Source organism: Ursus arctos, unplaced genomic scaffold (genome assembly GCF_023065955.2).
Source record: "Ursus arctos isolate Adak ecotype North America unplaced genomic scaffold, UrsArc2.0 scaffold_5, whole genome shotgun sequence".
NCBI lineage: Eukaryota > Metazoa > Chordata > Mammalia > Carnivora > Ursidae > Ursus > Ursus arctos.
The window spans coordinates 27,110,801-27,399,158 of NW_026623067.1; the positions used below are offsets into that span (position 1 = coordinate 27,110,801).

General features: G+C 38.8%; 1 protein-coding gene across 1 annotated transcript; it reads left to right on the top strand.

Annotated features, from left to right (window-relative positions):
• Positions 1-26,858: 26,858 nt before the first annotated feature.
• CCDC192 (coiled-coil domain containing 192) lies at positions 26,859-187,226 on the top strand (the record flags this gene model as incomplete). The annotated part of the gene is made up of 5 exons (XM_048220745.2): positions 26,859-26,978; positions 50,808-50,939; positions 51,804-51,860; positions 126,962-127,094; positions 186,408-187,226. Coding segments are annotated over 5 exons (729 nt in total), but the record flags the coding sequence as incomplete, so codon positions are not given.
• Positions 187,227-288,358: the final 101,132 nt, after the last annotated feature.

The window sequence follows — 288,358 nt, forward strand, 5'->3', positions numbered from 1 at the left end:
CCCTGGGGCTGCAAGTAGCTGGTTCTGCTGTGTTCTACTGGGTTTTTGCATTTCTAAAGGAATACACTGAGCTGGAGGAGGTTAGAATTCGAGACCTCCAGGCCAAAAGACATCCACAATTAAGGCTGTCTGCTCACCATGCAATGCCTTTCAGATCTTGCCACTTTCGGAGTGGTCACTCAGCAGAGCCCATTCTGCTCCGTCCCATGAGGTCCATACCAGTTGCAGGTGGATTGCATCTGCCTCTTTTAAACAGTGGCAGTTTGCTTTAGCCGAAGACATTGAAATTGAAGGATGAAATCTGTTTAATTCTGTGACAATGTCTCCACCACCCACGCATAGTGAAACACGCTCCTCCTTCCTATCTGGAGATGGTGGTTTCCTGTTTGTCTTTAATACACTGTTCTCTGATTACTACTTTAATTTTTGGACTCTCCTGGTAAACTACATGCTTCGAGGGAGAACTGGCCTTTCTCTGCTCATCTCTGTGTCCATGGGACAGAGTCCCTGATAGCAAAGCAGCGCTCGGTCATTATTGTTTGAAATAGAACAAAGGGACTGAGCCCCAGGCATAGTCCTAGGTGATTGACAGAGGCTGTCCCTCTGTCCTTACAGCATCAGATGGCGGTGGGTTCAGAATCATCACTCTCATATTGATACTTTCGTTCTAATTATTACCATGTTAGTAATTAAGAAATTGAGATTCGGGGAGGTCAAGAAAGATTTCAGCTATCGAGTGACCAAGGAATATGTGTGCACCATACAGTAGGAACATTCTGGAATCATGAGGTGTTAGCTTTTTTTTTAGATACACATCTCGGGTGCCAGGTTGTCCCTGTTTATCTGTACCCTATTCTTCTGGGCCTGTTGGAGGATTAGAATGTTATTTAAACTCTTGCCTTTGCTGCATTTTAATATCTTCTGACAGAGAACAGCTAGTGCATATAAATCACCTCATTTGAAGCTGTTGAGGAAATAAAAATTCTATTGTAAGGAGGCTTGACCTGAACCGGATACCTGGCTCAGGATTTCTCCCTCTGAACTCTTCCTGCCAACTGTGACACACGGAGATGAATGATGTAAAACACATGATCTCACTGGTTATGTGACATCTTCCAAAAGTGAGGATGTGGGTATGAATTCATTAACGCTAGAATATGTATGAAGTAGTTTGCTCATTGTGCAAAACTAAGCTTATTATAAAACCTCATAAACCATTTAGCTTTCAAGCTATAATTTAGCGATGACTTCATTAAAGAATCATTATCTTAGGTGCCAAAAATATGAAAGCACTTTTTTTGAATTTTTAATTTGTGAGGTCAAATTCATAGCACACTACAGAGAAAGACAGCTCTCCAAAACGACCTTAAGGTAGCTGAATGCATTTGCATTTGATAAACTGGGGAAGGCAAGCAATGCCTTAAATTGTGTCAAATTGTATAAATTCTGTTCTTTGAAGGCTTGGTATGATATAGTATTATGTTCACAGGGAACAGGTATTTGGTGGCATTCTTATAGTTCTAAATTTTAATATTCTAAAATGGCCTTCAGAAAATTCTCCCCATTGAGGAGCAAACTTTCAAATCATTTGTTAATATATTACTTGTGTTTTAAATGACCATTTCAAGTGATTTAAAGGAAATATTACTATTTATTCTTAGAATGAGATCAGTATAGAACTGTATTTCTATGTATATTTAAACATAAAGATTTGTGGCTGTTCTAGGAAATTGGATTTTATATATGTATATAATATATATATATAAAATATAATATATATATAAAATATAATATATATAAAATATATATAATATATATATAATATATATATAATATATAATATATATATAATATATATATATTATATATATATATTTCACTTTAATTGGTGTGAAATGATGTCTCAGAACTTTTTATTTTGGATTTCCTTCTTTCCTCTGTTCTTTCTCTCTCCTTTCTTCTCCCTTTCCCTTCCCTTCCCTTCCCTTCCCTTCCCTTCCCTTCCCTTCCCTTCCCTTCCCTCTCCTCTCCTCTCCTCTCCTCTCCTCTCCTCTCCTCTCCTCTCCTCTCCTCTCCTCTCCTCCCTTCCCTTCCCTTCCCTTCCCTTCCCTTCCCTTCCCTTCCCTTCCCTTCCCTTCCCTTCCCTTCCTTCTCTCTTTTACTGTCAAGCAAACTTGACAAATTTGAACTGTACAAGTTGATGAGTTTTGACATACGTATACAAACCAGTCAAGAGAAGGAAACTGTTTATCACCCCCAGGAGTTTCTCATGCTCCTCTGTAATCTCTCTCAGCCACTTGTCCCCACCTGCCTATAGACCATTCTCAGGGAAGCACTGATCAGCTTTGCGTCACTGTGTATTATTTTGCATTTCCTTGAGCTTTATATAAATGGAGTCATACAGTATGTACCCCTTTTGCTGGCTTGTTTCACTTAGCAAAACTATTTTGAGCTTCATCTATGTTGTAGTGTGTATCAATAATTCATTTGTATTGACTAGTATCCTACTGTATTGAATGTATGTTTATCCCTTCACCTGTTGGCTGACATTCAGGTTATTTCCAGTGTTTGACGCTTACAAATAAAGCTGCTATGAACATTCCTATATAAGTGTTTGTGTGGACATACACTTTCTTTTCCTTTGGGTGAATACCTAAGAGTGAAACGATTGAATCATACGGTAGATATACTTTTAATTTTCTTAAAACCCATCAAGCTGTTTTTGAAAGTGGTGGTATCATTTTACATTTCCACCAGCATGTCAAGAGTTTCAGTTTATCTACATTCTCTCCAACCCTGTGAGGGTCAGCCTTCTAAGTTTTAGCCATTCTGATAGATATGGTAGTATCTCAGTGTGGCTTGAATTTGCATTTCCTTAATAGCTAATGGTGTGGAGCACCTTTTCTTGTGCTTATTTGCCATCCTTACGTCTTATTTGGTAAAGTATATATTGAAATCTTTAGTCCATTTTTAAATTGCTTGTTTCTTATTATTGGATTAGAGTTCTTCATGTATTCTAGACACAAGTAATTTTTCAAATATGTGTTTTGCAATTACTTTTGCAGTCTCTGGTTAATCTTCTCATTCTCTTAACAGTGTCTTTAGAAGGGCAGAAGGTATTAATTTTTATGAAGTCTAATTTATCACTTTGTACTTTCATGGATCAGGCTTTGGCATCTGATTTAAGAAATCTTAGCCCAAGGTCACAAATATTTTCTCTTGTTTTTTTTCCAGAAGTCTCATATTTTTAGGTTTTACATTTAGATCGATGGATTGATTTTGAGTTCATTGTGCTTGATGATGACTCAAAGCGGAGTCTCTCTCTAGGAATTTCCTTCAGCTGAAAGAGCTCTGATGCCCCATAGTCATCCTTCTTCATGGGATCGTCTTGCGTCCAGTGACTGGTTGATGCAGGGCCATAGGACCCGGTCTCTTTGCTTAGACAGAGGACAATTCGGAAAGGTCAGACCCGATCCACAGTCCTCATAGAATTGCTGAGGCTTCTGTTGCATTCCTGCTTCTCTTTCCCTTTAGAGGCATCACTCCCAAGAGTCACCTCCAGTGAGCTGCTCCCCAAGAACCCTAACTTAATAGAATCACAAAATCAAAACAGGTCTAACCTAATGCAAAAGGTTTTGCAAATGGAAATTCATAGGAAACGCAAAACAGCCACTGTGCTGTCACAGGACAAGACAAAAGATGGATAGATACTGTCATTGTAATTTTGATAGGCTTTCAGAGAAAAATTTCTTCATAGAAGAGATTTAATGAATATATGTTCGCAGACTTTAAGGAAGCAAAATATTTAATAAAGTATGATAATGTCCATTTATTCGATTTAAAAAATTGATTTTTTTTCCCACAAAAGAACAAAAATAGTATAGAAATTGAGTCTTTACTTCTGGGGATCTCTGCTAGTTATCTAGATAGTATCTAACATTACTCTGTCTGGAAGAGTAATGCTACCTTCCCAGTTGCCGGGATGTGAGATAACTCATCCATTACAGTTTCTACCCATAGTTCAACCTCTCATATAGCTTCTTTCATCTTGAGATCTTACAATAATTGAGGGGCTGATTCATATCATACTCTCCCGCCCCCATCCCCACTCTGTCCCTGTAGAATCATCTCAAGTTCACCTAACCTAAATTGTACAGCCTAAATGTTATACATAAGCAACTTCAACAGAGATTTCAGATCAAGTAGTGCCTTGAGTGGTAGTAGTGACGGTAGACCTGTAACTGGTGAGAAAGACATTTCTTCCTTCAAGAAAGACCAAAACTTCAATTCATTTCAACTTAAACTGATTATCATTATTTTTTTGCATGCTATCAGTTGCAGGCAGCAGATGGCTTATATTTTATTTATCTGAAGAATTTATTTCTTCTTCACAACATCCATCCAAGCTGTAACGGAGAGGGACTCTATCACAGTTACTAAGAGACCCTCTGGATGGAAGCTTCACCTAGGGATGCGCTTCTGCAGTCCTCGAAGGTAGCAAATGAAGGAGGCATCAGTTGGAAGTTACATGCACCACTTCTTCATTAGTCAAAGAAGTCACATGGCTTAAAGCAGCTTCAAAAGCTGAGGAAGTGAAATCATATCATGAGCCTAGGAAAATTTTCAAAAATATGTTGGTGGAAAAAAATTACAGCAATATAAAACTAGCTTTAAAAAAAAAAGAATCAAACCCAAGGAAAAGAAAAAGAATGCTAGATTGATACAAAAGAAAACACTAGCTCTAGAATTCTCATTTTAATCATAAGTTCTATTTAACTTGAGAACAGAGGCCATAAGAAAGATCTTAGTAGTTCAAAATGATGTTGGCCAAAGAACTAAGAAGTGTTCTTTAAAAAATGATCCTTCACAAGCAGTTGGCCCAAATGAACTATTTCCGTTTTAATCTCTATGATAAAGTATATGTATAAGAAACAAAAGGTCCTGTTTTCACATGCAAATGTGTTCCTCTATTTTTTTTTTAAATGTCAACAGGCAAAGAAATTTAAAAAACATGTGGCACTGAAACAGATTGTTTACAGATAGGATGTTTTTCAGAATTTCCCCAAGAGGCATCAGTGGCTGAAGCATTTGAGTGTCTGCAAATTTGCTTCATCAAATGCCCATGACATTTTTTTTCTCCATTTGGCATCTTTAAATGCCAAAAAGTTTCAAACAACAGGCACTATTTGGGGAAAGCATGCCAATTGGTGCTGTGTAGTGCTGACACATTTTATTTTCTGTGAGGGTGGAAATGTTGAGAAGTCTGTATGTATAGAAGGAAGGAAATCGTGAAATACAAAAATGGGACAGAAGTTAAATGTATACATATTTAAATAGATGAAAGTTAAGTACATATATTTCATTTACTTCCAGGGCTACTCTGAATTGGTATTCTGAGTAAACCCAACTTTCACGTAAAATTTGCTCAACTTCTCAAACCTGAATGTTTAGATCAGAGGAAGACATGGCAAGAGGGACGTGTGTTTTCGGACCATCTAATCAATCATTCTGAGTCTGAGAGCACACTTCAATTGCTGTGGTCTGAAGAAAGAAACTTTCCAAAACTTCAAAATTTCCCTGACTGAGAATATCCTCCCAAAGGGCTAGGACAGTTATTCAATCTAGTCTTTCCCAAAGGAGTATGTCTCCTTGAGACTGGAAGAGTGACCCCTGAGGAAGAAGCGCAAGGATGCAGGCTCTCAGGGATTAAGTTTGGCCTCTGGCTGCCCTCAGTCTCATCAGGCAGATAGAATAACATCGGCTTAATTTGTTTTGATAGCTTTGTTAAACTGAAATTTTCTGCTGGGAATAATAGCCCCAGGTTTTCATGTCAATAGCTGAGCCGTTTGTGTTAGATCAAGTATCAGAGTCAATTAGTTATTTCAAAATGTGTCTAATAATTTGAATCAATGTGATGTGTTATCTGTACTTAATGAGGTTCAGAGAAATCGAATGTTTCTCCAAGTTTGATTAGAGTTTGCTTCTTCAAAAAGTTGACTCTCTCCTTGGACAAATTTATGCATTAATACACAAGGATGAAAAGCTAATTTAGTCTCTGAAAATTCTATATCTTGTAAGAAAACTTACCACTATTTCAACACACTTATGAAGCATTTATAAATATTCAAAATAAGCAATAGAAAATATTTGTACCATCTATCACAGCATAATATTCTTAGTATGTTATGGTCTCATATAAATCAATGAGGAAAAAATTAGCCCTTAAAAAGAAAATGGACAAAGGACACAAATCACAATTTACAGAAGTCTTGAGACATACAGATATCTAATAAGATGTCCAAATTTGAAAATATCATATATTATGTCCAAATAATAGAAGGCCAAGACACTAAAAATTTCTAAACTTAGATACCATATTTACTTGTAAGTATGACAGATATAAAAAGAATTTAGAAGGAGAGGGTCCAAGATGGCAATATAGGAACACCCTGAACTCACCTCCTCCCACAGACATACCCAATCTACAGCTACATATGGATCAATTCCCTCTGAAAAGATCTGAAAACTAGATGAACTACTTTCTAAAGCAAAGTATCAAAGGACCAAAAGACAGGGGTAGGAGAGGCAGAAACACAGTCTCATAAACTTTTCACCCCTGGCCACAAACACAATAGGGAAGAACCTCACCAGACAGGCATGTCTCCTAAAGGAGCAAGGTATTGATGCACCCTGCATTGGGCACCCCAGTCCCTGGGATCTGCACTAGAAAGATGAGCTGCCAGTATATCTAGCTTGGAAAACCAACAGTGCAGATGTCCAAGAATCCCAAAGTGCCAGGGGAAACTGAAATTTCCCCTTTTGGAGGGCTCACATGTGGTCTCACTCATCCCAAGACCCAGTGAAAACATAGCTTGAAAAGTACCTAGACTATATGTGAAGGAGATTCATTTGGTCATGTTGAGGCATTGGCAGGTGGGTGGGGGGTGGGGAGGGGATGGCTGAGACACTACTCAGACATAGAGGCATTGGGGAACGCCACTGTTGCACTTTCCACAGAGCCTGCTAGGGCAAGAGGATGAACTCAGATACTGCACTCTTGTACGCCTTGGTGGCACAGCCAAGGGTGAGCAGTTGAGGCATTTGCTGAGGCAGGAGAGCACAGTTGGTTGCAGGCTCCCTGGATCTCTGGCTGGGGCAGGTGAGTGCAAACAGTTGTGCCATTCTCCTACTCCCATCCTAAAGCCAGCATGCTCTCACAGACAAGGTACTCCTTTGCTTCATTGCTAAAGCCCATAGTATACACAATCAAGACATCCCCACTGCTTTCCTGAAGTCCTGCCTACTACACTCTTCAGCGGCCTTGCTAAAGCCAGAGCGTGCATGCAGTTCCCACAGGGGACATCCCTTGATCACCTGGTGGTCTTGAGGATGGATGCTCCAAAGCTCCACAGGACTGTAACAACCAGAAAGACAGTTCTTGTCAGACACCATTCTCAGGGCACCATATAGACAGCAGGTTAAAAGACACCCTCAGTCTTTCTTGAAAAATGCCTATTTTCTTAGTCTGGAGCTTCAGCCTGACAAATAGGCTTCAGGTTTACCACACATTGAGGGCTAAGGAAGTATCCAGGGAATGTAAGCAGGGAGACACCATCCTTGTGTACCCCTTGGCCTCAATAAGACTTCTCAGAAAGGGACTTACACACTTGTCTGGAGCCCTGATTTTTCAACTCTTGTCCAGAGGACATGTTTAGATCTCCTGGTCTGGAAGTCAGCAGAGCTTACAACTTCAGTCCCACAGGACTGTATATATTGGCATAACTTTAAAAGCTGATGCTGGAGTCTGACTTCCAATCAATCTGAAACCAGGTGCTAAATGAGATTCCTCCCCTTGGATTACTGATAAGTTTTCATACACACCTAACAATGGGGGCATATCAAGAATAAGTCAGGCAGTTAAAATAATCACAAAAGTTCAAGAGACAACCAAGAGCTGGACAAGGTTGAAGGAGAAGAATTATCACCTTCACAAGGTCACTACTTCAAGACTGAGAGATGTAGCTGTTCTGCCTAATACATAGAACAAACTCAAAGAGTCAAGCAAAATGAAGGAATAGGGAAATGGGAAATATGTTCTAAACAAAAGAACAAGACCTTAATGATATGGAGATAGGTAACCCTCCTGATAAAGAATTCAAAGTAATGGTCATAAAGATGCTCACTGAACTCAGGAAAAGAATGGCTGAATGCAGTGAGAACTTCAACAAAGAAAGAGAAAACCTAAAGTACCAAACAGAAGTCACAGAGCGGAGGAAGACAATAACTGAAGGGAACAACATGCTAGAGGATTCAACAGCAGACTGGATGAAGTAGAAGATTGAATTAGTGAGCTGGAAGACAGTGTAGTGGAACTCACCCAAACAAAGCAGCAAAAAGACAAATGAATTTTTAAAAAATGAAAATAACTTAAGGGACCTTTACAACAACATAAAGCAGAATAGCATTCCCATTATAGAGGTCCCATAAGGAGAAGACAGAAAGGGTAGAAAACTTATTTGAAGAAATAAATGATAGATGAAAACTTTCCTAACCTAGGGAAGGAAACAGACATCCAGGTCCAGGAATTCCAGAAAGTTTCAAATGAAATGAGCCCAAAGAGAGCCACACTGAAACACATTAAAATAAAAATGTCAACAGTTAAAGATGAAGACAGAATCTTATAAGCGGCAAGAGAAAAACAAATTGTTATGTACAAGGAAACTCTCATAAGGCTATCAACAGTTTTCTCACTAGAAACTTCGCCAGGCAGAAGAGAATAGCATATTCAAAGTGATGAAAAAAAACTAAAAAACAAAAAATGTCCCACCAAAAATATTCTACCCAGCAAGGTTATCATTCATATCTGAAGAAGACATAAAGAATTTTCCAACAGGCAAAAGCTAAAGGAGTTCATCACTACCAAACTGGCCTTACAAGAAGTATTAAAGGGACTATTTTAAGCTAAAAAGAAGTGTCACTAGTTAAATACAAAAGTGAAAATCTCACTAGAAAAGGTAAATATAGTGTCAACCATTTATAAAGTTGCTAAGGAGGTTAAAACAAAAGTAGTAAAATTAACTAAAATTACAATTAGTTAAGTGATACATAAAATAAAAAGATGTAAAAAGTGACATCAAAAGCATCAAATGTGGAGGGAACAAAAAATGTAGTTTTGGGATGTGCTTAAATTTAAATTGCTATTAATTTAAAATAGACTGTTAGATATGTAGGGTGATATATGTGAAATTCACAGTAAATACAAAACAAAAACTTATAGTAAATACAGAAAGGAAAATGAGAAAGGAATATAAAATAATACTAAAAATGTGATCAAATTAGAAGGGAAGAGAGAGAGCAAGAAGAAAGGAACAGAGAGGAACTACAAAAACAGCCAGAAAACAACTAACAAAATGGCAATAAGTATATATCTATCAGTAATTACTTTAAATAAAATGGACTAAATTTCTAATCAAAAGACATAGAGGGGCTGAATGGGTAAAAAAACAAGACAGGTACGTATACTGCCTGCAAGAGATTCACATTAGACTCCCAGACGCTGAAAATGAAGGAATGAAAAAAGGTATGCTGTGGGAATAAAACAAAAAGAAAGCTGGTATAGCTATAATCATAGCAGACAAAATAGACTTTAAAGAAAAGATTGTAATAAAAGACAAAGACAGGCACTACATAATGATAAATGGGTCAATTCAGTAAGAACATTAATATTTATGAATATATAGACACCCAACATAAGAGCACCAAAATATATACAGCAAATATTAACAGACCTAAATGGAGAAATTTCCAGCAATACAATAGTGGTAGGGGATTTTAACATCTCACTTACATCAATGGATGGATCATCCAGGCAGAAAATTAACAAGAAACATCAGCCTTAAATGACACATTAGACCAAATGGACTTGAGATTTATTTATCTATATCTATATCTATATCTATATCTATATCTATATCTATATATCTATATCTATATCTATCTATCTATCTATCTATCCAAAAGCAGCAGGATACACATTCTTCTCAAGTATACAAGGAACATTTTCCAGATGGATCACATGTTAGGCCACAAAACAAGTCTCAATGAATTCAAAAAGACTGAAATCATATCGAGCATTTTTTTTCAGATCACAAAGCTATGAAACTAGAAATCAAATACAAGAAAACTGGAAAAACTAAAATAACATGGGGATTAAACATGTTACTAAACAACTACTGGGTCATAGAAGAAATCAAAGGAGAAATTTTAAAAATACCTAGAGACAAATGAAAATAGAAATATGACATACCAAAATCTACGGGATGAAGGAAAAGTAGTTCAAAGAGGGAAGTTAATAGCAATACAATACAGGCTTACCTCAAGAAACAAAAGAAATCTCAAATAAATAATTTAACTTTATACCTAAAGTAACTAGAAGAAAAAGGAATGAAGCCCAAAGTTAGTAGAAGGAAGAAAATAATAAAGATCAGAATGGAAATAAACGAAATGGAAACTAAAAAGATAATAGAAAAGACTAATGAAACTAAGAACTGGTTCTTTGAAAAGATAAATGAAAATGACAGTCTTTACCCAGATTCACCAAGAAAAAAAGAGAGATGGCTCAACTAAATAAAATATGAGATAAAAGAGAAGTTACAACTGATACCATAGAAATACAAAGGATATAAAGGGACTACAATGAACAATTATATGCCCATAGTGGATAAGTTCTTAGACATTTATAATCTTCCAAGATTGAATCATGAAGAAATAGAAAGCCTGAAGAGATCTATTAGTAGTAAGGAGATTGAATCTGTAATCAAAAATCTCCTAACAAATAAAAGTCCAGGACCAGATGGTTTAGTGAATTCTTCCAATCGTTCAAAGAAGATTTCATACCTATCCTTCTCAAACTCTTGCAAAAAATTGAAGAGGAGGGAAAGCTTCCAAACTCACTTTACTAGGCCAGCATTACCCTGATACCAAAACCAGAGACTAAATGCACACACATACATACACACACAGACACACACACATTACAGGTCAACATCCCTAATGAACAAATATGCAAAAATCCTCAGCAATATTTTAGCAAACCAAACTTAGCAATACATTAAAAGTATCGTACATCATGATTAAGTGAGATTTATTCCAGGGATGCAAGGATGGTTCCAATCCACAAATCAATCAATTTGATAGACCACTTTAACAAAATGAAAGATAAAAATCATATGATCATCTCAATAGATGCAGAAAAAACATTTGACAAAATTCGATATCCATTTATGATAAAAAGCGCTCTACAAAGTGGATATGGAGAATGTACCTCAACATACTAAAGGTCATTTATGACAATCCCATAGCAAATATCATACTCAATGATGAAAAGCAAAAGCTTGTCCTCTAAGACCAGGAACAAGACAAGGATAGCCACTAATCCCACTGTTATTCACAGAATGTTCAAAGTCCTAGCTGTAGCAACTAGGCAAGAAAAAGAAACAAAAGGCATATAAATTGGAAAGGACTAAGTAAAACTCTCAGTATTTGCAGATGACATGATACTATACACAGAAAACCCAAAGAATCAATAAAAAAACTGTTAGAGCTAATAAATGAATTCAGTAAATTTGAAAAATACAAAACTAATATGCAGAAATATGCTGCATTTCCATATACTAGTAATGAACTATCAGAAAGAAATCAAGAAAAAAATCTGATTTACAATCACATCAAAAAGAGTAAAATAGCTAGGAATAAATTTAATCAAGGAAGTGAAAGATCTGTACACTAAAAACTGTAAGACACTGATGAAAGAAATTGAATAAGACACAAATAAATGGACAGATATTCCATGCTCATGGATTGGAAGAATTCATATTGTTAAAATGTTCATATTACACAAAACAATCTATAGATTCAATGAAATAAAAATTCCAATGACATTTTTCATAGAACTAGAACAAAAAATTCTAAAATTGGTATGGAACCACAAAAGACCCCAAACTGCCAAACGATCTTAAGAAAGAAGAACAAGGGGGCGCCTGGGTGGCACAGCGGTTAAGCGTCTGCCTTCGGCTCAGGGCGTGATCCCGGCGTTATGGGATCGAGCCCCACATCAGGCTCCTCCGCTATGAGCCTGCTTCTTCCTCTCCCACTCCCCCTGCTTGTGTTTCCTCTCTCACTGGCTGTCTCTATCTCTGTTGAATAAATAAATAAAATCTTTAAAAAAAAAAAAAAAGAAAGAAGAACAAAACTAGAGGTATCATGCTCCCTGATTTCAAACTATACCACAAAGCTATAGTAACCAAAACAGTATGGTAATGGAGTAAAAATAGACACATAGATGAATGGAACAGAATTAAGAGCCCTGAAATAATCCATATATATATATGTGTGTGTGTGTATATATATATATATATATATACACATATATATACATATATATACACACACATATATATATATACATATATATATATATGGTTAATTTATTTATGACCAAGAACATACAATGGGGAAAAGACAGCCTCTTCACTATGTGGTATTGGGAAAAGTGGACAGCTACATGCAAAAAAATGAAACTGGAATACCATCCTACACAATATACAAAAATCAACTCAAAGTAGATTAAAGATTTGAATGTAAGACCTGAAACCTTAAAACTTCTAGGAGAAACCAAGTGGGTAAGCTCCTTGATATCAGTTTTAGTGATTTGGGGGGATCTGATTCCAAAGGCAAAGGAAATAAAAGGAAAAATAAATAAATGGGACATCAAACCAAAAATCTTCTGCATGGAAAGGAAACGATCAACAAAATAAAAAGGCAACCTACTGAACAGGAAAAAATATTTGTGAATTATATATTCGATAAGGGGTTAATATCCAAAATACATAAAGAACTCATAAAACTCAGTAACTAAGTATCTGATTAAAAATTGGGCAGAGGATATGAACAGACATTTCTCCAAAGAAGAATACAGATGTCATAGGCACATAAAAAGATGCTCAACATCATTAATCATCAGGGAAATGCAAATCAAAACCACAATGTGATATCATCTAATACCTGTTATAATGGCTCTTATAAAAAAGACAAGAAATAACATGTGTTGGCAAGGATGTGGAGAAAAAGGAACCCTCATGCTCTGTGGATGGGAATGTAAATTGGTATAGCCACTATGGAAAACAGTATGGAGGGTCTTCAAAAAATTACAAATAGTGGTGCCACACAACCCAGAAATTCCACTGCTGGGTATCTATCCAAAGAAAATGAAAACACTAAATCAAAAAGATATATGCCATCCACACATTCAATGCAGCATTATTTATAATAGTCAACATATGGAAACAACCTAAGCATCCATCAACGGATGAATGGATAAAGAAAATGTGAAACATATATGCAATGGAATATTACTCAGCCATAAAAAATGAAATCTTGCCATTTGGCAACATGAATGGTCCTTGGGGGCTATTATTCTAAGTGAAATAAGTCAGACAGAGAAAGACAAATACCATTTGATTTTATTTATACATGAGATCTAAAAAACAAAAGAAACAAAACAAAACAGGACCCAAACTTGTAGATAGAACAGATTGTGGGTTGCCATAGGGGAAGCGGGCTGGGAGTGGGCAAAATGGGTATAGAAGATTAATAAGTATAAGCTTCCAGTTACAAAAAAAAAGTTATGGGGATGTGATGTACAGCATGGGAACACAGTCAATAACATTGTATTAACTTTTTAAGGTGACAGTAACCAGATTTATTGTGGTGGCCATTTGGCAATGCATATAAAAGTCAAATCACTTTACTGTACACCTGAAACTAATATAATATTGTATGTCAATTATACCTCAAAAAAAAAGTATTGAAAATGTCATTACTGGCAAAGTTGTAAGAAAACTACGATTCTCATATACTGTTGGTGGGAGTGTTAATTTGGGGGATGTAATCAGAAATACGTATCAAGTATGTACTCTATAACATCCAGTAACCACTTTTCTCATTTATATTAAGAAAATAAAAAACAAGTCCACAAGGATGTATAAATATGCTTATTACAGGGTTCTCCAATTATAGGGAAAATATATGCACACAGTAAAATTTATTCTGACCTTTAAATATATGGTAATTTTTAAATCAGAAATTATGGAATATGGGGATACTTCACTGGCTCAGTCACAGGGTCATGAGTTCGAGCTGCACGTTGGGTGTAGAGCTTACTTTAAAGAATTATGGAATAGAACATCTATCATCATTCAAATATAGTTTGTATCTGTGACCCATTGCTAATTGCAAATGATTCCAGTTTAGCCATATATAACCATGTATACTGTGAATCAATATTTTACACATTATGCATCTCACAGGTACACACATACAAGTCTAGAAAGTAAGTACACACACACACACACACACACACACACACACACACACAAAATAGAAAGTAATGCACCAAATATGGTCTTAGTCTGCTTGGGCTGCCATAACGAAATACCACAGATTGGGTGGCTTCAACAATAGACATTTATTTCTCACAATTCTGGTGGCTGAGCAGTCAGAGATCAAGGTGCCAGCATGGTGAGGTATTGGCTTGTAGCTGGTTGCCTGGTTGCTGTATTCTCATATTATTGGGGCCAGGAGAGGGAAGGGAACTGGGAGACAGAAAGGGAGGAAGGTAAAGAGGAAGAAGGAGAGAGAGAAAAGCTACCAGAGGAACAGAGTACTCTGCTTTATTCTTTTAAGGACACTAATCCCATCATGAGGACCCCACCCTGATGACTGTGTCTAAACCTTATGGCTTCTCAGAGACCACTCCTCCTAATACGGTAACATTGGAAGTCAGGACTGCCACTTATGAATTCCAGTGGGCAGGGGACACTTTCAGACCACAACATGCAGCCATCTCTGGATGGTAGAAATCTGGATGATTTTCACTTTATTTTTATACCCTTCATCATATCTGAAGTTTGGGGACATAATATATAGAAAATCCATGGCACAGAGATGATGTTGATACATGTCTTTTTCCCTTTCTCCTTTCCTATCCTTATAAAATTGAAGTCTACTTTATCTCTCCTCCTTTTCTCAACCTATATATATCACATTATGAGCTCCTGCAGGGTAGGGAATTTGATTAATTCATCTTTATCCCCCGGGGTTTAGCTCTGGGTCCTACATAAAAGGAGTGCAATAAATGTGTGAATGATTCTCATGTGTTTGTTTTTGAATAACTGGACATATTGTGTTTTTCACTTAGGGAAGAAAATGTTCCTGAATTATACATTTAATGCAAAGGAAAATTAAATTGTAAGATATTTTTAAATTAAATGTGGTTCAGAACATTCTTTGGAAAGGAGCAAGCCCTGTTTTGCTTCCCTCAAATGCCTAAGGAAAATGCTATAAATTCTAGAACAGCCTGCTTTCCCTAGGGGCTCTTTCTACTTGGAATCTTCCTTAAAATAGAAATATCTATGTCCATGGTGACTATATTCTGAATCCTATTAATTTTTCTCCTTCTGAGTAAAGCAGTATTTGGGCTTCTGGCCTTCAGATGTGTTCTGACATTCTTTTTTGATGATCATGTCCCTGAAAATCTAGAAAAAAGTCTCCCATAATAACTTTCTTTATGGCTGCTTAACATGTAATGTTGAGATCCAAATGGTCCAATTTCAAAATTGAGTTGTGGTTTAAAAGAGTCTATGGGGCGCCTGGGTGGCTCAGTCGGTTAAGCAGCTGCCTTTGGCTCAGGTCATGATCCCAGGATCTTGGGATCGAGCCCCGCATCAGGATCCCTGCTTCTCCCTCTCCCTCTCCCCCTCTCCCCACTCATGCTTTCTTTCTCTCTCCCAAATAAATAAAAAAATATACTAAAAAAAAAAAAAAGAAACAGTCTAGTACCCATAAGGTACCTTTCAAATTCCTCAAGTTCCTAACCCTTAGTATACAAGGAAAAATAATCATCATCATTTACCATCTGGATCAAATAAACCCAACTGATTTTTTTACTTTCATAGTCCTTTTTTGAATAATTTACAGAAGAATAAAGGCATAATTTTAAAAAACCCTCCAATTAAAAATTTGATAAAATGTGATAAAAATTTGAACATAGCAAATATCTTTGTTATCTAGTAAAAATTGTGGCACATAAACATCATAAAAGATGGGAAAATATGGTTATGTGTCCTCTTAACAAAAAAGGAAAGTCCAAGTTCTTGTCACGAGATATTATGTGATAGACTCTGTCTTTTATGAGAATACCCTATTTCCTATTTAGTCCTTAGAGATGGTTTTCATTCATTGATTCGTGAGTTTGAGGATACTCATCTAAGTGTCTAAGAAGTCATGAGCTGAAGATGTAAAGTCTATTTTACTTGCATGATTAATTCCATTATCAACATTAGTGTCTAGAGCTACACTGTCCAATAGAAATACACTGCAAGCCATATATATCATTTAAAACTTTCTAATAGCTACATTAAACACTTAAATAGGCGAGAGTATATTTTAGGAATATATTTCATTTAACCTAATGTATCCAAAATATTGTCATTTTAACATGTACTCAATTTAAAAGTGTATTGAAATATCTTACATTCTCTCATATTGTGCTAAGTCTTCAAAATCTTGTGTGTGTTTTATACTTACAATACATCTCAGTTCAAACTGGCCACATCTCAAGTCCTCAAAATCTGCATATGGTTAACGGCTAGTGCAGTGCACAGTCCCCATCAAAAGTGCTGCTCTTCACATTTACTTCTGATTTGTCAAAACACTGTGAAATACATTCCTCTGTCAATTTTCTTTTCTCTGGGCATTATGAATGGAAGATGAAAAGTGCACTATTCTCAACCATGTTTAGTGAAAGCCAAAAATATAAAAATAGTGTCTCCTCTCTTATACCTTGAAAGAGGATTCAATACTTTTGGCAACACAATAGGAAATTGAAAGATGATTATTAATTTTACTATTGTATTGTACTTCCAGTCAATGCCACAATTCTTTGCCTTTTAGTCCTTTTTTAAAAGTCGTATTTGGAAATAATTGACAAATAATGATAAAAAGTAATTCCTATAGTGATTCAGTGGCAATATGTTCGAAATATAGGAAAAACAAGATCACTAAGATCCCACAATATATCTTAGCTTCATAAAATGCTCCAATGGGTGTGTTGATAATGGTAAGATACAATGAGTTTTATTATGCTTTAAAAAAATTAATATATATTCTCTTTGTTCTTTGTAAGAACCTCCAAAAAAGGATAAAAGACATGAAATATAGATTTTTAAGAGCAGAACAGCTAGAAAAAAGAAAGTCAATGCTACATTTGGGTCCAATGGACTCTGATGGTATACTGAAGGTGAAATTGCATTAATTACACTATATGGGGGAAATTTCAGCTATATTATATATATGTGACTCCTGGTCTCTGGGTTGAGAGTTCACGCCCCATGTTGGGTGTAGAGGTTACACTTGTTCTTCCTCTTGCTCTTCTTCTATCTCCCCCTTTTCATTTCAAAAGCCCAAAACAACAAGGCTAGCAAGAAAGTTAAGGAAGGGAAGAAATGGAGCTGATAGAGTAATAACTTTCTTGAGCAGGCAGAAGAGAGTACAGGCTGCGCCCTCTTCTATGTTTTGAATTCTTGCTCTTATATTATGCATAATGATTTACTTTTTCCAACAAAGAGTAACCAGGCCAGATATAGTCACATGATGCCAAGACCACTAGAGTTTGTAAGAGTTGCTGGCTTTTATAATCAACCCTCAGGCTGTTTCCTAGGCTGTGAGTTCCCAGAAGCTACACAAGAGAAACCTAAAAACCTAGAAGTTAAAAAGATGATGATTTTTGAAAAAACCTTCTTCTATGGCTCAGGGGCCAGGCTAAGTATTTTTTCAGTATTCCCACATTTAACGGTTACCTCAGCCCCCATGGGCTTATTGTTTTCTCCATTTTTGGAGGTGAGGAAATGGAGGCTTAATAAACAAAATTCATTCCAGTTAGTATTAAAGGGAAAATGAGTTACTAAAGGATATTAGGTTTTTCGATGGGTTCTCTAAGAGAACCAGAGAACCAGGCTTAAAGATCACAGCCAGTTAACAACCCCAGATTCGGGGGAGGTACCTGCTACTGCTGCCACTGGGCATAGGCCCCACATCACTTGTCACTTTCCCTGAATATGAGGTATTACTTCTAAGTCTTCTGTCACTGCAGCCTCTGAAAACAGGGTGATGACTCTGTCTACCTGGCCACCTTCCATTCTATTTGGCACCTTTTTCATACCACTCTCATCCACCTTGAAGTCTCAGGGTGGTACGTCTGATTGATGGAAACTGAGTCACAGGCCTATACCTTGGATGCAAAGGATGCTTGAGAGGGCATTCCTGGCTTTTCCACTTTGGAGAGATGGGATTCATGAGATAGGAAATTTTCCAAACAGAGAAACACACTAGCCCATCAAAACAGCATGACAAATGGCTATCTCAGGGTACAAGATGAGTTAGGTATAATGGTCTCCTTTCATAGATGAGAAAGCAAAGCCTACTGAGTAGCTAATGTTGGGCATGCTGTGCCCTCTTCTTTGATATGCTGACCATGCTTCTTAGTCATATTTTCACTGAGTCCTTAAAAGAAGTGGAAATTCACAGCAAAAGAGAGCTCTCCCATCTGTCCTCTGCTTACCTTATCGTGTTGGAATGTACGATGGAAATTGTTACTGAACTTTGATCTGATCTGAAAGGATTCATAACACATTTCTCCTTTAGATCCTGGTAAAGAGAGGAGTCTGTGCAAATGCCAGGCTGGGGTGAGGTGGGGGGAAGGCTTCTCGTGGAAAAGGTTTCTCATGGAACATCAAGTTCAACTGAGGATTTTCTAGCTAGGTTCTGGAACAATACCATTAGAGTACAGAAGTTCTTACCATTACAGTTAAATTTCTTGGATTTCTTTTTTTAAATTTACTTATTTAGAACCTAAAATTCACTGGGGGAGAAAAAATTGCCTATACACTGAACAATCATAAAACATCTGTTTTTGATCATACACAGTATAGCAATAATTTACTCACAAAACTGTTTGACAAGCCACAGTCAATTTGGGCAATAAAAGGCCATCATCTCCCCCATAAGCCAAGCTGAAAATCCTTCCTCCTACAGGCAAGTGCATTTCCTAAAAGACTGGGATACAGTAGGAACGTGAAAACATTGTTGGTTAATATGCCAAAGAACTCAACATCTAAACCTAAGTGTGATGTATGGAAAAAAATAATCCTGCCACAAAAAGACTCAACTATTCAAAATACTGTCTTTACTAATGGGAAAAGTATTTGTATTATTATACGTCCCACTGAACAAAAGTTTTATTTAAAAACAAATAGTATTTTTTGGACTTTTATTTTTTATTAAAGAAATCAAAATCCAAAATTGCTTCTTTTTGTTCTCACAACAATCTTGTAAAGTAGGTAAAGAGTAGTTGAATTAATTTTAACATCAACTAATTCTGTCACTCCATAATTTATCTGCTTTATAACTTGTTTTATACTAAGTTATTTTTAAAAATTGTGGTAAAATCCCTATCACATAAAATGGACCATTTTAATGATCTTTAAAACGTGCAGTTGAGTAGTATAAAGCATGGTTACATCTTTGTGCAACCAACCTCCAGAACTTTCTCATTTTGTGAAGCTGAAACTCTATATCCATCGAGTCCCTATTTTTTCTCTCATTCCTTTTCTAAAGAAACCAAAATCTGTTTTTAATAGAAAATTCCCTTGTTGTGTCCCTTTTTATTAGGAAGAAAATATATAGTCATTATTAAAATGTTCACTTCCTGGGGCACCTGGGTGGCTCAGTTGGTTAAGTGTTTGCCTTCGACTCAGGTCATGATCCCAGGGTCCTGGGATCTAGCACCATATCGGGCTCCCTGCTCAGTGGGGAGTCTGCTTCTCCCTCTTCTTCCTGCTCATGCTCTCTCTCACTATCTTTGTCTCTATCAAATAAAAAAATAAAATAAATAAAATAAAATAAAAATTAAAAAAAAAATGTTCATTTCCTGGTTAATAGGATGGGTTAGCACTGGTTGCTGTGAGGTTTCCGTTACAAGAACGAGGCTCCCCTGGGAAGACACGCTACTTGCTCTCCCCTCCAGAAAGAGAAACTATGCTGTTTCTTTTGAGTTTGGGTCATTTCCCTAGGAAGAAAAGGTTGTTTTTTTTTTTATTATTCATTTGCATGACCTACAGTAGAGGCAGCAAGAATGTAGTGATACTCTCATTCATTAAAATTTGGTCTTTTACTTTAGAATAAAAATTAAAGGTAGATGGAATAGAAATGAATTCCTAAACAAGGAATCCATAATTTGGGCCACATGGATGTCATTGAAAAAGATGCTTAAACAGTCTAAAATTATATGCAAAATTGTGGTCCTGTGTGTGCATGGGCGTGTGAGGAAGCGTGTGCGTGTGTAAGCACACATGCAAAACACGTATGTGCATTTTCTTCTAATAAGAGAATTCACAGATATTATTAGGTTCTTAAAGAGGTTTGTGATGTTCAAAGTTCTATGAAATTGTTCCATAAGATGAAAATGATGGAGGGCTATTTTGGGTCACAAAACAAATTCTATAACAATACGAACCCAAATTCAGGTGTCCTCTTACCTGAATACCTGAAAACCAGCCCCTGTTTTACTGCTAATTTTACCTTAAACAATGGAAGATACACATTGTTTACTAGGTCTTTTTTCTCCTCCGATACTATATGTACATTGTCTCTAAGAAGCTATAAAGCAATATTGTTTGAGAAAGATCTGGAATATTTGAAAACAGGTTAGGCTGCCTCTCACCTCCTTTTAACATCTACCAGAATCCTTATCAAAGAGAAAAGAACAAGCCCCCAAAGCCAAGAACTATATATTATGAATGAGCATAAAAAAGTTAAATTAACCACCAAACTTCTGACATTTCTTTCGATTTTTACATTAAAACTAAAATCCTAGGATTTTTGTATTGGAGAGAAATTCTAAGCTAGGAATTCTGGTGAGGGTATTAACCCTGTCAGCCTTCTTACTGCTCATTTCCCCCACTGCTTAGCATCATATCTGGCAAAGAGTGAGTCTTTAATAAATATTTTTTTAACTTAATGAGTTGAAATGCTTTGAACTGAATTAAAATGAGAGTTAGCTTGTTAAGAGTTTCGGGTAAGCCATTATTTAAAGTTATTTATGAGGATATCAAATGTCACATGGTCATTTCTCGTTAATTCCATGGCAACAATCTTTTTATAAGTTAATATCTGAGTCAACAATTCCTTTTGAATCCCTCTTCTTTTATTCTTTTTTCTATCACCGATGCTATAGAAATGAAAAAGTAGTTTAATCTTTCACAGGATGAAAGATTGACTTTTAGAAATGTGTTTTTTTTTTTCTAGAAAAGTAGTATCCTGGACCTTGCTGCAGCAACTTGATATTGAATACAGGTCCATGTTGGATTTGGTCTAGGGGAATTCAGAGACCATAGTTCTGGAAAGACTGCCTGATAAAACATTCAATTCATAATTTAACAGAGATGACTTAGAGGGTCTCTATACTTTTAGATTTCATAAACCCACAAGAATTTCCACCTCCACAATAATTGGGATTAGATCTCATAGCACTGCCAACTTCTCTTTTTTTTTTTTGAAGAAAATTCACTAAAAGAATAATTTCCATATATTATCACTATCATTTGTTAAAGAAACATCCTCTTAACACCAAAATATATAGAATGATCATAATCTCAGAATAAAGGACAGTTCTCTAAATGGAATAAATTTGGTTTTATGAAAAATTCATAATGTTTTTTTAAAATATTACTTCCATCTTTTTCTTGCTACGGGTGGAGACGTTATCACAAACCAATACAGATCTATGGGTTAGCATTTGGGAACCGCTCATATAATTAAACCCCTTTGGGCTGAGGTTTGTTTTTTTTTTTTTTTTAAAGATTTTATTTGTTTATGTGACAGAGAGACAGCCAGTGAGAGAGGGAACACAGCAGGGGAGAGGGAGAGGAAGAAGCAGGCTCCCAGCGGAGGAGCCTGATGTGGGACTCGATCCCAGAACGCCAGGATCATGCCCTGAGCCAAAGGCAGACGCTTAACGACTGCGCTACCCAGGCACCCCATGGGCTGAGGTTTTATTTCCCTTTCTAGATCCATTCTCCACCCTCCCTGCTCTGTTCCTTCCCAGGTTAGCTGGTCTCTCTGGACTTGTCATTCAGGGTCTCTTGCCCTCTGGCTTTTTATGGGCTCAGCCCAAGGGAGATACAGAAGAACACAGGGTGAGAGAAGAGGAGGTCAGGCTATTTATTCCACTGGTCTGTCCACCATTATGTCCGAGCACAGGTGCGCAGTGGTTCTATTTCCCTATCCGGGGTGTCAGCTCATAGACATGGCCCTCTCCTCAAGCTCTCTTTCTAGATTCTATAATAATACTCTGCCATTATCTCTTCCCTCTACCTCTTCGGTTCAAGGTGAGGCAAAGATTACCTTCACTTCTTGGGACTGCCCTGTCATCCATTGATGCCCTTGACTGTGCCCACGTGTTTGTATATAGTCCCTTCATTAAACTCCCCTCAATCACTCCATTGGAGTGACTATTTCGGAATGAGATGTGCCCAATACATGCCTCATTTAAAGATGAAAAACTGAAGCCCCAAGAAGTGAAACCCAGAAGTCATACAGCCCAAGGAACACGGTCAGGTCCAGAATGTGGCCTTCCAGATTACAAGCAGTGCTGTGCTTGGTCAATGCTCATCTGTCATCCTCCCAACGTTGATCTCCTTCACAGGCATATTGATAGGCACTTTCTAGAACCTTCTTTCCCCTGGACTTTGACAAGACTTGTAGTGTGTTCAGTTTTCAATAAAAAATATCATATTAGCAGACTGTTTAGGCAATTCCAATACAGAGGAATACTATTTCCATTAGAATGGATTGAAATCAGGAAAAATTGAGTTTTCAAATGGTTGCCTGAGCAGAAACTGGCAAGTTAGCCTAAGATACTGTTGCAAAAGTTAAGCACAAAAGGACATGAAAGTGATACAATTTCCCCTGTAAAATGAATTCTGATTGCCAAACAGGGCAGGTAGGGATAACATAAACGGTCTAGAGTAAGGAGCTGAGGTGGGAGGCTAGGGAAAAACTTTCATTAGCATGAGAGATATGAGCAGGTTATAGAAAGGTAAAGAAGTTTAGAGCCTTCGGTGCCGGTCAGTCAGGGGGAAAGCTTAGAAGAGACATGGAGCATGAAGCTTGACCGTTGCAAAATGTGATGAAAGCATGTTTTATCTGGCCTGAAGTGATCGCACCACTGAGCTGGGGCTGCTGCTGGAATCCTGCACCTTCGAAGTTTCAGACTGATGGAAACACTTAATTATCTTAAACTGACCCACGTCAAGACGCTCTTCTGTGAAGGTGTTCTTTGCTATAAGCACACCTTTATTTAGCAATCGGACTTTTCGACAAATGCACATGCACATATTTAACACATTAACTTTGTTCTAATTGCATAGTTGAATTTCCCACTGCTATCGTTTGATCATTTGTTGTAACAAAGTGCCTCTATGGGGACATTCTTTTACTAGGGTTTAAAAATAAGCTAGAAACTTTTAATATCAACCGATTCTCCTTAAAGGAGTTGGGGCCATGGAATTACTAATAACAACATGAACTGAGCATTTCTAAGTGGTTACCTGCTTGAGCTTACTTAGTCTTCAGGACAATCCTGCCATCATCACCCAATTCATGGCCACCTCCTGGCCTTCTGCTACTCAAGCTTGTACCTGGCTTTTGGTGAGAATTTCCCCAGGGTTGTGATCCGTACCAGCGTCCCTGGGCTGGATACATGGAAAGGATTGCTCAAAGAAGCCTCTCAGCAGAGGGGAGTGTTCCCCTGGTGCAACCACCTTCTTTGACCGCTGAGCCTTCAATCCATCAACAGCTACTTATTGGGCTCCTACTAAATGCTGAGGGCTGTGCAGTCTGGCTTCTGCAAGCAGGGCCCTTTCTACCTATGTTGCATGTGGATTCAGAGGCAGGGGGAGGATCTGGGCCAGAGACCTTGAACCAGTCCTGAAGAGGGGAAGGAGTTTGTATGGCTGAGAAAGAAACGCAAGGTCATCAGAAGACTAAGAAATACTGACCTGAAAGTAAGGAAAGGGATGATGAAAAAGATGCTGAGATGGGTTAGTGACACCGAGAAAATTTAAGTTAGAAAAAAAGAAGAGATTTTCCTCCAGATCCTCAAAGAAGGAACCTCGACAACTAAACAATTATTGACTCGTGATTTTGTGTAAGAGTTGTCTATTAGCAGATTGTCAACTTTAACACACATAGATAAGACTCTAATGTCTTTATTGTAACCAAAGAGTTTAATTTGAATTTTTAATTTGTAGCATTCTTTTGGTTTAATCATCTTGGTTATCTTAGTTACATGTACATAGATGACTGGCTTGATATTTAGGTAGACATTTTTAAGACAAAAAGTAGAAGTTAAAAACCGGAATTCCCATTGAACTGCTGGAATTTACTACTTGAAAATCCACAGACAGGTTCAACACCCAAACATCTGTATATATCATATAGTTTCAACATGTGATAGCATTTAACAGGGTTTCGACTACTCATCAATTACTTTAACTACCAAGACAGTTTTATGTTCATAATAAACATAAGTGGCTTTATGTCGGGGTGTGGCCATTAATGGTAGAAGTCCCATTTTCTGCTTCTCTGCCTTTCCATCCCACAAAGCTAGGACAATGACGAACTATGCCTAACTTCTTTAGGGTCCTTGAAATAACACATCTACCTCTAAAACGTTGATCCCCATGTATGTCCTTATTTCTGAAATTATTCTTGGTTTAATTTTTATTCCTTTGTTTGGTAAAGGGGGTTGCTTCCTATTAAAGAGTGTTTGCCTTTGTAGAGCCATTTTTACATCTGTGTAGATCCATGGCTTTTTCCCTTAGGGGAGTGGGGAACAGGAAGGCCAGTCAGAGAGTGGAGAGTGATAGCTTACAGCTGGAGCATGGGTGCCGAAGACAGACTGCCTTCTTCAGTTTGCTCAGGACTCTCCCTTTCCGCAACACATGGCAATTTCTTAAATTCACCTGTATAAAAAGTCCTAGTATCTACCAGCACTCTTCAGTCAAGTCTGTTTCATTTGGCTTTGACTTATAATGCTTCTCTCTTACTGGAAATGATTGTCCTTCTTGGCTAGGGAAATTTGGGAAGTTTGGAGAGAAAGGTCTGGAGAAACAGATTAGTTGATCTTGCTTGATCTCCTCACAAAAAAATTAAGAAACTTCCTCTTGAGATCAAACATTAGACAAGAAGTTTCTCCCTGAAAATAGCAACTAGATCCAGAATTCCCAATCTTTTTGGAATAGTTTGGCCTCTTGAAATTTCCCCTTTCTGCATAAAATGTTTTCCAGCATGAATTATCTATAGGTGTAAATACACAAGACTTTTGTGTCGAGGCTCATTTTTTGAGATTTGTTTTTTCTGGACTGACTTCTGAAATGTAGTGGGTGCTGAGGATCCCTGATTCATTCCAAATATCATTTGTTGTAGCACAAGACACGTTCATCCGCCAAAGTCTACTTGGTGCAGGGGGGTCGGGGGTGGGGATTATGCAGCCTTGTGTGATCTAGGAGCCAGGCTACATTTTGGAACGTAGCATCATTTCTTTGCCCTGCATCTTATGGAGTTTCATTTATATCAGAGGCCCATGGCTGGGTCCTAGGGTTTAGAGTACTACATGAACAACTATAGGTCCTGAATAAATGCTTTATCCTTATGGCTGGTTCCATTTACCACCAGATGGCTCTATTGTACCATTAGGAACTGCATACATGTATAAAATTGGTGCGCTCCCAAATCAAAGGAAGAAAACAAAGCCGCAGCCCCCAGAGAGAAAAAGAAAAAAGAAAAAAAGAAAAAGAAACAAAAAAGGAAAAGAAAAGGAAAGGAAAGGAAAAAGGAAAATGAAAGAATGAACACAGTTCTTTCCTTTTATGGGGTTATTGGAAGCAGTTGTAAGAGTCTGAACATTCACCAGAGAACAGGACACACCCAAAAAGGTTGGAGGAAGGTCACAATCCTAGCACGTATGAGGTCTCCCTTTTCAAGTTTTCACATTGCTGTGTAATTATTAATTGTCAGGATAGCCAGAGTCGCCAGGAAGTGCTCTTGTCTCAGCAGGGCCTGTAAGTGATACTTCTGTACCGATGTTGTGTACTCTTCTTTTGTAGATGAGAAAGATCGACTGCAGCACAACTGGGAGGCAAAGTCTCCCCATCTGCTGATTTCAGTCATCTTAGCCATATTCTGGGCAAGAATGATCTGATCCTAACCCCTGTGGTATCTTTGCTTTAATGACACCTGGTGATAAGAAAGTGACGATCAGAGGAAACGAGCTTCTCTGAGTTCGCAGGGTTCTGTTCCTCAGGATAGGTGAATGCTAAAAATAGAGACATTCTAGGTGACATCTCTCACTAGGAATGTGAAACCCTGGACTTGGCCTCTTGAAGGAAAGTTCTGTTTGTATCCAGAATAAAAAGCTGCGGATAAACCAAATTCCAGTGTGGGTAATTTTAGTCTAACTTTCTAAAGTAGTTCATTGTCATAATTTAGTATGCATTTTTTACCTTCCAGTGCAGACATTAAACTGCTAAATAAGACTATTGTTTTCATAACATTTCACTGTTTTATCACTGTGTTGAAGAAAAGGAGATGATTTGTATGAGTTTATTAACCCTATCTTGAATCCATAAAGTTGCTTAAGCTACACTCAGGAAGTTATCCATATCAAAAAGTAATACTTCATTATTGTTTCAAAGAAACAGTCCCTGGAAACTGGACAGATGGCATTCACTTTGGCTCAACTGGAGGCCTTGGAGATTTGCCTGAAGGAAGCAGAAGAAAAGGCTAAATCCTTATCTGAACAGGTAATACCTGTCATTGAGACTGGAAAGATAATGTTCTTCAAGGGTTCAGTAGAACAAATATAAATCTACATAACATGCTTTACAAAAACCAGGAGCGGATCTGTAAATATAGAGAGCAAACGGACAGGTCCCAGAGGGGAGGGGGGTCAGGGGATGGGCACGATGGGTGAACGGGGAGTGGGAGGTAGAGGCTTCCAGTTATGGAGCCAAGAGGTCATGGGAATAAAAGGCACAGCGTAGGGAATAAAGTCACTGATACTGTAACAGTGTTGTATGGGGGCAGATGGCAGCTACACTTGCAGTGAGTATAGCCTAGTAGAGAGATCCTGAATCACTATCTTGTACACCTGAAACTAATATAACATTTTCTGTGAACTATACTCGAAGTAAACAAATCAATCAATAAATCTGTGTTTTGACCTCTGCATCTACTGATACACACACACACACACACACACACACACACAGGACTTCATTCATTTTAGATATAACAATAATTACTTTAATCTTTACGGACCTTTCCAGCCTTTAAAACTCCTTTTACATTTCTATTTTGATTTTCGTTCACCCTAGCCCATGAGTTAGGAAAGCCATTTTTAAGCCAGTGGCTCTCCTCCATGAAGCATATTTGCATTACAAACAGATTAGCCCAAAGGTAAGATAAAACCTACAGGAACCCCAAAGGAGCAATTTTCTCAAATTATTTGAGGAAATAAAGTTTTTTCAAATATTGGCTTCCCTCTGTCTGTGGAGCCCAACCTCTAGTGGGCAGGGCTTGCCGCTCTAGACGTGGCCTTTGTCCACAGCAGATCTCTGCTTTCAGAGACATTGACTGTGGGTATCAGCAAAGCTCAGACCAGGGACTGGACCGTTTTCCCAGTATTACACTTTGCAAATAGCATAGTGCATACAGCAAATCCCAATGTTACTGCTGCCCTTCCCCTTGGGCAGGGGGTTTGGCCCCAGAGGGCACAGCTGCCTGGAGTCTGGGTCACTTCTGCCATCATCAGTGGAGGAAAAGGACAGAAATGGTATAAACCTTTATTGATTTATCATGAATTGCTACATTTTTATTACATATTTTTAGAAACTTATGAAAAACAACTTTAAGTTTTCTTTTTGTAACAAGGTCTAGCAAAATTTGATTGGATAAGAATTTTATAAGAATTTTTGTGGAAACTAGGGGAGAATGTGCCTGTGTTACAAGAAAAAGAAGTATAATTAACATGTAATGTGATGACACACGCAAATGGCCTCCATTTCTTTTTCCAATTTACCAAAAAAGTGCATCTCTTACTTTGGGATGCGTTTATTGTTTACTGACCAAGTGTGATTGATGAAAAACTTAGTCAATGAATGAAAGGGTGTTGCCCTAGGCCCAGACCCATCTGGAAAAGTTTCTTTGTCAGGCACATGCCATAACCCTGGTTTATAAACAGGTCTTTCTTCTAAAAGAAACAAAAACAAGTCTCAAACTGAAGCAAAATTATGAATTATAAAGATTACACTGATGAACCAGAGCCTCCAAATCTGGGAGAAAGTTTGAATGGCTAACAGAAAGAGGGCACTCCTGCCATATTAGTTGTGTTGAGAAGATATATGTTTATTTTGCAACTAAATGCCTTTTAATGATTTCTCATTTAAACCAGTAAAATTCGATTTACCCACAAAAATACTCCTCCCTTTTGTTCTTCATAAAGTATATATTTTTAAAGACTTCAGTTGTTTATTTGAGAGAGACAGCGAGCAGGAGTGGGGGTGAGGGGACAGAGGGAGAGGGAGAAGCAGGCTACCAGCTGAGAACCTGATGTGGGCTCGATACCAGGACCCTGAAATCATGACCTGAGCCGAAGGCAGATGCTTAACCGACAGAGCCACCCAGGCACCTGCGAAATATTTTTATCCAATACAACTTCCCTCTAATACTGAAGATTCTTAGCTCGATGATCCTTTCTGTAGTATGAAACAATTAGCCCAATTTTTTTTTTTAGTATTTAGCAGATTAAATATATAAAATGGAAACTGGATTTTACTCAACTTCTATGTACCTACAATGAGTAAGATGCTAGTTAGGTGTTTGGGGAAGAAAGACATAGAAGCAGGGCTTCTGTACCCAAGTAGCTCACAAGCAAGGGAATCACTGAAAGAGCTAGTGAGTGAAAACGGGCGTTTCTGTGGCTCCAGAGAAACTGCACGATAGCACTAAATCGTAGGGCCTGTGTGTGCTATTCTCCTGAAGTATTGCCTTTGGGGTTGCCAAATTTGCCTAACCAAGTTAATTGAATTGGAAATTGGAAATTGGTTTGAAAAATAGGAAAGTATGATATGTTTAAAAAAAAAAAAGCACATTACAGGTATATTGAACAATACACTTTTAATTAAGTCGAGTACTTTTTTAGATTTGGCTGTCTCTACTGTTATAGTTCAAAGGTTAATCAAATAGAAACACTGTTCTCAGAGGAGTTAATCCCGAAATTTTTGCTTTCTCCAGTATTATAGCTTAGTCTTATTCTTGAAAAGATAGGAAGTGTCCCCTCCCCTCCTCACCCCTCTATTTTTAAATTCAGTAGACATTTTAAAAATGTGATGGCAGAAGAATAGGGAAAGACAAGGGGGGCAACTGACCTTTCTTAAGGCTAAGATATAAGAATATTTCAGAATGGAACACCTGTGTCAAACAATCAAACATTTGTCCACTGGGTGCCACTGTCTTCCTTACCAGGCTATGCCACTGATTGCAAAAAGAGAACTTGTCACTAATATTCAAGACAATGGTGTGTGTGTGTGTGTGTGTGTGTGTGTATGTATGTAGGACTATTTCCGCCTGTATCCATGTATACATGTTAAAATTTCTTTTAAATATCATTAATTTAGGACTTGTCACAAGGATGGTGGGAATGCTAGCTGGCTTTCACTGGTAATCCAAATCATTTTGTGAGTACTGGCCAAGTAAGCTAGCCTGGCAGGCTAGAAACAGGTAGGGGAAGCAGAAGGGATGGTGAGAACAAAGATTTGTGCTGGAACCAAGAAGTGGAACATGGTATTGTCAACAGTTGATTTTGCCTTTGAGAAAAGAGTAAATTTCACTGTTCGTCAAATCGTTACCTCCTGGCTTTGCCTTAGACTAGAACACAGAATTAACTCAGAATGGAAAGTATAGGTACCTAAGATTTCATCTACACTAAGCATCTCTTGGTCCTGTGGCTCAGTTTTCTTACACTGAAACTTTCTAAGGTCAGCAAGGTCCAGCAAAGTCTCTGTTGGTTTAATGTGAAGAAGAAACCTACAAATAGTGAAGAAGTAAAAAGACAGTGTCCACTTCCTCTCTGCCATCACACAGTAAACAGAATTCTTGGTTGGTTTCCCTCTAGCTAACAATTTTTCTTTATTTCTCTGCAGTCATGTCTCAATTGTCAAAATAAAAGCAATATGAGATCAGGATAATTTACAATTAAGATTTATAATCTGAGCTATTTATAGCTGTAAGAATTTTGCAGCAACTCAGTTGGCCAGAGTGAGAAAGGGCCATGAGAATCAAACTCTTCTCCTAGGTAACACAGTAAATAACTCATCATTAACAAGTTTTGCTAAAGAAAATACTTGATTACATTTCCAGCAGGTTGAGATCAGTAGGAGGAAATGCCTGGAAATTAGGTAGTAGATAAAGGACCTGGGGGGGGGGGCAGGTAGAAACAAAGGAAAGTGTTAGAGGAGTAGAGAGAAAGAAGAGTAAAAAGGTTTCTGGAAAAAAATTATAAACAACAGTTTTTGCATGTGTGTTGGCTTCTAGCACCACTGCGGATGAGAGGGATGAAGAAAGGGGCTTCGGTGGGCTGCAGTTTGTGACCATACCAAACAAATAGATACCACAGCTTTTGTGCTGGGATCCCAATGCTGTTCCTGCTAAGACAGTGTCAGGGAAACCCACAGTTTCACAATGGAGCACAGGTCCAGTTCCCCCAGTGCAGAGGGACTCAGCAGGGCAGTTCCTGAGACACTTCCTCTGGGCAAGATTTTGGCCCACGTCTCTCTTTGTTCATCAGCAGCTTCTGGTTCCCAGCTCCTAGCAGCAGACCCAGGGGAGCTCAAGCTCCACTACTTGCTAGCTTAATGACCATGGGCAATTCACATAACCTCTCTGAGTCTCAGGCAGCTGGCTTCTCTAAAAGTGGGGAAGGGGCGCCTGGGTGGCTCAGTCGGTTAAGTGTCTGACTCTTGATTTCAGCTCAGGTCATAATCTCAGGGTTGTATGATGGAGCCCTGTGACTTTGGGCTCCATGCTCACTGGGGAGTCTGCTTGAGATTCTCTCTCTCCTTCTCCCTCTGCCCCTTCCCCCCTCAAATAAATAAATAAATCTGAAACATACTAAAAGTGGTAAACATGCTGGTTTCATAGGCAGTTGTGAAGTTTAAATGAGAAGTGTATCTGGCTTTTAGTTGTTTCTCAACAAAGGTTCATTCATCTCCACTTTTAGTAGTCCTAATAAAACTGTATGGTTCTCTGTCATGTATCACGGGCTAATGTGTGTGTGTGTGTATAAGGAGTTTCTCATTTTTTCTGGTGTCTCTCCAAGTGTTTGAGACATTCAAGTTGTAACACAGCACTTCTTCCACATTCACAATTTTAGAGTGTTTCAAGCAGGAGAGCTCCCCTCTCACCTCATGTCCCTTGGCCTAGCCTGGCTACTTGTGGGTCCAGTATTCTCTTTCACTCTTTCCAAGCTATTCATGTGGTAAAGGGATCCGGATACTTTCACCTTGTTCATCCTTTCTACTTCATCTCTTGGGTCTTCTGTTTCTGCCCATTCTCTGGTTTTGTTCAGAGTGGGAACTGAATGGGAGTGCTGGGATGTGGTCATTTCAGGGTTTTACGGGAAAACTGGGGAGTCGGGAAAATCTGTGATCATTTCTTCACCAAGGAGGTGAATCCAGTCACAACTCTGTAGTCAGAATTAGCTTCAGGTGTCTTATGGATATCGTACCTACCAAAATATTAGTTACATATGAAGTGTGCCATACACACAAGCTGGGAAAGAGATGTGATTTGATGTAAGAGCTAGGAGGTGGGAAGCTTGGTGGGAAACTCGACTTTTTTTCCCCAATCATTGTTTTTCCCAGGTAGTAATGAGACATAGACACGACACAACAAGGAGCCCCTTTACGGTCTTTTGCAGCACAAAATTAATTTTGCCCTTGCTGTTTCCATAAAGGGAGAATTATTGGTGATACTCAGGATGCAGAGAAATTTCAATGGAGAAGAATATGGTGGTATGTCCCAATTTTTGGAAAAGCATGTGTGAGTCTTTTTCTTACTTCTTAGTAATAGCTCATGTGCCAGCTATGCATAATTTTTCCTTTACCTGATGAGAAGACATTTCTGAAGGCCCAAAATAAAACTAGTAACAGGGCCTTCTCGTATCCTGACTCTGTAGCAAACTTGACCAGTTATGTTATATAAAGAAGACTCCTTTTCCTTATTTACAACACCCCCCCCCCCATTTCCCTGCCTAACATTCACCTCCATCTTTAATAATAACAGAAGCAATAATGGAGACAAAATGTGAAAGGGGGATGATAGATGTGGGATAGGGTGTCTAAGCAATCCCATAGAAATGCATGCCTTGTGCTAGACCCCTACGATGCATTGTATATGGTAGTCACTGAGAGGAGGAACTAACATTTATTAAGCACCTACTGTGTTCTGGGTAATGGGCTTAGATTTATAGACGCTTCATTTAACTAACCCAAGAATGCTAGGAGGGCCACTATTATGATGACCCCCATGAGGAACATGAGACTCAAAGACATTAAGTCATTGGCCCAAGGTCATACAGTTAATAATGGTCAAGCTGATATTAGAACCTAAATATTTTTAAAGTCACAGTCCCTGTTCTTAAGAACATGTGGTCATAAGCCAAAGCCACTTAAAACAAGTTTCCCACTCAAGCAGCACTGAACAAAAACTTATCTCCAAGCTGGAACCTGGAGTTGGTTGATTGCTGGGTGCTACCCTCAGATTTTCTGTTTCATTAGATCTGGGGTGGGGGGTCAATAATTTGCATTTTTCACAAGTTCCCACTCTAAATTGAAGTTAAGTTCTAGCCCTAATCCAAATCTGTGAGTGAAGGGTCCTCTTCACAATTGTCTTGTGCCCCAGTGGCACAGAAACTGATTGAACCAGTTAGGATTAGTCTTGGGTGCATAAAACAAACAATCCCCAAAAAGAGTGGCCTAAAGAAGATGTTTATTTTTCACTCATATAATGTACATCTGGACACGGACAGCCCAGGATAGGTGTGACAGCTGCTTCACAACCCTCAAAAGCCTGGGCTATGTCTCTCCATGCCTTTGCAAACATGGCTTTCACTCTTAACATCCAAGATGCACCTGCTGCAGCCATTCTTTTTTTTTTTTTTTTTAAGATTTTATTTGTACATTTGAGAGAGAAAGAGAGAGATTGAGAGAAGGGGCAGAGGGAGAAGCGGACTCCCTGCAGAGCAGGGAGCTCAATGCAGGACTCAATCCCAGAACCCTGGGATCATGACCTGAGCCCCAGGCAGACGTTCAGCCGACTAAGCCACCCAGGAGCCCCGCTGAAGCCATTCTATTCACATGACAGGCAACATGAAGAAGGGAAAAGCATATGCAAAATAGGGAAGGACAACAGCCAGCTGTGCAGCCGCTTTTAAGAATTTTTAAGAACTTTTCTCAAAAACTCAGTTTAAAAATTCTTATATACCCCTGACCACTGCTATTTGCATGGAGGCAAAAACTCAGTTTAAAAATTCTTATATATCCCTGACCACTGCTATTTGCATGGAGGCTAAGAGATAAGAATATTTAGCTGGGCGCATTGCCCCCCTGAGAGTATGGGAATTCTTTTACTAACAAGGGGAGAATAGATATCAGGTTGGCAAATAGTGATCTCTGCCTTGCTCAACCAACCTCTTGGCCCTAATTTTGCACAAGGTGCTTTGTCCTGGTAACTGCAATTTTCTCCTACATGGGATATCCAGTTTTCCCAGTACCGTCTGTTGAAGAGGTGATTCTTTCTCCACTGAATGGTCTTGACAACCTCATCAAAAATCCATTGTTTCTAGATGTATGATTCTGTAGACTCTCAATTCTGTTCCATTGCTCTATAACTCCATGACTTTCAACACATACTTCTGGTTGAAAACCCCAAATAAATTTTTGAGTGGGAATTTAGATTTGGTCTTTGGGTCCTTTACCAATCCTTTCTTATTGTGAGAAGCAATTCTCACAATAAGATTGCATTCTCTTACTTAATGCAATAGCTGGAAATTGAATGAATCTTCTAACTAATCTTTTTACCTTAAGCATTTAGTAGAGCAAGCAAGCAAACAAGGACAAAGACAAAAGACTATGTTTGACTCTAATAATCCAACATTATTTACCATTTTATACCGAAGTCTCTAAAATATACTCCCATTATTTGCTTCTTAGTATTCAATCTATATTTCCCTTAAGTTTGAGAAGAGAAAAAAATAAAGATGTTCAGCAAATTTTTAGATGCTAAGTATTTGTATGAATGGCTAAAAGTGATTTGATACATACTGAGATTGCCCCCCAAAAATGTTCTGGTTCTTTTTTCTTTGTTTAAATGCAACAGTAGATCCCTTGATGTCGTTTATTTGAAATAAGTAATGTGCCCTTGGTAGGAGTATTCATTTCTGCAAACACTCAGAAATTATGCTTGATATGCCAATCTGAAATCATGAGTTTTTGTGAATGAGTTTTTGTTTTCCAATCTATTTGGAAGTCTACTTTAATGCCATAAAATCACAAGCAGTCTGTTTGACCTGGAATGGGTTTCCTTATCACCATGAGACCTAGTTACTGGGAACTTTATTTAACACTTTGGTTCTGGTTGTGTTTACGGCAGAATTCCCTCTTTAAACACATACACACACACACACTCTCTCTCTCTCCCTCTTACCTAAACAGGTGTCAATTTTTACCCCCTACTAGATTGTTGGGCATTAACTGAGAGCTTAAGGGAACGTAAGGGAAAAAAGACAAGCTAGTGAAGAGATGTGTTGTTTTGAATAGCGTCAGGCACAATGACAAATGGGCTTCTGTTGCTATTGTTGTTACAGGCGGGATGCACGGACTGCTGGCCTGTTACATAACTAAAGACTTCCTTTTGCTTGTAAATGTCAAGATCAAGCAGAGGTCAGTTTTAAATAGCTGACTGGGCGCTAATAAATGTGACTTTCTTGTCTAAGAAAAAGCCAAAATGCCTTGTCCCTTATGAGTCATGGCTCTGCTGATAAAAGCAGGTGTCTTTTTGCGTGGACATTTTCTTTAGAAGCTTTCTCAGAGATGGCAAACTAACTTTCACTTTCCTTAATCTCCGCAAGAAAATTAGTAAATTGGGTATATGCACTTTATCAAGTATCCATTTATTCATTCAGTAAACATTTATTAAGCCTGTACTGTGAGCTAGGCATTTTGCTAGGTATTCCCCCGTATGTTAGCTCATGTGTTTCTTCTGAGGGCCCTGGGAAATCTTACCCCATTTTGCAAATGACGAAATCTCTTTTGTGGGATTGCAGCTCTCTTATCTGCTCTTTCTATACATTCTTCCTTGGTGACCAGTCCTAAGGGCACAAAATCTGCCAAGAACCACCTCTTCATCATTAGTCCTGATCTTCCTCATGACCCCAGACCTGAATATACAACTGCCCATGGAATAGTGCCACCCAAGTTCTCATTCAACTCAAGATCAACAGCAGAAACTTCCATCATGGTCCTTGTTTAATGGCTCCTCAACACTACAGCCAGAGGGAAGATTCCACAACACGTATTTCTCCTTGGCTTAACTCCTAAATTAGTTACCTTTCACCATCAGGGTCAAATCTATACTCCTTAACTGATCCTACAGTCATTGGTGGTCAGAGTCCCTATTTGTTTCTCCAGTTTTGTCTGACACGACTCCCTGCGTATCACTATTCTACCACTTTTGATTCCTTGCATATACCATATTCTCTCTTACCTTTTTTCTCATTTAAGAAAAAACAAAAGGCTTTGCTCCTCAGAGTTAAGTTGTATTTAATATATCCTTTTCACTCTGCTTCTGCCTAGAATTGCTCCCACTACTTCCTCTTATCCTCTTTCCCATTATCCACAAAATCCCAACCAGCTCCTGTTTTCAGATCTTCAATCAGATGCTGCTTCCTCAAAAATGCTTTTCTTCTTCCTTCAGTTTGGGGTTAGATGTCCTTCCTAGGCACTCTCATAATCCGTCTCCCATTTCCCCACCAATTGTAATTATCCTACTATACCATATGCCTCATGGAAGAAATTCAGACAGTGACTTCCCTGAGTTTCAAATCAAGTTCGAATCCACCCACGTATCTCTCTGATGTCAAAGCTCATGCCCTTTACGATACAGCAATTTGAGTCGACCTATGGACAATGGAGAGCCATTAAATGAGCATATTCATATTTGCACTTAGAGAGAAAACTCCGAGGGGGCTAAGGAGGACATATCTGTGAGGTGACCAGAGCCAGGCACATCAGCGTGTAGGCTCTTCAAAAATCCAGTTTGAAATGGTAAGTGTCTATTAGTTCTGAAGAGAAGATAGAGACAAGAGATATTTAATTTAATATTTAGTTGGATTTTGTGATTAATTAATGGAAAAGTAGTATTCAAGACAGATCCCAAGTTTTAGGGGACTGGGTGATCAGTGGTTACACCAACTATCTTATATTTGAATCAATAAATATTAAAGAGCCTTTCCTTTGAAAGGCTCTATGTAGGCTCATTTACCCCATGTATGTTCTGGATTCTTCTCAAAGCCTTGTAATTTGGATTTCCTCACTTAGGTCTTCTGAATGTTGTAGTCCCTTGATATTATATCAGACCTTTAATCCACATCTTAGAAATAGGTTTCTCCTCCCCATTTTTCAAGGAGGGGCTTCTTGGAGAAAATTTTGTATGACCATGTGTTTTGTGTATGAAGATCTCATTTATTAATTTCAGGAACAGTTTAATGTTTAAACTTGGAGCTGTATAAATGCAAGTCTCTTGCCATTATTGAATGGATGTATAGTGGCAGGGTAGTCTTTGATACTCTTTAAGAGATATTCCAAGTCAAATCTATTTGCATAATACTACTAACATGTTATTGGCCTTTTCCACTATCATTCTTGAACAAGTAGATGTTTCCCAGATGTTACACGGAAGACTGAACATAGATCAGGTATGAGAATCCAGCTGTCCTGTATTAAGCTAGACGTTGAAGAGGTACGAGGAGAAAGGGAGACCCCTGAGAAGAAACTCAAGATTGGAAGAATGCATTTCCCCCAAGTCAAAGAGCAGAGTCAACTCTGAGTGCGACCAGCAGGGGGAGTCTGTGTCCTGTTGCGTGAAAGTGCTCTGAGAATGTGCTGGAACTTGGACGGACCGGGTGTATCCTAGGAATGAGTCCTAGGCCACTAACAGTTGTTGGCTTTAATTTCTCTGAACCTGATATTATTGCTTCTTGATTTTTACATCCAAGCATTTGACCTTTATATCCAAGTCAATGATTAACTGCGTCACTTTTTCCCATGTCTCATTTCTCTCTGATATTCTTATCTGTTCATAAGACCCAGAGCGCTTTTCTGGAGATAAAGAAATCTTAGGAATCTCTATGCCTGGAACTTTATATTTCAATTATCGATTGATCTTTTGGTAAATATTTCTCTCTGTTTTCCCTTAGAGCTTAAATGTTCCTTTATTACTCAGAGTTTCCTTCCCCGAACAACTTGCGGGTATTATGGGTTGAATTGTGTCCCCTCCAAATTCAGATGTTGAAGTTCTAATTCCCAGGACATCAGAACATGACTTTTTTTTTTTTTTTTTTTTTGGAAACGGGGTTGTTGCAGATGTAATTTGTTAAGATGAGGACATAGTAGAGTCAGATGGGCTCCAACCCAACACGGTTGGTGTCCTTATAAAAAGCAGAAATCTAGACCCAGACATGCAGGGAGAAGGTCACATGAAGACAAAGGCAGGGACCAGGGTGATGCATCTACAAGAGAAGCAATGTCAAAGATTGCCAGCAAATCACCAGAAGCCAGAGGAGAAATATAGAAGAGATTCTTCACGTGCCTTAGAAGGAATCAACCCTACCAACTTTTTGATCATGGACTTCGGGCTTCCAGAAACGTGAGACAATACATTTAGGATGTTTAAGCCACACAGTTTATGGTACTCTTTTACAGCAACCCTAGCAAACTAATGCAGGGGTAACTATGCTTCCAAATTATAGGCCTTTGGAGGTCTATTTTAAGATGTGCATGAACCTAGAAATGGCTAGAAATAACTTTTTAAAGGCAGAAATATTAATAAATGTAAAAGTGTGTTTTGTCTAGGACGGAGGTAGGATGAGGAATGTGTTGTTTGTTTTCAGCTGTAAAACTGAAATGAGACAAACCCAGTTCTGTGAACTAAATGTATCCTCACACAGAGGGGTGCCTGCCCATTCCACAGGCAGAATAGGTAATTTTTTAAAGTGCTTACCTCTGTTATTTATTGCCAACATATTTCGTAGTTTTTAGTACTAGTCCAAATCAGCTTTCAGAGCATTTTGCACAAGGAAAGCCTTCGTTTTTACATGAAATCACTCCTCTTTCTGTAGTATAAGCTTTACAAGACTCAGTTTGTTGTTGAGTGACACTGGAAACCTATCCTGTAATGATATTTGCTATGTGTATGTGTGTAGGAGAAAAGACAATGAGAGGAGATGAACGTGAAAATTCACAATTAATGGGGTGGTTTTCATAATTGCACTCTGTACTGGATTGGATGGATGATGAGAGAAAGAGAAGTTTTACATATATTTGTGGCTTACACATACAGGGTAGGTTCATTACATTTATTATGAGAGGGAAGTCTGGGGAACATATAAAATAGGAGGAGTTCATTTTGAATCCATTGATTTTGAGATGCTTCATATACATTCAGGTGACAATATTAAGTAGGTTGTTAGATATACATATATATTAGCCTGAAACTTAGTGTTTATATGTAAAAGAGAAACAAATGGGAGTAACCAACATGTTTAAATTATGGCACTGAATGAGATGAGCTGGAGAATGAGCAGAGATAAGGCAGAGAGTTGGGCCCAAGACCAAACTCTTAGGTTTCAATATTTAGAGAATTAAAAGAAAAAAAAAATGTAGCCAAGGAAACTGAGAATCAGGAAGAAGTCCAGAGAACCATGAGAGTGTTTTAAGAGGCATTGAGGACTCAGATTTATAACATTTTACTGGGAGGATGAATGAGTTGACTAGAAACTTGTCCCTTATGTTTGGTAAAATAAGGATCATAAACAACCTTGATAAGATCAGCGTCAGGAGGTTAGTGGAGGGCAGAAGGCAACTGAAGAGAGATTAGGAGAGAAATATAATTCCAGGCAGTCCTCTTCCCAGCCCCTGGGAAATTTTTTCCTGTAGTTAGAGCGAGAGAAAGAGAGGGCACGCCAAGGATGGTGAAGTGAGAGAATTCTGAGGATCTAAGACTCAGGACATACAGGTGTCTCTGCTTCCTAGTTAAAAAACCAGTTAATTCTCTCTTTAAGCCAGTTTGCATTGGATTTCTGTAACATAACCAAAGTGGTTCTGACAAAAAGAGGAATTGGTGACATACCTGAAACTCAAACTCAGCGCGCGCGTGCGCGCGCGCGCGCGCGCGCGCGCACACACACACACACACACACACACACACACACCAACCAAAGGAATACCCTCTAGCCTTTTTCTTGATAGTCGCCATTGAAGAAAAGGACAAAGAAGGTTCCCAGAGGTTAGAAGCAGACTCAAACACATCAGAAACGTTCACTCACTGCACAGTCAGGACTGGCCCTGTTATCGCTAGCCGGTACAACGTAGTGTTTGCAATGGTCAGTGACAACTGTACGTTGTTTCCCCTTTTCCATTTTTTTAAAAGGGGAATTATATTGTGACTGTCCTGTTTCTAGGGAGGGTATATTTTTTACTTAATCCTTAGGCGCTATATCACGATGAGTCTCATCTGCATGTGACTCAGGGTAGAATACAAATAATTTGGAGATCCAAATGTGGAGCTAGATGCAGTAACTTGATAGGACTTTGGGTTATCTCCTTTTGGGGGAGGGGTGAGTGCATCTTTGGATTCATGTAGATTAGATGCATCATATTCTGCTGGAGCATTGTGGGAAATGCATAGACTTATGACCACGGTATAGTTGTGCTTAACACCCAGAGGATAGACTTGAAGTGGCCTCTGTTTTTGTGTCTACATTTTCTACGTGTTTTCCCAGTTCCAATCTTACAATTATTCTATGGTTGTCAGTTATAGTCAAGGAAACGATCATTGAGCACATGACCTAGGTTCTAGTCAATTTTTTTTTTTTTTTCTAATCAGGTATGATATACCGTTTCCCTGACCATAAAGACTAATCCCAGGGAGGTCATATGAACTAAGATGGGCCAAATAGAGTCCTTTTTCAGTATGTTACTGGAGGACATATTGCCTTACTATTGAGGTCATGAACCTGGAAGGCTATAGGTAACATTTTTTCCCACTGTGTGAAGAAAGCCTGTCTGCACTGGGGAATAATAAGGCCAACACATAGGAGCATTAGGAATATTTTAAGAAAGTGACAACAGTGTAGGTAGGCAATAATTTCAGGAAAAATCATTATTTTAGGCTGTCAATAGACAACTTTTGTTCATGGGAATTACTACTAACATGTTTATATGCTAAATAGAATCAACCAGAAGGGGTAGGATAGATAATGCAGAAATGGATGGGGTGTGTGTATGCAGAAATGACAGGGATGAAAGCTTTGTGATCAAGGAGATGGGCTCAAAGCCTACCGAAAGGGCTGGGCTTTGATAGAAGAAAATCTTCTCCATTTGTGTAATGAAGGATGATTTCCCGTCTAAGTAACAGAAATCCAATTAAAGTAACATAGTAAGGCCAGCATGGAAGAATACGTTTTAAGGTGGAGCAGTTCCAATGCTGACTAATTCAGTGGCTCAAGAATGTCACCAAGAACACAGGTGTTACCCATCCTTTGCTCCCCCATCCCCTGTGTCATATTTGTAGGAGATCTGCAGCAATTTTAAGAATTGCATACAGTCAAAAGTTACTGAGAAAAAGAGATGTACTTCTTCCTGTGTGTCTTTAAAAAAAATTTGGTAAAATCCTATTCCTGGGTCTCCAGGGGCCTCTCCTGGGTGTAGGCCCAGGCCTAAAATAATCTTTTATACCTGGGAATGAGACCAACACAGCTGGCTTAGTTTCATTGTGATTCATTCCCTGGGACTGGACAAGGCCAAGCTCCCCTAAACACATGGCTGCCAGCTAATCCAAATTGGGTGCCTGGTAGCAAAGGATAAATAGGTAAACAACTGTTGGGAAATGAATTAGCAGTGTCTGCTGCAATAAGGTTCATATACTGGCTAGTGGGAAGGTGAGGGAGTCGCCATCTGGCAGCTTCTATTTTTTCAGTAAATTATTGATGAGGTGGTCATTTGGGGTGAGGGGTGGGAGTGGAATTCTGAAGAGAAAGTAAGAAATGACATTTGAGGAAAGGGTAGAGAATAATATTATCTCAGAAAAGAGGAAAGGCACTTTACTAAGAAAAAAATAGAATGGCAATATGATTTCAGGGCAGTGGTACTCAATACTGAGATTGGTGTTCATTAATTTAAAATAAAAGCAGTCAATCTAATTTTGTTATTTTTTTGTAATAGCATTCCATGAAATGATGCAGAAGGCTAATAATTTTCATGACCACTGAGAGCTACCTAGAAAGTCATTGTATTTTTATAGAGGTGAAATTCATATAGCATACAATTAACCATTTTGAAGGATGCAATTCAGGGGCATTGAATGGATCGACAATGTTGTGCAACTACCACCTCTCTCAAGTTCAACACTTTTTTGGGCACCTGTGTGGCTCAGTTAACCAACATCTGTCTTTGGCTTAGGTTTGGGATCAAGTCCCACAATGAGTCCCATATTGGGCTCCCTGCTCAGCAGGGAGTCTCCTTCTTCCTACCTGTCCCCCCACCCTGGCTTATGATCTCTCTCACACTCTCTCTCTCTCAAATAAATAAATAAATAAATAAATAAATAAATAAATAAAATCTTAAAAAAAAAAAAAAAGTTCGACACTTTTTCCTCACCAAGGAACACTTCACACCTACTAAGTAATTGCTCCCCACAACCTCCTCATCCTATCCCCTGACAACCACAAATGTGCTTTCTGTCTCCATGGGTTTACCTATTCTAGATATTTTGTATGAAAAGAATCATACAATATAGGACCTTTTGTGTCTGGCTTCTTTCACTTAGCCTGATGTTTTTGCAGTTCATCCAAGTTATAGCACGTATCAGTACTTCATTCCTTTTATGGCCAAATAATATTCATCAGATGTATACAACACAATTCCTTTATTCATTCATCTGTTGAGGGACATTTGGTTTCCATCTTTAAGCTATTATGAATAATGTTGCTGTAACCCTTTATATACAAGTTTCTGGGTAGATATAGGCTTTCATTTCTCTTGGGTGCATACCGAAGAGTGGAATGATTAGGTCATATGGTAATTCTAACTTTTTGATGAACTACCAAACTGTTTCCCACAACAGCTGCACTATTTTTTGCTTCCCCAACAGCAATGTACCGGTTCCTATTTCTCTGCATCCTCACCAATACTTTTTATTTTTCATTTTTAAAATTACAGCCATCATGGTGGCTGTGAAGTGGAATCTCATTGTAGTTTTGACTTGCATTGAACAATGCAATGCTATTGAACATGTTTTCTTTTTTTTTTTTTTGAATTAGGAAACATTTCCAATTTTATTCGTACACTTATTAACCAAAGTTACAAAAGTAGATTTATAAAGTCACATGTCAATAACAAAATAGGAAGGAAATCAAATGTATGACATCTTGAAAAGTTCCAAGGAAATACACCCTGGGCTAAAAATCTGCAGTTAAACTGTAGTTGCACAACAAGCTATATTCATGACTGCATTTTCTCAATAAGTTTTTCCTTATATTTGTTAGACCGATTCACTCTCTTGTACATCAATTGAGATTTCCTGCTTTTCCTTCACTCAGTTTCGCTAATTTGTGTATTTCTAAGAATGTTCCTATTTCATCTAGATAATCTAATTTGTTGGCATCCAACTGCTCATAGTATTCTCTCTTAGTCTTTTTAATTTCTAGAAGGTTGATAAAAATGTCCCTACTTTTACTTCTCTCTTCCGTTATTTTTGTCTTTTCTCTCTTTTTCAAAAAGTCATTATAGTGCCTGGGTGGCTCAGTCAGTTAAGCATCTGCCTTTGGCTCAGGTCATGATCCCAGCGTCCTGGGATCGAGTCCCACAATGGGCTCCCTGGTCAGCGGGGAGCCTGCTTCTCCCTCTCCTTCTGCCTGTTGCTCCCCTTGCTTGTGCTCTTTGTCAAATAAATAAGCAAAATAAATTTAAAAATCTTAAAGAAAGAGTCAATATAGCTAAAGATTTGTCAACTTTAGGATGATTTCCAAGAACCAACTTTTGGTTTCAATTCTATTGTTTTTCAATTCTCTATTTTGTTTATCTCCGCCTAGTCTTTATCATTTGATCCCTCTACTGGCTTTGGGTTTAGTCTGTTCTTTTTCTTCAAGGTGTGGAGTTAAGTTGTTGGTTTGACATTTCTTCTAAATGTAGGTATTTTCAGCTATAAATTTTCTTCTGGTACTGCCTTTGCTGCATCCCTTAAATTTTGACATATTGTGTTTTTCTTTTCATTTGTGTCTAAGTGCTTTGTAATTTCCCTTGTGATTTCTTCTTTGACTCACTTATTCTTTGGGTATTTACCCCAAAGATAGAAATATAGTGATTCAAAGGGGCACCTGCACCCCAATGTTTATAGCAGCAATGTCCACAATAGCCAAACTGTGGAAAGAGCCCAGATGTCCATTGACAGATGAATGGATAAAGAAGATGTGGTATATATATACAATGGAATATTACACAGCTATCAAAAAAATTAAATCTTGCCATTTGCAATGACTTGGATCAAACTAGAGGGTATTATGCTAAGCGAAATAAGTCAATCAGAGAAAGACAATCATCACATGATCTCACTGATATATGGAATTTAAGAAACAAGGCAGAGGATCATAGGGGAAGAGAAGAAAAATGAAATAAGAGGAAACCAGAGAAGAAGAGAAACCATAAGAGACAAACTTAATCTCAGGAAACAAACCGAGGGTTGCTGGAGGGGAGGGGGGTGGGGGGATGGGGAGGCTGGGTGATGGTCACTGGGGAGGGTATGCATTGTGGTGAGTGCTGTGTGTTGTGTAAGACTGATGAATCATAGATCTGTACCTCTGAAACAAATAATACATTATATGTTAATAATAATAATAAAAGAATGTGTTGTTTATTTCCATTCATTTTCAAAGTTTCCAGTTTTCCTCTTGTTATTGATTTCTAGCTTCAATCCATTCTGGTTGGAGAAAGTACTTTGTATCATTTCAATCCTTTTAACATTAGGTCTAACATATGGTCTATTCTGGAGAATATTCCAAGTGCACTTGGGAAGAATGTGTATTCTGCTGATTTTGGCTGATTTGTCCTATATATGTCTGTTAGGTCTAGTTAGCTTGAAGTGTTGTTCAAGTACATTTTCTTACTGATCTTTTGTCTAGATGTTCTATCTGTTATTAAGAGTGGGGTATTGAAATCCCTAACTATTCTATTACTTTAATTGCCACTATTTCTCCCTTAAATTTTGTCAATGGTTTTTTCATATATTGGGGGGGTCTATTGTTTGGTGTACATATGTTTATAATTTTGATGAATTGACACTTCTATCAGTATATAATTCCCTTCCTTGTAACTGGTACTAATTTTGACTTAGCATCTATTTTGTCTATCACCCCAGCTCTCTTCTGGCTATTTCCATGGAATATTTTTTTCATCTTTTCACTTTCCACCTATTTGGTTCTTCAAGTCTATTTTTCCAAGTTAGTCTCTTGTAAGCAGCATATAGTTGGATCATGTTTTTTATCCATCCCATGAGTCTCCATCTTTTAATTGGTGAATCTAAACCATTTACTTTTATTTATTTTTTTAAAGATGTTATTTATTTGAGAGAGAGAGAGCAGGGTGAAGAATAGAGGGAGAGGGACAAGCAGGCTCCATGGTGAGCATAGAGCCCAACTTGGGGATCATGACCTGAGCCAAAAGACAGAGTAGGACACTCAACCAACTGAGACACCCAGGTGCCCCTAAACCATTTACTTTTAAAGTACTACTGATAATGAAGTACGTACTCCTGCCACTTTGCTATTTGTTTTCTATAAATCTTACATCTTTTTGTTCCTGAATTCCTCCAATGCTGCCTTCTTTTGTGATTAATTTTTCCTAATATACCATTTTGATTCAGTTTGGGTTTTTTGTATCTTTTTTAGTTATTTGCCCCTATAATGTGTATATCAGTATGACTTGTAGTGTCCCATAGGTCCTTTAGGTCCATTCGTTTCTCTTCATTTTTTTTTCTTTTTGCTCCTCAGACCAGGAAATTTCAGTTGCTCTACCTTCAAGTTTGCTGATTCTTTCATGTGCCTGCTTCTATCTCCTCTTAAACTGTTCTAGTGAATTTTTCATTTTAACTATTTTGCCTTTCAACTTCAGAATTTCTACTTGGTTTCTTTTTATAATTTCTATTTCTTTATTTCTATCTTCTATCTGCTCATAAGTCATTCTTCTGATTTCCTTTACTTCCCCCCTCCATGGTTTCTTTCAGCTCTTTGAGCATATTTAACATAGTACATTTAAAGTATTTGTCCAGTAAGTCCAAAAGTCCAATGTCTGAGTTTCTTCAGCTGCAGTTTTAATCAAGGACTTTTTGTGTGTTCTGTGGGGTTTTTTGTTTTGTATTGTTTTTTGGTAAATGCACCATACTTTACTTTGTAAGCTTTGTAATTTTTCGTTGAGAACTAGACATTTTGAATACTGCAGTGTGGTACTTCTGGAAGTCAGATTCTCCCCTGACCTTTCCCCAAGAATTGCTGTTGTTGCTTGTTGAGGACTGCAGGTGTATTTTTGTTTAGTTACTTTCCAAATTAATATTTCAAAGATTGTATTTCTTCTCATGTGTGGTCATCAAAGTCTCCTGTTCCATTATCTCTGCAGTTAGCAAGGTGACCTGACAGAGATTTCCTTGAACCCAGCACTTTCCTGGATGTTGCAGGTGTTCTACTAGATTCCAGAGTTCTGAAATGGTTGGTCTGACAGGTCTTGCCAGCTTAATAGTTATTTAAGTGGAAGGACCTATTCCTGGAGCTTCCTGCTCTGCCATCTTCTGTGAAGCCCAAGTCGTTTTGTTTTAACCACTATCTTGAATACAGTCCTAAAATATATCAGTACTCTTTATTGACTCTGTCAATAAATTGTACAATGGATCAAATTTACCTTTCTTTCACTTTTAACTGTATTATAATACTTTTATAATGCTCTTTTATGGAACATTGGGATAAATATTAGAAGTTGATTTTTTTTAGTGGATTTACATAGCCTCAAAGGTATAATATAGAATTTGCCTCTTTGTTTTACATAATTCTTAAGACAAATATTATTCATACTTTTTAAGTTATCTCTTCCCTCCAAACTTGTTAAAACCACAGGCAGAAGGGAAAGGTATATGTCAAAAAGAGTCGGAAGTAGAACATTAGCATTCCAACACCATGTGAACCTGTTTCAGCAAAAGTGGCTAATTACTCATTTAAAGAAGGATACATGAAAATTGGTCATTTAAAGAAGAGGTGTATTTCTATTCTCTTTATGTAAGCAGATACTGACAGTAATTGGACTAAACTTGTCTCTATGCTCCCCAAATCAATTATTCTGTAAAACCAAGTGGTTCTTATGAAAAAAGAAAAGAAAGCAACAAAAAAGAAGCAATACCCAAGGTCCCCAGAGTTTCAAAATTCAATTATGATATCTTGCAGGGCTACCTTGGATTTCCTCTTACTTACTTTGATGACTTTTTTTCTATGTCATAATTTGAATTTGAATTTAGGCAGCATTCCTATAGCCTTCCTGAATTGAAAATTAGACTTTAAAAAGTCCTAAAACCTCCATCAAAACAATGGAGTGAATTCAAAATGGCAACTAACATCTTGTGATTCAGCAATAGAACACAATCTTTCAGGCAGTGGTTAAATTTTAAAAAAAGAACTCTATTTCATTTTCCTCCCATCTCTTTTCTATCTTTTTGGAGTATCAGTCTTATTTGATGGGCTATTTTCGAAGACAACGCAGAGAAAATTATCTTATGCCGATAAACAGTTTCATCATTATAAAATGGAATGCAACAAGAAATTATTAGTTCTTGCCCTCAGTGTATCCATATGTAGAAGAAAAAATAAGATCCCTTTATCCTGCTGTTGTGAGGTGATGATACATACATATGAAAATTAAGTTTAAAAAGTTAGTAAATGGAATGGTCTTAGCAAAGATTGTTCCTGGCCAATTTGACTGTGTCTTATAAGTTTTGACAGAATTCTCCATTCATCCTTCTGGGGAATTACAATCTAGTTTGAACACATATGACTGGAGAAATACCCTATAAAAATAGTGCAAAGTAGATGTAAAATCCTATTATGGGTACCAAGGTCCCAGTGTCAGTGAATTGTAGGGTTGAGACTAAAACATAGATCTCTTAACTCCAAGTCAAGGTTTCTTAAAGTAAAGATAAGCCTGTAGTAAATATATCTGAGTCAAAGGCATATTCAGACAGAGGCCCTTTAGAAAAGGAAAGGAAAAAAAGATGGTGTTGATGTCTATAAAAAGACAAGCAAGATGTTAGGACAGAGTTCTCAGGTCTTAAAATAAAAGAAAATAAATCTCTTTCAGGTAAATAGGTAAACATGCTGAAGAAGAATGCTGAGGGTCACGTGGTTAGTGGGGGCGATCATAGGCTTCATCTGTGCAAGCAGCCTTAGAGTTGGGGTTTGGATATAATACAGAACCCAGAGTTGGAGGCAGACCAATATAGATCCAAATACAACCTCTTCTTATTAGCTGTGGGCAAGCTAATTCACTCCTAAAAGCATCTAGTTTCTCATTCTTTAAAATGGTGATAATTCACAAAGAAATAAAAATGAAACTCCTTATAGAGTTTTGAGCAATGGACTAAGGTAACTTATGTCAAGATAGCAGAAAATTCAATTTCTAAACAATAAGGAAACTTATTAGCTCACTCTGTGTGAGTCCAAGGTAGGACATGCTTCAAGATTATTTGATAAAACATTTCAATATTGTCGTCTACTCTTCCATTCAAAGTGTTGCTTCATCATATACTGGTTTCCTAGATGTTTATAGGATGACTATAGTAGCATTCAAATCTGGTAGGTGAGAGAGATTGCGTCTCCAAATCATCAAAATTCCTCCTGTGCAGTGTGATGAGTCCAAATTAGATCACTTCTCCTCATACAATAACTGTGACCAAAGAAAAGTCAGACTCTAATTGGTTTAGGCCTTGATTCCTAAATCAATCAGCAGCAAGGAGGATAGGATTTTCATGATTCTCAGGCCCCACTTTAGGAGCTGGGGACAAACCTGGGTTTAGGGAATCCAACCCAATGTCCACTGCTGAAACCTTGGGTTCCAACACTTACTTGCTATGTCCTTGGGCAAGTTATGCAACTTTACTGAACTTACTGAATTCCCTTATCTGCAAAATGGGTATTAAGTGAAATTGAGATAAATAAAAGTGAAAACAAAAGGTTCTGCAGAGCCCTTGATATATAGTTAGTACCCAGTAAATTACGAATGTCATTATTACTATTCACCTATATACTTTTATATTATGCAATAGTTCTACAGTTGTCTGCCTTTTAGGGTAAAGTGTGAATTTTTTGAGCGTGTAAGCAATATCACTCTCATGTGTTACCTATAAAGTTTTACATATAATAAGTGCTCAACATGTTTAACAAATGAGTGAATAAATGAATATCTGTTGAATGAATGAATAAAAGCCTGAAAACAATAGAAGGTAGATTTAAAAGAAAGACAATCAAATGGTGACTGGATCAATGACAGGTCAGGTAGGATATGGGAACAAAATAGGCCAGCCTGAGAAAAATTTTGAGAGAAAATATTGCCAAATCTAGAGAGGCCTTTTCCCCCAAAACTAGAGTGTTTGTAGGAAGTAAGTGAACTGAATACAATACGAGTTTAGGGTAACCAGCTCAAAAATGCTGTGATGTCTTCTGATACTTTGTTTTATAACTTGATAAATAACAAATGTTTGAATAAAATCCTGATCAATACTTATCGTAATCTAGAGGAGGTAGAAGAAAGTATAACATTAATAGGTACTAAGTACAGGACATGCTTCAAGCATTATTCTAAGTATCTCTCTTGCATAAACTCATATAATCGTCAAAACAAACCTGTGAGGTAAGTACTATTCTTTTCATCCCCATTCCCATTTACAGATTGGAAAATCAAGCCCAGAGAGACTGAGAAACTTGCCTAAATCCCACAGATAGTGAGATGTTTACCCCAAGGGTGTGACTCAAGAGTCTATGTTTAGCAGTTAGACTATACCGTGGGTATAGTCTACAGAAGTCTAATAAAGGGGTGCCTAGAAAAACCAGGCTACACCTCCAAACCATCATGTACTGAAGAGTTAAATGTGTCACTGTCCGTGAGGAATGCCACAGGTCTCCCATGTCACTGAGAGCCGAAAGGCGTAGCCAACAGCTCATGACCTATGTGTCTCCTCTGGCCCTCCACATTGCACTTTTGGAATGTCCAGTGCATAACGCAATGGCTGTGGAGAGTGCGAACCAAACAAATAATTGTTAAGTGAATGATTGTGAGGATGAGTGGATTTGGATCGATGCCAGCATATATATATATGATGTGCCCACCTTGTTTCCGTGGAGACCAATCTCTTCATGCTTCTGCTTCCCCATTTGGTAAATTGTCTTTAAAAACTTGCTGTACTTTTCACGGTGAGACAGTATGCTTCACAATAACACTTGGAATAATATGAAAGAGATACTTAAAGATAATGCATGCCTCCAAGGACACACTGGGAACTGGAATGAATACAAGGTGTGTGTCCGTTTCCAGAGACTCTTTCAGAATTGTTGCTGAGCTATAGAGAAAATGCACAATAAGCTGTCTGAATGAAAGGAAATGCTAGTCCAGGGGCTCTCCAAGGGAATGAAGGAATGAGGCACCATCAAACTACCCTTTTCTCAGGAGGAATCTACAAACAGTAAAACAAAGACTGTCATCTGTAGACATTTTCTGGTTATGGTTTAGCATAGATCTGCCTTCGATCAGACTTTAACTTCAAATTCCTGCATTTTCCTTCAGCTGCTTATATGGTAAACATACAAAGGAGTCAGAATTCCTACACTTTCTAAAGAACTGTAGTCCCCCAAGAGTTAAGTTCCAAGAACAATATATAAACCACAATTCAGATTTCAGCTGTACAAATAAAGTACAGTCTTAAAACATAAGAAAGATGAGTGTTGAGCTTGTTGTACTAGACATCGCTCTGGCTGCTCTTAACTATGTAAGTCACATTTCTTGTCCAGAAAGATCTTTATAAATAAAAATAAAGTCAACATTATTTCCTTATCTCTCTATACTAATCTTTGTCAGCTATGAGGAATATTCCAGAAGGCATTTTCATGTTCAATAGATATCGGTGGTAGGCAAAATATTTATAAATTAGACTTTTAAAAGAAGCTCTAAAAAAAAAAAATCACTGTGCTTGCATGCCCTTATAAGAAATGTCTTTAGCTTGCAGTCTCTGAAGGAACAAAATCAAAACTGCTTGAGCAAGTTTCCTGGCTGGAGGAAAAACTAGAGACTCTGGACTATAAGGAAGACAGTGGGGAACCATACAAAAAGATGATTCTTGCAAAAGACCAGGTATGTTGTAGAAGAAAAAATAATCTTTCTCTTAAAAAGCTACCTAAACTTACATGAACTGACAATTCTGCAGTCCTTTCTGGCTGGGTTGGAAGTTCATATTTAAGTTCAAGATGGCAAATAATATTTGTATTTGCTAAATATAATTGTATTCCCTGATAAATATTCACATACAAAAATTAATTTTGTTAGTGATATTTGAAAAGTTTGTTTGATATGGATCCTTTTGAACCATATTAGCTGAATATTCTACTTGTTTTGTAAGTGGTGTTAACTACACAAATGTTTCCTTGCTTTTAAGGGTGAATTTAATCAAGGAATAGTTTCTATGTAGTAAAATAAGGGGATCGGAAAATTTGTTATGTGCTTTAATCAATTATAAGAATTTAATAATCTCGGAATCTCTGGGCATTTATATAAATTTTTTTCTTGTTCAACTCAAATGGGTTTGTATCTGCCTTTGGGGGGTGTGTGTGTGTGTAATGTGTATTTTTTTTTTTCATTCACACAAAAACATATCCATGTGTTCCAAAGGCAGGTACAAACCCATTTGATACTAAATATAGGTATATATAATATAAAGTAGGTCAGCATTACCTTCAGTACATCAAGCAAACATTATTTTCCCACTCATTTCCTAAAATCTTAACATATTTGTGTTCTTTGTTGTTGGGCTCTTCAATAGATTGGATGAAAGGGAGGGATAGGAGCAAGAATTTCTCAATGACAATTTCCAAAGCATCTAGCTGAGATAGTGCTGCGATTCACAGGATTTGAGAACTAGTATCTATTTATATCTGGAATCCTTTGAATATGTAAAAGGAAGAGTTATACTCTTTGTTTCTAAACTTTTCTCCTTTTCAGTGCATTGAGAAATTACAAGCTGAAGTGAAAGCTTCCCAAGAGCAACTTACAGCCCATGTAAGTGTTTCTCTCCTTTTTTTAATACCTTAATTTATATCATGGTTATCCTGGGAATGAACAGTCATTTTTCAGAAGTTGTAACTATTGTCTCTCTGCTGCACACCAAATCACAAGGCTAAGAATCAGTATTTTTACTGCCTCTACAAAGTTGCTTTCCCTAAGTAGAATTCTGATTTATGCTGATGGTAAAAATTATAAAACTGATGTGTTATCTATAACCACATGGTCTAATCAGGGACCATCAGGATAAGAGAACAAGAAACTAAGGGTAGAAAGACAAGGAAACCAGGCTAGTGTAATGAGTGAATGGAAGTGCAAATGACTGGCACAGCAAATATAGGCCTGGAACAGTGCTGCTTAAACTTCAGTGTTTCAAGAATTACTCGGAAAACTTTAAAAAACAAATTGCCTGGAGATTCTGAGTTCTGCATGCCCAGGGTATGACCTGAGAATTTTACTTCTAGATGATGCTGGAGTCAGGTGATGCTGATGCTGCCAATTTTGGACCACATTTCAAGTAGCACTGTATTATGTATATTCATTCTGCCCTAGTCTTGTGATTCTTAGGCAAGTGACCATGAAAGATACAGAACTGTTCATTTTCCCTGCAAGTACTCCCCTGAGAGAGACCCTGTGAAATTCTAGGGCATATTTCATTGGCATTTTAGCCTCTCTTCACTCAGAGAACAACTAATGAGCATCTCCTGCCACAAGATCCTTGTGTGTTCACACACATGAACCAGTTGTCACCCTGCCTCTGTCCCTTCCCAAGGATCTGAACAACCCTGATACCTTACAAGTTTCCTCGAAGACTTGCTCACCTTCCTTTCAATGATTTCCTCTATCCATACATTGGGTGTTGGGGGATGACTTCTTGATTAAGAACCTTAGCCAGTCATGTTAAATGGCCAATGTAGATAACAACAAAGATCATCTGAGACCTGAGGGGTCTGCAGTCCAGAAGTCCTACAGAAATCACTGCAAAAATAACAAATTCGGTCACCATCCCTTTGATATTTGAAATAAGCTAATCTGGATAAATCATGGTAATTGACTTTTGTGGGGGTGAGGGGAAGATAGAGAAAAGCTAATCTGTTGTGGCAGTTAGCAGAGCTTCTAGCTCTGACTTCAGAATTTCTTTTGGCCTTGTATGCCCAATTGACCAAGAGCAAAAATGATTAAGGCCTGCATCTGCGACATGGTGACATATTCAGACAGCAGTATATCTCATTAGCTCAGTTTTCTGTTGCAGATGCCTCCCTCCAGTTCCACCCCAGTATGCCCCTGAGGGTACCTAATAATAACTATTGTCAGAGGATGTCTCCTCATGCCAGATTGATACCTACAGCCATTTGCCCAGGGTGCGTTTAGCTCAGAATTTTTTAAGGAGAGAAGATTGTTCACTAAGGTTCTGATATTAGCTTCCAGCATCTCTTCATGCAAAGCGGATAGAACAAACAAACAAACAAAAACATAGTCACAGATGTCTTCAGGAAATTCTGGTGGTGTCTTCTTCCATTGCCTAGCTGCTGTGGATTCTATTCCTGCACCATGCTGTTCCTGGCCCAGGCTGAACTGGGACTGCTTTCTTGTATTAGGGTATTGATATCCACAACAGAGATTTCTACTATGTAACTGCTCAAAGCTCAGGTTTTAATATAGCAGTGTGATCATGAAAGCTTTGCTTCAACTCATCAAGAAGATTTAAATGAAAATATTAATAATAGTGTTTATTGAGAGTAAATTCTGTGTCTACTATGTGGTAGGAGCTTCTTATATTTTCTATTTTAAATCTCAATACAACCCAACAAGGTGGGCATTATTTTTAGGTAGGAAAACAATTTCAGAGATTAGTTCACTTGTCACACATGTCAATTCTACCCATGCTTTTGCTACTGCAATTTGCTGCTTCTCCAAATTGTATTCTCTACATGCCATTTCAGGTATCAAACGGCGTTTACAGAGGTTCTTTCTGCAAACTTCCTTCGCTCTCTATTCACTCTGAGTGATTCATCAGTACATGATGCTGCAACTCTCACTTCCATGCAAATAAACAACCCCTTCCGCCCCCATCAAATTCTTTCGATCTTCATCATCCCCTAATTACAGTTCCTTAGGGCTGTAATGATAATTTCTTAAAACGTGGTTCCTTGAAAATAACCTTCCAAATGATGTTAGTAGGTATTCTGGGGGAAAAAAATGGGAGGGGCATTGGAAATGAAGTTAAGTTAGATGGGTTTAGTTACAGCAGGATTTATCAGTGTATAATCAATCTCCAGGAAAGGATCATAGTATGTTGTTTTCCAAGGGTGTTTGACCATGAGTGCACAAATGTTTGGAAGCTGCTAGCATATTGCATCAAATTAAAGCATTATGTTTGCTAAATATGACTTGAATATCTTGCTGACACCCTAGCCTCAGCATTCACAAGGTCAAATTTATCATCTTCTAATCCTGTCTTTTAAATACGTCCCTCTTTTGGGATCCCCAACATAGTGAATAATATCACACTGCTGTTATTTATTCTACAACCAAACTACCAAGCAGTATTAAAATCCTACCTCTCTCTGCCTCTATCCCATATTCAGTTAGTTGTCAGCCTGTGAGTATGTTTCTAAAAGTTATCTCACTTTGTTGTCTTCTATCCCATCATACTGCCATATTCCTAACTCCTTCTGCCATATCCCTAACTCTTATTGTTACTGGCCCCAAAATATTAATATTCAAGTTCAGAAGCTCCCGCTGTCCCCCCACAACCCAAATCACAATGTAGTCCTCTTGCTGTCACACCATCAAGTTCTGTTTGCAGAGGAGAGAAAGAGTAAAACTCATGTGTGAAGATGCGAGGTGGGGGCAGAAAACCAAACAGAGTCAAACACTCAAAGGGAGGATAAAACCTACTGCAATGGGACCCTCACTGGAAGGCTCCTGGGAGTTCTGGGGATGCTTAATATTAAGAAATAACAGAGTATTAATAGGACTTGTTGGGCAGTATATACTTGAATCCCCCTAAATGTTTGGGTGTCATGTGTAAAGTTTGGAATTCCTGTTTGGGCCATGCCTCCTAAATGTCACACTACTGTAGGATGTGACCGTGTAGTAGTCTTCTGGCTTCCCTGCCCCTGCCCTGAAAGAGGTTTCCAAAGGACCATTCCTAACCCCTTAGCTCTCTCTTCTTTCCCTATCCCGTCCCTGCCTCCCACTGAATAAGCTAATAAAATGGCACTGCTGTCTTTCTTCATACATTCCATGCCAGTTGATGCCCTGTGAGTTTGTCTCTGTGTTCTCTTGATCTGGACTATCCTTCCCTCTGCTCTTTATCCAAGTAATTCTTACTCTTCTTGCAAGACTTATATCAGGGACCAACCTCTTCCTTAGCCCCCAGATTACTTTCTATGGACTCCCATAACCTCCTGTACGTACATCTATTTTAGCTCAAAATACTACTTTTTATTGACACTATCTGTTCATATATCTGTCCCTTACTAGACTCAAAGGTCATTGAGGGCAACATCAAGAACGTGTTTCTTTATCTATTACTCCAAGTACAGGGCTAGGCACATTACAGTCACTCAATATATTTGCTAAACTGAAATGAATTTTACTCCGATCATGTCATTTCCTCTGTTCCAATGCCTAGAGTAAGACAGTGGTTGCCCACTTCTCCAGAATAAAGTCCAACCTCCTGACCATGGCATTCATCACACTGAAAATGAGGCTCTGACCCCTTTTCCTGACTCCTCTGTATCATACATCTGTGACTCCTAAGAATACCATGCATTCCTGCCCTAGAGATTATGCTTATGGTTTCTTTCAACCTGGAATAGCAGTCCCCACCAACAATTCTGATGATGAATGCCAGATTTTTCCCATTCTTCATCAAAATTGTTCCTTCCAGGAAGTTTCTCCTGACCATCCAACCAGAAGTAATCTCTTTCTTCGGTACTTTCATAGCACATCTCTACACCTGTCTTTTGTCACTTGTCACGGTATGACCCACAAAAGAGTTATGTGATGTGAACTAGCTCTTCCCCAAGACTGTGAGCTCATGGCGAACAGGGAGCAAGTCTGTTTATCTTTATGCCTCTCACAGGGTCTAGCTCAATACCTTGTTGAGATTTCATTGAAATGAATTATTAAAATGGCTAAATTAAAAATAAAGTTACTCTGGTATTTATAGGAGCCTACTTTAAATTTTATTTCTTAAAAATGACAGTTACATAAGGTGTTACCATAATCGGAATATAATACTTTCAAGGTGTAAGATGGAAAGGACAAAAGGTAATGATGTCTTAGAACAGAAATAAAAGGAAAAAGTAGCAGCAAAAGAAAATACAGTTCTGGAAAACCCCTACTTCAAAAGAAGAAAGAAGAACATCCAAAGGAAATTATGATCTTAACGTGAAAATGAACAACCTTGTGGCTTCCTTTTATTCAGAGTTCACTTGTCTGAAACCCAATAGTTGAATTATATTTTTGTATAATTAAATTGATAGCTATAAAATGGAGAGAAGACAGAAGCCTAAAAATTTCAGACTGAGTCGTCACTACTATTATTTGGAAGCTTAAAATCTCATCTCATTAACTTTATGTAGTCACAGCTTATACTTTTCAAAGATTACAAAGGGTCATAAGTGCACACATGGATACCCATTCGAGCCACCCACAGGGCTATCCTGCCCGAGGCATTTTTATCAATCTTTCCCACATGATTACTTATCTACTTAGAGATCTACACAGGATTAAACAAATATTTGAAGCAAATGTTTATAATTGCTCGAAGGTAATTGTTCGTGTCAGGGCAATTTGAGTCAGGACTAGGTACCTTAAGGAAAAATATCCTTTTAAAATTAATGCCTTCCAAAGTGTTGAATTCGTTGCTTCACTATTTTTAGAATTTGGGGGTATAGGTATTTAGTCCTGTCTATCCACTCTGTTGTTGATGAACTGATTATTTGCAGTAACCCAGAGATTTTCCTCCCTGCCTCACTTCTATCTCAAGGGCCAGCCCATCTCTTGATTTAGCTACCTCCGAGACCTCACCATGGCCAAAAATTCTGTAATATTTGATGAGATTATTTCATCAAATAATGGTTAAGTGGGAGGCAGATACTCAAGTATTATGTTAGTCTCTACACTGTCTTGTATGCTTGAAATATTTCTAATAAAGTAAAAAAGTTAAGAATATCTAGAAGGAACAATTCTGATGAATTGTATAGCATGTTTCAAGCTGTAGGATAGATGAGTATTTCTTTCAAATCAGAAGTTTCTGACCTCGATAGAGTCCCTGAGGACATACTTAAACCTGGAAGCAATAGTCTTGAAGCTTGGAATCAGGAAAACAGGGGATGGGAAGGCCCACCTTGGGTACCCAAGACAGAATTTTCCCGGAAGAGTTGATTTCACTTCTTCCTTTCCTCTTCTAAAGAAGCTATCAGCTGCCTTCTAAGAATCTACAGGAACCCTCAGTTTAGATCAAGTGCAAACTCCTCTCCCCTAGAACTCCAGGCCCTCTGTTAATTGGTCTTTTCCTACTACGATAGAAGACATGGAGTGTTTTTGTTGTTATTGTTTTTTGCTATAAAAGCATCCATTAACATCTTTGGCAATAGTACCCGATGTCCTTTTCAGTTACGTCTCTTCCAGCATGCACAGTCTTGGAGGGTCTGTAACTCAAAGTACCCTATCACATAGTAGCTGAGGAGTGGGCACATCCTCTAAGCCAATTAGATTCTGAATATTAATTCAGGTGAAGCAAGAGAGGAAGAACACTTGGAAGTGATACCTCCTACCATTGATGTCCAGGCAGCATGATGAAGGGGTTTGTGCTGCTGGGACCAGAACTGCTCTAGTTCCTGTCTGTTTCTGAATCCGCTTCCTGTGCATTTTAGCAACCATTGAACAATTCTCATTACCTTGAAGTAAATTCCCTTTTTCTTTAAACTAGTCAGAATCAGACTGGGTTTTTAGAGGTGAGGAGTTGCAATTCTTTCACTGTCCAAGTAGTTCTCGAAGAGTGGCCCCTGGACTAGAAGCATCAGAGTCATTGGGACTTGTTTGAAATGCAAATCTTGAGGCCTCATCTCATACCTCCCAAATCTAAAACACTGGGAGTGAAATCCAGCAATATGTGTTTTTAAAACCTTCCAGGTGATTTTGATGATGGCTAATGTCTGAGAAGTGCTGCAATGTCCAATAAAACCCCTACCACTTTCAGCCTGGACCCTCTGTTTTCACCAGAATCATAGCCCCTGACCAGCACCTTGCTGTTGGGGGCCAGCTTCTCTGTCCTTGTGCTCCTGCCTCTGGGAAACATATCCAGGCCTGATTCTTAGTACAGCAAGCTGGGATCATGGCACACTGGACAAGTTTGTTCAACTGATGAGCCAAACAGGAACAATCTCCGTGCTCTTCCCATCCAAATCCCATACTTTTACATACTCAAAAAGTATCACTTCATTCCCGAAGCTTGTCATGACTAAATCTAAGATAAAGTGACAGTAATGAATAACACCTTAGAGTCATATAATGATTTATAGTTTCCTAAATGCTCCCACCCACATTATGTCATTTATTTTTCACAACGATCCTGTGAGGCAGGTATTACTACTCCTCTATCAGATGAAAAAAGTGAGAGTCTGAGACAGTAAGAAGCCTGCTCACAGCAAACAGTTAGTAGGTAGCAAAGCAAAGACTTGAATGTAGGTATATTTACTCCAGGATCCCTGTTGTATAAGTTTGATTTCACTTTTAAAATTTCATGTTTAATTCAGAATTTTTGCTGAATATATATGCCAACACACATAAACCAGTGTGTTAATAAATTCATTTTTATGATCTTTTAGCTGTATTGTATTGTACAGACCTCATGGTTGTTAATTACCCTGAAAGACTTTGGTGGTAGGATCTCATGGAGCCCTACCTGAACCCAACGAGGAATGGGGAAATTCTTGCCCTATGGGCCTTTCTTTCAGAGCCAGACATGTTAATCACAATGGAAAATTCCACAATGATTATTAATGAACACAACATAGTTGCATGTGGGATAAATCTCAGAAATATTTTTATCACATTAGTTGATTATATTACAGTCAACCCTCTCTGAATCCCACCCTCTTTGGTTAGTTTGTCTGGACTGCATGACTATGACTATGTGGTCCCTCATTTGAATCCTGTATGTGGTTATTCCATGGTTCATCCAAATGCTTGAGCTGGAGAGGTTAAAAATCAGAGAAGCATAACAGAGACTTTCAAATCCTATCGACAAGTGTTACTACCAAACTTCTCTGTGGGCTTGGAAGGGCAGAGGGTCTGAGTTCTCACTTCGCACCAGCAGGATGCTCATAACTTAGAATCAGCGCTCTCTGGACTGTGAGCCATCAAGCAGATGTGGCCCAGTAAGATGTGGCGAAATAGCTAATTTCTAGCATACTGATGAGGCGATATTCAAAATAAAACTTTGAAACTCCATCAGTATCTTATTAATCTTTTTTTTTTCTTTTGCCTAGAAATTCAAAGCACAATAAATTCCTGTGGGAACCACTAATCTCAGGTGCTGGATCTCCTAGGGAGGGCAGATGGAGGTACAGAGACCTAAGGCATGAGTCTGGTCACACCTTGCAAGCCCAGACTCTGGCTGGCGTCCAGGAGGCTCGTTTTCCCCTCAATGAGATCTGAGTGCTATTTCTTCATGTTCTGTAGATGGTGACTAAATTTAAGCTGAATAAGCACCCAAAGACAATTCCTGCCACCCCAGCTTTTTAGAAACATCACATGTGCTGGATCTTTGTCTAGCCACAATTGGGCACAGAGTATAATCCTGACTTTGTTTTTTTTTTTTTTTTTTTGTAAATACCTATTAACTACCTATGCATTTCTTCAAACACTTACTTTTGTGCCTTACTTGATAAGCATGTACTTCTCACACCAACATTTTATCAAAGGAATACGCTAATTTTAGAGGCCCATACATTCCGATACAGGTCATTGTTACAATCTCCATCTACTTGTCAAAAAATCAGATGGGAGTAATGCAGGATTATACAAAGCATCTTCTCCCTTTGATTCTGAGCTGCATTAATCTAGCCATTGATGCTCACACAGAACTCGTCCTATACTATTGCTAAGAGAATCTAGCACATATCATATTTTCATTATTTTTTTTCTTAAGAATTCAAAACACTTTGAGTTAGAATGATATCTTTCCATTACAGAGAAAAGAAAGATAAGGTATTGATACCGTTCATGAGGGCACTTAAAAAGACCCCACTATCTGATTCTTCCCAGAGAGAGAGTAGTAACGGAGAGATAGTCACTGGGCTGGAAGGACTTGACAGAAGTTCCTAAAGTTCTGTTCCTCTTATCTGTGAAGAGAAGCTAATAGCATTACTTAGCCTCACAGGGTGTTTTAGAGGTGAAGTAGGGTGATATGTATGAAATAGTTAGCAGAGTGCCCAACACATATAAAGGTTCAAAAAATGTATTAACAGTTATTCCAAAGTGAACTGTTTCAGTAAAACTGTTCCGCCATTTTTATGGGACTGTGGTTAATAACCTTATAGAATAAAGTACCTCATTTTAGCGGCCAGTTTATTTTATGGGGCGTAGTAGGAAGTTAAAGACAAAATTACTTCCTGAGAAGAATCTTGTTGTGTCCTGTCAGCACTTCCTCAGCTCATTTCTTCCCCTGGTGAATGTCTTTTTAAGTGTTTGGTAGAACTATCTCCTTGTAATTTTTCTGTTTCTCTGCATTATAAGTTTCCTGAGGGTAAAGCCTGCATCTAATTCCTGGTGTCGGCCCCACGGTCAGTTCTCAATAAGCAGGTGTCAAATGTCAGTCAGACAGTGGGTGAGTGGATGAATGGAGGTTGAATTCAAGAAGTGTCATTTCAGGCCCCACAATTTCCAAGAGTATATCGGTTCTAGCCCTAGCTTAGTTGGCCATTTCTACCAGAAAGCTCTGGGCTTCTCTGCACTCCAGGGTCTAACCAGGAGTGTCACTCAATACTTAGCTTTAAAAAGCTTGGATGAGAGAAAGCATATCACAGAGGAGTGCTTAAAAAAATGTCCATGTTTTCTTTTAGAGTGACACCCTAAAATCCTTCCATGATTAAGTGAAGTCAGCAAAGAGTCAATTCCTAGACTGCATCAAATTGTTTGAGAATTGCTTTCATTGAATGTGGGAGAAGTGGTTTGGCATGATGCTAATGACTTAGTTTGGGAAGACTTTACAAGAAAGCTGTCCTAAAGGCACCTGGGTGGCCCAGTCAGTTAGGCATCTGACTTCGGCTCAGGTTGTGATCTCAGAGTCCTGGGATCAGGCCTGCATCCGGCTCTGCCCTCATCGGGGAGTCTGCTTGTCCCTCTCCCTCTGCCCCTTCCCCTGCTTGTGTTCTCTGTCTCTCTCAAATAAATAGCTAAAACCTTAAAAACAAACAAACAAACAAACAAACAAACCTGTCCTATAAAGCTCATTACTGTTTGCTGTTCGATTATTATTGAGAAAATTTATTTTTATATCAGAGAGTATGCCTTCTGCCCCACAAATATGGGTACCTCCACTAAGCACAGGGCTTGCTTTTACTCCATGGATCCTGTATATATAAAGGGTTATTTTGACTACCAGAAAGTCGAGAGTCAAGTTCTTTGTGCCTCACCTCTAACAAGTATTTAGGTAGGATGTCAGAAAATGAACCGTGTGAACCAAACTTCGCACTTGCCCCATCTTACTTTCCTGCCTTTAAATTCCTTTAACCATATCTTTCAAGTTTATTTTTGTGGCCTCTAACTTAATATACTTACCTTTTCAAGCTATACTAATATTTTTCTGAAATGCGGAATTACCAGATTAAATCAGTGAATCATAGGGGAAGTAATCAGACTGATTCCAGAGTTGGTTCCATTGACTACAGATTCAATGTAAATAGCTATCATGTCAGGCAAGGACCTTGACCAGATCTCTACTACTTTTCCTTTGACACACTCATCTCCTGACCTTGTCCTCTGCCTTCTACTGACAGTTGACACTCAGCAATGGCACTGCTTTGAGGATCTAGGATTCACTAAAGATTCCCCTAGGTTCTGGCCTCCATTCCTTCCCACGGTGGACTCTTCCCTCTGCTTCACCCACAGCTTGCCTTTCAAAACCTGGAGCACATCTCCCTCATTGACAAGCCTCTCTTAACTCCTCAAGCAGAAACTGTCCCTCCCTCTAGTGCATATTCTATGGCTCTTTCCTTTAGGTTTCATTCTACTCCATTAGTTGAGTTCCCTAGTTCTGAGACTTGGCTTTAGTCTCATATAGTTCTTGATGCAAAGGAAGCGTTCAATAAATGCCTTGTTGAATGAATGACCAAGGAAATGCAAGAATCTATCTATTTGTATACGATAGTTGCTATTTAATGTGAATTTTAAAAAACAAATTAAGTATGCCCCTCTGGTTGATAGCAAATCATCTAGAAAAGATACCAAGAAATTACTTATTAATAATTTTACCCTAGTTTCAAAAGGGAAGAAACAAAAGCAAAAAAAATATTGTATTTCAAACAGATATGGCCTGGTATTTTATGAATATTAAACTTTATGTTCTCCTGATATAATTTTATACTGTTATTAAACATTAACTAAAATGTTTAATTTAGCCATACTTATTTATTTATACTCTATTTAACTTTGCAAAGAATTTGAGATAGCCTACAAGAAATGTATGTATGAAATAGATGAATTTTTAAAGTACATAAATAACTATAAATGAGAATATATATTAAAATAAAATATCAATAAAAGGAGAAAAATGGAATATGCATGTTTAAATCATAACTTCCCATACAGAATATTCGAAACAGAAATATAGCTATGATGCTCTTAACAACCAAAGGCAAATGGAGAAAATGATAGATGAGTAGTTCTTACCGTACTGGGGGGGGATGTTACTAATTATTTTCTAGTGAGTATTCTGAAATGAGACTTTATGTTGGATTTTATATAGAGAATATTACATATATAGTCAGAGGGCAAAAACTGTCAGTAATATCAGGCCAACAAATGTAGTTATAGATTTTATATGACTATTTCCATAATTCCCATCAAAAGAAGCCAAGGACATAGCATGTAAATAGTTAATCTCTCCTCACTGTAATTATAGTCTAGTTGGTACTGCATATTTTTTTAATCCCCAGCTATTTATGATAATCCAACAGGAACATTCAACTGCCTTCAAAGCCCAAGTAAGTAATACATAAGAGAGAAGATGGCCAGTATAAGTCATATGGTCTGGAGGGTGCATATTTTACATAAAAGGGAGAGTAAAACCCAGCTTGGCCAGACTATCAAATTCTTCAGAAGATAAAAATCCAGATTTTTGTGTGAAATTTCCCCACTTATAAATGTTGGCAACTAACTAAAGTAAAATAGAATGTTTTGTGTAGCAAACAAAACACATTTATAGGTAACCTAAATATGAACTTCACACTGGATTTTAAATTTAAACTACCATTTTCTTACATCTTTTCTACAATTTGAGAGAAGTTCTTTACAGAGGACATGATCGTGTGGTGATTGTAGGTGAGAAGGAGTTAGTTTGTTTTTACAGTTGTTCCAGGCACTCTAATTTCATGAGTTAGAATAATGCTAGCTGTTGTAACAAACAGACCCCAGAATTTCAGTGGCTTAGCACAACAGAAATTTCTTGCCTCCTCAAGTATTGTGAGTACTCTTGGTGCAGAGGTTCTGCTCGTTCATTGTTATTCAGGGTCATTTAGTGATAAAGACTAATGAAGCCTCTGACATCCTCGAAGGTAGATTTCCACTATGATGATTTGGAATCATCCCTTTTCTAGAGGGTCGGACTAGAAGAGATCGTGGAGGTGTGTGCTTGGGAAGCTTATAATGGTCTATAGAGTAGTCCCTATACACCACCTCATCCCACGGGGAAATGTTTAAACACCCTCCAGTGGATGCCTGAAACCACAGATAGTACTGAACTCTATATATACCACATTTTTCCGATACATACATACCTATAATGAAGTTTAATTTAAAATTAAGTACAGTAAGAGATAAACAATAACTAATAAGATAGAACACACACAATATACTGTAATAAAAGTTATATAAATATGGACACTCTCTCTCTCTCTCTCAGAAAATATCTTATTGTACTGTATTCCCTCTTCTTGTGATGATGTGAGCTGATAAAATGCCTCTGTGATGAGATGAAGTGAGGTAACTGACATAGGCATTGCGATGTAACATTAGGCTACTCTGACCTTCTGACAGTACGACGAAAGCAAGATCAGCGGCTTTTAGGTCGTGGTTGACCTTGGGTGATTAAAACTGTGAAAAGCAAACCGCCCATAATTGGGGGCGGGGGGGACTACCTATCTGCAAATGTTGCACCTAACTTCTGCTCACGTTCATTGGCTAGAACTTAGTTGTGAGGCCACAGTAATTTCAGGGAATGCTGGGAAGGGTATTCTGGCTGTAAACCCAGGAAGAAGAGGGAAGCATGGATTTTGGTGGGCAGATATCAGATTCTGCCAAACCCGTGTTTAAGCTCCTGGATTTGTAAGTATGTACAATTTCACCCGAGAGTAAAGGACATCAGAAATTGGTTTATTACTGTTATTACTACTACTACTACTACTAAACCAGGTAAAACTATTACTAAAACAGGTAAACATCAGACAATCAAAAGGTATGAGAACGAATGTACAATTTGCCTCCATGTCTAACTTCCTGAGAGTCAATGTACAAAACATAATACCTTTTCTTAAATAAAATCAAATCTGACTCAGGCCCCTACTGTCATTGTTAGCCAGAAATTCGGTCTCAGTTATTGGTAGGAACAATGGTCCTCTCTCCTCCCTGAGGTTTGCACAGGTACCCCAGGGATTTTACTAGTCAAAAGTTGGGGAGGGGGGCAGTATATTCATTATGGATGCCATTTTTCTGTTCTGTGCCCATGCCTATTGGCCCATACAAAGACCTTTGGCTCTTTTGGTTAAGTGCTAAGTTTTAATAGAAGGTTTGTGGGAACTCCTGGCCTATATATAGCAGTCAGGGCCGAGCCTCCCTTGGCACACCTGCCTATTTGTGGTCTTATTATCCAAACGAATTAGGTAGAAGTGGAGTATGCTCCCTGCCCATCTGAAGAACCCCCAATACCTCACCCTCTTTTTTTGGATGAATCAACTTCCTCCTCTCAGGTTTGTTTACTTTCTTTTCCTTCTCAAAGCACCAGATTCCACTCCTTCTCTACTTGAGATATTTTTAGGTTCTTTCATTAATGAGACCAGGACGGCCTCTCAACCACAGGATTTCCAGATACTCAAAACTTCATCAATGAATGTTAATTTTCTTTCCTTGCATGGGAATCAATGGTGGTGTCGGTGTTGGCATAGGGGCAATTCCTCTTTATGAGATTGTTGTTTCCAGGTTGGATTTATTTGAAACTTAGACTATCTAAAGAGTTATGTGAAAATGTATGCTTAGATAGTTGAGTAGAAATGTAGTATATTTTTAGTTTATTTTCTTGCTCAGTGTGAAAAAGTATGATGATTATTGATTAAACTAAAATCTGACCTGTTAACTTTAGCTTTTGGCATTGAAATTGATTTTGACTATTCACTCATATCTCAGTTTCTAATCCTCAGGGATTAGTCTATCATCATTACTAGGTATACTGGGCAGTGACATCCATAAGAGAACACATGAGCTCTCACATCAATCATGAGGTTATAATAGAGTTTTTGGCAAGGTCTGAGAAGAAGAGAGAGAGAAAGACAGGATAAGCGTCTATCTTTCCCTCCTCAACCTCTCCTTCACATGACCCACACCCCCCGCCCCAATAAACTGGACATATTGGCTAAATATTCAAGAAATGCGTAAGCATCACCTGCTTGTATGAGACCTTATTTCCACCGCACATTCAAAACAGACTACCCTGGATTAGGGCACCACTCTTCTAGCTTACCAGTCATGTGACTGGGTAGGTTGCTTGATCTCTCTGAGGCTCAATGCCCACCATTTCAAAATGGTTATAATGAATGGATCTAGCTCATGGGACTGTCATCAAGATTAAATGAGCTAGTGTCATACTTAGAAAATTCTTAGATCAGTAGCTGCCATGCTGTAAATTTTACATAAGTGCTTGCTAACTAATAAAACACAACAAAAATAATACCACCACCACCAAAACAAAACAAAACAGCAAACATTCCTATGGCTTCTTCTGTGCTAAGTTTTAATGGCATTCTTGATGAGAAAATTCAGCATCCTGACTGTAAAATGGGATCAATATAAAACCCACCTTAATAGGGTTATTGAGAGGACAAAATGAGTTGACAAAGGTAAAGGGCTTAGAACTGTGCCTAGGACATAGCCCACTCTCATTAATGTTGACGTTAATTAATGCCGTTCTTGTTGCTTTATCCTGATCATCATTTGCTACATATTCTTTGATGTTTACCTGACAGTTGAAAAGCATATATTTTTCAGTACCAGACTCCATTTTATTGAGTTTGACTCTCAAGTACTTCATTGTATTCACAATATATGTCCCTGTTGAACCAAAAGAAGTGTAAATGTTTATAAGAACTTATTCTTATAAGGACTTATTCTGTGCATGAGGAGAGCATGTAGGAGACCATCTGCACCTGCCAGAGGAAGCCCAGAGAAACTAATACGGGTGTTTCTGCTCACCTTCACTTGAGCAAGAACATAGTGATTGTGTTAGGCAGATGTCAATGCCACAGGAAATGGAAAACTACTGCTGAGATGTTTTGCAACTGGAATAGATCATCTTTGATGCTCAGAGGCGATTCTGACCATACTCCTGCCCCTCTACTTTTACCTTCGTAACCTTTACTTTCTCAGCCGTCTGGGGAATGTCATCCTACCTGATTCTGTCCAATTCTTGCTTGACCCCTTAAAGAAAAGATCCCAGCTGGGAGTTCTGATGACGCATATTCCCCCTGTGTAGTACAAATGAAATGCAGCTGGTTTAGCCAAAGTTTTTTTGACGTTCGTTTTTGGATGCACATTTCTGGAAACAAATGTGTCTTTAGTGGGAGAGCCAGTGGAGGGCAGAGGAGGGTCAGTGGGCATACAACTTTCTATGAGATCTTTTTGATGTTGTTCTTCACTTTCCTGACTTCAGTGCCTAAGACAGGACTTAAATCGGCCCTGTTTTATTCTGTCCTTATTCTGTTTAGCCTTCCCTTTCTCAAAAACTGCCAGGAATTCCCCTAGAACAGAAGCACCCTCAACTGAGTTGAATGAGAAACCTCAGAATTGTCAAGAATTTACTTTTTAAAAGTAAGTTTTAATGCAGTTTCCTAGAAACTACTGATGTCAATCTCCTGCTTTGAAAAATAAAAAAAGGAAGTTGTTTCTAATTTTAAATGGTAATTTAAGTAACTGCTTATGTGCAGATGTTTATCATTTGTAGTGTTTCAAATATAAATAATTCTGTCTTTTGCCCAATCGTTTCCCTTTGTTGTAAGTGCCACTTATTGAGAGCTGACATAAACCCCATCAGGAGGCTGCAGGGAAAGAGAAGGTCCTGGATAGTTCTCTTGAGCTTTTATAAATGAAAAGGTATTGTTATAGCCTTAGAACCTGTAATAATAATCAGCAATCATACAAATAAATGATTTAGACAGACTCATCTAAATGGGTGTGATTTCTCAGAGAAGGACAATCAGGTCACAGAGTTGACAAATGGTTTAAGTATGAGTCATCTCAAAAATAAAACCAAAAATAATAACTCCACACCTTTTAAATTTTTTCCATTAATAAGTTATGGCAATATGATGTTGCAGGAAATAAGGAGGATTTGAGCTTCTCATAGAGAGCACGCAGTAAGTCACAAGATTCCAGGAAGAGGTTATGGAAAACAAACCCAAAAGAAATAGTTATTAAGTGTTCATTCTTCGATTCTTTCTGCTGATACTAACAAGACAGTCTCTTATCCTTCAGGCTTAATGGGTATAGGGAGCCGTGGTTGTGAATTGTCACTGTCTGTCCTCATGGAAGAAATGGTTAAGAGGAAGGATTCAAAAGAGCAGGAGGAGGAGGCTTGTTGGTCAAACAGAGAGGCTGCTGCCGGTGTAGGGGAAAATGCATAGTGCACCAGGGTGCGAGTGGGAGCTGGAACAATGCAGACAGTCAGACTGGAAGCTCAGAGGAGGGAATAGGCGGAAATGAGAATAGGAGGCATTATGCTGCTTTGTGGAATTGCTAATGAGAATTTAGTTAGATGTTTACATTAAGCATTAAAAACAAGTTATGTCCAGTTTGAGCTCATGGGAATGTTTCCCCCTCAACACTATTCCACACCTGAAACACACTCATCCCCGGAGACAGAGCTCATGAGGTAACCAGAGTAATTAAAGAGCTCTGTCACAGTAACCCTTTAAAAGGCTGTAGTGCTCGGCCATTGTTGTAGATAAAAGTTACACTGGATGGAAACCTAGGATTGAGGTGGATTCTAGCATGAAACATGCTAGTTAGCATGTTAAATACTCATAGATGTATAGTTTGGGAAAGTTCAAAGTTGAGTTGGAGAGAGACTCGGAAGATGGTTTCTGATTTCTCCCAAAGTGTGCTGCCTAGAGTATTAATTTGCCATTTGGCCATGGATCTTACGATGAGAACTTAGACTTCAGAATGATTTCCTAGCAAATTGTTCTCTTGCTCTTCAGTTTCAAGTCTGACGCCTCTGGGAACTCATGCCAATGAAATCATATGCTACTTGGCTCCCACTGGTCTCCCATTCATGTCTTATATATCTGTATTATCTTAAACATTGTTAAGAATAAAGAGTTGTATTCAAAAATATTCTCTACCTATGGCAAATTCTTGTTCTTAGGATACTTTAATTTCGATTCATTTTCATGGATGGGTTTTTATTTTATTTTTTACGTTTGAGACCATATGTTCTGCGAAAATTTTTAGGCTAGAAATACAATTTTCTACAGCCCTTATGAATAAATATTACGATGGCAGGGTCTCTCTCTTTTTGTAATGGCCACATGTCACCTTAAAAATGTATGGTACTAAGACTTCAGGCTAGTGTTTCTTGATCTAGAATGGTATGTTCACAGGTATATTCTTAGGTCCATATGGTACATGCATATACCATGTGTCTTGGGAGCTACTGTATCATCAGCTTCTATATATTTTAGGGAGGGTCCATTGATACTTGTGATATTTTCTGTAGACTCCCATCTGCCAAAGCAAAATAAACCTCAGGTAGATGAAGGAGAAATGTCAGAACATCAACTGAAATGCTACTTTTCTCCTCCCGGATTTCATTTCAGAGTGCTCTCAGAAACTCAAAACCTGGTGTCCTAAAGCTGGATCTGTGCAATAGTCCATTTGAGGATGGAGTGGGGTGGAGAGAGAATCAACTTTGACATAATTTCCACACACTGACAGGTTCTTGCATGGAAGTTACCTTTAGCATCACAAAAACAATGTTTCTGCAGGCCTTCTAGATTGCCCACAAGTCTGGGGAGTGTCTTCATATAGAAAAGTGTAAGAAGGGATATTTTCAAAATCAGTGGTTGGATATATTCTTATCAGATGTTATTAACTATACAACATGTCCATACAAAGTTCAAAAATCATAGATTTATGTTTTTTGTCAAAACTTTCCATCCACCACTGATGCTCAGATATAGCTATCAGAAAATGTATTTCAAAGCCATTGTGGTACACTCATATGTGTTTGAGAAAAATAGTGGGGCAGGGAGGGTGATTAAGAAATAAGGCTGCCTGAACTTACACACGTGATAGACTCAGTAAAAAGATCAGGATTCCGAATTAGTGTTCTGCAGAGAAATCAACATACTGTTGTGGGGAATAATATTTTATTAGTGTCAAATGTCGCAATCACAATCATTCAAACTGAACCTGTGAAACTTTTTAAACTCTGAGTGACAGAGAGAATTTGTCAAATTGAGCCATGCAAACAAGGGCTTTTCTGAAAAAGAGACTGGGCATGGCCCTAAAGCTAATTAATGAATTTGGGGCAAGCTTCTCCCTAAGAGTTCAGCACCAACAGGATTTCTAAGGTAGAGTCCTGTGATAGCAATCCTATTCTTGTTTAACCGAAATACATTCTAACCAAATCAAGCAGAAAAAGATTTAACTGGAGATCATGTGTAACTCCCAGACTCTCCAGGAGGGCCTCTCCAGAGGACCAGACTTGGAAGCTGAAACTGGGGATGATGCTCCAGTTGGATGACAAAACTGCCCCAGTGGAACAGCCCACCACTGCATCACCCCAACTAGTACCTCTGATGCCAGCCCTGGAAGCTTCCCCTAGAACCTCTCCCTGTACAGGGTATTGCTGCCGTGAGTGGAGTGCATCTGAAACTGTTCTGACAGGGATTCGGGCATGGATTGCTTCTGGCTGGCGAAGAGGAGGTCTCAAGCCTGAGCTGAGGATGCAAGGGAGATGGCAAGTGAAGTTTAGATCTCTACCTTGAGGTGAGAATCATAACATTGGGAAACCTTTACTCTTAGGAAAAGCATTCAAAATGCTTGGAAGGCAAAAAGAAGGGCGTATTTGCACTACACCTGTCAAACACAGAATCTGGTTCCTTGGGCAGCCCTAGCCAGGTAAACTCTTGGTTCTGAGACAAAAAGAAATTGAGGCAAATTCAACTGTACCCTGGGAAAATACTGATTGATTTACTCCTTGATATTTGTTTGTTTAAATCTTATCCTTCGCTTTGCCTAGATTTAATTTGTGCAACAAAGACAACAGTGTGATATTATCACTTATTTCTACTAACTTAGCAGTTACCAGTTTGGTAACAGCTATAAGAAGAGATGAGGTACTGATTCATGCTACAAGATAGAAGAGCTTTGAAAATACTATGCTTTATGACAAAGGAGCCAAGAATATACCCTGAGGAAATGACAGTCTCTTCAATAAACTGTGCTGGGAAAACTGGAGAGCTACATGTAAAAGAATAAAACTGGACCACCTTCTAACATCATACACAAAAATAAACTTAAAATGGATTAAAGACCTAAATGTGAGACCTGGAATCCATAAAAATCCTAGAAGAGAACACAGGCAGTAAATTCTCTGGCATCAGCCATAGCAACATTTTTCTAGATATGTCTCCTAAGGTAAGGGAAACTAAAGCAAAAATAAACTATCGGCACCACATCAAACAAACAAAAAAAGTTTTCATACAGTGCAGGAAACCACCCATAAAACAAAAAGGCAACCTACTGAATGGACAAGGTATTTGCAAATGATATATCCTACAAGGGGTTAGTATCCAAAATATATAAAGAATTTATACAACTTAACAACAACAAAAATAAAATAAACACCTCGATTAAAAAAATGGGTAGAAGTCTTGAACAGGCATTTTTCCAAAGAAGATATACAGATGGCCAGCAGACACATGAAAAGATAATGTTGCTAATCATCAGGGAAAAAAAATCAAAACCACAATGAGATACACCTTACTCCTGTCAGAATGGCTAAAATCAAAAAGACAAGAAATAGCAAGCGTTGAGGAAAATGCAGAGGAAAAGGAATACTTGTACACTGTTGGTGGGAATGTAAATTGGTATAGCCACTGTGGAAAACAGTACGGAGGTTTCTAAAAAAATAAAAATAGAACTACCTTATGATCCAGTAATTTTGCTATTGGGTATTTACTCAAAGAAAACAAAAACAGTAATTCAAAAAGATATATACATGCCAATGTTTACTGCAGCATTATTTATAATAGCTAAGATATAGAAGCAAACTAAGTGTCCACTAATATATATGTGTCATGTGCACACACACACACACACAAAGGGATATTACACAGCTATAAGAAAAGATGAGATCGTGCCATTTGAGACAACCTGGCCAGATGGGTATTATGCTAAGTGAAATAAGTCAGAGCGAGAGAGACAAATACCATATAATTCTACTCACAGGTGAAATCTAAAAAACCAAACAAATGAATAAACAAACAAAAAGCAGAATCAGACCCATAAACACAGAACAAACTGTTAGTTGCCAGAGGGAAGGGGAGTGGGGGATGCGCAAAATGGCTGAAAGAGAGTGCAAGATACAGGACTTTGGTTATGGAATGAATGTCCTGGGAATAGAAGGCACATCATAAGGAATATAGTCAATGATACGGTAATAGTGTTGTATGGTAAGAGACGGTAGCTACGCTTGTGGTGAGCACAGCATAGCATACAGAGTTATGTACTGAGATCATCCTAACACGCAACCAAAATTTAGAACCACTGCTATAAGACAGAGATTAACCATACATAAGTTATATTGCATGTTATGCCCTATGATGTGATGGCAATAACCAAAAAGTACTATTAGAACTCAGAGGAACCTCCTCTACCCCAGGCTGGAGATGAGGATTGCTCAGAGGAGCCTTCAGACATGGGGTGACAACTGAGCCGAGCACTAAAATATGGGGAGCAATTGGCCAAGTGAAGATGGAGGTGAGCACGAGAGAGATCTAAGCAGAGCGAGCAGCCTGTGCAAAGGCAAGGAGAGGAAAGAGCCCAAATGTTACCTTGAGGAAAGGACTAAGTCAAGAAGTACAACAGACATGTCATACATTTTGTAGCTGGTTTCAGCCATTGGAAGTTTCCTCAGAAACCAACCTGAGTTGGCAGTGCTGGGACTTTCAGGACATGGCATCTTCTTATTTTCCTGCATTTGAGGAAAGGCAGTAATATCCTAGTACTCTGGATTATGGACTGACCATAGAAGAAGAAAATCTAGCAGTGCTCGGCTTTCCCAGGGAAGTGATTAGCTGTTGCAATGCATCCTGGAGTGATTTATTTTCTAAAACGATGAATGCATATCTACTCATCTCAATTGTAGAGCCTCTTTTCCAGAAGGGTTTGAGCCCCTGGTGCCAGGTGAAGATCCTCTACTGTCCCTAAATTAAGTAACCCCTGAACAGCAGGAAGGGTATAAACTAGGCAATCGCTAGGAAACAGACCGAAAAGGATTTCCTTATAGATCAAGAGGTGTCCCTTTCCTTCTTATCGCTAAAAGAACTTCGGGAGTTGGAGAGTTACCACCTAATTATGTCAACAGTCCCTTCTTTAGGGTCCCAGCCCTGTACTCTTACTATCTTTCCAGACTGATTGCTATGCAAATAGAGGTGGTTCTCAGGTAGGGTAAACAATTCACATGTTATTTCCAGAGGACTATTTGAAGTTCTAGGGAGATTGCCTTTATCTCATGTGGTGGAGTCATTGATATGATCATATATATTCTCTTTTATTGAAGCTGAGTGTCACTACTATAATGCGACTTTAAAGATCTGAGGAGGAGGAAGCTTACATCTTGGCAAACATTTAATACCACAGTGAAAGCACGGGAGCCAGGCCTGATGGCTGTTTCTTTTTTAGAAACATTCATAAAATGTATATATTGTATATGGCTCATGGCTTCCGATAGGTTTTCACAAAGAAGTTTACTCTCTGCTTGGATCCCCACAATTTATGAGGAGATTCAACAGCTGGTCTAAGACTGGAAAGTCACTGGTGTCATACTTAGAATATGCGGAAGGACGGTTAGGCTCCAGCTCCTCAGACCGAATGAATAGCCCATTGTCTATAAGGTGCTTGAACTTGGTCAGGCGACTTTCATCTCCATTTTCTGAGATACTTTTATCCTTTTTTGTTTTTACAAACTATCTCAAAGTGTGTACACACACACACATGCGTGCGCGTGCACACAAAGACCCAGGAAGGCAAAGGGCTTATGTCATGTTGAGGGATACTGGGGGCTAGGGGAGTGCTGGTGAATGTTCGAGAATCAGCTCCGTGGAATGCTGGAGGAACCTATTTCAGTGGTTTACTCCCTCCCCCCGTGGCCCTTAAGCTAATGGTGTTACATCAACCAGCTCCCAACTTTCCCAAAATGCTAACAACTTGCTCTCACACGCCTCTATGAGCTGCCTGAATGGTCAGAATGTTCACTGACCAAGGCTATGATGTGCTTGCTGATGGTAGAAGGTGCTGTGACTTATATAGGGCATCCTGGGGCTGGTGGAGACACCCATTTAAAGACCAGCCTCTTTAAAAGAAAAAAAAAAGATTTTATTTATTTGAGAGACAGATAAATCACAAGCTGGGGTGGGGGAGCAGAGGGAGAGGGACAAACAGAATCCCCACTGAGTGCAGAGCCTGATGTAGGGCTCAATCCCAGGACCCCGAGATCATGACCTGAGCTGTAGGCAGACTCTTAACCATCTGAGCCACCCAAGTGCCCCAAGACCAGCCTCTTTTTTAAGAAATCTGAAAAAGTTGACAAGAGATTGGAGAGCTCATCCTTCTAAGGATCCCATGAATCTCTTCTAAATTCCCAAGAGATCTCTGATGTGGAGCTGGGCAACCAGGTTTTCATAGACTTTATGGATTTATCTCCATTTTATTAATGTTGACGCTAAGCTTGTCCAGGAATCCTGCAGTAAGTCATCAAACCCAGCTCAAATCGATCGTCTCTGACATTTGGAATTCAGAGTTACAAAGAAGAGAATATGAGAGATCAAGTATCTGTTCGGGTGGTCCTTAAGCCCACTGATGTTTGGAGAATCTTTTCTAACGGGTGATAAATTTCCTCCACGGAAGCATGAGCATAACTGCCATAAACGCCCTCAGATCCAAGATGATACTCAGAAACATGGAACAGAAGGGCTAACTCATTTATGCATCTTCCTACAAACTTAATTTTAAGATAACTATAAATATTTCCTAAGCTCTATTGGCTGCCTTGGTTTCAAAAACTTAAATCAAGGGACTGTAAAAGGAAGATTTAAAGACCTTAAAATCCAGAGACAAGTCAATCATGACTGGAGGCTGGCATGTGCCAGGGGCACATGTGAACCACTTGTCCTGTTTCTTTTTTCCTAAGGACCAGAAACTTGTTATGGCCACTCCAAGGACAACATTCTGGCTGTGGTAGGACCCTGCTTTGGAAAGATAAGCAGGAAACCCTGACAACCGCTTGTCCTTCTCAGAGTGAAGAGCTTTCATTTTGCTGCTTGGGTCTATCGATTAGTTTAGGTTACACCCTCTGTCAAAAAAAGCCCTTTCCATCTGCTGTTCCCCCTTAGGGCCCAAACAGCCCACAGGTGTGTGTAAATTGAGAGAGGTCAGAAAGAGTTAAAAGCTTTGCTTACAGCCCCCATTCAGTCATTCCCCAGTCATAGGATGTCTGTGGTGGACTATTACAGTAAACAGAACAGACAGAATCCCTCCCCTCGTGGAACTTACATTCTAGTGGGGCGAGAAATAGGCTGGGCAAATAAAGTAGTAAATATATAAAGTAACAGATGGTGAAAAGGCCAAGGAGAAAAACACATTTCTGGAAAGGGGATAGGGATCCTGGGAGAGAAGGTTTATTTTATATTGAATGCCAAGAGAAGGCTGCTGCAGAGACAGCAGGGGGTGAGCTCTGGGAATGTTTGGGGAAGGGCACTCCACCCGAGGCTCCAGAACATGCAAAGGCCACATGCTTGGCTTCAGAGCACAGGTCTCGGTAGAGGAAAAGTTCTGAAGCATGACAGACGCAATGGCCCTCACGTGTGAAGGGCTGCTGGGGACGGAGTCAGAAGTTCTTCCAACTCCCTTAGCCCAGTGAGGCACAGTGAAAGACGGTTCCAGGCTTAGATCATGTCTGTGCTATAGGCTGCATGCTTTCCTTGGTGCTAGGCCTGAAGGCAAAATTTCCAGAGAGAGAAGGCACCAGTGTCCCTCCATGCTCCTCTAGAAGTTCCCCCAAACCAGCAAAATCCTTTGCCTATCAGCTCTGCATGGCCGTAGAAAAATCCAGGCACAACTGCCCTCCCTTAAAGGTATCTGTTATGGTGTTTGATTGGTTTACACTTGTTCTCTGTAGTTATCGACTGCAATAGTACAGATGGTAATCTGATCATACAAGTGTCTCTCCCACATTTTGTATGGGTAACATCAGTCTTTTCAAGCCTGTGGGTACAGTTGATATTGAAAAGCCTTGGGCTGTTTGCCACCACACCTCTCTCCCCTACCATCTGCCCAGGTCTTTGGTCAGGAAGAGTCCCTTTGTTTTTTATTACTGAGTGCCAGGTTGATCCATATGCCCTTGGGATAATCCAGAAGTCTCCATTATGTCACCATAGCATTGAAATGCACATTTCACTATTCCCTAACATATTCTCCTCTCTCTACTTATTTTCCCAATTTCTCAATCCCACACTGAAGGTTATTTTACTAGTGAACTAGCCTCTTTCCCCCACATGGGTTAAAGGCCACAGGGCTATCTGGGTCCAACTTTGCTTCATGCTAGCCAATAAATTCTACTTTTTTTTCTTGAAGTCTCTCCTTCCTCCTAAAACAGTCAGTGAGCATGTAGGTTTGCTCTCATTGGAAAGAGCCATCCCCAGAGCTCCATTCTCTCTCTGACCCCCAGGGTCACCCTGAGAGTCCATATATGTTCCAAAGAGGTCACAGGATTTTCCCCAATGCCCCTTTACAATCATGTTTCAGAGGTTTTATTAAAATTGGTGAAAGGCATTCTGTTCCAACTGTGCCCACACAAAAGAATCATTATTGATTTGAGCCTCAGTTGCCAACAAGCCAATTTTTTCTTTGCTGATGGAAATCATGGGCATTTCCAAAATGCTCACTCCTTGTGCCTCCCAGCACACCAGGCCAACGAGGTTGTCACACTAGCTGTGTGTACCTCCACCCAAGAGCAAGATTGCTAACCATGAGCACACTCAGGAAAGAAATGACAGCAAACTAATGGAAAACTAAAGACCACTATTACCACCCTTTGCCCTGTGAGAAATAGTAGTAACACCTAAAAAAGCCTTTCTTCAAGGATGTTTCCAAGGCCGGGAGCTCTGCTTCACTTAAGAAAATAACTAGCAACTATAGTTTTCTTTGAAACATTAACAATAATATCAACAACTTCCTTTGGAGCCACTCAAAAGGAAAGGAGAGGGAGAATAACATAACCTTTAGTTTTGATTGAGAAAGGTACCGGAATTGCTCAATGCCCCATGAAATTCATCTGAATGGATCCTGTTTAAGGGTGCCAGCTGGAGGAAATATTATTTATAAAAGCAAACAACCAACATTCAGTAAGGAAGCAGAACCTGTGAAATAATGTGGAAAATTTTTATTTCAAAATTCCCATTCTTAATGCTTTCCTCACTGGGGGTTCATATAAATTAAACTGGTTTTGTTTGAATACTTCCTAAACTCCCCAAATCCTTCACATCCTTGCAGCTCTTCCTGAGTACTTTTCTCATGGAATTTCACAGACCCAAGGACAAAGATACTGTTGCTAGACTTTGGATACCATTTAATTTCAACATTATCCTAGATAGACCAAGATGAAATAAAAGTCTGTGTTAAAAAATCTATTGTGATTCATAGAGACAGAAGCCTTGTGTGCTCTATAGAATGAGGTTTCACCATATCACTCACCTGCCTTCTCTCCTCCTGCCTCATGGGAGATGCTGTCCTCCACTCAGGGTCATGTTCTCCTGAAAAAGAGAATGTTCAGGAAGTCACAGAGGTCCTTACGAAATAGCCTATTTTTTTCACCACCCATGTTAAGATAAATGAGGTTGTGTTAATGCCAAATCTTTGAAGCCAAACCTACTCATTTCAAGAGAAACAATGAAAGTTCTCATGAAAAGGTTTTAATATGGAAAGGGTAAATTTGGTAGTTTTTCAAGCACATGAGGTGCTCTTTAAGATAATCTGGATAACTTGGGGCGCCTGGGTGGCTCAGTCAGATAAGCATCCAACTCTTGATTTCAGCTAAGGTCATGCTCTCAGGGTCATGAGACCGAGCTCCCAGCGTCGATCCTGCTTCAGAGTCTCTCTCCCCCTCTGCCTCTACGCCCACCTCTACGTGCATTCTCTAAAAAAAAGCAAAGAAAAAAAAGAGAAAGAAAAGATAATCTGGATATCTTGACAGGAACACAACAGAGCCATCCAGCTCTTAGACCAGATTTTGATACTGTTATAAAACTAAAAAATTAAGGTATCTTCATTAACTATTAGCTTAAAAAGCCTTGTGGAGGAGGATTGACTAAAAATTATTAGTCACTTGAAATAGGATTCTAATAGCGCTTACTTCTGTTTTATCTACTAAAACTCATTTCCAAATTACAACGAATATAAAAACTCTCATTGGCATCAGAGTAACAGTTTGGAGACACAGCCCAGAAACCCGCAAATCATACTAGTGCTAAATCTCTCTGGAACATAAAGAGTATTGTCTTTGAAACAAAATGTGTAGCTGAAACTCTGAGCAGAAACACGTGTCATCATCTCCTCATCAGTCATAAAAGGTGATATCCAGGGTCAGCGGGAGACTTGGAGGCCATCTGGTTCAAAGTCCATGCAAGACTGGAATCTCTCAGCAGCATCCCAGTCCTTGAAGGATGACCAGACATGCTTCACTAGGCCTGTCTCTGGTGCTCAGCAGTTCACCAGCCTTTCGACGCACAGCACAAGAGGTAATAGCCATTTCCCAAGGAACGAATGGCCTTCTGGAAAGGCCTTCTGGTGGGCTTCCAAATGATCCCCAAATGCAAATCCTTTCCTTCACTGATTGCCAAAAAAGTACAATTCCGTTTGCATTCACCTTTACATAGAATGAAGATTTTTCGCTAGTTGAATAAAAAGTGAGTTATAATGGATTACTAATATTTGAAGTTCGTAAACTCAACTCAGCACATCATTAGAATTTGAGAAAGGAGGTCCTTTATTAGTAGTCAGTTGCTTCAGCGCTGGCAATACTGGAAAGCTAGTAGTAGGCATGAAAACAATCAGGATGCTTTGTTCTCAGAACTTCGTTAATCTTGTGGTTGATTTTTGGTTTTCAGTTGTTGCTTTTTTCACTTCATGCTTATAAATTAATGTTGGTTTAGCTTTATCATTTTCAATTTAATTTGCTGAACTTTTTTGGTTATCGAGGATCATTGGGTTGAAGATAATTTGGTTATCATTTGTTAATGAATATTTGCATTAATCGTATTTTGGCTTATAATATCTTTCAAGTAGCTAGTTATTAAAATATGTGCATGTTAAGGTTTAAATAAGAATCATCCATGTCACTAATGCTAAAGAAGATGTGTACAAAACACACACTACCACCTCAACCTATGTTCACCAAATGGCTAATAACATGAACATTGGGGGTAGATGTACTAACTGAATTTGTACGGATGAGTGAGTTTCAACGTACTATCAAAATAAGTGTGATAAAACATTTTTTTTGCTTTTGTTTTATAGCACACACGTAGAAGCTCACACTGAAAATTGTTTTTTTCCTTGTTATTGATGAGTTATTTTCAGTTTAAAAGGAGGAATGAACCATGTAGATGGACTAGAACTTTTAGCTTCCCTCTATCCTCCATCACTAAAGTGGGCCATGATTAAACAAATAAACAAAAAGTTTCAGGCACCTGGGTAGCTCAGTCAGTTGAGTGTCTGACTCCTGATTTTAGCTCAGGTCATGATCTCAGGGTCCTGGGATCCAGTCCTGCATCATGCTCTGCATTCACCAGGGGAGTCTGCTTGAGATTGCCCCTCCCCCTGCTCAGGCTCGCGCTCTCTCTCTCTCAAATAAATAAAAAAAGTGGAAGAACCACTTCTTTGAACCACAGCACACCCTAAAATGTATTAAAGCCAGAGAGGTTTAAACATGAGCCTTTTTGCTTTTTACTAAGGACACAGATTGCCAAAGAAACCCTATTAGCATAGGCGAAACTAAATGAATGACAAAATTCTTCTCTTCTTTTGACTGTCCTGTGCCCAACCTGTGTGTCCTCTCAAGGTCATTCTCCCTGGGGAGTTTTGGCCGTAGCAATCTTTGTTTGTTTGTTTGTTTGGAGTGTAGTTGACACACCATGTTACATTAGTTTCAGGTATACAATATACTGGTTCAACAAGTTTAAACATTTTACCCATGTTCACCATAAGTGTAGCTCCCACATGTCACCATCCATTGCTATTACAATATCAGTGACTGTATTCTCCATGCTGTGCCTTTTATTCCTGTGACTTACTCATTTCATAACTGGAAGCCTGTATCTCCTATTCCCCTTCACCACTTTAGTCCATCCTTCACCACCATCACCTCTGGCAACCATCAGTTTTTTCCCTGTGTTTACAGTTCTGATTCTGCTTTCTGTTTGTTTATTCGTTTGGGTTTTTGTTTTTTGTTTTTTTAGATTCCACATATGGGTAAAATCATATGGTATGTGTCTCTTTCCTCTTATTTCACTTAGCATAATACCCTCTAGGTCCTCTATGTTGTCGCAAACGGCAAGATCGTGTCCTTTTTTATGGCTTTGTAAGATTCCACTGTGTGTGTGTGTACATCGTCGTTATCCAGTCATCTACTGATGGACTATTAGGATGCTTCTGTATCTTGGCTATTGTACATAATGCTGCTATACACATAGTTGTGCATACGTCCTTTCAAATGAGTGTTTTCACTTTCTTTTGGTAAATACCCAGTAGAATTATTGAATCGCATGGTATTTCTATTTTTAGTTTTGTTGAGGAACCTCCATACTATTTTCCACAGTGGCTGTACCAATTTACATTCCCACCAACAGCGTATAAGTTTTCCTTTTCCTCCATATCCTTCCCAATGCTTGCTATTTCTTGTCTTTTTGATTTTAGCCATTCTGACAGGTATAAGGTCTCATCTCATTGTGGTTTTGACTTCCATTTCCCTGATCATTAGTGATGTTGAGCATCTTTTCATGTGTCTGCTGGCCATCTATCTGTCTTTGGGAAAATGCCTGTTTAAGACCTCTGCCCATTTTTAATAAAGTTATTTGTTTTTCTGGTGTTGAGTTGTATAAATTCTTTATGTATTTTGGATAGTAACCCCTTATAGGATATATCATTTGCAAATACTTTCTCCACTCAGTAGGTTGCCTTTTTGTTTGATGGTTTCCTGCACTGTACAAAAGCTCTTTATTTTGATGTAGTACCAATAGTTTTTTTTTTTTTTTTTTTTTTTTTGCTTTAGTTTCCCTTTCCTTAGGAGACATGTCTAGAAAAATGTTGCTATGGCTGATGCCAGAGAATTTACTGCCTGTGTTCTCTTCTAGGATTTTTATGGATTCCAGGTCTCACATTTAGGTCTTTAATCCGTTTTGAGGTTTTTGTTGTTGTTGTTGTTGGTATTAGAAAGTGGTCTAGTTTTATTCTTTTACATGTAACTGTCCAGATTTCCCAGAACTGTTTATTGAAGAGACTGTCTTTTCCCCAGTATATATCCTGCCTCCTTTGTCATAGATGAATTGACCATTTAATTGAGGGTTTATTTCTGAGCTCTCTATTCTGTTCCATTGATCTATGTGTCTATTTTTATGCCAGTCCCATAGTGCTTTACTATAGGCACTGTGGTACCTCCAGCTTTCTTTTTCCTTCTCAAGATTACTTTGTATATTTGGGGTCTTTTGTAGTTCCACACAAATTTCAGTATTATTTGTTCTAGTTTGTGAAAGATGTTATTGGTATTTTGATAGGGATTGTATTGAACCTGTAGATTGCTTTGGGTAATACGGACATTTTAGCAATATTAATTCTTCTAATCCACAAACATGGAATATCTTTCCATTTGTTTTTTTGTGTCATCTTCAATTTTTTTCCTCAGTGTTTTATGGTTTTCAGAGTATAGGCCTTTCACATCTTTGGTTAAGTTTATTCCTAGGTATTTAATTCTTTTTGGCGCAACTGTAAATAGAATTATTATCTTAATTTCTTTTTCTGCTACTTTGTTACTAGTGTATAGAAATGCCAATTTCTGGGTATTCATTTTGTATCCTACAGTTTTACTGAATTCATTTATTACTGCTAGTTTTTTTGGTAAGTCTTTATAGAGTTTTCTATGTATAGTATCATAACATCTGCAAATAGTGACAGTTTAACTTCTTTACCAATATGGATGCTTCTAATTTCTTTTTCTTGTCTGACTGCCATAGATAGGACTTCCAATACTATGTCGAATAAAAGCTGGCCCACAGTAATCATGAACTGAATTTTCTAATGACATTAGAAATAAGTTCCTTTTACTAAATACCAAGAATAAAGACTGCTTCTCAAGTTTTCCTACCTTTAATGTCCTGATGACATCTTGGTGATAACTTTAATGAAGTAATTTTTTTTTTAAAGAACCATGTTTTGATCAGTGTACTCTCATTAAGATTATTTAAAATCAAATATTAAGATATTTATACTCATTTTTAAGATATGATAAATCAAGATAAAACAGAAAGGCTGAATAAATCACTATTAGCGAAGTAGATGAACAAAGTCGCCTATGCAGTCTCTCCAAGGTCTGTGTTCCAAGACATTGGCCATGTTAGAAGCAAGATATACGGGTAGGGTTGGGCAGTCTCTGCAAAGTGAGCCATAAAAGTTCCCAAGGCGCAGAGCCTTTTCCAAAGAAGTCCATTTTTTCCTTCATTTCTTCTAGGAAGAGTTAAAGGAGGACAGGTTTCTCTGCAGGTACACACTCATTTGGTCTGTTAAGACACTGGATCCTGGTAGTAAACTTCAAAGAGCTTTTAGTTTTTGAGGTCCCACACAATATTCACAGCATCCTCTGGGAATAAAGCCTGAAAGAAGGAAAGGTTGCCCTGAAGTTCTTTCTACTTCAGACGTTCTTAATGGCAGCATCTAAAAACTCATTTTCGGTTTAGGAAAATCTTATCATTCTAATGGTGAATGATAAGTGTAAAGTCTTGGAGATGTCTGACAATTTAAAACTTTTGATTTGGACTGGCATGGTTTATTGTGTTTTTAAATGCAGAACCCTTCTGTTCTTAAATATTTAATCAGTGTAAAAGAATTGGGCGCGGTCAGCAGAACGCCATGTGCTGCTGATTGTCATTAATGCTGGCAAGGTTCCCCTGTGCTAGACACAGCTGTGCAACGTACAAGGACTGTCCTAAAATACTGGACCAACATATAAATGTCAAAACAATAAAGGATAAAGGAACTCTAGCCTCCAGCTCGATCTTTCCCTCAGATAGTAACTTCTTACTCCTTTGGAGTAGTCCCAACTGTTACTGGACAGAAAAACAAGAGGTGTATCTATCCTTATAATCAATTCATTTAAAAATCTCTATCCAAGTTTTTCAAGACATTTAAAGTATCCTTCACTTTCTATACATATACTCTGGAAAAAAGGCTTCACTTCTCTTGAGTAATTAGAAACCATTGGGAAAAATACATTACACTTGAGAAGAACAGTGAGTCATGGCACTTATTTACTTGCTCTATTATTAAGTAACAAAAATGGCCTAATGAGTCAACGTTTTGATCCATTTGGAATCCGTACCATTTAACTTTCCTTCCCTATCATCATACTGTCCTTGAGAGTTGTATGAGGTTCACTTAAAGTAACTTCTGGATTTTTCAACCCCATTTGAATGATTGCTTACTTTATTAAAACATTCAAACAAAAAGTCAAAATAAAAGGCCCATAAGAAATACTGTAATCTCTGTTTACTGATTACTTTTTATCTTTTCATTTAATAAATGCCTATTAATCACCTATTATGTGCCAGGCTCTGTGCACATACAACAATCAACAACATAAAAACTGCCTTGTCTTCTGGCACCTTCAAACTGGCAGATGACACACAATCAAGTTAAACCATTTGCAAGGTAGTATGAAAAGTGCTAAAATAGGGAAATATGCATCTTTGTGACAACACCTGAGAAGAGCCCCTAATTGAGACGGAGGGCAGGTGGGAGGTTTCCCAGAAGAAATGACAGACAACCTGAGGTCCAAGGGTACATAGGAATACAGGTGAGAGAGACTATCATGCAGATGGGCATAATGTTCATTTCTTCAAAAAGGACTGTGGGGGCCCCTGAGTGGCTCAGTCGGTTAAGCGTCTGCCCTCGACCCAGGTCATGATCCTGGGGTCCTGGGATTGAGTCCCACGTCAGGCTCCCTGTAACACAGGCATCATGCTTCTCCCTCTGCCTCTGCCTTTCTCTCTCTCTGTGTCTCTCATGAATAATTAAACAAAATCTTAAAAAAAAAAAAGGACTATGGGCATTTTCTGAAATAGAAAGTTGTCCAGAAATAAGGCCAAAGAGGTAGACATTCTCAAGAGCAGTTGGCAGCCAGTGAAATGTTTTGTATATAAACAGACTGATATTTTAGAAATATCAAACTGAGGGCAATGTGGAAAATAAACTGGAGAAGATGGCCCAAGGACACTTACTACAGTAACCGGGTAGGAGGTGATGGCTTTCCTTGGACAGATGCCATGGGGATTGAAAATGGAGGCAACATAGGTAGGACCATGAGAGATTAGAAATGTGTGGAAGGGACATAGGAGAAACTGGTAGGAAGTGAGAGCTTGGGCAAGGAATTGGCAGGTGGTACCACTCACTGAGGAAAGAAGCTGTTGATGAGCAGGTTAGGGGCAAAATAATTAATTTCATTTAAAACACACTGCCTTTGATTTGCCTGGGGACATGTGAAATGCACATGGTCAGGAGTAAGTTGAAAAAGCAAATCTAAAGTGAAAAATGAGAATGCGCTTGGAAACAGTTTTAAGTACAAGTCAAGTAAACAAAATGGGAAATTTAGATCCTCTTTTATATATATTTTTAGAATTATTTTATGGTAGTTAACTTTGTAAACTTCTGGAATCTGCAAAGAAGAAAACACAATCTTCCACCTTTGTTCTTCAAATATCTGTGACAGCACTATAATTTCTAATGAGCTTATTTATTTATTTTTAACATTATTGCTGATAACCAAAGAGAAAAGACAACAGGGAACAAAAGAAACTGCTATAGGAGGAGCTAGGTGAAAAACAGCCACCCTGTGAAATGTGTTTTTAAAATACAAAAAAATAAAATATTTCCAATTTCATAAAATATTTGCAATAAAAATTGGATGCATGAAGGAAGTACTATATTTTACCGGGTTTTTATTCTTCAGTTTTTTAAAGGTTACTCTACTTCTCATATTAATAATTTTCAGAATCAGTGCTTTGTGACTTTGTTGATTTCTAGGGAGGCCATTAAATATACTTCAGTACAGTAGCAGTATGCTTTCTATAGCCCTCACAACTGTTTACTAATGATAATCTAGACAAAGACAGGGACTGTTGGCAACTGAGAATAACCTATTGATGGCTAGAGTAGAGTCATGAAAAAAAAAGTACTTTTTTCTCAGTACATTATCCATTTTCCTGAAATATTGAAAATTTGCATTGTGAAGTGGAATGAAAAATATGAATTCATATCTCTCATCTACCTGTGATTCATTACAAATTTATTTCTAAGACTTGAATGGTTTTAAAGCAGTTGACATTGTCAGATCAATAATATATGCTAGATAGCAAAGAAACAAAAACCAACAGAATGTTTACATGCGAAAGATACATAGGTGCCCTGCATTCTCAAGAAAATAAAGGATTCCTCTAGTGTGCTTGTTTAGTCTTGGTGATTTTTTTCGGTCAAGATTTTGGTAGATACATTCTTGTCTTGACCAGGCCTCTAAGGCCACTAGAGAAAGTGAACTCTGGCAGGGGTTTTCATTTATTATTGCAGAGACTGAACAAAAGGGGTGTTTATTCTGTTTATTACTTTACTAAGGTTGCCATAACAAAGTGCCACAGACTGTGCGGCTTAGACAAAAGAAGTTTATTTTCTCATAGTTCTGGAGGTTAAATGTCCAAGATCAAGATGTCATAGAGTTCGTTTCCCCTGAGGTCTCTTGCTTTGGCTTGCATTGGCCACCTTCTTACTGTGTCCTCACATGGTCCTTTTTTATACATGCATGTTCTTCTTAAAAGGAGACCAGGCAGACTGGATTGGGGTCTCCCTTAGGGTCCTTAAGATCTTCAGAGATCTCGTTTTTAGCTCAATGATCTCTTTGAAGATCTCATTTCAAGATACAATCCAGTTACATTTTGAGGTACTGAAAAAATTAGGACTTCGATGTAAGAATTTTGAGAAGACACACTGAGCCCATAACACCTTGCTTTCCTCAAATTCACAGGCAGGAGAATAAGAACAACTCTTATGGTTTTGGACACAAAAAGAAATGAGCACTGTTTCCTCCTGTTTCTATGACTTTACAATCCAAAAATGAACTAAAAAGATTATTTTTTATGGAAAAGTAAAACTTTATCTAAATACAGAATGTTAAATGATAGCTTAAGGACATAGTTTGGCAACCTGTGGCAATCATAATTGAGTATCTGTTAATGCACTGTTTTCAGCAAACTCACCTAGCAAGCTTGGCAAAGAGGCAAAACCTCTGGGGCTGGTGAGTTGTTTACAGTTAATTCTGAGGGATGTCACTTCTAAATTTGTACAAACTGTAGCTCGTGTTTTTTGTAAAAGCACTAGAGACTTTCTAAATCGAATTGACAGTTTGGAAGGTAAGTCCTAACAACAAAATAAATGTTTTTTCCCTGAAACTTCAATTATTTCTTATGTCCCAAAGTTTTTGTATTTCTTGTGCTGCCAAAAATTAAGAAATGTTATTATTTTTTAAAGTTCATAAGCATGTAGCACTAATTGTAATAAAAGATGAAATAAATTTAAAACCAAATCTGTAATTACATAAATTGTCTTCAAATTTAAAAAAATATTGTGTGTGTATGTCTTCAATCATTGAATGAGCAATCCATGTTGCATGTGACGCATTTTTTAGTATGAGCTTCCTTATGTAACTCTTTTCCCAACAAAAACAATACTCCTACATTGTGTGTATGTTTATTTTATTTTATTATTATTATTTTTTAAAGATTTTATTTTATTTCTTTGACAGAGAGACAGCCAGTGAGAGAGGGAACACAAGTAGGGGGAGTGGGAGAGGGAGAAGCAGGCTCCCAGCGGAGCAGGGAGCCCGATGCAGGGCTCGATCCCAGGACTCTGGGATCATGCTCTGAGCCGAAGGCAGACGCTTAACGACTGAGCCACCCAGGCGCCCGTGTGTGTATGTTTTTTAAACAGTTATGAGAAAACAATCAGATAGTGCTAATAAACAATTTATTGAGTGTTAATCGCTGATTATGATATACTGGTTTTTAAGAGTCTTGGAAACGAAAAAATAACTACCTAAAAGTACTTCCTAATTGTAGAATGTCAAATATCATAGCATAGTGATGGAAATTATATCCTTGGTGTTCTTCCTCTGTCAGTGATACTTGTCTAACTTCAAGTTTCCTGTTTCTCTGAAGATTTCCCTTCATTACAAAAGGATATCGAATTAGTAGGGATGGGCATTATCAAATAAGTATCAAATACCTACTCCACCTATCTTAGTAGTAACTCCCTCAGCAGACTCCAGGGCAAAGAAGCAGCCTGTCAACAACAATGACCTAGGGCTTTCAGCATGTGTAGAAGACATAGTGTATAAGGAAATCTCCCAAGCTGCTGTATAGATGTTGAAACGTTGGGCAATATTTAACAATCTCCCCACCCCAAAAAAGACCTTAAATACGTAGTCCAGATTGAAACCAAAAGAAGGAAATTCTCAGATACCAGACATGATTAGTACTTCAAAGTGAGCATGTTAAGTTGGAGTCCATGCCAAGAGGCTTAAGGGAAATCAGGAACAAGTTATCAATTAATGGCTGGGACTTAGATTACACAGGGAAGGGACACCAGACCATGGAATCGTGGGAGCAGAGAGCTGGAACTGAGCTTCATGCATAAAGCCAGAAGTGAAGTAAGACTGTTTCATAAATGAAATGGAAACAAGAATTTCCTGGAACAACTAGAAGGAAGTTTGCTATTTACCCACTGCTATGCGTTGAAATATAACCAATCACAAGAAACTGAAAACCTAAGCCTGCCCTGTTCAAGGATAGAGGTCTGAATTTATGTGATACACAAGGTACTATATCCTCAATCTGAGAAATTAATGTAAAAAAATCTACTAGAGATAGGGCAAATAGAACCGCTACAGGGATGGACCCCATGGAAAAAGAGTTAGTAATTTAAAAAAATGATCACCTCTCTGAATAAATCAACCACATAAGAGTGAGTTGACAAACAAATGGCGGATTTGTATAATACACTGGAAATGGAGAGAATGGAAAAAATTTAAAGGGACTTCCAATTATTTACAATGTTCAGAAAGAATGCCATAAGATAAAAACAGGGCGGTACAAAAAGAAAAGGAAAACCTAAAACATAACACAAATTCTAAAAATAAAAATATATAGTTATTATAATTTCTAAAGTTCAAAAGGGCAAAATTAACAGCAGAGTAATATAATTAAAGAGATTAAGTGAATTAGAAAGAGAAATCCAAGAGAATCATGCAAAATCCTTCACAGAGGAATAAATAACTAAAAAATATGAAAGAGAATTTAAGACATAAGGCAAAAAGAAGGAAAAGAGCTCAGCTTAGAGTTTTTAAAGAGAATAGAGAAGCAATATTTAAAGCAATAATGAATGTCTTTTAGCATATAAGAAACATATACATCTCCAAGTTGAAGGATTTCATCAAGTTTTCAGCCAGAAAAAATGGAAGTCTGCATATAGATACATTGTAGTGGGATGGCAAAAGGTAATGATGTGACATTTTGACATATCAATGACAAAAAGAGAAATCTTAAAGGCCACCAGAGAGAAAAGATATATTGCCTGCAAAGAAACAACTAAACTGATATCAGACTACCCATCAACAATGATTGTAAGAAAAGAATGGGGAAAAAATCCTTAAAAGGCCGAAAGAAAATACTTGTCATCCCCAAATTCCACACACAACTAAATTATTACTCAAGTGAAAGTGAAATAAAGATAAATGCAGCTAGAAAGATTACATTATTTTCCCACAGAAAGAACTTCTTAAGTTCTACATCAGGAAGGAAACTGAATCAAGAAAGCAGTAGCTGGATGCAAAAATAAGTGGTGAGTAAAGAAACAGGTAACAGATTTTGGCTTATATAATCTAGTATTGACTGTTTAAAAAATGTTTTCCTGTAGACTAATTTAGAGAGCTTTAACAATGAGGTAGCACTCCACTAGAAACCCCCCAGAATGGCTAAAATGAAAGAGATCAATAATATCAAGTGTTGACAAGGAATAAATAATAACTAGAACTCTTAAACGCTCCTGTGGGCAGGGAAATACAATCACTTTGAAAACTGAGCTTAGGCATACCTTGTGACCCAGCAAATCTATTCAGCTAGAATATATCAAAACAGAAAGGTGGACGTATTTAACCAGAAGAAATGTTCTAGAACACTCACAGAAGCTCTATTTATAATATCCCCACTGGAAACTACCCAAAACACATAACAGGAGAATGGATAAATAATTTCTATATCCATAAAATGGAATACTAAACAGCAATAAGAATGAAGAAAAAACAGCCACCATGAAACAATACGCAAGAACTTCACCAACATAATGGTGAGTGAAAGAAGCCAGGCACATAAAGGTACATCCTGTGTGATTACATTTAGTCAAAGTGTAAAATCAGGCAAAATCAATTTACGACGTTAGAAGTTCAGATAGTTGTTACCCCTAAAGGAAGAAGTACCTGAAAGAGGGTGTGAGGGGAGCTTCTAGAATAACTGAGATATTCTAGATCTCAGGCTGCAGTCCAGTCAGTTAAATGATTATGTTCAGTTTGTGAAACTTACTAAGCAACACACTAATAATATATATACTGTTCTTCTATACAGTATTCCACAATTAAAAAAAACTTGAAGCATAGGAGATCTTACAGATTACTTCTTATTGCAAATGAGGAAAAAAGACTTTTACAATAATGCTATCTGAGAAACACCACCCTTCTCAAGTAATCCAGCCTAGCGATGCAAGTAATATAGCACAACATGCTATTATGTGCCTCCTGATAGAAAATATAAAACGTTGTCTATATAGTCTTCTGGCCCAAAATGCTTAACCTAATCATGAGTAAAAAAATAAATGAATCCTGGCTATTTGGCATTCTACAGGAAAACTGTCTTGAATTCTTCAAAAAATGTCAAGAGTATGCAAGAAAATCGGGGCGCCTGGGTGGCTCAGTCATTAAGCGTCTGCCTTTGGCTCAGGGCGTGATCCCGGCGTTCTGGGATCGAGCCCCACATCAGGCTCCTCCGCTGGGAGCCTGCTTCTTCCTCTCCTACTCCCCCTGCTTGTGTTCCCTCTCTCGCTGGCTGTCTCTCTCTCTGTCAAATAAATAAATAAAATCTTAAAGAAAAAAAAGAGTATGCAAGAAGATAAAAGTCAGGGACTGCTCCGGATTAAAGCAAACTAAAGAAATACAACAACAAAATCCAGTGCATGATCCTTGAAATGATGTTGGATTTAGAAAATAAAATGTTGAAAGGTATTTTCAGAGTCATGGGAGCAATTAGAATAAGGACTGGATATTGGATGATTTTCCTGCACCACTATGAATTTCCTGGATGTGAGAGCAGCTTTGTGGTCATCCAAGAGAAGGTTGTTTTCTGAGGGATGTGGGAGTAGTGTTGCATGATGTGAAAACATACGTGATGGAGAGAGATCTTGAAAGCAAAGGTGGCAAAATGTTAATTTCTGAACCTAAATGAAGAGTACACAGTGATTATACTGTTCTTTCAACTTTTCCGTAGGTTTGACATTGATCGAAATAAAAAGTTGGTGGTGCAGTGAACCAATGTATTATCATTTTAAACAATCTGTCCATGAAAGGTTGTAGGTGCTGGGGTAAGATTTGGGTGAAAGAATCCTAATGTCCTCATAACATTTGGAATACAACAAAAAGAAACTAATTAATCTTAGACTTTGTTAGCTCAGGTAAATGTGTTTAAAAAAATAAAAGTTAAAAGGAAAATAGAGGAACTAGAGTATATAATTGTTGAACTAGTAATGAGAGGGAAAAAATGAGACAAAATGAGAGAACTCTGAAGGCAAAAAAATGAGAGAGAAAAAATAAGTAAATTTGATCAGTCCTGCATAAGGCTTGTAAGGACAACAAGAAAAAAAAGAGAAGCAAAGATAAAGTAGTAGAAAATATCAAATAAGATGACAGAAATAAGACCAAATATGAATCACAATGAATGGTAAAAATATTAATGTCAGCACTAAATGTCGCAGATAAACAGACTGGATTAAAAATATAAAATCCAGCTCTGTGCAGCTCACCTGATACACTTTCAAAGCAAAATAGCATAGAATAAGTAAAAATACAGAGATATATAATGGCATACTAGGCAAAGATAATATGACAAACCATAACCGGCATAATAATAATAATAATAAGAAGAAGAAGAAGAAGAAGAAGAAGAAGAAGAAGAAGAAACAAAATGGAACCTCAGGCAAAAAGGTTTGATAGTGACAGAAAAAGACACCACATAATGATAATCTACCAAGAAGACATTAACTCAATGAACAGGAATAGTCTTTCAATGAGACCAAGAAAAAGTGTGTGTGTGTGTGTGTGTACTGACAGAATTACAAGGAAAAAGAGATAAATGCACTATTAAGGCTGGATATTCCAATATGCTTTTTTCAGAAACAATGGGTAAATCAGAGAAAATGTTAGAGTATAGAACATTTAAAAAACATGATTGACAAACTTTTTCTAATATGTAGAATCCTGCGTCCATAAATGAGCAAGTTTATTACTTTCAAGCACACATAAAACATTTTCAAAAACTGGCTACTGCTCCAAATGATTCAGTTATCATGTAGGCCATGATCTCTCACTGAAATGAAATTTTAATGAAATTTATTCATAAAAAGATAGTTAAGAATACATTTTAAAACTAACCATACACACACATGCACATGCCTAGCACACACTCACTCACTCCTAATTAACCTATGAGTTTAAAATAAATCGCCAAAGAAGATGTGGTCCATATGTACAATGGAATATTACTCAGCCATCAAAAAGAACGATTTCTCAACATTTGCTGCAACATGGATGGGTCTGGAGGAGATAATGCTAAGCGAAATAAGTCAAGCAGAGAAAGACAATTATCATATGGTTTCACTCATTTATGGAACATAAGAAGTAGGAAGATCGGTAGGAGAAGAAAGGGAAGAAGAAAGGGGGGGTAAACAAAAGGGGGAAGGAAGAGAGACTATGGACTCTGGGAAACAAACTGAGGGCTTCAGGGTGGGGGGTAATGGGATATGCTGGTGATGGGTATTAAGGAGGGCACGTATTGCATGGTGCACTGGGTGTTATACGCAAGTAATAAATCATGGAACTTTAAAAAAAAATAAACTACATTCTAAAGCTCTACCTAAAAAAATAAAATAAAATAAAATAAATCACCAAAAGATGTTATGAAATACTTAGAAAAATATTACAGTAAGAAGAGTATATTAAAAAATCCGATGAACATAACTTAAAGTAATATTTAGAAGGAAAATCGTAACCTTAACTGTATTTACTCCTTAAAAACTGAAAATAATTTCTTTATTAATTTTAAAATGTTAGATAAAAAATAAAACTTTAAATTCAAATAGAAGGAATGAAATAAAAATATGAACTCTTCATGTCAATTTTTTAAAAAGAAAAGACAATAAAATCAGCAAAGGTGTGAAAAATCAAAACCGACAAGTAAAACTGAATGGTCAATAAATATATGAAAATATTTTTAACCTCACTAGTAATCAGGAAAATAGAAATCAATACAGTAAGACACAATTTCATATGATAAAATAGATAAAAATAAAAAGCATCAAATATTGGAGAGGATGTGGGAAACAGGAAGTCTCACAAAATGCTGGCAAGAGTTTACATTGGTACATACACTTTAGAACCATCAGGCGATTACTTATACAGATGAAAATGCACAAGTCCAAATCCCTACGATTCCATTTCCGGGGATATTTCTTAAAGAAACTCTTGTACCAGGAAAACCAATGAAGATATGGGAGAATCACAAAGATAGAGCTATATATATATGCTATTATGGATAATATAATAGCATTAATGTGGATTTTTTTAAAAAAACACATTAAATAATAAAGGCATAAAATGTCTATAGTAAAAGTACATGTAAATGAATCAATAGAATAACACAGACTACAAAATTTTAAACTGAAACAATCACTGAGGAATTCAAAGTAATAGTTGCCTCTGAGGAGAAAAGAAATTTGGAAAGTAGAACTGGGGGTTGGAACCAAGTGAATTTTAAATCTGCTGGCTACATCCATCATGATGGTAATTTATATAACCTCTGAATCAAATCACCAAAAGCCAAGCTACATATTTATATCCTGTTCATATCTAGCTGAAAACCAAACCAAACCCAACCCAACCAAGCCAGAGTACCTCAGAGCCTGGGCATCTGTGAATTATCTCAGAGACTACATGTGTTATCTAAAATGTGCCAGTAGGTCCTATCCAAGCCCCAAACCATTAGGGGCCCTCCTGAGGCTTGAGCCTCCTGACTGTTGAAATGGTAGCCAAATAGCTAGCCTTTTAAAGCGCTTATTCTTACCTCGGACAGAGGAAGGGGTTATTCTGCAGGCTGGTGGAATTTGAGGGAAATATTGAATAATGGCCTTATTAAAAAGGCTTCCCTTTTCTTAAGACATAATCTTATTCTTTGGTTGCTTCCCCTCCTCCCCGAGCCCCCCCGCCCCCGCCATGTACTTCTTACTCAGAAAATGTGGCTTGAAGCAAAATTCAAGTGGCAACATTCTCATCTGCCTCTTCTTTCTCATTTCACAGTCCTGCCTTGTTCCCTTTCACTAATAATTAGCTGAGTATCTGAAATCAATTTAATTCTCCTACAGCACATAATTTAGCCTTCTGTTCTAGTATTTTTCTTATTTGAATTATTTCATTATTTTGTTCGAATTACTTTAAGTGGTCATCACTTTCAAAATGATTTAAGCTTCCAATTCACTATTTTAGTATCCAATATTAGGCACATTAGGTGCTCAATACATACATAATGATGTGAAATTCTTTGATTTATTTCTTCTGGTCTCTGTTTATACTATATGATAAATACAAAATAATAAACTAATTGAGGGCAGGGATATTACCTTCTGGGTACTCTGCTTGCATGCTTTACTATTTCTTACCTAAATATAGTAATTGCCTCATACTGCTTCAGTGATTGCTTGGGCAGAATATTTTTTATTTTTATTTTTTTTCCCTTACCAAAGCAAAGCTCTGTATCACTGGACCTCCAGAGAGTTTCAGGGCTTAAAACCAGTACTTTTTTGCAAATGATCTGTTGTGTGTACTCCTAGAATTAATAAATCTGTTAGTAAGAAAGCTGATTTTCTATCTATGTAAGATCAAATCACTGCACTTAGCTATAATAGTGTTAGAATAAATCTGGGTAATAACAAATTGAGTTCTCTGTCTCTCAGGAAATTTCTTAATTTCCAACCAGGACTGAGACCTTGAAAATGTCTCTTCTGTCACATACCAAAAACTTACACATATTTTACTAAGCATTCAAGACAAAGAGAAAATTAATTAGAAATCGAGTCAAGAAAATGGAAATCACAATAAAAAATGAAACTGTAATATCGGGGAATTATTACAGTGCTCAAACTTTATAAATCATACAAGTGTGTTCTATGTTGTAACATGTTGTAATCACAGCAACTTTGCAGGCAAGGATTTCAGATCGAAAGACAATATAAAATCATCACCACAAGAATTTTTTAAAGGGATCAACTGTTTTGTGCAAACAACTACCTCTCCTGGGTAAAATCAAACAATCCCATCCCTTAGGGTCAGCTGCTAATTACTTGAGTCTCTAGTGAAGGTAAGACAGCTGTGCATGTCTTAAACCTATAAAAACATTATCATCTAATGAGTGAGGAAAATGTGATCGCATAATAAAATGCAGATAAACGTGTTGTTCAGTGTCCCAGTAGCCTAAAGGGGCCTGAGTACATTTTTCTTTCGCAAAGCAGAGACAAGTAGATTTTAAATAATTGGTAAACTTCCTACAAAAAATTAAAAACTGCATAGTTCCAAAAAATTTTCTCTCTCCAGCCAAAGCCTACCAACTGTCTCAACAAGCATCTGCAACTTGAGAGAAGAGATTAAAAATAATGATCATGCCTTTAAATCCTCTTTAAGCTAACAGGCATGATAAAAATTTTTTTTGAAGTTTAGTTCTTTCTTTTGGTTTTATGGTATGTATCAGGTATATATGCATCTCATCTCATTCCACAAGAAATTCAGAGGGATTCCCAAATAGGTGGTACATTTACTGAAACTAAAATATTAAAGAGAAAATTGGTTTCACACACAGGAAATACCCCATACTGTTGAGCAGTCAACACAGAATCTACAAAATTTCCCAAATTTAGTCTGTTATTTTCCTCTCTGGAGTCTTTTCTCATCAGGTTCCTTTTGCCCAATTTCTGGGGCTAAATTCCTAATCAACTTGCACAGTCAAGTCCCCAGGGAGCCCTTCACCAAACAGCTTTTTCTTCATTTGGATGCTGGATCTCTCTGATGGCCCTTTTCAGATGACGCCTTGAGTCATGGTTCTTCTGGAGAAATCCCTCTCCCCTTATTAGAATGTAAATACCTTGTGCATAGGGATTACACTTTGATTATGTGTAAGAGTCACCGTGGAAAATGGCACCCACTAGTCTCAAAACAAATTCATTATTTGATACCGAAAAATAAGCATTAGGCCAGAGTCCATACTGAGGCTTCTGAAATATGAACTCTAGAAAGCGTTAGTTATACATGTTATCTGAATGTCCCCCCACATAGGTAAACAACTCTGTTCACTCTTCTGTTTCACCCCCTGATACCTAATACAGTCTCAAACTTTGCCTCAGATGATAGCCTCTGGGAAAGTAATATCTGTACTTGGTAGTCTGTAGAGCATCTAGCATCGTGTCCCACATATAGGTGACATGTAGCAAGTATTGACGAGGACAGAACAGTTAGAGAAAATGCAGTGCTTTATTTTCACTTAGAGGAAGCTTTGGTTACTTACTGAGTTCTAGATTGTTCCACTGAAAATTAAAAGTTGTTACAGAAGACTTTCCATTGGGGATACTAAGAAAATACCAGAGTCTTCAAGGGACATTAATTTTTAAGATACATTATAATAACAATAGTAAACTTGAATGCACCCAGGAAATAAAAGCCACAGTTGACAGCGGTTATTCTCTGAAGGTGGGTATGTACAAAATGTCTTTCTGGGGATTAGTGGATGGGCTGTAAGGAGGGTGCAGTCTTCCCATGGGCTTTCTTAAACCTCCCTTTGTTCAGTTCACTGGGACATTTCTCAAAACTAAGCTCTGCTATGACAATTACTTGCTGATTTTCCTTCTCTCTTGTCAGTATTAAAAAGAGGGAAAAAGAAAATGAGGCCAAGAAAATGAAGAGTCCTTAAAACGTTTAGAGTAGATTGCCTGGTCTCTAGTTCCCATATCCAGTTTCTAGAACCCAACACTGTGAAAACAGTATCCAGTTTGTAGCTTCCACCTCAATGATATAAACAGAACTTAGATGGAACAAAGACCTTTTTGCTGTGGTAACTCAACCTCAAACACACTGACCACCTAGGCATTTTCTATCGAGGAAGAAATCCCCCTCCTGAAGAGGCTGAACAATGCCAAGTAGCAGCTCCACAGGGAGCCACTAGTGTTCTCTTCAGGGAAATGTCTGCCACCGAGCTCTGGCTTTTTCAGACACTTGAAGTTCACATCTCTTCTTCTGTATGGGTGGCGCATACCCTTAATTCTAGTGATAAGCGAAGGATAACATGATAACTGAAAAGGAAGCGTAAACAGTTCTTGAAACCCTAAGGTGACAATAAGGCTGCCCACCACATGTACTTACAGGGAAACTTGGCAACAATCTCAGTGTTCAGTTATAGGACGACCCTAGAGTGGTAAGCTAGATGGCCATTCAGGGTCTTGTGCTCATAGGACATAAAATAACACGGGGACATGCTCACCATATAATGCGAAATGAAAAGAGAGGGATGCAAAACCGCATCATGCTGTGTTACCAATGCTATAAAAAAAAGCCAGGGACACGTATACCAGAACTGGCAATAGCAACATCTTAGTAGGATTCAAGGTAATTTATATTTCTTCCTTAAATTTCTGCTTTTTAAATTTGTTACAATGAATGTATGGTAGTTTTTAAATCACAAAATGAAAATAATCACTGGTTTTTACAATTATACATTTAAATCTGATCATGATAAGGCAATTAGAGAGAAAACTAACAAAGATCACTGTCCTAGTTGCAGAGAAGTGGTCAAGAGATTGGACTCTGGAATAGGACCTTATGGCCTCATGGCCTTAGATTAACTTCCCTGAGCTTGTGTTTCTTTGTGAATTGACTGAGGATACTATATTTCATCAAACTGAAGGCTCCATGGATTGTAAGATACATACACCACCATTTTATGTGCCAACAAGGTTCTAAAATGCTGCCAATACTCCATTTTAAGCCACACTCCTGTTTAAGAAATATGAAATAAATGTGTCAGAGCACTGATGCAATATAGTAATATTTTTACCTACTCCGTATGCTTCTGTGAGGATTGAATGATATAATCTACATGAAGTTCTTGGAAAAGTCAATGACACTTAATAAATGCTTAACAAATGTGAGCCATTATGGCACATTCACGTAAGGCTGGACTATGACAAGACAAACCCCAAGAGCGAAGGCAGAGATTTTAGTTTGAGAGGTCTGAGGATGGCAAGTAGGCTGACATAGAGAAAAGGGTGAAGGTGGCTGAGCATTAGGGAAGAATGACTCTAGCTATGAAGACCGGAAGCCAGCATGCCCGACCCTTGCTTGACTAGGTGTGAGAGCTATCATTAGAAAATGGAGTCATTGTTTTAGAAAGCAATATTACATAGGGTCCTAAAACTTGAAATTCTCAAATAACTGTGTAAGAAGTTAAAAGTTGAGGTTTGAAGAGAGAAAAAGAGGAAGAGGAAGAAAATTTGAGGTTGAGTGGCTTTAAGTATTACAGTCATCAAATTATCTCATTTCATTTATCTATTTTATAGAGAGCCTTGCTGTTGCATGGGTGTAGTAGAGAGGAAGTCACAAGTTAAAAGCACATTCATGGTGTCTTTTCCTAAAAACTTTCCAAACAAGTGAACAAAATAAAAATACACATGTAGGAACACTTGCAATTTACATGCCTAAATGCATATATTGCAGTAGTGCTAAATAAAGATAAATGCAAAAATGGAGATGAGCTAAAAATATGTTTTTATTAAATCGTCATAGGCTTCCTGAGCTACAACAAGGTTCTAGGAAATTAATGCTTTTTTTCAAGCATTTCTTTAAAAGATTATAGCAACTGAACACAATATAGTCCTAATAATCTTGGCTTAAAAGCAATAGTAATGAGAGAGTTATTAAAAGCATTAAAAAACAATATTTTTCCATCATACTGGTCACTTAAAGGATAGATCTGTTTGTTTTTATTTACTCACATATAAAGTACTTAACCAAATATTTACCACATAGGTGCTTAAGTTAAATGAGTACAAATGTGCTGGCAAAAGCTACTGCTAGGAAATAAAGAATGTTGACCAAGTGGGAGAAATCTGGCAGAATGAGTCAACCAGAACCCTGACCACTGAACCTTTTCAGGTTTTGTATAGAAACAAGGCCTGGCCTGGAAATGGTCCAGAAAAATGAAATATGCTATGGTGCCAGGAATCACATCGAGGTCAAACAAAGGGAAAAAGGAACTGTTGATAGAAGGATATTCCTTCAGTTTTCATGTGCTCTTAGCAGGCGTATCAGTTTTAGAGGGCAGCCAGCAGCTACAGTGGGATCCATAATAAACTTCAAGCTTCAGGGGTGTTTTGAGGCTCAAGAGAACAAAGGACAACATTTGGGGATATATTACCATTCAGGAAGAGCTAAGCCCTTCAGATCTATCTTCCAAGTTCCCAAGGAGCATGATTTCTTCTTTTCAGAAGGAGAAAGATTCATCAGAGTACAACAGATGGGGTCAGTGGAATGACTGCTATTCAAAACTTCGCATGGGTATTGATTTCAAAAGAGTGATTTTTAAAATTAGTATTTGTGCTTGCCTTTTTTTTTTTTTTGCTTTAATTTTGAGAACAGAATCTTGCAGGTTTTCATATAATGACAGACTTTTGCAAATCCTAGAGAGAAAGGGGCTTTATCCATCTTCTAGTCTTAAATTAATCCCTGTTATTCCCCTGGAGGAGGAAAGGCATGTTGAGGTCATGGAGGACGGAGGCCCCTGTGGGTCATGCTGACCTGCTTCTTAACATATGCTCACCCTCCTCCCTTGACCACACTGTCTTAGAACAAAAAGAGTTGTCCAAACTGTGTATAGGTGACTCCCACTTTCAATTAGCAATAAAAGCCTTGTAGTGGGTCACTGCCACCACTAGGTGATCAGTAAGCATGACTTCATATGGGCAGTTTGGACCAGAGGGCACAAACTCATTATTTCTACAGTGCCTAGGCAGGTTGTATAAATGAGTTCAGTGAAGCCATGGTGAAAAAAATCAACCGGGCAAGTGCAATGACAAATGTTGACTAACACTTGGCCTCATTGGAGGAGATAAAGAGACTGAAGGAGGCTGTGGTGGCTGAAGAGGGTAGGCTCCATTTTAGAAGGGCAGCCACCACTCAGCTCCTACCACTGACTGCCGTCTGAGGAATATGAGCCTGTTGTCAGCTCCCCTGAATTGTCAACTGATGCTGGCTCCAAGGGCACACAACGTGAACAGCCACACCAAGCCTGCATTTGGAAGGGACCACACCTGCTTTAACGCTCTGCTGTCCCTGTCATGAATTTCTTAATAATTTTTGAACAAGAGTGTCTGCATTTTCCTTTTGTACTGGGCTCCCCAAATGATATAGCCAGTCCTGCTTTCAAGAAAAGCTGTGCATCTGTAGTTTTCTATAATATATTCTAGTTTTTAAATACTGGCAATTCAAATTTTTAAATGTAGTGAAGGCTACACATTTGTAAGCTGAGGGGTCTACGACAGGGCAACAGATTTTAACCCTGTAGACTGTCATCTCAGGGATTATCCTAGAATTTAAGCACTTGGAGCTGTGAGATCTTTGATGCAACCTGGCCAATCCCCTTATCCTCCGGATGAGGGAACAGTCACAAGGACTGAAAATAGAAACACAGGCTGTCATAGAGAACACCCACTATCCTGGGCCTGTTGGGAGCAGCTTTTCCTGGACATACTTCCCAGGCTTGAGGAATATGAGTTTTCTGGCATCTGTGGCAGTGTGTACTTTCTGAATCAGGACTTGAATTTCTTGGATGGTGGATCTGCCAAGAAAGTTTGTTTCATCTTTGGGTGACTTCTACTTCTTCCTAGTGATTATAAGCCATTAGTAGTTTTATTATGGTTTACATAGTAATTAACCAAGGAATATCTCGTGATTTAGCCAGGAGTCTATATGCTTCTAGGACCCAGTCTACTACAGTATGTACACTATCAGATCCTACCCAAGGGCTGTAGGCTTTCATGTGGCAATTTCTGGATTTCCTCCTTTTTCTCATGCCACCAGCTTTGGTAACAACCTATGTGATGTAAGAGGTGGGGAAAACAGCACTCACAAATGTATAATCATTTTCTAGCATGACGTCTAATCTCCTTTACCATCAGTACATTGGAAAAGAATGCATTCCTGGGTTGCCAGACAGTATAGTGACTGGCTATCTTCAGGAATTTTAATTGGATGTTGGATCTAGACCTATTTTTTAAGAATGTGAAATAAACACCATAACCTCTTTTCAAGAGTTCCCCAGTTTACCTTTCTTTGTGTCATGCCCCCATTTTTGTACCTTTCTCTCTGTCCTGTTCTGTGGCATTCTAGGGCCTATGAGAACTCTGGTGGACTGTTAGTTTTGAGTATGTACTTGGACAGATCCTGCAACACTCAATGGTTAATATTTCTAATGGTGAAATTTTATATCTGAAGCCATTTGTATAATCATGCCATCCCTGTATGCCTCAAAGTCTTATTTTCAAAAGAGATTAAACTTCTTAATGGAGTAGTAGGATTTACAGACAACTTAGCTGAAAGATTGTTATGGGTAAGAAAAGTGTTTTTAGGAACAGATATGACAGACTACCAAGTAAAGTGTCAAAAACAAGCAATTTGTGCCTTAAATATAATGGAGCCCTAGTCCCAGCCAGATTAAGGGTTGGAGTCAATTTAAGGGTGTTTTTTGTTTTGTTCTGTTTTGTTTTGTTTTGGAATGTTCACCCTACCCTGTAAGGGTGTCTGTTCTTCCTTGGGTCATTCTGGATCTTTTATGCCCAGTGCTAGACTGGATTCCCTTCTTGCAGAGACAAAGGTTGGGGAGGCAAGGCTGTGTGGCAGACAAGTGAGATGTTCTGGGGACACAGCAGGATGTGGATGGTGTGGCTGCTCTTTGTGCATTCATGGTGGCAGACTGCCGGGCTGCCAGGCCAACAGTGCCCTATGTTTGCTCCTTTGTTGTTTGGTACCATGCAGTGCCAGCAATATTCTGCCAGCTGATACCATCAGCAGGTGCCCCTAAAATACCAAGTAGCCCTGGGAAGGCAGGAGGAAGTAATGTTTGCGGTCACATAGGGCCTTGTGCCATCATTTCACAGGGCACTGGCTTTTGTTATTTGTTTATTATTTTTAAACCAAAGGGTGCCACCCTTCTCTTTGTGGTTCTTTGAAGACAGCAAGATTCCACTGCTTTTCTCTGTTCTGAAGAAGAGTTATGTGTGGAAGGTAAATAAGCCCGAGAAAATAAGAGGGAGCTGGACTGACTTGAAAAGACCACATTTGGAATAAAATGAGTGAATGCCAACATCCAAGCAGAGCAGAAAAGAAGAAGTTTTCACTTTAAGGAATAGCTGCTATCATCCAAAGAAACAATGTGACATGTGTAGAACTTCTTGGTGTATCAAGTGTGTTACTCCTCAGAGACGCATGGTGCACGCACACAGATCATAAGAAAGATTGCATTCGGGATCCAGCTGCAGTAAGGAGACGTAAGTTATTGTGTATATGACCAGCAAACCCTTCCTATTTACCTACGTGTTTCAGCCTTGTTCTACTAGTGAAAAACACTGTAGTCCAAAATAAGGGTAACCCCAGGCATATCTGTGACAGGCAGTGACTTCTACTGGACAGGTCATGGTTTCGTGTTGAAAGCAATTTCAACCATCCACAGTGTAACTCCATCTCCATATTTATTTCAAAATATTGGGTCTACAGAATGGAGTCCTTTTTCAGTCAAAACCTGGTCTATCAAAGGATAGTCTTTTTTTTTCCTTCTTAGATTTCATTAAATGATCAGTTCAGAGAGAAGAAATGCTTTAGATCAAAAGAATGTAATTGAGTAGGATGACTTACCCAATGTGAATTGTCTGTAAGGAAGAAAGATGTTCTTGTATACCTTCCTTACTTAGAATCTCATAAATTTTTAAAAATCTGAAAATAACCAGGGATATTTAATTTCATTAGATCAGTCAAACATATTTCCATTTACTCAACACCTATGGATCAGTCAGGGAGACGGGAACCATTCTGGAGAGGGTTGAGGAATGAGTGGGTGATGACAAGTGGAAACAGTAAGTGTGGGCCTTCCAAGAAATTTGGTTGTGGTAGAAAATAGAAGGTGACAGCTGGAGGAAGATGTGGGCTGAATAAGGTGGTTCATTTGTTAATTTGTTTTTAAGAAAGGAAAATATTATACATATATATAGCTGTTAAGAATGACCCTAGGTATTATGCTAAGCGAAATAAGTCAATCAGAGAAAGACAATTATCATATGATCTCACTGATATGTGGAATTTAAGAAACAAAACAGAGGATCATAGGGGAAGAAAGAAAAAATAAAACAAGGCAAAACCAGAGAGGGAGACAAACCATAAGAGACTCTTAATCATAGGAAACAAACAGGGTTGCTGGAGGAGAAGTGGGTGGAGGATGGGGTAACTGGGTGATGGACATTAAGGAGGGCATGTGATGCAGTGAGCACTGGGTGTTATATAAGACTAATGAATCACAGACCTGTACCTCTGAAACCAATAATATATGATATGTTAATTACTTGTATTGTAATTTAAAATATTTTAAAATGAAAAATATAATAAATCATGGACAATCAAAAAAAATGATCTAGAGATGGATAGTCTGAAGATATGGGAGAGGGGATTTGAGAGAAGGGAAGAGTCCCTGTGAAGGTAGGAGGAGATGGGACCTAGAGCATATAAGGGCTGTGGGAGGGATGAGCCACATGCAGACGAAGGGCACCTCTTCTACCGGGACTGCAAGGCGAGGAGGGAAGGACAGACGCCAAAGCAAAGTAACCATGGACTTTTTGAATTTGAGGGCGCTCCTGTCTGAATTATTTCCCTGGGTGAGTTTTTTCTTTTCTCTGTATAACAGATGAGCAAAATTATCTGTGGAGAGTGAGCATAGATCAATTTGTTTAGGAGATTTATGAATAGTAATGAGGTCCTGAGCTGGCTGCTATAGGAAAGGAGAGCAAGCAGCAGCCGAGGGTTCAAAGAATTGCTGGGCTATTTTGGGAACTCACTGATATCAGAAACCAAGACTGTGGAGCGTCATTAAAACGTAAGGTTGTGAGGTTCTTCTCCCACAAAACTCAGCAACACTGATGTTGCTCCCAGAGAGACAAGGACCAAGGGAAGCATGGCGGGTGTGGGCGTGGCATGCACAGAAGGATGATGGAGGAAAGTTGTGGACAATAATGAGAAGAGAGCTACAGGGGCAGGACAAGGAAGCCACAATGGATGGACTCACCTGAGCTCAGGGAGGTGGCAATTCACATCATCTGTGCAACTTCTTTACTTAACAAATAAGGAAACTGAGGCTTAGGGAGGTTAATTTAATCCCTGATTTTCTGAATACTGTCATCAAGCAAATCATTATAAGGTATTTCCCAGTTTCCTATATGAACTTTGTAATAAATGAGGATTTCATTGCGAGTAAAAACTGTGGCTTCGGGGGCACATGGGTGGCTCAGTTGGATAAGCATCCAACTCTTGATTGCAGCTCAGGTCATGATCTCAGGGTCATGAGATCCAGCCCTGCATCAGGCTCCGTGCTCAGCACGGAGTCTGCTTGAGATTCTCTTTCCCTCTCCCTCTGCCCCTCCCCTCATGCTTTTTCTCATTCTGTCTCTCAAATAAATAAATAAATAAATCTTTTTAAAAAAATTTTGCTCAGTCAAGAGGAACATGTATGTGCTATGCATATTACCTCTACAAAAAGCTTCCATGTACCTCATTATACATAGGGAGTAAAATATATTCCTTGTGCATCTGAAATTAACACCCTAGTTACTTTCACTGGGATATAACCTCTATAAAGGCCAGGACTTTGTCTTTTCTACAACAGCATCCCAGAAACTAGAACAGGATCTGGATGAGTAGGCATTCAATACTTGTTGAATGAATGAATATATTAAACAAGGCTGACTCTTCCCCTTGACCTCCTATAAGTACCTTAAAGTCAAAATGGGACTCACTTTGCACCCATTCTCACCCCCAAACACCTCCATCCCCACAAAAGAATCTGATCTTTCTCTGTATTACTTATTTCAATTAAAGATGTTTCCATCCACGTAGTCAACAAAGCGAAAAAACAGGGAAACACCGGTGAATTTCCCCCACCATCCCTCATTTCTAGGACTAACTGGTTCCTACGTCCTTCACTGTTATCTTAGAAAAAGCTTGATCAATACTTTCCCCTTTCAATGTTCCCACAGCACTGCTCTGTGCAGACCATCATTTCTCAACTTGATTATTGCACTGGTCCTATATTTAGGTTCACTGACCCAAATTTTTCCCCCCACTGGTCCAGTGTTATTTCCAAATATCCATTCACTGGCTAAAAATATGACCCATTATTTTCTACAGAATAAATTTCCTTAGCGTGGCCTTTAAGACTTTGCAAACTCTAATCTCTTGCTACATTTTGGGCTTTGTCTCTTTCCATTTTGCACTTTTGCCGTTCCGGACTGACCCATATTTTCATAATTTTATGCCTTTTCTTGTACTGCTTCTTCTGCTTAGAATACTTTGCCTTTTAGCCCATATGATAAAATCATAATTACTCTTCACATTTTCCCACCATTATTCATTCATCTTCTAATAAGCTTCGTTGCTTAAAATTCATACAGTGACTAATTAGATACTTTTTTGCTGCTGATGGTATTTCTCAAAAAATAAAAGCTCCTATTTTAAAAGATATGTAACAACGTTAGTGATATAAGATTAAGATAAAATGGCAAATTTAAGTTAATATTTAAACCCAGTATTACTATATTATATGGCCATAAAATATAAACAGATAGGATGTTTGACCTTATAATTAGATTTAAATAAGCCAGAATAACTCTTTCTTACGTTTCCAGTTGGCAAAATACAGAAGTTTGACTTAAAAAACAGGATAGAGGTGCCTGGCTGGATTGGTCGCAAGTGCATGAGACTGTTGATCCCGGGACCCTGAGTTTGAGCCTCACAGTGGGTGTAGAGATTACTTAAACGAATAAATACATACTTAAAAAAAAAAAAAAAAAGATAAGCTAGGACAGGGGCACTCTTAAATAGCTTGCAAGAATGTAAGTTAGTATACCCTTTGTGAAAGGAAATTAACATCTTCAAAATGTATTAATGCAGATACCAACTCTGTTTACAAAATTACTCCTTGTGTTGGCCCATTATGTCTCCAACTCTTCAGTTGCTCCCATGTTTTCCTCAGAAACTGAGATTCAGGGGCACCAAGACACTGGCTCTTGTTTTTGGCTCAGGTCATGATCTCGGGGTCCTGGGAGGGAGCCCAGTATCAGGCTCCCTGCTCAGCATGGTGTCTGCTTAGCGATTCTCTCCCTCTGCCCCTGTCCCTCCCCCCTCACTCTCTCTCTTAAATAAATAAATAAAGCTTAAAAAAAAAAAAAAGAAACAGATTCAGATAGGAATGGGTCTTAATGTGAATTGGTAGGTACTTCAGTAAATAAATCTTGTTCACTATGGTTGTATGCCATGAATTTGTTTCTTCTGGATAATGCAGTTTGTGTTTAAAAAAAAAAAAAAAAAAGGAAAAAGGCCCATGAGGGGTTCTAGAGAATAAGTTATCCACAACCAGAGGATTTGTAGTGGCTGGTCAGGAAATGTGAAACAGGATTTGTCTCCAGGCAACCTGCATTAATACATAGGTGCTGACCATATTTGTCAAGATTTGCAGGAAATGGGTGGGAAACTAAAGACGTTCCTTCCATGGTATGGTAATCAGTGGTAGCAGCAAAGGGTAGCTTGGGGAGTAGTTCCCTTGTCCCCCAAGCGCCCCATGAGAAAACCATGTGCTAACTTATAAGGGTGTGCTTTCTATGCAAACAGGCCAAACAGGCCTAGAGCAGTGTTCTGGCTAAATGCATCATCTGGATTACTGTCCCCAAAGCCTCTGGTCTAGAAATTCTGGAGTTACTACTGAAGTTCATCAGGACCTGAGTTTGACATGTCTACCATCACTACCAGAGAATTAAATCATAGGAAGTAACAAGAAGTGATGGAGGGACAGCTGACCTTTTTGGTTGTGTTTTATTTTTAACCTGACTTGAACAGGTTTTCACTTAGGAGGAAAACATATATCCACTGTAATTGGTTTCCCTTTAATAACTTCACTGTAAAATAAAACAAATTTCTTTTATTCTTTTCTATTTTAAGTTGATCTTCCTCTTTTCTATATTTGGTGGCTAAACTGTTGAGTGACTGCTGTTTTCTCCCCTTTGCTGCTCTTGAGCATGGACTTGGTTCTTTCTGGTGATTACAGTCAAGGAAGCATTTCTAGATCCTCTATAACTGGCCTGTAGTAAACCCCCCACATGGCCCCACATTCCCAGTTCTTGTGTTCTGAAGGTCATCACACAACTTCATAACAGTGGGCTGTAGAGGAGTTCACTCATTACCCAACTTGACAGTGAATTCTGAATCCCCTACTTCCCAGAGGGTGTTTCCATTTCTGCACTTGCCTTTTCTTTGTCCACATTTTTTTTTTTTTTAAAGATTTTTATTTATTTATTCGACAGAGATAGAGACAGCCAGCGAGAGAGGGAACACAAGCAGGGGGAGTGGGAGAGGAAGAAGCAGGCTCATAATGGAGGAGCCTGACGTGGGGCTCGATCCCATAACGCCGGGATCACGCCCTGAGCCGAAGGCAGACGCTTAACTGCTGTGCCACCCAGGCGCCCCTTTTGTCCACATTTCTTGCACATGCTTTGGCTATCCAATACCTGAACTCGCCTCTGCTAGCCTTCATTCTTTCTTCCCAGAAAGCCTCAGGTGCTTTCTTTCCCAGAGCTAATCTGGTATAGCAATGAAGAGTCCAGACCTGGAGTTGCCTTTTGGGGTTCAAAACCCATCTCTGCCACTTAGTAGGAGTGCCCTCTTACCTAAACCGTACCACTCACTTTAGCCAATCTTCTATGCCTCAGTTTCCTCAACTGCAAAATGAGGATGCTAACTTAAGAGTCTCTACCATGAAGAATTCTTAGAGGTTCTCACAAGTTATTATTTGTACCTCACAGAGAAAATACTGAATATATGTCAACTCTCATTATTACTTCAGAGACACTTAGTTCATCCCGGGAGGAAAGGCAGTATCCATTGTTTAAATGGAATAACTCTAGTTATGTAAATGTCACATGGAATATAGAATATACAATAGGAGCAATTGACCACCTACCGTGAGATAAAGACTGTATAAACATTGGAAATCCTTCTCTACATCTTGCGCTGAATTGAGTTGACATTAGTAAGTTTAGATTACCCTGTTGGGCCCTAGTTCTAGAGCCAGAATTTCCAGCTATAGTTTTATCTCCGTGCACTTCTAGCTCAGCCACAGCCCTGTCCACAGCCCACAGTCCACAGCAGCTGGATACTGACTGCATCTGCCACATTGCTAGGGGCCCACTTTGATCTAGGGCAGTCACAAAAGATCCAGCCAGCTCCTGGTATACGATTAATTTCTACCCAACTTGGGTTAGAGACACATTAAGACCCATGAGAGGTGGGGAGAGATAGAAGGTGGAGGGAGTGGAAACAAATCTTCAGCTTCTCAGTATACATTTTCCTAAAGCCAGTCCTCTTTCCCAGACTGAATCCACTGACAGCTCAGGGTTTCCTTTTTTTTTTTTTTAAAGATTTTATTTATTGGGGCGCCTGGGTGGCTCAGTCGGTTAAGCTTCTGCCTTCGGCTCAGATCATGATGAAATCTTTAAAAAAAAAAAAATTTTATTTATTTGACAGAGAGAGACACAGAGAGAGAGACACAGAGAGAAAGAGAGAGAGAGCACAAGCAGGGGGAGGGGTAGAGTGAGAAGCAGGATCCCTGCTGATCAAGGAGCCTGATGCGGGCTCGATCCCAGGACCCTGGGATCATGACCTGAGTCAAAGGCAAAGACTTAACCCACTTAACCAACTGAGCCACCCAGGCATCCCAGCTCAGGGTTTCCTAAGCTAAAGAAATTCCTTGTGAAGAAGACTCTTTCAACACAGACTCAGAAAATTGAAAAAGACCCTTCAAATCTTGAGTGACAAGACTTGAACTTGTCATGTTTGGCCAGGTCGGATCAGGACAGCAACAACAAAAGAAAAAAAGGAAGTTCATCTGCCTTTTCTGATAACATCTGCCAAATGACTGTGAGCAGTAGTTTGTGGCTTTAAGGATGGTTGTAAAATAAAGACTTTATTGATTTTACAGCTTGGGATCAGTGCTGCCACCCAAACCTGCCACTTCCGTGCATGTGGTTTCTTGATCACATTTAATCTCCTGGTGTTTGGCACGCGTGGAGCCATCAAGAATCACATACAGTTGGGGAGGTTATATAGTGAACAGGACACTCAGCTGACTGGAAAGTGGGGACTAACTTCCAGTTCTATTCTGCTTATCTAACTGAGCACCTTGGCTCAGAAAAGGATGCCCCTAGAGGAAAGGGTACTTTAAAAAAATTCTTTCAAAGGTACTCCACCAGCTAATGCACAAAGATGCACTGACCTCCGTGGGCATCTTTTACTATTTCCCACGAAGGTAGTCCGTGGGATGCAGCAGCAATCGTAGTGGACATTTGAGCTCTCAGAATTCTGATCCCCTTACGTACAATGGGTGAATTCTCCATTATATAGATCTTCAAGAGAAACAGGGCCCACCAGGTGCAGCAGGCCAGGGTGAAGGAATAGGACCAATCACTTGCACATTCCCTGGACTGTGAACCGGGGGTTAGAGGTGCACAGAAAAGGGCAGGGAGAATTCCTCCAAGCAATAGCAAATTCCAGTTTCCAAAGCAGCAGAGGCAGGAACAACAGGAGCTGGAGGAAGCATCCATCACCCAGTGCCACAGTGAAGGCTTTGCAAGCAGGGCTGCCTTGCACTCAAGGGCTAATTACCCAGACTTACAAATTACATTGAGTTCTGCCAGAAAAAGTTTAAAATGGCCATTTTGGGTCCTACTCCAGTGAGTTTGGTGGTTGCACAGGCTGCTGCAAGGTCTCCCTTATGTCCAGCCTGCTTTGCCATCTGATTCTCCAAGTTTCTCAGCAGTACATTCTTTTTTAATTTAAATTGGCCTCAATGGTTTACAAATAAAACTGTTGAGCAGGGATTAGGAGAGGGGGAGTTTTGATGCTGGTATAGCTATCACACAGAGCTAAAAATTATCCTAGAAATGTCATCAGACAGGACTCCACCTTCGTACCATGACATATATAGGTGCACCTACTTCTGGGCCAACACTCAGCTGGTGTGGGATCCAATCCTGTCCCACCATCTCAGGAATCTTAGAATATCAACTATTCCTTGCTTTCTGGTATATTTAAACTACTCTTCTCAACTAGATCCTTCCTGTCAATGTTTGAATATGACCACATAGCTCCAAGGGAAATAAAATGATGTGCCTTGAGCCCACATGACTGAGCTATTGCTCTATCTCACAGTTTACCATGTGGGGTGTCAGAGTACTCTGTGTTCCAAGAATGGATTCTAGGTGTGCAATGAGACATTGAAAGGTAAATAAATACTTGGTAAACTAGAATCTCTAGGAGTAGGACCCAAAATGGCCATTTTAAACTTTTTCTGGCAGAACTCAATGTAATTTGTAAGTCTGGGTAATTATGTTGTCCTTCATTTCTGGAAATTTCTCCACGTTTTTACCTCAAATGTCTCCACATTTTACCTCAAATACCTCACATATTTACCTAAGAAATTACCTCAAATATAAAATTTACCTCATCCCCTTTTGCTTTCTTCTGGAAAGCATCTTAGGCTTAAATTAGAGATTCCTCTCCCTACTCAGTATCTCTTAAATATTCTTCCTTATTTTCTGTCTCTTCACTTCTGTAGGTTCTCATGATTTCACCTAGATTGTCTACAAATGTCCCAGGTCTTTTATCTGCTTTATCTATTCTATGGTTTAACAGATATACTTTTCAACAATTTTTTTAAAAGATTTTATTTATTTGAGAGAGAGAGAGAGAGCGTGTGCATGAGAGAGTGAGCACAAGTGGTGGGGAAGGGCAGAGGAAAGGGAGAAGCAGACTCTCTGCTGAGCAGGGAGCCCAACATGGGGCTCAATCCCAGGAGCCCAGGATCATGACCTGAGCTGAAGGTAGATGCTTCATTGACTGAGTCACCCAGGCACCCCTCAATGATTTTTATTTTCAAATTTTTACTTGGTTCTTTTTCCCCCATAATGCCTTATTCTTGTCCTATGATTTTCAAAATTATTTTTAGACATTAAAACCCTTTCAGACTCTTCCATTATTAAGAGTTCCTGGGGGGTGCGCCTGGGTGGCACAGTTAGTTAAGCATCCGACTCTTGATTTCAGCTCAGGTCATGATCTAAGGGTGATGAGATCAGACCCTGTGCTGGGCTCCCCACTCAGTGGGGAGTCTGCTCGAGATTCTCTCTCTTCCTCTCCCTCTGCCTCTCACCCAACTCACTCTCTCCGTTCTCTCTCTCTAAAATAAATAAATAAATCTTAAACAAAAAAAGAGTTTCTGGGTATGGTTCTTCCATTTCTTGTGTATGCTGATACTATCTCTCTTTCTTGCTGAAGTAAGTCATCTTTTGTGCTTTGTGAGCTTATCTTTGGTGGGGACTGTTTCCGTGAAAACTCCTAACATCAGTTCTAAGTTTGCCTCTCTTCATGTTTCATTAATTCCAAACCAATTTTTTATATATATATTTTTTTGGCTCATGGTTTCTGTATGGTAAGATAAATATAAATCAGAAGCATTCATCATACACAACATGGATTTGAGATTCAAATTTCTCTGGGACGTCTTTCCTGCATTCTTGAGATGTCCCTGAGTTGTCAAGGGATGTATTCTCAGCCATTTTTCCCAATGAAGTGACTCTTCCTAGCTCAACTTTACATACAAGAGAAGGGCAGCCCTACCCAGCCCTTTTTAGGCACAAGGCCTGCAAGGGTTGACTTCCATTCCTAAATGACCATTATAATTTCCACCCCTAAGATTTAGGTCTGCTCACAATACCCCTGTAAGCTGATTCATTTCCACTCTTATTCAAGATTACTTGCTTTGAGTCTCCATTGCAATTTGAATACCCAGATAGTTTCACATTTCTCCTTTGGGATTTTTTACATATGTTTTTAGATTTGTAATGTATTTTTCTGTGTGACCATATGGCTTGTGTGGGAAGGGTGTCTCCCCAAATCAATCCAATCTGTCATCTTGATCAACAGTCTGCACTGACATTTTTAACAAACTCACTAGGTAAATCTTATAGACACTAAGGTTTGGAAATCACACATGAAGTTTGAAAATTACTACATTATGGAATTCAGTACTTTCTTTTTACCACTCTCCCACCCTCACCATCCCACAAACACATAGCCTGTTACTCAAATTCAACTTACTCCCTAAATATTCTTGCCTTTCCACACTCCTAACTCACTTGAACCACTGAAATGATTTCGTAACCGAAATTCCTGCATCTAGACTTTGTCTTTTAAAATTGTATGCACCTCATACCATCAGGGTGATCTATCTATGGCATGTATTTGTCCAAGCCTAAAATTCTTCCATTTCCTACGAGATAAAGCCCAAATTTCCTAGGATATAAAAGATCACCCATTATCTGGCCTATATCTCTCCCGTTTTTTATCGCAATTATCTTGAACGTGACCTCATGAGATCTCCTATATAGACAATGCTTATGAACCTGAGTCTTGTGCATATTGGAATGACCTTGTCTTTGCACCTCTTTCTAATCCATTCTATGCATGTTTCAAGACTCAGATCACACAATATCTCCTCTAGGAAAGTGTCTTGCACCCTCCAGGCAGGCTAAGGATCCCTCCTCCATGCACCCAAAGGATCCTCTATACATGCTCTTCCACGAAACATTATACTGGAAGTTAATATATGTGTTTCTCACACAAGACAAGAGATTCCAAAGAGAAGGGATTATGTTTTATCTTTGTATTCCCAAAATCTGCCTCAGAGGTTGGCACATAACATGTTTATTGAACTAAACTAAATTATTGAGAATCCCAGAAAAACAGCTCTCTCTAATGAACTGGAGTCTCTCTTAAAATTTTATCTGCTTTGGAATGCTCAACCTGGTCAGAAAAACACATCCTCAAAAGTCTTCATATAAAAAGTTTTTTAGTAGATTATGTGCTTGGAAAATTGGGGTCAGTCCAATAGAAATGTTCAACTGTTGTTGACATGCTCTGTTGGCTCTGCCAGGTTGACAGAAATACCACTTCTAGTATAATCCTCATCAAACTTACAGTTTTTTCCCCATGTGCTCTCTCATAGAAAAGAGTAATAACAGTCCCAATGAAAAATAAAGAGATTGAGAAAAGTAATAAAGAAACAGATTCAGTATTTTCTCTCCTTAAAAATATGCACAGTGCGAATCCAGTTTGGGATAGGAAAAAATCAAACTGAAACAATACAAATGAGCAAAGACTGGCTAGTAACTATATTCCACATTAAACCTTTTCAGACTACTTTAGATTTCTCCTTTTCAAATATTGGAATATCTTGGAGTATTTTGAGGTCCTACAAGATTTTTCCGCATAATGGACAAAATTAGGTTAGCCCTCAAAGATCTCTGAGATATTTTATGCCACAAAAAAAGACATTTCTTTTTCTTTTCAGCCGCGTATGTGTGTGTGTGTGTGTGTGTGTGTGTGTGTGTGTGTGTGTTAAGTGCACACAGGGATTATCAGGGGATTTAAAGCATTCAAGAAGCATGAGCTACTTTTTAAAAACATCTTGAGTTACTTTTATACAAGAAAAATAAAATACGATTTAGAGCTAAAAAAGATTTTCTTGAAATATCCTTTTCATTGTCTGTCCCCCACTTCATTTTGAACACTTGAGGCTTAAAGCATTTAATCAGGATGAGTTAATTCATCCATATGTAAACCCTGAGGTGGTTTAAAAAATTCCATTTGTCATTAGAGAAAGTGAACATCAGGCACTTGCCTCCGATTGCTGTGTTGTTGACAGAATTGGGAACAGGACTTAGAATTTTCCTGCTAGATGTCTTTGAAGCTTATGAAAGTCATTGAAATAACTTTGAACAATGCAATGAGTGTGAAAACAGGGATAGGAACTTTCCTTAACTTTGGTGACCTGAAAAGAGTTCCAAGGGAATTGTGAGTGAGAAATAAGAATCAGAGAGACTGAGTGTTTTTTTTCCCCTCCAAGCCAAAGAGGGAAGTAGTGCTGGAGCTTTGAATGGCTTGGTTGCAGTTTGGTACTGTGATTACTATCTCTACATTTACCCTAAGGAAGGAAGGAGATGTACCCCACACATTCCTTCACTGCACTGCCATCCCATAGTATTATTACGAAACCTAAGATTTCTTTGCTCCAAGGAATTCCTTTCTTCCTATAGCTGAAATTGTCCATCTATCAAAGAATGACAGACATGTTACATGGACAAAGTCTGCACAGAAACCTCCCCCAACTGCAAAATTCTAGAGTTGCTGCTGTCCCTACTTCCCAACTCATACTCTTGCCTGCCTCAGTGCCCTCACGTATACAAGCACACACACACGTCCTCAAGACACTCATACTGCCTTTGTGGCCAGCACCTGGCTCTTGTCTGTAGATACTTCTCGAGTTGACCTTTATAGATGTGCATATCAGAACCACCCAAAAAGTTTAAAAACTAGATTATCCATCCCACATCCAAACTCTCTCAAATTATGATTGAGCAGGTCTGGGGAGAAGCTTGAGCTGATATATTGTTTCAAAACCTCCTCAGATGTGCAGATGTCAAAGTACAGAACAGGAGGGGAAGCCTTAACAGCCCCCTTCTGAAAGGCCAATGAAAGAGAAAGAGAGGCTCATCACTGAGTTAGCTTGTTTGATAATAATCTTCACCTATGTGTTTCTTTTCTAACAACCACTGGATATCTATCAATTTTTACCCACTTCTTATGCTATTGCATTCTTGAGTTGAATCTCCTTAATGACTCCAGGCCTGTTTGGCTGCAGTGGAATTTTGCATTTCCTAATAAAAGAATTTTAAGTCATATTGATAGTAGCAGAGACCTTTTCTCTATAAAAAAGGCAGGCAGGCCCTATGTCAGACATAAAAGGCATGATTTTAGGATTGGAAAGGATCAGATTTCTAATTTAAAAATCTATGATAGAAATTGTCTTACCAAAATCATTTAGTATGGTCTGAGAGTGCTCCTAAATATCTTCCCACTTTAGGACCAAAGTACTTGGTTAACAATGAAAACAAAAAGTAAATATTTTTAGGAAAGGAAAATGCAATTTGTAATCAAAAGATGAAAAGTTTCAGTTCATGTTAAGAAAGGCAAGTATTGTAATTACTGTATTTCTATGATCACGATTTCGAGAAACGTCTTCCACATAAGAGCCAAAAAGTGAAAGCAACCCATGTGTCCACTGACAGATGAATGGACAAGCAAAACTTGATATATGCGTACAATGGATATTATTCAGCCTGAAAAGGGAAGGAAATCCTGTCACATGCTACAATATGGCTGAACTTTGAGGACACTAGACTAAGTGAAATAAGCCAGTCACCAAAAGACACATACCATATGATTCTACTTATATGAGGTACGAGAGTAGACAAATTTACAGAAACAGAAAGTAGAATGCTGGTTGCCAGGGTCTGAAAGCAGGGAATACAGCGAGGTGTTACTTGATAGATACAGAGTCTCAGTTTTTCAAGATAAAGTTCTGGAGGTTGGTTGCATGACAATGTACATACACTTGACACTACTGAATAGTATACTTAAAAATGGTTATGATGGTAAATTTCATGCCATGTGTGTGGGGTTTTTTTGCCACAATTAAAAGGAAAAAAAAAAGAAATGTCTTCAGGTGAAAAGCCAAGACTCAGTAATTGATATTGTCAGTTTAGATAAGGCACTATAGAATTTAAATTAAACCAAGTAGAAGTCAGTTTTGATTTTAACACATGATATGTGAGCAAAATTAGGGACCATATTATTTATCTATTCATTCTTTCAGACAGTCAAAAATTATTTATTTCTTGTGTATCTCCTGAGTTAGTTTTATAGAAGCTTGACTGGCTCTGGGTCAGCCTCATTCTTATCTGGGGAGGATTAGATTTAGTCCAGGGTGTCGCAAGTATATTTTCTGGGGTCCTGATATTTCCAGACCTGAGTGGTTTCCTGTCAGGCCAATGTTGTTCCCATTACTACTAACAATGACCTGGAAGTTCCAGGCTAAAGCAGAACTGATCAAATATGGCTCCTGGAGGTTTTCTGGGTCAGGACCAGAATAGAGACTCACCATTTGTCTAACCTGGGACATCTTCAATCTGTTCCTGATGAACAATTCATCTGATTATCCCTAAATTTTGCAATGTCAGACTCTGGGAAGTTGTGACACCACTAGTCACTAGCAAGAGATGAGGCAAGTGGCTTTAAGCCCAGTCCACATGCTCCCCTCCCTACCCGTTATCCTTGCATATCTGAGACAAGGGTGTGTTGATGGGAACAGGCTTGGAGGTCTACCAGATAGGACTCTGAAATCTAATTATATTTCTGTTTGAGAGTTCAGATTCATGTGCTGTCTTTTCACTGCTAGCTTTCTTAATGGAATTAGACAAAGTATCTTGCTAAAGAGTGAAATAAGAGAGACAGACTCGTGGGTCCAACAAAGCCAAGGAACGATCTGTGTTTGATGCCTTGTTTTATAGCAAGGACATTTGTCTGGACTTGTTAAAATATGCAATCTGAAACTAGCTAATATCTACATCGTAAAAGTTCACATCATCACCACACCTTTCCCTTCCTCTCTGACTCTGTACAGGCTATTCACAAGCATCGAATGTTTCCTTCATCAGGTTATGCCTTTACAACCCCATCATGCATGCATGTAACTCCATTCACACATAACATCAGATTCTGAAATTAATCTTTTGTTCTAAGGAATACTGAAACTAACTATATATATAAATCCAAATATCCTTATCTCTCTACCTATGAAATGTGGCTTTGTGACATGAACAAGACATCTTCTCTAAATAGTGGAGAAGGACAAGACAAAAATGTTTAACTAAACATCACAGCTGGAACATTGTGTATGAGGAATAAAACTGGATTTAGGTTGCAAATACTGCTTAATGTTGAGGCCATTTCCTCCAAGTGCAGCGCTCCCACGAGAGCAGGATTCACACCTTTTGTATGAAAGTTTTCAGATGTAGCAAACCACTATTTCTTCCATCATCTTTAAAGGTTTATGGTATAGGTTGCCCCAGTGGTGAAGGACAGGAATTGCAGGAAAACCCCAAGGGAGAGACTAAGAGAACATTGTCAGATTATAAGGTTTTAGCTCAGAAAAGAGTGATTTTGTTGCAGTATTGGAAATGTGGTTTTCTTATCATCAAATGGACACAGACCACAATGCCACCATCGCTAGATAAAATGTCGTCTACTACACATGCGTCCTCAGTATACATTCATAAAAAAGCATAAACATGAACAGAAGTGGAGAGAAGACAACAAAATATCTTTGTGGTCAGACCACCAGAGACCTTGCCTTGCTGCTCGTGGGCAAATGAACTTCAAGGTAGTTCAGTTTTAATCACTGGGTTATACGTATAGGTGTCATCAAGACCGTATGTTTGTAATTTATTTCATTATCAACTGTCCTTTGCTTTGTATCTCTAGCATCTTGAGGAACTTGGTTTTTCTAACTGAAGGCCAGGACACAGGTTTAGTGATCCTTGCTATACTGTCTGAGTCTTTTTTACACTATGACTTCCTGTTTATTACAGTGACTGAGAAGGAACTGAGAAGAGGAAAATCAAGAAAAGAGAATTTTTAAGAGTAGCAGTAATAAAAGAACTGTTAAATATTATCTGATGTTCTAGATAAAAGTAGTTAGTCTCAACATAGGCAGACTTATATCATTGGTTCTGGTTCTTTGGCTCAGTAGTACTAGGTGTTTGGGACTTCCCACCATCTGCTTCAGCAACTTATTCCATTCCTTTGAATTTATATTGCTCGATTAGTTTAATATTCGAATCTTTTTTTTTTTTTAGTAGAAGAGTCAAAAGACAAATCACATCTTGAGCTAGGAAACAAGTTCAATGCTTTAATTTCTGGTGATTTCTCCACATGTATTGAAAGGTCCACAGTCAAATTAACTGTCAAACATTGCTTGCGATGAACCTGATTGACACTTTAAATTTTCTTAGTGGGAAACCTGACTTGAGATTTTTAGCCCACATGAAACTTTTGTTTCCAGATTAAAGCAATTAAAACATTAAAGAATAGACAAATTACTCATTTAATTGCAGCTATATAATATTCAACTAACGGATACTACTATAAAGATTTATGCTCAGTAATTCATTATGAGGAACAGCTATCTCGGAAGTTCTAAAGAGGAAAGATTCTAGGATAAGGATGGCAGTAACAAGATTAACTAACATCATGCCACTCGATGATGTACAAAACACTCAGCCATGTACTCACTCTCATGGTTTTAACATTGTAAATAGTTTTTTACATGAAATCAGGTCCATTTCACTTTAAACTTGGAAGTTTCTGCTCTATTGGGTGCCTGGATGGGTCAGGGAGTTAAACATCCAACTCTTGATCATGACTCGGGTCATGATCTCAGGGTCATGAGATTGAGCCCCTCGTGGGACTCCACTTTCAGTGGAGAGTCTTCTGCTTTCCCTGTCCCTCTGCCCCTCGCCCCCGTCGCTCTTTCTCAAATAAATAAATCATTTTTTAAAAAAGTTTCTTCTGTAAAATTGTTTCAAGTCTGCATTGAGAAAGCAGCAGGTTTTTTAAAAAGATTTTTTATGGATTTGAGAGAGAGAGAGTGTACACACACAAGCTTGAGCGGGGGAGGGAGAGACAGAGGGAGAAGCAGACTCCCCACCGAGCAGGGAGCTCAACTGGAGGGGGCTGCGCTCAATTGAAGTGGGGGGGGGGGCTCCACCCCAGGACCTCGAGATCATGACCTGAACCAAAAGCAGACACTTAGCCGACTGAGCCCAGGCACCCCAGAAAGCTACAGTTTTTTTAAACACTGTATTTCATCAGAAAAAATATGTATTGCAGAAAACTTCCCAGAATTGCTTTCTCTAAATTCTCTTATACACTGTACAAAGCTTTTCCATGCTATTTGAGAATCATTTCTCCTCTTATGAATATTTTCCTTTCCTCTATTTAGAGTTCCTTATCATTTCTGAAGTTGTCTGAAGGCCAGCTCTTGTACTCACCGAGCTTGTATTCCCTGTAATTTCTCTGCTTTGAGGGCAGAGTGGGATTTCTGAAGGAGAGAGATACTTACTGAGAAGGTTAACTTATTAGGTTCTCTTTACCACACCAGAAACCCCTTCAAGGTGATTTAAGCACCTTGGTGCTTCAGCATCTCAATTTTCCAGTCTTCAAACACATGCCTTTGCTTTATGATTCAAGGTAAGTCACAGATGGCCAATAGCGGCTGACTTCCTCCCAGAAGGCAGCCTTAGTCAAGTTCAAAAGGAGTTCTGGGCACAGAACAGAACAAAACAAAACCAAGTATCTGTCCAATTATAAAGTCATTGCAGAGGAAAAGCTTTTCATCATCTTTATAATCATGTTAGGAGAGCTTAGCAGTATTTTTACAAGACAGACATGGGAATTCTTTTTCCCCACCTGTGTATTCTGTCCTCTGGTTTCTGTTCTCTTCCACCCACGTCACTTTTTATAGCAATTTGCCAATGACACCAACACCTGTACAGGTGGGGCCGAGAAACTGAAATTGCTTCATATACAGCTTTGGCCCTTTAGGTTCTCTCTGTCCCCAGGGAAGATTGGACTGGAAAACACCTTCCTAGTAGGATCTGTTAGGTGTGACAATGCACTCCACTCTCTGTTCTCAGGGTGTGATTTGAGACTGTAAGACCAAAAACTGGATTTGGCTTCAGCAAACACTGGCTACACTTTCTTTTTTTTGAGAGGCCTATTGAACACTTGGTTTTGTTCTGTGCTGTGCACAGTCAGTATGAAAACTTCTTTATTGCACTGTTGGCACCATCGATTTGTTCCTTCTCAAAAACCTTGGTTGTCAGCCTGATTAATGTTTACTGGGTAAGAATGATGAGGCAGGGTTACACTCACACAAAAAAGAGCTCGTAGACGATACCCCTTAATCTTTAGGAATGAGTTTGTTTGAGTATAGATATTCTAGTGCTAGAGGAGGGCAAGTTGACTGGTTGACATTGGTCCAGTTCATTTCTTTGAAGTGAATGGGATCTCAATTACCTAACAACTCTGCTTTCTATCAAATGTAAACCCCATGGGTACTGTAGAGAGTGACCTGAATTCAGTCCTTCCTGGCTCTCTGTGTGAAGAGGGATTTAAGGGAAAGGTGCCTGCCTAAATAACTATTTTTGACACTGGGATCTTATACATCAGGGATTTTAGTTGCTTGTCAGTTTCCAATCATATACCCATTTCATGGCCCTTCAGCTTGTATGGCCAAGGAGCAACATGGTATAGTTGGGGGCGGGGATCCACAAACACTGAAATGAGGAGTCATAAAATCTGAACTCGAGTCTTGTTTCTTGCAGTTTTATTAGCTGTGACTTTGGGCAAATCATGTCATTTTTCTCTACTTATACTTCTGCATCCCTAAAATGCTAGGGCTGGACAATTTGATTTCAAAGCTTACACTCAATTCTGTTCCACAGAAGATTCAGGGATTCTGTTTTCCTAAATCATGCTTGAGGGGTCAGCCCATGTCTCAAAGCTTCATGATCAGAAGTTGGGACACTTCTTGCTTTAAGAAATGGATTTATAAATAGGAAATGTCATCTTATTTGAACTGCTCACAATGTAAGCAACTGGGTAAGACACTGAGGCATGCATGGCGTAGGGATGGAAGGGACCGTCTAGAGCTGGATCGCTCAGATTTAAATTGTGAGTCACCATCTTCCTTTGGGAAAGTTACTTAAAGCTCTCTGTGCTTCAGTGTTTGCATCTAAAAACGGAATTAATAATAGTTCTACTTCATTGGGTTGCTACAAAAATGAAATTAGCTAGTACATATCAATTTCTCAGAACTATGCCTGGCATATTATAGGTGGTAAGTATTAGCTTCTCTCTGGAACATTTCCAATAATAGTCTGTATACTACATAGAAGGAAGGGTAGCTTATGGTCTTTTAGGGCAACAAAGTCCAATTTTTGGACAGTTGTGTTGTTAGAAACATCTATCTTATCATTGGAATTCACTCCAAGTGTAAGTTATCTCTTTATCTTGTATTAATTTGTAACTTGTCTTACATAAACACTTACACAGACATTTCTGGAAACTAGGACATCTACGGGCAAACTCCGCCTCTGTCTCTAATAATTATTTATCCCATAGAGGGAAAGAAATGAGAGTTGGCTCCAACTATAGGTAAACTCTTCCCCTATAGTGAGTTAAGACGTTTATCTAAATACTGGGATTTTCCTCTCTTTTTATTAGAAATTCCAAACTCTATGGGTGTAGAGAACAGAATTAAAATTTATTTTTATAGCATGTGGTAACATAAAATAAGCTACTCAAATGGGAGGGATATTGCAAAGAACTGAAAAGTGTCAGCTATGATTTCCAAAGTCTGACCATTGGTCATGAAATGTCAACAGTGGTCATGTGGAGCCAGACTCTTGGTCAAGGTTGAGATGAGGCCTAAAGGTTTGTGTATTAACAATTCCCCCCATGACCTTATTAAATGAAAGAAGACTAAGCTACATTTTGCTTTTGTGCTTCGTCTTTCATTCAAGGTGTTATATAAGAAGGTTTCATCTGATCTACTCTTTGTCACTTTAGATGACTGAACAGAGTGGCCACAATCCCCAGGATCAATTCCAGATCCTCTGATGAGAGACACTAAGAGGGCTCAGAAGAACACTGGGCACAGATAGCCCTTAGCTGGGTTCATCAGATCTTTCCTTTGTTTCTTAGGTTCTCTGGCAAGATCATGGGAGTCCATGCTACAAGTGTCTCACCACCACACTTCAGTGTCACTCTTTTATAACCAAATCTGGTTTATTGCCTTTCTACTTGTACTAATTGGAGCCACTCACATTCTAACTAGAAAAAGTTAGCTTTAAGCAACTTAAGTAATGGTGCTATTGATTAGTGAAGCTTTATGATACCATTGAGAAGAAAAATCAGCCTTTGTTTTTTTTTTTTAATGTTTTTTCATTATATTATGTTAGTCATCATACAGTACATCCCTGGTTTCTGATGTAAAGTTCGATGATTCATTAGTTGCGTGTAACACCCAGTGCACCATGCAATACGTGCCCTCCTTACTACCCATCACCGGTCTATCCCATTCCCCCGAAAAATCAGCCTTTGGAATCAGAGGAACTCGGTTCAAGTCAGTTTAGCTACCTACTACTAAGAGACCATGGTTACCATGATCTACTCAAGTTCTCTGGGCCCTCAACTCTGACCTACAAAATAGAGACAGGATCATATGTAACAATTAGGTATCGTCAATAAGCAGCGGCTGCTGGGAGTATGGGTCAAGGACTGTGAAGCCACGTAGGCAACCCAGAGTAAAAGAATTCCCAAATCAAAGGCCTGCCGTGGAGTAGAAAGGAAGCTACAAGGCACATATTTGCCATTCCTGGACTTCTAAAATATTTACCTGAGGATAGCATAAATACAAAACAAAGTAAGAGTCATGAAATTGGTTTTTTAAGCCAAGTTGTATCCAAAAGCTACTATCACTTTTATTAGTTTTATTATTAACAATGGGCTATTAGAAAAGAAATGAAAGGAGAAATCTGCTTATATGTTCTATATTCAAATCAAATTCTCTTTTATGTCCTTGGTGAGCATTTTATCAGGGGCCCTCTGGAGACAAAAACCTGTCTTTGTTATATATGCTAAGTAAAGAAGGTGGGTTGAATGGGGTGTACTTAAGACAAGGTGGGAAGCAGCTATGCTCCAGTAAGCCTGCCACAGATGCCACAGGCATCAAGAGGTAGGGTTTTAGAAGGCTCCTCACATCATTCCATCACTACATCAAAGTAGGCAGCCACCTACTTTGCCAGGCATCGGTCCAGCTCTGGCAGGAGACTGGATCAAGGCTATTTGCATATCTGTTTTCAGGACATTAAGTGTTGTCTACTCATACAAAGTGAGAAAGAGATCAATGCAATCATGGAGAAAGCTTAATTTAGGAGAAGGAAAAGAAGGGGGAAGTGGTGGAAGATGCAGAAGGAGAAAGAAAGAAGGAAAATCTTGAAGAAAGAGAAATCTTGCTTTCAATGAAATACACATTTTATTTCCTAAAGCGTGACAAAGACATCTTTAGAAAAGATTCTTTAGTGTTTCTAGTGGAGGGTTGAGAGTTTCCCCGATGTGTTTCAAGAAATAATAACAAAGCAGAAAGACCTATCAGCCACTGAGCAAACATAGTAGTGGGTACTGTCATTTATGTGTTAGGTTACTGACTCCCCGCCAGCTATATGATATGGGATCAAGGGCCTGGAGATGCGATATGCCCAGCCCAATTTCTCACGGCCAATAGTTGACAAAGCCCAGCCTTAGAATCTGAGGCCACAGTTCAAAGTGTGTGGAAACACCAAGAAATTTTAAACAATGCTGGCAACTTTGTGTTGAAACTCGTCTATAAATAGTTCCCTGATGATTTTGAATTCCCAATGACTTGGTATAATGCAAGCTATTCAGCAATGTGATATGGATAGATATTTCCTTTTCAAAACATTGCACGAATACATGATTTCCTCCCTCTGTCCACCCTGTAGGAGAAGTAGGAAAAGAGCAAGGTAATAGGAATTTACCTCCAAGCTATAAAGCCTTCCTCTCCTTTCAGTAATCATTGAGGGGAGTTCCTAGTTACTAAGGAGACAATAACAGACTCCATTAGGTTCCAGTACAACACTTGGGTTGCCTGGCTAGAGAATGCCAGAAAAGCAAAGGAAAATATTATCATTGCTGAAATCATTTGATGTCTATGAGTAATAAAAAACATGTTGGCAAACTGAACTTTTAGAAATGCCCAAAGGGTTTGGTTAGAGCTATGAATTAATGGCATACAGCACTTCTGTCTGGAGAAAAGAAAAAAAAAAAAGACAAAGATGTTAAACTCTTTAAAAATTTATCTGAATGATTGAAAGGTCCCAACAGAAATCAATTTAGGTTCTTTATTCAATTTTTAACTTAAATCAAAATGTGCCTTCCCCATTCCTTTATAGCTTAATAATAAAGTTTGCACATTTTGAGTCACAATCATCCTTGAATTCTAAGGGCCCCGCAGGCCTTTTTGACCCTCTTATGCAACATCCCACAAATTCTAGAGTTATTTTTAAGGGATCCCTGAAAACTGTACCCACCTTAGAGACTTTGAGGGCTAAGGTGTCCATTCATGCATGTGCTGTGCCCCTCAGAGGCTAGAGGAAGCCAGAGGTGGAAAGAATTGGGGGTAAGCCAGACCTCTAATTACTTCTCGACCCAGGTCCCAGAGGTTACAATGGGCCTGCCTGAAGATGTTCATCCAGTCTCTGCTTGATCATTCCCAGAGCAAGAGGCTTTTGCCAGGACCCATCCTATCTTGTTATGAATGCAGCTCTGATTGTTGGAGGGTGCTTTCTAGTGCTGTGCCAAAATCTGCCTCCTCTTGAGTTTTTTACCCATTGTTCCCCATGGTATCTCTAGAATAATACTATTTAACTCAACTTCCTTTCCTCTTGAATAGTACCTTATTACCGAAGTCAGATGTCGTAACTCCCTTGTATACTGTCCTCTCCAAACTAAATATCCTCAGTTTCTTTCTCAGATCATATGGCAAATATACAAATATTATAACAATAACAAAGGCAAAACATATGATCACCATAAGAGAAAGACAAAAAGGTGGTCTCGAAATTGAATTTTTTAAAAAGATTTATTTATTTATTTTAGAGAGAGAGAGCGAGAGAGAGACAGAGCGCATGAGCAGGAGGAGAGGGAGAGAGAGAATCCCAAGCAGACTCCCTGCCAAGCACGGAACCAGATGAGACGCTTGATGTGGGGCTTGATCCCACGACCCTGAGGTCATGACGTGAGCTAAAACCAAGAGTCAGATGCTTGACCAAATGAGCTAACCCAGGCGCCCCTGGAAATTTGATTTTTTTTTTAAGGGAGTTAAGTTTTTGTTTTTTTTTAACTGAAAAGCTGAAATGTTTAACTGATATTGAGAAGCATCATGTCTTTCCACTAAGACATATCCATCAAGTCACTCTATCCATCAAGTCATCCTGTCAAAACAGAAATGTAGCTTAATAAAGTGACAGCACACTAGCTCCAATGGCCACCTCACCAAATCTCTCCAAGTTGCTTTTAGTTTTTGCTTTTGTTTATTTACTGTCAATGCCTACTTTGAGAAAAGTTTCCAGAAAAGTACTGATCTGCATATGAATCACTGTGATACATTCTGAAAAGAATGTGAATACCATCTATTAAGAATTAAGAGGAAAGCAATGTGAGGAAACACAAACTTTCCTTCTTATTCCTCTCAATATTTCATTATAAAAAATTTCAAACACAGAAAAGTTGAAAGAATTTTATAGTAAACACCCATATACTTAATAACGAGACACAATTACCATTTTGCTATCTTCCATTCATCACCTATCAGTATCTCTTTCCATCCATCACCGCATCTTAATTTTTTACGTATGTCCATGTAAGGTGCATTCATCCACACACTTAACCCTCATGCGTCCGTTTGCACACCCTTATCGTTATCGGGTTTTTTCTGATACTTTTAATTAGCACTCTCTTCTAAATCCCTTTGCCACTCTTGCCCTCATTTCCTCATTTCTGTATCATTCCTCCCACTTTCTAGCCCCAAGGTTCTAAATGGTAAAAACAAAGTGTGAAAAATCTGAACACCGGACAGTCTTGAAGTAGCATCAGGAAAGGATGCTGAAGACCACAAGAGGCCTCACAGAGGTCATCGTGAACGAGCTGGCACAAACCAACTTATAAGAGGGGGAGGTATCGACGAGCGTGCCAACCTAGTAACTTACTATAGAAAATACACGTAGCTATCAAATACCCAGGCCCAGGTATTTCTTGATGAGCTCAGTCTCTCTCTGAACTAATCTATAGGACGGGTCAAATGGGTTTTGGTGAACAGAGACTCAGAGGAAAGGAAATAGTAAGAAGGTCTTAATGGCATGGAGCCTTATCAGGATTAATGTTTCAACAGCTGGCCAGCACCATGCCTGACACCGAAGGGGTGCTTCATAATTAGTACAAAGATAAAATGAATACGTGAATACTAACTACACTCTAAGGGAACTGCCTAACAGACGAGAAACTCATGTTGTGGATCAGAACACTTCTCACCGGGGCTGTGCTGCTGAACCATCCAGATTCTACCCCTCCAACTCCCGTTAAAGAATTTCCATGACTACTATTCTCATTTGAAAAACACATTCCCTTTTAGCCACATGTATACCATTAATTCAGCTTTCGTGAAATCCTAACCGTGCTTTGGTCTGAAAAGACAAACTCTTTAAAATGCGTGGTCTATGTCTATCTAATCCCATCTTTGATGAACTGATTTTACTGGCTTTACTCTCCAAAAAAAAAAAAAAAAAAAAAAAAGGAAGTGATTCCCTGCTACCTGAAGTTTCCCCTGATGTACAAAAACCATTATTTTCCCTATCTCAAGATTTATGTCTGATAAGAAATGTTAGTCATTTATATTCTGGGCTTCCTAATTACCAGTTCACGAAGACTTGGCAAAGTGAGCTCTTCAGTGGAAAAGCAACAACACCTCAAGTGTAAATACAACACTTTCCACAACAGTTTTTCCGCAGTGACAGATAAATCTAATTCTGACAAATCAATTTCATTTTGAAATCCATAAAAGGCGCTTTCTAGTCATACAGTCTCCAGGTGAATCCTTTGGTTAGGTAACAACTTCCTAAAGTAGTTCTTTCAAAGGCTTAGGTGTCATAAATCAGATTATTTTATAGCAAGCAATTCCTGTCTTCTATTGCTTAACGATTTGTACCCCTGACCACTTTCCCTACGTAGATACCACAGCAAATATCTGTAAATGTCAGCCCTTCGTGGTAGCATCACACTCTTCAGAGTTTATAGGAATGCAAACCTTTATGGTATTAGGGTAGAAAATGACACAGAAGCAAGGCTCTCTGAAACAGGCTATTTCATGTGAGTTTACTTACAGACTGAAAAAATATCAGGCAGTTTTAGGCATTGGCACCTCAGTGGTCAAATACCAACAGCCAAGTAGAGTTGCTCTCTAATTGCCTCTATTATAAGCAACTGAAATACAAGGTTCAGATGCAGATTAAGACCTTTAAGAGGGTAAAAGATACTCTGATGTAGAGAGTGGCTTTTGTCGCTGGGCATTGGAACACTCTGACAGGAGCACATGCACTCTGTTTCATAGACCTCAAAAAGGACTGAAGCTAGATAAACAGGGAGCAGTTCACCGAAGCTGGGCTTCAAAGGCCATGTTTGTTCAGACTTCATTTGTTCTTTTTATTCCTTTGATGCATCTGTCTCTAGTGACGGAGACTCTTATTTTTTCAAGAAACTAAAGCACAAAAGGAAGCTGAAAAAGCTGCAAACTGATTTGGCAACAGCTAAGCAAGAGGCTGCCATCACAGTCCTGGAACTCAATGAGAAGATAAGGACTCTATGCGAAGGGAAGCCAGCCCCTAGAGGTCAGTATTACCATGTGACAGTCGCACACCGGTCCTCGGTCTTGTGTGAGGTATATAGTTTTATTGGCCACAGATCAAAAAGAGGGCCACAGCGCCAGGCAGCATCCTGGCCCAGCAGCATGCTGGCCTGGCCTGGCCTGACCTCCATTCCGCGTGAACAGCGGACATGACACAAATTACTGACTCCAGGCTGGGTTCACTTTCACTGCACGTAAGGCAGAGAATGAACAAGGGGTTCCTTGGAGGAAAAGTCTGTGAAGTTGAAGAGCTGGACTTAACAGATCTGATAAGTGTCTTTGCACAAAAGCTGGGTGGCAGTGAGGGAAGGGGAGCGTCTAAGAAAGACCTGAGGGATGAAGCTCTGGAATGGAGCAAGGAGAGGAGTTTGTCTTCAAGTGTAGACAGGCTTGTATGCTCGGGCAGGCACAGGGAAGTGAAAAAGTGAGTCTTTGAACCACCAACGAATGAATGCGCCAGTAACAAGCAGGGAAGGCTGGGTCAGGATGAAATCTGGGTGGTTCCAAAAAACTGTAATGGCCACTATGGTTTGGAGTTTTGAACAAGTCTTCTCTCAGGGACCAAAAACATGCATCGGGGGAGGGAAACCCCTCCGACTGTGGTCATCAGGAATGATACCAGTTAGCATTTAATAGTACGTGCCAGGCATTTTGCTGAGCATTTCACATGTATTTAATTCTCAGAATAACCTCTGAAGTAAGTACATTTATGGATTCCAGAAGAATAAGCGGAGGCTTAGGGATGTTGATTACTTTGCCCCAGGTTAGACAAGTGTGAGCAACACCCGGGCAGTGAGCCTCCAGCCAGCCACTTGCCCTACCCAGTGCGCCTGCGCACCTCCGACGCAGAAGGCTCTTCGTCTCTGCCCTCCGGCAGCGATATCCAGCCTCGTTCTGCCTGGGGAATCTCTTGGAGAACTGTGGTTCCCCGGATAAATGTCTTCCTCTTGTGTGTGGCACTCCTGTAAAGCCAGAAACATGCCATTATTCTTACTCTGGCTTCCTGTATTACTCATAAATAATTCTGGAAAAAGAGGAGGACCGCGGAAATAAATGGAGGAGGAGAAAGTAGGCAATGTGGTGGCTTCGGAAAGGGAGACACATCCAGCATCCTGGCCACGCGGTGAACCTTTAAAATGAGTTTGGTTTTAATTTTCTATTCTGAATAGCACTTTCCCAGGGTTGAAATGGCATGTAACACAGTCATCTTGAAACACATGCTAAAGGTCAGTTTGTTTTTCTCTTTCCGCAGAACATCATGATAGCTTACGAATTTGCTTTTACCACCATGAAAACTTAGAGAATAAAATCCATTCAAGGATCTAATCCATTTAAAGGTGTTTATTCTAGGGCATCATAGCCAGATTTCAAGTTAGTTGCATCACAAGAAGCTAATAATGATTGGACATCACATTGGAGAAAGTTCTCCAGTTCACCTGAGAGAAGCTTTCAACTTCTCAACTGTATTTTGAATCTAGTGAAAAAAGATCTTATTGCAAAGTATATAATTCTCATTGTTGACAAAAATATCGTTTGCTGTCTAATAATAGTTCTGTCCCTTTGATATTTTAGCAGGTCAAAATTAAAATAACACAGAGGTACCAGGACTCTAATGGTTTGGGGGAGGGTAGAAAACATGAAATCCCACCTTTGTCCATTTTGTCTCTTTATTTCTGTTAAAAAAAAAAAAAAAAGCTAGCAGTACAGGAAAAAAATACAAAACCCTAATGTATTATGAGCAGATATAAATTTAAATAAAGACAGGTATTCCAAGGTCAATTATGGATGAAAACAGTGACTCCTTTTGGACCTATATGTTGTTTCTCTTATTTGGTGGAAAAATTGAGTCAGTGGACTGACTTAAATCAAATATTTGCACTTTTTTGCTCTCCCATCGCTCCCATGCTCCTCAACCTGAATTCAATAGCCCGAGAGAATGTCAAAGCACTTTTGGCCCCAGAGTCATATTAGCTTTCATTCTCAGAGACTTTGGTCACCTTGTCCTACCTCTTAATACACTTGAAAGTAAAGTCTGCAAAGATGTTGGTAACTTTAACACATAATGACCTCTATTTAGCCACACAACATTTAGGATTGACCCACCTCCCACACACATTCCTAGAGCGGAACAATACCCCTCCCCTAGTTATCTTGTGTCCTTTTATAAAATGTTTGTTTTCAGTTCTCAGACCTCTGTTTGCAAATGACAGATGTCCCAGTCATACATAATAGCTTAAGGAAAAAGGATAATTTATTGGCACAAGTGTAAACAAACTAAGAAAGGGCATGTCATTAGCCATATAGTCCAATGGATACAGAGTCTCAAATACCATCAGAACACTCTGTGTCTCTCATCTCTACTTCTCTCTTCATTGAGACTTCATTCTCTCAAGTAGGATGTCAGAAGAGACCAGAAATATGGTCATAAGCACCTATGGGCTGTTCTCATCTTTCCTCCAGAGAGAAAAGAAAGCATTTTTCCACCAACTCCAGTTAGAAAAAGTACAATAAAGCACTCTGTCCTGGCTTGGGCTGCGTACCCATGCAAGGACATGAACCAGTCTGTGGCCAGGGGTGGGGAACTACGGTTGGACAAGCTTCAGTCATGTACCTGCCACTGGGTGGCGGGGTAGAGGGAAATCAGGGTGGAAAAGATAAATGTTCTGACTGGCAGCTCCCACCAGAAGCACAGGGCTGGATTGGAGAGAAGCACTTCCTTAAAGGAAGAGATAACCCATTACTAGAAAGAAAGAGTGAGGGACAAAACCAACATGTCCAAAACACTCTCAATTAATGATCAAGTTAAAATATAATGTGTAATGAGTCACCCATCCATGAGTATTTGCACCTTTTAAATAGATTCTTCTTGATGAGCAAAAGACCTTCATGATTCCAAGAAATAAATGTCCAGTGGTATAATTTCAGACCCCATTAAAATGGAGAGTGAACCACTTTGGGAAAGGAATTCCCTTCCAGCCTCCATCAGGTGACATCATGGTGCCTTATTGTAACAATTGAAATTGCAAGAGGGGAAAAAAAAAAGTTTTTATTCTAAATGACATGTTACCTGGATTAACATAAAGCTACTTCTCTGTTATAGTTACAGATTGTTGCCTATAGTCCTAACAAGCAGATTAAGATATTTCCAAATAAATTAGAATATTTTTTACCCAAATGTGCATTTTTTTCCTTATTTGGTTCATTTTCTAAGTCAGTCTATATATATATTAGGTTGCTATTCAGCTCTTCTAATCAGAGGAATGTTGCAGAATATAGAAGTACCTTTAAGCATATTCACACTGATGAAGCAGTGAGCTACCAAACTTTTTCTTTTTACATAAAACACAGTAAACTACTTCACTGGCTATGTACTTAAATTACCTCCAAGGAAATAAATGATTTAAGTCAATGGAAAGTTTAACTGAAAAGAAAAACACCTTTATTATAAAACTGGCACAGCAGGAAACTTACTTACAGCCTGAGTATTGTTTGTTGATTTTGCTTGGTGCAAATAATCACAGCCCAAGGCAGACTCCTTCCGTCATTTCCACAGCCGCACCTGAAGTGCTTATGGCTTTATTTACTAGCATAATTCAGTGAAATGCCTATTGTACCCCTTGAGTCACCTTTTGGTAAACCTTAGTATGCAGGAACCTAAGGTTAAATTTCAAGACCTATCTTTGCTTCTTTTGGCTTGAGAGGACAAAGTTACTTTGCAAAAGACATTCGTGACTAAGTCTTGTTGGTACATGAGCATTAGGTCACTTGCTATTAGGTCACTTGGTTTTACTCCTGTTAAGAAGATACTCTCGGTTAGTGCACGTACATCCCAGGGCGAGCTTATCCAGGACTCTGTCTGAGTAGAGACAGCCATTATTTTCAGGGAGGCATGGACAAAGATTGACACTTCAGTGATTTTTAGGGGCACAAGATGGTTTTTAAATACTACTGATTTTAAGAATTAGACTACTGCTGTTCTATATTGTTAAGAGAGAGAGAGAGACAGAGAGAGATTTATCTCCTTGTCAACATCCCAGAGCCAACTGTGATCAATATTTTCAAGAGTTTGTTTTATCAGGATGTCCACCCCAGGGACTCAGCCCTCTTTTTCTCTGTCTTCCTACAAACTTCCCCAGGATCAAAGCTCCTATTGCAGCTAAGTGTTAAAAACAAAAACAAAAACAACTGGGATTTGAGGGTGGTAAGAACATTCTGGAATTAAACAGTGACAGTGGTTGCACAACATTGTTAATATAGGAAAATGAATGAATTGTACACTTTAAGGTGGTTAACATGGTGTATTTTATGTTATGTGAATTTTATCTCAACTGTGGAAAAACGATCCTCATTAGGATGTAATGACTAACACCCTGTCAAGTTTAAGTGTATTTTAATGAGAGTGCTTTGGGCCCAAGTAAAATCTTGACTTGATAGAGCTCTAAGCATTTAGAGAGAGGTCATATTCCTTTTACTGGAGTAAGGCCAATCTTGTGTAGCTGTCCATTTGTGTCTAGGTTTTTTCAACAATGCCATCCTGTGCTCTTGACTTTCTCTCAGCCTAGCTCTTCGAAAGGCTGTTCTTCCTCAGACCAAGAACCAATTACTTGATCAATAGTTCTACATGCAACCATTCTTTCACCACTGAACAGATATTTATCTTACCAGAGTTTTCAAAGAAAGTATCAAGGAAGGCCCTGGGATCTGTTTCAAATGCTAGGACCTTATCAAAATGCACTGTTCACCACGCATTTTATCAGGCTGCGTGGGCTTTGGTCTGATGGTTGGTCAAAGCGTAAACAGACAACCTGTACTTCCCTACCACTGCTAAGGGTGTGACTGCCTTGGAAAGAAGGTGACAAGAACTTAGGAAAACAAAAAGTGGAGATTTCCTCCCTCAGACATACACATTATTATCCCAACATCTGCAGAAAAGGATTTTCTTTTAAGCACTCCTATTGAATCCTCAAATAACAGAAGCTATTCCAAGGTGGGATATTTTACATGTAGACCAATAAACACCAGTAATTAAAAACAGGGACAATGAGAGAATGTAGGAGTGGTAACTTCAATATGTGCTAAGTATAAGTTCCTGAGGAGTTTCAATATTTACCCTGTAGAAGTAGTTTATATTTATCTTTATAATCTCTAGGTCTTATTCAGGGATTGCCTGTCAATTTGTCTCTTCTTTAGTCCACCCAAGTCTTTCTGAAATAGAGCAGCTTCTTGAAATAGAACCCCATTGCCAAAGTCTGATTTCGGAAGTGTCCTTCAAGGATAAGCAACTGTTCCAGGAGTCCCTGCAAAGCTTACGGATGTAATTCATGAAGATCCCAAGAAATATTACTTATTCACTGTGTGCAAATTTAGGGCAATTCTAATTTTCAAAAGGACATTCTAGAAACCTCTAGGCCTGAAAATCACTCATGTGAAAACTAGGTGTTGCTCAGGACTTTGTGGGTTGCCAGTGACAAAAACCAAAATGAAACTAGTTTAAGCAGAAAAGAACGATAAAGCCTGAAACGCAGGGCTCCTGGACGGCTCATTTGGCTCCTCTTTGCTACTGGCTCTACTTGAGCGACTGCAGGCATGGATCAGGAAGGACAGCCTCGCTGCCTTGGTCTACAGTGAACATCTGCTTCTGCCTGCTCAGAACCACTTCCCTCTTTCTTCCGTAGCAGAAGCATGATTTTCTGTGGGGGAAGTGTTCCTCTCCCAGTCTCTGAAGTCCTATGGGATTGTTCATCACAATGTCCCTTCCCCCTTGACCCAAGGGAAGCCTTGTGACTAGCTATCTTACTCTCCTTCTAATTAACTCTTTTTTTTTTTTTAAGTAGTCCACATTGGCTTATAATACTTGCAACCAAAGAACTTTAATTTATACCCAACTCCAGGGAATAGAACTTCTTTCTCATAGAATATATTCAGGATCTCACAGAAGGAATTTGATCGACCCTATTTGTATCACATTCTAACCCATGGATCAATCGCTGTGGCCAAGGCTGTGGGATGTTATCATAGACAACACCTGTGTCATGTGCCAGAGGTCAAGGACTGGGAAATGTAATCAGAAAAAAGAAAATGGGAAAACTTTCTGGACAGAAAACAAAGAATACCTCTTACTGTCCTCTTTAATCTACTTTAATGAAACCTTTTAAACTTGGAGAAGATACCCATGAGTTGAAAATCAGTTGTATCTTGTCAGGAAAGCACAAAATTTATCTACTTTCAATTTCAGACTGCACATTTAGGCCCTTCCTTTGCAAAAGGCCTGGAAATCTATTTATTTTGTAATTAACAAAGAGTAAGAAGATCCATTCTGAAATTTTTGGTAGGGGTCCAAAATTTGGACCTTTGCTAGCTATACCAGCTGTGGGAATTCAATGATCTCAAGGTCTCCTCCCTCCTTTGTTTGCAAGACTAATTTTGGAATTATAGTATTATCAGGAAATGCTGTCCCTTCCTTCTGTCCATCCCTTAGGAATTTTTTTTTTTTAAGTCTCCTGGCTTCTGGATCCAGAGAAGTTGGATAAAAGGGCAAGAACCAGCTAATGTCAAACAAGGCACATGGGAATTGGAGCTTGATCAATTTCAAAGATCTCCTACTTAACTTAGCCATGGAGACTGCTATGATCACCAGAAGAACATGTGATGTTTGGCAATGCTGTTAAACAACCCGGATTAGAGCTGAGAAGGCAGGCGATTTGCAGAGAAACAGTTGAACACTCCTTTGTCAAACATCAGCAGACGGACGTTTGTCAACATAAGATGAACTGGAGAATTTGGGGTTGCAAACAGTTGTCAGCCAGCTGGAACACCAGTGTAGCTTTTCCTGGTACAAACATCTCGGTGCCCAAATCGGAAAAGTGAATGACATTCTCTCTTGCATTCCCCAGAAACCTCAATATTATTTCATTTAATGACTCTAAGTGTCCTGATAGGAGGTTGAAGTAGAGAATAGCTACGTTGGTCATATGAACAAATTTGGAGGAATGAGTGGATACTTTTGGGGGCTTGAGCTCATCAAATTGAGAAAGGATGCACAGAACAAGATTCCACTGGACAAATGGGTGCTTTTTGTTTGAAGGCACAGGATTTATTTCTGGTAGTAGGATAGTATTAGATACATATTCTTATATATATATATTAGATATATACCCCTATGCACATTGTGGTGGTCTATAAGAATATTTGTTTTTAAAGATACACTGCCTGGACCAGATTATCCTTCTATGCTTCTACATTCTCAATCAAATAAAGCCACAATTTGATGTTGGACAAAAAACACGTGATTAAGAAGAAATCAAGAGTGAATGTAAGAGGAACATTATTACTGATTTGTTTAATATGCAATTGGATCCAGGAGAAGTGTATTAATTATGCTGGCATAATAATCAGTGCCTGTAAGATAGGAAAACGTTCTTGCTCTTCTATAAATGCTTTCCTTAATCCCAGAAATTATAGCTGCTTTTCCAGTAAGACCTGGAAGTCCTGCCACACCAAGCTCTCATCTCCACCTAGGCCCACTGTTAAAACATCTGCTCTACAGAGATGGTCTAGACATGGTCCAAGGGCCCATTTTTTCATTGGCTATCCCTAGTGTGTAAGGAAAGAGCTCTGTTCCCATTCTAGGGGATTTTGACTAGCACTTGGCTGGCAAAGGTGGGAAGAGTCCTCAGTCACAAACTGATCTTGAATTCTTATAAACTGATGAATTATAATTCCAAAAGGTGAAATTTCTGAGGCCATGGAAATAAAGGGATACAAGACAGATGGTAGAGAGGAAAATGTATGTTTCATGAATGGACAAAAACAAGAATTATAAATTCTGAGTCCTCAAAGTCAGAAAAAGCATTTATAAGACTCAGGTCAATAGGATAAAACCTTCTTAGTTGTATAGAATCCTAACATTACCTTCACTCTTATAGTCCTAAATTTATAAGGTAATAGATAATAAAATTTTTATCACGCTGAGGATATAAGAGGATTTTGACTTCAAGTAAAAGTCTCATCCTCTAAGCTGATCTCAATAGGTCAACAACCTATTTGATAAAAGAGTCCGCCACAACCAGATGCTATTCATTTTCATTTAAAGTTAAATATAATGTTAATCCACATATAAATTTTGCTTACTCTCTTTCAAAGATTACCTGGAGTTTTAAAAGGAGAACTCTTTTAAAATATAATTTTCATTTTGAAGTTTTAATATGTCACATATCTAGAAAAATCATATTACTAGAACTAAAAATCAAGATACTGACATAAGATCTAGCATATAAATTAACATTCATACTCAAAACCACTTGAAATCAGGAGGTGCGCCTGGGTGGCTCAGTCTGTTAAGTGTCTGCCTTCAGCTCAGGTCATGATCCTGGGGTCCTGGGATTGCCCCCACATCGCTTCGGGCTCCCTGCTCAGCGGGGAGTCTGCTTGTCCCTCTCCCTCTGCCATGCCTTCTCCCACTCACGCTCCTGTGCACTCTCTCTCTCAAATAAATAAATAAAATCTTAAAAAAAAAACTATTTGAAATCAGGACTGTGCTACAGAATCCCAGATATATTATCACTAAGAGTTTAAAAAGGATTTCATGAGATAGTGGAAATGCCACATTTATCAAATGGATTTTACTTGTGGACCTTAGCAGCTAAGAGTCCTGGGGTCTTAGAAGAGAAAGTGGAATGTAATTAACACCACAAATCCAGGAGAATGTCAGGAGACATTGAGGGAAACACAGAGCTGCCTACTCTTAAAGTAAGACTTAGGGCTTATCTTTCATTAATTATCTCATAAGAAAATATTAGAACCAGACCTTATATAATCCATCTATCTTAATGCTATAAACATTTCCAGATGCAACCGGCTGATCTTTTCTTTTTCATAATCATAACTTTTCCATATAAGTCCCAAGAGTCAGTAATTGAATTTGAGAAAAGATGTCCTTCTTTTGAAGTTGCTTTTGATCTAAAGCAAAAGGGAAGTAATTTATTTAGCAGAAGCTGTGGGCTCTAAACAACGATGTATATGTGGGAATATTGGCAAGCGAAATAAAGTACCTTAATTTATTTGTCAATAAAGCAGTACCAAGATGCTAAGAATTCAGTTCAGAATAAATTCTTAAGGAAGTGGAAACTGGTTTGAGGTTTTCTTTTTTCCTTCCCCATGAGCACATGCTGATGAACACTCTTATTTATGTTATATAAAAAGGCTTTGGTCCTTTGAAAACATTCCCAAAGAAAAGTGATAGATCTACAGTCTTTTATTGCCTCAATTACATCAGCTTTCCTTTGGGCTAATTTAAAGTAATAAATACTCTTACCCTTTCTTAATGACTGGTTTCACATGTGTATTTCTATTTTGGTGGAATTTTATTTATATTATTCCTGGAGTTATTACATGCATCCATTATATTAAACACTATTTGGTGCTTACGAAAGTTAAACAAGAGTAAAAAAGATCTTGATTGAACTTCAAATCACAAGAGGGAAGAAAACACAATAAAAAGATTATGCCAGAGAAATAAAATCTACATGAAATGAGCAAAATTCAAACCTAATTGAAATACGACATCCATATGCAACTACTAGGAATTTTCCCCCAAAGTACCATTCTGCTTGGTACCTGAAGGCTTTGCATTAGCCACTTCCTCCTTCTAAGATGCCATAACCTTTTCTCTCTCAATCCCTACCCTTGCCCCCTTTGTCTTCTGATCCTTTTTCAGAATCTCTTTTGCAACTATTTCCACCACCACCACCATCTCCCCACCCACACCCTAGCCTTCCCATGAGTTATGTAACCAATAAATCTTGCGTACACCAAAGTCATAACATCTCTTACAAGCTTATTCTTTCTTTTATTACCAATAGAGTGGAGGTTTCTTAAAGAGAAACAAGTGATGGTGTCTTATTTTTCTTTGTATCCACAGCCTAGCGCAGTGCCTGATGCTTGAAGGTCATGAAGTGTTGGATGAATGGATACTGAATAAAACTTACTGGGTCCTGGTGTTCTATTGCTTAATATGTTTATGAATTGCTAGGTGATGGAATGAGTTTGCTTATTAAATTAAAAATTCAAAACCAACCCACGTGGCAGATTTACCAGGGAACAAATTATATTTTCAGATTGCCAGTGATACCCATGGAGCTGCTAGCACAGCTCCCAGCTCCCAGGTTGAAGTAGATGATCAAATCCTGGGTTTGAGTTGAACTACTACTGATTCTGCTGCACTGTATCATAACAAGTTGATTCTGACCTATCTCCAACTGTGTTATTTTGTGACTTTTCACTTTACTATTTCAACTATTACCAATATCATGTACATATATTTAGATGGCTTAAAATCTGACACTCATGGTTCAAGTCAGAGGTTTGTCATTACATTGGCCAATCCTGTAAAACTGAACTGACCATTAGTTCCCAAATCCTTTATATCTACTCTTAAAACTGGCTGGTCTCCCTGATCTACTTAGCACTTTGGACCAGTACCAGCAGTCTTGTGTTGGCCATAGCCTATGCCTTGAGCCACGCTAACCCTGCTCATCGTGCATACCAATTTCTGAACTCTTCCTGACGTACTCTGGTTTGTCACTGGTCAACAATTTTATGAAGATTTATTTGGTTTCAATACTCCAGGTGACATCTTGTGTTCTCACTCATTTAGTGACTGAGTAATATAGCCCTTGATGTATATCTGCTTCCAGACATTTATTTAGATAATATCCAGGCAGATTCCAGACAGATATTTAGGTAATATCCTGCCTAATCCTAGCCCAGACATTAGGATTCTCTCCCCTGTGGCCTGATGCTCCCATCAAGTTGGTCTGGTTCCCATAGATACCAAGATCTCTTAGAAATTTAACCTTCAGTGGTCTGGCTCAAGTCAACTGTGGCTACTTCCATTTAAATCATGATTATCTAATCCCTGGTTCTTCACAAATGGTCTTGTTTCTTTTTTCAACCATCTCAGTGCTTTATATTAAAGGAAGATAAATTATGCAGAAGTAGAGTTTGGGTAATATCATTTTCATAGTCAGAAATATTTCAACGGCTTCCCATTGACTGTGAAATAAAATTCATTTTTTTTAGCCAACACTCAGAGCCCTCTATAAACTGGCCTCACCTTATCTTTCTAGATTTATTTCTTAAAACTTCCTTTTACACACTCATATTCCCTCTTTCCATCCCTTGCAGGACAAAACCTCTATCTCTGTTCTTTACTCCTGCCAACAAAGTAACAAAACCTGCCTGATTGGTTTTACTTTGCATGATTACAGACCTCAGATGAGCATTTAACTTTGCCCAGCCAAACAGCTGAGATTTTTTTCCAGAAGGCTGCTTCTCACTCTCCAAGACAACTATTCTCTAACCTCTTATCTCTTCTCAAACTTCACTCCCCTCCTCCACACTTACACCTAGCTGATGACCTCACCTATAATTCACTGAGAATATACAGGCCGTCAAATGGGGACTCTCTCATCTTTCCACTGCCAAATCAAAATTCTTGCTTCATATTGTCACATGTGTTCTCCTGATTGCTTTTTGTTATCAGTGGAAAAAGTGTTCCTCCTCCTGTTCAGGGTTCTATCCTCCTACTAGTGCTCCTGATCCCGTGGTTCTCACCTTCCTATGTATGTCACTTATTTACCCTACTTCACACTTGCATCACATACTCCTCTTTTCCAGCTCATTCCTATCTGCATAGGAACATGTTGGTATCTCACATCTCTGCAAAAACTTTCTCCGATTTCTCATCACTCAGTACCTTTTTCCTACTCTTATTCTAAGGTAAACAACTCCACACAGTCTTCCACTTTCTCACGTCCTTCCAATTTACTGTTTAATCCATTGGTCTTAGTCTCTCCACCCCATTTAGATGATGGTGTTCCACTGAAAGTGCTCTAATCAAGGTCCCCAACAATCTTCATGATGCCTGACCCAGTGTAAACCTCGCTATGTTCACCTTACTTGAATTTATAGTGTTGTACAACACAAATGACCACTCCTTCCTTGACACATTTCCATTCTAGGCCTATGTCAAACCACAGAGTCCTGGTTTTTCTTCTTCCTTATTAGTTACTTCTTTGTCTCATTTGTTGAATTCTACTTTATAGAATCTCTAAATATCTTCAAGACCTAGTTCAAGGATGCTTCTTCCTCTGAATCTTCAATTTTTCCCTGAATTATTTCGTTCATTCTCATGGCCTTAAATATCACTAATAGCCTAATAATTCTTATGTTTGCATCTCGGGTCCATTTTTTGCTCTTTGACTCCAGATTCATACATTTGCTAGTGAACTTTATGTTTCCTCTCGTTTATCTAACTTTCCAACTTAATTGTGCTTCAAACATGGTTTTTCCTATCTTCTCCCATCTTAGGTGATGGCATCACCACCTACCCAATTGCTCAATCAAAATACATTGGTAAGAAGAAAAGCTACAGATTGAGATCATTGCAATAAATAAGTAGAGCTCTATGATATACAGTAAAGCTTGGGACAGAAGGGAAGAACACATTGATGCGGTAGGTCAGCAAAAAATTCTTTAAGAAGGAGAGGACATTTCAGCTGAAACATGAGTTATAAGAAAGAGTCAAGTGAGCTGAGAGGCAGAGAAAAGCACATTCCAAAAGGAAATACCAAGGTTTTATTATTATTATTATTATATTCAATTAGCCAAGATATAGTACATCATTAGTTTTTGATGTAGTGTTCAATGATTCAATAGTTGCATGTAACACCTAGTGCTCATCACCACATGTGCCCTCCTTAATACCCTCCTTTCTGTAATCCTCAGTTTGTTTCCCTGAGTCCAGAGTCTCTCATGGTTTGTCCCCATCTCTGATTTCTTCCCATTCAGTTTTCCCTTCCTTACCCTGTGGTCCTCCATGCTATTCCTTATGTTCCACATATGAGTGAAACCATATGATAATTGTCTTTCTGTGCTTGACTTATTTCACTTAGCATAATCCCCTCCAGTTCCATCCATGTTGATGCAAATGGTGGCTATTCATCCTTTCTGATGGAAATAGCAAGTTTTAAAACTGTTTCAGAAAAACAGTTTTGTATTTTTTTCATAATAGTAACAAGTCTAACATCCCTAGAGAGAAGTAAATGAGGGGAAAGTAACAGGATGAATGTGTAAAAATAGGCAGAGACTAGATCAAATCTGAGTATTTCAGTAGTCCAGATGAGAGGTAGTGGTGGCTGGGACCAAAGAAGTAGAATTGAAGAGAACGGATTTTAGGTAACTTTTTTAAAAAAGTTTTGATTTTGGTGTAATACACATAAAATATTTGTCATCTTTACTATTGGTAGGTGCACAACTCAGGAGCATTTAATACACTCACAATGGTGTATAACCATTACTACTATAGAGATTCAAAACTTTTTCATTACCTCCAACAAAAATTCTCTTCTTGTTACACAATAACTTGCCCTTCCTTCTAGCCCTTGGTAATCTCTACTTTCTGTTTCTAGGACTTTGTCCATTACAGGTACTTCCTATAAGTGGAATCACACAATATTTATCCCTCTGTGTCTGGCTTATTTCACTAAGCATAATGTTTTCAAGGTCAAACCACGTCATAGGAAACATTAAAACGGCATTCCTTTTTATGTCTGAGTAATAGTCCATTGTAAGTATATGCCACATGTTTTATCTAAAATTGGTTTGATCTTTACTTTGGAAACAGAATTAGTGAGACATGTGTTGAATTGGATATGGGTATGGAAATGAAGGTAACAAAGATGATTCCTAAGATTCTAACTTGTGAAAATAAGTTGGAGGAGATTAATTTAATGAATTGGGGAACACTTGGGAAAGACATTCCTTAATCCCAATCAAACTGAATTCATACTCTAGAGGATGGAGGAGGATTCCTGAAGGATGGGGCCTCCACTGAGTCTTAAATGAGAAATGTGAGTTAACCATGTAGAGAGAGAGATGCATGGGAAGAAGTTGGATACAGAAGAAAATTAAAAAAAAAAAAAAAAGAAAAGAAAAGAAAAGAAAAGAAAAAGGACCAAGTGATGAAAGTCATGATGATTTTTGTTTTATTTCTTTTACCTGGAATATCTTTCCCTAATTCCTCATGTCCCCATCCAAAATTGTCCTGATCTTCAAGTCCCAGGTGAAATTCCAGCTTGTCAGGCCTCCTCAGGCACTTATGTTCTTTTAATGGCTTTTACCCTCTTTTGGCATATATAACAATTTGTGTCCATTTCTTACCTATTACACCATAAACCCTTTAAAGGAATTGTATTACACTGTTAGCATATTTATATTCTCTCACTGTACCCAGCACTGTTGCCTTTCATATAGAAAATGGTCAACACGTGTTGGTTTTTAACAGAATATCATTATTAGGAATGGGAATAAAAAATGTTATGCCAGGGCATTTGGGGGGCTCGGTCAGTTAAGCATCCAGCTCTTGATTTCAGCTTAGGTCATGATCTCATGGTCCTGAGATCAGCCCAGCATCAGGCCCTATGCTGAGTGTGGAGCCTGCTTAGAATTCTTTCTCTCCCTTACCCTCTTCCCCTCCACCCCCAACTTGCACACACGTGCACTCTCTCTCTCTCTCCCGTTCTCTCTCTCAAAAAAAAAAAAAAAAAAATGTTATGCCAATCACTAAGCATAAGAACAAGCCAAGAGGCTATGAAGAATGGGTTTCAAAAATTATTATTTTAAGACTTTTAAGTTCTTTTTTCCCAAAGATTTATTTATTTGAGAGAAAAAGAGAGAGAGAGAGAGCACGTAAAGTGGGAGGGGGAGAGGGAGGGGCAAAGGGAAGGAGAGAGAGAGAGAATCTCAGGCAGACTCCCCACTGAGTGCAGAGCCTGACCCCAAGACCCCAAGATCACGACCTGAACCAAAACCAAGAGTCAGACACTTAATGGACTGAGCTACCCAGGTGCCCCAACTTAAATTCTTTATATCAGAATTAAGTTATACAATTATCTGATCTCATTACAGTTTTGGAGCCGTGGAGAAAGCCCCCAAGTTACAAAGTAAACATCATAGAACCTTGTTATCTCAAGAGAAAAGGTAGACAATCCTGAGATAATTAAGGGGCTGTGTTCTGCTGTTGTCATTGTTTAGTTTTGTTACCATGTAAATCTAATCATCAGAAAGATCAAATCCTGGATGCAACTAGCAGTAGAGAAAAGAACAGATGTAGTCATTTCTAACTTATATCAAAATTGATTTAGTATCTAAGTTTCTCACCTTAGGTAAGATGCAGCTTAGATTTCCAAAAGCCTTAGAATAATCTATGTGAGATTAATATGTATTCCTTTTATAATTAGAAGTACTTTCAAGTACGTACATAGATTTCAGATACACTGGTGATATCCAGAGAAATTAATCTCTTTCAATCTAACAGTTCACTTGGCAACTAGCAGTGGTTCTCTAAATCACATTATCAGTCCAGTTATCAGTCCAGTTATCGTATCCAGTCTTATGAAGATGTAGCATTGTTTCACGTGATGTTCTAAAAGAACCTAGATAATTTTGGATTGAAAAAAAACTTACAAATCTGTATGAGAATTGGTCAAATGTAAAGACTTAATAAAGATTTAAAAAAGAAAGTCAAGAGTCTGGTTAAATTTAAACCCATGGCTCAGGGTTAAGAAAAGAAACAGTAGAGAGTAGGTTTATGTGAAAATAAAAGAACAGAGAAAATAATGCTCTCCATTGTTCAGAGTGACAAAGAATTGGCAGGCATCCAAATACCATGGGAGACAAGATTAATACTAAGTATATCTGTCAACATCCTGTTTGAAAATCTTAGCCAGGATCAGAGGTATCTGAAAACATCCAAAGGGGGTTTCGCCTAAGAATGAGTCATATTCTCTGCAGCACAGAGCCCTAAAATATCAGTATAGGATGTTAGAAGTCAAACAGAACTTAGTGATCATCTTGTCCAACTCCCATGTTTTACAAATGAGAAAAATGGGGCCCAGAAAACCCTCTCTCCACTCTGCAGCGCTGGGAGGCACTAGCAAGTAATGCACAGAATATGGACTTTAGAGCCATACAGAATTAGGTCTGGAACCCAGCTTAGTCACCGAGACAAACTAACTCTGACCCTAATTTCCTCAGCTATAACATGGGAAGAACTATTCTGGAGAGTGGCTGTGAGATTAGAAATAAAGTGCACAAAGCATCTGGCACCTAGAGAATCAACAAATGCTTAGTCTTATTCTCCCCAACCCTGGGATTAGTGGCAGAACAAGGAAGCCCACCTCAATCCAAGTGTATCCTCAATATACCCTCAGAAATCCCCAGTCACACTTCCTCCCCCCAAAAAAGAATGAGTGTGGTAAGGGCAATATACCATTCTATAAATACTTAGGCTTTTAGTAATCTGGAAATATTTAATGAGTCACTACTGTATAAAATGCCAAAAGGAACTTCCAGATTTTTCCAGTTCTTAAATGTAGCAAAGGACAGTTGAACACAAGGGGGAGAAATCTAATACCCTGGTGCAAATATTCTAAATATTACTGAGGGAATCTTTCTGAACTGTATCTTTCACACATAAATGTGTGGAGATGGGGTGTCAATGTTGCATATATGGATGCCAAATTCGGTTTGTTTCTTTTTCAAGATTTATTTAGTTATTTTAGTGGGGGAGGGGCAGAGGAAGAGGGAGAGAGTGAGAATCCTAAGCAGACTCCACACTGAGTGAGCCTGACACAGGGCTTGATCCCATGACCCTGAGATTATGACCTGAGCTGAAATCAAGACTGGAACACTTAATCAAATGAGTCACTCAGGCACCCCAGATGCCAAACTAGGTTTTCTAACTATACAATGGATTTTTTTTTAATTCAACAAGATTGTGTTAGATTTACCTAATCTTTAAGACAGAAAAAAAAAAATTCAAAACTTCAAAGACTGAATGAATTTATAGGGAGGTAAAGGAAGATTTCTGAAGACTTACTGATTTGCCAGAGTGAGACACAGCTAAAACGTTTATCTGTCCTAATTAGCTATCTCCATTGTGAGCGTACATAGTAACATGGAAATACAGGCCCTACCACTGACACAATAGACTTAATGAATCAGAGGCAATCTGATTGCTGAGACTTTTTCGTCCTATCTATTTCTAACCTACCTGTATAGACAGAGTCATTGGCCATGACATGTTCAATGAGGAGGGACAATTAAAGTTTCTATACCAGGCATCTGCTCTGTTGAATGCCCTCTTATGCTCATCCTTTTAAAAATGAGTATGAATCTTTTAAAATGAGGCAGGATTACATCTTTAAGGAAATACCCTATAACTAATTTCTGCTAGTTACCATTTAGATAGTCTCCATGTGCCTAGAGTTGCCAATATGGTAACTTAGATCTGGAGAGCTGAGAAAGGTAGGAGATATAAAGGATTTGATAACTAGAAAGGATCATAAGGAGACCTACAGGCTAAGTCTTGCTAACCAAAGTGTTCTAATTACTCCTTAAAGTATGGGCCTGTGCTGTATGTTAGATTATTTTGCATTAGTTTCAATCATTTAACAATTATGATATTTCACACTATAAGCAGGACTTTGCAGCTTCCCTGGAAAAGCAGGACACTGTGGCAATTCTGAGTCTGAATTCTTGCCTGCCAACTTTTAGTTAGAACTGAACAGTGTTGGCCCCCTTAAGTGCAGTGAGTTTGCTCCAATGGCCCCCTCTCCCATTGCTCCTGTTGGGTGTACCCAGGTCAGTTCCACTCATTGGCCTTAACTTCACAGCTCCGGATAAAGTCCAAACCATATCTGAGAGGCGAGAAAAACCAAAGCCCAGACAGATGATGCTAGCTCCAGGACCTAGTTCTCACAGACAACTATATCTTTTCCCATTTTAGAAAGTCTTTGATGAGTATTAGAGTGTTGGTTACTTCCTAAGAGATCAAGTAAGCCCAAAAACACAATCCAGAGCAGTATCTATAAGGAACGAAAGACCTAGGTAAAAAGAAATGGCACTGCAGCCAAAATATTACTGATTATAATCTTAGGTTACAAATATATTCTTAAAAGGAGGCCTAATTATTATGAGGATATTGGCTCATATATATATATATTTTTAATTTCTTTTTGTTTTTAAAATTTTTATTTATTTATTTATTTGACAGAGAGAGAGAGAGGCAGTGAGAGAGGGAACACAAGTAGGGGGAGTGAGAGAGGAAGAAGGGCTTGATCCCAGGACTCTGGGATCACACCCTGAGCTGAAGGCAGACGTTTAACGACTGAGCCACCCAGGCGCCCCTATTTTTTTAATTTCTAAACTGGCTTTGCGTTTCAAATGTTAACATACACTAAGAATCACATGGAGAATTAGTGGAATTTAAATTCCTAGGCCCTTTCTTGAGGAAGTCCTGACTTAGTAAATCTATGGTGAAATGTAGGAATTTGCATTTTTGATGAGTATCATAGATGACTTATTATACTTACTTGTCATAGTAAGAGTTCACTTTCAGATACTCAGTTCTGATCTCAAGCTCCAGACCTTAAGCATGGGACTCTGTCCTCTTCACTCAGAGAATGGAAGGTTAGCATGCAATCCCTGCATTTTTTCCCCTGCTTTTTCTTTATTCTCTGTGCTGTGTTTTATGAAAGAAAAATCCAAAAAAGATACAACTGACAGAGTATGAGGGATCTGAATGTAATGACCTAAATGCAATTGCTCAGTTGGAATGTTTTTTCCATGGTGACTAGGTTAATAATTACAGTATCTCCTACCCACTCTATGGACTCAGCTCCTCTTCCTAAAGAAAACTTCCTTTGAATTGGAAAAAATTCAACTCGAATTGAAAAAAAAAAAAATGTCCTTTATGAACCAAGTCTACCATGAATTTTTAAAAGTTTAGTGTAAAACATGGAGTCAACTTGTTTTGTGTTTCTTCCCTAAAATTTGTATCTTTTACAGGCTTTATACTTTGTCTTCTGGGCCTGTTAAACAGACTTTTAATATAACTAAACAAGCAAAAGAAGTATTGTTATACAGTAGTTTCCTCCCACGTGACCATCCTTTGATTCCACCTAGTTGAACTAGACCTCACACGCTGTATTACAGCAGGAGCTACTTAAGCTTATCTTATTTAAAGCAGTTTTAAAGAGAAAAATTCTATATTCAGCCTAAAAAAGGTAAAAAAAAAAAAAAGTGAGATAAAAAATTCGTTTCTTAGAGAGGAGAGGTTGCCCAAAAGGAATATAATATCTGTCTCCAATCAATCCATACTGAAAGTCTGCAGAAGTAATACCACATTACAGAAGATAAAAAGAAGGAAGAAAAATTTCATAGAAACAGAGCTGAATTCCCAGTAGGTAGTTCTGAATGAATAAGTTCAGGTTCTCAGGTTATAAGTGCAAACAATAAAGCAATTCTTGATGTAAAAGCAGGCATATCTAATCAGGCCTCTTTTATAAGAAGAGGTAAGGCCTTGGAGGATTTTTAATATCATTTAATGGAAACCAGCCTTATGCATATATGGAATAATATGGTTTTAAGAAAAAGGGCATATATAATGTTTTCTCTTCTCAGTTTTTCTCCTAAGAATTAACTTTAGAGAATTTTCTCATTCCTTTGTTATCTTTCAAAATTTTGCATTAGAATAGATGTTTTACTTTAGGAAATCCCTTTAAAAAATTACTTGAAAATGTGAAGATATTTAAGAGTCTTTCCGCTTCTAATGTGTTTAACTTCAAAAGTAACTTTCATAATACTAAAACATAGGTTAATGTGCTTCAGACGTAAGTAACTGACATGATGCTATCCAGTAATTTAGCCCCTCTGTGATATTACAGGAGAAGTTTAAGGTACTGCGTAGTTGAACAGTAATGGTTTTTAAAAGAGCTAAAAAAAAAAAAAATTAACTTCAGCTTTTTCATTAGCATAGAAACTAAGCAACTGGATAGCTTTAAAACATGCTAAAGAATATTTTAATGGTCTGAAAGAATTCCTAATAGGGTCCAAATATTAGTTAATAGAGAAGGAGAGTTAGTTACTAGATTCAGAGTTCTCTATGGAATAGAGGGCTTGTTTACAGGTGCAGTAATTTAAGAAAAGAAAAGAAAAAAATATGCCCTTCTTTAGGCAAAAGTAGCCCTGTTTTGCACGAATGGTGAAGTGGGGGAAAGAAGGGACAAGTAGGATAGACGGGGAGGAGATGGGCATTAACACAGCACAGCAAGCAGGAAGGGTGTATGGATCCCATGAAATACCCAGGATATGGAAGGAGCAGCCTTACAGGGGAGCCTGTTTCCAGATGTGCATCTTCAGCTCGTCCTACCAGCTGACAGGCTTGGAGTGGGGGAGAGGGAAGGGGTAGAAGGATGGAGGCCACTGGTGGCCAAAAAGTTTCCAAGGTAAATTGTAGCAATTCAGTACTTAGGACAGAATTATGGTTTCTTTTTCTTTTTTTTTTTTTTTAAGATTTTTATTTATTTATTTGACAGAGACAGCCAGCGAGAGAGGGAACACAAGCAGGGGGAGTGGGAGAGGAAGAAGCAGGCTCTTAGTGGAGGAACCTGATGTGGGGCTCGATCCCATAACGCCGGGATCACGCCCTGAGCCGAAGGCAGACGCTTAACCGCTGTGCCACCCAGGCGCCCCAGAATTATGGTTTCTAAACAAGACTTGGGGCTCTGGGGCACGTGGGTCACAACAGAGGAGGACAGACTTGCTCTGTGAGCAGAGGTCCCTGACCTCAGTTTTGCCTTCTCTGTGGCGCCTGCTCCGAATTCCAGGGCAGTGATAACATCCAGAGAGTGGGTTTCTTAGAGTCAACTAGCTTTTTAGGAAGAAAATAAAAATTTAATAAATGACTCATGAGTCACGGATGTGTCCTGAAATTGAGTTCCAAATGTTATAGAATGCTGATAATTTTAAACTCCAGATTAAAAGTTAGAATTATGTCTTTATTTTTCTGTTCTGCATTTTTTTTTTTTTTAGAGGATAGAGGTGGGATAGGGAAGACTTATTTCCAATAAAACAAAAGATGGTTTAAGACAGGTTTAAAGAGGGCTAAAAAGCAATCATTCTAAAAAGACATTTGCCTGGGGAGGAAAGATGTACAAGACAAGCAGTGGAAAGATACAGACACCCAGAAACAGAGACACAGGCCCTGTTTGGAGGCTGCTGACCACCTCCACCAGCTCACACAACGTTTGCGGAAGAGGAAATATTCAGAGAGAGTTTCTGGAACAAAAGGGGGCTACCTTAGTCATAAAGCTCCAATGTCAGCAAGCAGAAGGCCTGCTTCTGAATTTACAAGGCAAATATACAGCTTTTCAAATGCCAGCCATAAATATGAAAGGTGGCTAGACATGCCCTCCCACCAAAGATAAATAAATAAATAAGAAAAAGGATCAATGAGAAAAAGACCTCAGCTACTGTCCATCCAAACCCGGTCACCCAGCAGAGACTCTGCAAATTCAGAGCTCATTTGTGAGCTTGCAAATAGCTCCGCTTGAGGATTTGGCCCTGATCATAATCTTGCAGGACCAGATTCACTGTGTGCAGTGTTTTCAAAAATATAGTAAGTTCTCAAAAGTACCTGCATGTTTATCTTTGAATATTCACCCAAATATAATAGATGTGTGTATGTTTCAAAGGAAATGCAATGGGCATAATAAGGAGGAGTGGGCTCTAAATTCCATGTGGGATGGCAGGTGGTTAAACTCAGTCAAGTTCATGTTTCCACTGATGCTCAAGTAGTAGCTTCAGATCCCCAGAGAAAAGTGTCCAGCCAGATTCAAAAAGCACCTGCATTCACAGGTGTTTAGTTGAAGTTTATCCATTATTTGTTAGAGACATTTTTTTAAAGATTTTATTTATTTATTTGACAGAGAGACATCCAGCGAGAAAGGGAACACAAATAGGGGGAGTGGGAGAGGAAGAAGCAGGCTCCCAGCGGAGGAGCCTGATGCGGGGCTTGATCCCAGGACCCTGGGATCATGCCCTAAGCTGAAGGCAGACGCTTAACGACTGAGCCACCCAGACCCCCCTGTTAGAGACATTTTAACGTGTGTCTTGAATAACTAATTCTCAGGAGAGAGAACAGAAAATGAAAAATAGGGATCTGGATCCCAGCTCTGTTAATCCTAGTAATTTGGCTGTGCCTCAGTTTCCTCATTGTTCTAAAACTGGAATAGCGTTGTAAGAGTTTGTTGGAAAAAAGCATATAGAAACATTCACGCTACTTCCTTTTCCTGGAGGTGTCTCTTCCCCTTAGAGATGCCACACCTATAAAGCAGTGTTGCTTATTTCAGCCTATCCTAAATGCAGACGTGCAGGTAAAGTGGAATTATGTTCATTCTACTAGTTACAAGAGAGGCACTAAGGCTGGTCCAGTTTCAAGGGGAGGGAAATTAGACTCTACCTCTTGATAGGGGGTAGCCAGTCCACATTTCAGAAGAGTACGTGAAGCGGGATATAGTGCTGTGGCCATGTTTGGCAAATACGGTCGGCCACACGTGGCTGGCTGCATGACCCAAATTTGAAGGTTGAAAGCCAAGTATAGCCTGCTGGTATTTTCTTTGTAACAAATTCCAATTACTCCTCAGGCAGATAAATACTTAGAGTGGAGGAGTACAAAGGATTTTGGATACAGGAAGACAAAAGAGAAAAGCACATTAAATATTGTAAAACATTCTCACAAGTGCACCTAAGACTCAGATAAGTTGATCAGGATCCTGAGCCTCGACCTCGTGGACATAACTGTTGGGCCTCCTACAGGCTTAGCTACCAAGTAAGAGAAGCTGAGTAAACTCTTTTATTTAATTGGGTTTTCTTTCAAATTATTTTTTATTAAAGCAGTATACGGTATAAAAGAGGATACTGCTGTGTGGATCAAGTCTTACTAAATAGCTGGTGTCTCTTCTGCAAAAGGACTGATTTGAGAAAAAAACTTCTGGATTCAGGATAATTCCCAGACAACATATAATTTGGTTAAAAATATGTGTAAGTCTTATATAGGTTATTTTTTAAGCAGAAATATAAATTCATCTAAACAATGAGACATGATTGTCATCGATTTTATTTCACACAATAAAACCGAGCATCTACTTGGAGCAAACAAAAAATACACATTCCTTGCTTTCATGAAGCTTATGTAGTGGAACTCATTCCATATTGTTTCACTGAAATATTCCTCAAGAAATTAAACTGTTTTGTTAAATTATGGCATTGCTAGGTAATGGCATGAAAAATCACTCCATTCCAGGGGTGCCTGGGTGGCTCAGTCGATTAAGCGTCTGCCTTCAGCTCAGGTCATGATCCCAGGGTCCTGGGATAGAGCCCCACAGCTGGCTCCCTACGCAGCGGGGAGTCTGCTTCTCCCTCTGGCCCTCCCCGCACTGCTCCTGCTCTTTCTCTCTCCCAAATAAATAAATAAAATCTTTTTTAAAAAATCGCTCCATTCCAAATGGCAAAAACTGTCAGTCGTTGCAAAAACGGAAATGGCATGAGCAATCATCAGTAATTCACAGTTCTTCTGGATAGACTTAGGCCAAAGGAGGAGGGCCTAGGAGGCTGGTGCCAAACCTGTGTCTCATTTGCATTTTTATGAATGATTAGTAAAAGTTTTTGCTGATGAGAAAAATATATAGGTGAGGTGCCAGACATCTTATAAAACTATATTCATGTCCCTACTGAATTCGATTGGTTAGAAAAGTAAACAAATATAAACAGTCTGGAAATCAATAGAGAAATCAGAGACATTAGTTTAGATATGAAAAGCAAACACAACTAAAAATAAAACCAAAAATAATTACATGATGGGAGGATTGACAGAAGAGAAGGAGGTTGTTTTTACACCAGCTTTGAAAGAAGCCTAAGGGAAGCCAAGAATCTTCCTCACGCTCCAAATCAGGCCTTTTTCACCTTTTGTCTATCCCTGTTACACACAATTTCGATAGTTCATCTCAAACCCCACCACCCTGAAGTGACTGCAACATTCCAATCATATTTTAACTTGGTCCCTCCTTGACCTATACTCCCAATCATACGCTTCCTATTTTGACCTGTGATTATGCTCTATTCTCTATCATTTCCTAATTGTCATATTTGTAAGCTGTGTCAAACCAACCCCAGTGCCCCAAGTAAGCAGTCTTCCTACAGGACTAGTCAGTCAATCACAGAGAGTCTGAGGAGCAGTGAGCAACCTTGTTTTCTCAACATGGAAATGTGCCAAGTAGAATGAGGTACAGATGAGAGTATTAGGGTAATAAACAGGATGAAATGTATGAACTTTCTTCAAGGTATTCTTTTTGTAAAGGCCCTTGGAGCACATTCCTGCACCAAGGAAAAGTCACATGTGGGCAATACTAACCAGGCACCATCTCCAGCCTTAGTCCAACAAAAATAAATAAAACTCAACTTTTCCTGACCTCCCTGCCCACACACATCTTACTTAGGGAGTTGGAGGCCTGGGACTGCATCACAGATAGATAATGGTCTTAAATGGTTTAGGCAAGGTGGTCAAGGAGCTGACAGAGAGTTCACTCTTCAACTGGGTCCCAGACTAGTGTAGGGGAGGAAAAACTATTCCTCTACCTTCTTGAGTTTTATAATTGGAGACTGTAAATTAAACTGAAACAAGACAATTAACAGGAGAAAAGCATACAAATATATTTGACGCTTGTATTTTTACATGACACGGGCCTTCGTAGGAAAGATATGAAGACCTCAAAGATGTGGCTCGTCCTGAGAGCTTACACACCATTTTAACAAGGGTGATGCACTGGAGACAACAAAGGGTTTGGGCTTTTAGAAGCAGTTAGTTGTGGAAAGGTAAATGTATAGGGAAAATTAATGAAGGATTAGGGTCATTTAGTAAGGTTTGTTTGTACAAAAGCCGCTCAGCATCAACTCCACATTTCTAGTGATAAGGATGGTACAAGGAGGGTACCTTTCTCATGGGAAATTTTTGCTCCACTCTGAGGGAGAAAGGGGGAGGGGACAAAGCCCTTCCTGCATCTGCTGTTTCTCAACTTCCTTCAGCTCCAAATACCCAACATGCCAAATCAGCATATTTTGGGTAGCATGTTCTGATCTCCTTCCCTAGCTACCAGTGAAAACCTGGAAAGTTCTATTCTTCAGTCTGTATCTTTCAAGAGTGTTTTTCAAAGAAGGATTCTGGGACCTTTGGCATCAAAATTACTTTGGATGAGAGACACAAATGCAGAATCCTGGGCCTACCACAGCCCAGTTAAATTAGAATCTGGGGTGAGACTAGAATCCACTGTTTAACAAGTCTCCAAGCAATTCTCAGATTTTGTGTTTTTCCATGCATGGGGCTGCTTTACTGTACAGAGAGGATTGGCGAGAACCATGTGTAGCCTCCTTTTGAGAGGGTGTGTGTTCCAGAGCTCACTACACTCCTCACAGGCCCCCTCCACTCAGGCACAACTATCACACTGGCCCATAGAGGAATTTATATTTTCAACCCATGGTTGAGAGCCTTCTGGGTTTTGTGATGAGGGAAGACCGGCAGCCTCTGGTACATCTAAGAGAGGTTTCTAAAAACCTCTTCTGCCTAGTTTACTTCAGAAAAAAACAAAACAAAACAAAAGCCCAAGTTAGAAACATAGGGACTCTAATATGGCAGAGAACTACATTTATCCTCTTGGGACTTGGGGAAAACTTATGGCCCTTCTCTCTATACCGAACTGCTGTCTAAGAAAGCTGTCTAAGAACTGATTCTCAGAGCTTTATCCTTGTTTCATGGCTGGAACAAGGAGATCAATACAAACTATCTTTATGTCACCTCTTCAACAACTGCTCAGAAGTCATGAGGGAATTTAAGAGGCAAACTTAGGACCGTTTCCCAAGACCATGTTCATTCTGACCCTTAGGAAACAGAGGTCAGGGGAAAATGTCATCGGAGTAAGAGAAAGGCAAGACTGCTTGAAAGTTAATGATAGTCCACTTTAAATCAATGACAAATGAAACTGTTACATACATCCAAATAACCAGAATATATTTAGATAAACATTCTTACATAAGATTCTTATCGCTACCAAAAATATGGTACATAACTATTTCATTAATAACATTAACCAAATTTTTATATAAAAATAACTCATTGTCACAACAAAATACTATTTTTTCATATTAACTCTTTCTAAATAAATATATACATACATAGTTTTATAATTAAAGTACTATATTATATATTCTGCTATTTTAATAAGATCTTTTACACTTCACTACTATAGGGATCCCAAATATGGTGAATAAATTATATATACAAGATAATAATTGTTGAGGGATATAAATCTTTCTTTTAACAATAACTAAAAATCTAGCAACAGCAGGAAGCTATAAAACAGTATTTTCCATTCTTGAAGCTGGGTCCTGACATTGACAACATACTTGTTAAAAAAAAACAACAACAACTTCCTGCCCTCATTCAAATAGTTTACTAAATACTCTTCAAATGACTTTCATAAGTGTTGCTTACTTGACCATTACGCCATTTCCAAATGCCTCCTATCTCTGTGCGTTTGTGGACCATATATCATGCTTGGCAATGAAAGTATTGTTGGACTGGTCGTCAACAGAGTATTCAACACCCTGCATGACTATAAAGAGAGAAGTAAATACCCACAAAGATTGCTGCCTGCCACGGTTGTAGACAATTTTCTGGGTTTGTGTGGCATTGTGGAGGGAATTCTAAATGATGACACCAGTTATTCCGGGCAGGCAGAGCCTATGAAGTACCCTAGTGCCTCAGTGATTATTTTAAGTGTGTGAGTTGAAGTTGTTACTTACCTGAAGTTGTTCTGGAGCACATGACTAACTTGACTAACTCTATTCAACTTTATTGGCTCATCAGTCAAGACACATGTGGTTGCAAGTGTCAGGAACCCAAATTAAACTTGTTTAAACAAAAAAGAGCAAGTGTAGACTTTGCTAATAAAAATTTCAAGTGTGGCTAGATCCAGATGCTTGGATAACGTCAATGGGATCCGGGACTCTGTCTCTGTCTTCCAATCCTGCTTTCCTCTGCAGTGGACTTGCTCCCTTCCCCACTTGCTGGACTGAGGTGGACACCAGCAGCTCCACACTTGCAATGTATATACTTAGCAACCCCACTCAGACAAGAACTCCTTTTTTAGAGCAGTCTCACCTAAGTCCTGCAATTCACTGCCTTGGCAGAATTTTTTAAATAAATCATTAAAATTGGATAATGTAAAGTTTTAGATGGGTATGCTCAGTCTATGTGGGCACCAGTGGAGCTTTCAGCAAGATCAGCTGCACCCAAGTTCTACAGCCTGGGAGCAGAAAAGGGGAAATTACCCAAAGTTAAACTGGTTTTACTAATAATAGTAGCACTAACAGGAACAAACAAAAAATAGCTGTACACTGCAAATAGACATGATAAAAACTTGGTCTCAAGTACTATCTTATGGGACCATATTTAAACCAATAGTTTTCAAAAGAAATTAAATCCAGGGAAATGGAAACTTCTACTGAAAGCTGTTTTGTTCTAAGATGGCAACCAGTTATTAACATTAAATTTAAATGAGTGAATTTCATCATGACAAAAAGTGGCTGTGATAGATAACGACTCGCTCCCCGCCCAACACCTGCCCATGATATTCTAATCCTAAACCCTGGAATCTGTGTCTGTTACTTTACATGGCAAAAGGGACTTTGCAGGTGCAGTCAGTATTAAGGACCTTGAGATGTGGATATTATCCCGGATGATCCAGGTGGGCCCTGAGGACACGACTCCTTAAATACATGGTACCTTGCCTGCCTGTCATCAGAGGGAAATGTGATTATGAAGAAGGGTCAGAGATGTAACATTAATGCCACTGAAGACAGAGAACGGGAATCAGGAGCCAAGGAACGTGGACAGTTTCTGGAAAATGGAAAATGTGAGAAACGGATTCTCTTCTATAGCTTCCAAGAAGGAACACAGCTTGGCCGTCAATGTGATTTTAGCCCAATGGGACCTATGTTAGTCTTCTGATCTCCAGAACTATAAGTAAATTTGTGTTGTTTCAGCTGCTGTTTGCAGCATTTTGTTGGGCAGCAACAGAAAACTCACACAATTATTTTGGCACTCAGGACATGGTCAGTTCACACTACTTGGAATAGCTCAGACTGAAGAACCCCATTTTGGCAGAGACATTTCTTGCTCACCGAAAATGCATGTGTAACCCACCTTTCCCAGGCTCTGTGCAGTCGGGTAGGGTCATAGGATTTTGAATTTAAGTAACATAGATCACATCTCAGGCTGAGACAGTGAAATGCCCCTGCTCTTCCCCTGCCCAGCTCTTTAGTTCTCTGCCTGGGCAAACTGGAAGGCTCTTGAAAAAATGGTGGTGCCCCAAGACACAAACATCCTGCCCGGATCCCTGAGATCTGCTGAAATGGAGCTGCCTTGAGAACTACTTGCAACAGATTGTGCATGAGTGAAAAATAAATTTCTGTATTTTAAGCTACTGATATTTCCAGATTTATTTGTTCCTATACACTAATCAAGACTACCCTGACTGGATACTTACTCAGAATAAGGCTATCTCAGGAGACGAAGGATGCAACCTACGTAGCTTAACATGGAAACTACTTTACAATTCCCTCTCTTATTAACCTATTAAGTTGTATCATTTATGCTTCAATTTCTCTGTACATACAATTGGGAGGTAGGTAATTTTATACAGCACTTGGGAAAATACTCAATATTCTATAAATGACTATTCTTTCCATTTGTGTTGTTTTCATCATACAATAATGAATTTTAATTTAGAAAATAGAAAGGAATTTTGTATTTTGTTAAGAAGCAATAGTCTTGTTTTTCTGTCATTGGCTGGTAATGATAATGGAGATTCTACACTTTCAATGTTAAGTTTATATGATGAAGATTTATATTTGTGTGGTGAAAATTGCTGTTTTCTATCAATATTTTACATTTAAGACATCTGCCAAAATATTAATGAATTTTAGCAAAACTGCACGCTTATGGCCATCAAAAAGTATAACTGACGAGGAAAAGTAAACTCACAGTCTGAAATGCTTTCCTAAGACAACCGGAATGCAAAAAAGTAAACCCAAAGTACAGTCCATTTTAAATAGAGTAATGGCTTAATATTTTCCGTTTAATCATCCAGGATGATAATAACAGCTCAAGGAGAGCCAAAGATGACCCAATTCCTCTCCTTCATTTGATGGAAGACAAAACTGAGGACTATTAGTTTATGTCAGTAACCAGTAGGGACAGAGATCATACCTGAGGGCAAATCTAAGCCAACTCAGAAAGTTGCTATGTTGTTAAGGCTAAGCTAGATTTATATGATCAAAATTCACATCTTTTTAATTGTGGTAAAATATATGCAATATAAAATTCACCATTTCAAACATTTTCATGTGTATAATTTGGTGGCATTACATACATTCGCATTATAGTGTAACCGGCATTACCACCACCCATATCCAGAAATTTTCCCTCATCCCAAACTGAAACTCTGTGCCCACTAACTGCTCCCTCCCCTCCCCTGGGCCCTCAGTAACCAAATTCTATTTTCTGTGTCTATAAATGTGACACTTTTAGGTCCCTCCTATAAACGGACTCAATCACTATTTGTCCTTTTGTGACTGGCCTCTTTCTCTAAGCACAATGTCTTCAAGGTTCATCCACGTTGAAGCATGTGTCAGTATTTCCTTCCTCTTTAAGTCTCAGTAATCATCCATCACACATATGTACCTCTTCTGTTCAGCCATTCATCTGTCCACGGACATTACGCTTGTTTCCACATTTTGGCTATCGTTGAGTAATGCTGCTGTGACCATTGGTGTACAAATGTCTGTTGAGTTTTTCCTTTAATTTTTTTTGGGGGGGCTATACATCTAAACGTGCAATTTCTGGATCATATGGTAATTTTATTTCTCATTTGTTGAGGAATTGCCATACCATTTTCCGCACATGCTGTGCCATCTCACATCCCCACCAACAGCGTGCAAGAGTTCAATTTCCCCATATCCTTGCCAACATTTGGTATTTTCTGGGATTTTGGGGGGTGGTTTTCTTTTGTTTCATAGCAGCCATCCTAATGGGTATGAAATGTTATCTCATTGTGGTTCTGAAAAAAATCGCATCTTTTTACAACTGAGAAATCCTTCCAAAGGCTTTGTGTGTGTCACTTGTTTTTTGAATTTGAGAATGCCTGCTGCTTACAAGAGGAATCATACCAATGAACAATGTCGAACTAATCCACAAGTTAGCATTTTAATCCTTTTAAAGCAACACAAGTAAATAATTCATTTATAAAGGGGCAAAATTTTTTTCAAATTTTCTCTTTTAGAACAAATTGAAGTGTCTCATCTATCTTAAAGCCTTAGATTTAGATTACAAATTTGTCTCAACTAATTTACACTGAAAACTTTTTTTGCACATTATAATTTTTTAGCTAGTGTAATTCAGTGTTAGTATCACAGAATTTTTAGATATTTTACCACAATTAAAATTTTAGATTTCACAGAATCTTTCAATTACTTTCTTTCTTGAAAGAATTAGATACTTAGACGGTAGTCTAACAACTATTTCAAATTTCCACTTCCAACTGGCTCTATCTTAATCAGCTATTTCAAATAATTAAATATTTAACCTCAATTTTACTTCAAGAGGTTTTGAGTTTCCATTAAGTATACTACCAGTGGCTAAAACCTGTAGGCACAACATGAAAAAAAAAAAAAAGTCACCAAAAATCTTTGGTATTGTAGTGACTCTTCTTTAAATGGCAACCAAGGAAACCTATAATAATCCTTATCCCCTTTGTAATCAACTGAGTCAATATGAAATGACCAGCGAGATACTTGATTCAGCAGCCTACAGCATTCTGCCCTTCTAGACACAATAGCAACAGTGTATAAACTCTGCAGATATGGCAGCCAGATTATAATAAATAGGAAGTATATTTGTGAAGGAATGTAGGTGCTTATTGTCTACTCAGGGTTGGTGCTTTCTAAGAATATGATCACAATTCAGAGTGGCTTAATGCTATCATTCTGTTCTTCTGAAGAATCATGCTATCTGATGCCTCATCTGACACACACTGATTATACACATCTCATTGCTTGTTCATCTCTAGGACAGCAAACTTAATGGTTCTTTCTCAGGGCAGATTTTTTTTTTTTTAAGAAGGAAATATTTAAAACATAGTAATACTCTAAGCTCGGTCATTTTCCCTGGTAATGTAATTTGGAAGCTCTTTGACTTGGGCCAGATCAGGTTTTCCCTTAGGAACTTAAAGGTCCAAGGGTTTCTACCAGGAACTAAATGAAATAAAGTTTATATGAAGATGTTTTTCTAAATCTGAATTTTTACAGAAGTGTAAAGGAATATTACTCATAGACTAACATTATCATTCATTCTTGTCTCATCTTTCACTTTCCCAAAACAGAATGAAAACTTCAAATAAATTAGATCAGAAGTAAATTTTAACAACACTTCTCCCTGATAAAATCTAAGTACATTAGTGCTATCATATCACTTGCTCAAGGAAAACTTAAAACTGTTATACTGGTTTCTGATTTGAATTTGTGTAGAAGTAGAAAAGTGTTTTGAAATATCCCGATATAATTTCTAGTCTTAGTAACTTATTTTTATTTTTATTTCTCCTCAAATTTCCTTTTGCCATTAAGTGTAGACCTTGAAACTAAGACTTACTCCTCAGAAGAGGGCAGAATACCAACTGTATAGTACAAAGAATAATTGTTTAACTCTGGCATTCAAACTGAGATTTTTAAAGCTCCATAGGAAGAAAATAGTTTTGAAAATCAGGCTAGGAAGAGGAAGAGTCATTTTCTCAGACTCTCAAGATCATATTCTTTCTAGGCTGAATCACATGAAACTTCTAATATTCAATCATTTTTTACCAATAAGAACGGGAACCTATTATTATTCATCCTTTAACGTATTTTTAGAACATGAGCTTGGAGAGCTGGCTCAAGACTGTACCATAGAAAAGGAAAGGAGATTAGGTGATGTGACATAAAGAAAATTCTTACTTTACTGTCCCTGGGAGGAAGAGCCAAAGAGAGGAGAAAGAAAAGTCTGTGAAGACAGACACAAGGTCAAATCTCTAGGAGAAAGCAGTAGGCAGTAGTATAAACACCCTGTTAGACTGGGGCAAGTTCACTGCTTTACCACATAGCCTGAGCAGTCTGCCCTCCAAGATACCCCATGCTAAATGGCCAGATGTAGGAGCATTTCTGATCCCCTGTGTCTTAGATAATAGTCAAGGAAATGCAGGCGTTCTCTTGCACACCATCTGGGGTGAGGAGTCAGGGGCAAAAGAGCTGAGACTCAAAGAGGGCTAGGGTTGGGGCGGCAAGAAGACAGCTTTGACATTTAGAGAAGAAACCAGGGAATAGTTCCAGTCCAATGTTCAGTTCCACTGCAACATCTGAAAAGCAGGTGAAACCAGCTATATCTCAGCAGACACCAATCAGCAAAGGACACAAGAGAGCAGTGGGACAACAGTGACCACAGCAGGACTATACAAGTATCAGGCACCTTTGTGTCAACCCATAGCAGTATGGTAGTCACTATGGCAAAGTATGGAAGAAGGAGGTAAGAAGACCCTAGAACTGACCTCAATCCTTTAGGGACAGAGAGATGACTGTTTTCAACTGCAAGACATAGTAACCCTGAGTGGGCAAGATTGGGTTCACTATTTTTCCCTGGCTGCCAAGTGAGAATAGGAGATCAATAAACATAAGATATCAATTAAATTTTGAGGCACACCACACTAGACATGGATAAATATGTTCCTCAAGATGGGTTGCATTTAGGAAACACTTTTTTCTGTTTTTAACCTGTTTGCAACTTTCTAATTTGCTGCCTTCTTTGTGGTCTTCTATGCCCTTCGTAGCAAATGGTCCCAATCTCAACAGCTACGCATGCTGCAAAGTTAGACAATTTGTCCATCTCTGTATGGCTGGTTAATGAAAGAACTAGAAGCAACACTGGCATTTTCTGATACTATAAAGTCCAAGAGTGTTTTCTATTAAAGAGAGGGTTTTGTTGTCTTATTTTGTTTCTTTTTTAAGTTTTAGTTATAAAGTACAAAGACGACAATATACTGAAGTTTTACTGAGCTAATGATAAATGGCTTCTTTAATTTTTTTATTTTTCTGGTCAAGATAGACTAATAAAGAAGTTCAAGACTTGATAAAATGGCTTATACATATTATTTCACTTCTCAGAGAAGACCAGAATCTCAACTCATCTTTTAAGATGTTTTTTTATTAGCTCTCCTATGAAAAAGCATCAGTAGAAGGACCAAATTTCAGTATTTTCAAAATGTGCTCATTTCAATTTGGCACAGCTTCCTTACTTCCGCTATGCCTGCCAAGACAAGCACCTGTGTGAAACAGACATGTCAAACAGATCAAACGGAGGCACGGACTGACTCTAAGAAGATGGAGATGATCAGAATGTTTTACAAACAAAAGTTGACCTTCCTGAGTCTCCAGAGCCTCCAGGTGATTTCAGGTCTGCAACTTCTCCCTGAAGCTAGAGGCCAGACCCTTCCTGTCTTGTTTGTACATCTGCAAAATGACATATGCCTGTGTGGCTTTCAAGGTGACGTATTGTAAAATTCTGGTATTTAATTACCTTTAAATTGGATCACTATGGAGTGGGTCTCTAGAAGCCTTGGTGACCTCACGTAATAGAAAATTCAAAAGCTCAACGGACAAGAACAGGTAGCACTTGATATTGGCTTCCTAAGTAATTACAAAGAAGTCACGTTCAAATTACCAATGCTGTACCTTTCTCAGAGTTGTTGGTTCATGTATCCATCTTCATTAGCAAGTGAGTGGTACAGGATGATACAATATAAAAGGAAACTTCCGGCTGAGCTTCTAAATGGTTGGGTGTGTAATAGGGAAATCCAGACAACAATAAGCTTCCAGTGTTGAACTAGTAATTGTTCAGAACTGAATAAATATACAGGAGTTTAAATAGTTGTATGTAGCACAGTTGCCCCGACCATTCCCATTGCTTTCCCATTGCAGCAAACATGGGGACTTCTGTTCCCAGGCAGGAGCCATAAGCAAGGTAGCATCCAGGAGTAAACAGTGGACACTGACTATCCAGATCATAGTATTTCACATGACCCCATACACAGGCTAACAGCAGTGTTCTGCCAAACTATAACCCATGGGGAATAGGCCTTTGAGGTTGTTTAAAAGTGGCAGGCTGTGAGAGAGAAGCCTATTTCCTTTCTTGGAGCCTAATTTAGCTGGAAAATGAAGATAGAATATGAGTTTCCTGCAGCTTCATGCATTGTGTAATTTCAGCGGACGTAAACAAACTTGTTCTGAATGACTTAGAGTAGCCCACTGAGATAGTTACTTTTATGTAAAATGTGACCTTCAAGCTATATATAGCACATCACCCAACAAGAACACAAAATAGCTCCCCACAAAGCCCCTTTACAACCAGTCACATCATCAAATCCTAGAACGGAGACGGCCTTCTTAAATTTCACAGGGCGCACAGTGAGTCCTAAAATACTGCGAGGACATCAGCCCACATTTGTGGAACATGACGGTGGGCCACGTAGTGTTCGAGCCCTGGAGCTAAGCCGCCAGGTGACACCCTGTCTTTATCCGCAAGGAGTTTACATGCCAGAGGATGAACACAGATGTGGATACGCAAATATTAATAATCATCCCCCGTGTTCTGATGCCTGAAGAAAAACTGGACGATAAACCTGCTGCCGTTATTTAAACCTGGGAAGTCCTCATGATTCCAGAGATATTGCCATTTATTTGCCATCAAAATGGACATATCCTACACCCTCTCCCATAAAGTGATCGCGGGAAGCTAAATGAGCACACGTACCCAGTATTCCTCTCAGCACAAGTTGGTATGCTCTATAATCTATATGTATTGATAGACAGATGTTCATAGGAGACTTTTTTCTTCCAGGCCCACAGAGGGGATGACCACATAGAGTAAAAGTGAGATAGAGGGAAAGAATTGATACCACAATTCCCTATTTTTGCCTCATTTTAAGCCTTGTACCCATTTATTTTAAGCTTTATACCCACTCATCCCCCAGCCCCCACCACCTCCTGCCAAAAAAAGGTTTTGTCAGGAAACAAGGAAACATCAAACAAGGAAATGCTACTAATGTTTGGTGGCGTCTTCCATCTGCTCTTCCAGTAAAGTAGACGTGTATCTTCACGGACAGCGTGTTAACAACAGCTCGTAGAGCCGTTTTTCTATTACCGTCAATGAGAACAAGTTCCTGGGGTAAAGGGGGAAAAAAGTCATACTTTACACTTTCTTTTTAAGTATATTTAAAGGTTACACAAGAGAGACTGTGGAATTGGAAGTATTTCAGGTAGCCAAGGGCTTCTGCATTTGCAGAAAGCACAGAAGAAAACTGGTTCCTTGATAATCGGTCTAGCCTCTTATCTTGACTGGATTCCTCTGGGTGATAAGAAGGTGTTCAATGGAGTTATAATATCTGGGACACCAGGGATTGTTCCGGAAGAGGGACTCTTCACTCTCCGTTTAGATTTTTATAAGCGACTGACGTTTCTGCTACAGTTCTCTTCCATTCAGTTTTCAATGAGCTTCCAGTAAGACTTCTTAAGGTTTGCCATGAGTTATGGTATCACTGGGTTTACATCTATCCAACTCCTGACTGCTTTTCCTGTCACCTTGTTACTTAGGACAAGGCAGTCTTTGAAATTTAAAAGTAAATTAAAATTGACTAGAACTATGTTCTGCATGTAGCCCTGATCAACACCGTGTCCTAGCACCAAAAGTTACACTGTCCACTTTCACACTCGATTAATACCTACCCATGGTGCTCAGCAGTGGCAGAAATGTTGTGTTTTATGTCCGAGCTTTCCAGAGGTAGCATGACAAGATCAGTGATTCTGGAGTCAAAGAGATCTAAATTCGAATTCCAGCTGAGTAATTTTCTGCTGTGATATGGGGCAAGTCTCTAAAAGCACAATGAGGGTGCCTATTTAACAGACCAAGAAAATGAAGCCCAAGGAAGTACTTTACTCCAGGATACATAAAGAGTAAATAGCCCAGGGAGAATTCAAATGCAGACCTCACTTTACCATACTTCCTTCAAAACTGGGTCTTCACCTCACTGAGGCTTGACCGCGCCACTTGTTTGGATGAATATCTATAATAAGCCTACGTTTACCTCTTTACTTTTGGCCACCTTGGTAACTACGTACATCTTGAGGCCTCCCTGACCACAAAAGAAAAAGAAAACATCCTGAGCCCACTGGGAAAAAGATTTTCAGCTTCACATCTACCTACACTGCTGCTTTCTCGAAGTAATGCGAGTGAGATCAGATTTTGAAACCCAGCTGTAGTCACTATAGTTAATCTGATGTGGAGATTGTCTATTTTGGAGAGTTGTAAAACATATGACTTGAGATCCCCTGGAGACACAGAGGAAGGAGCTGTAGAAGAATTTTCTCCTAGACATCTCTGAAGATCTTAGGAGTCATTAATGAGAATAGGCCTTTCAGATTGAGATCTACTGTCAACTTCCTGAGATAAAACCAGATGAATTGCCTGAAGACTAGACAATTCTTCCAACCAATAGCTCAAACATAATAGGACATTTGCTGGAGGGCAAAATGGAGTTCATATGCTTATTAAGACCTATCCTTCTTGAATTCTTCACTTATCCCAGCTTAAGGAAGGTGGAGAAAGCCCTCGAGAACAGGGCTGAGGGAATACATACCTACCACCAACAATTTGAGGGTTTTTTAATTGAAGTACAGTTGATATAACATGTTATATTAGTTTCAGGTGTACAATAGAGTGATTGGACAACCGTTTGAATCTGTTTGACCTGTACTTTACGATGCGTTTATACGAATACGGACAGAGATTGGAGAAGGTGGGTAAGAGAACAAGTGGAGGGGGTAGAATTATTATCATTTAATATATGCTCCCCAACCAAAATAACTGCCCCCTTGGAAATTACAGCAGGAAGAACGAGCAGGAGGGAAGACTGACCTAGTGATAATGAATGTCAAGGAGGAAACAAGTTTCACATTTTTTGGATCTAGAGAGCTGATTGGTTCAGGATGTTTATAATTGGAGAAACTTCACATCCTTGCTTAATAAATCTTGCCTTGCAGAGCCACAGATGGAAATTTCTTCTATACTGTCTATCCTAATATAGCTCTACAATCTCTTATCTGAATCTTGGAGGTCAAATATGCTTCAGGATGCAGAATTTTTCAAATTTGAAAGGTAATCCCTATAGGGACAATATTCCATAATCAAATATATTCATACAGTATTTACACTGAATGGGTTATATAAATAGCTCCCCATCAGCTCAAATCAGATTTTGCTGCCAAATGAATTCAGATCAGGTCAGGTCAGATTTTGCCACCAGATGAGCTATGAAAAACTCTTTTTCCAGAGCTTTTAGGATTTTGGAAATAGAGCTATGGGATTGTGAACCTATACAAATGGAAACTTCTATTTGAGCATTCTACTAGACAGAAACATCAGCTAATTTATAGGAATATGGAAAACTTTGATTCAGGGAATATGCTTAGAAAATGTAGGTAGACAATAGTAATAATACAGTTAACATTTCTTTAACAATTATTGTGTGCCAGGCACTATCCTAAGAGCTTAACATGAATTAACCTCCTAAGTCTTTTACAGTTCTATGAGGTGCTGTACTGATGTATTGATAGGCCTGTTTACAGATGAAAAAAATGAAGCACGGTTTTAGTAATTCTTCCATGCTCACACAGCAAGTTGATTGGAAGCGCCCTAGTTTGAACACAGATTGCTCCTATCCATGAATCCTAATACTCCAGTGTTATGTTCCCCAGAAAGAAAAAAGTTCTTATATATCATCCTGCTAACCTTCCTCCTGACTATAGGAAACTAAGGTGTATACACAGCACACGTGCAGTTACTTTAATCCTTCTCAGGATGCTTGTTTTCGTCATGGAATGTTTTTGGTGTTGGAGAACATTTGCAGTTCTCTGTCTTCAACTGAGACAATTAACAGAATGTTGACACAAACAAGCTTATTATGACTAATAGAGGAAGAACTGAGCATTTTATATTTTCCCTTTCGGGGTAGATTGGTTTTTAGTCACTGTTTTATCCTAAGGTCTAACTAAGAGGTTTGGGTATAATAGGTCCTTTGCAGGGTGAATGAATGCATCCACACTTCCAAAACAAGTAAGTCCCATTCGGAAATGCTCATTTATATTATTCCATTTTCTCTTAATTGATGTTAATCCATTAGAATTTTGTACAAAATCAAACTTTTACATTAATTTGGTTTTGTATAAAAGTATAGTCTTGATGGAAGGGTGGTTAACAACTTTGCATTTGGTTGACTATTATTTTACTGGTCTCTACCAACTCCTAGCCATGCTTATATGTATGCACATATGTAATGTACATATGACATATATAATGTACATATGCACATGGAATGTGTGACACATCCAGATAGGATCAGGACTTATTCAACCAGCACTTGGAAAATGATGCTGCTTATCCAGTTTTACCACTCCAGATACTTGATTGCTACAGTCACATGCTTCCTCCTGGTTCCCATGACTATCTCTAATACTATCTAAAGGGTTCTTTGACTCAGAATGTTGTAAAGATGAAAGACTGGGAAGGCCTCAAGCCATACTATAGAACACACTACACACAGTTTTCTAAAGTTACCTTGAGCAAAGTAGGTAGTTCTAATATTAATTTCCAATCTTACTCATTAAGGAATTTGTGGATAAGGAAACAACTCCTTCCTGGCTCTGTCCATATTTTGCATCAGTACCATTGATCTGCAAGATCCACTGTTCTTTCCTATCCCTTGCACTGTCCCAGTTTCACACTGTATATGGTAGAGTCACTCTCTTGTATCAGAGCTTCTGTACACAAAGCATAGAATTCTTAGTCTCTCTAGCCACAGTTGTACAGAGTTCTCCCTCAAGACACAAACTCATTGTCACTGGGGTTTTATAGCAGATTCTACTTTGCTACTACCTAAGTCGGCTGAAACTTTAAAGAATCACTATTTTCCAAAGCATCCTCTGCAAAGTTTGCCCAATGACTGCTCAGTCCTAAAGCTTCTCCCCCTACTATGGTGCCTTGCTAGATGTCATTCTCCTTCTTTCTGCCTCTTTCTCTATCTCTCTCTCTCTCTGTCCCTCTGTACTTCTATCTATCTGGTATTACAGGGGCAGGATCAGCTATTTCAACAGAGTACAACTTTTAAGGGGGTTAAGTCCAGATAAAGGATTCCCCATTGGGTAGTAGCCTCTTACCCTCTATTACTTCCTGTGTCACATTATCTACTTCTTCTCTGAGTATTTTGGGACCATAAGGACAATTGTTTACACATGTACACACCTGCACCCCTATGTCACCCTTGCAGAGAGATGTTAATCTGAGGATTTAAGTTGTTCTATTGGCTTTTCAAACATTTATTATAGTAGTTATTACTATAGGACCAATTTTAAAAGTGTTTTCTACAGTTTTAATTGAAATTCTTACTTGGCAGCATTCTTATTTTCCACACTTGAGAGATTCATGCTTTTATGCAAATATGTAACTTTGTGGCTTATCATCAATTAGGCTCGTAATTTCCAGGAAGCTGAAAAAGCTGAAGAAGTATTATTTCTGCCCAACTTTGGTCCTTTTGGCTGTTTTTCTATAGGTAAAGACTGACGAGTAGTTTTGGGGGTCATCGTGACATTACAGGAATACTAAATAAGCTATTTACTCCTACCCTTCCATCTATTAAAGAAGACAAGATCATAATCACCATCATTGCTTCCAATTTAACTCAGCGAGAATCTGGCACTTAACACGTACCCACTACAAGGCAATAACTATCTGGGCTGTTCTACCAAGCATAAGGAGCTTAAATGCCAACAGGTAAACCAACAACGCAACACACTGTGTTAATGAAAAATAGTTTAGAATGTATGCCCGGAAGTTCAATGTCTTTAATACAATCGTTGGACTCTGCAGTCAAAAAAAAAAAAAAAAAAAAAGATTAACATCTCTGTTTTATAAATGAAGAGGCCCCTACACAGAGGGGCTGATTTGTCCACAAGTTTAAGTAATTATTGCCATGGCACTCCATGCAAGTGTAGGCTCTGAACCCTCCCGTTGCATCTTTTGGGAGCTACTCTCTCTCCCTATACTGAATTACATAATTCACTCACTGGCTCTTAGACACTATTAATTTGTCCAAGAGTGTATTTTAGAATGTATAAAATATATAAATAAATAAATAAATAAATAAATAAATGTGTGTATATATATATATATAGTTTTTTTTTTTTTACTTTGTGGTGTGTATAGTTATCATTTTAGAAATGTTGACATTTCTGGCATTAAACATCACTGCACACTAAAAAGTACATGCTACTAAAAACATTTCTTCTTATTTATTTAGATTTAAAAACTCTCTTCAAATGATAAACAAATATCAAAGACAAATTTAAACCTAAACTAATTGAATTCTGTGTGTGTTCTTTAGCCAAGAAATAATTAATTCAATTTCCTCAATATCAAAATGTCACAATGAATAACTTCGTCTTTTTCAAAACCAACAATTGCATCCAAAACGACCAGCTTCTTATTCTGCTAGAATTTGGATGCTGATGTGGCTTTTACTAGACGTTTCCTATAAATTTGATGTTTATGATTTGCTTGGTTTCAAGCTATCTTCCAGACAACAATTATTTGATTTATTGAGACTCTTGCTACGGAAATGCCTACTCATAATAATTGAGAGAGGTCTTTATTCATCATTCATTCATTCATTCAATTTGTCTTCCTGATTTTTTTCCACTTCTGTCAGAAAATTAGTGTTATAAGTAGCATTGCTTTAAATATATTATAGTGTTATAAGCTTAAACATCAATTGTATAGCCCATGTACTGGTTCAGAGATGAGCTTATAATCTAATACAAGCCAATGGAACATGAGGGATATTTGTTGAAGATTAAGGGATAGAAAAATCTCCTGTTTTTCTATAGTAAATAAGGTAGAGACCCCAGACAGAAAGGAGAGTCATCCCAGGAAGACAGTGGCAGTCATCTGGCTACCAGAATAGTGCTAGGCTTAGGAGGAAGCTCACCTTGTAAAGAGCAGAAAGACCGAACAATCTTCATTTACATCATTGGGACTACTAGTTCGATTCTTGCCTGAAACTAGCCCTTAACTCTGGAGTTAACACATTCTCTTTACTACTTAAACCAGTTAGAGTTGGGCTTTCAGCTTTTTTGCAGCACAAATATTACTGAATGATACACTAGTATTGGCTTTTTTTTTTTTTTTTTTGTAAGCTCAACACCCAATGTGGGGCTTGAACTCATGACTCTGAGATCAGGAGTTGCATGCTCTATCAACTGAGCCAGTCAGGCATCCCTACTGGCATCCTTAATAAAAAATGTTGTTCACTGTAGTAGACGCTATTTATCACCTACATAAAAGATACTATTCTTCACCCTTCTTAACACAATTCCGACTTTATTCATCATTTGGGTAGATATTATGTTTCAGAGACCCTCCCCACCCACCCCAGAACATTAATATTTATTGGTCTCAACCAATCACAGTGATTCTGTTTTCTTGTCAAGGGCTTCTTTAGGATTATGATACATAACTATGGACAAAAATATATAAGGTAAATTCTGCTGAGAACATCACGGAGGGTTTAATGCTTAAAAAGGGAAGACAAAGGGCACCTGGGTGGCTCAGTCAGTTAAGTGTCTACCTTCGGCTCAGGTTATGATCTCGGGGTCCTGGGATTGAGCCCCATGTCCGGCTCCCTGCTCAGCAGGGAGTCTGCTTCTCCCTCTCCCTCTGCCACTCCCCCTTCTTGTGCTCTCTCTCTCTCTCAAAAACAAGGAAAAAGTCTTTTTTAAAAAGGCGGGCACAGAAACGGGTTGCTTTTCTATACACTAACAATATACCTGTAGAAAAAGAAAATAAGGAATTGATTCCATTTACAATAGCATCAAAAACCATAAAATACCTAGGAATAAACCTAACCAAAGTGGTAAAGGATCTGTACTCTAGAAACTATAGAACACTTATGAAAGAAATTGAGGAAGACACAAAAAGATGGAAAAACATTCCATGCTCATGGATTGGAAGAATAAACATTGTTAAAATGTCTATTCTTCCTAGAGCAATATACATTTTCTTTTTTTAATTTTTTATTATGTTATGTTAGTCACCATACAGTGCATTAGTTTTTGATGTAGTGTTCCATGATTCATTGTTTGCATATGACACCCAGTGCTCCATGCAATATGTGCCCTCCTTAATACCCATCATTGGCCTAGCCCAATCCCTCATCCCCCTCCCCTCTGAAACCCTCAGTTTGTTTCCCAGAGTCCGTAGTCTCTCGTGGTTCATTCCCCCTTCTGTTTACCTCCCCCCCCTTCATTCTTCCCTTCCTTGTGGAACATAAGGAATAGTAGGGAGATCGGTAGAAGAAGCAATCTACACTTCCGATGCCATTCCTATTAAAAAACCATTGGCATTTTTCAAGGGGCTGGAACAAACAATCCTAAAATTTGTATGGAACCAGAAAAGACCCCAAATCGCCAAGGGAACGTTGAAAAAGAAAAACAAAGCTGGGGACATCGCATTGTCTGACTTCATGCTATATTACAAAGCTGTGATCACCAAAACAGCATGCTATTGGCACAAAAACAGACACATAGATCAATGAAACAGAAGAGAGACTCCAGATATGGACCCCCAATTCTGTCAATTAATCTTTGACAAATCAGGAAAAAGTATCCAATGGGAAAAAAAAAGAGTCTCTTCAAAAAATGGTGTTGGGAAAATTGGACAGCTACATACAGAAGAATGAAACTGGACCATTCTCTTACACCATACACAAAGATAAAGTCAAAATGGATGAAAGCCCTCAATGTGAGACAGGAATCCATCAAAATCCTAGAGGAGAACATAGGCAGTAACCTCTTCGACATTGGCCACAGCAACTTTTTTCAAGACACGTCTCCACAGGCAAGGGAAACAAAAGCAAAAATGAACTTTTGGGACTTCATCAAGAAAAAAAGCTTCTGCACAGCAAAGGAAACAGTCAACAAAACTAAGAGGCAACTCATGGAATGGGAGAAGTTATTTGCAAATTACAATACAGATAAAGGGCTGGTATCCAAGGTCTATAAAGAACTTCTCAAACTCAACACACAAAAAACAGATAATCCAGTCAAAAAGTAGGCAGAAGACATGAACAGATACTTCTCCAAATAAGACATACAAATGGCTAACAGACACATGAAAAAATGTTCAACATCACTAGCCATCAGGGAAATTCAAATTAAAACCACAATGAGATACCACCTTACACCAGTTAGAATGGCAAAAATTAACAAAGCAGGAAACAACAAATATTGGCAAGGATGTGGAGAAAGGGGAACCCTCTTACATTGTTGGTGGGAATGCAAGCTGGTTATAGCCACTTTGGAAAACAGTACGGAGGTTCCTCAAAAAGTTAAAAAATAGAGCTACCCTATGACCCAGGAATTGCACTACTGGGTATTTACCCCAAAGATACAGATGCAGTGAAAAGAAGGGGCACATGCACCCCAATGTTCATAGCAGCAATGTCCACAATAGCCAAACTGTGGAAGGAGCCAAGATGCCCTTCAACAGATGAATGGATAAACAAGTTATGGTACATATATACAATGGAATATTACTCAGCCATCAGAAAGGATGAATACCCACCATTCACACTGACATGGATGGAACTGGAGGGGATTATGCTAAGTGAAGTAAGTCAAGCAGAGAAAGACAGATATCATATGGTTTCACTCATCTGTGGAACATAAGGAATAGCACAGAAGATCATAGGGGAAGGGAGGGGAAACTGAAGGGGGGAGCAGAAATCAGAGAGGGAGATAAACCATGAGAGACTCTGGACTCTGGGAAACAAACTGAGAGTTTCAGAGGGGAGAGGGGTGGAGAGTTAGGGTAGCCGGGTGACAGGTATTAAGGAGGGCCGGTGTTGTGATGAGCAGTGGGTGTTATATGTAACTACTGAATCATCAAACGCTACATCGAAAACTAATGATGCATTATATGGTGGCTAACTGAACATAAAAATAAACTAAAAGTAAATTAAAAAAAAAAAGACTGGGTGGAGACAAGACTTTCTTTTCTCTTCCTACTCTTAGACAACATTTGAAGAAAACAGCCACCTTGCAAATAGGAGAGAGAAACAAGAGAACCCAACCTGGCTTCCTTGAGTCACAAAATGAGCTGTCCCTGGAATTCCCCAGACTTCACCTTATGTGCAATAATAAACTCCCCATTGTCTTAGGTTGGCGATAGCCATGTGTGAAATCACCCTGACTAACGTACAGATCTTCCTAGACTTATAATGAGATTATGTTCTGATAAACCCATCATAAATTAAAAACATTTTAGATCAGGAATGTGTTTAACATACCTAACCTACAGAACACCCATTGCAGTTTAGCCTAGACAAGTGTAAATGTGCTCAGAATACACTAGCCTACAATTGGGAAACATCATCTAACACAAGGACTACGTTATAATAAAGTGTGGAAAACCTCGTGTAATATATTGAATACTGCGCTGAAAGTAAAAAACAGAATGGCTGTATGGGTAAAGAGTGGTTGCAAGTGGATCAGTTATTTATCCTGAAGATCATGTGGCTGACTGGGAGATGTGACTCACTGCCATTTACCCAACAGCAAGAGAAAGTATCATAGCCTATATCACTAGCCCTGAAAAAGATCAAAATTCAGAATTTGAAGTTTGGTTTCTACTGAATATATATCACTTTCACACCATCATAAAATTGAAAAATCATTACATTGAACCATCATAACTTGAGTATTACCTGTATTCAGACAATATTAATTCTTTGAGGCTAGCTCCAAGTAAAACTAATCTTACTTAATTGATTAAACCTAATCTGAGTCTTCAAAAAAAACAGATACTTTCACAATTTTAAGTACACTTTATCATTTGAAGGTTCCGTTTAAGTGGTTTGAAGTAAAGAGGTAACCAATTAATTCACGATGCAGATGAAATGTAACTAATTTAAATAATAATTAAATGATGTACCTTACACCAGAAACAAAATGAGAACTTATCCTGCTGAAAATTAATGTGTCCCTAAGCTTTTGTTTATCCAGGTGGCTTGAACCAGAAGACACTGGGAGGGTCATCTTGGAAAGTACCCAGAACAAATGCCCACAAATCTTAATGGTAACCCAGCTGCCAGTTCCTAAGATTCCTATTATTTAAGCATTTTTTTAGATCAGAAATTAATAATAGATGGAAACAAAAAAGAATGACACACATAGCCTGTTGTTCTGTTTTAAAGCCAGGAATATTCCATAAACTGCTGAGAAATGCTCAGAATATCACCCCCAATGGATAAATTGTGACTCCAGATCAGAAAAGTGGCCAACATATTTCAGACCTGTGCCTATACAAGTACTGTGGTGGTATTATTGGTCATAACAATGGAAACAAGATGTAAGCATTTCCTCTGCTTTATATGCTTGCTGAGCAAGTTCTTAGTAAAATAACACAGTAGGTGCTATGGAAAAGTTTATTTCTTTTCCCACTTCCCTTTTCTCTCTCTTTTCCTCCTGTCTTACAAGTATGGGGGGGAGTTGCACAGAAAGAGGAAAAAGTGAAATTATAGTTATGGGAGTTATTTGACATGTCTAAAAATTATAAATATTATTTTTCAAATACTAATATACAATACATCCAAAATATACCACAAAACTTCCCAGTATCAGAAGCATATTTCTAAGAATTTCAATAGTTTCCCAAACGTGTTTTTTGTGCTTCTCTATGGTGCCTTCAATTTAAGAACACCCTGAAAATAATTCCTTTGCCATTAGCTTTGATAATGTTCTGAAGGCATATAAATTACATGATAAAGGAGGTTACTTAACAGGGAAAACATCTATGAAAGTTAACATTTGTACCAAATATCAGAAGATTTCCTAAATAAAGAAAAGCTTGTTTGAATTCCCTCATGGGGAATTTCTCCATCACTTCTGAATTATCTTTTATAATTTCAAGATGAAATTACATCTTGAAATTTCAAAAAAAGAAAATAAAGCTGATAAAATTGGAATGGCATTCCACTGAGAGGAGAACTTGAAGGAACCATGTTCCATAGGCTGTTGTCAAAAACAGGGCACTTTTAAGCTGTCGATTTAAGTTAGTGGAGACATCCCTGGCACTCACCCTTCCCTGACTCCATTTCGTACTGTTGTCTTCTTACCATGAAATGTAAACTAATAGCAAGTTGCATAAAAGTAAAAGAAAGTTAATAAAAATGAAGTTAGACTTGTATAGGAGGTGACACTGATAAGCATTGCTTGTTTCTATGAGCTATTCCTCTCAAGGGTGCGCTTTGGTATTTCCTACCTACTTCAACTCTGCTGTTGTCTCTCATGCACTTAAAGGAACTTCAGGGCTTCTTCTCTAAAACCCACATTTCTCTTGGTCTCTTCTGAACCAAACCTTGGAGATTTCAACAATAATGCTCAGGTGTGTCGTTATAAAGCCCATTTGCGTCATCTGAAAAGTAGGCCCCACCAACCATTAGTTCCTTATGGCCATCTATTATAGCTTCATGAAGTGAAACTAAAGCTGAAGTGACTAAAGTGAAGTGACTTGAAATGTAACTGATTTAAATAATAATTAAATGATGTAGTGACTAAAACTGAGGAAGAAATAATGGAGTTTGGGAAAGTCCTTGATAAAATAGTACTCTGTGGAGATTCAGAACATAATTTTTGAATGAGAATTACAAGTTGAAAGATGTTACAGGAATACATAGCCTGATCTAATGGGTATGGAGAAAATTAGACAAAGTTAAGAGTTATTTAGATGTTTGAATCTACAGCACTTAGGGACAAGAAAGGTGGAAGAGCATGAGAGTAAAGGAGAAATCTAAAATAATGCTCAGCTTTCTGATTTTAGCAAGGACAGGCTTGGTGATGCCACTTTACTTAGCTAGGGAATACTGAAAGGAAATCAATTTTGGAGGTTAGATAATGAGTTTGGGACGTATTGTATCTGAGATGTTTGTGAGAGATCTCAAAGGAGGGGATCCCAGGTCCAGGGCTCAGGTCTCACCTAGAGTTATAAACTGGGGCATCATTCACACAAATAGATTGCAACCAAGATCACAGAAAAGATTTATAGAGAAAAAGAAGAAAGCTTAAAACCAGGAGTTTAAGGATCTCCTTGCAGTAATTACTCTGAGGAGGCCCACAAAATGAGACCAAAGGAGTAGTCAGAAAGTTTGGAGGAAAACAGTGTCATATTACAGAAGTCAAGGAAAGAGTGTCTTATGGGAGGCTGTCAACAACCGCAAATGTTTAGAGGTCCTACAAGATGAACAGTAAGTCCAGTGGATTTAGTGACATCAGAAAGCTCAGCAAGGCAAAGCTGAATAACGTAATGGAAAGCAAAAGCTAGAGCGCACTGGGTTGGCAAGGAAGAAAGGGAGTCAGAGTATAGACAACTCTTCCAAGAGATCTGATAGTAAAGGGGAGAACAGTTATAGAGCAATAGCTGAAGGGGCATTAAGTAGTGAAAGGGTTTTATTTCCTTTTTAAGATGGTACCAAAGGAGTATATTTAAATGCTAATGGCATGGAGTCAGGTTAACACTTAAAAGGAACAGAGAATAACGAGGGTATAAGATTCCAGAGGATGCAGGAGTGTCTGGAATCCAGACCTCTCCGGGATGTTTGGTACCAAAGGAGTACATTTAAATGCTAATGGCTTGGAGTCAGTGGAGAGGTTAACACTTACAAGGAATGGAGAATAACAAAGGCACGAGATTCCAGAGGATGCAGGAGGGTCTAGAATTCAGACCTCTCTGGATGTTTGGAAACCTTTAGTTGTCCTTGGCTGAAATCCAAGTCCATTAGTGGCTTTGTACCTAAATGAGCTTTTTGGGAATCCTATAGATTTTCCTCATTACTCAGATGTTCGTTAGTTTTCCCTTCTATATTTTCTTCCCATTAGTGCTGTAACACGTTACCACAAATTTTGTGGCTTAAAACAGCACGAATTTATTACCTTAAAGTTCTGGAGACCAGAAGTCTAAAGCAGGTGTCACTGGGCATCACCTGACTGTGTTCCTTGTGGCAGCGCTAGGCCAGAATCTGTTTCTTTGCCTTTTCCAGCTTCTATGGGCCACTTGCATTCCTTAGGTTGTGGTGCCTTTCTCCATTTTCAAAGCCAGCAACGCAGCATCTTCAGAAACATATTCACAAGTCCGGGGACATCTTTGGGGACCCATTATTCTGGATAACTTAGTGGGCATATTTGGGAAGGGGCATTATTTTGCCTACCGTACTTCCCTATTTCTAAAGGACTCTGACAAATTTGTTGAAAATGATGGATGAAGCCAGAAGAGCATTCTCTGCTTGATGTTTTACATAACAAAAAATCTCAGTAATTAATCTCAGCAATGCCATTCTCAAAAGGAGTGTTCACCACTTGCAGAACTGTACTGCACGATGTGAAAATTGAACCTGGACAGTACTAGCAGCAGTTGATTTTATCATTTTTAGGATTCCAGGGTGAAATACATCAACAATCCGAATAGAATCCTCAGCTGCTATTTTTAAGGAAAAAACAACAACAACAACAATTGTGACAGTTGGGAGAACAGTGAGGAAGACTTTATTAAGGGCTATTGATTGCAATCAGTGTCCACAGTAGGAAAGAGAGGGTGGTTCCACTCTACATATGACAAGGAAAAGTGGGGATTTATAGTAGGAGGTGTGTCTGGGGTTTGTGGGTGGGAGATGAGTAACTGGGGAGGCAGGCCAGGGTGACCAGATGTCACCTGGGGTGTGGTAGAGGATAAGGAATTTCTTCAGATATGGAGGATGATCAGATACTAAGGGTGGAGATTCTCGGAAAAGTGATTTAGCAGATTTCTCTCTGCAGCTGGGCGCTTGAAGACAAGGTTTAAGGATGACTTCAGAGGAGCCTAACTCAAGTTTTGTTAGGAAGAGAGCCTTTGTCACTATAGTATTTTTTTTTTTTTGCAATTTATTACATCTTATATATGGATTTCTTATCTTCACCCAAGAAATGCTGAGTCTAGACCTAGCACTGAATCTAGGAGGCTGGTAAAATTCAGTGATGCCATCATTGTCATCCTAGGGCTATGCAAAAGAAAGAAACTGAGGGACAGGATAAGACTTAAGGAAGAGAAGAAGCCATGTGTGGTGAGATATAGCTGTCATGTCACTCAAAATGACTGTATCCAAGTGTCCTGTTGTCAGAGACATTTAATAGCACTGTCAGGTCAACTAAATCAAAATGACTTGCACCCCTTCTCCACAAAACCCATTCTCCCGCGTAGTTTATACAAGCAAATCCCTAATCCACAAAAATGATAAATTATTTTTCCTAACTTTCTCCATAAAAGAACATTAATTTTCATTGCCCCTGTCAAAGAATAACAGGGGCAATACTATTCTTATAATACTAATATAATACTATAATACTATTGCTATATACTAGTATATAATACTAATATAATACTATAACACTAATACCAATACTATTCTTACTACAGCATCATAATTTCTCAAAGCCATGCAACACCAGAAATTTAACAAATAACTGCTTGAAAATTAATGCAAACAACTAAATTGTCGTCCTTCATTCTATAGACTTAGCCTCATATAACCCCTGAGCACCAAGAAGAAAAGCAGGAGAGTCTCACTGTTACACTCTAGTGCAACATGCAGTCCAAATGACATAAAAGCATCTTTACTCTTATTCCTCCAATTGACTTTGAGTCCATACTGATTCCCCTGCAGATAAGCATAGAAATAGTCCTTCATCTACTCTCTCTTTTTTTTTCTTCTTGTCTCATAGTCTCTTAGGTATCTCCCTCCTGTGAATTTCCTTCTCCCTACCAGAGTCCATTTTCACCGGTAGGCCTCTGGCCGGGAATCAGTCACTGTGCCTGAACCACTCTTCTCTTCAAAGGAGCCAGGTTTATAGAAGGGGACTTCAGGTCCTGCTTACTGGAAAAGGTAAAAGAGAGTCCAAAGAAACCTTTCTTCTTCTTAGATTGATTTCCTCTAGGCATAACTCATGTGCATTCTGATGCTAATAGTGTTTGTGTTGTTTCCCAATCTTGTGGAAGAACTTCTTCTGTAGAACAATCTGATAAGACCCGAGACCCTGAAGAGGGTGGGAAGGCACCCTTCCCCGAAAGGGAGCAATGGACTAAGTTAACCAATGTTGTCCTACCCTTACCCTGGTTAAACAATTTACCTTACTGGTGTAGATAGAAGGTGGGACACAGCACTGCACTAGGCCCCTACGTAGTGTCTGGCCACTGGTTGCTTCCCCCATCTTCCATCATGGACCAGCCTATATTTGTTTTGTGGTGCCATCTTTGAGATGTCCTCACTTGCTTTTCCACACAAACAAATCTCTCCCACCTCCCAACCTAGTACCAAGGTATTCACACATCTTTCTATTATAATTTTCTTAGTCTTCTGGGGGCAGATCAGTTGACTTCAGGAAGCTCCAGAAAGAAAATCCTGGATTCAGATCTGCTGAAGGGGATTCACTTGCTCGCTCCCTGTGTGGTGGTGGTGCCTGTTAAACCCTTATGGAAGCCCAGGAGTCACTGTGCTTGCCCTCAAGGCATCATCTCTTAGAGTAGCTTGTGAGGAAATGGATCCATCCAACCACTGAGGAACAGAAACAAAAGCAAAAACAAACCTCCAAACACTCATCATTTTCTCTGGATTCTGGAGATGATTCAGCCAAGTTAGAACTGGCAAGATGTTGTGGAGATTTAAGCTAATTGTGGAGGAAGGGAGGGGAAGATCATGGATACATTCAGTCAGTGATAACATTCACAGGCAGAGCCATGTCAGGTAACAAGGGAGAGGCACTGAGAATATAATAGATGTGATCTCCCTTCTGCTTTGTGTAGCACAGCCTTGTCAAGAAGGGGCATGCCTAGAAGATTTCTGGCCTACCTTTTAGGATTTAGCCAGAAATTTAGTTCCCCATGCCTATTATAGGCCAGCAGAAATTCAACTGCCAAAACCTGGCCAATCATCAGAACCACCTAGGGCACTCTGTAAAACTATAGATTCCCAGATACTCTCCTAGATTCACTCAAGCAGACTTTCAGCAGTGAGACCCTGTATTCTCTGTATTGATGAAACTCCCCAGGTGCCAGTGTGGAGAACCGTTTTTATAGCTCACAGAATCTAAGTCACAGATCTGCAAGAGAGCTGTTCTAACTTTTCCATTTTTCCATTTAACAGAATCCTAAATTCACAGATGTTAACTGCAATGTTGTACAATCACAACAGTTCATTATCTGAGGGTGGGGGGGGGTGGGGGGAGGAATGCAGTAGTGAAAAGCTTTGTGTGAAGAAAATATGTGCCTGAGGAGGAAATCTGGGAACCATCCTAACAATGTACCAATGGAAACCTTTGGACTGGTCATTGCTACTGTGGTTTTGTATCATATATGTACTTAACTTTCATCTATTTATTCACTGAACAAATGACTTAAGACATGTGCCAGGCACTGCTTTAGATAGAGAAAACACAATAGCGAACAAAACAAAGATTTCTGACCTCATGGAGCTTTCGTTCTACTGGGGTAGGAAGAGACTACCAAGAAGATAAAAATAAAACAGTCAGACAGACATAGCATTTCAGAAAAAAGCAAAGCAGGGAACAATGATCTGACGTGCCCAGCAGTGGGGGCTGCAGTGAAATTGTAGGCAAGATGGCTGGGGGAGACTTCCCTGGGTGAAGGTGACTTTAGAGAGGAGAGACCTGAGGAACTGAGGGAGCCAGCCATGTATGCATCAAAGCTACAATTATCCAGGCAGAGGAAGAAGCAAATATAAAGGCCCTGAGGTAGAAACATGCCTAGCCTGTTAGGAAGAAGGAAAGGAAGAATAGATGTGTCCGTGAGGTAAAGGGGGGCCAAATCATGTAGTATGTTAGCAGATGGGTTTTTAGTCTACATGAGATGAAAAATCATTGGAAGATTTTATCTTATTTTATTTTATTTATTTTTTTAAAGATTTTATTTATTTATTTGACAATGAGAGAAACAGCCAGCAAGAGAGGGAACACAGGTAGGGGGAGTGAGAGAGGAAGAAGCAGGCTTCCCAGTGGAGCAGGAAGCCCCATGCGGGGCTCGATCCCAGGACTCTGGGATCACACCCTGAGCTGAAGGCAGACGCTTAACAACTGAGCCACCCAGGTGCCCCAATCACTGGAAGATTTTAGACAAAAGACTGTCAAGACCCAACTTAAAGTTCAATGAGACCTCTCTGTGCAGAGCTGAAACCAATCTGAAAGGGTAGGCCACAGAAGCAGTAGGACCAGACATGAAGCTACCACAATACTTCAACTATAGTACTTGTGCTGGGCAAGGGAGAATTAACCATTTCAATAAACACTAACCATGGGCATCACGGTGCATTTATGCCTCTGAGTCAACAAAGGAAGGAGGGTAAGGGTCTGCAATTCCCTCAATCCATTTACTTCCTAGACGTGTCTCCCAGTGAGAGCATCCTACTGCCACAAGAGCAATGCTAACCATTGGAGGTGCATGTTTTTCATCCTACCTGGGCCTCAAACACCATACAAGTCCTCAAAGCATCCACATCAGCCAGACCCTTCATGCTGATTCTGGGGACTGGCACGGGCCCAACATCTGCGGGAGTCCCCCAAAACTTGAAGCAATAAGTGCTTCCTACATACTCTCTCTCAGTCCTTGTTTTTCCTAAGTGTTTTCTTCATCAAGTGCTCTATAAGCTCTTTGATCACTCTCCAGAGCACTTCCACATGTCATGAGCACTGCATCCCTGCCACCATGGTTTTAAACTAAGTATTTTGTTCCTTCCAAAGCATTTACTAAAACACATGTGTTCAGGATCTAAGGTGTGGGGCTGTTGGACTATGGCTAGGTGAAAATATGTATTTGCTCCCATCTACCACTGCATTCTAGATATTTCTGCTAATATAAAATCCTATTGTAACAGTGGTTGTCACTAAGATGTGGGAAGTTTTCTGATATACACTGAAAATTTCTAAGCATATATCAAACTACATTTCAGTTCTTTTAACTGACCAAACTTATTTGTCAATTAAATCTATCCTTTTTTTTAAAAAAATTGTATTTCTTTATTTGAGAGGGAAGAGAGCGCAGGGGAGTAGGGGGCAGAGGGAGAGGGAGAGACTCGCCAAGCAGACTCCGCACTGAACTTGGAGCCCTACGCGGCACTCGATCCCAGGACCCCAAGATTACGACCTGAGCTGAAATCAAGAGCCGGACGTCCAATCAACTAAGCCACCCGGCACCCCAATCAACTCTGTTCTTTTAATGCTGCTCTTATTTCCAAATCAACAAACACATGCCAACTTCAAATGTATTCTAAATGTTCACAGCATTAATGGGAAGTAATTGAAAACTCTTCAAAGTTGGCCGTTTGTCACTAGAGACACCGGTCTCCATATGAATACAAACACTAAAGGAATAAAACAGAGAAAACTTCAAGTAGTAAGACTAATTTGACGTTTACAATGTAAAATACTTGTGCTATAAGAACCCCCAAAAGAAGCGAATCATTTATTTCAGAGAAGTACTATTCTCAGATGGCAATTGTGAAAGTCTAGAGAAGGACAGAAAACTAGGAAGGTTATTGTTGAAGTTTTGTTTATTATTCAAGTAGTGAGAGAGAGATATTTACAAGGATGAGCCAATTTTCAAGTCCAAGTATGGCAATAGATGAAACTGGACTCCCTTGTGGTTACTGAGAAATATACACAGCTTCCAAAACCACATGAAGGTGAGTCAGAGTGATGGGCATTTGTACAGAGGAGGAAGCTGACATAGTCTTTTAGGCCAAACAGTAATCCTGGGTGGCTCTGATGAAATAAAGTATTTAATCACCTCACCGGGAAGAGTCGTTCTTATTGAGTAAACACTTGGCAGCCTTGGTCATTAGCTTGGAAAGCAGAGAGAAAAGTAAACGTTCACGAGGTAGTACGCGACGGAGATGTTTGTTTAGGCTAAATCCCTAACGTCTTTTGGGGCCTAACTCGGTGCTGCCTCTCCCCTACCACGGAACTGAGAATGTGGGAGCCAACAGCGCATCTGACTCGGTCGCCATGTGCAGGGCTCCAGTGACTAATTACTGCTGAATTAATTTTTTAAATGACGGTGGAGACCTGTCTGGGGAGAGGTGTGCTTCCCATCGTGAGAGGCATGTGAAGCAGAAACCAGATCAGTGGTTCTTAGCATTTCTGTGTTCACTGAACACTTTTTGGTGGTAGCATTAGCGAAGGGATCAAAAGGGGAAATGCCCGTTTTTAGAAAGTATTTAGAAAAACTTTAAAAAGCCTCCCAGAGACTCACTGGGTCACCCTTCAGTCATGTATTACAGTAGACGCAAAACTATTAACTTCCCGGATGCATGGAGCGATGTTTTCACGTGATTTAGGTCTTTGAACCTAGTATTAACCACATGTCCTTTCTCTGATTAGCAACAAGCTGTATCCTGCTTTCTCCTCCAGTCTGTCCATCACAGCTTTCCACCCACCAGGTATCTCTCTAACAATGTGCAGCCACACTGACGGTAAAAGGCAAATTTTACTTATTAGTTACAACTGGCAGCTGACCTATGAAGAGCTGGAGGGACACTCATGTCTGAGAGCCACTTACTTAGACAAGCATTAGTTAGAGATGTTGCAGATGTAATTCCTGTGCAGATGAGATCAGATGGTCCCAAAATACACATTCTAAGCTAAGTCTCTAAGCTACTCAAACTATAATGACAGCTGCTGTTATCTATTTAGTTCCTAGTATTTTTGTTGTGACTCACATGTGGTACTTTGCATGAAGGGTTTAAGGCTAAGAGCATGAGGGTTTAAGGATATTAAGAATGAGAAGCTGGAAATGGTCAAAGGCAAATGTCACAATTTCTTCCGGGCCTTTTGTCCTTCAAGGCTACATAGAAAAGTGAGCCCAGTCTGCCCCAGCTGCGAGCAAAAGAATGCTCCTGTTGTCTGTCTTCTTTCTAAACCTTTTTAAGCAGCACAACTGCCACCACCTCTTCTCCTCTTTGCCATGACCCTAAGTTATCATTGTCATTCCATCTTCACACTTACTCTAAGTTGAAGAAGAAGGAGGGGAAATCATGAAAAATGGCATGTACTTACAAAAACCTTTGCAATGGTAGCAACTGTGATTTCATACCCGAACTACGGCTAATCAGGTTTGCTCCCTACCTGTGACAGAAGAATTTCTCTTGTCTCTGTGTCTCCTGGAGCCCCTGAGAATGGGCGAAACCTGAGATTATCTGGTCAGATGACAGAACCCTCTATGCTTCAGGCAGATGTGACCTTGGCAAGACTATCTGAGCTGCTAATGAAAATCTAGGAAAGAGCACCAGTGGGGATGGGTAGTCCTGTCAGGAGCTTCCAGATAAGGGAGCCTGGACTCAGGGAGAATGGTGCAAGTCAGATCGTGCTGGAGTGTCGACCACCCCTGGGCTAACTCCACTACAAATAGGATATGAGGCTCCTGGAGCCCCCACTTCGTTGAAGAGTTTAAACACTTTTATGATTTGTAACGTGTTTAGAAACGGGACAAAATATTTTTTATTGTATGTGTGAAGAGGTCATTAAATAGTAAAATATAGCTGTATGAGAAACTTCCTTCTTGGTATATATACTTCGTTTTTTCTTTTTTTCCCCCCAGTTTTCCTGAGATATAATTGACCTATAACATGGTGTAAGTTTAAAGTGTACCATGTGTTCACTGGATACATGTGTATTTTGCAAAATGATTGCCACCATAATGTTAGCTAAGATTACCAGCCCAACACAGAATTACCATGTCTATTTTGTGGAGGGAACATTTAAGATCTACTCTCCCAGCAACTTTCAAGTATGCAATACAGTAGTATTCATTATAATCATTACACTATACATTACTCAGAATTTAAGTTTATAACTAGAAATTCATACACTTTGACCAATACTTCTCCAATTCCTCCCTCCCCATCCCCCTTCTTAGTAAACACCACTCTTTTTCAATCAGTTCAGGGTTTACACTCTGTTTGGTAAAATACGTCAGACAGAGAAAGACAAATACTATATGATATCACTTATACATGGAATCCAAAAAAGCTGCACTTTAGCTTATCTCCTTATCAGCATTTTCATTTAATACATGAAAACAATACAATGAGAATCAAGGCCCTTGTGCTAACTCTTCTTTTCCAATTGTCTTTTCCCTTTGCTATTGTCTGAATTGCATCCCCAACGAAATTCATATGTTGAAGCCCTAACCCCAATGTGATAGCATTTGGAGATGGTACCTTTGGGAGTGATTAAGTTTCAATGAGGTCATAAGGGTCGGGTCATGAAATGAATGCCCTTAGAAGAAAACTTCAGAGAGCTTGTGGTCTCTCTCTGAACCATGTGAGGACACAATGGGAAGGTGGCTTTCTGCAAACCAGACAGAGTTCTCACCAGAACCCAACTATGCTGGCACCCAGATCTCAAACTATTGGCCTCCAGAACTGTGAGAAGATAAATCTCTGTTGTATAAGGCCCTGAGTCAAAGGTTTGGTAGTGTGTTATGGCAGCCTGAGCTAACCAAGACACCCTGCCTCTCTTTCCCTCATTCTCTTTCTCTGTCTTCTGGGCAGGCAGAGACAGAGGATGCAGACCTTGCAAATGCAATTGCCTAGATAATGACATCCTGCTGCATTTTTACCCCTTTATCACTAGAATTAGATGAACAAAGTATTGCACCTATATTGCCTTATTTTTTAAAAAAAGTTTTTGACCAGTTTGCCTCCTTAATGGCACTAAATGCCTTTTCTTAGGTGTATAAATTGGTAGGAAATAACTCCTCCTTGAAGAGAGGTCAAAGAGAAAGAGGACAAGCAGGCACAACAAGGAGGGAGGCCCCTGATGCCCTTCTCCATCCTGGAGCCTCATGAAGGCCCTGTCTTCCCTTTCCTGCCCACCATTCCTTTCCTTCCTATCTTCTCACTGCCTCTTGTTGCCACTTCCTGTCTTTTCTTTCCTCTCCTGTGAAAACTCACTTCAACCCATAAGATTTCCAAGATTTCCATGCCTCTACCTTCGGGAGTAACAGAAAAAATGATCTGTGTGCTAACAGTTGAGGGTCAACAATCCTCCCTCCCAAACAACAACCATACATGTTAACTAGAGCCACCTACAAGAAACCCATCCACCTGGGTTTCAGAGAGGGCTCATCCAAAAGGAAAGTCGAGTCCAGCACCAGCCAACAGAAAAGTGAGAGCCACCAACGCAGGCCACGTATGATGTTTCACATTTTCCAGGAGCCACATTTTTAAAATAGGAAAAATGAATGAGTGAACATTGTTTTAAAATGTATCTTATTTTACACAACAGATCCAAATTTTATTGTTTTCATACATAACCAATTTTTAAAATTTAATGAGATAGTTCACATTTCTTTCACACTTGTCTTCAAAATCAAATGTGTATTTTATACTTATAGTACAACCATTTCAGAATAGCCACATTTAATTGCTTAATGCCACATGTGGCTAGTGGCTACTGTATTGGACAGCACAGCTCTGGCCAGATAAAAGGTGAGGAGGCCCTGGCGTATCAGCAGCTGATTAAAGCCTCCTGCCAAATGGACTGACTCTGCCGGGCCTGAAAGCACAGAGGCAACAAACCACATGCTCCTTTGAGGTGTGGAGATTTTTTTCCACTGCTTTTAAAGAAAGGTATTCAAACTACCATCTCCTTCAATATTAGTGTTAAAATTTCACATCTTCAGAACAAAAACTTCTCCACAGATTCTTGGAATGTAGGACATCGCTAAGCACAACTGCTAAAGAGCAGAGGACATCCTGATCTTTCCCCTCATCACTTTTGGGAGGCCCAAAGCATCCTGCCCCCTGTGCAATTCAGTGTTCAAGCTTTCATCCCATGATCCCTTGGGGAAAATTAGAAAAAAAAAACTGCAAATGAGTTTTATTTGCCGAGAAGTGGGTGATTCCCTGCCTGCACGGACTATCACAGCAAAGCTGCCCCATCTTTAGCCCGTCTTTACACCATAGTAGCAGGCATTTGTCTCCTGGACTGGCAGTTAGGTTTCCCTCGGGTGCAGCTGTGGGGTTTGGGTTCACGGAGGACTGAGTAATGCTGGACCTTGAATTATAGTAATCAGCTGTCAATACCATTCATTCGTACGCTATTAGCTCGAATATTCCTACAGTGACACCCAAGCAATTGACATCCCTTACTTACAGCTGATTTGTCTGCCCTTTACATAAGTCAGAGACGTGATTTTAACGGTGGAGATTTCAGGATGAAAGCGGTAAACGAGGGTGACCCTACTAAAGTCTAGTAGGATGTGGTTTGCTATCAGCAGCTACATTGTTTGATGGTCTACTGGAACTTTTTTCCCCCCAAGGCTTCCCTGCTGCCAGCCACCAACATTTTAGCTCTTTATTGGAGCCTCCCTCTTCCTCCTTTCTCAGGCTTCTATCCTTCTCTGAGGGGTCAGAAATTATAAAGGATAAGCTTTTCTATCCAGGAGATACTGGCGATTTTTATTAAGAAATGCTGAAAAAGTTTCAGACCTTACAAAAAGAATCTCTATGGCAGATACTATGCTAATAGTTTTCCTGGATCACCTCAAATTATACCCCTGCCAACTGTAAAGCTGACTTGGGTTAAGAAACTAGTCTTTTCTCATCACATCCTCCAGAAGGGGCAGTAACAAGTTTGTTTTTTTTTTTCCCCCAGTTGAGTTAAACTCAAGTTAAAGTATATCTCTACTCGATTGTCACTCTTGTGAAAGATTCTTAAGCAAAAGGATACCATGAAACTTGGGATGACTGTTGTTTATAGATTGGATTTTCAAGGAGTGCTCATTCCCATGGTTAATTAAAAGTTAAATGCTACAAAAAAGAGTTGGCAAAGACTGATTCTCCTCCCTCTCTGGAGGCTTCCAAGTTCTTTTTTCATGAGCACCCTGAAACTTTTCCCTCACCGGATCCGGATTCCATTCTCAGTATATCTGACCAGATGACGCAACATCTGTGTTCCCTTTTAGGAACGTGAGAAATACAGCTTTTTCATCTTCCCTCTCTTTGAGCTCTGGGAAATCCAATTAAAACTGCTCAGACTTTCTTTTTCTTCTTTGCTCTAGAAGACAACTCTCGGGAAGAGTCCAGTGGTGGCCTCCCGCCTGTGGAAGAAGGTGATCGAAAAATTAACCTGATTATGGAGTTGTCGACGCAAGTTTCCCTTCAGACTGAGAAGATCACCCAGCTGGAAGATGTTTTAGAGCAAAAGGAGAGGAAGATTCAGCAGCTGGAAGCTGAGCGGGGATCCCAGCCCTTCCAAGAGGTTGAGGACTCTCCAGAATGTTTACAAGAAGCCCCGATTTTCTTTAATAATAGTGTCACCCCTGTGGTCTCTGATGAGGATATGTAAGGATTCCCAGTAAGAAAATAATAAATGTTTATTAAGTGTCACCAGTGTAAAGTCCAGAACCCAGCTAGTCTCCCCATTCACAAACTCAAGTTCAAGATGATGGGTTTGAATATATCCTATAACATTTGTATTGGAAGGAAACAAAGCAAAGGGGAGTCTTCAGATGCAATTCCTGAATATCTCCCCTTCAGACATCAGTAGTCAGGTAACCCACACACTTGTGGAACACTATGTTTTTAAATATCCCAGACAACCATGGGATGGAGAAAAACACACAACTACACCAACGGTCAAAGAACATAGTATTATTTTCTTATCAGAGGTTTGTCACTTTGCAAGGTGGCACCACACCTGGATCCATAAGCAGCTCATCTGTGGACAGAAAACTGTCATAGAAGGCAAGCTTCAAGCTGGGGAGCATTAGGGTACTGAAGAGTGGCATCATTGCCAGCAGAATTAACAGACGTGAGGTCCGTTTTTTCATGTCCTCTAGAATATATTTCTTTATGGCATGTATCTTATTAGCATTTAGCAAGGGTAGAATTGAAATAAAATTAAAGAATAAAAATAAATAAAGAATGGATGAATCAGCACTGTGGTCCTTTGGGAAAAGTGTCCTGGGACAACATCTCCTTGGGAAAACAGACATCACTATTTTTTCCTGTTGGATCAAGACTCAGACCAAAACAAAATATACTCTTCTGTTATTATTGTATCAAGGAGGTGTGGACAGCACAAAATCATGTCAGGAAAAATAGAGGATGGGCAAAGGAAAGCTACCCTATAATTAATGGTCTAGAAGGAATCATATCATGTTCCTCTTTCACGCATCTCCTTCGAGTAAACTATTTCCCACACAAAGGGAGCAGCTAGGCACTAACTTTGGTACTTAATTCTTACTGTCCTAGTATAGAATGACTCAGGCAAACAGCTGTAGCTCTCCCGTGGATCTGACTACATCACCACTTCTTGATTTAATTAAACCAGTTCAACAAATACTGAGAGACTTCTGTCTACCAGAGACAACAGATATTAGAAATATCATAGCAAACATGAGAATCACCACTTTTATCATGCAAGAGTTTATAGACACACATGAGTCTCCTCAAAGGGAAGGGAGATAAGAAATGGAAGAGAGAATGTAACACAGAGTAAACCTGATTAATGCTGCTTAATAAAGGTTCTCATTTACTGAGCATGAGTAATCAATAAGAATTCATATTCCTGGTCTTTGGGTTAGGCCCCAGGAACATGCATTTTAACACAGGTGGGATTCCTGTTGAATGTTTTTTTTAGGACCTACAATTTAAGACACATTGGTATAAGGCTGAATTCAAGCAGAGCTGTCACACTTTTATTCCCAGATAAAAGACTATACCCAAAGGGAGAATTGCTCCTTGCAAACCAGTGGGAGGTGTCTTCTACAAAATTCAATTAGCGTATAATCTGATTATGGATCCTGACTATCTACAAAACAAAGATTCCAAATCTGACTTAAAAAAAAGGGGGGAAGTAATTAAATTTGGGGCTCATAATAGCTTTACAACATTGACTCTAGGTTTTCATTTCAAAACAAGACAAAACAAAACAAAACACAGATTGTACCAGTAAGTGCTCTTTCTTACAAAGCTAGACTCTTTCTATATTTGTATATAATCTCAGAGTTTCACATGTAATGTCAGCAAGGATGTACAGTTGCAGTCCATGATCGGAAATGAAACCAATTTACAACTCTCTGATCATGAATAGACACCTACCCCAGAAAGTGACTCAGGGTACTTTTCCATGATTCCGAAAAGAACTTTTTCCACGGAGTGTGCTTCAGCCCTTACAGAATCCACTTCAGAAATCCCTTCTCCTTCTCACCTCCTCAAACCCCATGATGTCCTGAGTCTTTCCATTTCTCTGGCCCCGACTAGGTCTCTCTGTTCCAACCTTGAAGTTTTGCCCATTGTTTCGGACAACATGGCTGAGGGTTGGTATGTCCTCATTGTGTCTATCTGTGAGAAAGCTTTAAATCTTTCTGTTTCTGAAGAGTGGACTATCTCCAAGACAAATCACCATCTCCACAATTTTGAGCTGTTATTACGATCATCAAGTTTCCAGCTCTTTATTTTACCAGAGATTGTCTTAATCCCAAGGGATATTGGGGGGGGGGGGGTAGTGAGAAAGATGGAAAGTAGGGAAGGAGAGAAAAGAAAATCCCATCATATCCCAGAGAGGGGGATGTTAACTTCTAGGTCCATCCCCCCTCCCCCCCCCCCCAATGCCTTGGCTAGCCCTCAGAAGGAAAGCAGACTGACAGTGGAGATAAAATAACAGGCGGAGCTGGAACTGTGGTTAATAATTAACTGAGCCTGTCACTTCTAAATATCCAAGACGAGCCAGTGAAGAAGCAAGCAAGCATCAGGGCTCCCGTTACCCTGCAAAACCATCCTTATAAGAAGCTCATCTGGGTTACTAGACTCAGGTCCTGGTGATCTCCAGATCAGAAGTGGGGAGAAGATTCCACCCAAAGGTGAAAAGACTAATCTCTGCTAGTGAATCTTAGTAACAAGCATTCTTTAAATATCCAGGGTTTATAGGGTGGTGTGGGGATAGTTGAGGGAGGAGGAAGGGCAGTGGGAAGAGGTGTTGCTGGCCTCTGAGGCTTTTCTAAGTGGAAAATTCACATTCCCAGCTGGATATTTACACCACTGTATGTCCCCAAAGTTCATTTCCATTTTCTGCCATTCCTCCAAAGAAGTAAATAGTAATCTTCAATTGTGCTCAACACCTGTTTCAGATGAACTAAAAATCAGATTATGCCCCACACTGTAGCAAAGTCTATTTTCTAACAAGCCAGTTAAGCTGCTGAAGCAGCCTAATAATCTTTCAAATATCTGGTGTAAATATCACAAGACAATTAGCATGCTGAGGACCCTACTTCTTAATGAAAATTTAGCCAACCTTCAGTTAACATTGCTGGTTGACTACTGCAATTCAGAAAATTAAAACACTTAACAAGTAAGTCAAGCCATTCTCATATATTCTAAACATTCACAGAATTATATGCATAGTTTTAATTCTCTTTTTTTAACCAGTCATTAAATTTTCTTAGCAAGAAAGTTTAACTGAATGTGTAATGTGTCTAATTTAAATAAATGTTGGATTTAACAGTTTAGTTTTATTATTACGTCAGTGTTCTTCTGAATACTTTCATGGCAAGCTGAAATGACAGCAAAGGATTTGTTAAAGAGTATCAGGAACCCATGTCATTGGAGAAACCAGCTCATAAATGTGAAAGGCGTGCCCTAGGATTCCTTGAAGTTCAGCAAAAGAGAAGAAACTATGATATTTTCTGCCTAAATACATTTCAGGGAAAGAATGAATTGAATCAAGTTTTAATTATGTCCTACACTCCTCCCTGCTTATCCCCAAATCCAATCATTCCCTTTTACATTACACTGAAGTAAAGAATTTTGGGTTTAATGCAACAAATGGAGAAGTGTTGATGAATGTTGCAGGCTTAAGTCAAAATAATATTTATTTGGCAATTATTGAGTATAGGGACTTCAGAGACAACACTGTTCCATAAGAAGGAAGACAACATTTTTAAAAGACTTGGTAAATCAAACGCCTGAGATTCAAAAAGTCTGACTCTGGTAATTTGAAAAAAAAATTAGAGGAGAAAAAAAAAAAGAAAAAGGAAACCGTAAAGAATAAATCAGTATGATAATTTTCTCCTGCTATTACAACAACATCTTTTATTAAGATTTCCCAGACACAAGAGCGCTTTTTTGTTTAACAGAGGAGAATCAAGTTCAAGTAGGAAATAACCTTTTTAAAATAAAAGTACTAGTACACTGGGACGAAGTTCACTGCAAAAGACAGGGCTGGCCATGAGATTTCCCATACCTAATGAAATGAGAACTTTTATGATAAAACAAAACAAAACCAAAACAGTTCTTATTCCCAGCTTCCCAAAGAAACTGAACATCTGGAGTCAGATACTCAATACAGTCCCAATAACACAAACCTATGGCAAGATGACATTTAACTGACCATTTCCATCTATAAGATTTACATTTATTTATTTGCTTTTTGTTTCACAAAGAAGGACCCTTAGTACTCAAATCCAAAAATACCCAATTCTTTGTTTCTGGATGGAAAAATCACATGACATATTATCTAATAACTCCTGAATCCATTTTTCTAAATGTCACAAATAAGTCTCGCCAAAAGTTTATTATCTGATATCACCTTTTTCACAGAATGATGGTAGCACAGCCAAGGGATGATAGGAGAATGGGAGAGAAAGAATTATCCCAGCACCAGCTCTCTGTCACATGGGATCTAAACAGGAATAACAGTGAATTCCAGTTAAAAGAAAAAAAGCTGGTAATATAATCACTGGTCTTGTAATAAAAAGGGGTTCCTTATTGCTTGGCTGCTAATTAAATAAAATTGGTATGAAAGAAACCACAAATAGTGGAAGCCCTTGTTAGGGACCTGCATTTACTAGCCATCAGTTATGTATATAGGAATATAGCTACAGCTATATTATATAGCTAACATTTACATTGCAATTTATAGTTAATCGAAGTATTTTCAAATCAATGATTTTATTTAATCCTCATAAAGTATGCTTTAACCAAATATGTAATCCTAAGTTTACAACTAGAAAATGTCAGAACCAAGACTTGCGGCCCCCAGGACTGAATAACTTTTGCAACACTCACTGTCTCTGTGCAGTCACAGAAACAAAGACATTCACCATCTATACCTCTTTCTCAGGTAACACTTCATTTCCATTTATAGGAAAAACAATTTTCCACAGGTACCTTCTTACTCAAGCTTATTCCACAACTGGAGACAAAAAGCTGTCCAGATTCAACTGACCAATTTATTGGGTTTAGCCAGTATAGTGTTTTGGATTTTGTTTGCTCATTATGTTTTTTGCTTTTTAAATTGATTTTTAAGTAAATGCTTTTAAGAGGCTGGGGCAGCACTGTACAGTTCTCACTAGACCTAACCATTTCCAATTGTTTATATCTTAGGGCTCCTTAAGATATTTATCTTACCTGGCTGGCCCTGTAAGTAAATGGGTTTGGAATTCCTGCCAGAAATACTCACAGTGTGTACCCCAGATGAATTTGGTACATTGTGGTTGTCACCAAAAAATTCCAATATCTTAATCTTTTGATTTAGAATCTAATATATACATTCAAAATTAGGATTTTACAGCCTACATTCAATGTTCATGCATATTCTCATATGCATAAGAGAGCCAACACAGCAAAGACCTAAAGAAAGTACTAAGCAAGAATCCTCATCAGGTCAAGACAGTTTCTGAATCTTTCTGTTTTGATGTGCTGTGTAGAAAAAGGGAATTCTGATAGTAAAAAGTCATCTTGTCCACATCACCAACACCAGTAAGCAAGTAAATGATTATCAGAACTGGCATTTTCTAAAGGAAGGAATCCCACACATAGTCTACTTTTTGAGACTACAAAACTCTCCCTTTGAGTCAGTGGCATGGATTCTATGCTACCCAGGGAGAGAAAGACAACCAGTTAAATGACATCCGCAAAGGTGATCAGTTGTAGCTCTATCTGCTTTTGTCTTCTACTTAGACGAAAATGCAGGCATTGGGTCTCCTCAGCACAGAGTATATTTAGCAATAATGCCTTAAATGTATCAAGCAAAGTAAAAAAAATTATGCCTATATTTATCCTGATGACCCTGTGAGTTATGGGTTTCTCATTTACACATGGGGAAACTGAGCTCTAGATGTTAGAGCTACAGTTTTAGAGTCCACAACGAGAGTCAACAAACTATAGCCACAGGCCAAATCCAGTTTGCCACCTGTTTCAGCATGGCCAGTGAGCCCAGAAGAGTTTTTGTATTTTTCAATGACTAAAGGACAACAACAAAAACCAAAGAATGACATTTATGGAACAAAAATTATATGATATTCAAATTTTCCTGTCCCTAAATTAAGTTTTACTAGAAAGCAATCATGTTCATTCATTTAGGTGTTCCTGGGCTCTGTTCTTGCTACAATGACAGAGTTGAGTAGTTGTGACAGAGATCTATGACCAGCAAGCCTAAATAGCTGGGCCTTTTTAATAAAAGTGAAGTAAAGTTAAGTCAACTACTCAAAGTCTTACCAAAGGTGGTAAGTTTCAGAACTAGGCATGCATCTGATGTTCTTACTCCAGTTGGAGTCCTCCTTGGGGTCAGGGAACTAACACTTTTACACAGATTCATTCTCAACTTGGCATCCTAAAAAGTATATGTTATCCAGGGCTCCTCAAATCCTGCTAGACTATGGCTGAAAAAAAATAGGCTGGTATGTCTTTTATCATCCTGTAGCAGAATGCTTTTTCAGATTATTAATATATTTTTCTCCATGTATTGATCTATTTCGTTCCCACAATAGAAAGGTAGCTTGCTTGGTGTGATTTTGCTTAAGACCCAGAAGGTCTGTGTAAAAGGAACAGAGCATAAGGAGAACCTGATCATGAGATACTTTCTTTCTAGATTTTTGTTTCCAAAGCTTACACCCAAGGAAGAAAGATGGGATGAAAAAGTGCCTCTGACAGGAGCCTGGGAGACAGGGAAGGATTCCCACCACTACTGAAAGGAGACCAAGACAGTCATGTGTGTCTCAGCAGCAGCCGGAGCCTGTCCCTGCTCTCCGACATTGCTTGAGGAATGTAGCACAATCTCAGAAGGATCGACTACATGGAACACCAGGCGGGTGGGATTCTGGAGGCCCAGGACATTAGGCCTTGCCAAGAGCTTCAAACCCACATGAGCCTTGTATGTGACCAAACAGCAGACCTGAGAAGACCAAGCTGACTGGGAAGGTAGGAAACTCGACATCATCAGGTGCCAAGAATCCTGGCATAAAGCCAAGGAAATGGAAGACTCAAAATGACTGAGGATGAATTTCCTGCCTCCCTCATGGGATCAGGGCTTAGAGTCAACATTCAGCAAATTTATAGAAAATAAAGAAAAGGAATTAGTGTAGATGTGAGTTTGCAGATTGAGATTCACACGAGGCATACTATTAAAAGTCCCCATTAAAAATGCAAATCACAAAGCCTCCATACCTCTATTCAGAAATTCTCATTGGGTCCAACATTCCATTGAGTTCTGCTCCCCTAAAAATTTACGGAGATCCCACTGTTGTTAGTGACTCAACACCTCAGCCCACCTCCTCACTCTAACCCTCTGTAGCTTCAGAGGATGGCTGTCACCTCTTGCTACATTATGACTGCCTCCTCCCGCCCCCCATGCCTCTACTCTGGTAGTAGAAGGGCTCAGGCCATAAACAGAAGCACCTCCCTCAACCCCCCAAAACACAGACAAACCAGACTGTGGTATTTAACAAAACTTTATTAAATGCTTGGGAATACCCAAAATATGGTGTAAAATACCACACAGTTCAAGTGACTCATAGGCCTGAACTTAAGATCTCAAGGTCTTGCTTTGTTCTTTCCACATGGCAGACATCAGCTTACCTACCACCATTGGCATTTCACTACAGACACTCTGTTCCTTTCTCAGAGAGAGGAGCAGGTCAACAGTTCACCCAACCCAAAGCTGTTCAGTTTGAATCCCAGGATGATTAATGGTAACAATATTCTTCTGGAGATAACTCTAACCCACCTACAAGTTGTGGTCTGACTTCGTGGACTCTAAACATATGTCCTAGAATCAGAGTTATTCAAGCTTAAATAACACTCTCTGTGGGATACTGACAATCTTATAGATATCTATACTTAGGAGGAAATATTCTCAATATATACTACTTTGCAGAATACTAAGTTTCTTAGCCTGCACATTTATTCATATACCCTCAAAAAAGAGAAGTGGGTATTTGCTTTACATCCCAGCAATTAAATGACCATTTTTTGTGACTCTTCTGATATAAGGGAAGGCTTCTCTGAAGATGAATTAAAACTACAACTCTAGAAATAGAGCTGCTGATAATTTATATGGCAGTTTTTGTGGTAAAACAGTCTCTTTCTCTGTCATATCATCTTCTCCTATTTCGAAGATTATACAGAGCACTATAAATTGAAGTAAAAATCTTCTCACCACACTGTCACTTTTGGTAAAATTTCCCATTTTTTTAATAGATTAATACCCAGAGTATATTTTCCCTCACTCAACAAATATTTACTGAGTACTTATTATGAGCTTGTCCTTATTTTACGCTCTATCAATTATGTCAGATGTGTAGATTTATCCCAAATTTATACAGAAAATAATAGAGAGTTTATTACTGCCTCAGAGGTGTTTACTTTACCTTTTAAGTTTATTAAGTAATGAGTTCAAGAAATGGCTGGTAAAAAGAAATCAGGAGAGGGGGAGTTTTTCTATGCCGCATTTCCTTTTATAAATCCACTTGAAATTGGTGAGAGGGATTTTTTTTTTGAAAGCTTCCACGGACTTTGTTGAGTGGATGAATGCTACTTTGCAGGGCCGAACGACCTTCAGAGAGGCAGGCCGTGTGCAATCTGCAGCAGATTATAGAGTCAGAAGTCTGCAGGAAAGTCTCAGATGGAGAAGGGCTGTGGTTCCCTTTGTTCGCTTTACCTCCAGCCTCACAAAGATGCCAAGAATTTAAATTAATCTGATTATCCTCTGGGAGTTATTCAATCCTACTATTTTACCATAGAAACTTTGACCCATTCCATGCAGTTGTTTTTCTAGATTGCTTTTTTGCTAAGAACTTGAACAAATGGACATCCTAAGACACAGAAAAAAAAATTTTTTTTCCATCTTGTTATGCCCTCCCCAGTTTTGAAACATGGTACTTATCTCCTAAAATGTTAGAATCAGGAGCTCAGGCTGTGGGAAGGGGGTATCCATAACAGTGGGAGTTGTTGCGAGCACTAGACCATACTGACAGATCCCTGAGACCTCATCAAATATTGAAACTGAATAGGCCTCTAGAGTGATGTATAACTTCAGGGAACAAATTCCCATCTGTTACCTTTTCAGTAAAAACTGGAGAACCCAATGCGTACTAAGAAAACAGAACTAGATTTAAAAAGTAAGCCTGTGTTTATACTGAAATTTCTTTTCTTTAGTAATTAAAATCAGAAAATACAATACTTAAATTACAAACCAAAGATGGAAAACTCTTTTGGAGGATGAACCCCTCAAAAAGCATCTGTTCTCTCTAGTACTAGTGTTAATCTTTAATGGGTTGCAATATTTACAGCATTTTCCCCCCAGGAAAATGTGTGGCAAATCTGTAAGAGTTTTAAATCCCGACATACAAATGTTTTATTGCTTTAATGAACGTTCTATAGGAGTAGTAAGTCCTTAGATGAAATGAGAAACTCTATGTTACTAAAGGGCAAATAGAGATACAAGTTTCCCCTCACCCCTGCCCTTGGCGCTACCATAGTTAGCCTTCTATATGTATGGTTAAATTATGGTTCTTTCTGATGTGTCTTGAGTAGGCATAATTAACTGTGATAGCTAAAGACTGGGCAGGGAACTGCCAATCTGAACTACTTAGCACTTCTCCAGGTAAAGGGAACAAGAGAATTTAATGTTTTGTGTCACTTCCAGCCAGTGAGGTTTGTTCTAAGATGAATTTGGTGGAATTTTCCCCCAGAGTAAAGTTAATGAGAATTTGCCATAAAGTGAGACAGCTTGAGGAAAGTACATGTCTTATATATATTAGATAGTCATAGATGCTTTTTCATTCTTCCTGGTTACTTTAGTTGTACTAAACTAAAGGGATTATTATGGAAGCTTTATAAAATAAGCCATTTAACTTTCCTTCCAGTTGGAGAATACCTTGTGAGAGTCTTCATTGTGTTATATTTCTTTGAAAGAATTTTAAAGAATCACGGGGCGGGGGTGGGGGGGCTGGGTAATGAAACAGCACTATCATACTTCTCACCTCGAAAATTATCCACACATGATTAAGAGAACTACCATTTAAAATGCATTCAATAATGTGCAATATTTTCTCATCTCCAACAACAAAATTCGATGTTATGTATATATAAGGTAATACCTAGAGTAAACACACACACAAAAAACTGTACAAAAAGATATACTCGGGCGCCTGGGTAGCGCAGTCGTTAAGCGTCTGCCTTCCGCTCAGGGCGTGATCCCGGTGTTCCGGCATCGAGCCCCACATCGGGCTCCTCCGCTGGGAGCCTGCTTCTTCCTCCCCCACTCCCCTGCTGTGTTCCCTCTCTCGCTGGCTGTCTCTCTGTCACATAAATAAATAAAATCTTAAAAAAAAAAAAAAAGATATACTCAAAATTGGCACAGATGAACCAAAATGGAATTCTAAAAAATGCTCAAGGAACCCAAAGGAAAGCAAGAAAAAAAAAAAAAATAGAAGGGCACCTGGCTGGCTCATTTGGAAGAGAAAAACTCTTGATCACGGGGTCATGAGTTCAGTGTAGAGATTATGTAAATAAATGAACCTAAAAAAAACCCCAGAGAAACAAGCAAGCAAACAAACAAAAAACCAAGAAGGACAAACAGAAAATTAAAAAAACAAAATAGCAGGATGAAACCTAACATAGCAACAGTTAAATATAAATCCAAGGGGTCTAAATATACCAATTAAAACAGAGAAAGGCAATGTGGATTTAAAACCATGTCTGAACTATCTGCTGCCTCTCAGAGACTCATTTAAATGTAATGCTATAGACGAATGGAAACTTAAAAATGTGAAAAGATATATAAATACTGATCAAACAAAAGCAGTAGTTGCTATATTAATATCAGATAAAGTAGACTTCAGAGCAGGTAAAATTACCAGAGCTGGAGAGGGGCATTAGATTGTGATAAGAGTTGATCCACCAAGAAAATATAGCAATGCTAAATGTATATATGCCAAACAAAAGAGCTGCAAAATATGAGAAACAAAACCTGATAGAACTAAAAAGAGAAACAAAATAATGATTTTAGTTGAAGATTTCAACAACTGGTAGGACAACTAGGCAAAAAGTCAGCAAAGACACAGAAGAACTCAACAACACCAATAACCATCAGGATCTAATCAACACTTCATAGAACACTCCATCAAACAAGAGAACAAACATTATTCTCAAGTGCCCATGGAACATAGACCAAGACAGAGCATATTCTGGACCATAAAACAAATCTCAACAAATCTAAAAGAAATGAAATCACATGAAGAGTAGTCTCTGACCACTATGATATCAAACTAGAAATCAATAACAAAATTACAATAGGAAAATCTCCAACTTGAAAACTAAATAATACACTTCTAAACAATCCATGAGATAAAGAAGTTCCAAAAGAAATTGAAAAATACCCTGAACTGAATGAAAATGAAAATACCACACACCAAAATTTGTGAGACATTGCTAAAGCAGTGTCATTCTTTTTTTAACAGAGCAATATAATTGACAACCTGTACAAGACTGACAAAAAATAAAGAAGACACAGCATGTTATATCAGGAGCAAAACTGGGGACAGCCATATGGACATCAAAGGGTAATGTAAGAATATTGCTGACAACTCTGTACACCTAAATTTGACAATGTAGATGAAATGGACAAATATCTTGAAAAATATAAACCACTACAACTCAGCCAGATTGAAGTAGATAATAAGAATAGCTCCATAAATAGTAAGGAAACTTCATTAATAATTTTTGAAATTCAAAAAAGAAATCTTCAGGCCCAATGGGTTCACCAGCAAATTCTATCAAATATTTAAAGAAGTATTCACACCAATTCTATACAATCTCTTCCAGAATATATTGGAGCGTATTATAATTCTCCAGAGAAATAGGTGTGTATGTGTGTGTGTGTGTCGATGGGAAGGGATTTATTCTAAGAAAGTGGATCACGTGATTGCAGAGGCTGTCAAGTCCAAAATCTACAGGGTATGCTGGCTATCAGAAGACCCGGGAAGAGTTAATGTTGCAGTTTAAGTCCAAAGACAGTCTACCAACAAAATTTCCCAACCTTTTAGGAAGGTCAATATTCTTCCATTAAGGCCTTTAGCTGCTTGTATGAGGGCCACCTATATTATAGAGGGTAATCTGCTTTACTCAAAGTCCAATGATTTAAATGTTAATCTCATTCTTAAAATGCTTCTACTGAAACATCTAGAATAATATTTGACCAAATATCTGGGTGCTGTGGACAAGCCAAGTTGACACAGGAAATTAACCATCACAAGGAAGGAACACTTTCCAATTCATTTTATAAAGTCAGTATTTCCCCCACTGTCAAAACCAGACAAAGAAAACTATGATCAATATCCTTTCTAAATAATGACTCAAAAATTCTTACAAAATATTAGCAATATAGTATTTGGCAATAATGAAGAATAATGACATGTCATGACCTAGTGAGATTTATTCCAGGGATTCAAGACTGGTATAATAATCAAAACTCTATCAGTATAATCGACCACATTAATAAGCTAAAGATGAAAAACCACATGACCATATTAACTGATGCAGAAGAAAACAGTTGGTAAAATTTAATATGCACTCATGATTTAAAACTCTCAGACATATAGTGATAGAGGGGAACCTTTTTCAACTTGCTCTCTTACGAAGAACTTATTTTCTTGATTAAGAATATCTACCAAAAAAGTTACAGATAACATTATACTTAATGATGAGAGATTAAACATTTTTCCCCTAAGAATGGGAACAAGGCAAGGATGTCTGGTCTCACCACTATTACTCAACGTAGTGCTCAAAGTTATAGCCAGTTAATAATGCAAGGAAGGGAAATGGAAAGCATGTAGAATGGAAAGAAAGAAATAAAATTGTCACTAGGGCAGACATATGGAGAAGTTCTAGGACTAATATGTGAGTTCAGCAAGGTCTCAGGATACAAGATAAAACTACAAAAAGTCATTTAAAATTTTTTAAATTTCTACATGTAAATCTAAGAAAACACGTATAGGACTTGTATACTGAAAACTAAATACTAATAAAAGGAATTAAAGAAGACTTAAATAAATGGAGAGACACATTGCTTATGGATCGGAAGACCCAACATTGTAAAGACATCAACTCTCCCCAAAATGATATATAGGTTTATTGCAATTTTGATCAAATCTCAGGACTTTTTGGATACTTAGAAAAGATTGTTTTAAAATATGTAAAAGGAAAGGAACTGGAATAGCTCAATAATTTGTAAATACTTGAAGTAACAATGACAAAGAACTTTCCAAAATTAATGAAAGACACCATATCACAAATCCAGGAAGGTCAGAGTATGCCAAGCAAGAGAAATGTAACACATACACACCCATGCATATGCATATCATATTTGAAGTGCAAAAAGCAAAGAAAATCTTGAATGAACTTAGATGGAAAAAAAAAAAAAACAAACACCTTCCCTAGAGAGGAACAAGAATAAGAATTACACTGGGCTCGCCATCAGAAACCATACAAGCAAGAAGAGAGTGGAGTGGAATATTTAAACTACCAAAAGAAAAAAGTCACCAACCTAGCATTTTATACCACCAACATTATTCTTCAGAGGTGACGGAGAAATACAGACTTCCTCAAAATAGCAAAATTAGAGAAGTGAGGAACAGATTAGTGGCTGCCAGAGATTAAAGATAGGGAAGGGAACTAGGTACGGTTATAAAAGGGCAACATGAAGATCCTTATGGTGATGGAAAGGTTCTGCACCTTGGCTGTATCAAGGTCAACATCCTGGTTGTGGCATTATACTGAGTCTGCAAGCTGTTACCATTGGAGAGATTGGGTAAAGGATATAAAGATCTCTCTGTATTATTTCTTCCAACAGCATGTGAATCTTCAATTATCTCAAAAAAAAATTTAATAGGGAAAAAAACCTCAATCTGTTCTGGATGGTTTCCTCTTTATCCTCCTCCTGGCATAGATGCTAATAAGCTCCAAGAGGACATAAGCAGATGGCACCCCTGCGGCAGCAGGCAATAGGCTTCTACGTCGTGTCAGGCCCATCCAGGCTGGCCTCCTGCTCCACGTGTGGCTCATCCTATCGTATTTCAGTGGTGCTCGGAGGGGCTGCAGATGTTGACCTGGCTCCAACATGGCATCCTGGCTTCTATCTGCTAACACGTGGCCTCAATCTCCTGGTAGTGATATAACCCCCCATTCTGGCCACAATAGCTACAGAGGCCAGAGGCTCCCCTCAGCTTACATCAGTGACCTGCTCTAGAGACTTGGGAGTATTTGAGTGCCTTCTCCTACAACTTCAACTGCACACAGAGCTGAGGAACCTGTCTCCACCCCCACTCCTTCCTGGATCCACTGTGCCACCAGTTCTCCTCAATACCTGCTAGCTGTCACATCAAAATGGCCTGGTTGGGGGGAGGGGCCATTTCCCTGAGAATTGCTGTTTCCTGGTCCAAATCCTGGTTCTCAGGGTCTATTTTCCAAACTGCACACTTAAAAGGGGTTCCTTCATGTCTGCATTCACCCGGAGCTGGTCTCAAGAGAAACTGGTTCTACATGGATGATTGTGAAGTTTTCCACTTGCCCTCAAAACCAGCAGTTTCGATTGTAAGAAATAAGAATATGCTACTTGTTTTTCAGCTTCTAGTACATCTTCATTTCGCTAGGGCAGTGGGCAACTTCTATCTAACTTACTGAGGCTGAAGGGAAATACATTTGGGTAAACAAGTGAAGAGATTGAAAGAACCTAGCAAAAAGGACAAAGTACGTCAATTAATTCATTGGTGGGTGGGGATTACACCAGTAAAATATCTCTGTATTGTATCAAGGGTACAAATCAGCAATGCTCCCACGACACTGTCCCTCCGAGAGCATGCAGGGCTTCAGCCATGAATACGGCCTACGACTTGTCTTTCAAAAATAATCTAACCCTGCCAGGGACCTCATGACTGAAGAGGCTCTTTGGGAATACATATTAATGTGAATGTTTTCATGTTTCTTGAACAGAAAGGAAGAAATCCGTAAGAAAAAAAAAAAAAAGAGGAAAACCTTGAACACAAAACCTGAGGGAAATGGGCTATTTGCAAACCCTTGTCTTAATTTTATCTTGACAATAAGGCTTTCCTTTTCCTTTCCTCTGTGCTGTCCTCCAACTTCCTGATATCTTTCACTGCGCATTGAACCTCTGTTTCCATGTAGGCCCTTTGTGATGCCTTTGCACTGTGCACACAAAGCTCCTTTTCAGAAGCTCCGGCAACATACTTGTTTGGTGCTAACCAGCTGCTTGCTAAGTCACCTCACATCCTGGTGCACAGAGCACTGTAGATCGTTAACGTTGCGAATTCCCTATAAAAATCCAAGCCAATATCCCCTTGGTCAAAGATTTCAAACACAAGAAAATCCTTTGTGTGAACAGGAAACTGATTTGCGTACTTACTGTTAACTAGACAAACAACTTGTAAGGGAATTGTATTTGTTCTCCTGGCAGCTCTGTTTGTATAAAGAGGCTTAACTGGAAGATTAAAACAAATTCTATCTTAAAATATTGCACTGTAAAACCCTACACCTGCTCAGAGTTCAAAGGACTGTGGTCTTATTACAGGTTGTATAAGCATCAGGAAAATTTTACACGGAAAATGGTTCATAGTAACAAACCTGGAGGTCTAAGGCAAATCCTCCCCCAAGTCCAAGATTTTCTGGTCTGGCAAACTGAAAAGAGAAAGCCAGTCTTAGCAGCTTGTTGAAGGAAAGCCATCTAGACTGATAGTGTAAAGTGTTTTGGAAACTTCCAAAGTACTGGTAACGAGAGGAGGTGACGAACTTTAAAGAGTAGGGAAAACGTGAAGTCATTTTTGCATTCTGTGACAGAAGCCCACTTAGGATTTTGCTAATTCCAGCAATAATTATGGTCGTGAACAGTGGCTGCTTCCTCGCCTATGTGGTGATTACCCTTCTTTTCTATCAAAGATGAGTGTAGGCTGAGAAAAAGAGAAGATAGGAAATGTAGGAGAAGTTTTAGAGGCGCAAGAGGCCGTTGAAGCCGTCACCAAGACTGATACTTTCTGAGAAACCACCCACACACGAGATAACATTAACCTAACCCAGGCGTGCAGCAGGAGATGCCGGGAGAGACCCGTTCACCTAGGTGTGAAGGAAGGGACTGCTGGTTTTATTACTATCTGCAGTTTTTGGACTAATGACCTAATGTTGCACAGGATGAATAGACCACCTCTTAGAGACTGGTTGGGTTTATTTTTCTAACCCAGAGCAGGAAATGCTCTTTCTGAGCTCTGTCCCTCTCCTGAAGCTGCTCTGGGCACCCTGCCAAGGATTGCTCACCAGGGCCCATTGTTCTTTTTGATCTTCTCCAATCCTTTTGCCTTATGCTCTCACTTCTTTTCTCACTTTTCTCTCTAAGGTTCCTCCTGCATGTTAGGTAATAGAAGCGACCTGCGTGCCTTGGTTGCCTACTCAGAGAAGGGAAAGATTCCACTCAGGCAGATATGAAAATAAGTTGTTGGCTTTGTCCTCCAGGTAGAGGAACACATAAGAATCCACTACAAAGTGAGAGTGGATTGGGCATTCACGGGGCTCTGGGCTGCTTGTGTTTCTCTTAGATGAAACAACTGGTCTTTGGGAGCTCGAGATCTTCCTGTGGATCCTTCCTGTGTGGTGTGCAAACAGGTGGGTGTCTCATGGGCCCAGTGCCACAGAGTCCCCAGTGGCGGTTTATAAGTTCTGGTCCCTTATCTAACAAGGTACTCAAGAATCCGCTCAATTAGGCTCTGATGTTTTCACTGAAAGAGTTTTGTCTTCATCACTTGCCAGAGTTAACAAAAGTTCTGAAGTTTAAGCCTCTTGGCAGTTTCTTGTCATTTTTAACAGAGGTTTCACATAAGCCAGCCTCAGAAACACATTCATTACTCAGTTCTGTCTCTCAAGGTCTCTCTCTCTCTCTCTCTCTCTCTCTCTCAGAATATCTGTTCTACTTCTGAGTAACTAATAGAGTTCACTTTTAAATCCAGTTAAAATCTCCCTAAAATAAAACTTGCAGGAGTTTAGCTCAGGTAGGTGGGATCACGGCAGCTACGTGGAAAGTCACCTGTTGCAGGCTTCCTTGCTGTTACTACAGAAGAAACTGCACCTGCGTGAGCCGTTCTCCAGAAGGCTCCCTCCGCACACCAGCACGTTGCCCACTCTTTCATTGCCTGCTATTTCAGCAGGTGGCGGAGCGGCCAGGTTCAAATTTCGATTGCACCACTTGCTACCTGTGTCACTTTGGGGATGGTTCCTTTTACCTCTCCCAGCCTTGGTTTCTGGCTTAGTGCCATGCCAAACAGTCTTATCTGGTCTTCCTTTCTGGGTTTTCCCTTGGAGTCAGAGGCCATTTCCAGCTAAACTGAGCAAGACAAAGCATTGCCACGCAACTCACAAAGAATTAATGCCTGTTCCTTGACCCACCCTTTATAAGATTTCCTATTTCCTGCTGCAGCTGCTGAAATTAGGGGTCCACGGACATGAACAGTTACTACTGACTCATTTCTCATCTTCCTGTGACATCCACACACTTATTTTATATATTTATACATTTTTATATTTTTATTTATGTTATGTGTATTTATATAGAGAGATATATATGTCTATCTCTATATCTGTATAGATGTCCATAGATGCATATAGATAGAAAATAGTTATATGTCATGATGAAAACTTAATGCTTGTTCTATGAATAAATGAAACTTACTTAATGGAAACCTGACAGCATACGAGATTTTTAAAACGAAGATAGACATGCCTGGACCCACAAATGCATGACTTAGCAAAGTAGTTTGCAATGCCGAAATTGCACACCAAAATGACCAAATGACTTTAATGATAAGATTTAGTGTTTTGAACTGGGATGTTCCCTTGCCCATTACATTTCCCTATCAATCTGTTCAATGATGAACCCAGAAAGGCCTGATACTCCAAGGTGAAGGAAGGTCAGTTGTCTTTCTGGTCTGTGACACTTACCAGGTGTTTCCTTATGTCATATGTCAAAGGCTATTTTTATGCAGACTCAGAAGTCTTTTGTTCCTAAAGAATAGTACAACAAAATCCAGATATAAAATGACTTAGAAAACATTAAAAGTATAAAAATGATAACAGTAGCTCTTTCATACGGTCATAGTGAGTTTTAAATGACATCATATATATTATATACTGAGCACAAAGCCTAGTACATGGTACTTAGCAAATATTAGCCACTGTCATTTTATCAAGGTGCAAAAGGGCACTTTGAAATCTCATAGAGATTGCCACCAAACCAAAATACGCAACTTTGCTTATAAATATGTATTGATGACAAGGACCTGCTGTCTTTCGTCATCACATCATCATAAAACATCTGTCTTGGGAGGGATCCCTAGATGCAGGGCCCAAGGCAGGGGATTGGGAGTCTGTGAATGACCAGGGGAGTACTTTTCAGGAGAAACATGTAAAGGGATGCGGAAAGTAAGGCAGGGGAGGGATAAAAGCAGAGCAAGGATATGGTCTCAGGTCCAGTCTAGTCTTGAAGCTTAAATCACACCACAGAGTAGTTGCCCCTTGAGGCAAAGGGGCTGGCCTTTTGTGTTCCAAGATCCATCAGTCGTTTGCTGAGGACTACATCTCCTTCCCCTCACAGGAAAAATGGGGCATAATCTGTAGAACAAGGCAGCCCCCTTCAGCTGAGGGCAATTCTCCAGGAAAGGGGAGGCTTCTATGAGACTTTAGCAGCTGAGGCATGAGGACAATGGCCAGTTATGGTAGGTTATTTGCAAAAATTAGTTTTTTGTTTGGAAAACGTTATTTTCCTCTGTGTCCATGCTCCTTTTAATATGACTTTGCAGCTCTCTACCCTTTTTATCTGGACTGGCTTTATGATTTATCTTGACCAACAAAATATAGTGGAAGTGCCACTGTGCTGGTTCTAATCCTAGGGATGAAGAAGCCTGGTAACCCTCCACATGCTCTCTTGGAATTCTGATGCTACCCCATGCACAAGCCTCTGATGGCTTGCTAAATGATAAAAGACACGGCTCCAGGCAACAGCCTGCCAGCCAATCACGAGACATGTAAGTGGAGCAGCCAGCTCACCATCAACACTCAAGCTGAAAACAGACACATGAGTGAGCCCAGCTGAGATCAGCCAAGCTTGGACAGATCAGCACAACTTCCCAGCTGACTGGAAGGCTTTGGAGCAAGAGTAAATGGTGACTGTGTTAAGCCACAAGCTTCAGGGCAGGGACTTTTAAAAACAACAGTAATTAACACATACACTCAACAGAGGGAACCTGAACAGAAATATGGACTTAATGCAGATGATCGAGCATTCTAAAGCAATAATTCCTATAATCATGCTCAGGGGAGTTTTTTTTTTTTTTTAAGGTTTATTTACTTATTTTTAAAGAGGGAGAGAGAGGTGGAGGGGAGAATCTCAAGCAGACTCCCCACTGAGTGTGGAGCCGAACACGGGGCTCAATGTCACGACCCTGAGATCATGACCTGAGCCAAAATCGAGTCAGACGCTTAACTGCCTGAGCCACCTAGGTGCCCCTCAGGGGAGCTTTTTAAAGGAAACTTGATTCTGTGACTTCTTAGAAAAATATAAAACCTAATCTGTCATAATCAGGTACATTCTTCTCAATAAACATTGAATTCAACCTTACAGTCTTGTTTAATTTCTGTCTAGCCTTAAGATACTTCCCTAGACTTGAAATCAGCTTTTGTCTGAGGACACGGGTTTCATCTAGGTCATTAAAGAAGTTCACATGAGGTGTACTCAGACAAAGAATTTCAGCATTGGAGGACTGGCTCCCCATTTTTTATTTGTCTAATTTGGCAAATAACCTGTCTGAATCCATTTTTCTATGTGCTAAATGATATTCCATATCTGTGGAGAAAATGTGTCAAGACGCTCAAATGAAATATCAGTGTGAAAGTCTAGACAAAGTGCAAAGTGTTCCACAAACAGAAGTGAATTCAAGGGGACCTAATCTGTATAACCTCCCCGGAAACTCTGGAATGAAAGGATAAACAACCAGAAGTCCTTGTAGTGTAAAGGTCTTGAAACTTCCTGAGATAAATGTGAAGTCAATTTTGAAAGACATTTTCTAAATTTGAGCCTTTGTGATTATATTCCCTAAACAGTGATGCATGGTGGGTCTCCAAATTCTCACTCTGAGAAAGAGGACATCTAAGATGTGCCTCAGCAAGGGACTCTGATTGATCATGACCAGGCAATAGCCTAAGAGGCAAAGCCCAAAGTAATTCTGACCTGACCCTGAGATATTTGTTCTAAATTCTTCAATAGAGGGAATAAAATGGAAAATCCTGGTTACATATTAAGGCCTAAACAAAGAGTTAGCCTTCCAGTTCAAGTTGGCTAACTAAATATTAGATTTACTCCCATTTTTAAAAAAAATCCCATTAAAATGACAGAGTTTATATATAAAATATATATATATATATATATATATATATGAGTAAATCTTAGAGTGGCAGATATGAAAGAGATACCATCAACAGTATCTCTGGAAGATACTCAGCAATTCAGACCAGACTGAAAGTAAAACCTGAGAACTAAGGAAGTCACAATCTCATATAGAAGCAAGAGAAGGTCAAACTGTGTGTGTTTTCCCAACTGTGCCCCAGAATAATCCAAAGAGCAGCAACAGTGGGAACTAGGGGAAAGAGCAGGAGGAAGGCAGTTGGTGAGGTGACTAATTAAGAATGACAACACATTTACATCAGTATCCACCCACGTCCCTGTCGTCATGAAGGGAGTGGTAACTTCTTAGAGCTACAGACTCTTGATTGGTCTGCAGATTCAAGTTGAGGCATAGGAAATTCCAGGGTAGCAGAGGCTGGAGAAACAGAGCAATACTACAGGCAGACCATGGTTACTAGAGGGACTGGGATTTCTGGCACTATGGTCCCACACACGCTCCCCACCTCCCCACATAAACTGCTGGAGCCAGGTTCCTGTAATCAGAACCTGTTTCAGTGATTTTTAAGTCTGGTAAGGACTCACATCTACGGCTGGGAACAGACACCTGAATGTCTACATATTGGAAAAGACATCAAATATGATTTTTTAAAATAATAATAATCACAAAGTTCTAAACTCGACAAGTAGAAGAAAGAGACCCTGGGGAAATGATGGAATCATAGCAAATTCAACTATTAAATTAGATAAACATAAGAAATTAAACTGCCAAATAAACGTAATTAATTTCTTCGAGTTGGTCGGAAGGAATACTGTGTTCAAAAGGAAAGAATAGATTCCAATGAAAAAATAATGAGGGAGATCTCTGAAAATATTATCAAAATATGATGGCTCAAATAGTAAAATACACATAGTTGGAGAGTCAAAAATCAGCGGAAGATAGAGACAAGTAATTCTCCTGTCATGTATTGTGGAAAGATAGAGAGGCAGACAATGTGGGGGGAAACCTAAGGAACACGAGGAAGAAGAGATCTGGAAGAAGAATCATCCAGTTAGTAGTAATCCTAAAAACCAACCAACCCGAAAGCGTGACAATGGAGGGGAAGAAACAATAAAAAAGTAAGAGTGAAACACACTTATCAGACCTTTAGATGAAAAGCCCCAAAATAAAACAACAACAACAACAAAACACACAAGGCTCAACCTGGTCAAATTTCAGAACTTAGACAATAAAGAGACTATCCGTGAACACCTCAGAGAGACAAAGAGTATACCAGTAAGAAAACAGAATCAGATTAACACTGAACTTATCTGAAAATAGGGTTGATGGAAAACAAAGGAACCCTATCATCACAATTCTGAAAGCCAACTGAACCTAGAATTCCATACCTAGCCCAGCTCTCACGGAAAGATAAGAACAAGGGAAATATTTGGGAAGCATATACTTGTATCCTTACTCAGAAGAGGTACCATTGAAAAAACCTGTTCTAAAATAATATATGAATATCACAATGAATAAGTTTCATTTGATACATTTAGAGAGAACAGTATCCTTAACAGTAAAATAGTATACATTCTTTTTAAGTTCCATGAATATTTTCAAAAATTGGTTGTGTGGGGCGCCTGGGTGGCACAGCGGTTAAGCGTCTGCCTTCGGCTCAGGGCGTGATCCCAGTGTTATGGGATCGAGCCCCACATCAGGTTCTTCCACTATGAGCCTGCTTCTTCCTCTCCCACTCCCCCTGCTTGTGTTCCCTCTCTCGCTGGCTGTCTCTATCTCTGTCGAATAAATAAATAAAATCTTTAAAAAAAAAATTGGTTGTGTAATAAGTTAACATACACACATACATACAAACACTCCATATATTTCAAAATGGAGAATTTATTTCAGCTACATTTTTCTAACCCTGATGCATAATAAATGAACAAGAGAAAAAAATTCAAGTATCTTTCTATAATAAATCCTGAGTAAACCCCAAGTAAAAATCAAAAGTATAAACAAGTCAGAGCTGAATGACAAGGAGAACATGACATTTCGGATGTGGCCAAAGCAAAGTGCATGAGAAATCCAGAGCCTTAAAAACATTTATGACAACATTAAAACTGAAAATAATCTAAGTATCACATTAAGAAATTTATTAGAGGAAAAATGCAAATAAATTAGGAATACAAAAAGATAGTTATAAAACAGAATATCAACAATTAGGAAATAAAGACTTGATTAGTGAAACAAACCAGTATTGTCTTTTTGAAAGGCAAATTAGTGAAACCTTCAGCAAATATAAAAATGGGTAAGATGTCAACACGGGTTGACAGAGGGGCACAGATGAATGACAAGGATCTTATAAACTGAGCTAAGGGGTTTGAAATGTATTTTGAAGGCCATGGGAGAGTCATTATAGGGATCCCTAAAAGGAGGAATGACGTGGTCAGAGTTTCAGTTTTGAAAGAAATCTGTCTTATAGCAATGTAGAAAGAAGACAGGAAAATGAAGTCACTGATATTAGCAAGTGGGTTTTATAGGAACCTGAGTACAAGAGTGACAGTAGGGATAGAAAGTAGCAGAAAGAGCCAAAAGAGATTCAAGAATGAATAAACATAGGTTTTGATGACTAACTAGATGGTAGTATAAGGAAGACAGAGGAGAAACTGGTTTGTAGGTAAAAATGAGGATTTCATGTTTGGACATGTTGAAATTGAGGTCATCCAGGCAGAGATGGGCTGTCAAACACTCAGATACACAGCTTGAAGGAGGACTCAATTAGATAAGTTTTGTTTAAACTAGGTCCAAGGTTAACTAATTGTAGGTCCGAGAACAGATTTGGTGCCAATTCTGAGCAGTCTGTCTGTAGTGTCAGACTAAAGACACATGCTTGAAAGGACTATGAGGCCAAGTCAAGGTTGAGTGGAAAGGAGCACGAGGAGAAATCAGCCATGTGTGTCATGAGCACAGGAGAAAGGTGTGGTGGCAGGCACACAGTATTCCCATTCTCCCTAAGTAGTGGTTGAAGTCATGGGTGAAGATGAGTTGGCCTCCAGACAACATGTAGCATGAAAAGATTAAGAGGAAACTAACAGATCACCAATATTTAAGGAATAATAGAAGAAGGCCTTCGCATAGGTTAGCAAGTTTTATCAACCATTTTATCAATGGGCTTTTAAGCCTTTTGCCCTTATTACAAGGGGACAAAGGAGTTGCAGAGATTTGGGCCTATAAATTAATGAGGTGATTTGAAAGCTGCATGTATCAATTGACTTCACTGCTTTATAGCTACATCCATAAGAATTTGAGCTAGAAAAGTTGTTAGTAACTGTGCTGGGGTTAATTGTCCTCATTTTTATTAATAAACTCCTATTCACTGCCTTATGCCTTTTATCCAAGCCTTGTATATTTTAGATCCCATAGCCCTTAATGAATTTCCAGAACAAATGCTTTCTTTGGCTATCCTCAAAATACTTCATTGATTTTTTTTTTTTTTGCCATCCACTAAAGACAGAAATAGCCTACTATCCTTATTAAATTTAAATTAGGTTTAAAATTGATGTGCTAATGTTGAGTTCTTAGGGATGAGATGGCCCAAATCAGAAGTGGGAGAAAACTTTCATACATATCCTAGAACACAGTCAAACTGGTCATTATTCTAGAATATTGATATATTTCTTATGAATGGGGAAATATTTTTATTGCATTATGCGGTCATGGGGAAAACCCTATACCAGAGGTCAGAAAGCATGGATTTTATCTGTAGGATATCAATAACTGCTATGAGACTTGGAGTTAGTTAATTGGTTGTTGGGATAACCAACTCACCCCCATGGGCCTCAGCACTGAAAGCATTGCAGCTCAGGGAAAATCATGATGGTTGGTTGGTCACCATATAAGTTGCTATCTCTGAACCTTAATTTCTTCATTTATAAAATGTGATGGCTGGAATGAACGATCTATCAAATCTGTTAGGTCTAAAATTCTAAAGACAGGTAAATTATATATACAAAAAAAGGTAACTGCTTTCATGATAAGTCTTCCCTGACTCAAAAGGACAATCTAATCAAATATACTGCCTCTGCTATAAAACACATTTTAAATCACTAAGATTCAATTTCAACAAGGTTATATAGATGAGTTACAACTTCACTATCTAACAGGGCAGGTTTAACATTTTTCCAGAATCTAATGCTTAGGAGAAACTAGGAGATACAGAAGCAAGGGGCAATGCTTGGGCCGGGAAAGTGAACATTTTGAAACGAAGAGGCTTTCACTTCACAGTCCTGCCCCAGCCAACATCAGATTTCTTTCCTTTCCTTCGGTGGTCATCAACAACAAAGGTCCTGAATAGAGATCAGCCTCCAATAAGAATGAAAGCAGGGCTTTGTGAAGCCATGAATACAGGATGCAGTGACCTGGTTAGTACAGGGTTGGTCAAATAAAAGCGAAGTTTTCTCTAGCTAAGACCAAGAGGTTGCTTATCTCTGCCACTGCCAGTACTGAGTCACTCAGAAAGATAGCAGGTCCAGAAGAGTATATGCGGTTGTCTCCCTGCCCTCCCCCCTCCCATGAACAACCACTGTCAGACAATTCCGTTCTTCCAAGACACAAGCAGTTCTCAGTTGGGCCATCTGAGTTTCACTAGCATCATCAATCTGGGGGGATTCTACAGCACCAAAAGAAAACTGACCTGTTCCTTTCCGATAAAGAGCTCACCAAATCTTTAAAAAGCTTTCTATAGTAAAAAAATAATAATAAAATAAAACCAGGCAGTAGGATCCTACAGTTCATGCCACACAGCCACTGACTTGTTGAGTCAGCCTAATAATGGACAGTTGACTCAGATGTTCTTACATGAACATTTCCAGCAGCAAAACAAAAACTATAATGTCTCGTTGAGGCTCTCAACTGTGGTAAAATGTACCCTTGAAAGAACGGGGGATGGATTCAGAGATGCATCTAATTCCAGGAAGAGATAAACATAATTTAATAATTAGGTTGCGGGAAATTAAAATTTTAGTACACAGAAGAGAAAAGCTAACAGTAATTTTTTTGTCCACTGAGAGTGATACAGAAAGTGGGTTTAAGTTTATCATTTTCTCTCCTGCTTATAAAAATAGCCTCCTACATCCTGCACAACAAACTCCAAAGTCCCTGGACTGGTAGTATTCAAAATCCACCACTGCTCTTTCCACTTTAGATTTCTCATCTCATCTCCCATTTCTGAGCTCAAGTCTTGCTCTCTAGCTAGTCTTTTTTTTTTTTTTTTTTTAAGATTTTATGAGCAGGGGCAGAGGGAGAAGCAGACTCCCCGCTGAGCAGGGAGCCAGATGTGGGGCTTGAGCCCAGGACCCTGAGGTCATGATCTGAGGCGAAGGCAGATGCTTAACTGACGGAGCCACCCAGGTGCACCTCTAGCTATTCTGTTCTAATTACCATTTCCCAAGTACTCATAAGCCTTTCCTTCTCTGTCCCCCACTTGTACGATGCCTTCCACCTGGACTGCCTCCCCTCTGCCATCTTCCTTTCGGAATCCCATTTATCCTCCAGTGTCCATATTTTCACAAAATCTTTCCTGAGTTCTCCAGTCCTCAGTGATTTCTCCTGCGCCTAAATTTCTACAGCACATATTTAAAAGCCAACATTAGGTATTTAATAACCTCATGTGTTAGCTGTTTTTTCAACCGCATGTGTCTTGCCTCCCCAACTAGATGCTTGTTTCTTTGAGGACTGGGACTTTTATACCTTGCATTTCCCCTCACTACTATTAAATTGAAACAGTGCAATTTATTGAGTTCCTGGATTAAGTCACAAGACCATGTCCTTCCCTTGAGATGAGGAGACTTGCCCACTGCTTTGAAACAACTTAAAGGAAGAATAATTAAAGCTGGAGGGATAATAATAGACTCCAGAAGAGTAATAATAGATAACAGATAGATAATAATACCAGACTCCAGAAAGATTCTAAAATTCTAAAATTGGATACAACTGACAAGCCACTTCTCCCAGGGCAAACAGAAAATAGGATGGAAAATCTGGGTTTATATGACAATAACCATTGACTGAGGAATGGAAATATTTAGTCAAGGAATCTATTGGGTTGTTATTATGTCAAACACTGATTCAGAGGTATTATTAATTTTTTTGTAGTGAATAAGTATAGTCAACTAGTGTTAGAGGGAAATCAGATTGAGGGCTCTATTACAAACCAAGCCAGAGCTAAAGTAAGTTCAATTTCCTGCCTTCACTTTTATTCTTAAATTTATCTTCACAAGAGACTGTGTTTTGGCAGAATAATTGAGTGTATTTATTGCAAGATTGAGAGAAAATTAGAAGCTACAAGCAGATGATGAAATTTGTTCAATGATTGTTAGAAACTTTTACTTAAGACATGAAGAATGTTAAAGAGATAGAAACTTTATAAATGAACCTTCTCAACTTTCTGAGAGGGGCTCATTATGGAGGTACGTTGTTTCACTTAGAGCCCCATAAAGATCCCATATGTCTTGCTTTCTTTCTCTCTTGTTCTCCCTTTATTTTTAGTATCTCATTTTCTATAAGACATATGGAGCTGTGCTGCAAAGCAAAAATAAACTTAATATGCAAGCTCAGTAGCACCAAATGTAAAACAGAATTACCAGCGAGAAAGAATTGTTCAAAAGGAAAGGAACCAAATGACCAGCAAGAAAGAATCACTTTCACGAAGGCACACTTGACAGAACTTTTTTAAAGACTTGATTTTTCTATAGCAGTTACAGACTTACAACAAAATTGATCAAAGGTACAGAGATTTCCTGTACCTCCTGCTCCCACACATTGCATAGCCTTTCCCATTATCATTGACCAGGATGCTATTTATTTTTTAACCAAGGATGAACCTACACTGACACACCATAATCACCAGAGGTCCATAGTTTACTTTAGGATCCACTCTTGGTGGATCCACTCTTGGTGTTGTACATTCTATGGGCTTGGACATATGTATAATGACATGTAACCTCCATTTTTGCTGCCCTAAAAATCCTGTGTGTTCCACCTAGTCGTCTCGCCCTGCCCCATCTCCCCACCACCAGTCACTGACCTTTTACTGTTTGGGTAGTTTCCTCTTTACTGGCATACCATGTGTTAGAATCATAATATGTAGTCTCTTCAGATTAGCTTCTTTCACTTAGTAATATACATTTCACTTTCCTCCATGTCTTTTCATGGCTTGATAGATCATTTCCTTTTAAAGCCAAAAATACTCTGTTCTCTGGATATACCACAGTTTATTTATACACTTGCCTACTGAATGACATCTTGGTTGCTTCCAAGTTTTGGCAATTATAAATAAAGCTGCTATAAACAGCCATGTGCAGGTTATATGTGAACATATGTTTTCAACTTCTTTGAGTAAATTCCAAAGAGCATGTTTAGTTTTCTAAGAAACCATCAAACTGTCTTTCAAAGTGGTTGTACCATTTTGCATTCCCACCAGCAATGTGTAAGAGTTCCTGCCCCACATTCTCACCAGCATTTGGTGTTGTCAGTATTTCTGGATTTTGGCTATTTAGTCAGTATGTAGTGGTATCTCATTGTTGTTTTGATTTGTATTTCCCTGATGATATACCATATGGAGCATCTTTTTGTGTTATTTGCCATCTGTGTATCTTTTTTGGTGAGGTGTCTATTAAGGTCTTTGGTCCATCTTTTTTTTATAATAATATTTTTTTATTATATTATGTTAGTCACCATACAGTACATCCCTGGTTTTTGTTGTAAAGTTCGATGATTCATTAGTTGCATATAACACCCAATGCACCATGCAATACGTGCCCTCCTTACTACCCATCACCAGCCTATCCCATTCCCCCACCCTCTTCCCCTCTGAAGCCCATCTGAGGCCCATCTTTTAATGAGGTTGTTTGGTTTCTGATTGTTGTGTTTTAAGAGTTCTTTGTATATGCTGGTTAACAGTGACTTATCCGATGTATCTTTTATAAATATGTTCTCCCAGTGTATGGCTTATCTTCTAGGTCTCTTGATATTGTCTTTTGCAGAGCAAAAAAATTTAAATTTAATGAAGTCTAGATTATAAATTATTTCTTTCATGGATAGTATCTTTGGCATTGCATCTAAAAATGCATTTCCATACCCCAGATCATCTAGATTTTTTGCCTATATTATCTTACAGGAGTTTTATAGTTTTATGTCTTACATTTAGGTCTATGATCCATTTTGAGTTAATTTTCTTGAAATGTGTAAAGTCTGTGTCTAGATTCATTTCTTTGCATGTGGATGTCCAGTTGTTCCAGCACCATTTGAAGAGATTATCTTTGCTCCATTATATTGCCTTTGCACCATTGTCAAAGATCAGTTGATTATATTACAGGAGTCTGTTTCTGACCTCTCCATTCTATTCCACTGATCTATTTGTCTATTCTTTCACCATACCACACTGCCTTGATTACTGTAGCTTTATATTAAGTCTTTTAAGATTTTGTTTATTTATTTATTTGAGAGAGAGAGAGGAGAAAGAGAGAATGGGGGGAGGAACAAAGGGAGAGGGATAAGCAGACTCCATGCTGAGTGTGGACCTGAGATCATGACCTAAACTGAAATCAACAGGCAGAAGCTCAACCAACTGAGCCACCCAGGTGCCCCTATACTAGGTGTTAAAGTCAGGTAGTATCAGTTCTCTAGCTTCAAAATTGTGTTGGGTGTTCTGGGTCTTTTGCCTCTCCACCTAAACTTTTAGAATCAGTTTGCCAATATCTGTAAAACAAAACAAAACAAACAACAGAAAAACAAAACAAAACAAAAAAAACCTAGCTAGAATTTTGATTAAGATTGGTTTGAATCTATAGATCAAGTTGAAAAGAATTGATATCTTGACAGTATTAAATCTTCCTATTCATAAACATGGAATATCTCTCCATTTATTTAGCTCCCCTTTGATTTCATACATCAGAGTTTTATAGTTTTCCTAATATAGATCTTGTATATGTTTTGTTAGATTTATACCCAAGTTTTTCAAATTTTGGGGTGCTAATATAAATGGTATTGTGTTTTTAATTTCAAATTTCACCTTTTTGTTGCTGGTATATAGGATTTGCAATTGACTTTTTATATTAACCTGATATCCTGCAACGTCACTATAATCACTTATGAGTTCTAGGAATTTTTTTTTCATTTCATTTAGATTTCCTACATAGACAATAATGTCATCTACAAAGACAGTTTTATGACTTCCTTCCCAATTTGTATACCTTTCATTTCTTTTTCTTGTCTTACTGCATTAGCTAAAACTTCCAGCACAAGTTGAAAAGGAGTGATGATAGGAGACATACGTGCCTTGTACCTGATCTTAGTGGCAACACTTTGAGTTTCTCACCACTAAGTGTGATGTTAGCTATAGTTTTTTTGTAGATAGTCTTTATCAGGTTGAGAAAATTGCCTTCTTTTCCTAGTTTACTAAGAGCTTTTTATCATGATGAGTGTTGGATTTGTCAAATGTTTTTTCTGCATCTATTAATATGATTATGTGATTTTTCTTTTTTAGTCTGTTGATGTGATAGATTACATTAATTGATTTTTGAATGTTGAACCAAACTTGCATACCCGATATAAGTACCATTTGGTCATGGTGTACAATTCTTTTCATCCTACTTTGGATGGATTTTCAATAGCTCTCATGAAAAATAGAATGTCCACAATGCCATAATAAAGGCTGAGTCAGCTATACCTAAATAAAAATTCCCATGAAAAAAGAAATATGGCTTCAAGACATATGGCTACCCACAATTAAACTAATTCTAACATCATTTAATACATTTGCTCTAAGGAGCTCTGTATTCTTTGTGCCTTCCTCTGATCTTAAACTCCTCCTTCCTCAAGATAGAAGCAGACTTTGTCATTTCAGTGACAGTTTTTTCAACAGCTGATATTCCTCACCATCTTGTCCTACTAATTTGTCTACCTTTTTGAATGCCCATGTCTACACTAACACTTTTTCCCTTCCTTATCTGAAAAGAGCTATTGCCAATATTCTGACCAGTGAACCAAGGGGTCGCCTTTTAAATCACTGCCCTTAATTTCTGCTTGACAGTCCTCTCCCTCATCTCTTTCAGACTTCCCACAGCAATACCTCATCCTCAAGCTCCCAGTCCAACTATGCTTTTCTCAGTCTCTAGAAAGACTTACCATATACTTTACTTAGATCAAAGCCATTTGACAGGACATCCTATTAATTCCCTTTTTTCTCTCAACATATGTCCGTATTTTCACCTTTCCCTTCCCTACCTCTCTCTCTGGTAAAGTGCCAGGTATCTTTCCTAAGTGAACCCCATCTCTGCCTCCTAGATTATCTCTTCCTACTTCTTCATCCACCTGGCTTCATCAGTCATTCCCCTCTCTTGCACCTCTCTCAAGTCTTTCTCATCACTTTTTTCTTATTCTCTGCCTACAACTCGGTATAGGTCTTTCCATTCTCTTATAAAAAATATTTTCTAATCCTAATGATAAAACACTTGAAATTTTAACTCCTAATGGCTTTATACTCACTGGCCTATCCTCCATTTAGGTAGCAAAGGCTTATGTTTATTTCTTCAGAGGAGACATGCTTTAACAATCTTTTAAAAGAAAATTCGAATTCTTAACTTTTTTTAAAGATTTTATTTACTGATTTAACAGAGAGAGAGAGAGAGAGAGAGCACAAGCAGTGCTAACATCAGGCAGAGGGAGAGGGAGAAGCAGATTCCCTGCCGAGCCCAGAGCCCAATGCGGGTCTCAATCCAAGGACCCTGGGATCATGACCTGAGCCGAAGGCAGATGCTTAACCAACTGAGCCACCCAGATACCCCAATTCTTAACTTTTCTATTTCAAAAGTCCAAACTAATTGAGGATGAAACATAGAAATAAATAGCACATAGCAACAGATTTCGGAGAACGCTGATAAGAAAAAGCCACAGACTAGTACAAAATATTCACATAACTATTTCTAATTTAGGACTCATGTAATAATATGTAAGTGTTCATAAAATCAACCATAAAAAGAATGACATACAAATTATTGGTGAAGATGTGGAGCAACAAGAATTCTCATACGTTGCTAATGGTAATATGAAATAATCAAAGTAATTTGAAAAACTGTTTGTCAGTTTCTTATAAAGTTAAACATAAACCTATTCTATTACCCAGACATCCCATTCTACATCTTTACCCAAAAGAAATGGGAAAAAAAAAGTACACAAAGAGACTTGTATAATAAGCATTACTATAATAACTAAAAACAATACAAACGTCCATCAATAACTGAATGGATAAACAAATTGTGGTATATCCAAACAATGGATATACCAAAAAAGGAACCAAGTATTGATATATTCAATAATATGGTTGAATCTCAAAAACTTAGTATGCAAGGGAAAAAAACTCAGAAACCAAAAAATACATACTGTCTGATTCTATTTCTATCAAGTTGAAGAACAGACAAGCCTAATCTGCTAATCTGTGGTGAGAGAATTTGGAACAGAGGTGGTTTCTGGGATTGGAGAAAGGCAGGGGATGACTCGATGGGGGAAAGTAACTTTCTGGAATGATGGAAATGTTACATATCTTAATAGAGGTAGGTATTTCATAACCATATGCATTTATCAAAATTCATCCCACTGAAACTTAAAATCTGTCCATTTCATTGTATGTAAATTATCTCTTTAAAAAAAACTTTAAAAATAAAACTAACTCAAAGGAGAAATAAGTGAAACTATATACATGTATATGTCATACATTCCCCAAAGATTGCCTCTGGGTTTTACTTCTGATATATCTTATCATAATGAGTGATTCACACCCTTTTTGTAGGTACTTTACAAAGCTTGATAAATTATTGATTCCGAAGTACATTCTTATAAGCCAAACTGTTTCATTTTCCAAATAAGATTCATCAAATTTGGAAGACTAGCATTGCTTTGTTTAAAAGTCTTTCTTTTTTAAAAGTACTTTATTTATTTTATTTATTTAAATTCAATTAACATATAGTATATTAGTTTCAGGGATAGAGTTCAGTGATTCATCAGTCTTATATAATACCTAGTGCTCATCACATCATGTGCCCTCCTTAATATCCATCACCTGGTTACCCCACCCACCTACTCCCCTCCCCTCTTCTCCCCTCCAACAACCCTCCGTTTGTTTCCTATAGTTTTTTTTCTTATAGTTTGTCTCCCACTCTGATTTTGCCTTGTTTTATTTTTCCCTCTCTTCCCTTATGATCCTCTGTTTTGTTTCTTAAATTGCACATATGAGTGAGATCATATGATAATTGTCTTTTTCTGACTGGCTTATTTCACTTAGCATCATACCCTCTAGTTAAATCCACATCATTGCAAATGGCAAGCTTTCATTTTTTTTGATGGTTGAATAGTATTCCATTATATATATACAAAATCTTCTTTAGTCTTGATATCCACCTCAAAGAATGAGCTTTTTTTTTCTTTCAAGTCAGGGAGAGGCTGGTAAGAAACAAAGCACGTAAGGCAACACATCAATGTTAGCCATGTCTGTCTGCTCACCACTGCATTATTAATTCTCAGCCCAGAGCACTACGTGCTTACAAGCACTCAGCATCTGTGCAATAAATGAACAAGCCAAGATGGGTAGAAAAAGAAGTGAATAGGGTTACTGGAAAAGAGAAAAAGGTATAATCCCCAAAGGCAGATACTCAGCAATAAAATAATTAATATTAGACATGTAGTTGTATTATGTCAACCATACCAAGGATTTTGCAACATACTCGCTTGCCTAAATATGTTATAGAAGAAGAAGGGTCCATATTAGGAGAATGTCAAGTGCTCTGGTTTAACTGTGCATGAATAGTTTAAATTTTGATTTAGGCACTTAGGGCTGAGACATGGATAAGGAGAACTTTCAAGTTCTTATTAAACTTGATAATCAAAAAAACCTTGATAATCATATTATGAAGGTACAGGGTTGGTAATTTACTCAGGTGTCATCCTCACAGAAAACGTGTTCGGACACAATAAATTATACTTCAATATTCTCTAGGGCTATCAGGGTACTAACTGAAGACAAACTTACTTTACCTTGCTTGGGATCTACCAAGATCTCCAGTGTTGGGATGCAGAAGCCCTCCTTTTGCTACACCCCAATCTGTATCAAATTATCTCCAAAGGGATTCCAATTAAAAAAAAAAGTTTTTAGAGATGTATTCTTTTAAATTAGCTCTAGAAAATCTCTTGCATTTAACCCTTTGGGAGAGGTGAAAAGGGGATATCAATCACTAAACCTATCAGGCTTGGAAAGGCTTGCATGAACGTATTAGAAAGAAAACAGAAGACTAGAAATTTCAACAGCTGGAAAGCGGGGGAGGGGTGGAAATAGATAAAGACAAGAATAAAAGAAGATGCCAGGCCGGAGGAAGACAAATGAAGTAACCATGGCAATGAGATACAAACACAGCAGACAGCCCTCCTCACACAGATATGTGACGTAGCCCTGCAGGAGACAGGAGACAAACGGGAATTCATGTTTACTTTATCTTTCCCATTCCTAAATCTCCCATTCCTAAATCCCCCATTCCTCAGTCTGGCTTTATTACCCCTCATCTCAAGGGGAGAACATTCCACTACAGGCCTTCTTTCAGCTGCTGGAATCTCCAAGCCAATTTACTGAGCTCCAGCAATGGTGCTCAGCCTCTGGGTGATCATGGTCGAGGAAACAGGAAAAGAGGGGAGAGCTCGTTTCCCAGTCTGGGGAGCTGTGCTTTGGTTCTGGCTGAGTGTCCTGTTCAGGAATCTAACATTGTCTTCTGAATTTAGAGCTGCAGCACCCTGTGAGCTCAGAGCAACACACGGTGAGCCGAAGCAGCAGCTCTTGAGCAGGGCTTTCGGGACCCCTGCGCAATTCAACAGGCATCCTTTTTCTTCTCTTCTTCCCAATGAATGTCTTCAAAATCACTTCCCCAACGAGCTCCTGCTGCAGGGCTCAGCTCAGGTGACAGGCCCAGGGTGAGGCAACACAGGGGACCCCACTCTTCAAAGGACTCCCCACTTAGCTCTTTTCCACACAGGAACCTATGTTGTATTCAAGGAAAAAGTTAAAAGGTATCGCCATTAAATGTAGGAAGCCGCTCCTTTCTTTGGTTGCTTGGTTTGGTGGTGGTGGTTTTGATTGTTTGTTTTTTGTAAGGTATATTTTCCGATAACTAGTTTTAGCTTCCATCAATACATTTTTTTTTAAAATCCAGGTTCTTAAAATTCAAATCCTTTGTGATGTTTAATTAGAACCCCTCCTTCTCTTAATAAAAATTCTGAAAAGGCTGCCTTCCTTAACCTCAAAAACAGTGAAGGCCTTAGCACATAACCTACAGAGTTTCAGAACCTATTTAATTAGGCCCTAATCCAGCCTCCACAACCCCTCAGCCAGGTTGGACTTTTTTCCACACACACGAATGCCAGAATTATCTCAGAGTATTTTACACACGTGCTGAAATATCTGGAAGGGAACACTCATACCTGCAGGAGAACAGTCAGTACAAATTGAGTACATTTGCTCCTCTATACCCTAAGGTGATTGTCCTTGTTCGGGCTTTCCCTTCCACATTATCCTTGGGAAAAAAAAGGAACAGTGAATGTTGTTCCCCACTCAAAAAAAATGGATGATACAGTCTCACATTCAATAGAAGAAAAATGTCAGCTTTCCTGAATGCCCGCCACGCGAAGGACATTGGTGCTAGATATTTTGTCTACATTTTTTCTCTTTAATCCCTGCAATACCTATATGAGGAAAATATACTTATTTCTATTTCACAGATGATGGAACCGTGACACTGAGATGTTGAGTTCTAGCTCTCATTCCACCACATCATGTTGTGTTACCTCTTCAGGTCGCCAGACTATTTATATTAAACTCAAGAAGGTAGCAGTGACAGCCCTAAGGACCTACATCTGGTCCTGTTTTGGCCGGTGACTTCAAAAATCCTATGTCAATGAGAAGGTAGCCACATTTTCTTCTTCTGAACTGAGCAAGGTCACAGGACAGCCACACTGCCCGAAACCACGTGCTGAGGCTGAAAGGGGCACAGGTGTTGGGTCAGACAACTGCATCTGGGTCCTAGTTAGCCACGTGACCTTGGGGTAAGTGTGGGACCCTGCTGGCCATGTGACCTTGGGGTTGTTTGTGCATTCATTTGTTCATCCATTTATTCTACAGTATTTATTGAACATCTACTATGAGCCAGGAATTGTTCTAGATGTTGGGGAAAAAACAGGGAACAAAACAAGTCAGGCTCTCACAGAGCCTACACACTCAAGAAATGTAAAATATGCCTCTACTTTCTCCCTGTATGAAATGGGAGTAACCTCATCTCCCTCACAAGATTCTGTTGAAGATTAAGTAAGTTAATATATACAGTGCTTGCCATGGTAACAGGCATACAGAAAGCACTCAATTGATGTCAGTCATTCTTGTTATTTTAAAGGGGAAATTCTTATCTCTGGCATAAATTGAACCAAAATCAACAGAGGTGACAACAGTGGGACTTCCAGTATATAGAGATGGGGTAGGGGGTAAAGAACAATTGTCCCCAGATGTACCAGGAGTAATTTCCTGTCACATTTAGTTGAAACTGGAGGGCTCTAATGTGAGCTGCTTGACTATCACTCATTTGAACACTAATGGAAATGTCAGGCTAAACTGAGAGTCTCGTTTCTCTGCACATTTCAGCGTACAAAGTGGACCTGGGGTTTATTTTTGCCTAGTACAAAAAATTGAGGTCTCCTTAGAGAAAGCTAAGTGCAGGTGTTACAGTAATTATTTTAAATAATGCAAGCATAAGAGGGAGAGCTTTTCTATAATACCTTTTGAAAATTAGACATTTTTTTTTCTCTATTTTTCAGAAAGCTGGAGCTGTATCTAATGTGCCTTATAAGCTTCAAGAGCTAAAAGGAGTGCACAGAACAATGATTTCATTGGTTAACAGTTTCCTAGCCATTCCAAGGACTCTCTAGTCAAGACCGTACCAGGAGAGTGTAGGAGGCAATCCAAGTTTCAGATAATCAACTTCCTAAAGTCAAGTAGGGGCACTGGCGAGAAATGAGCCATGGCAACAAAAAACTTATTAATCTTCCCCACATCTCAAGTAATATGATGAATCTTTCTGAAGGCCTCAGCAGTGATCCCAATCTCTCCCTTTGTTTGCAGACTTTGTAATTAAAAATCCTTTTGTTCAGTTTTGGTAATATTTTGATGTTCTTGATTTTAAAAAAATGTGTTTGTTTCATTACAAACCTATTTATTGGAATTTCAAAAAAGAAAAAATCAAAACAAACCCTTTCATTTAACCATATCTTAAGCCAATATGGATTGACTGGTCTATCTTTGGTTCAGGGTTAGCAAGTTTGTTTGTAGTTATGGTTTTTGATACAAGTTGCAGTTTGGTTTAAATGCCTGCCCAAAAGTTCTAAAAAGACTCAGACACGAAGTGAAATCTGAATACAAACAATGAGGGAAAGACATAAATAAATTCTTCAGAAGACATTTTCTACCAAATATTCCTAATAATAAATAAATATCCTGGTTATAACAATAGTGATATGGTATTTCCATTCACAGGAATCCTCTTTCTTCTTACACCAAGTTGCATTACTTCCTATGCATACATAAGAAGATTTTCCTATCTTCTCAGGAGTCTCCAGGAGAGAGCCAAGAGCTTCACGTACTTTTCTGATGTCTGTAGTCCAGACCCTCCAGAGGTAGAAAGTATTTGGGGAAGCCTGCAGACCTCCCTCATAAAAGGGCCTTGGAAGGATTATTTTGGCTGACTATGCATCTCTTTTGACAATTTGACAGTTACTAGTTTCTTGACTGCAAATCAATGCTGTATTGATTTTCTACCTATCGGTTTTTCTGAGTTACAGGGGGTTGTTCATGTGAGTACAGCTGGCTTCTTTGCTAACTCCCAGGAGCACTAACTGCATGTCCTATACACCTGAATCTGGAACCCAGATGGTCTGCTCCTTTGAGGGGGGATCCAAAAATCACCGGATTGTTCTATACGGATGTGTGTGACAGCACTCCCTAGCTTCTCTGCCAGTGTCCCCCCCCCCCTCCGAAATATCCTAGCACTTTAACAACATGTAACAGGAAAGGGAAAGTATTGAACATGAAATCCTAGGAGGTCAGCTTAATTTAAGCCATGACTCTGCCCATAAACGGAAACTGTGAATACACAATAGAAATTAAACACAAAGAATGATTATTTACCTAGGAAAAGTACACTCACATATTTGCCGAGGGAGAAAAATAAAGATGTGATTTTTTTTTTTTTTCCTACTGAGTAAGAAAGGCGTCACATGTTTTTCAGGGTGACCTTTAGAGGTCAGTGTCATGGAGGGCAGCTACCAGGCCAAGCCGCAGAGGAGATTTTGAGCCTACTATCACAGTAAACTCTTCCAAAGTCACAGATGACAAATGGACTGATAGCAGCTTTGAGGCGGGCAATGTAGCTGCAGAGCCTAACTCCAGCCTTACATATAGAAGAGGCTCTGTGGTGACATAAGACCCAAGACTGAGTTCTTACTGTCATCTTAGATGGGTCACTTAGCCTTTCTTGGGGTGAAATTAGATAAGGTTTGTGGCAGAATCTGTGTGCCAGGTTTCCCAGGAAGCCCAAATCAGGATTCAGGGTCTGGTTGTGCTTAGGAACTGGGTAGTCTGGTGATTCCCAAGTCTATTTCATGAATTGATTTGCCTACAAGTAAGAGGTAGTTATGAACTTGAACAAGAAGGTAGATGGGGAAGGAGAAGGAAAATAGGATTATGGAGAGGATAGTATGTCTAATCTCCAGCCTGAACCCTACTGGGGGAGAGGCTGAAGCTGAGGGACTGTTTCATTTTCAACTTCATGAGGCCTGAGACCTACTCATGAACATTTGTAGAAACACCTGGGAAGTTCAAGAAATACCTGGAGCAAAGTGAGAAAAAGGAAGGAGATGACTGAGCACTGATGTTTGTAGAGGATCTGATCCAGGGAAGTTGGGGTAAAAATGTTAACATGAGGGCACCTGGAGTGGCTCAGTCAGTTAAGCAACTGCCTTCAGCTCAGGGTCCATGATTCCAGGGTCCTGGGATTGAGCCCTGCATCAGGCTCCCTGCTCCACGGGGAGCCTGCTTCTCCCTCTGCCTCTCTCTCTGTCTCTCATGAATAAATAAATAAAATCTTAAAAAAAAAAATGTTAACATGACTTTGCTTCCCCAAACATAAGAGGTCATTTAATTCTCACAGTAGGACAAGGAGGTAAATGTTATCTCTGTTTACCCCATTTCTAGCTTCAAAGAGTTGAGGTAGATAGCTGAAGTTAACACTATTACGTGTGTAATATGATTTGAACTAAGGTCTTGCTAAAAAGTAAATGTCCTTTCCAGTATATCATGTCAACTTTAAGCCCCAAATGCTATTCACTTTCATATTCATGGCTGTAAAATTCCTAAAACAAACCAGCAACTATCGAGGATGCTCCATTGGTTTTAGATATAGCACAATTAATAGCATCAAAAAGAGGGTTAGTAGCGTTTGGCCCTGAAAAAAACCCAGACATAAAAATCATACTTTATACTTGGTATAAACACTTTGCTTTCTTAGGTTCACAAGAAAACAGAGTGGACACTTAGAGTGAGATCCCTCTCTCACTGCTCTTCTAAAAGTCAAACACTTCCTTTATCTAACTCCGTTTTCCTTGGGAGCACGGCTCAGTCACTCTGGCTCTGGCTCCTCGTGCTGGAGATATAAGCCATTGTGGCCTGCCTTGGGGGATGGGGGGCCCTGGAGCAGAAATGCTAAGCAGCTCACCCAACAAGCAGTTTTCACTGCTTTTTATGTGATGATCTTAGGTTGTAAAGAAAAACCTGAACAAAGGTGTGATTCTCTCGAGCAGTTTTTGTTTTAGCTTGGGTCATACCCAAGATGTCTGGATTTCTTAAATTTTGAACGGACCCACAATATCTTGACTTTCTTGGAAGCAATTTCAGTCATTTATTGATCAACTACAGAGCCCTTTTCATGTTTTGGAGACAGAGCATGCAGTTGCATGAGACCAAGGTCTCCTATCCCATATTGTTAGGCCAGCTCTGTCCAGGGAAATCATTAAGCCTATTCGATCTTAGAAAAAATATATATATAATTGACTCAAAAATTAGGCTTTCTATTTATGTTTACGCATCTCTTCATATTAATGGACAGTGCTTTACATTTTCACATTCATTTTTACAAAGTGCTTTTACATCATTTTTTCACTTGATTCTCACCAGTTTTCTGTGGTTTTGGAAAGGCAGATAACACGGTCCGCACTTTACAGATAAGGACACCTGAGTCCAAGAAAGCTTGACTGACATGATGAAGGTCTTAAAGCTAATAAAAGGTAGAGGTATTACGACTTCTTATTCTATGCACTGATTCAGGAGTGTTTTAGTCACCTCTTGCTATAAAACAAACAACCCCAAACTTAAGGATCAGGAATTTGAATAGGGTCCAGGGGGGATGACCTGTCTCTGTTCCTCAATGTCTGGGGCCCCAACTAGGCAGAATGGCTGGGAGTGACTAAAATCACTGGGGTTGGAATCATCTGGAAGCTTCTTTACTCACATAGCTCGTGCCTGGGCGAACATAACGACAACACACATCTGGGACTGTAACCAGAGTACCTACACACCATGGCCTCGCCACGGGGCTCAGATTCCTCAAAGTTTGGCATCTGTGTATTGAGGAGCATCCCGAGAGGACGAATATGTCAAGCAAAAGCTGAATGGTTCAGATCCTACACAGTGTTTTCTTTAGTGACAAATGAGTCACTAAACCCAGGTTCAATAGAAGGGCACGCTCAGTGGAATGGCAAGGTCACATTCAGAAGATCACATGGGATGGGAGATGCTACTATAGCCATCTTTGAAAAACACAGTCTTTCACAAGAGGCACTAATATATTTCCTACACATATAACATGGGATGAAAGAGAATGTATCTGAAATAAGGCTCTAAATGATTACAAAATAAATAAGCAAATATTAAAAGCTTTCCTACATATCAACAATAATAGGTAAGGAAATAAAGTGGAAAAAATGTTGAATTTATATCAGCACAACAAAATATAAAAGAATTTAGAAAAGAGTTAATAAAAAATTATATGATAGTCATATGAAGAACATGTTAAATATTCTGAAATATACTTAAAAACTAAAATAAATGAAGAGAGATACATTATGCTTCTTTAGTGTCATTTCCGACCAAACTCAATATATCATGTTCCTCAACAATATTTTTTCTGCTATAAATGTAATTTAATTCTCAGAAAAAGCTCAACATAGAGTTATGTGAACTCAATAATATTAATGTGAAGTTCATAAGAATGAAACTATTAGAATAGACAATAGCCTTATTAAATAAAGAATAAAGGAAATAAAAGCATACCAGATATAAAAATGTTATAAAGTCTCAATAATTTAAATAACTTCTGATAGTTAATTGTATAAGCATAAGATCAAGACAGTCCCAGGTTACATCTCTTGTCCCAATATAATTTTTTTTTTATTCTCAAAGGGTCCTGGTTTGAATGATGAACTGTATGGCCATCCTACAGTAAATACTTGGCTTTACTCCCTCCCCAGAACCTCACTTAAATAGCAATAAATACATTTTATTAGTCACATGGTCCAAGAGAAGAGAAGGATGGATAAATGAATGATGGATAGATGGAAGGATGGGTGGATGGATAAGTGGAGGGATGGATGGACAGATGGAAGGGATGGATCAGTGGATAAGCACAAAGGTAAGTGGACAGATAGGTAGATGGCTGGAAGGACACGTAGTTGAGTAGATATATAGATAATAGGTAAATTGATCATTCAATCAACACCAACCAATAACAAGAGATCAAAGAATGAGGTGTAGGTTGTGGTGAGAATTAAAGCTGGGTGTGAGGATCAAGTAACCTTTTTTTTTTTTTTTTTTGTGAATTATGCCCTATACCATAAGGGAGTGAGTTATTGATTTTCACTCAACCTCCTTGCTCATGGGGCATCACTGGAAAGCCTAAACATTTTTGGAACACCTCTCTGCCTGTTTTCCATCACTCTTTCCCATCATCCTTGCCACTTCTCATGGCACCTTCTTTTTTTTTTTTTTTTAAAGATTTTATTTATTTATTTGACAGAGACAGCCAGCGAGAGAGGGAACACAAGCAGGGGGAGTGGGAGAGGAAGAAGCAGGCTCATAGCGGAGGAGCCTGATGTGGGGCTCGATCCCATAACGCAGGGATCACGCCCTGAGCCGAAGGCAGACGCTTAACCGCTGTGCCACCCAGGCGCCCAGGATCAAGTAACCTTGGCTCTTTGAGGAGAAAAATCACTTTGGAAGAGATTAAATTTAAGCTGTGATTTGAACGGGAAGAAGCAAATCATTCAAAGAGTTGGAAGGGATGCTCTCTGTTCAGGGACAGTAATTAGTGCAAAGGCCATAAGCTGAGACTAAACTTAGCTTGCCTGAGTAACTTAATGTTATGTAGCTGAAGCACTGTACCCATAAAAAATGAAGTCTGAGAGGTATGCCAGACCATTTAGGGCTTTTCAAGCAAGGGTAAGAAGTATGATTTCATTCTAAATGTGATGTGAAGAAATTAAAAATTTTAAGAAGTAATATCTAATGCACATTTTTAAATGGAACAGGTGTGGAGAGTGAGCTGCAGAGACACAAGAGTGGAAACTGGCTACTCAGAACTATTGCACTGGTCTTGGCAAGAGGCCCTTGTGTCTTAGGCAAGAACAGGAGAAAGAAAGATGAAGAGAAGGGTTTGGATTTGAGAGGAAGTGTCAACAGGACCTGGAGAAGATCAATGGATGTGATTGTATGAGAATGTAAATCTTGTATATCAAAAGGGCCATCAACAAAGTAAAAAGTTAAATGACAACTTATGAGAAAATATGTATAACACATATAACAAAGGACTAAAAAGAAATATATTTGGTGTATATAAAAAAGATAAATATCCAAAATAAAGAAGCTACAAATCAATAAAAGACAAAGTACCCAATAGAAAAGTGTGCTGTATTATAAATAGATAATTGGTAGAAAAATTACAAAGGGAAATAACATATGCAAAAATACTCAACCCCCCCAATAAATACTTAAAATATCACTTCAGTTTTTCTGATTGGAAAAAATTGGAAGTTGTGAAATTGAAAATAAAAAATACATGAGTTTAAATTTCTGTAATAATTGAGGTTATGAGGAAATACATACTCTCATACTCTAATAGGGAAAATATAAATAAATATGGACATTTTGAGGGCAACATATCCACAACTATAAAATTTTTAATTAACAAAATTGAATAAATATCTGGAAAATTCCTAAAGATACCCCTTTAAATGCATGCATGAGGTATATAAAGAATACTCATTGCAAGAATATTTGTAACAGGGGAAAGTAGGAAATCATCTACTTGCCCATTTTTAGTGACATATCATAAAATATAATGGAAATACTGGGAGCATATAAAGAGTGACATTGATGTATATGTACTTACTTGGAGATAATCTCTATGACACTGTTAGGAGGGGAGAAATCAAGCCATAAAATAATCTCAGGAATCTGGTTTTAATTTATATGGAGTAGACTAAACCTGTATGTGAACATTTATAGATACATAGAATACTATCTGGTAAGCTCTACATTAAACACGTAACAATGGATCAATAGTGAAGTAGGGAATTTGTTGGTCTTAGTCACGGGAAAGATGATGGGTACAGAAACACTTTCACTAACTCCATACATTGTTTGCATGATTCATAGCATATACATATGTATTACTTAAGTAATTCTCTTAAAGTACTTTTATTAAGGAGGGCATGTGTTGTGATGAGCACTAGATGTTATACGCAAATAACAAATCATTGAACACTACATCAAAAACAATGATGTACTGTATGTTGGTTAACTGAACATAATAAAAAAATAACAACAGGACATAGAAATAACAAAAAAATATTTTTAAGCATTTGTTCAGTTTTTGAATGAAACATAGAGTCTTGGTAATATCTATGCCTTTGAAAGAATTATGTCAATACTCTTCAAGGGGCTTTAATGCCAGACAGTTGTGAAACTTTTGAGGGAATTTAAATTTAATAAATCTTGACTGAACAAGGATCACATGAATATAGTTCCACATACAGTCTGGTCAGGTGGCATGAAAGAAGCCCAAAGGAAGAGCTTCAGGGGAAGGGTACAATGACTTGGCAAGGTGGATGGAGCATGGCAGTGATCTCTAGACTCTCTGGGTTTCCTTTTCTTTACCTATAAAATCAAGTACTGGCCAAAGCAGCTTTGCAAACTTTTTCTTTCTCTTGAACACTTTTAAATCTTCAAAATGAAATATTTTTCCATCTTTTTGTGTCTTCTTCAATGTCTTTCAAGAGTGATTTGTAGTTTCTAGAATATAGATCCTTTACGTCTCTGGTTAATTCTGAGATAACGTATGATTTTTGGTGCTATTGTAAATGGAATGGATTCCCTAATTTCTCTTTCTTCAGTATCATTGTTCGTGTACAGAAATGCAACTGATTTCTGAGCATTGATTTTGTATCACGCCACATTACTGAATTGCTCTATAACTTCTAGTAGTTTGGGGGTGGATTCTTTTGGGTTTTCCATATAGAGTATCATGTCATCTGCGAAGAGAGACAGTTTGACTTCTTCTTTGCCGATTTGGATACCTTTTATCCCTTTTTGTTGTCTGATTGCTGTTGCAAGGACTTCTAGTACTATGTTGAAGAATAATGGCGAGAGTGGGCATCCTTGTCGTGTTCCTGATCTTAAGGCAAAGGCTTCCAGCTTTCCCCCATTGAGAATGATATTTGCTGTAGGCTTTTCATAGACGGTTTTTATGAGATTGAGGAATGTACCCTCTATCCCTACAATCTGAAGTGCTTTAATCAGAAAAGGATGCTGTGTTCTGTCAAATGCTTTTTCTGCATCTATTGAGAGGATCATATGATTCTTGACTTTTTTTCTTGTTGATATAATCTATCACACTGATAGATTTGTGAATGTTGAACCACCCTTGCATCCCAGGGATGAATCCCACTTAACATAGTTAAAATGTCCATGCTACCCAGAGCAATCTACACTTTCAATGCCATCCCGATCAAAATACCAATGACATTTTTCAAAGAACTGGAACAAACAGCCCTTAAATTTGTGTGGAACCAGAAAAGGCCCCAAATCGCCAAGGAAGTGTTGAAAAGGAAAAACAAAGCTGGGGGCATCACATTGCCGGATTTCGAGCTGTACTACAAAGCTGTGATCACAAAGACAGCATGGTACTGGCACAAAAACAGACACACAGACCAATGGAACAGAATAAAGAACCCAGAAATGGACCCTTGGCTCTTTGGGCAACTGATCTTTGATAAAGCAGGAAAAAACATCCAGTGGAAAAAAGACAGTCTCTTCAATAAATGGTGCTGGGGAAATTGGACAGCTACATGTCAAAGAATGAAACTTGACCACTCTCTCACACCATACACAAAAATAAACTCCAAATGGATGAAAGACCTTGATGTGAGACAGGAATCCATTAAAATCCTAGAGGACAGCATAGGCAGCAACCTCTATGACATTGGCCACAGCAACCTTTTTCATGACACATCTCCAAAGGCAAGAGAAACAAAAGAAAAAATGAACTTGTGGGACTTCATCAAGATAAAAAGCTTCTGAAAAGCCAAGGAAACAGTCAAAAAAACTAAGAGGCAGCCCACGGAATGGGAGAAGATATTTGCAAATGACACTACAGATAAAGGACTGGTATCCAAGATCTACAAAGAACTTCTCAAACTCAATACACAAGAAACAAATAAATCATAAAACGGGCAGAAGATATGAACAGACACTTTTCCAATGAAGACATACAAATGGCTAACAGACACATGAAAAAATGTTCAAAATCATTAGCCATCAGGGAAATTACAATCAAAACCACACTGAGATACCACCTTACGCCAGTTAGAATGGCAAAAACTGACAATGCAAGAAATAACAATTGTTGGAGAGGATGTGGAGAAAGGAGATCCCTCCTACATTGTTGGTGGGAATGCAAGTTGGTACAACCACTTTGGAAAACAGTGTGGAGGTCCCTTAAAAAGTTAAAAATTGAGCTACCCTATGATCCAGCCATTGCACTACTGGGTATTTACCCAGTACAGAGGGTAGTGAAAATACAGATGTAGTGAAGAGAAGGGCCATAGGCACCCCAATGTTCATAGCAGCATTGTCCACAATAGCTAAATCATGGAAGGAGCTGAGATGTCCTTCAACAGATGACTAGATTAAGAAGATGTGGTCCATATATACAATGGAATATTACTCAGCCATCAAAAAGAATGATTTCTCAACTTTTGCTGCAACATGGATGGCACTGGAGGAGATAATGCTAAGTGAAATAAGTCAAGCAGAGAAAGACAATTACCATATGGTTTCACTCATTTATGGAACATAAGAAGTAGGAAGATCGGTAGGGGAAGAAAGGGATAAAGAAAGGGCGGTAATTAGAAGGGGGAATGAAGCATGAGAGACTATGGACTCTGGGAAACAAACTGAGGGCTTCAGAAGGATGGGGGGTGGGGGAATGGGATAGTCTGGTGATGGGTAGTAAGGAGGGCACGTATTGCATGGTGCACGGGGTGTTATATGCAACTAATGAATCATGGAACTTTACATCAAAAACCAGGGATGTACTGTATGGTGACTAACATAATATAATAAAAAATATTATTAAAAAATCTTCAAAATGAAATCCTATGAAAATCTCATTATTTAAAACTGATAAACGCAGTATTCCTCCAGTCAAAGGAAGTCACGGGCCAGAGCCCCACTCCCTCTACTTCCTGGGCATCCCTGTGGGCTTTTCCCAGGGTACCCGAGGCCCTGCAGAACACTTCTTGAAAACCTGTAGTCTAAAGCCTTTTCATCTCTAGGAAGACATCATTTTCATTAACTAGATGTAATTTATGAGAACTGACCAAACGAAAGCCCCAGTGAGGCTAGACAGTGTGTTGTGTTGGTAGAACAGGACTGAGGGACACGAGGAAGGAGAAGCAAAAAAGGGTAGCATCTGTTACACTGTTAAGTCAATGCTAGGCATTGCGTAAGGCATTCAATACCTCACTTGGTTAAATCCTCACAACCATCCTCTAATTTTAGCCTTATATCAATGAGGAAACCAGGAGTTAAGGAACTTGCCACAAATCATGCAGTAGGTACTGATCTAACACTTTAACCAGATTTGCCTAATCGTTAAGGTCATGCTGGCTAGGCCTGGAGCATCGCATCCTACAGAGAAAAGGGGACACAACCAATAATAGCAAGTCTGGGGACTTCAGGAAGTGGCAGAGGATTCCAGGAGAGAGGAGGTGGAAGGATTGCAACATCAGCTCCCTACACTTCCAAGTTTTGTCGGGGATGATACCTTCTAACCATCTATCTAGAAACCTTAGATTGCCACATGTGAAATAACATTAAGGAAAACAGAGGAGGCAGCATGTAATTTAGTTCTTCAATCACGTGGTATATTCTAGAACTTGGAGAGCTTTTAGTTATTTTTTTAAGAGCGATGATAAATTTATACTACTCTTATACCACCTTCTCCAGAGCTGGCAGAGCGAGTGTTGTGGTCAGTGCCTATGGTCAAAGCATCACAACATGTATCTAGCATGACGTGCTCACACACATGCAAGGCTAGCATAATTCCACAAATCTGCCTCTACAGTAGAACCAACTGACCTAAATGCCTACCCTAACAGGTCGGGTTTTTTCCTGCATGCTAATGACCTGTTTGCTAGTTGTCCCTACTTGTAACTCACCATTGTAAATGTAATTTACATTATTTTCCAGGTAACCGATTCACAGACCTACTCAGACAAGAGCTGAGTCATCTTGGAAGACAGCCCCAAATCTCTCCTGCACAGCAAGCTTTACAAAAGATCATCCTTTGTGGAATGCAAACAAAATGGCCTCCACTGTTGATCAGTGTTCACAAGAGTTATTATAAATCCCAGTATTTTTATACTCAGTTGAATATAATGCCATGTGAACAGGGCATCTGCTGACAAGTTACTCAAAAGCAGCCTGAGGTACAACTGAAGATTCCGGGTCCTGTCACGCAAAACTGAGAGCACTTTGTCTTTTAAGCTGGAAGGTTAGGCAAGATTTACACTGAAAGCAGCAACCACAACCAATGACTGAAGCTAGCTAGGATGCACATTTTTCTGAGTCATCACATTCTCCAATTTGAAGGTGAATAAAATATTGGCATAGCCCCAATTCAAACCATTCCTTCAATGCTATTTATATGAAAGGATATTCAAAATAGTAAGAAGAGGGGTGCCTGGGTGGTTCACTTAGTTAAACATCTGCCTTTGGCTCAGGTCATGATCCCCGGGGCCTGGGATCAAGTTCTGTGGCTCTCTCTTTAGCGGGGAGACTGCTTCTCTCTCTCCCTCTGCTTCTCTCCTGCCTCATGTGCTCTGTCTCTCTCAAATAAATAAATAAATAAATAAAATCTTTTTAAAAAATAAATAAAATAGTAAGAAAAAAAGACTTCACTAAAGCATCAAACATAATTTTAATTTTCATATAATTTAAAACACCAGCAATTTCACAGGACAAACATCAGATGTGGAAGTTGACATGATTTTTTTATTCAAAAAAACAGACAGGAACTGTATCTATTCATACATGTATCCCCCGTGGTTAGTATGAACTGGCATGTAGTTGTTGCTCAATAAATGTTGATTATGTCAATAAAGAAGAGTTAGTTATGGGATTTTGTTTCAGTAGTATAAAACACACTTCTGTTTGAAGACAAAACTTCATTTTTCTGTTGAGGTTTAAAAGTTAGTACACTCTTATCTATTGTAGAATGCCCACCATAGATTAATTTTTTTTTCCTTTTCCTCTCTAGTGAAAGAAGTTTATAGTGAACAAACATCCCAGTTTGCCTTGTCTAGGACTAGAGCCCTTATGTAATTGTTAATAGTACCCTTTCAGAAATGTCACAGTTTAGGAAACAAATTAAACAAACTATATAGTCATCTAGAAAACTGCCATGAAATCAACCTCATATCTCTAGAGATTGTGCCCTGGGGACAATAATCCTCTGTGGGCTTCCTTGGAATCACTCGGAAAACTTCTTAGAGGATAAAACACCTTTGAGTTACTAAGATATCCTCGGAAGAGAGGTTGAACCATTGTTCTTAGTATGAGGAAATCAACTCTTTCAATGATTCCAAAGGAACGTGGGGAGCTGTAGTTGTGGGCCTGTAAGTAGCAAGAAGTCAACCCAGCACACCTGATACCTACTAACACCCTGAGAGGTACCTGTGTGGGAGTCAAACTTAGTGTTTACAGAAGTGTTGGACTCCCTCTAAGGACTCAGGGTCCTAGACAAGGTCTAGATCAGTCTAGAAGCATACAGTCAACCCAGGTACAACAAACACCACCTCTCCTGAGAGCAGTATTAAACAATGACATGATGTGAAGGTCAGAGGCAATGGGAGCTGATCAGCCTAATTTTCTTTCCTTGCTGGGAAGGGAAAGCCAGGTTCTTGCCTCTTCCTGGCTCCCTAGTGTTCTTGGAGACACAGAAGAAGCAAACAAAGCAAAAAGCGTTCAAGAGATTGCTTGAAAATAAAAGAAAGTGGCTTTAATTTAATACCCAGTGTGCAGAGGAATTCACTCAAGATGGACAAAAAGAATAGGGTCTAAATGAGAACCAATAATTTTAAGTAGTATTTTGAGAAGAGGACTTAAAGACAGATGGAATGTCTATACCTGGAGTTGTTCAAGTCCCATAGTGGCTTGCAGTAAAATAGACACATGATCTATTAGGGTCCCAAAGTTAGGCAATGACTAGGATCTTCCACTTCTAAATAATTCACCATAAATTAGCTCTAAGCTTGATAACAAAGACCAGAGGGCAGTCTTGTCTTTGTCCAGAAAGAAATCTGGGATGATGGAAAAATATTAATTCTTAGAAGTATAAGGACAATGACATGGTTTATAGAACTTAAAATTGTTGGTAGGACCATCTGAAACTGAGAAGTTTTCTCTACACTCAGAGGTATTATTAGAATGACTGGCAGAGAAATTAAGACTCTGAAGACCAAAAGCCAAACCTAACAATGCTATTGGACCTAAGTGCTTCTCTTATTAAATACTTATCATTCCAAGGAGATCTCTTTAGAAACACCAGGAAACTCAATGAAAAGAGTATAAAGAATGCATAGAAACCAAGAGCACTAGAAAATTTATAGAAAAGATACATGTGGGGTGCCTCGCTGGCTCAGTCTGTACCACATGTTACTCTTGATCTCAGGGTTGTGAGTTCAAGCCCCATGTTGGGTGTAGAGATTACATAAAAATAAAATATTTTTAAAAATATATATGTAAAAAAAAGATTGATAAGAACAAAGAAAGAAAAAGAATGAAGAAAGACATGCAAAGTAAAATTATATAGGAGAACAAGGAAGATAGAACCAACAAGGTTCCCCAAACATGGTACATGCTTTGAGAAAACTGCTGGTATACTATTTTATGGGGAAACTCCTCAATACCAAAAGATAGTCCAGATTTGTGAATGTCTTTGGTCTGGAAAAATATAATGAGTGAGAATCTAGAAATAAGATCCTAAATGTAGTTAATTGCTTTCCTTGTAGGTACAAGGCCAGTATTTTTTTTTTAATATTTATTTATTTTAGAGAGAGAGTGGGTAGAAGGGCAGAGGGAGAGAGAGAATCTCAAGTAGACTCCAGAGTGCAGAGCCCAATGTGGGGCTCCATCCCATGACCCTGGGATCATGACCTGAACCAAATTCAAGAGTCAGACGCTGAATTGACTGAGTTACCCAGGTGCCCCCAAAGCCAGTATTTATATAGCCTAGTGTTTGCATTCATAATTAGGTAAAATGGGAGGTGGCACAGTGAATCACCCAAGTAAGCAGTCATGGGTCTGGTCAGAATGTATATTGAATTCTCTGATCACTAATTGAACAGCTCCACAAGATGGCACATGGAAATTTTCCATAGCATATAGTCTGGGCCAGGCCCTCACTTCCATGAAAGGTAAATTAATTTCTTTACAAAGATCCTGGAGCTTCAAAGGGAAAACTACAGATTGAATCTCAGCTCTCATCTCAATGAAAGCCGAAAAGGGTGAGTGGCTGCCAATTATGAAATACTTCCATTGTTGGCTATTTGGTGGCGAGGTGTCATTTTAAAAAACTGGTTTCACTGATAATTATGCAGCATAGGGGTTATGTTCTTAACTTCTCTGAGATTTGGTCAGCAGTTTCCCAGGTTTGAAACAGAAGTAGGTTCTTTGCAAAACTATATTCTCCAGTCCCTACTCACCACATCAAGTTCTGATTTTGGAAATCTAAACTCTCAGTGAGGACATCATGATTGATCTAATTAGTAAATTGGATCCCTTTAAGAATTGTTTTGAGCAACACTTAATATGAAATGAATCATTTCTTTAGTAGCCAAGCAAAAGAGCTTGTAGCATTTCACTCTCCTTACCACCACCCCCCAATCCTATCAACTGATTGGGCTATTAAACACAGTTACGAAACATATTTGTGAGAACTAAACAAAGTCAAACACATAAAGGACATGTTAAGCATCCGGCAGGTACAAAAAAGTAACCCTGTGTTACAGAACAGAAGACAAAAAGAATAATTGTGAACTAATCCAAGTAAACAGGACGTGCTGTCATAATCAATTTAAAGTCAAACACAAGGATCTGTCAATCTGACTCAGGAAAGAAAACAAGGAAAAACTTCCCTCAGCCAGTACTCACTCAACAAGAGTGCCAGCGCTGGTAGATGCATGTCAAGAGAAGCTAGTGGGGTTTCGTGGTTGCACAGATCCTCATTCGTATTTCTCACCTTGTTAAGGCCTTGCCCTCTGACATGGGCAAGACATTCATTCATTCCACAAATATGTATTGATTCTACACTGAACCAGGTTCTAGCACACTGTATTTAATGCTTTCTCTTTTTTTCTATAAACTTTAGAATACTCTTGCTTGTGAGTAAAATAGGTGGAAATAATCTCTGATGCGACGAAATGACTCAGTTCTAGTTTATGTTTGATTAGTTGTTAAATATGTGACCATCAGCAAGTTAGATCCTTGGTTTTCTCATCTATAAAATGGCTTGTAAACAACTGCCCCATGGACTGCCAAGTATAAGCTCTTATAAAATTTTAAGCGATGATAAACAGTAGGCAAGTTGCTATGCTTTTCATCCAGAAGGGTGTGTTGGGCTTTTAAATGTCAGAGAAAGTTTTGTTATAGAAAAGGATGGTTGGTAATTCCATCCTCCCCTTTGCTCTGCTACCCCACAATGGGCACTTGTCATACCTCCCCCTTCCCCTTGACAGTGATGGGCGCACAGTGGAAGCCAGCCCTATTAGGTCACATAATCAGAAAACTGTAAGAACCACAGTCTAAAACTGTGGTAGCCGTGTCCCCACTATGCAGAGAATGGTGGGTTACAGAATTCAGCCAATATTCTGCTTGTCAAGCAGAGATGAGAGACAAAGGGAGTTCTGATGGAATGGAAACTACTAGTCTTCTGGAGAGCTCTCAAGGCACATCTTTCGGTTCTAATAAATCTTTTTTTGTGTAAGCTAATTTGCATTGCTTTCTGTCACCAATGCAATGGCTGACCCATAGAAAAAGGCAGAGAAACTCACATTTTCTTTGTGCTTGCATTAAATGCTACCTTTAAGAATGCATGGGACTGTGAAAGTGGTCAGAACTCTTTTCTAAGGGACATTCAAAGCCACAGTATCTGGCTTTGGTAGAGAAGGGATTCATGTTGATTTGTGGACAGGGCAGTGGGCCTGAAGTTCTCTGGCTTGGGTCTGAGCTCAGGTCCCCAGAGCTATGCCATCCTGACCTTTAAGCCACAATTAAGGTATTAGATGCATAAACAGGATGTTAATCCTGGCGATGCAACCAGGTGAGTTTTTGACTTCAAGCCATTCATATAGCTTCTCCAGGGCTGGTTTGCATTACAAAATAAGGGTCTCACGTTGCAAAGTGCTGTAATTCTTGAAGCTCTCATAAAAATTTGTTTTAAACATACTAAAAAATCGACTATAAGAAATGCTATGAGAAGTGTGGATGGGGAAAGATTTAGATGAAAATAGTCTATTAGGATTATGTTTCTTTTAAATAATATTTATAGTATCAATAATAACTAAAACCTACAGCATTATGAGATGACAGGCATTGTTCTAAATGTTAACTCATTTAATCCTCACATCAACTCTATGAAATAGATACTATTATTATCCCCAGTTCATAGCTGAAGAAACCAGGCACAGAGAAGTTGAATAACTTGCCCGAGGCTACACAATTAGCATGTCAGAAATAAAAACCTAACTCATGCAATTAGCACCCAAAATTCAAGCTCTTAATAACTATGCTATGTATCCATTGTTAAGTGTGCCCACCTCTCTGCCTGACACAAAGGAAAATTCAACAAGTGCTCATTAACTCCTAGCAGATGAATCAAGTAACCTTTGTAAAGGTCATTTTTTTTCAAAGTCACTGTGACTGTAGTGGCGGTACCTGTCCATGAGATAAGATAGCCTTGGTCATATTTTGCAGGCATAGTCCCAAGTGAACGTTCCTTTTTGTCATGTTCCCACCAGAGTTCTTAGAGCATTATGCGCAAAGGCTAATTAATTTTTGTTAAAGGTAGGACAATCTATGTGTGTATTTCCTTGGAAAGTGGATTACGCTAAACACACTGGCTTTTGACAAGCAGTCCTACCTCATGTTGGTGGGTAAAATCAGGACATAAACTCTTAAGAGACAAAGAAGAGCAGAGAAAAAGAATATGGTCATCAAGAACACTCATTTGTCTTCTCTCCCATTTGTTAAACGAAGGCACTATTTTCTCTCATCAGAGACCTACATAAAAAGTCCTTTACATTACGACTTTCTCAGCTCCCAGTTGGCAGAAATGACTTCTATAACTAGTCTACAATTTGGACGGTATCCTCATAATAAAATTTACTGAAGAAAACGTATTAGATCAGAGTAAACTTTGATAAGTGACCTATCCCTTTAAACTAGCATCAGATTTTCCTACATTAACTTTACTGTAAAGAATTCTATTGCTAGACTCACACTCAGTGGTTTAATAAAACCACTTCCTCATCAGAATGCCGAGATAAAGTTTATTAGTCCATACCAGCAGAGCTTATCTAAGCAATGGAAAAGACCATTGTAATTATTATCTACGGTGTGGTTTTACGAAACAGCTGAAGTTTAGTAATTTGTACTTTTATTGTACAACAGCTTCAAGGATCTAAGGAACAAAATGGCTTAAAGTTTAATTCAAACTCAAACTATGACAATTACCAAACCAGGGTTTGGAAAATTTGGATTATAAGGACAACCAAGAGCTCTCATGTGATCAGAACAATAGCTGTGGAAAAAAACTATTAGATCACTGCATCTACTGATCCCCCTGCTGGTTCTAGAGAAGCAATTAGAGTCTCCCTTGCTCTGGTGTGGCTCCGCGCAGAGTGCAGAGGGACAGCTTTAACTCCTTGTGGTGCAGCCAGGTTTGCAGTGGGGAGCACTGGGGCACTGCCCATCCAGGCAGCGGGGACGGGGTGGCGGTAGGAGGGAGGAAACTGGACCCAAGCTAAATCCTGGACTCAGTTTGTGTCTGTGCTCCAACGTGAATCTTAAACAGGATACGCCTGGACTTATTTTGCAGAACTTTCCCACATGTGATAAATGCAGCCGCAGGAGCAACACCTCACCAAGCTCTGAGAAGACACAAACACTCCAAACAGGGGACAGCCTATTGAGTTCAGCCCATGGAAAAAGCCCTGCCTGTTGGAGCTCAGAAGTCTCTCCAGCTGCAGCAGGGTACAGGTTCAAGTCTTTACTTGTCGGATGACTTCTGAATTACTAGCAGAAGCTGTGCAACTGTCGTGCCCGCAAGGCTCTCTAGATGGAGATACAGCTTGTCTTGAGGGCTGTGCTAGAGGTTTCAGGGAGCCCCTACAGTGACAATAACCCAACGTCAAGAAGAGGTTGTGCGAGCCAGAAAATGAGAGTTTGACGTCATCAAAATTATTTACCCTTACTCTCCTGCCCAGAAAATGAACTAATAAAAACTGAATTGAAAAGGTGACTCCTTTCTGCCCCTTCTGACAGTTTGAACAGAGGAGAGGGATCCAGAGATGTTAGACTGGAAATAAATTTCTGACCTTGGGCCCCAAATTAGATGGCTTCAGAACCATTCCATTTCAAATACTGTAGCAGAAATGTGTGGGAGGGATCTCTGGATTTTATTTTGAGGGGTGAGATGAGTGGGGGTCCCTGTGGGGCCACACACTCTTTTGAAACAGTGTTCATAGCTAATACCGTAGCCAGGCTCCAAGATGGCCCCTGACGATCTCTGTCTCCCGGTATTCACACACTAGACTAGTTCACCGACACTTTGTTCCAAAATTGCAACAACAGAATATGGCACAAGTACTGGGATGTCATTTCTGAGATTAGGTTTTAAGAGACTGTGGCTTCCCTTGGGGTTTTCCCCACCCGCCAGCAGCCTTATGAAGAGGTTCACATGACCAGAACTCGATGGCCTACCAACAGCCAGTGAGGAACTGAGATCCACCAACCACTCCGTGAGTGAGCTTGGAAGCAGACTCGCCAACCCCAGTCCAGCCATGGCATGACGCAGCCCCAGCGAACTGCTTGGCAGCATTATCATCAAAGACTCAGAGCCAAAACCACTCAGTTAAGCTACACCTGGATTCCAAAGTAAGTTGCCACATTTCAGGGTAACTTTGTTAGTCGGCAACAGGTAACTACACAGAGCCTATATTCCTTCTCATAGTAGATAGTCTACGAAACTCTCTTGACTATAGGCATGAAAGTGGCAACTGGGGACACAGATAGCTAATGAAGCGTCCAGTTGGATTTTCAGTGGCCCTTGATTTAAATTTTTCTGTCCAGCTACCCCAGAACCAAAACCATCTTCCTTGCCTCCTGAGGAAGACTGCATGGTCCTTTCCTAGTTTGACTACTTCTAATTTTAGTTGAAACTGAGCTGTGTTCATCTAGGTTGCTTTAAGCTGGTCCCTCTGCTGACTGAGATGTTTCCATTCCATGTCCATTTATTCATTCATTCAACAACAGTTTAATGAGTGCCACTACTTTAGGTGCTGGGGCTCTAGCAGTGAACAAAACTAATAAGGCCCTTAGCCTCAAGAGCTTACACCTAGTATCCTCTCCTGATAAGCTCTATCTCCCTGACTACAAAGCTGTCCTTCTGACCTTTCCTACCAGCTACCTGGGCCTTGAATCTCCATCTAAACTCTTGCTTAGGGGGACCCAGGACTTGACAGCCTTTCAATGGGAGCCTAAAAGACACATTTCCTCTATAAGACGTAGCATTTGTAATGACTCCTAACAATTATTGGTAGCCATTTATCCCATAATTGACAACTGCCAAACACACAGTTATGGGCACATTTATTGGAGGTAGGTATTTGACACTCCTACCTCGCTTCCTTACTGCTAATGCATATGTTCCTCACCCTTCACAGCAAGTCTTAATAAATTATACTTTATTAGTTGATAGACATTCTGATGTGACATATCCTGCCTGGTACCCACTTGGACTTGGACCATGCAGATGGGTAAGATCCAAGCAATTCACTTACATAAAAATTGGCTGAGAGTGTCTCAAATGCATTACATACCTGAGGTGACTTTTCTGCCCTCCTTGGTTCATCTTTATTCTTGCACAAAGTCTAGGTGAGAGGAAAACTCATGTTTCCTAGGTCACTGCAGCCAGAAAAATAAATGTTGTGAAAGAAATTATCACAAAACAGTATTTCCTGACTCTGCCCCAATCAGCGTCAGTTCCTCCCAAGAAGTACAAAAATTCTCAAAAACTGCTTTTTCTGTGTTCCACAAGAAACTTCTCTTCTCCTGTCCTATATTCACGCCCACTGTGGACACCAAAGTTCGTGGCCACAGCTGATGCCCATTAAAGGCCCAAGGCCCCATCCTGAGGCTACACAACCCTGAGCCAAAGCTCCATCTCCTGAATCTGCTAGGCCCTCGTCTGACAAAGCTGCTGAAACTATTACACAAGAAACAGGGATTAATCTGAGTGTTAGGGATTAATTTGAGGGGGTGGCCACAGTGTCACCCCTTTTCTCAAGTACTGGTTACCTTTTCTTTCTGTAAATGAAATTTTGCTCAGCATACTCATAAACACGGCATATTCCCTACCTCCTTTTTGCAAATTTTTCAGACTTGTTCCCACGGGCCTGAATGCTGGGTGAGCTTAGTTGAGGCTTCAGCTAAACCCCTGATTTAAGGGTATCCGAGGAAAACCAGTTTGGGGCCCAGATTAACCGGTGTGCTTCCAGGATAACAGTTATTTGTGAAAGTCACCAGAGAGCCTGGAAAACCTCAACTTGAAAAAGCTTACAGACCAAAAACTGGATTCATTCATTAATCCCACTTAAACTCACTGACAAAAACCTATTTCCTACCTTCAACATTTTCATTTCTGTCATTAAGTTTTTAAATCAGAGATAAAGGGTTTTATCACCTTATTCAGTAGACTAATTTTTAGAAAGCCTCTGAAAAATACGATGACAAGTTCTACCCATTATAAAGAGGAGAACCTTTGTTTTAGACAAACTGGTTTTTTTAGTTGTTAGGAATGAAACTATTAAGTTGATGTTTAGCTGTGATTTTAAAACAACATATAGTTTCTTTTCTGTGATTCAGAGATTAAAGAGGGTTTGTGGGTTTTTTTTAAGATTTTATTTATTTTTTTGAAAGAGAGAAAAGCAGACTCCCCACTGAGCAGAGAGCCCAATAAGGGGCTGGATCCCAGAACCCTGGGATCAGGACCTGAGCCCCTGAGCTGAAGGCAGACACTTCACGGACTGAGCCACCCAGGCGCCCCTGAGATTAAAGAGGGTTTTAATGAAACAGGTAAAACTGCAAATTCAAGCTACATTCACAGCTTTTTCTTTTACCCTGCTTCCTCATTACTGGCCTGTGTTCTATTTATTTCCCTAAGGTTACATTTTATAAGACATATTTGTTTTTCATAAAAGATACATGTTGAATTAAATATACTTCAAGATAAATTCATTAAGACAGTAAAAATATATAACCCAATGCTATGAAAAAGAAAATTATGGGAGTAGGTAGATTCAGAATCAAAGTGACCGTGGTATTTTAACTAGCCAAAACCCCCCCCAAAAAACAAAAAATAAAACTACAAAAACAAACCCCATAAAAACCAGACATATATATTGGCACTGTATTAAGCAACAAATGGAATAATAGATGGACAATTTTGCATTTTCTTTGCCCTTACCAAGGACCATTTGTAATTTGCATGCTAAATTGATGTAAAAGATTTTTTTTTTTAAGTAATCCTTATAGGCTCAGAACATTTCCCGACCAATGAACATACACGCTCATTTTAGATAATGAATTAATAAATATATCTGGAAGTATCAGAAAGTAGAAATAACAAATCTTGAAAAAAATGAATTAAAAGGTTGCCAAACATTTATATTGATAATTTCAGACTGGGGGAAGGGTAATTGTTTTCTTCTTTATACTTTTTTTCGTACTACATGATTTTCTATAAAAAACAGATTTTACATTAGGAGAAAAGTTTAAAGAGAAGGAGAAGGAATAGGAACACACCTGCCCAGCCCCACTTGTACATTTGTGCCTTTCCTTTGGTAGAACACTGCACTAACTAGCCAATTGGAAACTGGTCCGCTTAAGCTCTACTTATTCAGGTGTTGATCCTGCATGCTCCATGAGAGTATGTAGAATGGTACACACCTATAGGAGCCAGGCTAACCAAGCAGACTGTTCTCTTGTTTTTGTATATTAACAAGCAACAGATGATTATTGTCCCTTTTCAAACAGAAGATGGCAGTCATCTTTAGAATGTAGCAAGTGAAGTGTGGCTTCAAGCCTGACTACCTTTAAGGGGAGAAGGTCAAAATGCCAGGATGGACTATGGTAAAAGGAGAGCAATATTCAAAGGCAGCAAGTATCTTCTCCAGAATTTTGGATGTTGTGGTAGGCTTTTCTGTGCATAAAGATCTATGTATTGCCTTTTAGAACACTTCCATTTTTATATTATATTCTATCTATAAGCTATGAGTTCAGAATACAGCCTCATGGCTCACAAGTCTTATTTCCCTGCCTCCAAGCAGAAAGGTAAAAATGGAGCCATTAAATGCCTCTGAAAAGAAAAAAAAAATCTGTATGTACAGGCATGTTCAATATAAATATAAATAGCAGGATATCAGACTAGAGAAGGTATAAGATTATTCCAGTGGTATCCGGACATTAATGAAAGCCAATTTGCAATTAGGTGATTAACATAAGAGCCAGTGGTAACAAGCAATGTGTTCTTATTCCAAACATCTTTGCTACAAATTGCTGCTAAAAGCTTCTCCCTGCATTTTCTTTGTCTTTCCAAGGCATGGTGATGATATAAGGTAATTCACAGTAACTGCAGAATGCAGCATGTCATTTCATGCAGGCCGTTCAGTAACTATGTCAGGTAACCACACAGCAAACTCTTTTAATTACAAGATGTAACAGCTCGTATTACCCTGCTTCAGGCTCTCCAGTTAACCTTGAACTAAAGGTTCATGCTTAAAGTTTTCATGTATCCCCAGGTGTGCTCTGCCAAGCTGCCAGGGCTGCAATGACTCTGGTCATGGGCTCCTGGAGCTTCAGACACACGGGGATGCTCCCTAATCTCTCTGTGCTGGGGACCGCAGGCTTGGCTGCAAATGCTGCTCGGATCCACCTGGTCCTGCTTATCAACACTCGGCAAATTCTGCTACTCGTGGACTCCATGAAGCAAGCAAAAATTTAATTGTTGATGACTCAGCCCCCACTGAGAAATAAACTAAGCAGAGCTTCCCTTATCAGCTCATTGAAGCAAATACATGCATACCTACATATATTCATTGTCAGTAATATTGAGTTTGGGATTGCTCCCCCCTAGCATTCTTTTGGATTTTTTCCTCATTGGAGAATGGTGACTCATTTAGCCGCATGTGGCTAGGAATAATGCATCTGCTGCATTTAGCTACTGGGAATCGTACACCCGCTACTGTCTTACTTGTGCCCTCTTTTTTTCCCCGCATCATCTTAGTTACATGTTATCTGCTGAGAATCCTCTATTTCGGGGCTGTTTCATTTCCTACCTTAGTATGTGCCAAGGCTGTTATTTCCTTTCGCAAGGCTGACATGCTAATTCGCGGTGCATATTCAGTCTCTTTGCTGGTAACTACTCCAAATTCAATTTCCAAATACACATAATGAATTGTATTTATAGATCTTGCTATTGCTAATTTGCTGGAGAACACATACCGAAACTTAAAGAGAGATATTCTCCAGAGCCCTCTAAAATACCTGCCTCTGTGAAAAGACTGCCCTCAGGCGCTCTGGCCTTTGACAGTGTGAGAATGACCGCCTTTGGGGCTGGACTGTACTATGGGGGAGAAACTAGATCCTATTGTGCAGAAATGGATCACCTCATTGAGAGCTTTCTGGAGCTACAACTATCAGAGGCCTGTTACTTAACTATTTCATGACCACATACATGTAGGCCACCACGGTTATGTGTAAAGGAAGCTTCCTTTTTTATTCGTTTGTTTCCTTTCTTTCCATGGGGCTTAGGGGTACAGGCAGTGATAGTATAATTGGAACGTCTTGATCCGCATTAGGAAAGTTTTATTTTGTCCAAAAACCGCATTCTAAAAGCTAAAATATGTCGTATTGCAGAGAGGTAACAATCTGGTTTTCTTGACTCAAAAAGTCTCAATATTTCTTGTTTTCATACATCCTGATAGGTAACAATATCCTGCCTTGGAGTCCTGAGTTAAAGAGACATCCCAACACACATGTCCTAATCTACTTCTCCTTCAGCACCAAATTCTTCCCAATGGGGCCCTTCTCAATACTTCCTGTCTTGTCTCAATACTCTCCTGGCCTGAACTTAGAAAGTTTTCCTTGACTCCTACACACAGGCCCCCCACACATTATCAGGTAGCAAAATGCCGTATTTTTCGAACCATAAGACAGGAAAGATATATTCCGTTTTTTAAATAACCTGGTGTAAGTTATATATTTACCCACAAAACCACAGGGATTTCTTTGTTTTGGCCATAATTATTTAACATCAGCAAAATAACTTATTATCTTGGGATTATTAAAACATTCCACTGGCTTTTGATGGCATCAGAAGAATTCCTGAAACACGAATTGTAGATCTGACTTAAATTTAAAATGTCCATCACGTAATTGACCTTGGATATGGGTACAGTGACAAAGACCTGCAACTGAAAGCAGTAAAATTTTATAGATCTGCTCATTTGCTCATTTGGTGCTTCTTATCACAACCAGGACAATAATGTGACTTTGAGCCCTAGATGATTATCAACTGTTCGTTACAATGTGAATGCGTTATAATGGGGAAAATAATAACCTCAGATGGAACATTTTTTCTTTGTTTAGTTAAATCCAGTTTGCTTCATTAACGAAATCTTTGGAATTATGGAATCACAGTTGGTAGAAACACTGGGAATCACCAGTGTTGCTGACCTACAGAATAGCTCTTGTGTCCATCACAAGTCCAACTGCAGTTGCCCTTGTGACTTCCTTGCCTTTTACTTGGCTATTGTGGAAGACTTCTAACAAGGCTTCCATCCTTTTGCCCCTCTTGGTTGTATACACTTCTACTCAATCTTGATTAAAAATTTTCAAAAACATCTCTATTAAACATCCTAAGTATAAAATTCCTTGCCCTGGCATTTAAGGCCTCTAACTGCAACTCGCATGCTGAGCCTTAAGTCCCATTACTGCCTAACAAAATGTGTCAGTGAAGATGTCCTGCTTCCCACTATGAATCATAGCGGTTAGGCATCATCTTCTGTGCTGCCGACCCCATAGGTTCAAATCCTGACTCTGCTGTTCATTAGCTATGATGGCAAGCAAGTTCTTAAACCTCTCTGAACCTTATCTCCTCATTGGCAAAATTAAGAAAGCTCAAAACACTAGGTACTTTATTATTATTTAAAGTGCCCTTCAGTTCTTGCCTCTCCAATATGCTCATCTCTTTCTCTGGGAGAAAGTTTCTCTATTCTTTTTCAACCTTTGTAGGGCAATGATTCTCCAAGCACTGCCTCTGAACAAGAGGTATGAGAATCACCTGGAAACTTGTTAGAAATGCAGATTTTCAGGCCCCACCTCAGACCTCCTGCATCGAAAAGGTTGAGTGTAGTGCCTAGCAATCTGTATTTTAACACATCCTCCAGATAATCCTGATGCACAGTAAACTCGGAGAATCCAGATGTTTATCAGGTGCAAGCACCTCAGTTTTTCCTTATCCCTCCCAGGGAGCCTGACCTCTTCTGCCATTCACACCCTGAGAGCACTTTGTACTCTCCCTTAGCCTTTACCTTCTTTGCGTTGTATTAACCAAATGTGTATGTTCACCTTATTTTCCCCCTTAATCTTGCCAAGTTGCAAACTTTTTACCAGGAGGAATTTTGCTCCCTAATCTTCAAATAGGAAGCAGGGCTTAACAAAGTTTCTTTCAAATATTTGTTTGGCTGAATTGATTCAAATTATCTTAGCGCTCAAGGTATTAGAGACTGAATGAAGAACTAGAAATAGAAGGAAAACGTTCTGTTTAATAACTATTAAGAAGTTCCCTGCTGGAAAACAGAGCAGCAACACGGATTAAATGCTTCACGTTCTTACTGGAAGCAGAGGTTCAAGATAGGCAGAGGAGTAAAACTTCTAACATTGCAGTCACTTCCTCATTCTTTGATTCTGTGGTGTGAGCCACTTTTTAAACATAATTTTCTAGACAGATGATGATGAGTTGGCGTATGTAATATCAAGGATTGAGGCAAAATGAATGTGCAAGGCTGATGTTTCTAGGTAAGTGCTTTCTATTTTATCTGCCTATAAAAGGCATATATAGTATTATTTGTGTTTCCCATTTTGCTTAAGTAACTTTGAACTTGGGAATGAAGCCAAGGTTGGCCTACTGAATGACAAATCCAGTTAAAACAACACAGAGTCGGGGTGCCTGGGTGGCTCAGTTGTTAAGTGTCTGCCCTCGGCTCAGGGCGTGATCCCAGGTCCTAGGATGGAGCCCCGCATCAGGCTCCCTGCTCCGCTGAGAGACTGCTTCTTCCTCTCCCACTCCCCCTGCTTGTGTTCCCTCTCTCGCTGGCTGTCTCTCTCTCTGTCACATAAATAAATAAATAAAATCTTTAAAAAACAACAACAACAATGCAGAGTCTCTCTACTTTCTGAGTGCGTGGAGTTGTGGAGTCTGTCATGTACAAAAGGAAAGAAAGAGTCCTGTTTGTTAATAACATCAGTGATTCATTAGTACCAATAAGCAATTTTTAAAAAGAAGAAACTAGTAGCTAACTAGACTTTTTCAAATTATGTGTGCAGAGTTGTATACACATATATTAATGAGATAATTATGAACAAAAACACTCTTTGATTGATTGGATACGAGATATCCTCTAAGTGATAGCTGGGGAGTCATTGAGCACAGTCTAATTTTCAAGCAGTTTATAAGTTAGTGTGACTTTTAAAGAATGTAAAAGGAACCCATTGCTATTGGTGAAAACTTGATTTCTTTTGATCTAGTGCTTTTAGCTATATTAGTTACTTTCCTTGGAGGCACCCGTAAGTTCTCCACAACTTTAACAAATTGATACACAGCCTGAACTACGTAATCGAAAGCAGTGGTAACCACCATTCTAACTGGATCTAGGAGATTGTTGGTTTTCTCCCCTTCAACGGAGATTCCTGTGCTGCTGCCCTGTCACATGGGAGGAAGAGCCTATCTGAGACGAAATGCGGGTCTCTCCCATTTTTTAAACTTCTTCACCACCTTAGTACTTAACTTTGTTCACTCATTATTTGAGAAAAAAACAATAGCTACTTTAAATGCTAAAGAGGTGGTTGAGTTGCAGATAAAGCCTATGCAACATGACTTTTAACAGGTATTTTTCTTTTTTCTTTTTTTAGAGTTATTTATTTTACAGAGAAACAGACTGCAAGTACAGGTGGGGGGGAGGGGCAGCGGGAGAGACTCTTCAAGCAAACTCCCCGCTGAGCACGGAGCCCGTATGTGAGCCTCCATCCCATGACCCATGAGATCGTGACCCTGAGCTGAAACCAAGATTTGGATGCTCAACCAACTGAGCCACCCAGGCACTACAACTTTTTCTTTTTTTCTTTTTTTTTTTCTTTTTTCCTATTTCTGAGGTCCTCAGCTTTAGATATTATTTTAAAAGGGTCTAGAAAGAGCTCTTGGAAAAATTCTCAGAGACACCTAAATTGTTCTGGGCCGGCTCTATCTGCAGTGGCTGGTTATGCATCAAGATGAGAGCAGAGATTTCAGTGAAGCCCTACTCCCGAGTCACAGACTGAATAATCAGCACGCAAAACTCTATTCACCTGCTAGGAAAAGCCAAACAAAATCAATGATTCCAGAATCCTTACCTTCAGTATAGGTAGACTCAGTTTTCTCCCCAAGAAAGGTGGGGGGGAGGAGGGGAGGAAGGAAGGAGGACCATGAAATAACATGAGAGAAAGAACACGACAGAAAATGCAAACTCTGTTGGAGAGATCTAAGAAGAAATAGAGATGATAAAAGCAGAGACGAACCTTAAAAACATCGTGGTGAGTTAAATGAGCCAGACACAACAGGGGAAATATTGCAGGATTCCACTGAATATCTACAAGTACCTAGAATTGGCAAATTCGTAAAGACAGACAGTAGGATGGGTGTTACTGGGGACTGGTGGGAGAGGAGAATAGGAAGTTAGCGTTTAATGGGCACTGGGTTTCTTTGGAATGATGAAAAAGTTGGGGAAATGGATATTGGTATGGTAGCACAACACTGTAAATGTACTTAATGCCACTTAATTATACACTTGAAATTGGTTACAAGGGTAAACTTTGCTATATACATTTTACCACAGTAAAAAATATATATATATAATGAAAACAAGCAAATGCAAAAAGCAAGCTGGGACACCGTGAGACACAAAGTGATGCTAACATGTCAGGAGCCTGAAGAAAAGAAAAAAGAATTTTCAGAATGAATAAAAGGAATTAAACTAAATTCTCATCTGTAAGGATTCTATCATGTTTTCCATAGAGGAAAAAATAACAGAAGATCAATAGAAAAGAAAACACTTAGGACTGAGTAGTGCTATTTCTGAGATGGAGGTGAGATAAGTACAACAGATTATAATAATATCTTGTCTATTTACGATGATTTTACTAAAGTTAATGTATTCCTTAGACTATCACCCTTACTTGTGAAGAGGAAGAACAAGGAAGAGCGAGCCTATCCCTGATAAACAGCTAGCTGGAGAGGAAGAGAGCCTTTACCCCCAAGTCCAGAGATACTGGCTTGAAGCACAATTGGTGAAGTTGTATTTAAAGTCCAATAAAGAAAGGAAATAAAGGACGAAATTAGAAAATCTGGCCTGTAAGTTTTGCCCAACACTTGACAGATTCAGTCACTTGAGAATTCACACATTTTAAGACACATTTTAAGCGCTCATCGTCTCGCAAGAAAAAGTGATTGGTAGGCATGCTCCGGGATTACAGAAAAGGGTTCACTTTGTTAATAAATATAATTTGCTATAAACATACCTCTACTGCATATATGAACGCAGCAGTTCTTCAAGGGTGACCACCAGACCAGCAGCCACGGCATCTCCAGGGGACCTTCGGAGAGGCTGATTCCGGAGCTCCACCCCGGAAGGACTATATCGGAAACCCTGGGAGTGGGGCTAGCAGTCTCCGCTGTGATAAACTCTACAGGTGATTCCAATGCTAGACTGTGCGAATCACCGCTTTAGGAAAGAACTGGAGCAGAGGTAGTTAGGAGGCCTACAGGTGGTGGTTAACCCGACTGAGCTGACCTGAGGGAAGACCTTGGGCAGGTCTCTTATAGGAGGCAGCTGCTCTGGAAAGTGGGAGAAGCCGTGGGGGGAGTATTTTCTTTTCCTTTTCCTGGAGGGTTTCTTACTTGCTGCAGGGGAACTAGGTGTTTGCTGCTACTGTTAGGAAAGCAAGCCTGTCATTGTGCTGGACAGTGATTCTGCTGCTAAGACAGCACAAAGGCTCTTCTAATTTCAGAATACCTGCCTCTTCTTTTCCCCTGCATATTTCTCCCTATTAGAAATGTGTCTGCAATTTATTATGTAGATTTCTTCTAATCCTTCTGAATGTATATTCATAGCTCATGATTGTCCAGGAGAGTTTTTAAGTTAGACCCACTTGTTATGACTATCCAAGAATTTCTACATCACAATGGCTTATTTGGAGATTTAAGGAGTCTCATTAGATGTGTGGGATTTTTTTTTGCTTGGTATATGTGTATGTTTGTTTGTTGTCTTTGCTCTTTTTTCTGTCATGGAATGTCCGGAACCAAAGACCATATTAAGCTGATAATAAAGCCCTCTCTCTATATTTAGGCTAAAGTTATAAAAACCCTCTTAACCTCAAATCCTGTCAAGTGATACTATTTTTTAAGTCCATGCACATATATTTCTTTTATAATATCTTTAATGAACATTAGCATTTTTCCTATGTGTCAAAAGCATTCTCTCTTTTCTCAAACTGGACTGAGAGTTAACTTTGTTCCACATCCTTAAGACTGCAGCCTGCCCCTCACCCCCGCTGCCTGCCTCCTTCCCAGGTGTGCAGGCAGCATTCAGAAAGAACGAGATCCAGCTCTCTGTTGGTTCAGGGCCTATTTCCCAATGCATTATACATCCCACCTCAGTTCCTAATCTCCTGACCTATGGAATAGCCTCTTCTCTGGAGCCTGACATGAATTTCCAAACTGACATTACTTTGGTAATGTAGGGGAGGAAAAATTCTCCTCTACCCCTTTAGGGTCTCTGGCTGGGCTTAACAATTAAATGGATATAAGGCAGATTAACAGGAGAAAAGCATGCAAGTTTTTTGCTTTTGTTTTTGTTTCTTTTTATGTTCAGTTAGCCAACATAGAGTACATCATTAGTTTTTGATGTAGTGTTCAACAATTCTTTAGTTGCGTATAACACCCAGTGCTCATCACAACATGTGCCCTCCTTAAAACCCATCACCCGGTTACCCCATCCCCCCACCCCCTCCCTTCTGTAACCCTCAGTTTGGTTCCCGGAATCCAGAGTCTCTCATGCTTTGTCTCCTTTCTGATTTCTTCCCATTCAGTTTTCTCTCCCTTCCCCTGTGCGCATGAGGGGGCGGGGGGGGGGGGGGTTGGTGGACTTCACGAGAGAATGAAAACCTGAAGAAATGACTGGAGCAGAAAGCATTTATACCTTTTTGACAAGGAAATGATAACTTGTGGAAAATAATAAGATGAAGAGGTCTGAGCTGGAGGCAGTAAACATGGGAAATACAAGGAGATACATGGAGAGGCAGAACTAGAACATGAGGTTATCTGAGTACATTTGTTTGCACAGCTCCATTTCAGCATCAATTCCCAGGCTCTGTCCATAAGAATAAGTTCTTTTGTTCCTGGTACAGGGAGGGTATCTTTTTCATGGCCTGTTTTTAGGTAAAAAAAGGCTAAGTTGGTTAAGTGTCTGCCTTTGGTTCGGGTCACGATCCCAGGGTTCTAGGATCAGCCCTGTGTTGGGCTCCCAACTCAGCCAGGAGTCTGCTTCTTCCTCTCCCTCTGCCTCTTCCCCCTGCTCATGTGCTCTCTTGCTCCCTCTCAAATAGATTTTTAAAAATCTTTAAAGGAAGGAAGGAAGGAAGGAAGGAAGGAAGGAAGGAAGGAAGGAAGGACAGGCAGGCTAAGTCAGAGAGTTCTTCCTGTATCTGCTGTTTTCAGGTGATTTCAGCTCAAAATAATCAAGATTCCAAAATGGCATATTTGGGGGTAGCATATCCTAAACTCCGTCAGGTACTAACGTCTTGCCATAGTTTGCACTGGTCCCTTGCATTATGTCTATTTCTGGAAGTTTTTGGTAACAACTGCAAAGGAACAGCCCATCAAGCTATTATTTCTACCAGTCTTCCCAAAGAGAACTGCATCTGAAATCATTTTTTGAGTCACACCATTAAAAAAAAAATGGTTAAATGGAGGTTTTCAATGTAGTTTAAGTGATAGCCCCTCCAAAAATAAAAACACAGATATTGACTCTATGCTCATACCTGCTGCTGGCTAAACTCTGAATGCCCGGCTGCCCATCTGAGAATTTCTGATTGTGGAATTTATTCTTAATGCAAAGGTACTGTGCACAACACTTTTAATTAGACCTTTTATTAAGGCATGGAGCATTACTGAGCCAATGAAATTTAGAAGGGAGGATACATCATTTCCTAAAACTTTGGTAGAAAAGGACGTCATTTTTTAATAAGTCATAGACTTATTAATTGACAAAATATGCATTGACTCTTAGAGTCAGGGTTTCAAGGAAATAAGGTAGCCTGAATAAAGAGGATTAGCTGGTGAGCCAAACGGAAAATTTAATGCACTTTTTTCTCCTTCCTATTTTATTTTAGCTTGACCTCCTTGGAATTGATGTGGAAGAACCAGGGGTTTTACATGCAACAGCAACATTTTTATGTCCCTATTACCAAGTACAGGAGCCAACACTCTGGCTCTGCGTACCACTAAATGCGCCAACATTTGTGAATTGTTCTGTTCAATTCAAAAGTAATACTAATAAAAACAAGAACAACAATAATAATGACGTACAATGCTAGGCTAAGCTACAGTAATAAAAAAAAACAACAAATCATAATGCCTTAACACAATCAACTTTTAGATCATGTTCACATGAAGTCCAATACAGTCCAGAAGTTCTGTGAAGTTCTCCTTTGATAGCGACTCGGGGATCCAGGTTTCCTTGCATATTCTAGCTACACCATCATCAACGGTGCTGCTATGGAGGTAGAAGGAGTTGCAGAAAACATACTGGCTTTTAACTGTCTTGGCCCATAAAATGCTGCTTCTCCACTTCCATTTCATTGGTCAGACATGGTCACGTGATGTCAACCTTACAGCAAGGTAGGCTGGGAAGCATAGAAGGACTCAAGAATATTTGGTGAGCCCTTCCCACAGGTAGTGATGATTTATTGACCAATGCTATCTATAGTCCAAGCACTGTGCAGGTTAATTTATATGTGTTACGTGAGATCCTCAAAACAACCTTTCAAGATCTGCGTTATTAATTTCATTTTATAAACAACTAAACCAAGGCTCACAAAAATTAATCACTTGCATTACCTCAGATTCTCACAGAAACCTTTAAAGGTATGGATTCTTAACTCCAGTTTATGAGTGACACTCATAAATATAAAGGACTTTTCCAAAAGCTGAATGGTGAAAGTGGGATTTGAACCCTGAAAACAGGCCCATCTCCTTGCTTCTCCACATGATGTGTACGAAGTGTAATGCTAGACTCTGGGAATACCAGTAACAAAAGGAGATACTGGGACCGGGAGAGAGAGAGGTCTACTCCTGCTACCATGATCGCAGATACTGCCCTCCACACTGAGCTCTGGACCGGAGATATAAAGAACAGTATTTTCAAAAGCAAAAAGCTCAGGCACTTGGCCAGATTCAGGTTTTCTTTGAAGTTAATAGCATATACAGTTCAGAATCCTCACTTTCATAGGTACCTTCCAAGGCTCTGGGAGGGACCCCAGCAATGTGCTCAGAGGATTTTGTATTTCTGTAAAATTTAAAAAGGTGACATCTTCTAACAGTAATTAGTTAAGACCATTGTCTATTTCCACTCCTATGTCCCAACAGTCACTTAACTTTTCATGGCGGTGGTGGTAACTTGCCCGTAGGCATGTTTAACCTCCAATTAAGGAGAAATTGAATAGAGTATAAATACATCTACTTTGGCCTCAATGAGATATATTCATGGATTCACAACCACTTCCATGTATAAATATTATTGCAAGCCATCCCCATGTAAGAAATGGCTTTCAGGAATATTTCTAATGCTTCCTGTGCTCACTGGCATCACAACGCAGATGTACAGAGCTAGAGGTTGCATTGTGACATAATGTGTCCTCGGGCACCTGGCAAAAGAATCATGTGGGTGAAGAAGGAAACAGAGGCAGGGCTAATCTTTGGAAAACCCTCCCTGTCATCAGACTTATAAAATTGCGAGTGGAAGTTGCAGTTCCTATAAGTGACTAGTGAAAGTAGAAGTTTTCTTTCTGTCAGGCATATACTCAATAATGCAGCATATACAATTATAAACACACGATATATTTTTTTCCTTTCAATGGCAATTGCATGAAATAAAGTTTATTGCAACTTTTGTGTTTGGAGGAATGCTGCAGAGAGTGCATATGTGAATGAAACTTTTAGAGGTTTCCTAAATTTGACAACAACCTATAATTCTCGTGACTAATAATAGATTGTGGAAATAAAGAAACTTCTGTAAACTATCAGTGATAAAAACAATTTCAATCAAGCATTCTAGTGAAAAAATTATTCTATTTTCTCTACAGAAAATGATATGAAAATTTTAAATTTGTTGATACATGAAGAGGTAATCAAAGAGCATACACCCAAAAATAAGGGGAAAGGGCAATTTAATTTCAGGTACTTAATTTAATTTAATTTGTGGCATTTGTCAGGTCTTAAATTTTACATGTATGATTTCTTTTTCTAAGTATATATTCACCTTCATATGTACTTCCTTTTTTTCTTAAAGAGTCCTCCAATTATGTTCCTGCTATAGACTGAATATGTCTCCCACCAAATGTGTGTGTTGAAGTCCTAATTTCCAATTAGGAGAAAGGGCCTTTGGGAGGTGATTAGGTCTTGAGGGTGGACCCCTCATGAATGGGATTAGTGCCCTTATAAAAGAAACCCCAGGGAGCTCCCTTGCCCTGTCCATCATGTGAGGACATAGTGACAACCCAGCCATCTATGATCAGGCATACTGCAGGTGCCTCAATCTTGAACTTCCTAGCCTCCAGAACTATGAGAAATAAATTTCTGTTGCTTATTAGCCAGTCGGTCAATGGTATTCTGTTATAGCAGTGTCAATGGACCGAGACAGTCCCCACTCAAACTTGGATACACATCAGCAGATAAAATGCCCATCTTCCTGACCCAGCAGGACTTCAATTGTTGCAACATTTGAAAACCGTGAAAAAATGAAATAATAAAAGATCCGGATGACAATAATGTAGTTAGTTCACATGCCAGCCACTTCAAAGCAAAGTAAGTTTTTGATGTTTTAAATTATTCATCCCAGGAGATAAGTATTTAATCTGCAAAGACATGTGGATTTGAAAATCCCCTGGCAAAGATAAAGAACAGAGTCTCTGCATTGTTACTAGCTATATCTCTATGCACATTTTATTTATCAATCATCAGTACTATTCATCTTTAAAGGACATTTATGGCTAAATTAGGCCAGGGAATAAAGGTCCTTGGATAAAAGTGGCCTTCACAGAACTAAGAAAGACGTCCTTCTGATCCATTCTACACAAAATAAAATAATTTAAACTCTCTAAGGAGAATTAGAGTTTCTATCTGGCACAAAGTGAAGTCACTCTCTTGTTAGTGGATATAGGATACTTTAATCACCAAGATATGCAAAGAAATTGGATAGTTCCCAGGAAAAACAGTGGGGGAACTTAATACTAATGATTTGAAGCTTAATAAATAATGTGAATGCTTATAATTAATAAATATCTAACGGATTTTTCTTTTAAAAAGTGATGCTAGTATCATCAACATCTTCAAAAGTACGGCTTGGAAGGAAGAAATAGCATCTCTCCTGTTGAATGTTTTTAATAGCATGAAGAGGAAAATGAAACTAATATAAGATGTTGTCCTTATCACTTTTTATTGGAATATCTCAAAACATGTTACAGAAATTTATTTAGTAACCCTTAAGTTCTACATATTTCTGAATTAATGCCACTGTTTATTAGCTGGGCAATCTGTGGCCTAGAGAGATGAAGTGATTGTTGAAGCCTAAAGTAGTAAATCCAGTACAAAGTTGAGGAGGGGAAGCGGGGGAATGGAAGCTAGAATCCTGAGCACAAATTCCCGGACTAATCTATTCTAGTAAGTTTCTTCCTAACATAAATGATTCTGTTTCTTCTTAAGAAAACACTAAGGCCCTGTTTTCAATAAAGTAATGTAGTTCCAGAAACTATTTAGTGGTCAATCTGAAAGTCATTCAAGTGGATCTAATTATATTCCAACAGATCTAAACACATCGTGAACTACAGATAATTTAAAGAATTTGATTCACGGAAAATGTACAGAAAAAATCGATAGAGAATGTGTTTATAAAAAAGTCCTATTCACACTTTGTAACTCCTCCAAATTCTATTTCATTCAAATTCTAGGAAACAAACAAAAATCTAAAACTAATAAATAAAATCCCGGAATCTTTTTTTTTAAATCTGTAAAGTATTTTAGAGATCATCCAGTTAGCCTTCAACTTTCTTGGTCTACAGACACGAAAGTTTAAATGACTTGTCTGAAATAGTCATTTCATCAGAGGCAGAGTTAGGACCAGAAAACAAATCTCCATTCACTACCATAGGACCATCACATGTCAAACTGCCTCTTCCCAAATCTCTATCTACTGTCCCCCCAAAAAAAGGTAAAGAAAAAATTTTTTTACAGTGGACCATCATTTGAAAAATACTCCTAGGTTACATCAGAATTCCTAACAGCCTGAATTTCTTAAATTGTGTGAATCAAAATAAAACTCATACTCCTAAGAGACAGACAATGCAAATGTGATTTGGCTTTTAGGATTAGGGACGGTGTCAGCACAGGGGTGAAAGAGAAAACTAAGTGAAGGGGGAAGCTACACAGAACTATAGTCGGCAAACGCTATTTGAGCCATACGCTAGTTGCAGAGGAAAAGGAAATGAAAAGCTTTGAAATGCAGCTGTCCCACTCCCTGCTATTTCCACTCAAACCTGACTATTTTTCCACCAGGATCCAACACATGTGTGGTGACACATGGAAACAGGGTGAGCTCATGAACCCTGGGGAATAGAGTCCAGCGGTCCCGGTGCAGCACCCTGGAAGCACACGGCCACACCCAACCTCCCCTCCTCTGGATGGTAACTGTGAAAGAAGACTTAGTGATGGAAAAACCCACTTCACAGCAGAAAAGCCAAGCCAAAAACTAATTCAGACACCTGACTGCCATTTATTAATTATGCCAGCGGGCAATAGATCGTTAGATCGAAAACCAATCTAGTTGTAAAATACCTTTGTTCATTAAAACCAGAGCAACGTACTCCTTTGGGGCACTGGAAGATATGGTACCAAAAACTAGTCATCACTGAAGACTGTACAGACACGGGGAAGTAAAGCTCCCCCGTGTCGGGCAAAGCTCCTTAGGTCAGGCTTATTTAGCAAAAGAAAACCTCTCGTCTGAACACAGTGCGTGACAAAACTTCATACAATGAGACAAAGCCTTCTCTTATTCCATCTTCTCTTCATGTTTGTACGTCTCTGACACTGCAGTATTTACATTTTAAATTGAATCTTTAAATAATCATTATGATGAGAAGCACATCATTGGGAACGCCAGGCTCACTAGATGACCTTCAGTGAGGTGGTTAGCTGCATTGTTTCCGATGATTTTGTTTTGTGATATATCCTCCTCTTCCTAGGTGTTTAGGTCTGGTTTGAATTAAAGTCTGCAGCATGCTCAGGGCTGAGAGAGTAACTGAAAGTACATGTTTACAGCTAGAAATCAAAAGGCTTCCTTATAGTTTGTAGCATACAGTTTATTCACTTAATTACTCATTTGATGAGCATTTATTGGCATTCCTCCCCCATGCCCGATGCCAAGCACTGTGCTACGTATACACATAAAACATGACCTACTTTCATCCTTGTTTCTGCCAAACTTTTACCTTACAATGTGGCATAATATTTAGCTGCTCTTTACCTATTTCCTGTTAGGTTTATTTTAAGAACCAAACAAGATAACATATGTAAAAAGCTCATTCAGTACTAGTTTTACAAAAGCAACCTCTACCTTCGGGAAGCTCAACTTGAAAACATGACATGTACATAATTTGGGTGGCGCCTGGGTGGCTCAGTTTGTTAAGCACCCAACTCTTGATTTCAGCTCGGGTCTTGATCTCAGGGGCATGAGTTCAAGCCCCACATTGGCACGGAGCCTACTTTAAAAAAATGTCATTTGATATTTGCTACAACAGAGGGTGTGTGTACCGAGTAATAAGAGAAAGAGAAAGGAGTGGCTAATTCTGTCTGGAGTGGGGATGGGGAGAGGTCATCAATGAAGCCTCAGAGAGGAGGTGACCTTCAAGTAGGAGTACCAAGGGCCAGAAAGAGACATTCAGAAGACGAAGATTGACTCCAACAGGTCCCTGGTAAGTGAGTAAATCGCTCCCAGTAGAAGCAGAAGAGTTCATTCCCTAAGGCTGGTAGTACTTCCCTTCTTGAGACCTGGAAGTTGCTCATTGTAGGCCGTTCCTAGCATTACCCAACCACCTGCGGCCATTTCTTCTCCCTCTTACAGGCACATGCATCAATTCCAGAAAAAGATAGGGCAAAATCAGCAGAGGAGTTGTAGAGGAAGCAGGGTCGAGATAAGCCTCGAGTGAAAAAAAAAAAAAAAGTTAAAATAACATAGTATGCTCAGGGTACTTGGGACTTAGTATGTATTCTACTAGTAGAGTCGTTCCTAGAAGCTCAGCCTACAGTCTGTTTCTTCATCTCCCTCCTCCACAACGATTTCATAAACCTCTTAACAGCTAATGACTTTTCTGCTTAGACTCTCTTGTCTATAACTGAACCTTGACTGATAAAGGCATGAAAACCTACCTTAGACCATATTTGCTGGAGGATAAGTATTTGGCCCCCCATCAAGCCCCGTATATGGCTCCCTGCTCAGCGGGGAGTCTGCTTCTCCCTCTCCCTCTGCTCCCCCCCCCCACAACTTGTGTGTTCTCTCTTTCTCAAATAAATCAATAAAATCTTTTTTTTTTAAATTACATTCTTGTAGCTTCAGCTATTAGCTCTGTGAAAATGAATTCAGAATCTACATTTCTACCTTCAACTTTGGACACTTTCTGCTTTCTTTTATCTCACACTGTTTCCTGGACTCCTACACTTGGATTTCCTGCTATCACCAAGAAGTCATATATCTGTAATTTCATTCTTCTTCTTCTCTTTCATTACCCAAAATTTCACCTTCTCTGGCCTCCCTCTTTCTCACATACCAAACCCTGACAATTCTTCTTTTGCATCATCTTTGTTCCATCTCTTTTCCATTGCCCCATCCTGGGTCTGGTTCCAGCCTTTTCCAGCTCATGCTTGCACTGTTATACTATTCTTCTACCTGGTTTCTCTATGTTCAGTATCTTTCCAAAGCCTTTAGTCCTCAAATTTACCCTATCTATGGCAACCCAATGAATATTCCTAAAGATCATTCTCATCTTGACATTTCCCACTCATACATTTCCAGACTTCCGATACTTTGAACATAAAACTCCAACAACTTAGTTTGGCACTCATGACTTTCACAAACTGACTGCCAACTACCTAGCCAAGGTTATTTCCTGCCACTTCCCTCCTCGAATCAATGCTACAGCCAACTACAGCCACACTGGTCTCTTTCCTTCATCTAATTAACACACTATTTTGAAGACCAATGTCCGGTATACCATTTTCCCTTCCTGCAGTGCTCTTACCCCCTTCTCTGCATTTCATGTAATGTTAAATGGAAAATCATAACCCATCCTCCATTAGAATGGAACAGGAAAGGGGTAAATGCCACATACTATCTGAATGACAAATAGAAGAGAATTTCTTCTTTGAATTGGGAAGATAAAATTTTAGATTATTTTGATTGTTTTAGTCAGTTGACTGTTGAACCCAAGTTTTATTTAGATTCTGTGAGAGCTGCAACCTGGTGTTAGTCTTGTGGTTCTCCCGGTACAAAATACTGTTCACATGGTTGAAGCCATCAAATGACCCACATTGCATGAGAAAGAATACCACTAACTTACAGAAATGACTTTCCTGGTGAATGTGCTTGTCCTTCTTGACAGACCAGAACTTGATTAACTTTAACCAAGTGAGACACCTAGGCAGATAACTAGCTATCTGAAACCCTCCATCACTACTGTATATTTTCTCTGTGAATATTTTAGGATCAGGATCAGGAGTGCATTACACATTTTATCTATCTCACCGGATGGCCTTGACCCTACCTGTGGAACAAAGAGACACTTTTCTTTTGCTTCATCCTCTCTCCTGTTCTCCGGGTGCTCGCACCAGCAGATACAAAGATTCTTTCCCAGGTAGGTAACTTCTTAACACACATCACCTCTCCTCTCTCCCTGCCCTGCTAATCATGCTTTTCCAATGAGGGCTCAGACATGGCAGACCGAGTGATGCATCTGAATTCACACCTGCTGATTATAATCTGAGGCTCATTTTGTTCACCTTGCTTGCTATCTATAGTCATATTACACAAGGGATGGATGTCTAAGGCTTCGAGTGTTATTTTTGGGCCCCTGCCAACCATCAAAAACTGACAAGCTCCCACAATCTTCTTTCCATGTCAACAGGCACTTCCCCAGAGGGCTGGGTGTTTCTCTTCATCTTCTCTCCATCTCTTCCATATTCAGTTTGAAAAACTTTAGACCAAGCAAATGCATGCTTCTCCATTCAAGGAAGATGTGCCTGCCCCCAGCCAAATGTCTATCTTTCTATTATTTGCAGCCATGATTTAGAGACCTAGGTCCCCATTTTCAGATCCATGTTTGTAACAAATCCTTATCTTTTAAATCCTTATCACTCAAGTCACAGAACTTAACTGGAAAAAAATGAATGACAATTTTCCTACACCTAAAGCACATCGATGTTTTTTCTAGAAACTATTGCCCAAATATGCTTCCAAGCTGATTTCTTTTCCAAAAATGGACTCCACAAGTCTTTTTAAACCTGCCACCCCACCTGTGGCCCTGGAGCAAGACAAGCGATGGGTCATATCAAATCTGCATATAGCCACATAGAGGGAATCATATCTTTCATTTTTCACTCAAAAGGTTAATTTTCACCCGATACTTAATCCTGCTTGATGAATCACGATTCTTCCCAGGTCAGCAGTCTGCTCTCAGTTCCACATTCTTTTCTTTTTCCCTCTCCTCCAACTCACATTCTCCCACCCTCCTTTCTCAAGAGCCAACTATTGATTCATCATTATTGTTGGAAGTGTGCATGTTACTTCTGCAGATAGTCCAGATTATCACACACTTCTCAGTATAAAGAGGATCACATTTTCACATTTGCTGTGTTTACTCCTCCTTGGGATAAACTGTTATCTCCTCTTCCTCTTGTCACATTCTTCTACTTTTTAGACTCCTCATTCAGGTTTTGATTCTCTGCCATCTTATTGGAATCCTCTGTTCCCTGGTTTTCTTATTTCCTTAATTCACCACAAGTACTTTTCATCCTTTTTTAGTATTGTTATTCCCTAAGTCCCTTCACACTCTGCTCAAGCCAGACTGCATTTAATTCCTGCATATTTGGTTCTTCCTTTGGACAACAAGAGCTACAGAACACATTCTCTAATTTACCCTTAGCTCTATTCCTAGGAGCAAGGGGTCCTAAGATGTTCTAGGATTGGAATCTCAAATGGAATTCTCATTCCTTGCAACACCTGTCCATAGCTGCTTTGGTTGACAAAGTGTTTAATCATGCATGTCCCTGCCAAGAAGCCCATCTTGTAAACTAGAATAACTAGAAGCTTGGATTTCATCATCCATCAGGTCTAGCCAGGCACCCCCTGTTATGTGATCTCAGGGGGCTCTATACCTTTCCTTCATAGCCCTCTTCCCAGTTATTATCAATTATAGGAGTGATTATCTGCTCAACAACTGAATTCTTAACATTGGAACCTACCATCACCTGCCAATTTGCTACTTGTTATGCAAAATATGGATCACAGGCAGTAGGTTTCATAATCATCACATTGAATATTCAGTCGATGGAGAGCTAACATTTCAACTTGCAGCAAAAGCAAATAAGGATGATGATGCCCTTGTAGGCATGTGCTCTGAATACAGATGGGGTGCCCATCCACAGGCACTGCAGAAAGCAGGCTTCAGTCACTGAAGAAGATTATAAACATCCTTGCTCCTGCCAGAACCTCCTGGGCAACAGAGCCACAGGAGACATCTCAGTGGAAAAGGCTGCTTGGCTTCACCTGTAATTACCTGAACACTACACTGGGCAATTAGGCAATTGGCCTCCAGGGTATGCTTTTGGTCACCTTGCAACAGGTGTGCTTTTCTTGTGTGGTCCAGAGCAACTGCTCACTGCTCCACCATTCAGACACCCCCCAGCCCCTAGGAAGAATCAAGTTTCTTTTCTCCTGCCCCAAACTATAGCACATTAACATTTTTTTCTTCTGAACACTTAGCAATTTTTTATGACTTCTTACAAACCTCTTTTGTGTTTTTATCTCATGGAAATCAGAGGTAGAACAAGGAATGAAGGACAAAAGAGAACTGAATTCTAATCCAGACTTTGCCTTGGGCAAGTCACATTTCTGGACCTGTTTCTTCAGCTGTTAAACAAGGATGCCATCTGCTTCAGGATTCAGTTTGGTTTTATTTTTACCTAGGGTAGACCCTCTAGGACACAGTTTTTCAAACTGGAGGTTGTAACTCAGTGGCTCATAAAATTGATTTTTGTAATGGAATGAAATATACCAGAGTATATTACATAGAGTAAGAGTATTGTTCTATGAGTTGAATGTTAAACATATTTTTTATTATGGATAGAAAAAAAAAGTTTTTAAATTCAGCCCTAAAAATACAGCAGTGACAGAAAGTACATTAGTGGTTGCCTGGGACTGGGGTAGAAATGGGGAGTGACTGTAAATGGACTGAAGATTTCTTTTCAGTGTGATGGAAAGTTTCCAAAATTAGATTGTGTTGGTGGTTGTATAACTGCACATATTCTAAAGTTCATTAAATTGTACACTGAAAATGAGTGAATTTTATGGGATTTACGTTACATCTCAATAAAGTTATTTAAAAATAAAACACTGCTCTAGAAGGCCATGGCTTTGCTTCAGCACATCTGTGGACCCTCCAAAATTATGTAATAAATTTTCATTTTCTACGGAGAGGAAATAGAGCTTCTATCAGATTCTCAAAGGGATCTAAGACTCATAGAACTTTTAGAACCAGTTGATCGCACTGTCAATTTCTGTCTAGCACTAAAATTCTATGATTCTAAAACCCTGAAGTGTATTTTAACTTTATTTCTTCAAAGTTATAACGATAAAGCTCTGCCTTCCAAGCATTTGCAAGAGTCCATTTATTTATTTATTCAATAATCTGGTGGAATGGACTATACACATTAAAATGTTTTTAAAAGAAACTTATTGTGAGGATTTTAGGTATTATCAATAATGTTATCATTATTTGAGTATGTTTTATATATTTTATTATATTTACCTGTACTTGGTTTATATCCACGGGTTTTTTTTTTTTCCTGATCTGTGCAATAAATTTTGGAAAGATTTATTCTATAGACCCAAGGAAAACAGTATATTTATAATCATGCTTACCCAGGGAAGCTGATTAGACCCGTCCTTTCTCTTTTCTCACTAACTCACACTCAGTTTTTATTCCTATCAAAAATTCAGTAATAGCTCAATTTATCATGTGATTACTGTACGCAGGGATATAGATAATGCTTTCCATTTGCTGTCCCACTTCTTCCTCACCACAGACCTGTGAGATGTGCCTTTTTCTCTATCGTTAGAAATAGGCAAGCTGAGACACAATAGGACCCAGAGCTGGAATTGCTGAAAGTTCTGTCCAACAACAGAGCCCAAGCTCTTAACAGCGGCAGGTATACCCACAGGGTTTTCAGTCATAGCTGCATCTGTAATCCACATGCCAATTGCATATTGCAATGGTATTTGTACCTCCATTTTTTTTCTCGTATTGTTGATTCCTAGTTCGAAGGGTAAGAGAGCTCACAGATCCTCTACAACACATTTCACTGGTGTGCAAACCTTTGGTACTAAAGAAAACCAGAATATGTGACCCACTTTTGCATGTTGATATTTTGTATTAAAGATACTTTAAAAATTGCAGGTGCAGGAAAGACACCGATCCTCCTTTTTCTTCCTGGAAGAGAACATAAAACTCCCATGCGAAAGGTACCTTGCCTGTACCAGGAGGGAAGAAGACATTCTTATCAGCCCAGAGATGGCACCAAAGGAAACTGCAAACAAAACTCGATCCATTATTTCCCCCTCTATATTTACCTTCCCATGGTTCCTCCGCTTGGAAGCCTTTGTCCTGTCATTACTCTACAAATTCCTTGTTCTTTGTTAAAGAGGCTGTATAAGCCACCCTTTTAAGCTCTTACCTAGAATTTGAAGCTGCCATTGAGTTAGTTTTGGTTTCTTCCCCATGGTGTGCATTGCACAAGTTAATAGAATTCCTTGTTTTTCTCCTGTTAATCTGTTTTTGTTTTTGTTTGTTTATTTGTTTTTTGTTAAAGAGTCCCAGCTGAAAACCTAAGATGGGTAGAGGTAAAGTTTTGCTTCTCCTACCAAAGATAAAGGAGAGTTGAGAAATATAAAGGGACCAGAAAACAGCTGTGTGGGGGATGGGATTCTGCACATCTTCTGTAAAGAGAAAGACAGGCTGGGATTTTTCTAAGTGAAGCGGCAATGTGGAGACAGGGATCTGGGTAAGAGCGATGTTAATAAGTTTAAGCGTTGTAGTCATCTGCACAGCCCATGCACTGTCAGCCAACTATATATACTAGGTTAAGAGTTGTTTGATGGCAAGAAACATGTCTAGTTCAAGAATGCTAAAAATAAGGCGCCTGGGTGGCCCAGTCGGTTAAGCATCCTACTCTTGGTTTTGGCTCAGGTCATGATCTCAGGATCCTGAGATGGAACCCAGCGACGGGCCTCCCCACTCAGCGGGGAATCTGCTTCTGCTCTCCGTCTGCCCCTCCTGCTGCTCATGCTCTCTCTCTCTCTCTCTCTCTCTCCCTCAAATAAAAAAATAAATCTTTAATGCTAAAAATAGGGCTTTATATACACTAAGTATTTAATGTTTGTTACATTGCACAGTGGTTGGTAATAAACAGAGGACTGGATATAATCTAAGTGTCCATCAAAAGAGAAGTGGTTAAATAAATCGATACTTTCAAACCACTACAATAATCAAGTATGATTCTATGTGCTGTTATAAAATGATCTCCAGAATATATTATTAAGGGGGAAAAAAGCACGTGTATAGTATATCCCCACTGAAGGGAAATATAAATAGGGAGAGTTTATATATAATAGAATATTTCTGGAAGGATACAATAGTCCATTTATGGTGAATGCCTTTAGCGAGTAGGACTGACTATTATAGGTGGATAGAGGCTCACTCTTCACTATATCCCTTCTTATCCTTTGAGGATCTTTTAATGTATAATTTTGTTATTTTTTTTCATTTAAAATCTCTTAAAAATAGTATCACAGGAAACAATTCAGTACCACCATGTATTTAGCTGTTGTCCATATCTTATTGTATTTAATGCAATCAACCACACGTCCTACAGATGAAGAAACAAGCTCAGAGACCATAAGTGACTTGCACTATGTCACACAGCCTGACAGTACACAGCCTATCCAGTATTTGACCCAAATCCTTGGGTTCCACATCCACTGACGCTTTTTTCACAACTCCTACACACCAAAGGCCTACGACTATAAAACCATAGTACATCTCAACATTGTTCAGTCAGTTTAATTGCATGCTCAAGCTTGTTGCTTTTGCCACAGATGGCTGGTCAAGCTTTAAAGTACCACATAATATTTTCCATAAACCTCCTCCTCCTTCTAGCCCTTACGATTCCTTTTTAAGGGGCCCAAAGTCTTCATTTACCTGGCTCTTATCTCTGGCTTTAACAATAGGGATTTTAGCTTTGCACCAGCTCTGGTTTCTGGCTTATATGTTACTTCTGTTCCCCCCACTGTCACAGCCCCTGAAAGCCTGATCTGCCATCTTGGTTTTTTCATGCTACATTCATCACTCCTCTCCGGTATTTTTCTTTCTCTCTTTTTTCACTGAACTCTAACTTCTACTGATTTCCATTTCTTTTTTCTAAGTACTACATTATCTCCCGGTTGTTTTATACAACTTCCCATTCTCCAACCCACTCCCAAGTTCCCCAAAGAATCGATCTCTGGTTGAGAGTTCCTTATCCTCCACTGAGCTTGGCTATTTTGATACCTTTTTTTGCCAATCCACATACCTGGGTGTTTTTGTACACTACTTTACATTATTACCACAGTCTATAATAGCCCTAAACTGAACCTCTCTGACTTTAAAATGAGAGATAACATACGTCAAAAACACTTTTTAAAAAATACAACTATAACCCCATGGTTGGCAGTATAGCCCTGTCACTAGAAGCCTGGCTTTGAAATTAGTTAAATCTGGGTTTCAATCCTACTTCTGTCAGTTAATAACTGTGTGAGCTTGAGCAATTTTCTTAATTATATCAATTTATCCTTTTGTAAAGCGAGGACAATAGTACTTTCTTTATAGGTTTTCTATGGTGATTATGTGAGATCATGCAAATCAAGTGCTTGAGATATTAGTGGATTCAGTGTAAATGCCAAATAAATGCCCCTCCTTTTGTCTTCATATCTCCATCAGCTTTCCATAACCTTGCAAAACATATCCTTTCTTCCCCAACCCCCGCTTCCACCCACTGTTCAGCCTCAATGCCCATCATCTTTGTGGAGACCAAGAAAATCAATCTCATCATGCTACTTACATTAAGAAGTACGTAGGAAAAATACCAAATGGACATCCTCCGGCATACAATATTTTTTGCTTTACCCTTTTTGCAATAGGTGAAAAAAAAAATCCCCTAAATCATAAAACTCTAGTTTCTAATCTCTAAGATTTAACTCAATTTTTTTCGTAAACAATGAAAATCTAGTGCTGCATTAAAATTCACAAAAAAGCTATCCGGTGTTCATTTACATTAATTATAGTGGTGATTGCCTATGGCTAATGCCAGAGAATGTATTCCAGCTTCGAGTTCTATTTTTAGACAACTGCTCTGAGGATCATCAGACACCTGTCCTATTTAGCAGCTGGAATATTTAAGCACCATAGTGCTTTTAAAATAGCAGACAAGCCAGCCACAAAGACATATTTTAAACAAAGGGGTTTTAGTATTGAAGATCATGATTTGAATTCTTTCAATGCTATCATAATAGAAGTATGTTAAGATCCGAGATAATACAAGGCTGTGACACCAAGTAAAGTTAGATGAAGAAAAAGTGGATTGGGGTGCCTGGCTGGCTCAGTCACTGGAGCATGCAGCTCTTGATCTCAGGGTTGTGAGTCTGAGCCCCACACTGGGCATGGAGATTACTTAAAAATAAAATCTTTAAAAAGATGAAAGAAAGAAAGAAAGAAAGAAAGAAAGAAAGAAAGAAAGAAAGAAAGGAAGGAAGGGAGAAAGAAAGAAAGAAAGAAAGAAAGAAAGAAAGAAAGAAAGAAAGAAAAAGTGTATTTACCTGAAGACAAAAGCAAAGAAAAATTTATTCCCTCCTTCTCCACCTCTATACCTTAATTGCAGTTGCTGGAATCAAGTAAGAATGGACAAGAGCCCCCACAAAATCCCCGCTGGAATGAAAGAAATTTTGAACATCTCTAATATGCCAAGGTGTCTTCTGAGCTGGATTTCCCTGATCCAGTCCCTTGTTTTACAGAGCAAGAAACGGAGGCTCAGACAGTGAAAGTGACAGTCCCAAAATGGATTCTAAAGATTGTTCAATGAATCATGGTAATAGTGGGATTCAACATAAAATGACTTGTATTTCTCACCCAGACTTAAGGTATAAAGCGTAATTGCTCTAAGTGAACATGGTAGCCCATCCTCATTGGGTAGAGACTGGGTTATGAGTAAGCATGTAACCCAGTATCAGTCAAACAGATATAATGGAAATTTTCTGTGGGGATGATTTCTGGAAGAGATTTTGATCCCTAATAAGAAGAGAAACAGTGAGGAAGACTACATCTTACATCAAATCACCCAGTCAAGGATTTGATGCAAGTAACTCTCTATGTAATACTGCACCAGAGGCATAAAAACACAAAGACGTTGCTTTCCAGCTGGTTAAGAGACACTGTGTTGGCTGAAAAATTCTAACAGGTCAGTCCAAAGTGAATGAAGCAGATAAAAGAGTACTGAAAGAGCAAGACAAGAAGCAATCATTGAAAGCTGGATTTTAAGGAAGATATTTTAAAGAGGCAGAACTTCACATGGGTTTAGAAGAAAAAGAAGTATTGGGGACAGAACAGAAAACTGTGCAGTGTATTCTGGCTGTGGAAAAACAAATTAGGGAAGGGAAACTGAACAGTATTAAGTCTTATGTTGGCTGTTTGTGTTCAGAAAGGATAATTTACAGCTATTTAGGTTTTAAATTAATATTCCAAAATTGTTTGATTTAATGTTTTCTTAAGCCTTTGAGATTAACAGCAACGTCTTCCACTTAAAAATCTAATACTTGCTGGGGTGCCTGGTGGCTCAGTCGGTTAAGCGGCTACCTTTGGCTCTGGTCATGATCCCAGGGTCCTGGGATGGAGTCCCACATCAAGCTCCCTGCTCAGCAGGGGGAGAGGTTCTGCTGCTCCTTCCTCTCTCTGCTCCCCTGCTCATGCTCACTCACTCTATCTCAAATAAATAAATAAAATCTTTTTAAAAAATCTAATATTTGTTACATAAAACAGGAAAAATCACTTTCATATATTTTTATTAGTGCTAAACTAACTCATATTGAACAGATTAAAATCACTTAAGTAGTTCTGTTTAAATCTTTAATTACATTTTATCCGAATTTTAAGTTCCAATTTAATAGATCTGATTTTTGGTAAGCATTTCAAATGTTTGAACAGATATATTTCACCCTAACGAGTAAGATCTTCCTCAGCTCCTACATAACTTTTACAGATCAAATAAATTACATGAATGTGAATCACAATTGTTCATAAGTAGTACAAAACTGTTTTTTAAAATTATTCAAATTCTATTACACTTTTCCACTTATCGCATTTATAAACCAAATACATATTTCAAATGGAAGTCACAAGTGTAAATCTCTCAGATTAACAAATATATACATTTTCCTAATGATCGTGCAAAATGCTCTTATATGAAAGCATAAGTACCATGGGCTTGGTTTACTTCATTGTATTCATATTTAATTCTAAACCTGCCTGAATATGAAGGCTTAATTAATGGTGATTTATCATCTCAAGGGCAATGAAGTTATTAAATCAAAGTTCTAGGACCCTCGTACATTTACATATTGTTCAGAAATTTAAGACCAGGAAGTAGGACTTGAGTTCTACATCTCCCTATTTTCACTGGAGTCACAAATGGACAGTGCCTGTTTTATATAAACTGTGCCGGCAAGCCCATGCCACTCATCAAATCAATTTTAATCACCTAACTGGTATAGCTAGAATTCTGCACTTTCACCCTGGTTGCAATTAACTTCCTTCATTCTTTGATTGGATTCTATTAATCTATTTACTGCCTCCTGGGATCCTGCAAACTTTCCTATTTTTTTAGTCCTGATTGGATTTTGCATCCTTCTCATACTTTGGTCTAGCTCTAGACATAACCTGTCATCTTTTTAATGACAGAATTGGCTTTGCAGAGGATCTGACCAACAGTGTCTTATGTTCTTTAACAGAAATCTCTTGCCAAGAAACAGGTGCCAAAGAAGAAGGTCTGTAAGGCCAGGAAATTGATGCTCAGGTCATAGAAAATTCAAGAGGGAAGGTAACAGAGAGTGTTGGAATGGTCAGAATGGAAGTCAGTCAGAGAATGAGTTTGGGGGAGTCAAGGAAGTCTTCACTGGGGGAAGGGACCACAGCTGTCTGATGGAGGAGAAGTAGAAAAGACAGCAGCTATGAGAATGTGGTCCTGACAAGGAAATGGCTCTGTTCAAAGTCTCTGGGAAATTTATGATGGTAAAATCCAGGGTAATGCCATGCCCACATGTGCAAACAATGTGGTAAAGGTGACGATGTGTGACATTACAGAGATTGAAGGATTTAGAAGAAAACTAAATTTTACTAATGAAGATGTAAAAAGCATTAGGGTTGATGGCAAAGGTAAAGAAAGAAATTTGATCCCAGAGCTCCAGCCATCTACTAGAGAGGACTGCATGGAAAAAAAAAAAATCCCTATTCAGCTAACATTCTGGACAATCCAAGAACATCTGAGCAATAAGCCTGCTGCCCCTTCATTTCAAGCAACATCTAAAACATCAAAAATTCCAACTGATAACAAGAACTGAGAAAAATACAGTCAGTTCAGAGCTGGTAGTAATAATGGAATTTGATCTGTGGCAACGTTGTAAATAGATGTATTGAAAATGAAGTTGTGGAAAAATGATAAAAATGGCATCCATGTTCTTTTACCACATCTAATTATCATCCACATTTGAAATTACACTCCAGAGTTGGTCTGCATTGTCTTCCATAGTATACTTGAAAATGTCTCTAGGTGACCTGTGTTTCAAACAGATAAACTGAAATGCAAGAAGCTAGGAAACTTCTCATTTCCCATAGAATTCCTAGAAGGAAAGAAGAGGAAAAACTTTTGGGCTCAAGTGATTTCCCTAAATCCCTACACGGCTTTATCACCTCATCCTTAATTCAAGTATACTTGTTAAAAATTGAGTGGAAACACGTGAAGGCAAATTTAACCTGTTCTTCATCAGAGATACCAACTACATTTTTGGTAAAAATTTTAGTTCCAAATAGAGTTGCCAGATTTATCAAATAACACTACAGAATACTCAGTTAAATTTGAATTACAGATAACGAGCTGGGAGTTTTTTTGGTATAAGTATGTCACAAATATTGCACGGAACATACTTATACTAAAAAAAAATTCATTATTTATTTGAAATGCAAATTTAACTGGGTGTTGTGAATTTTATCTGGCAGTACTAGTTCTAAAGCGAGTAGAGTTTAGTGACTTGAAATCAAAGGGTCATGGAACAGGAGTGCCTGACAAATAGCACTAGTAAGGGTAATAATCTAGTCAAAGCCACCAAGGTTCTTCTACTCCCTATCCTTCACTCCTATATCTGTAATATATTTTAAATTTTAGTCCATATTCTTACATAGCCAAGAGCTAATAAGAAAAGCATTAGGTTTGATGGCAAAGGTGAAGTAAAGAAAGAAATTTGATCTCAGCACTCCGGTCACTTACTAGAGAGGACCCCGTGGCAAAAATATCCCTATTCAACAACATTCTGGACAATCCAAGGGCGTCAAAGGAACAAGCCAGCGGTCCCTTCATTTCAAGCAACATCGGAAACATAAAAAATTCCAACTAATAACATGAATTGAGAAAATACAGTCACTTTAGAGCTGGTAAGCTGATAAGAAAGTAAGCATAGTTTGTATACAGTTGTTAGAACCAACTAAATCAGCTAAAACTTGTTTTATAACTGATTGACAGGTCATACAAGTGGAAATAAACAACCGTAGATTACTGACTTCCCGTTTTTAATTAAAATTAAAACCCAAATGCTCAATCCATTGTGTGTCGGTAATAAAAAGTCATCCCCTTTGAATGGGTGTCAAATGCGTGAGAGTTAATGAAATTCCTGGAGGAGGGAGTGAAGAGAATACAGAATGTCCATGATGTCAATACTGAGAGGAGAGGAAGAAAAAGTGTTAGCAAATAAATGGCTATCAAGGTACGATAGGCAGAATAATAACCCTCCCACACAAACGTGTTCAGGCCCCAATCCCTAGAACCTGTGAATATGTTATCTTCCTTGGCAAAAGGGACATTGCAGATGTGATTAAATTTAAGGATCTTGAAATGGAGAGGGTATTTTGGATATCTAGGTGGACCCAAACCTGAGCCTTTAAAAGCAGAGAACCTTTCCTTGCTGCAGGGAACCAGCCAGATGGCAGCATGAGGACACGATCCACCATTGCTGGCTTTGAAGATGGTGGAAGGGAACGTGAGCCAAGGAATGCAGATGGTCTCTAGAAGCTAGAAAAAAAAACAAAAACAAGGAAATGGCATCTCCCTGAAAGCTTCCAGAGAGAAACTCGGGACTGCCCACACCTTTATTTTAATCCAGGTAGACCCGTATCTGGCTTCTGACCTGAAGAATTGTAAGATAATAAATGTGTGTGGATCTCAATGTCTGTATTTGGGGTAATTTAGGGCAGCATAGAAAACTGACACGTAAGGCTTGACTGTTTCCAATTAAAAGGCTTAAGGAATTGGAGTGACAGTCTCACAGGGAAGGTCTCAGGGCAGGGATCTTTATAAGAAGATAAAAGGATTTTCTCTTGGTATCTGGATGTGAATTTGCAGGCTCTCTCACTGATGGCCACATCTCCTCTCCCAGCTTATAGGGAGTTCAGAGGGGTTGTCCAAATGCTGACTACTTGACTGTTTTGCATTAGAATCTACTCATGCAGCTATGGTGACGCGTACACGATTTTTTTTTCTTTTTCAAGATTTTTATTTATTTATTTTGAGAGAGAGAGAGAGTGAGAAAGAAAGAGCATGAGCACCGGGGAGAAGCAGAGGGAGAAGCAGACTCCCCACTGAGCAGGGGGCCTGATGTGGGGCTCTATCCCAGGACCCTGGGATCATGACCTGAGCCAAAGGCAGATGCTTAACCGACTGAGCCACCCAAGCGCCCATGTACACGATTTTTAAGCACAAAATAAAATGGAAAAAAAAAAAAAAAAGAGGTGGATTCCAACAAATATTTAAGCTCTGAAGCAGAAAACAGTTCAAAATGTTGTCATTCCCTAGGAAGCCTTGTGCTCTGGTAAACTTACACTAGGAATCCACAGCTTTAAAGTGCATTTTAAAGAAAAAATTGGGGTGTAGGTGTGAATAGTTAATATCATTTACTATGAGAGTAATCAAGCAAAAGTCTTACTTTCTGATTCTTTAGAAAATATTAATTGTAGAACTTCTGTGTTAAAAAGGACCTTGAAGATAAAATAAGCCACCGTCATTCATTCGATACATAAATGCCTTTTTACTCATTCTTCATGTGATATAAAAATGAATTGCTCTAACAAAATGAAGACAGAATTCTTAATTGAATGACAGTAGTATGAATAATTCAAAAGAAGCAAGGAATTTCAGTACCAATGCATTTTGACGCATTTATAAAGCTAGTGAAAACTTGTCCGTTGTCTGTAACATTTCTCAGGTTAAATTGGAGAAAACCCAATTAGAAATAGAATGAACATTTAGCACTTTCTTCTCAGATAATGAACTGGTTAAAGAATTTGGTGGCAGGTTATTAAATAATTTGCATTCACCAGCAGAATACAGCGGTACAGTGGCAAAAATGCATCTGACTTAAAATTAAATGTGATGCATTTGCTAACAAAGAGTGATCATGTAATTTAAAAGAGAGTCTAGAAATTAGCAATTTAGCACTGTGCCTTTTTCAGCATTTTGATGGATGCAGCATAGTTAGACCCCCAGAACTTCTCTACAGATTTTCTCTAAGAGCACGTGATTAAATCATGACAATGTTTCTGTGAATGGACGTCACATACAAGATATATTTACTAACTGAAAGCGTGTAATTTTCAAGTACATCTGGGAATTACAGCAACAAACAACACTAGACTGTGTCAGCTCAGAAACGCATGCTTTCGAACAATGTTTTGTCTGCACATTGGGGTTTTCTGCCTATCTAACTTTCTTGTCTTCATTTCTGAACATCACAAAGATTTTTAGTTTATCGCAGAGTATCCATAGTTGCTGAACTTACAATTTCAAACTAAGCATGACTCAGAATGCCCTCAATTTTTTGCCCTGCAGGCTTTGGTTGCCTAAAGTTTACCTATCTCTGACATCCCATAGCAGTCAGCTGAAGTCAGGAAACTAGGATCTTCCATTCTGATGATTTTCCTCAGAAAAGTGAAGACAGCTGTTGGCTAGTCAGGCTGAAGCACTTGGCGTTTGAATATAAATGAAGTGCTTATAAAATTTCAGTCCTTTCTCTCTTTATCTGTATTCATTCAGCAGCTGATGAAACTGTATTCCATCTTCCAAATTATTTGGCATTTTATTTTGTCTGCAGAATTGTAAAGCCAGTATAAATCAGCCGAGAATTTTTAAAAGTGGCAATAAAAGTCCTGAGGCAAATTCAATGAATTAAAAGCTTCTCATGCATGATTCTGATTCAGTTTAGCTTTTAGGTAATTGCTCTTATTTGAAGGTCAAAGAGGCATCCGTGGGAACTGATACTATCATTTGCGTGAATTCTGTAGTAATCTGAAACTGCAGATGTGAACTACATTTATTATACAACATAAACATCAACACCTTCCAGAGACAAAGAATGAGGGCTCTGTACCTAAAACAAACCAAGAGAGACATTTTGTGGAGGACGGACAGACCACTCTGATTCCACGGGCCCCCAGGATTTTGCATTCCCTTGAGACGTCTCAGTGCCTGGTGGGCAGCTGGTGGAGGAAAGGTCAGATTGAGCTGCGCCATTCATCAGTAGTATAGAGGCATGGTGGGTAGCTGGGGGGTTGAGGAAGGGGAGAGACTTAGTAGTGAGTAAGAAGAACCCTGGATTCTGAGAAGATGAATTAATGGGTTCTGAATGAGAAAAATAACACAGGACTATGGGGATGGCTAATATCTAAACTCTGAGTTACTACGAAATCTGGCTCATCCTTGGAATGGTTTTATTTCTATAATTTCTGATAATCTGAATAAATTAAAGGCCCCAGTAATTCCAAATTTCTTCTCCAAAAGTTTAAAGTATCAATAAATTCAGAGGGTAGTGTAGAAGAGTTTGCAATATATATATATATATACATATATATATATATATTCTTTTAGTAATGAATTTGCAGACTTGTTCATTATTCAGTTTAATTGGTGGTTCAGTTTAATTGGTGGTTCTGTATTTAAATTCTCAAGTATAAAATAATCATACACAATCCACTCATTTCAGAGAGATGAAATGGATAGTTAGCATTTCTTTAAACATTAATAAAGATCTACCTCAAATTCCCATGATAATTGTCCCACAAGTGCTACTATTTCTAAGTTTTATAGTGTTTTAATGCAAAAACCAGGGAAATTTATTGAATATATTAAGTAAATAGATATTTTTAAATGTTTGTTTAAAATATAAATACACATATTTTAATTAATTTATTTTTTAATTGAAGTATAGTTAACATACAATGTGACATTGGTTTCAGGTGTACAACACAGTGATTCAACTTTTCTGCATGCTGTGCTCCCCACAAATGTAGCTGCCATCCGTCACCATGCAATGATATTCCGATGCCATTAACTATAGACCCTATGCTGTACCATTCATCCTCGTGACTTATTCATTCTATAAGTGGAAGCTAGCCCATTGTAATAGACAATTAGTTAATCTAGTTAATCTAAGGGAATTAATCTAATTCCTTTCATGGTATAATGCTAAGAAATTGGCAGAAAAGCTCCACTGATAATGCTATGTTTTATCCTGGTCAGTGTTTGGTATAAGTGAAGTACAATCAAAATTAGAAGATGGAAAAGAGGAGATATTTGCTGGTACAGTTACCATATCCTGATAAAGTGTTTGTAAAATGTAAGGGAAAAAAACCTCTGAGATTTAGCTGCCCAGATATAAACTACATTTAAAGAAATATGGCTCTTCTGGGACTTTTTCAAGCAACAAAAATTGGGATCAGTTTTGCTGTTACTGTCGGAATTGCAAAAATTTGTCAATAATTTCATTTTTTAAGTGACAATTACTTCATTTTTAAAATTTTTTTTAAAGATTTTAAAAATTTATTTGAGAGAGAGAGAGAGAGCACAAGCAGGGGTAAGGGCAAAGGTAGAAGGAGAAGCAGAGTCCCTTTTGAGCAGGGAGCCCCAGGTGGGGCTCGAGTCCAGGACCCTGAGATCATGAACCCAGCCAAAGGCAGACACTTAACTGACTGAGCCACCCAGGAGCCCCTACTTCATTTTTTTTTAAGTGAAAGATGGCCAACATTCAAGAATTTGCATAGACCACTATAAGGAAGTACAGATTTTCTTAGATTTGTTTCTTTTCTCATGTCCAAGAGAATTAAGAATTGCTTAGGCTTATTTGTCCCAAGGGCATAGATGACAAGTAAACACAGTAATGTTTGCCCTATGGTTTTCAGACTTGATTAAAGTTACTAGTGGAATAAATGTGTGTTGTGGTTGATAGACTTCTAAATTTAATGAAGAACGCTACAATTACAGCCAATCTTAGGTGATGCTCTAAACAAATATTTACAGTTTACAATGAGGACATCTTTGTCCTATTTATGACCTGTAACATGGCTTAGAAATTATAACTTGTCTGGATCCTTTGATATAATTAAATATAAATTTAGCTGGCTACCTAAGATTTGCATGACAAAAATAAAATTGCAAGCCAGTAGGCTTGGGCTATTTTTTATTTGTCTGTTTGTTTCTTTTAGGTTCCCTAAGAATTACTTATGTCTAAAGTCAAAGGCAATCTTTTTTCAAATAATGCCTATTAGAGACAAGAATAAAAAATACCGTACTTTTTATTCTCAAAAAAGGACTTCTATAATTTTAAATAGAGGCAACATTTAGGGGACTCATAGAAGTCTACATCAGGAAGACACTTGGAGAAACCGGACTATGAAATGGAGCTGTTTATCCTATATCAAATACAAGTAGAATTAAAATCTTTCACTCAGATTTGTTCACGCTTTATCACCTTTATTATCTTTAAATTCTTCTTTAAATTTTTCCTTATAGCACAAATCTCTCGTCCCACAATTCAAGTCCAATTCCCATTTTCCACCTTCAACAGTGATAGAGTCACTGGGTTGGGCCTATAACATGTGGTAACTTCCAATAGAAGAGCTTATGCCAGTTCACAAAAAAAAATGTTTTGTACTGTTAAGGATGGCTTATAAATCTGTTGTCTCTATTGAAATTGGGTTTGTTGGTGAAAGGTCAGAGCTTGTCACTCTGATTATAGACTGAGGTGTAGTTCTCTCTTAGGGTCCTTTATTTCGATTGTACCTCATGACAACTCACTTTATTGTCAGCTCCCACTATCACTTTACCCAATGAGAGGCAGGTTGGTGATGAGGTGGGGCGGGGGGGAGTGTAATAGTGGTTTCTTTCTCTTTCACATCAAAGTCCAGGGATGGTCATAGATAACTGCCACTTACATCCCATTGTCCAGAACCAAATGATTTGGCCATTCCTAGCTGGGAGGGAGGAAAGAATATGCATCCTTGATTTGGGATAGCCATGTATCTGGATGAATAGCAAGACTTTATTAATAGGCAATAAGTGAAAAGTGGATCTGGGGGAACGACCAGCAGTCTCGTGCTCCACACCACACATTTTAACACTGAATTAACCATCAAATCTGTTGTTCTTAGGATCTGTCATAGGAATATATTTAATCCTAGTTGGACCCTCACCCAAACGAACATCCTGTGTAGTTTTCAATTCAAGTATTTCTGTACTTCATGCAGAGAAAAAAATAAATTGGACTCAAAGATGGTACAGATGAAAAAAATAATATCTCTAAGCATCAGGTTACCTAGAACTTACAATAAGACATGCTCATGGTATATTTTAGAAGTGAAGAAAATTATTACATGAAAAGATTTCACTACAAGAAGATCTCTTATTTAAACTAAGTTATTTATTTATTAAGTACTTGGCTCTGACCCTTTTTTTCTAGTGACTTGCTGCAGGTTCTCAAAATAATATGAAGTGTTACATTAAAGGGACAGGACTCAGAAACTTAGCTTTGTTTGGGAATTCTAAAGCGTGGCCAATTTATTACCATGCCAGAACATTTCAAGGTGCTTCACAAAAGATGCACATTTGCTTACCAATTGTAATGCAATCTGTGGTCCCAAGATAAGATTGAAAGCAGAAGGAAACAAATGAGTCATTACAACTATTGGCTTCTATTTTTGATAAGATTATAAAGGAATTGCGTGCCCTCAGTCTTAGCTGCTTCCTATGTGAATATGCACGAAGAATGTAGGTGTGGTAAATAAAACAGAAGAAGCTATTTTAATACATTTTCATAACATCTTGCACATACTTTTAAACTGAGTTCATTGGATGCAATCTGGTCATCAAAAAATTATATTACATTAAAAACTAAAAGAAGAACAGAAGACAGCTCTTCCTATTTTTGCTAAAATAAGCTCCTGATTTGGGGTCTTTTAAATTCCTAGGTACTTGCATTTTAAGTGGTATGATTTAAATGATCTATATTGAAGTTTTCAATATTTAAATGTTTTTCTTTTCCTTTTTGGCCAGGATTCTTGGGTATACAATACTAACACTTCCAGGTTTCTGAGCTGTGTGTAAGAGTTGGGGGGCAATTAGATAAAGATATTTTTTTTCTTCTCAATTATATGCTTTTCTGACTTACTGTAGCCTCAAACAGAGTCAGTCTTTGATCCCCATTCTTCTGACGGGCTCACAGCTTCATCACTGATGTCTTGGCTTTCCTGGCCTTTGTATACTTTAGACTTAACTCTGTGTCTTTGGTAAGCATACACAAAAACCTGAAGGAATGGCTTGAAAAGATGACTAATAGAACAGTAAACACAAATCTGGGATTCCCAGAGAGAATCTCCTATGACGAGTTTAATTTGATTTCAAACTAGGGATCTCTAGCAAATAATTCTGATAGTGAAGATTAATAGAAATCACAAGTACTGTCCTGATGAATTCTTATACCCTGTGCTCAGGGCTTTTTCTTCAGTGGTAATAACAGCATCAATAACTAACGTTTATTAAGCATTTACTATGCCTAGACACTATTATATGTGCAGTATGCACACTTGAATTAAATTCTCACAACAGTCTACAAGATAGGAATCATTTTCTTTCCAGTTTTACTATTAAGGTAATGAGACCACAGAATTTGTCCAAAGTCACACAGCTAAGATGTGGCAGATGGGAGATATCCACACAGGCAGGCTTACTCCACAGTCCATGCTCTTGTCCCCCACACTAATTCATCTTCCTCTTTTGTTCACAACCTAGTCATAGTTGTAAGAAATATTCCTCTTAAAAACAAAATGAAAGACATCTTGGAAGCATTTTTAAGTTTTGTGGCTCTATTTGCATAATAATTGGGTTGCTGGTTCCTTCTCAGATAATTACTCTCTATTCTCCTTCCATCTCTAAGTCTATAGTCAAAGCACTAATTTGACCCTGCCTTCCAAACCACAATTTATTGATCCATGAGTGCACACCTGACTCAAGATGATCCACTGAGACCTTTTCCAGAATATGTAGAGTTGGTTGAGTTTCCTGTTTTAGCTTGGCTATTTTCTTCAGTAGTGAACACAGAAACTTAGAAGCTAATAGCAGTGGCCATCTTCTACCACAGGGAAGGAAGGAAGGAAGGAAGGAAGGAAGGAAGGAAGGAAGGAAGGAAGGAAGGAAGGAAGGAAGGAAGGAAAGGAGGAAGGAAGAAAGAAAGAAAGAAAACTGGTGTGGGGTGAAAAAAAAAAGATAAAGCAAAGTTTATAGAAAAGCAAAGGTGACTTCCTGGGTTTATTCTAGTGGGCAGATTGCAAAACAGGCTGCAGTTCTTCATTCCCCTTCCTGTACTCCACTCTCTTCACCACATGACTTTGCAGCTCTTCCCATCAAGAACAGGAGCCTAGTATCTCACCTTTTGAATCTGGGCTGAACTTGTGACTTGGTGAAAGTGACAGACTGCCAGTGTCAAGCTTAGATCACAAGAAGCCTTACATGTTTACACTTTTTCCCTTTGACCTATCCATGCGTGGCTAGTGAAAGGATAAGGACCATCGGTATGGTGCCCCATCCAAGGCCACCTCAATAAGCCAGTGCCCAAATGACATACCAGCTGCCAATGAGATATGAAGCAACCTAGCTGAGATCATTCAGTCCCCACCCAAATGAAAACAATAACCCAACCAATCATAGACTTATGAAAAATAATAAATGGTTATTATTACAAGCCACAAAGTCTTGGGTTGCTATTATATACCACTAAGTCTTGGTTTGTTATGCAGCATTAGGTAACTGATACAGTCACCTGCAGCACTTCTATCCATGGTTCTGGTGGCCTGGATACACCCCAGCACTTAGGTTCCAAGCTTGCCCTTGAAGTCTGACAATAAATTTTCCAATTTGTATTAAGTTTCCTCAGTTGAGTTTCTGTTATTTGCAACCAAAAGAATCTTAACTAAGTAGGGTTTCATTGGATTGAGAAGAGCGGATACAACATCTTAACCCTTACACACAGTCCCAAAAGTGGTAACTAGGTTTGTGATAATGTCACTCAAGGATACTGGGTAAGGGATAAGGGGTCTGCTAATCAGCTTCTTGTCAAGAAAAACAAAAACCAAATGAAAGATTCCAAAATATTTAATTCAAGGAACTGGTTAGAAAAGTAATGGAAGAGAGAAAATAAGGAAGGAGGGGTGGTAAATTATGAAAACCAAGAAGAATGACACCCGAAGAATAGAATCTGCCAGAATTCCTGGGCTGGGGTTCACAAGCCTCTACCTGTCACTGTGCTGATCTGTAGTTAGCTCTTGATCTGCTGATAAGGTGTTACCCCCACCAGGAATGGAACTTTGGCAACACTGTCACAGTAGTAAATACCCTCATTGCTGCCTGAGATGGTGTCAGGAATGGGAAGCCATAGATAAATCCCCTTCCTTCATTTCCTGCCTTTCAGTATTCTGCCAGTGCCTCTCATTAGCAGCCCTAAGCAGGACCCCACTGGTAAGGGGTGCCAGGAAATGTAACCTGCAGACTTTTAGCTCTCCAGAATATTGAAAGAGCAAAGAAGAGCAGCAGCAGAACTGAAAGCGAACAAATGACCAGTACAAGGGAGGTAGCAATAAACTTTAAGAGAAATATCTTGGAGGGCTGTTAACGAATCCTCATGGTCAAAATAAGGTGAAAAGAAGCTGAGCTATCCATTCAAGAATTTGTGCTTAGTGTTGAAGACCAGTGGGTCTACTCCTACATGCGCCCTGCACAATGTCCCTGAGACTCTGACAGAACCCAATAGCAGGGGAAGAGAATTCTGAAACAAGACCGACAATGAATTTTCCCACCACTCAGTAAAAAAGAACTCGAGAGGATTAAATTTTATTTGGAGAAATAAAAGAATGTGACATTTCTTACAACCAGAGCATTCAAGTAAGAGTCCTATGAACTACAGAGTGGTGGAATTCCAAGAAGCCTCCACACTCAATATAGCACGGGATGGATACAGAAACGAGGGATGTAATGACATGCCCAAGGACTGCACATTTCTTATAGAGCCAGGTGCTCTGACTTCTGAACTTCCCACTGGACCATGCAGCCACCACAAGCTATCTCACAGGACATTAGCAACAGAGGGGCATCTGGGTGGTTCAGTCGGTTAATCAGCTCACTTGACTTTGGCTCAGGTCATGATTTCGGGGTCGTGAGATGGAGTTCTGCCTCAGGCTCCAAGCTCAGAGGGAAGTCTGCTTGAGATTCTCTGTCCCTCTCCCCTGCCTCTCCCCCACTCTCACACGCATGTTCTCTTTCTCTCTCTCAAATAATAAATAAATAAGTCTTAAAAAAAAAAAAAAAGAAGAAGTAGATATACCATGAGCTCCACTCTGAATGCTTCAATGTGTTTGTGGCCAGATTTCTACTTTTGACATGGTGTTGGCAGGTTTTTTTTTTTAATTATGTAAACAACATATGAATATACTCACATTGCAATGACTTAAAAATATACATATACCTAAAGTATGAAAATGCAGTCCCCCTTTGCCACCTCCACCCATAGTTAAGACACTCCTCAGAGAATGAGGGTAGGAGCGGAGACCACTAACCAAGAAACAAGAAGAACCTTAAACTTGCACCGTTATCTAAAGTTGGCCAACTGAAACCTGGATGGAAAAGATAAAAGGCTATAAAACTGTCAAAGGAGTGAATGGTTTTTATTGTTTGTTTTGCAGTGTTGAATCAACGTTTAGGGCAGATCGTTTCTTTGATCTGAAAATCCTGAATAGGCCATTTAATTAGGTGAGCATTTAGCTGATCCCTCATCTGAATAAAAGATGTTCAAGATGTTGAGCCCCCAAAACTTGAATGTTTTGGTACAAAAAGATTCACACAGGAGGCTGCCTATATAGTGCTTCATGTGTGACAGGTATTATTCTATTTGAGAGAAATGATTTATTTCATGCATTTGCTTTGAATCTCACTGTCCTAAAAATACCGCTTGTTCTTATATATAAGTGTGTACATTTGTTTGCAGGCTTGCTGACAGGAAACTGGGAGCTGTGCTCTGAGAAGCTGAAGAAGCAAATTTCTTTAGAGTCATGGCACATGTCAGTGCTGCTTTGAGACCCACGAGATCGTTGGCAGGTTTCTAAGCACTGTGAGATGGAATATCCCTTTACAAAGGCAAGTGGCACCATTAGCCGTGGTGAGGGTAAGGCTCTGTTAGGGGCCGTTATGTCAGTGAACAAGGACCCAGGGAGAAAAGAGGTGGTGGCCACCTCCTAGAGAGCAAAGCAAGCCGAACACGCAACAATGAGAAATAATCAGATTATTCAATATTAATATGAGCCCAGTTTTTAATCACATTACTAAAGCTTGCAATATACCAGTTATAATTTATGTAAATACATACCCTCCAAAATTTTGTTTTTTGAAAGGATATACACCAAAACTTAACACAGGCTATGTCTTGATAATAGGATTAAGATGCTTATAAATTCCTTTTTGTACTTCTGCTTTTGTATATTTTCTATTTTCTCAGCAGTACATGTGTACTAACTGTATAATTTTTTTAATACTTAAAAATTACACCAAAGGAGGAAAACAGAAGAATATATACTACATTTCAGTTAAGATGAACAACCGCTTTGTTCTTTGTTTATGTGATAGTTTTTGAAAAGCATGTGAAAACATCTTTTACTTTCCAGAATATCATTAAATAAAATATCATTTCCATTCATTAGTGATTGGATTATCTGGAGCAGCAGCATTTGGGTGTGTCTTGATAATTTGGTAAACATAACCTTTTATATAGTCGCTTGGGGTTTGGCTGTTTACCTATTCCTAGGGGAAAATGATAGGATTCTGACTGGAGAATTTATCCTGGCCACTGAAGATTACTTGTTTGGTCCTGTTTGCTTCACAGTTAACACACCTCCAAGGTCTCCCAGTTCCACAGACTACTTAGAGAAAGAATAAACAAAATATCTGTGTCTTCCTGTTTGCTCTGGCAGAAGAACATGTATTCCATGTATCCATTGAATCTTAAAGATGGACCTTCTTATTTAAATATGTGTAGGGTGACCAATTTTAGATATTGTGAGGCTTTTTGTCCCTAAAAATGTTGTTTAGAAATTTCACTCACTTTACAGGAGTGAAATGAGTGAGTTACATGATATGTGAACTATATATCTTATTAAAGCTGTTTTTAAAAAGAGGAGGCTAGGGCACCTGGGTGGCTCAGTTGGTTAAGTGTTTGACTCTTGATTTTGGCTCAGATCATGATCTCCAGGTCGTGGGATTGAGCCCCACATCAGGCTCTACGATGAGCACTGAGCATGGGGCCTGCTTAAGAGTCTCTCTCTCCCTCTCCCTCTGTCCCTACTCCCCACCCCCTCCCCAGTTCATGCATGTGCATTCTCTCTCTCACACACAAAAAAATAGAAAAATTAAAATAAAGGAGGCTAGAACACAGAGGTGACATATGGAACAATAAAGAAAACACAGTTCCCTGACCTCAATAATTATTTGTTAAATGAATGAATGATAGCCTAAATAAAGAGATACATTTAATCCATCTGTTTTAAAAATAAGCATAATATGTATAATTTAGGATACAGAGCATTGGTAAAAATGCCAGAAACTGCGAAACCCCAAACCTTAAACTTTAGGAACATTTTAAGGAAGTCTACATGCAAACTATAAAATTACAATTGATTTGTGACATACTGAGTGCAAAGAAAAAAATATATAGAAGGGAATCAGAGTTCTAGAAATGTAAATAAAATCAAATTAGAAAGTCAATTTTGATGATCCGAGAATGGTATATGCGGTAGCCAGCCTCCAAGATGACACTCAGGATTATGGGTATAACAGGACACCTCCTGGTATCCGTGCCCTACATACCCCACCCCAACCCGCTGTGCCCTCATGGTATAAGGTTCTGTGTGCCACAACAGAAGGCGGAAGTGATGGACCGCCAGTTCTGAGGCTAAGTCATACTAGACAATGCTGCTTCTTTGTCCCCCTGCCCACCAACTCTGTCTCTCAGATAATTTGCTCCAGGGTAAATGAGCAGCCATGTCATGAGCAGCCCTATGCAGAGGCCCATGCAGCAAGGCCCCCTGCTAAGAATCACACAAGTGAGTTTAGAAGCAGATCCCCTTCCATGGAGCGCCTCGGTGGCTCAGTCATTAAGAGTCTGCCTTCCACTCAAGTCATGATCCCAGTGTCTGGGATCGAGCCCCGCATGAGATCAAGCCCCTAATCGAGCCCCTAATGGAGTCCTGCATCGGGCTCCCTGCTCAACGGGAAGCCTGCTTCTTCCTCTCCCACTCCCCCTGCTTGTGTTCCCCCCTCTCACTGCCTCTCTCTCTGTGAAATAAATAAATAAAATCTTTAAAAAAAAAAACAAAAAAAAATAAAAAAATTTAAAAAAAAAGAAGTAGATCCCCCAGTTAGGTGAGTACTTCCGAGGGCTGCAGCCCTGGCTGACAGCTCAACTGTAACTGTAAGAGACCCTGAGCCAGCCAGCTAAGGGCCTTCTGGTTTCCTGACTCTCAGAAACTGTGTGTAATAATAAATGTTTGTAGTTTTAAGCTACTAAATTTGGGGGTAACTTGTTTTGCAGCAATTGATAACTAATACAGTAGAGACTAAGACAACTATGTAGAGAGCCCAAACTTATGTAACACTATAGACTTTTCTAGAAAACAGAATCGATGCGATTCTATAATACCTAGTTTGTCTTGGGCCTTTCACCCCATTAATTCCTCCCTCTCCCAAAGTTTTTGACACATTTGACTGGAAGATTTCACTCTCCTGTGGAAGTATATTTCTAGTTGCATAATGAAAGTCCAGAGAAAATTTAGATTTACTTGAAGTTGGTCATGATTCTTCTCCATAAATATTAATGTTCTATTCTTAAATACTAGATGTGCTTTTCTTGGAATAACCATAAACTGCATGATGTGAGAAGTATGATTTTACATACGTTAATTCTAGAAAAGAACAGTTAACAAATTTTAAAACTCTTTTCCATGATAGAATTTTCTTATTCTCATGATGAATCCACAATGGATGGCATTGCAATTGAATCAGAGAGTGCTCACAGAGGATGGTATCTCCTCTGTAGACACATAGTTCAAAAACATGTGAGGGTGTTGTTGCCCACTGTCAGAGGAAATGAACTCAGTCTTGGAAAAAGCTATTCTTATTAAAGAAAGAAAAAAAAGAATTTCCTTTCTTTTACTGCTTTAACAGTGCCCATTTATTGCAATAAGTATCTCTCAATAAAAATGAGTGTCCTGAGTGATAAAAGGATGATGGTACTCATGGACTGCCTCCCCAGACACTCTTGATCTCCCCATCCTTCCCACAGCTATGGCTATAGAGTGAGTCCTATAGTGATGCCATCCCTTGGCCTCAGCTGAAGGGGCCAAGGTGAACATCTGCTAAACCTGGAAATCTGGAATGGAGAATGGGGTGGGGGCCACGAGAAAGGACTGGGAATAATTTCATTTTTCTCAGGATAGCTCGACCCGTGACATACAAGCTTGGTTGCTATGGGTGGTCATGCTTTTATGCATGTAGTATGAAGCAGAGGGAGACTTTTGGGTGAGAATGAGATAATGAATCACAAATCTAGAAACTAGTACACATAGGAGTCCAAACCAACAACTTTCTTATCCTTGAGATCCTCAAGATACCCCCTATGTACTTCTAATATATTCCTCTTTTTTT